Genomic DNA, 288,358 nt, shown 5'->3' on the forward strand with positions numbered 1-288,358 from the left:
TTTTTATAGGTAAGTTAATACTAACATCTTGCAAATTAAGCCAACCAAAAGCAGATAACTTGTAAAGAGTTTTAGCATAAATAGAATCAGTGGGTATACCCAGTTAAAGTATACACTGTGGAAGGATTTGAAAGATAATGCTCAAGAAAATAAATAAGAAAAAATATTTGAAATATGGTTTAAAACTGAAGTTGACAGAATTTGTAAATTATGTATCTGTCCTATGTATGTTCTTTAAAGGATTATGACATTGTTTTGTGTATTTAGTTAATCTCTTGCTTCAGATTCTTGATTAGCCACTCCAGCTTTAGACTTTTAACTTCCTTTCTGTGAACAGAATAGAATAAAATTTATAGAACAGGCTTTCCTGCTTCCCTTTTCTCTGTGTAGCTCTGTATCTCTTGTAAATCTGTTCCTGAGAACAGGGAACTCTTGAGCATGGTGTGGAATAAATTATAAAAGGCCTGGTTGGTAGAAATTCCTTCTACGAATGTAAGACTTCAGGATCCAAGTCATTGTGTTCTGTGAGAAATGTAAACATAAAAGTAGATGAGGATCCAGGCTCTCCACTATACACAAACACATTGAATTTCCTACCACAGTTCTTCCATATTTTTATATTCCCAATACTTAGCATGGCCTATTTTCAGATATATGATATAGTGCAGCAGTATTTTGCCACCTTTTTAAAAATCACCAGATTTCTCATGTGATAAAAATTTAGAAAGTAGTGTTTTCCTCCCATTATAAGGCTTAATAATGTTTCTACATTTTTATATAATAAACAAAGGCATCTTGTAAAAGTATTAATTGTTCGGCATTTGTTTTTTTCTGACAAGATATTTTTTTCTCATCATTCTTTAATGAAGGGAAACCATTTCTTCTGTGACACGTTTCAGTTTGCCACAGTAAACTTGTATGTAATTATTATTTGCACAAAAAATAAAATTTATAATTGTAATATTGCTCTAAATGCTCATAATTTTGGATCAGCTTGCTTACAAGATAAAATAGGTATTTGCAGTTCATTGCTTGTTGAGTTTGCAATACATTATTTGGAGAGATCAAAAGAAAAACTGTTGTTTGATTTTTAATGGGTCAGAGGCATCCATGCTTCCTTCTTTAGCACTTACAAGATTCCCTGCTGAAGTTTTACCCCATCCCCAAAGTGATGGTGGCAGTGGCAAATTGCAAACAAAATTTCAAACTTAGCATCTTTACAGAAATGCCTCTGTATGGCTTCTCATAGATCCCATAAGCAATATTAGAAATGAAAATGGTGGGTAGCTGCAGTCAGGTGCTTTGTTTTGAAACCTGTCATTTATCAGAAAAAAAGACCAATAGTGTGCTGTGGAGAAAAATGCTGTTTTGGGGGTCTAAGGATATAATGATCAATTGCTTTGTTAATTTGTTTTCTGGAAAACCTGTTTTGTGTCTTGATACATCTATCATACTAAAACTTCCAAATTGCTCACTGACTTAAAAAGTTGTTCTACTCAAGTATTAGATTATCTGATGATGGATTCAGAGAGCAGACATCACAGGGTTCATCCAAAATGTCTGTCTGCCTTTTGCAGAGTTTATTCTTTTTATACAGTTTTTACCAGCAAAGCAAAGAGTATATAGCAACAGCATTGTAATTGGCATATTCTCCTTGTCAATCTCTAAGAACATTCCAGCCAGGGTAGAGGCTTCACATATCGCAATGGTTCCCGGTACTGCTTGGTCCTGTTAATTAGGTAAACAGCTACTGAGATCATGGCAGTTTGCTGCGCATGTCTTTACGTAACCTTTCCTCAATCCCTACAATCTGAAATACATTTACCTGGGCTGTAGTTAGTTGACTAGGCATAATTAACCATTGCTTTCCTGAATATGATGTTCTCTAGATGTGTCACATTAAAAACTGATAAGTCATAGCTAACATGGCTAAAAACATGCCAGATTGATATTGCAATCTACTGTGTAGAGGAGCCATCAGACTGAGATTGGTAGTCTAAAACCTGTGTAGAATTTGGGAAATTCAAATTGTTTTCTGAAGCAATGAGCAAACATTCTTTATGGAACAATGTGGTCTTTGGAAAAAGAAAGAAAATATATAGAATTACCTGTCTATGGAGATTCTCAGTCATCCAGGTCATGGTTGACCCTTTTGCTTTTTAAAAGGCAACTTTTAAAATTTTGTTTTTCCTTGAAGATTTTTTGCTTCCCATCCTAGAAGCTTCTTAAGTTCTGACTGAAGAAGAAGCTTCTTGGATGAAAAGTGAAACGTCTTCCAGGAAAAACAAAGTCCAAATTTTGAAGGATATAGGATTATCTGAAAAAAATGTTCCATATATATTACTTATGTTTTATTATTGCCTGCATAGTTGTAAAATATTCTTGGTGCTTTTCATTCAATCTATTCAGGAGTTTCTATAATACAAGTTGATTACTATTAGTAATAGCAATGGAAAAGCATCAAGCTTTCCTAGAAATACACCTGTGATATATGCCTGTATCAGAGGTCAAAATAATACACTGCTCAAAAAAATAAAGGGAGCATAAAAATAAGACATCCTAGATCTGAATGAATGAAATATTCCTATTAAATACTTTGTTCTTTACATAGTTGAATGTGCTGACAACAAAATCACACAAAAATTAACAATGGAAATCAAATTCATCAACCCATGGAGGTCTGAATTTGGAGTTACACCCAAAATTGAAGTGGAAAACAACACTACAGGCTGATCCAACTTTGATGTAATGTCCTTAAAACAAGTCAAAATGAGGCTCAGTAGGGTGTGTGGCCTCCACGTGCCTGTATGACCTCCCTACAACGCCTGGGCATGCTCCTGATGAGGTGGCGGATGGTCTCCTGAGGGATCTCCTCCCACACATGGACTAAAACATCCCCCAACTCCTGGACAGTCTGTGGTGCAATATGGCGTTGGTGGATGGAGCGAAACATTAAGTGTCCCAGATGTGCTCAATTGGATTCCAGTCTGGGGAATGGGTGGGCCAGTCCATAGCATCAATGCCTTCGTCTTGCAGGAACTGCTGACACACTCCAGCCACATGAGGTCTAGCATTGTCGTGCATCAGGAGGAACCCAGGTCCAACCGCACCAGCATATGCTCTCACAAGGGGTCTGAGGATTTCATCTTGGTACCTAATGGCAGTCAGGCTACCTCTGGCGAGCACATGGATGGCTGTGCGGCCCCCCAAAGAAATGCCACCCCACACCATTACTGACCCACTGCCAAACCAATCATGCTGGAGGATGTTGCAGGCAGCAGAACGTTCTCCACGGTGTCTCCAGACCTTGTCACGTCTGTCACATGTGTTCAGTGTGAACCTGCTTTCATCTGTGAACAGTACAGGGTGCCAGTGGCGAATTTGCCAATCTTGGTGTTCTCTAGCAAATGCCAAATATCCTGCACGGTGTTGGGCTGTAAGCACAACCCCCACCTGTGAACGTCGGGGCCCTCATACCACCCTCATGGAGTCTGTTTCTGACCATTTGAACAGACACATGCACATTTGTGGCCCACTGGAGGTCATTTTGCAGGGCTCTGGCAGTGCTCCTCCTGTTCCTCCTTGCACAAAGATGGAGGTAGCGGTCCTGATGTTGGGTTGTTGCCCTCCTACGGCCTCCTCCACGTCTCCTGATGTACTGGCCTGTCTCCTGGTAGTGCCTCCATGCTCTGGACACTACACTGACAGACACAGCAAACCTTCTTGCCACACTCGCATTGATGTGCCATCCTGGATGAGCTGCACTACCTGATCCACTTGTGTGGGTTGTAGACTCCGTCTCATGCTACCACTAGAGTGAAAGCACTGCCAGCATTCAAAAGTGACCAACCATCAGCCAGAAAGCATAGGAACTGAGAAGTGGTCTGTGGTCACCACCTGCAGAACCACTCCTTTATTGGGGATGTCTTGCTCATTGCCTATAATTTCCACCTGTTGTCTCTTCCATTTGCACAACAGCATGTGACATTGATTGTCAATCAGTGTTGCTACCTAAGTGGACAGTTTGATTTCACAGAAGTGTGATTGACGTGGAGTTACATTGTGTTGTTTAAGTGTTCCCTTTATTTTTTTGAGCAGTGTAGTTGAAAGAAAATGGGTCTTTAAAAATATTTTTTGAAGTTCTTAATAAACATATAAAAGCTAAGTCAAACCAAACAAGAAGAAAATAGAACAATAGAAATGGAGAAGATGCATGAAAAAAATACCAGATAAAAAGATAACAAAAGTAATAATACAGGGCTTCAAACTTTCACACCAACCATAATGTTACATTTTCACCTACCATAACAGTACCTTCTCGCCCTTTTTTGAAGTTACAAACAATAAAAAACCCTCTCTATAGCTACACAATCCAAAAATAGTTTTTCGGTCCTAATTCAGCAAAAAGTTCTGTAGGAGTTATGAATGTCAAACAAATGTTTTATCCCTGGTCAAATAGTCTGTCTTTTTATTCCTCTTTGTACAATCTTTACATTTAAACCATTCCAATGGCATCTGAAGATTTCATCTTTCATCACTCTTTGATATTTAAAAGAAGTATTTCAATGCTTTCACCATCCTACTTTGTAAATCCCATAAAGAGGCATATAAGATTTCTTTTTTATTCTTTTTTTCCAATTTAACTTTTTTATTTATTGAAGTATAAAATACAAAGAGAAAAACATGGAAAAGTAAGAGAGGAAGAGAAAAGTCTGGTAAAGTTGTTAAGCCACGCCCCTGTTGCCAGTCAGACCCAACTTTCGACTCAATGAGGACGGCTGCATCATCGGCTTTCTCCGGTCTTAAAAAAGTTGGATATTGATTGAAAGAGTTTGTGAGTAATTGAGTGCCCGTGTCAGTGACCCCATTATCAGAAGCCCCTCATGGGACAGAGTTTTGGGAAGGGGTCTGAGCCTCTAAGCCCTGTCAGGACGCATAGGCTGTCGCTAGGGCTGGAGTGACTGTAAAGGCTTCAAACAGCTTCCCACGTTTTAAAATCAGTGCCGCTTGCCTCAACTTTGGCTCCCCTCTCTAAGCGCCTTCCTTCAACAGAGCTAAATATTTCTTCAGCTCCCTGCTGGGAACATGCTCCGCCGCTCCTGTCAAACAGTTGAGCAGTGAACCGCGGCAGCCCTTGACTTTACTATCTGCAGTAACGCTGCCGTGGAGTGACCCAGAAGGGATTTTAAGAAAAGAAGAAAGCGTAAAAATTGTGTTGGAGCGCCGCTAGCGTGACTGTACGACCAGGGCAATTTTATTCTTGTTGCTTTAGCGCGGGCTCTGCAACAGTTAAAAAGGGTGTGAATCGCCATTTTGAATGCCTGTCAGTTCTGTCAGTAGAGAGCATGGTGGCCGCTCTTAGCGCCAAAAGTTCCGCACTGGCCCCTGAGTTGCCTGGGGAGGCACAAGTCACTCTGACACCTGAAGGAGCCTCAGCACCTCATTCCTCCCCCCAGCCCTCTACTTCTGGCGGCAGGGAAGCGGCCAGGGCTAGCAAGAAAATGGCACGAACTGCAGTTAAGGCAAAAAAAAATCAAAAAAGTCTTCCAAGCCCAGTTCACACTATGAGAAACAAAAGGACAAAGCCCTAAAACTAATTGATAAGAAGGCAGCCAGTAAAAAGGCTCCTTCACCTCTGCCATCCGATCAGACACCTCCAGCTCAGAGCCATCTTTCACTGATGCTCTCCCCAGGAGGCAGGCAGAATAGGGAGGCTCCTATTAACCCTATATTCCCTATTGATGTCTCAAATATCTGGGGATTACCTCAAGGGCCTCAGACCCCTCTGCCTGTTAGGGATGACATACTTCTACCAGCTGTCCAGAGAATGGATGTGCTCCCATCCACCTCCAGCGCAGCTATTCTGGGACAGGCTCACCCTATGGATTTGCCTAACTTCCAAAATATTATTGCCAGTGCCATCTCACAGGGCATCACAGCATGGTTGCAGCAAAGGGATGTCCTGGCACAAAAGAAGGCTTCTGCTCCTGCAGCAACACCACCAGCTCCTACTCCGGTGGCGCCCTCTACATGGCAGGTGGTATCTGATCAGGAAGACCAGGATGACTCCTCTGAATCAGAGGAGGGTGAACTCAAGGAGGATGAGCTCTCGGAGGATGAGGGCAGGGAGATGGAGCAAAAAGCCTTTTCAGGCCTCTTCCCTCCGGCTCTTTTCCAATCCTTGCTCTACAAGGCCAAAGTAGCCTCAAAAATTGACTCTCAGCCAGTGGCTTCCACCTCCAGACCAGCAACTGTCTGCGCTGAATCCTTGTATTCTAAGCAGTCTCTCCCAGCGGAAACAGTACCAATGCCTAAAATATTCATGGGCGGCTCCCACAGCTGGGCCAAGCCCTTCCGCCTCAGATAAAAAGTTTTTCAATGTTGCTAATGAATTGGCACAGTTTCTGTCTATTCCTTCTATAGAGGCTCCTGTAATCGCGCTCTATATCCCAGCCCATATGCCAGGGGCTCCAGAGGACGTCCTGAAGCCAGAAGAAAAGAAAGCGGACCTCACACTGCAGAGAGGACATCAGGCTGCTGCTTGGGCGGTAAGGGCCTATACCACGGCCTCCTTTTTCACCCGACCTTGTCTTCTTTGGCTTCAGGACCTTCAGCACCGTATCCCCATCGCGGATATATGCGCGTACCAGGACATTGCAAAGCTAGTGGCAGCGGTGCAATTCGCTTCAGATGCCACCCTGTCGTCTGCCAGATTTGCAGCTAGGGCTATGGCCTCCTAGGTGGCGTCCTGCAGGCTACTGTGGCTCCGGCAGTGGCAGGCTGATGTGCTCCAAAAGTGGCGATTGGCTTCTGCTCCATTTAAAGGCAGTTCCCTCTTTGGGGATGCCTTGGATCTCTACCTGGTGGAGAATAAGGAGAAGAGGAAGGTCCTCCCTACTGCACCTAAAAAGGCTTCAATCATCAGGCTCCTTATCCCAGACATCCTTCCTTTCGAGGGCAAGACCTTGGTTCGTCCTTTCAGAACCAGGACTATGGTTCTTCCTTTCGGGGGGCAGACTATGGGAGCCAGGGATATAGGCAACAAGGAGGCTACTCTTCCAGGCAGAGAGCCCAACCTGACCGCTATCAGCGGGGAAAGTCCTCCAGGTGCCCCTTTTGGGCAGGGGGGGGCGTTATTACCGCCGAACCTAGTCCCACAGGGACCAGTTATCCCATCAGGGGTAGGTTAGCCTTATTTGCTGATGTTTGGGACACAACTACCTCCAACATTTGGGTTAGATCAACTATTATAGAAGGGTTTGCCCTTGAGTTCATCTCCAACCCCCCTAGGATCTTCAGGACCTGTCCGGTCTCCTCCAACCCAGCTTGCAGACGCCTCATGCAGGAGGCGGTCCAACATCTCCTTGACATTTGGGCAATACAACCGGTACTGGTGGATGAATGCGGGTTGGGGTTTTATTCAATCCTCTTTGTTATTCCTAAGGCTTCCGGGGGCTGGAGAGCCATATTCGATCTTAAGAAATTAAACAGGTTCATTTGTTACAAGCGTTTTAAGATGCATTCTTTGCATACTATTTTGGGTTCCATCAGATATGGTGATTTTTTAACTTCAATTGACTTAACGGAGGCGTACCTCCATATCCCTATTTTGCCACGCCATAGACAGTTCCTCCGTTTTTCCTATCTGGGGCAGCATTTCTAATACACTGCCCTTCCCTTTGGACTGTCCTAGGCACCCCGGGTGTTTACGAAGGTGCTAGCAGCATTGGTCGTGGCACTAAGGGAGGTGTCTATTAGAATACAGGCCTACCTTGATGATATTCTTATTCAATCTTCATCACCTAGACATGCCCGAAGGGACTTGGCATCTACCATTCAAGCCCTTCAGGATCATGGATTCTCGATCAACATTCCCAAGAGTCACTTCCATCCATGCACCAGGTTGGTGCATTTGGGGGCATTTATAGGCACAATCGAATGCAGGTTTTCTTGTCCCACGAGAGACAGGACTCTATCAGGGCCTTGGCAGGTCAGGCGGCCAGAACACACAGGTGCTCCTTGGCCTTCCTATCTAAATTACCTGGGACCATGGTGTCGGCTATCAGGATTGTTCTGTGGGCGCATTTACATTCAAGACACCTCCAATGGTTCCTCTTGCCTTTTCAAAGGAGACTCTCAAGCTGTTCCTTGGCCAAAATGTGCATCCCGTCAGAGGTCACCCGTTCCCTCAGGTGGTGGACATCTCAGGCCATCACAAAGGGTCGACTTTTAAAGGACCAGGAATCATTGACTGTCACGACAGATGCCAGCCTCTTCGACTGGGGGGCCCTCCTATAGGCACAGGTAGCACAAGGCTAGTGGGACCAGGTGGACCGCTCCCATAATCTCAACTGGCTGGAGTTGAGGGCGGTTCATCTGGCTCTCCGCCACTTCCTTCCATCGGTGACAGGCAAACCTGTGCTTGTGTTAATGGACAATGTGTCTGCAAAAGCGCACATCAACGAGGCCATGAAGTTGGGGCTTTGGGCCGAGAGGAACTTGCTCTCTTTCAACGCGGAGCATATTTTGGGGGTGGCGAATGTGCAAGCAGATTGGCTCAGCCGAGAGACTCTGGACAATGCTGAATGGCAACTGCATCCCTCGATATTCCAGGACATTGCGGACAGATTCGGCATGCCGGTGATCCATCTATTCACCACCCCCAACAACAGCCAGCTCCCGCGGTTCTACACTTGGTTCCCAGCACATCAGTCAGAGGGGGTGGACGCTTTGTGATGCAGATGGCCACCCGGCCTGCTATACACCTTTCCCCCATTCCCTCTTCTTCCCAGGGTAGTCCAGAAGATCATTGCAGAGAAGGCCGAGATCTTGTTGGTTGCCCCCCATTGGCCACGCAAGACTTGGTTCGCCAACCTGCGGACACTATCAGTGGACAGACCCTGGAGGATCCCTCGGGACAGGATCTCCCTCAGTCAGGGATCACTGGAGCATCCCGACCCTCAATGGTTCTAGTTGCCGCCTGGAGTTTGAGCGGAGCGTCCTAGGCGGGGCAATTTTTCCTCTAGGATCATCAAGATGATTCAGGCTGCTAGGTGACCTTCCACTGACAGAATCTATGACACCACCTGGCGATCCTTCTGCTCCTGGTGTTCCGATAAGACTTTGGAACCTACTAAGGTCACAATCCCTCAATTGCTTGAGTTTCCGCAGGATTGGCTGGACAAAGGGTTAGTTCCCAACACCATCCGGAGACAGGTGGTGGCCATATCATCTGTATTGACATGGGGGGTTCTCCTTCGTTGTCTCAACTGCCTACGGTGCGCCGCTTTCTTAAGGGGGCATCCAATCTCAAACCTCCTGCGGTCCACAGATATCCATCCTGGGATTTGCCTAAGGTCCTTGAGGCATTAACTAGGGCTCCATTTGAACCTCTGAGGGATGTGTCTCTCAGATTCTTGACTCTGAAGGTCTCCTTCCTGGTGGCCATTACCTCCGCTCGGCGGATTTCAGAATTGCAGGTGCTCTCAGCCAGGGAGGACTTATGCGTCTTCCATCAAGATCGTGTGATCTTACGGCTGGACCCTTCTTTCATCCCCAAGGTGTGCTCCTGCTTCCACAGAACACAGGAGATCATTCTACCAAATTTCTGCCCCCGTCCTGTTCACCCATTGGAACACAAGTGGCACACCTTGGACGTACGGAGGGCTCTCAAAATTTATTTGAAACGCACGTCTGCAATTAGGAAATCAGACACTCTCTTTGTGTCCTCCCAGCCCGCTTCCTTAGGCAGCAAAGTTACATCTCCTACCATAGGCAGGTGGTTGAGGGCCTGCATTTCATTGGTGTACCAATCCCAGTCCTCTCAGGTGCCGGGTAGGATTACCGCGCATTCTACGAGGAGTGCGTCCACCTCTGCGGCCTGGGCAGCTCAAGCTTTCTTACAGGAAATATGCAGGGCAGCTATTTGGGCCACTCCGTCTGTCTTTATCAAGAACTACAAAATGAACTCTTTTGCAGCAGCAGATGCGCAGGGTGCTGCAGTCAGTGGTTAGGGCGGAGACTTCATTGAACAAGTCTTAAACCCTGGGACAGCTACAGCTTTGGTACGCCCCAGCCTGGATGCTGCCTCTACCACTATGGAGAAAGGGCGTTGGTTCTTACCTGAGACGCCTCTTCTCATAGGGTGGAGGCAGCATCCAACCCTCCCTGAATTGATCTGTTAAAAAAAAGGACATTTTTCCATGAGTGCTGTTCATGGAATTGACTTATGTGACTGTCCGCTACGCTAGACACCTCAGCAGGAATGTTCAAGTTGATGGCTGGAGTACATGTATATATCAATTGAGACAGATGACGCACTGGGTCTGGAGTTTTCTTCATCAAAGCTGGGTCTGCCTGGCAACAGGGGCGTGGCTTAACAACTTTATCAGACTCAGTCCTCGCGATGAGTGAATGAAGGTTAACCCAGCCTGGATTCTGCCTCCACCCTATGAGAAGAGGCGTCTCAGGTAAGAACCAACGCCCTTTCTCTTTGGCACAGTTGAAGGTAACATTACAACACAACTTTCATTTTACACAACAGTGTGTACAAGCCATTTCTATAACAATAAGCCTGTCTAGTTTACAAAAACAGAATCAAATTTTAACTTACTGTCTAGTTCTTTACGCTAGTGTCCATTTGTAACCTTCATCAAGCCCCAGTTCCTGAAGTTCTGCTTCAGTTGTTTTCTATGAGTGTATTATTTATTTTTCTTTTTAAGAAGAGATTGGACAACCACTTGTCTGAAATGACATAGGGTCTCCTGCTTGAGCAGGAGTTGGATTAGAAGATCTCCAAGGTCTGTTCCAACTTTGTTATAATTCCGTTAATTATATACTGGTTTTTCAAATCTTACAACAAAATAACCAATATTACAAATCTCTCTGGTCTCCCAATCTGTTTAAAACTTTCTTAAATCCAAATCCTCTTTTGCTTTCTACCAATTGTATGTTACTTTAAATTATTAAATCTTCATTTAAAGCTTTCTAAATCCAAATAAGGTAAAGTTCAAGCTTGCCATTTTAAAGGTCTTTAATATCCATAAGTAAAGATAAAGGTTCTACTCGCACATATGTGCTAGTCGTTCCTGACTCTAGGGGGTGGTACTCATCTCTGTTTCAAAGCCGAAGAGCCAGCGCTGTCCGAAGATATCTCCATGGTCATGTAGCCGGCATGACTAAATCCCAAAGGTGCATGGAACACTGTTACCTTCCCACCAAGGGTGGTCCCTATTTTTATATTTGCATTTTTACATGCTTTTGAACTGCTAGGTTGGCAGAAGCTGGGACAAGTAACAGGGGCTCACTCCATTATGCGGTGCTAGGGATTCGAACCGCTGAACTGCCGACCTTTATGATCGACAAGCTCAGCATCTTATCCACTGAACCACCACGTCCCTCTAATATCTATAAAGTTAATATCCATAAAGTGGTTCAATTCAGTGTTTTGAATGTGATTAGAAAGTGAGTTTGGGTGTCTTAGTGTCCTTATTACAGACTTGGCCGTTGCTGAGAAACAATAGAATAGAATAGAATAGAATAGAATAGAATAGAATAGAATAGAATAGAATAACAGAGTTGGAAGGGAACTTGGAGGTCTTCTAGTCCAACCCTCTGCTTAGGCAGGAAACCCTATACCATTTCAGACAAATGGTTATCCAACATCGTCTTAAAAACGTCCAGTGTTGGAACATTTACAACTTCTGGAGGCAAACTGTTCCACTGATTAATTGTTCTAACTGTCAGGAAATTTCTCCTTAGTTCTAAGTTGCTTCTCTCCTTGATTAGTTTCCACCCATTGCTTCTTGTTCTACCCTCAGGTGCCTTGGAAAATAGCTTGACTCCCTCTTCTTTGTAGCAGCCCCTGAGATATTGGAACACTGCTATCATGTCTCCCCTAGTCCTTCTTTTTATTAAAATAGACATACCCAGTTCCTGAAACTGTTCTTCGTATGTTTTAGCCTCCAGTCCCCTAGATATCATCTCCCTCAGAGCCTGGTGTTCAAACCCATGGGAGACTGCTGTTTTACAGTCTTGTGAGAAGCAGCCATTAGAGCAGTTACAGGTGACTTCCCAATCTCTTCTCTGGAGAGATACAAAAGAGACTGGTCTATTTTCCAGTCTTTCATTCTTCATAGCAGTTTCTCCACTCATTTGCATAATCATGACTCAGCCATAACTCCCACTGGGAGGCAAAAGAGTGTTTTGAGAAAGACATTTCTCAAATGTTTTCCAAGGGAAAGCATGAAATCCTGAGCCCTACCCTGTTCAGCCATCAAGGCAATACCAGAAGGCTGACACCAGTTCCAAGGTCAAATCCAGAAGTTCAGGCAATTTGATGGCTGTGCACACATAAGCTCTTCATTTTATATTCCCATGGTCCAACTTAACACAAAAGCTCTCACATTTCTCATCTCAAAGCAGAATCCCTACTAACAGGGAAGATCAGCACCCCTTCCATTCCCCAGCCTTGGCATCTTTTAGGATCTGACACGTTGGAAGGCAAATGTCTGATGGTAATACCCTTACCCTCACCCAACTAGATTACGGGAAGAGTAGATCTGCTCACTTACCCACTACCTAGTCATAGATGAACATGGATTCTGCTTTCATAAGCCTTTGATCAAGCTCAACAGCAATCTTGCAATTAGGATCCTTGGAAGAACACATCCAGAAAAGAATAAATACATGTTTTTACTAAATTGATGTATTTATTTTATATTTTATTTCATGTATCAAATTTAGAGACTGCCCATCTTATTTATAGAGTGCTAATTTGATAGATTTTATTGCACACTTAGATGGCCAGTCAGTGTGGAATTTGTGTTTTTAAACTGCTTGGCTGCAATTAATGGTTTTAATGGAGCCCATAATATTTTTTAAGAAGATGATTTGCAAAGGCAAAATGGCACAAAAGCTTTCCAGCTACATTAAAGAAAAATAATGAAAGAAAAGTAAGATCCAGTCCTGATCACCACAGTCTCATTTATTTGGCCCTCCTTAAATATATATATATGTTATAGAAATTTAAAATGCCTTTCAAATTTATTTGGAAAAATGATACTGAAATCACAAAACAATAAGTGGCAAAATGCCTATCTCTTAGCCTGCTTAAGCCTAGGCTTGTTCATATTGGCTTGGTTTTCAGCCAAAATCCAAGCATTGTTTAAACAGATGTTGCTTTGCACTATAAAATTCGATATTATTGGGAGCTGTTTCCTTTTAAGGAAACCAGTTGCTTTGAGCTACAAGAACATTTTTATTTTAGAAGTAGTGAGTTGAATGAAGCACTAGATCCTTTAGAATCAGTGCAAGTATATTCAGCTAAAACTCAAACAACATGTCTCTTGTACAGCAACTACTGAAATTTAGGTGTTCTTTCTAAAAGTTTTATAGGTTATCTGGAATTTCATGTCTATAAACAGAAGATGAAAAACAAAATCTGAGAAATGATGAGGGTTCCTGAATTATTCCTAGAAAATGTTTCCAGACTCACTCCAGTCACTTTTGACTATTTCTACAATTTACTAGTGGAACCTAGGAGAGAGCTCCAAACATGGATAAATCATACTTGCTTTCTGTAGGCTATCTCCTATATGGTTCATGGCAACCTTCAGAGATCAACAAATCTCTGATGCTTTTTGTAAAAAAAAAAAAAAAGACCCATTCTTGTTTTTAAAATTCTGCAGCTTTTTGCAGACAGAAATCACAGTATCACAATTTAAACTTTAAAGGTACTGTGGGGGTTCCTAACACAGTCTAGTAGTGACATCTTGTGGACAACATTGTTTATCACTTCAAACTATTCTATTTCAGCCTGCGGGGGATTTTATTTTATCTTTTTGAAAAATGCCAATAAATGTGCCAGCTTAAATAATCAATTAAACAATCAATTATTGTTCAACAGTCCCAAACAAATTACAGGTAGTTGTTGTTTAATGATTGCCTCATTTACCAACAGTTTGCAGTTACAATGGTGATGAAAAAGTAACTGCGACCAATCCTCTCATTTACAACCTTTATGGATCTGTAAAGCAAAAGAAAGCAGAAGAAAGGTAAAAAATACAGTTGTGGTTCTGTAGGAAGTTATCACCCAGCCCTCTCCCAGAAAAATGAAATATCCTAGGAAATATTGAAAAGGCAGAATATTATATTTTCCTGGATGTGAAAAAGGGAGAAACACATTTTAAACACAAAGTAAATTCCTGCAGCTTCCGGCCCATCCCCACTTTGTCAATGGGCCATTAAGAAAGCCAAGCTAGTCCGCTTTACATAATAAAGAGTTCTCCTCTTCAACTCCAGAGTGATGGGATTAAGGCAGGATAATATTGCCTTTTACTCAACTGACCACATGGCATCTGAGAACTCAATCAAACCTGGATTCAAAACTCAGCCTGGAGGGTTGCCCTTGCACGGGCCCATGGGAGTCTGGCAACCAATCAGAATACATTTCTTACACAGGAACAGGAAACAGATAGGTGGGGCAGAACAGATTATAAAAAGCCCTGCAAGCCCTTCTCCTCTCTCCTCTCCTCTCTTCTCTTCCCTTCTCTTCTTCTCCACCAGCATTGAAGCATGTGATCACCTTTTCTGTTCAGGACTCAAGCCATGTGGTCTTGTCCACCATTAAAACCATCTTTCCAAGCAGCCTCCATGTCTCCAGTGTCTTTTTCCCCACTTGGAGCCGAACCCAGAAGGACATTTCTTCCAACAGTTCCATTTAGTGACTACTTTGCTTAATGATTGAATTGTAACCCCAATGATAGTTGCTAAATGGGGACAATGTTATTACCTTATTTATGGTAAATAATGGAGTTTTCCATTTAATCCTGAAGACAAATTGCCAAGACGAATTCCTTCAAGCTACCACTTTACTCTCATTTATGCAATGCAACTATAAAGTCCTGCTTACAGACCTACAAAATTTATTATTTATTCATGACATTTCTGTACCATAGAAAATATCCATAAGATATTAAACCTATAAATTCCAGTCAAATATGTCTAAATACATTATATATTTCACACAAGAAATTTAAGCTTTCTGATACAGCAGTATTTTGATGCATGAGATATATTAGTATTTTGATGCAATACATCCAAGGAGGAAAGGAGGACTATTTCTGGAAGCATCAGAAGTTCAAAGAGATTTTACAATCATGCACAGGCTTGGTTCAGAGGTGGTATTTAGCAGGTTCTGGAGAACCAGTAGCGGAAATTTTGCATTTTGAGTAGTTCAGAGAACTGGTAAATACCACCTCTGACTGGCCCCACCCCCATCTATTCTCTGCCCCCCAGGAGGAAATGGGGATTTTGCAGTAATTTTCCCCTGGAGTGTCCTGGTAAGAAACCAGTTATTGGCCACAATAGAACAAAATACTTCCAGCCTCTGATGTAATCTGCAGAATTGAAGGACTGGCTGGTTTCTAGCTTGTCTTTGCAATGGGCATCTAGAGGCCTGTTCCTCAGCAGGCTGTTGATCCAACTTGAGCATCTGATCAGTGGAGAACAGACTGGCGGTTTCCGGCTGCTAATGGCAACGGGAAGTCAGCAAGCTTGAGCCGTCTTGCTGAGGAAGATGAGGAAGAGCCTTGCCCGTCTCAGCAATTCTACTCTAAATGCAAGGCTTCCTGCAACAGGAAACCAGTCATCTGGAAGTAGAATCACCAGAGGATTGGTGATTGACTATATAGGTTTTAGTTACTAAAACCGGCATTACTTGCCTAAGCTTTTTCATTGGTGGAATTTCTGTAATATACAATACAATACAATACAATACAATACAATAGTAGAGTTGGAATGGACCTTGGAGGTCTTCTAGTCCAACCCCCTGCCTAGGCAGGAAACCCTACACCGTTTCAGACAAATGGCTATCCAACATCTTCTTAAAGACTTCCAGTGTTGGGGCATTCACAACTTCTGTAGGCAAGCTGTTCCACTGATTAATTGTTCTAACTGTCAGGAAATTACTCCTCAGTTCTAAGTTGCTTTCTGCCTACCAACTTTGTTTCAAAACATCCTCTAATTCCAGAGCTGCAGTCAAGAAACAGACAACAGAGAACATGTATCCTGATAATGGAACTGAACTGAGAAGAAGCTCCCACCAAGAGGGGTTTAGGATCAAAGGCTCTGTCTCACATTAGCTTGAGATGATGTTTCTGCATGCCATGCTAACCACAAGTGTGCATGTCAGCAACATACTGTCGATTCCTTTATGGTTGTGCATCATGTGAATTGCAAGCTGGAAATCAACAACCAACCAAGATTTCAATATTGCCTACAATACTTTTTTTTGTTCCCGCAATTGCCTCAACAAGTCTTACATTCACAATACAGATATAATAATACTACAGGCAAGACTCTAGACCGGGATAGTCCCCCAGAAAACGTAACAGAAGTAGAGAATACATAACTATGTTCATGCAACTGCAGTCTTACAGAACTACTGACAGAATGTTTGAGGAGTACTTTAGAATATTTTGTATCACTAAACAAAGACTGAAGACTTCTTATAGAATGTCTAGTAACCTTAAAATCCTGACAAACTTCACAGTCACACCCATTACTGCTTTTCTCAGAAATATTTAGATCAGGGTTTTCCAGGCTATGATGCTACATCCTTTGAGGAGATGCTGTCAGAGTCTAGGGCAGGTATGAAGAGTCTTTTAGTTGTACATTGTAACAACAACAACAACAACAACAACAACAACAACAACAACAACAACAACAACAATATACACCCACCCACATCATCTTTCCCAGAATAGTAGTTTCAGTTGAATAACATGGTGAAGGAGGCACAGAATCTGGCCATGTAATGAAAAGTATCCCTTTTTGTTTACATGCTCAGACTCTAGTCCAAGCCTTGGAAAACAGGTTAAGGGATGATTCCAGAACCTTGAATTAAACCTAGGAGGAATTTCTGCCTGTGATGGGATGATGTACCAAATATTAATCTGTGATGCTGAGGACCGGAATGAATCGTCAGTCCCAGGACAGCCAGAATTTCAACAGGAGCAGTCGCCTCCAGCAAAAAGAGACTTATGAACCGCGGCAGTTATTTAAAACCTCAGAGACCCCAGGGACAGGGCGACAGAAAGAAAAAGCGGCAAGCTCGGGGAGCGGCTGAGAGCGGAAAGGGCTCTTCCTCTCCAGCCGCGGCGGAGGCACATTGGATGGTGCGGCCTCCACCCAGCCTTTGGCTGCCGCCCCGTCGGCTCCAGCGGATGCGAGTGGTTGTCCAGGGGCGGGGAAGAGGCAGCGGCCGAGCCTGGGATGGCTGGAGCGCGCCAGCTGCACAACATCTGCGGAGCCGGAAAAGAAGTTCCAGCGCGCCCCAGTTCGGGCGGGACGGGGCTGATTCAACCCAGGTGAGGATTTGAGATTTCCTCAGGTGAAGGGAACCAGGTTGCCTCGCTTCCCTCTGAGCCACGCCAGGTGTGCATGGGAAACAAAATCGCCTCCTTTCCCTGGCGACCCCGCTGCCTTCCCGGACCCTCTGCTAGCGCCTCCCATGGGCGCAGCGCCGCCTCTGTTTCTCCCGGGTCTGTGTGAACAGCTGAAAAGGAGACGCCTGCCTTCGTCCGTAACGGAGGCTAGAGGAAAAGCTGAGAGAACTTTTTTTTTGTTTGGCCACGGTAACTTTTCCGGGGGCTCCTCCGCCTGACTTTCCCCTCCGCCGCCACCTCCCGCCTCTCTGTGGCTAGAAGAGCGGCACCAATACAACCCTGCCTGGCCACAGGCGAAAGGAAGTTGGAGGAAAAATAAAGAAGAGCCGTTGGAAGTGTTCCCACCTGTTGGATTGCAGCATTTAAAAGATTTTAAGAGCATTTTATAGGACCCTGGCAGAGATCAAGGGACAACCTTAGGAAAGGAAATGCTTTGTCCATCCCTAACAAAACAGACATTGTATTCTGCGCCAATTCATCCAGGATTAAGTCCGTTCTAGCGATACCCATCACTTTCCCTTTTATGAAAAAAATGATAGTAATTGATGCCCTGGAATGTATGGTGAACAATAAGGAGAGTCACTTTCATGCCAGATAAATAGTTGAAATCTTAAGCAGCTAGGACCTTTCTTTAACATCCTTTTTCTCCTCCCCTCTTCCTCTTATATGGCACAGTGATCATATGAACATTTTTCCCACAGCATAATGAATTTATGAATTTATGCCTTCCTGAATCCAGTGCAGCCAACCCATTAAAATCAAGATGCATGAAAAGCTGGCCTGGATGAATTTGTTCATTTCGATAACTGAACCTTTCAATCTCTTTTTTAACTTAAATTGGCAGCAAGAAAAAAAAACAATTGTCTAATGGCATAATAAGAACCATACGACAGAAAATTAGCCTTACTATCATTCAGAGGGGCATCAAGAATTTAGAAATGCAGAAAAGTATTTTTTGGCTATCTGTATCTTTTTTTCTGTAAAGCTGACTTCAACTTGGAGAGAGCTGTGATTTAAACGGGGGAAGTAGCACACTAGAGGGAACTAAAATACTTTCCCCTATCCACTTCCGTTGTTTTCTTAACAGTCATGAAACTGTTTGCTTAAGGAAAAAGAAAGTGCAAGATATGAGCCATGGATCTTATTAATCAACTTTGATCTTGGGTCAAGCTAATTAAGTCAGCTGGCCTTGAGGAAAATATAAAGATACCATTTCAGATGTAGCCTGTGTACTTTTGCCATAGGATCTGGCATATAATTACATCTCTTCTGCCATGTCAATAATACTTATCTGGAACACAGAGACAAATTCTCGCCTTTAGAGAAAAATATGTCCATAAAAACTGTTTCAATGGTATAATACAATTTGAATTACCATCCTTTACTGGGAAAGGCATTTGCCCTGAGTGGGAAAGTACACAATGAAGATGGCTAGGACTTTGACTCTACTGATAATTGCAAATTCCTTGGTGAGATAATCAAGAATTGATTTATATTGTTCTTGGCTTTTTTTAAAAAAAAATTCTCTTATTTGTTTTAGGTACTAAATATGTGTTAATTGATTGCCTTGATGAGATATTTCCCTCCCTCTATTGTCTAGTTGGAAGGGATAAAAATTAAATTACAAAGCAGTATCATGAATTAAGGCAAATATATGTGTCCCTGGATAATGTTGCACGATCCAATCTGTGTTGGTCACCCAGGTTTAGTCTTCTGAGCTTTTGGACTCATGCTGGAACCCATCCTCAGGAAACTTCTCTCTCACATGTGAGCATGAGTCTGAAAGTTCAGAAGACTAAACCTGTGGTCCTGGTGATTGATACAGATTGGATCTTGCTACAAAACAGTATGTCCATCACAAAAAGCAGAATAGCATTCACCAGTTTCACATAAGAGTTTTCTGAAAGTGATTGCTGAGTAGCTGTAAAATAGTGCTGGTATTTCTTTTTCCTGATAGATGTATTCTCTTTTTTATTTTAGACTCAGACTAAGCAGTCAATAGAATAAAATTTGGAAGGGTCCATTGTAAGCCATTGTCAAAGTTTGAAGTAATACATCCCATTCAATAAGAAGTCCGAGGCAGGCAAATTCCTCAAAGAACATTTTATTGGGAAATATCGAATTGGCATATTCCTGGTGGAAAACTGGCTAAGTTCCCGCTGGTTTTACACCCAATTAAAAGCAAAACTTTGTCACTTTCCCCCAGTGTCTCCAGTCACATGGTCCAATCAGCATACAGTCCAGTTGCTAGATGATCTCAGTCTCCACCTTTCGAACATCTGCACCAACGTCCTTGATTCCCAGGGGAAAGAACTTTATTTAGGCTACAACACCCCAGCTATCTCTACACCCCCCTCCTTGGCCCCTTCGCTCCAAGCTGTGTCAGCCCTGAAGCAGTAAAAAGAGAAACCTCCCTAGAGAAAACTACCAAAAAGAAAATGGTCACAGTTCGGCCAACCCCAGGGTTGACAGCCATGGAATTTGGTTCCCTACTCGGAGCAGAATGTCCTGCTTCCATTTGAATATATGCAGCAAAAGAGACCCACAACGTTTCTGAATAATCAACCTACTTTTACTGCCACAAAATTCTTTTTTCCAACATTTAATAGGAATCTGCCTTTCTTTTCCATCATTATGTTTTTGCACTATGGAATAATGGAGGACAGGCCTTGACCCATTGTGGATAAACCTAGGAACTCTTTCTGATCTTTTACAGATGATTGTCTCCATCTACAGTACTGAATGTTGATCAGCAAAAATCATGAGAATAGGTTGATTTTTCTTCTCCACTCTCCCTCTGTCTCAAAAAGAAGGTACAATAGTTTCAGTGTTGAAATACAGTTTTATTGACTGAGTGGCAAATTCCAAACATCATATATGAATTGCTTACTCCTAGAAGACATACATTCCTTGCCTTAAGCTAGCAAGGAAGATATTTTTTCCCTCTTTGCTACCTATATTTTGTCTCAGTGGGCTTCCTCCATTGGATAAAATTGGGCTAAGCACCCTACAAAATTAAGGTGAGGACTACACGTTGTTCTGTATTTCTGCTAGTAGTATTGTCTCAATCCAACAGAGGGCATTCCAACCTTAGATTTACACTGAACTCTCCAGTTTTAATTCTAAGATACATTTTCTGTTTTTATGACTCTTGAACATTTATTTAGTGTGTCTCAGTGCAGGAAGCAGAAATAACCATATGTTATGCTAATTTGGAAAACATAATTATATTTTTATTTAAAAAAAACCCTTTGACACAGCTATTACAAATTGAAGGCCAATATCTTTTGAAAATGTCCTGAAACATTTGAGTTTTTATATCTTCCTGTTTGGGTAGTCATGCAAACTATGCTTATGGAGTGAAGAATTCTTCAAAGAGTGGAGTCTGTACAGCTCATTTTAAGCTTCTTTTCTGTGCTGTTCTTTCAGTTTCATTCATAGTTCCTTCAAGAGTCAAAAGGCTTTCATTTTGATGATAATGCCTACACTGTTCCTCTGGAATTAAAAAGTCTCTCTCAATAGATTCCTTTGTATCTTCAGTGGAAAATGTGCTAGAAAGTCTCTAAGTCAGACAGATACTTTATAAAATCTCCATCATCTTATCTAATTAATAATTTAATTTGTTTAGATAGTTTCATAACAAAATATCACTTGGTTGAATAGTCATATTCAAGTGGGTGATTAACAGTCTGACCCACTTCATTCTAAGATTGAAGTTAATTCTACCATATTCAGTAAGTATTTGTTCCCAAATAAGTTTATATAAGACTGTCATGAGACAATAGAGTGTTCAAGATGAAGCCTTTATTGTACATTAAATCTGCCTTAGTCTCAGGTTGGAGGTGGTGACCCTGACAGCATTTTCTGTGGGACCTCTACTTTCTCACTTCTATATTTCATCTTACAAGCAGGAATTCATTATGGTCAGAAAGAAGTAACAGAACCATTTAAAAAAAAAACTTGCAGTGCTAGGTGTTCTATTTAAGAAGCATGCCTTTTTCATATGAAGTATTTACATGAAGCTGAAAAAAATATATGTTTCTTATCCATAGAAGAATCTATGATTATTGTGTTTTTATTTTATTTAAAAACCTTTTTGCATTTGTATATTAAACATTTACCCCAGACTTTAAGCAGCCAACAGCAAAAAATCAAAATCCTTTAAAATATTTATTAAAATAAATAAAATGAAAAACTGAAATCTAGAAAAAGCAACATATTATAATTAGAATAAGATATGTAAGATATTCAAAAGCAGATTAATTGAAAAATTAAATGCATTATAAAAAGAAAAAGCTTTACTGGGGATTTTGATTTAGCCATTATGATAAAATGACCCAGGCAAAATGTGAATATTCTCTCAGAAGGCTGTAAAATTATCTGTGCTGATTTCTAAGTTCATCTTATCAAGCTGACTTCCTAGCTTTTCACTTGATAGTACTGCTGCATTCTGAAATGAGCTTTTGTGATTTGTGATTTGCCAGATCCTTCTTTGTATTAGCCTTATGTGAAGTTGCATGATAAATTTGACCAACATTGATTTTTTTGCTATATACGTATGTGGGACTACATTGATGGGGATGGAGAGAATAGCTGAGTTGGGGATGGTGGTAGCTGGGTGTTAGATAAAGCATGACTGATTATCTGTGATCTGGTTCTTGGTCGGCATGATGTGCAGGCTTGCCTTAAAGTATCTGATAGAAAGAACAGCTTTTGTAATCTTTGTATAAACTAATACCTGCTATTTGCCAATAAACAACTGAAGCTAATTCCATGGGACATCAGAAGGGTAAGTAGAAAGAATTCACAAAACATCTACATGGCTTAGGAGAAAATTTCATATTTGGTATGAATATTGTGTTGGTTTCTCTTTATTGCATAATTTCCAGACTTGTATATAGAAGGCAAAGTAGACACTTGAATAATTAATGTAAATAATGAATAATAACATCACTTCCCTCTTAACTGTGAAGCTGAGAGATTTCATGGGAAAAGGCCTTATGGAGCCGAATTTAGATTCAAGCCCACTAATTAATCTGCTGAATTGGCTTTCGGTGGTAGGTGTTGTTAAAAGGTGATGCCAAATGAATTTGTTGATATTGATCTTTCCATTATAAAGGTAGGCAAGACATGGAAAATGATCTGGAATGTTTGAAGGCTTCTGTTCTTGCATTGCACTTTTTGAGTAACTGCATATAAACAGGCTCAAAAGAGAGGATTGCAAACAAGCAACCACAGACAACTGCTGCTATCTTTTGTGTGCAAGGAAAAACAAATAATTAGCTGTTGCTTTATTACTTGTGCTTTAAATAAATAATCAGCTGTTGCACATGAAACTCAAGTGAAAGGGGTGAGACAGGAACAAGAGGTAAAAGATCTAGGAATCATAACTGGCAATGATAAATTCAGTACTCTTGAGGGGCAATATATTTTGAGCTGAATAATCATCGAAAGAGCAGTGAGGTTAATGTTGCTTATCTACTCCTCTTACAAATAATAAACTTATCCCTTCTATGTCTTTCTTGTCCAGATGTCCAAATCTACAGTATAACCTTAGGGAACCCATATTCTCATTTAATAATTTATATCTTTCTATGATCATTCTGTAACATGCTACTTTCTTTAACTTGCTACTATCAAAAAATGTTTAAACATAAACAAACAAATACATAAATGAGAGGCTAGCTTGCAATTAAAACATCAACTCTGAAAAGCTTTTGGCTATGCAGAGAATATAATGGCAAAATCTTCTGCATTGTCTCCATATTCCTTGCTGTCATAACAGATGTATCCTCTGAAACAAAAAGTCATTGCGATGTTCATAGATTTCTGCTTGATTCTTTCTCTGAAAGATGCGAAGCTGCACTGGTGAGGGGGTCCTTGCCATCTGCAAGGACCGGGGGGAGGCTTGCTTCTCCGGGGACCCTCGCGAGGGTGCGTGCCATAAATAGCACGGGGGCACCTGGCTCAAGAACAACTCGACACCATGAAGTCCTCGAGGTGGGGTGCACCCAGATTGCTCCGTCCGACCCCTTTTATTAGGAAGCTTACACAAAGAAGTAACATTCTATTGGTCAAAGAGCCAAGCATAAGCATAGATAACTACTGCCACATATACAGAAACATGATACTGCACATAGCTTCTTCATGGTCACCTGATTTACAGGAAATCTTGTAAATATTCAGGAATAGAAACTTATGGAAAAACGAAACTTATCTTGTACTTGGGCCTAGCTTCAATCCAGGCCAGTGATCGCTACAGAAAGATACCTAAATAAGTAAGCTCCAGCTTCCCACAACACTGGATTTAAAAAGGTATGGGTAAAGGTTCCCCTCACACATATGTGCTAGTCGTTCCTGACTCTAGGGCATGGTGCTCATCTCTGTTTCAAAGCCAAAGAGCCAGCGCTGTCCGAAGACGTTTGTCTGGTTGTGTGGCTGGCATGACTAAATGCCGAAGGCACACGGAATGCTGTTACCTTCCCACCAAAGGTGGTTCCTATTTTTCTACTTGCATTTTTATGTGCTTTTGAACTGCTAGGTTGGCAGAAGCTGGGAGAAGTAACGGGAACTCACCCTGTTACACGGTGCTAGGGATTCGAACCACCAAACTGCTGATCTTTCTGATCAACAAGCTCAGCGTTTTAACTACTGAGCCACCAAGTCTCTGTGCACTGAATTTATAGGCGGATTTAATAAAGATTGTATCTAAGGCTAGAACAAGGATAGTAACTTTTTGGCTACAATTGAATTTTTGATTTTGGTGCGTCCCTCGGAAGCATCCTGGAAACAAAGTAGAGCAAAACTTGCTGCAGAGTGGCCTTTCTTTCTCAAGGCTCATATTAAAGGCTAACAAGCATGGGAGATGCTGCAGCAGAGGCTTATTGATATCCCAATCATGCAGGACTATTGAGATAGATTACTTCAAATGCTATACAAAATGATGTTTTGTAACTGATTGTCTTAAATAGCTGATATGCTAATATAGAAATATTTTATGAACTTGCACTACTTAATAAGATTTTTTTTTTTGATATATATGAAGTAGCTTTGAAAAATGTTGAAGAAACTCATGAAAGTTGATAAGGAAATCACAAATCAAATTCCATTTTGGATTCAAAGCAAAAGATAAAAGCACTATAGAATCAGTTTGATCGTGTGCAAGTCATGAAACATATAAAAATTAAATTTTACTATGCAGAAATATTTTGATAGAAAATCAAAGCTTGAAGCCTGATAAAAGACCAGAGAGAAGACTACAAGAGTCAAAATGAAGATGTGGACTTGTTGCACTCCATTGTGACAGGTGTCTCTGATATAAGGCACCAGTACAAGCAAGACCAAGGCCTGTGATTCTAGGCAAAGTCAGGACCTGGACAGAAAATTCATTTAATGCTCAATAGATAAAATCCAAGGTTTAGCAATCCTGCCTTGAGAAAAACAGTTGTCTCAATATTATTAAAGTTTTCTATTTCAAGTTAAATAGGTAAGATGAAAGCTTTACTCCTTACATTTTACCAGTTAACAGTCTGGTGCTGTATGCAATTGTTGGCTCTAGTTGGACAGAGATGATTAAAATTGTGCAAATTATTGGGTGGGGTGAAGTTCTCAACTCTTTTCCGAACCTTTGAGGATTCCAAGTCAAAGTTAACAAAGTTTGGTAGCAGAAGCACCTCCATGACGAACTCATATGCAGTAAGTGAAAAAGATTACAGAAGAAGAATGCTTCCCTTTTCAGAGGTGCTGTTGTGTAAGAACGGTAATTTATTTGCTAAGTATCTTCTGAGGATATAAAGAGAAGGGAATTTGTCTTTGTAATGGAGAAGAGAAAATGAATAATGAACATCCACAAAAGAAAACCTAAAAAAAGAGTTATTTTTGAAGAAATTAGTTCAAGGGGAGTTTTAGAATCTTTTCTCTCTCAAGAAACAAATAAACTGCTTGGCAAGCTATTTTTAAAATTTTCTCAGATTTACAAAAAAATTATGAGGGTGTCACCCATGTCACTTTTATGATGTAATTTTTTGGAAGTAGGTTAGATGGTTAGTAATTGTTGGGCAGGAATTAGTTTGTCAAGGACAGTTGAAGTATTGTCCAAGTTGTTCATAATCCTTACTCTTACACAGTAAATTAAAATAATATATTATATTAATATAATGCTTATTCTTAAGGTCATTTCATTTTATAATTGCTTATTTCTTTTATGTAGAGCAGCAGGGTTCACCTCAGGATCATGCATTAAATGGAACGTTGGCTCTGTATTAATTAAATTTGGATTTAATTTTAAGGCAAATTACTTCTCAAGAAGGTATAATGCATCCAATAGATAACCATATAATTTTATAGATGACATTCTGGAATGGTTTTCTGTGCTGCAAAACATTCTAAAATTATTTTCTTTTGATAAAAAGAAGGAGTAGGTGTTGATGTTAACACCCTAGGAGAACCAAAGTTTTGGATATGATGTAGGATTTGGATTTTAATTAAACTGAACCACCAAATGTAGGAATATTTGACATATTGTCCTTGGTGAATGTGCTTGTGCTTGTTGCTGTGCTTGTCTTTTTCTCATTATCTGCAATCATATTGAGTTGCTAAGAGAAAATTACTTTCTATTTTGGTAAACTGAATTGTGGTTCCAAATGGACTGTATGTCAGATACTTAATTTGCAATATATTCCCTGGTGAAATTAATAATTCAGATGGTTGAACTGAAGCCTGCTTCTTAAATTGATTATTGTCAGTGAGTTAACATGCTGCCCATTATCTGACTGGTAAACCTTCTACTAAAGTTCTTACCAGGGATTTTGACCACTGTGTGACCACAGTGTATCTGTATGTGTATTGGGTGTGCATTTGTATATATGTGTAGGGTATTTGGAACGTTTTGTCACTTATCAGATAGAGCGAGATAAGTGCAGATTCTTAAATGACCCATCATAATGGAGCGCCATACAAGCAATCATGTTCCGCCCGGCAGAATTTTCTTTATTAGTCCATTTTAAGCTCTGTCAATACAATTTGTTCAGGGGTAGAGATACTTGAGAGATTTTGAATCTGAATATCAAAACTCTCTGAAATAAGATACTCCAATGGGTTTTGTGAAAAACAGGAGCTATGAATAAAATAGGAAGATGAACTCTTAAATTATTTTATATCAAGATAGACTTGGGAGTCAAAGCAGGACACCACAAAGGCTGGAGTATAACTATCTGCCAGTAAAATCAAAGCCAAAAGCCATTCAAGGTTCTTCTTTCATTAACCAGAATTTAGAAACATCTAATTTGTCAGGGAAATTATCTGGGGTTTCTGTATAAGGAATTGGGGATTCCCAGTGCAGTTTTTGATTTGCCCCAAGTAATCTTAAAGCATCAGTGTTCCAACCATATTTAAATAACCCATGAAAAAAAATCCAAACCATTGATATGAACATCTGCAGTTTACTATGTTTGCTACCATTAAGCTGGGTTGAGTCTGGCAAAAGTTTGATAAATGCTTTTTTTGATTTACCATGCCATTCCAGTAATCTTTTTGATCCTATCTTACCTTTGCCAAGCATAATCATTTTTTCTAATCCATCACCTGTTTCAACTATCATATGCCCAAAGGGTGTTTCTACTTGTGGATCATTGCCACAAGGGATCAGTCAGCCTTTATTTGATCTATGGTAGATTTATTGATATTCTCACAATTTATCATAGTCTTAGCTTAATAATGAGAGGCATGGCTTAATTCGAGGCATCTGATTTTCTATCAGTATTTCTCATGGTCCAGATTTCACAAAAATCCTTTGGCACACTGGAAAGACCATTTCATTAACCATTCTGATTTTTCTTATAGTTGAAATGTATTTAACCTTCATAGTTTGCCTAAATTTGTCACAACAATTTTTCTAGTGGAACTTTTGTCCTGTTTCTATGGCACATTTTGTCTTTATTCTTCAATTAAAGAAAGGTACCTGCCACCTTTGCTTTTTCACTATCAGCTATAAATTCAAAGCAAGAAATGTGATATTATCATTGTTTTCTTAGTGTTTAACATGAACACAGATGTTTCACTTAGCATTTTTATTTTAACAACTGCATCTGCATAACTCAAATCATTCCTGATTTCAGTCTCCAATGTTAATTAAGAACTATATTCTTTTCCTGTTCCTTGCCATACCTATAACGTACTAGCTATATACTTGCACATGAAGTAGTTGTGAGAAATTTTATTTCCTTCTCAGCTCTGAACTACTCTTTTCTATGGATTTAATTCTTATAGTGGATTTTTGATCATTATAAAGACTCCTCAGAAAAATAATTACTTGTTTTGGCATGTGAAGTAGCTTTAACATGTTTCACAATTTGGCATGATGTACAATCAAACTGTAGGGTTGTGACATTCCTGATAAGTGTTGTCATTAGATTTATGGGGGAGACATAATTGAGTGGTGCTTATGTATGAAAATGAGGGTCATTGCAGTACTCACTCCTACGTTGCTTGGGCAAGACGAATCTGGCCTTCTACGCAAAGTCTACAGAAAGCTGAATTGTTGTCAGAACTTGTTCCCGCTGTCTTGATTGTCCAAGGAAAAGTGCACAGCAAATTCTAACTAGGCTTCAGCTTTGAAGTCTCATGGCAGAAACATCCACAACTGCAGCTGAGACTTGTGCATGTTATTGATGAGCAAACACCAACCTGTTCCTATAAATTATTAGGAAGATGAGGAAGAGATATTATATCTTGTGCTCTGAAAAGGGTAGTGTGGGACATGGCAGATTGCAAAATCTTGCATTCTATTCTGAGAACTAGAACACTATTTAGAAAAACTCCACTTAATGTATGTTGTAATATGTGAAGCTGGTATAATTTGAAAATGTGTTTCAAATTTCCAGTTGTTCACAGATGTAAATGAAATTGTTTCTTTCTTGTGATAAATGGGTCTGGCGGAGCCCTGTATCCATTTGCCATGTCTCTGATGCTACTCCTTTTTAAAAATTATTATGAATCTTTTATCTCCATATATTTGGAAGAACATGAGGATTCTAGCATTAAAAATGTAGACTACACAAGAATGAAAATGGCCCATTCTTTTTAATTGGGCTCAGATAACAGTTACTTCAAACATAAACATTTAATTCATAGTTCACCTTTCCTACATGGTGCTCAATGTAACTTATATATCCTTCCCAAGTGTTTATCCATCTAAGTACGAATCAGTCTAATTCTGTCACATCAGGTGTCTTCAGATTGTGGACTGCATTCCTGCTGTTGCACAAACAATAGGATTGGGCGAATCAATCAACACAGAACAGCCAACAACTCTGTGCTTGTTTCCAAAGATGTCAATGTTTAATATTGTGCTTAAATTCCATGGAAACAGGGGAACAAACTGGGAAGAATTGATTAGAGGATGAATGTATTTCAATGTTATATGCCAGTTCCTGGTGTAGATGCTGTTTCTTACTAAAGTCTTGAGTTCTGTTAAGTATTTAGAGGTCAGCACAATAAAATAAGCCTACGATTAAAACCCAAACATTCAATTGGCTTGCTTACACTAAAGCTAATTACAGCAGATGGTATCTTCTGGGAATAGGAAACTTACAGGAGGAGCTTTCCTCTAGTTACAGTAGCGTGAATAACATGAAGCCACTTACCAGCTGGTGTTTCTCCTGCTTCCAATATATCCAGTATCATTTTTTCTGAATCTGCATGTTGCTATTATAGCAGCCATTAAGACATGGTTCAAGGGAACCTAAATTAAAGGAACAAGAATTTTTTCAAGCTAGAATAAAGGAAGGCATGCTTATATTTTACAGACCTGAAAATACTGCTGCAATTGTTTAATTTCTTTTTGATGAGTGTGATCTTCAAAGACAAGACCAAACTTGTGTAACACCGGTCTTTGGAACAGCATCTGTGTATTGACTCATAGCAAGCCTGCATTTGAATTTATCGAACGCACAAATTTATCCATTCATTTGCTGACTTCATTCTATAGGCTTGATTCTGAAGCTCTCTTAATGGGAATTTTAGTTCAATTGACTGGTGTTTATATTTGAGAATAGATAGTATCCAGCAGGCTATCTCTTAATGAAGTCAAGCGGCAGGAGATGTATCTATAGCACCAAGTGCTATTGAAAATCAGGAAAGGCTGATTTGAGGATTTATGCAAAGTGGAGAAAAAGATACTTGGGGAAAAAATTAGATACGTGTCATTATTTTCTCCTTTTCTATCACAGTCGCAATAGGACAGTGGAGATGACTCCGCTTTGTCAGATGTTCACTTTTTGCTTCTTAGAGTCATTTTACCTGAGTTACATGACAAGTTACATGATTGTCCAAATGATAGGAACTGTAGAAGTTCTTGCAGGTGGTGGAATGGCCTGGTCATTCTGTAATTGGGGTGACTAAGAAGGATGAATTGAGATGATGAGAGAATCAGAGATGGTTGGATGTTTATGCCTACAATTGGTATATCTAAAATCAAAGGCATTTGGGGCTACCTGGAACTCAACTGGATAAAAGCGTAAGGCTGTTTAAAAGATCTTTACCAGATTAAATCATCTTTGGAAACCCTTGGAGAGACGTGCATTTATAACACATGTTGAGATTCCATGATAAGGCAGATTTGTGTTTGTACATTCAGAAGGTTTGGAAAATCCCTAAAACAAAGAGACACACAAAGTTTTTGGTAGAAATAGATTTATCTGGTCTTTGTAGATAATTGGGGCAGGACTTCAAATTTGCCTTTACAATCAAAGAAGGAAACTTGAATCATCTCCGTTTGTTGTAATGGTCAAACCTCCGGGGATTACAGTCTACTTCTAAAGTTTATATCAGGCATGTTAGTGTATGTGTGGATTATTACACTACAATTCATTAATACAACATAGCTTACTATAATGCAATACTTCAAAATGTATTTCAGTAGTAAGGAATGCTTATGTGTATGAGCCAAAATCTTTTTATCTTACATCTCACTGATGCTATTACCACACTTTACATATAGCAAAAGGGATCATGTCAATAATTCTTTGATTTACTATCCAAAAACGTCAGACAAAGCATTAGAGGGGGCTTCCTATCAATCTTTTAAAAACCATTATTTCAAAACTTTAGTTTGCGCAATGGTTTCTCTTATAGGTAGCACACGGTCAAGATAAAATTGTCATTCATACCAGTTAAAATTAGTTTCATTGGTTCTTTGTCTAAATTGCCTAAATTCTATTTGCTGTGTATGACAAAAAGCAGCAAAATGTATGTGTACATCTGCTATGTTTGATAATGATACAAATTAATTATGGACAGAAATCTGAACAATTAAAAATTATGGGAAAAACATGGCACAATCCATTAGAACAAGGCTTTTCCAGGCTGAAACATAGTGGAACTATGGCCTTTAAGTGATATGCTGGGGATCAAATCTCCAAAATAGTGGGTAACATCTGAACAAGTGCTACCTTTTACTCGGCTTTAAATACAACTCAAAATAAAAATAAATTATTATCATCAAGCCCTGTTTTTAAGTAATCTCTTTCCATCACATTAAACATTACATTTTATTAATTAGTAATTTTGAATTGCTATCACCTCGGGAGCCCTGCTTTTTACAGAATAGACTCTAGAAAGAGTGCAGAGAAGAGCAACAAAGATGATTAGGGGACTGGAGACTAAAACATATGAAGAACGGTTGCAGGAACTGGGTATGTCTAGTTTAATGAAAAGAAGGCCCAGGGAAGACATGATAGCAGTGTTCCAATATCTCAGGGGCTGCCACAAAGAAGAGGGAGTCAAACTATTTTCCAAGGCACCTGAGGGTAGAACAAGAAGCAATGGGTGGAAACTAATCAAGGAGAGAAGCAACTTAGAACTGAGGAGAAACTTTCTGACAGTTAGAACAATTAATCAGTGGAACAGCATTATTGTATTGAATATGAGAAGATATAAATCTGTGCAGTGTTGTATGGTTTTTTTTTTTCCAAATTAGGTTCCAAAATGCTCTCTTATGTGGAAAAATACATTTGTGATCATTTTCCAACTTTGTTTATTTTAGAGATTCAAGATTTTTAATTACCTGTGGATTCTTAAGAGAAGATGGAAAAGGAACCAGGGTCCTACAAGACATAGAATTTTACCCTCCCGTCTGCCAGTGAATCAAACTGTCTGAGAAACACAGATAGCACACAATCAAGATTTTAAGTCCTGTTCTTTGCTGTTTAGACCTCCTACTGTCACAAATACAACAGAATGTCCCAGACCCATGCAACTATCTTGTCAGATTCTCCTGAGATTAACAACCATAAAGGATATGTCTCATCTGCACGAAGCTTACCTACATGGTCGGGCAAGTTGCTAGATGCAATGGAGAAGACTTCTGAGGGTGTTAGTTCACAAAAGAAAGAAAGATTATATGCTCAGCATCAGGAGAAAGGGATCAACACCCAGGAACCTGAAAACAAAGAAACTTCCAATGGTCCTTCCAGTCTTCAGGATTCCTTTCACTCACATTTTAGTTTCATCCAGCTCTCACTCAATTTAGCCTCTGAAGCTGCTGCAAGTGAATCCGGAAGTAAGGAATCTAAAGAAATTGTGCAACTAGGTGGAACAGAGAAAACAGAAAATATTAATTTTCATCTATCTGGAGAAGTCCAAAGAATTTCACGAACGGAAGTGTGGGCTTCACGTAACTCCTTGTGCGATGAAGTTGGTACCTGTCCCTCAGAAGCTGCAGAAGATGACATTTTGCAGGACTGTGGGAGGCTCTCACCTTTCCACGCAAATAATGCATTATCTTCTTCCACGGATTCTTTAGAGGCAACATCTGCTGATTCTTCGGTGACTTCAGGCTATGAGAGTTGTGGCGTTGCTAGTGACCACAGTTGGGATTTTCTGATGAAGGAGTATGAACCAGTAGTACAGGAATGTTTGTTGGGCAATCGTCGTTTAGTAAAGGTTTGTATTCTTTGTGCACATTTTGTATGATAGAATTTTAAGTACGTATATACATTCAATACAAAGCAATGCAATAACTGTTGTAATGCTTATTTTGGAGACGTTTCTACTGAGAATTTGAGAAGATGCCTATGAAGTTATTCTTGGATGGTTGTAATTAGTAAGCAAAATAAGTTTCAGAAATACAATAATAATATATATAACATATTATAAGCAACAGAGTGGTCAATTCCTGGAAAGCAGTACCTGACTGTGGTTTCTTCCCCAAACCCCCACAACTTTAACCTTAGCTGTCTACTGTTGACCTCACCCCATTCCTAAGAGGTCTGTAAGGGGCGTGCATAAGCGCACCAAAGTGCCTACCGTCCCTATCCTAATGTCCCCTTTTATTCGTATCCATTTCACATATTCATAATCATGTTTATACTTATATCTGTTATCTTATACATGCTTGACAAATAATAAAATAAAATAAAATAAAGTACAGAATTGCATTATTGGAAGGGACCTTGTATGTGTTCTGCTCAAGCAGGAGTCCATATACCATTCTGGAAAAATGGCTGTCCAATCTCCTCTTAAAATCTCTAATAATGGAGCACCCAAAAATTCATGAATGCCTCGTCTTCCAAATATCTTGAACCCTTTTACTCTCTTTCTGCCATAAGATTACAATATTTTCTGCCCTTCAATCTCATTTTAGTTTTTTCCCACTCTCCTTGCTACATATTTTTCTCCATTGCTCTCACCTACCCAATTTTTCAGAATACTATCACTGCTGCTGCTGAGCCTTACCCTAACCCTTACCTAAATGGAATTAATTAATTTTTAACTTAAGATTTCCTGGTTGAAGCCTGCAAATCTCAAGATGGGTAAAATAAACAATCTGCCATGTGTTTGATTTTTTCCAATTTGGGAATCATGGGAAACTCATTTGATTTGCACATCTTCATATATCCTGTCATTATATCATGATATCTACTCTGGTTGTTCTTGAATTATATGCATCATGATTGTACAATGTGGGGTGACAGGAGTGTCTTCAGAAAGGGGCGGGCCAAGTGGCATGAAATCAAACCTTTTGGGTTGTTGTGATCATATATACAATGCTTAGGTCACAATTTTTCAAAGCATCATAGAAGAATATTGCTCACGATCTTTTAATTGACACAGATAAAATCCTTGATGAGAAAACTTCAGAAGCTTCAGGAGAAAGCAGTAGCTGAGGACAACTATGAGAAAGGTATGTTTTTGACAACCAGTTGCTGCTCTAAGTTGTGGAGGGGCAAAACCCAGAATTCACCTTATGGCTCAAGCTGGCTCACAATAATTTTTTTTATTTTCCCAACAGTTACACAAAGTAGGTTTAAGAAGAAAATGGCTTGTCAATTCCAGTGTCATCTCAATCAAGTTGTCTGTGCCTCAGTTGTAAAATCTTTATCATGTGAAAAAACATTTTTTAATGATATCATAGTTATTCCATTTTACATATGCATATCTGTAGTGGACTCAAGTGGCGTAGTGGCCTAGAGGTGGCGACCTCGCCTCACAATCAGGAGGTTGTGAGTTCAATCCAAGGTAGAGGCTGATATTTCTCTTTCTGGGCACACTGAGAATATTTCTGCTGGGGAAAAAACCTCCGCATTGGTGACAGGAAGGGCATCCGGCCAATAAACACTCAGCTCCATTCAATTGCCCAGACTCCACCCACAAGGGATTATGGGTCGTTAAAAGAGGATGATGATGATAATGATATCTGTAGTGGACTCAATTAAACCTTGTTGTGGAATTAAGAGCTAGTAAGAGGCAGTGTAGATGGGAGGTCTTTTACTTGACCATGATTTCTATGGTCCAAATTACTCTCTTCCATCAGTGATGTGCAGTCAGGGGAGGCAGGGGAGGCACAGCCTCACCACTGTCATCATGAAAAGAAAAAAAAAGTGTAAAAGGAAAAAGGCGAGAGCTGAGGTCAGGCTGAGCTAGTTGCTGCCTCACTGTGGCTGACTCTGCTTAACTGTTTAAAAAAGCCTCTAAAAAAGCGCCCTCTACTATGAGGCAGGAGAACTGCATGCCTCATCTAGTCTGACTTTAGGCGTTTTATAATCACTCGAGCAGAATTAAGCAAGAGTTAAAAGCCTAAAAATTCCTGACGTAGGTGAGGCATGCAGTTCTCCTGCCTCATAGTAGAGGGCACTCATTTGGGCGGGGCTTCTTCAGAAGACCCGAGGCAAGAGCAGAGTTGAAATCCTCTCTGAAACAGTTGGAAAAGGTACATGTGGGTCAGAGGGAGGGGGAGGAATTCAAACTTCATCCTCCTAGTGCAGGGCTTTGGGCAAAGGCTGGAGGGAAGAACTCTGGCTCGCTTGTCCTCTCCCTGGGGTGTAGTTTGATTGCAGGCAGAGCCACGTTGCCTTTTCAAACCTGTAATCAGTGAAGCTGGGCTGGATCCTTCCAGGGCTGGGGAAAAGTGTGTGTGCTCCAGTATGGCTCTTTGACTGGCTTCCTACCTCCTCCTGTGGTCTCCTCACTGGTGCTCTTCCCTCCAATCCAACTGTGTGTGTGTGTGTGTGTGTGTGTGTGTTTGAGAGAGGGAGGGAGAGAGGGAGGAAGGAGGGGAAGGAAGGAGAAAAAGAAAAAGAAAGAAGGAGCAAAGGAGAAAAACAAATGTGGTCGCTTTAAATCGGAACTGAGCATGCCTGGCTGTGGAATTCTGGGAGTTGAAGTCCACAAGTCTAAAAATTTTTGAAACCCACCACTGTGTCAGTGCCTCACCAGCCATAAATCTCACCGCACGTCACTGCTCTTCCTATATGCCCTTTCTGTATTTTAAAAAGTGTGTCTAGGTTCTGGGTGTGCTAATCACAATATCTCAGCTGAAGGTACTATCTAAAAGGAACATCTGCACTTTAAAGTGGGACAATCTGGCAGTGGATAGGACACAAGGAAAGGTCTGTTCGTGCCCTCAAAGAATAGTTTCTGTGCTGTTCTAGTAATGGAATAATCTGGCAGAGTGAATAAGCTGTAAGTCTCATTCAAACCTCTTTAGGTTACTGGTATCAGAACCATGGTCTGTGTACTTACAAATCTGTAAAGGGATAATTTGAATAACTTTGATTCTGATTACTTTCCAAAAATACTTATCATCTACATCAGGGCTGTCAAACTCGTAGCCCGTTAGCCGGATGCGTCACGCGCTGGCCACAGCCACACCCAGTTTAGCGAAGGGGAAAAAAGTTGTGCTACGTCATATGGTGCCGCCATGACACCACGAGTTTGACACCCCTAATCTATCTAGATAAATGAATGGGAAACTAAAGAAGGTAGATTTCTTCTCTTTAGTTATTCCTGTCTATAGATCTAAATCCATGCCTATTTGTGCAACTAGGAGAATGTTGTGCTTGCATGATCCTTGGAAGGATGTTGAGTTTGCCTATTTTTCAGTGGCAGCCATTTGCATTAAGAAATCTCTGTTTGTAGTGTAAATTCATTTTAAAAAGTGGTTCTATCTAATACAAGTATCTATTTGGAGCAGAATTATGTTTAATTTTCACAATTACCTTTGACACTTCATTTTTTCCTGCATCTCCAAGTCTGACAAATGTGTCTGTATTCTGACACTAAATTTTTATGCATTGTTTTATTGGTAGTTACCAATAAGTGATTAGTTTCTCCCAATCTTTTAACTCTTTAATCTACTTCTTTTTCTTCCATTCTCCTAATGGATATTTGGGTACTCTGTATTAGATGAGCAGAATTCTCAAAACATTTTATGAAATATACAGTTTGTTTTCAAGAGTAAGTGCTTTTTTTTTTACAGAACAGAACTAAGAATTAAAATGTTATATTCTTTTCTATATTGTTTGAACTTTCTTAATTTTTTTGTTAAATGTTTAACAAGTTTGTTTAAAATAGCAAAGTCACACTTAGAGGAAAAACTGTAAATAAATGTATGAATGAACAGCAATTCACCATATAAAATACAAAGCTAACTTATTCACTATATAAAATCAGTAAATAACCTTGCTGCATTTAGAAAATCTGTCAGATTTTTTAAACAAAATGAGCAGAAGCAAGCACTTACACAGCTATTTTCCTTCCTTTGGTAAACATTCATTCCTTTATCAGATTAAATGCTGCTTAATAGTTTTCTACCAGCATTTTCACTTCTTAATAGTTTTCCATTTGTTCTTTATCTTAGGAACATTCTATGAATAAGTTCACCTATTTGTTCTGATTTCACAATTTATGTAAAATTTGCAATTTATTCTTATTTTTTTCACATCAAAAACAACTACCTTCATCTTTGATAATATCCATGCTCTTTATTTTATCACTGCTTCTATATAATATTTTTTGCAAATCATTCACATTCGTAGCTAATAACATTCTGTATACAAAATATGCGCACCTTGTCTCTAGTCAATGTGCCTCAACATCACCAGAAGCATTTCTTATAAATTTAGTTAATGTATTTCCCCGAAAACACAATATGTCCTGAAACTAAGGCCATGCCACATATTTCAGGTGGGCAAAAATATAAGCCCCCCCTGAAAATAAGCCCCCTGCACAACCCCCCTCCAGCCAGGCAGAGTGCCGCTCACCAACCTAGCAGTATCCCGAAGGCACAAAGCCGCGGGGAACGGGGGGGGGGACAAAGGCAGTCACGTTGCTTTTGGGATACTGCTAGATCAGTGAACGGCATTGTGCCCAGTTGGTGAGGAGGTTTGCCGGGCGACTGCTCTGCTCCCTGATCGTGAGCCTCCCATCCTCACGATGCCCTGGCCCAGCTCTCCCTGCAGAGCCAGGGCACCTCCGCTGCTGCCACCCGCCACCGCCACTGCTATCCCAGCATGGCTTTTTCTGCAGAAGTAGGAGTCTTCCGGCAGTGGCTGCTCTGGGCGTATACTCTATGGTTGTATGCTCTGCCAGCAGCCGGACCACAATTTCTCTCTCTTTCCTCTGCCTTCGTTTCCCTCCCCCATTCTCTCATTTTTTGGAGTCTCACAAAGACTCATTTCTAGCAACTTTTACCGATGTAGAGGAGGGTTGCAGGTTGGGGAGAGAATGTGAGGAGAGCGTCCTAGCACTACCGGAAACTGACAGCTTTGCTGCGTTCCTTGCCCTTTCTTCCAGAGAAGCCCCTTGTAAAAAAAACCTTGCAAGTTGAACTCATGAGGTTTTTTTTTACAAGAGGCTTTCCTGGACGAAAGGGCAAGGAATGCAGGAGAGCTGTCAGTCTCCAGTAGCGCTAGGACATATGTCTCGCTTCTCCCCTCCAACCTGCCACCCCTTGCTAAAGGAACATCAAGGAAGGGAAGCAGGCAGGCAGCTGTCAACATTTGGGATGGGGTGGGCGGTGTTCTTTTTGCATGGGAGGGAATGGGGTGCGTGGAGTCTTGCTGGCCTGCCACCTTCCACCCCACCCCAACGGTAACGGCTGCCTGCCTGGTTCCCTTCCCTAACGTCCCTTTAGCGAGGGCTAGCAAAGGGGGGAGAAGCAAGATGCGTGTCCTAGCGCTACCAGAGACTGACAGCTCCACTGCGTTCCTTGCCCTTTCGTCCAGGGAAGCCCCTTGTTAAAAAAACCTCATGAGTTCAGCTTGCGAGGTTTTTTTACAAGGGGCTTCCCTGGACGAAAGGGCAAGGAACACAGCGGGGCTGGACAGGTAAGAGGCTCTCTTCTCCCCCCACCTGCCACCCCTTGCTAAAGGGACGGCAGGGAAGGGAACCAAGCAGGCTGCCTTTACCATTGGGGCAAGGGGGGCGGTGTTGGGCATGAGGCACGTCTCTTACCTTTCCAGGTCCATTGCAGTCCTCGCCATTGTGTCCAGGGAAGGCCCTGGTTAAAAAAAAAAACCTCGCAAGTTCAAGAAATTTGATAGAACTCGCAAGAAGGGTTTCTTTTTTTACCAGCGGCTTCCCTGGACACAATGGCGAGGAACGTGATGGAGCTGAAAAGGTAAAAGGCGCGCCTAACTTCTTGCCTGCCCCAGAAAATAATAAGCCTTCCCCCTATAATAAGGCCAGGACCATATTTCATGGGTCAAAAAAGAAAATAAGACCCTGTCTTATTTTGGGGGAAACATGGTATAAATACATCAAGCAATGAAGGGAACATCACTTATTTATATGTTAAGTGTTGAACACCGACAACTGCCACAGCCATACCATTTTTCAACATTTTAATAGTTTTTATTACTCCCTTTTTTTCCCCTTCTTCCTGAGCACTAACTTTAGCAGCATTTATTCCTATTCCACACTTTAATATTACTTCCTACATTACTTCCTACAAAATTTTAAAATACATCTTTCCCTAGCCTCCCATTTTGGTTCCATACCAAATAATCCCCTTTTCTTCTTAGAACGTAGTTACTTGCACCACCATTTTTGTAGTAACAGATCATGTATAGAATACATAAAAAGGATCTTTCATGGGTTTGTTAAAAAGCCTGGTTAGAGGTCTCTTCGCTTCGAGGCAATCTAAGTCAAGCCAATTCTCTGTGTGAAAAATCTGATCTCTGGTCTTTAGGGCTATGGCTGCTATGACAGCAGGCTAAAGGAGCTGGCTTGCGTTAGATGATGGCTTGAAATTGGCTCCCGAGAGCAGGTGACAACTGAGCTGGATCAGATTTTAAAATGTTAGAAATCATTTCTCCCAGTTGGGGTGCCCATTTCATTGGATAGGGCAAAGGTCATTTTCCTCCAAAACAATAGGGGACAAATCAAGAAATATAGTACATTAGGAACTTGAATAAATAAAACTGCTGGAAAGCATTCACCACCAGCTATACTATACTTATATACTTTATACTAGCTACAGAAATATTCTGAATGAAAGGTTTTTGCTTTTTTTTTTTTTCCAAAATTGTTATATACCGTAATCAATTAGGGAGGGATCAATAAGAAAATTCTGCTGGATAATCAGCAAGCATAGAACCATTTAGAAAGTTTAATTTCAGATTATTAAGGGTTTGAAGAAAACACAAACATTTCCAAAAAAATCCTTACAATTTCATCATTGTTATTTTTATCTCTGTTCACTTTGCTGGTGCTCTTTGATTAGCCTTTTTACCCATGTCCATTACATTTTGTTTTACTTCCATGAAAATCTGCTCTGTATTTTCTCTATTTTAAGCTTAATATATGCTTTCTTTGACATACGGTACTTTTGGACATATTTTCTATCGATGCACATAATGCAGTATTTTATTTTCATCCTCAACTTTGGCAGCAACACACACCCACACCCACACCCACACCCCACCCACACCTCATATATTGCATATCCTCTTTTAATTTACAATTTCATTCTTTTCATCCTCCCCTTTAGTACCTTTTGTGACACTCTGTAAAATAATTCCAAGCAACAATTTCTTCCTCCACTCCCCCTCCTCCTCCTCCTCTTCTCCCCCTCCCCCTCCCAAGATCCATTTATTCAGCACTCCTGTATACGTCTTTTCTTTCATTATAAAATTGAAACAAACCATTCCTTTCTATGCATTGCCTTTTCATTTACACGAATTGATTATGAATAGGCTGAGGCTTAACTCATATATGCAAAACAAATGGGTCTTTTTCTGAGCATATACTCTCCAGATAGTCAGCATACTTACAGTACTCCTAAGATTTCTAAATAACCTAAAAACATACCTTCTACATTCATTTGTTCCACCCTCCTATTCTTGTCACCCAAAGAATAATTTTCTCACTGAATTGTATTCATTCTGAACATTGCATTTTCTTCCCAAATTCATCACTGGTTTTCCATTATCCTGGTTCACAGGTGTATAACCTGCAACTATTATCACCCTATAGATTTCTACTTTCCTTTGCTCTAACAATAATCTAGTTGGTACAGATTCTTACTGTTTGGCCTATGTTTCAACCTTTTTATGATACTTTTATTTTCTAGCACATTCATATACATATTCTATGAGATCAGACTACTTCCCTTCAGTTCTGTTATATTCTTCCTCTTTTTCTTAGTTTCATAAACATAAAACATAACCATTTCCTTTCCTTTTGGTAATTCATGCTTCTTAGCACTCAATCCTTTTCTCGTCCAAGTTGTAATTCTCCACCTGCCTCAATTTTCATCAGATATCCATAATCTTTTTGGTTGGTTGAGGCTTTCATACCTTGTTTGAGGAAGATTTAAAAAAAAGGTTATCAATCTTAGAGGTTATAATCCCTGCCAATGGAAAAGACCATTTTGGAACACTTCAGAGAATGCCACAAAAACAATCAGGGCCCCTTTTTACCCCAAACAAAATCAAGGTATTCTGTGCAAACTAAGATTTAAGATTTCTACCATACGTACTACATTGCCACCTAAGATATTGTTGCCCACATATTGCAACAATATACTGATACACACTTTGGATAATGGTATGCTATCATTGGATAATTTAATTTCTTAGGAAATCTATTTTATCCTGAACTTCCTAAGAGTGTTTATTGTCAGCTCCGAGGCCTGAAGCTGCCATTCAGGGGAGAAGACTGGGCCAGCTGCCAAGACTCACCGTCCCACCTACACAAATTTTAGAAATTCATGCCAACAATTCATGATCAATTGGTTGGATGGTTGGGTGGTTTCGCTCTGGGTCACAAGGTGATGGGTGTGCGCAGGCGCGGGGTGCGGCTTATCTTAATTACCAATGTAGCTATAAAAGGTGGTGGGAAGCACATGGTGGCAGCTCTGACAATTTATTCATTGCCTTCTTGCTTTGTTGGTCAGTTTGTGCCGAAGGAAGAATACAAACTGCATTTCAAACCGTTTCTGTGTTTGGCTGGTTTCATTATCCCTTTGGAACCTGACATTTATATTACTTAGAGATTGAATTAACCTACCTTCATGAATATTTATGACAGTTAAAAGAAGGTATATAATTAGCGCATCCAAAATATTTTAATGAATAGATTGCCTGATTAGACATTGCTAATACTTTATTTGATTATATTAAAGCCATTCAAAATCTTCTCAAATCATGAAATGAGTGGCATATAAATTTAATAATGTGTGTGTGTGTGCTTGCGCGCTTATGCACATGTTCATTTGTATGCATATATCTTCTTTTTTCAGTCAACACATGGCTTAATTGAAATGAATTTCACATTATCATGCTGAACGGTACCCATGAACTCAACAAAAATTGGTGTAACAGTTTCAATCTTTTCCCTGAGCTTTGCTTCTTTGGAATATAGTTGATTTTTTTTTCATATGCATGTATTTTCTTGCTCTAGTATATGGAATTCATAGCATATGGAGAAATTGATTTTCCTGCTCCTTCAATTTTTAATACAATACATTTCATACATTTTCTTGGCAAGTAAAATTCTATTGGAAAGTAGTAACAACATTTTGCCTTGCTTAGCTTAGAGGATTTTTTTTCCTGTTGTCCAAGGATGTTGGAATGTTGTCATGGTTCATTATTCATGACAGAATTTGACAGCTCCAAGGTTAAAGTCACCACTTAGATTTTTTTAAAGCAGAAATTTCTGTGGAAGGTGCCTGGAAAAGGTAGCTTGCATTTTTATATCAACTCATGAAAGCTTATGCTTTTAGAGGGCATGCACATTTGACGTTTTCTTTTCATTTGGATTCTGAAATAAATGGAACTTAAAGAGCTATTATTTAAGTCTGGGATATTTGTTAAATTTTACAGCAGAAATAATCATAGTTAAAAAGCATTGATTACAGTTGCAAGAAAGCATGGCTTTGTATTTACTTCATGAAGTGGGAATTATACGAAACAATGTATGCTTGCAGAAATCTGAGCCAAATTTTCAGGGTTTTGCATAGCACTATTATTTATAGTTTCTTGACTCTTCCTTCCCCCACTTTCTTTTTTCAAATAAAACTAATTGAACAACGCTTATTTGTAGCCTAGATAGTTCTAACTGGAAAATTCTTTGTGATGATCAAAAAAATTTTTTAACAGTCAAATGAAATTATGAAATGCTTCAGCAATACTCTAATGATAGGAATTTTTGTGCCATAAGGGACAAAAGTACAATCTTTAAATTGTAGAGAGAGAAAGAGGGAAAGAGAATGTGGATGAATGAACAACAATATCAGCCTTGCAAAAGTCTAGTGGTTAATGTCTGGCAATATGTAAAAACAAAAGGGTTATAATTTATATGCTGCACTGCTGCTTGGTTTTGAGGTAAGAACAAATGGCAGGTCTGCTTGTCAGGAAGAAGCTATATATAGAAAAAAATTAGGAAAAAAAAGAAATGTTAATATATATTGCTAGTCTATGTATGATATGCCATATGCTAAACAAATAAATAAGGAGAGGTCAGAAGCCTGATAGTTGGTTCAGGTACTGTGATGAACCACAATTTCTTAACTAAATTTGATCAGTGCCACATATTGCCCTAATTCGTGAATTACAGCTTGCAAACCACAGAGATTGGGTTCAAAAATCATTTAAAGCAAAACCAAATGTATTATATTGTGGTTTAGCATTATATGCAAAACTAGCAGTAGTCAAAGAGCAAGTGGTCTTCTACATTTGCTGCTGTTGCTTCTGTAGGCTATTATTTGTTGTACAAGATCTCTAAAAATGAAGGATAACTCCAGCAACACATTCATTTCTTGAATCCCTCTATAGTAATGATAGTCCTCTGAGGTAACCCACATAACTGATTGCAGCACTTATTATCTGATTTAAGGAGCGGTTAGCAATAATGCTTAGACTTCTATACCACTTCACAGTACTTTAGCCTTTCAAAGCTCAGCATATCGCCCCCAACAATCTGGGTCCTCATTTTACCAACCTTGGAAGGCTGGAAGGCTGACTCAACCTTGAGCCAGTGAGGATCAAACCCCTGGCAGTCAGCAGAATTAGCCCACAATACTGCCTTTTAACCACTGCGCCACTATAGCTCAGTAGGTTTGGCTATATGTTACAATGCCTTGGCTTATCCACCTCTTAATGGATCTTTCTCCAGTTATTTCAGGACCACATTTTTGTCTTCCAAAAACTTGGGAAATTAAAAAAAAACCCTCCTAGTATGTTATAGGAAGTAAACATTGTCTTGGTTGTGTAAATTATTTACACCATTGGTTTATTTCACCTGCTGCTAAATATTTTTTCTCTGTATTCTTTATATATATAGCTCATAACGTAGTGATTTTGAGGGAAACAGAGTCTCCAGTTACAAGTGTCTACAGCAGTGTTTCTCAAACTTGGTGACTTTAAGTCCTGTGGACTTCAACTCCCAGAATTCCCCAGCCAGCTATGCTGGCTGGGGGATTCTGGGAGTTGAAGTCCACAGGACTTAAAGTCACCAAGTTTGAGAAACACTGGTCTACAGTATATTTCTGAATATATGAACTTTGGGCATAATTTCCAATTTCTATATATAAACTAACGGGTGTCTAAATAATGGATACATTTTGAAAATGTATTTGAGGGTTTTCTATTTATGCTGATGTTCTAAAGTTCTATTGGAAGAAAAACTGATGGTTCAGGTCCATTAATCACATTTCTGATCATATCACTCAGTAGCTGAATGCAGTGGGTGGGATGCAGTTTTGAGAAGGAAGATTCCAGAAACACTGTCATATTGTACTCTTCAGAGGATATAAATGGGTGAAAAAAGGAAAGACATCCCTGACTTTACAATCCTAAAAATAAAAATGAAGCATTGATTGTGTTTTTTGACTCTCCTGCAGATGTCCCTGGTTGCCTTTGAGATCATACAGAAGCTAATCCAGGTAGCAATAGAATACTAAAATGATTTATTTTAGTTGTTTTTCGGATCATACTACTGCAGAAATGTAATTGCTGTGCCTTACAAAGTTGGCTATTGTCCCCTGCAAATTGCTAGGATTCTTTTACCAGTTTTACTACTTTTGATATTTATACTTTATAATTTAGAGATGTCAGCTCACAGCTTGAAAGAATTTAGATTGAAATTCCCACTGCTAAGCTTCATGCAGGCTATCGTATAAATAAGCTAGCTTGATTGCTAGCATTGTTTTTTCCTGAAATGTTAACCACTGAAATCTTACTTCTGGTTCAGCCTGGATACAGAACGATCCGTAATATGATGTGGAGTTTACAGTCTTTCGATCTTCTTCTGGCTTAAATGCATATTCTTATTCAAGTGATGTATAGCTCAGGGTTGAACTGATAATGTTACCTGGCCAAGTAATGAAACATCTGCAAGCAAACAACCAGTCTTAGAAAGCAGCAAGGATTTCTTTTATCCCAATCTAATCTTAGGCTATGATGATGCAATTGTATGAATCGAAAAATATCTGCATCCCGATGGCGTATTTTATTTTAAAGAAATAAAGAATTCTGTACAAATAACCTTAACAATGAGTATGAATTTATTAAAACTCACTGTAATGAATAAAATGGTATAATTAAAAAAAGGAAGATTTTTTTCTTTTAAAAAAACAAACTTCACACAGAACTCTGTAAAGTTTGTTTTTAAAAAAGAAAAAAATGTGTGGAAATAGCTATTGGTATCTTCCTAACTTTTAATAGGTTCTGGACACCTGAACTACTTGAATCCACTTAAAATTTGGTGTGCTCAGCACCATAAAATCTTAAACTAGAATACCTAATTATTAAACATTATCAGAATGTTTAACTTTGAAAATGTTTCCTCCAGGGACATTTTCTTTATTGGAAAAGGTGTTTTATTTAATCATGTCCACAGAGAAATTTTGATTATGGCTCCAGCATAAAGAATAATGATATTATTTCAGAGGTATTGAGAAATTTTGCAAATGCAATTATAAGAGAACTCATAAAATCAGCAAATTTCTCAGCAAAATGCCATCCTTTCACCTTGATAAATCAGAGGGGAAAATGGTTTTAATTTGGTTGGTGCTGGAGCTGCACGTGTGATACTTAGCTGTCTAATCATAGCTCTTTCAGAGGATAGAAAATGCATCAGATCCTTACATCAGTTTCCATTTAACAGCAAACTGTAAATAGTATTCTTTGAAGATGTAAGAAAACCTCCTATAATGATATATGTCGATGACACAGTATTGCTTTTGTATGTTGATGACTTATGGGAAATATCCCTGTTTATTGATATATGCAATCTCTTGTCTGTTTGATTAAACCATAGGAAAACAAGGATATGGATGGGCAGATATAGTAGTGCAGAGTGGTAATTTTATATATGGGATTTATGGGATCATGGATATTAACCTCAATTATGAAGCATAACATTACAATTTGTTTTCTCTCCAACATTTTTTAAAGCTCAGAATTACTTCTACGTATTAGTAAGATCATACATCAAATGAAAAAGATTTTCCGTCTCTTAAAACAAGAAGCATTTGAAATGTGTAGTTTTCTTCACTGAATTCAGTTCAATCTCTATCTTGAATAGGAGAATTATACATATTTTTATTTGGAAATAAACACTAATCTTTGGTAGGGTAATTTAAAAATAATAAAAACATGTTCATTGCCCTTATCATCACATGGTTTTAAATATAAAATAAATATTTAATTTCATTATAAAGTAATAATTTTATATTAATATAATATTGCTAATATAAAATATTAAATATAAAAGAAAGGAAAATAAACCATGGTATTTTAAAAAATATGGAAAAGAAATCTGGATTGGAATGTTGATTGGTTCTGAAAAAAAATTAGATGAAGCAAAAAATGGTGCATAATTTCCTAGCCCTATAAACTTTTGTTTTTGTTAGCAACAGTTATTGGGCGGAACAACCCTTAGCAAGGGAGGAGGATGGCATTGTGGAAGGGACTCTTTCCCCCCCCCATTTGACCTTTACATAATGTGTCATCTTGTCCTGGAGCACAAAAAGAAGGCACATTTGACAGGTACGATGGAGCAATAATCTGACAGATGCTTCGAAGGATGCTTTCTTTTTTTTTTTTTTTTTTTTGAAATGGCAGTCTTTTCATGTATTGGTCATGATAAGATGGTTGATGGCACAGAGGTGACACTGGATACATCAGTTGAAAACATTTTATTTTAGTTAGTAACTTAACTCTGTTTTTAAACTGAAGCTCAGTAACTGGTTGCCAGTATAACTGACGGTATCTGTTTTGTTCAGGATGCTAGTGGAGGTGAGTCAGTGGTGGGATTCATCCAGTTTGCACCACTTCGGGAGAACAGGTTGTTAACCTTCTGAGCATTTTGGTCAACTGGTTGTTGGAAGAAATCATTAGGGCAGAGAACCGGTTGTTAAATTATTTGACTCCCACCACCGAGATGAGTCACATCCACAGTCCATTTTTCTGAATCTATGGTAAACGGATATTGCTTTATGGGCCAGTACAAGCAGGGGTGGGGTAGGCTGCTAGGGTTCACCCGGGAGAACCTGTAGCTAATGTTGTGGCTGGTTCAGAAAACCTTCAAATCCCACTGGCCCTGCCCACCCCCCTCTTCCCACCTCGCCCCACCCCTCCCAGGATTCCTCTTTTTACCTTTTATGTGGCTTTTTTTTCTGAATTATTGATTGGTTTTTCCAGGCTAAGACTTCAACACCATTTGTTTTCTGGAGGAAATATTGTTGATGGGGGAGAGTGTTCATAATAAAATGTGTAGGTCCCTCCAACCACACTTTTGCTCTGGAAAATGAAAATTTCTTATGAGTTTTCTATAGTTATCTTTCTGAAAACTGTTGTATTCTTTTAATGTTTTCTCTAGTCTAACAGATCAGACTTACAAAAATTGCAGTGACGACTAGATAGCAGTAAAGATAATAGAAAACACTTTGCTACCAACTAGTGTTCATCAAATTTCTGTAACTGAATCTGTTAATTCTAATTATTTTCAATTTCTTGGAGATATTTCTTGTCGCTAATGAAAATGTTCGCAAGCCTATGATTTTCTGTTTGGATAAACCTTATTTCATATTATATTTTCATTTCTCCTTAGCACCTGGGCAGATGTTCCTTCTAAAATTTAATAATAACAGTAGATCTGAGTGTATTTGCACAGCTGAGAGATAAGCATATATTAAACAGAATGAAAAACAATAATTGTGCTTGTAAGTGATGAAAGCATTGAGGACTTTTTTTGTCACTCAGACAAAACAAGTATTGAATTTTACTTTGAAGAGCACATATTTAAATGTTCTCTATAAAATTATAATACTTCTATAAAAGAAGAAAATGTCACTTTCTAAATTGTAAGTTATTAATGAAAATATATGTCTTTTTTAATTCGATGAGGAAGTAATAATTGTTTTCAGGTTTGCCCTTTGTTCAGGCTCTTAAAGGTCCTCAAAAGTAAGTTCAGTGTAAGTGATAATCTAAATTATAAGAATTTTAGAGAAGACTTTAAAAATAACCTGCTTAGAGTATGTGATGAGATTAGTGATGAAAACAGTTCAAATGAGTTTTGGTAGCTGCTGAATGCAGTTACAGAATTAATTGAACTTTTGAAACTTTACAGTAGTAAATAGAATAGATTTTTTAAATCTATTCTAGATTGAGCCTTCCTCAATCTATTATGGTCTCTATATATTGAGCCTATATTCCCAAGCCAGAATGACCATCATGGGGCTTCTAGTCCCACCCTTCTTAAAAGCACCAAATTAGGAGAATGTTGGCCTGCTGATGCAAAATTCTGAAAATAACAAGACCACAGATCACAATTGCTGGTTGTTGTTTGGGGAAATCTTGGACAATGGAAGGGCAGAAAATGAAAAGTCTTAACATTCTATTTCTCATCTTACACTCTGCAAAAAAAGAAGTATGATGCAGAGTCTTTGCTGGACTTGTGGTTCTATCTTTCCTCTATGCCTGGCCCAGGTGTGGGTTTCTGCTGGCGTTACTGTTGGTTCAGTGCGCATGTGTGCGCAGTTGCCTGTAAATAGGTCTGTGCATGCCCAGAATATTAAAAATGTCAAAAAAATATGCCGCGGCGACCAGGGAACTGGTTCGAGGCATGGCGAGCCTGCCGCCCTACTAGTTTGGCCACCCAGTCGCAATTTCCACTACTGGTTCACCTGAACCAGTGCAAACCGGTAGCAACCCACCTCTGGCCTGGCCTGAAGGTTGTGTTGTGTTCAGGTTTTAGAGACTTGAAGTGTGATGTCCAAAAGCAGCCTTCCTCTCCCTCCCGCTGGACTGTTCTGGACACCTTAGGAAGAATCTGTCCCCTTTCCTATGGCTGTTGTGTAATTTTCATCATAATACATTTGACCTAAGAATTTTGCACTGAAAAACTGTCACGAGTGAAGTGATTATGAAGGTATGATTAGGTTGATCAGATGTCTGTGTAGGCAAAGGAGGACCTAGACAATTGGAAAAAAAGATAAGTAGGGAGAAAGAGGACTGTTTAAGTTGATATCCATGGCAAAATTTATGGCAAAAATACTAAAAATGTACTTTAGGCCTACATATATATGGAATTACTGGTTTTCAACGGTAATATTTTTTTCAACAAATCTTTATTTTCAAGAACATATGCTAGTAATAATATTGAATCAATGATGATGTGCTTTTCAAATTTCACCATAGAAAGATATGATGAGTCATGTGATACTATAGTTGAAAGGATTAGACTGAAGCTGATTGCTTGAATCAGAAAATTAAATAACATTAAGTCTAGACTGTCAGGTCTGTCAACAGATATTTTTCAGCTCTGTTTTTAAAAGTGACACCCATTTAAAAAAATAAAATCAGTTAAAATATTGTACGAATAAATATTTTCTGCATATCTAATATCACTTTGTTATTTGATTTCAGACAAATTGTAACATACTATATAGCATTTGATAATGCTATTCTCCTTGTTTTCCTAGCTGATAAATTTAGAAGAAGACTTGAGGAGCTGCATAAAGAGAAAAGTTTGCTGAATTTTCAACTTCCTTCACAGCATCCTTCCGTTAGCAGCTTCTTGGACAAATTCAGAGTCTACGTTCAAATGACATTGTATGAGGGAGTTCATAAGTAAGTGTGCAAGAACCTGATGCCTTTTCACACAATTATGTTGGAGTTTATGAACTTAGGATTTTAAGTCTGTCTATGGTTGAAAATAGTGGGACACTATATAGGTTTGTGTGTGCTGATCTGCACTTAAATGCAAATACATTCAGGGTTAGTATTAATACCACTTTATAATGTCTTGGTAAGGCCACACTTGGAATACTGCATCCAGTTTTGGTTGCCACTAGGTAAAAAAGGGGTTGAGACTCTAGAAAGAGTGCAGAGAAGAGCAACAAAGTTGATTTGGGGACTGGAGGATAAAACATATGAAGAACGGTTTCAGGAACTGGGTATGTCTGGTTTAATGAACAGAAGGACTAGGGGGTGACATGACAGCAGCGTTCCAATATCTGAGGCTGCCACAAAGAAGAGGGAGTCAAACTATTCTCCAAAGCACCTGGGGTAGAACAAGAAGCAATGGGTGGAACTAATCAAGGAGAGGAGCAACTTAGAACTGAGGAGAAATTTCCTGACAGAGGAATTAATCAGTGGAACAAATTGCCTCGAGATGTTATGGATGCTCCAACACTGGAAATTTTAAAGAAGAGATTGGGCAAACATTTAACTGAAATGGTATAGGGTTTCCTGCATTAGCAGGGGGTTGGACTAGAAGACCTCCAAGGTCCCTTCCAATTGTGCTACTCTGTTAGTGCAGTGTGTATATAAGAATCTGAGCTGGGAAATAAGATCTTGCTTTTGCCATAAATTGCTTCAAAGCAAAGTAGAACATTCACCTTGAATTTCCCTTCTGTCATAGAAGGTTAATTCTGACCCATTTTTTGAGTGTTAATGGAGGTGATCTGTTTTGAATAGTGTACAGGTTTTGTTTAAATGCTAAGCATTTGATAATGATAACTGTTTGGGAGCACAATCCAGTGGGGAAAAAGTTTACAGGCAATCTTTATTGGAATATATGTGCAAGTCCTAGAGATTTGAAATTGGCTTGCACAATAGAACATACCAATGGATTGTATTTTTACTAATTCACCAATGTATAAGTAGTTACAGAGTTTAATCTGAAGAACTGTCTTCTTCAATCAACTGCCAAACAGTTTTGTTAAGGCTATAACTTCCATAATTACCATGCAGCAAATCTAAGACTTGCATTCCTGTCACTTGTGGAAAACTGCTTTAGAGTAAATTTTAGATTAATATCCATAGCAAAAACCCAAATTTATTTATTTTACTGTACTTCTCCTTAACCATCTGTGCTAGAAATGATAACACTGCAGTCCATTATGACTGATTTATCTTTTCCCTTTTCTCTCTGAAAAAATTAATAGTTATGCTGAAAATAGCAAACATCCACACATTTTTCATTGTGTCCAAATCCTTCTGCTGGATTTGCTGTCTGGTGTGCTATTGGCAAGTGAGGCACTGACATCAGGAAACCTTAAACTGAAGACTTTTTCCAGCTGATTAGTTTCTATACAAATTTCCTAAGTAATTTGTCCAAGCATAGGATTGAATGTTGAAACTCATTGGAGTAAATCCTGGAAAAATAGAAGACCACTTAGCTGCAAAATTGATAACAATCTTTAAAAAGTACTCTGGAAATCATGTGCATGTATTGCAGCCTAATTTACCCTTTGAAAAACTTTCAAATATTCCCAGGAAATCTGGGCAATTCTGATGAAGAGATAATGGTGCCTCGCTAGTTTGAGCTGAGCAAGCACAAGTTAAAAAGTCTATTCACATAACTTTTCTTTGATAATTATTATTTGTTTTATTGGCATTAACAGTAGAAGAAAAATATGAGAACTGGAATTCTCTATTTGTTTTCCTAAGAAAATAAATAAATGTTTGTTGTCATGACTATGAAATACAGGTAGTCCTTGACTTACCATCGCAATCAAGCCCAACATTTCTATTGTTAAGTGAGATGTTTGTTAAGTAAATTTTGCCCCATTTTACAACCTTTCTTGCCTCAGTTGTTAAATGAATCATTGCAGTTGTTAAATTAGTAACACAGTTGTTAGGTGAATCTGGATTCCCCATTGATTTGGCTTGTCAGAAGGTCGCAAAAGGTGATCAGATGACCTTGGGACATTCATAAACATGAACCAGTTGCCAAGCGTCTGAATTTTGATCATGGGATCATGGGGATGCTGCAAAGGTTGTAACTGTGAAAAATGGTCATGCCCCTTTTTTCAATGCCGTTGTAACTTTGAGCAGTCACTAAACAAACTGGTGTAAGTCAAGTACTACCTGTATTTGGTCACTGGGAAAATGTCTGAAACTTGTGAATCTGCCTCTGAGTTTATATCTATATTTTTAAAAAATTGTTGACTACCCATAAATGTTTTGCTACTTACTGATATGAAAATTATAAATAAGTAGGGCTTCCTTGATTATTAATAACATTGGAGTGGGACAAATATATGTAAGATGCCTCCTGGTGTGGGCTGCTACTGGTTTGCCCAGTTTTGGGAGAACCCGTAGCTAATGTTATGGCTGGTTCGGAGAATCACCAAATCCCATCTCTGGCTGGCCCTGCCCACCCTTGCCCTCCCCTCCCCCCTTCCAGGAGTCTCCACACAGCCTTTTTTGGATGCGAGGTAAGTGCAGGGCCCATGCGGAAGTTGGGGAGGGGGAAAACGGCCCTCCTGGAAGTTCTGGAAGGGCAGAAAGGGGCCTATTTCGCCCTCCCAGAGTGTCAGGGCAGCCTCCATCAGTAACCAAGAAAGAAACCACTCAACTCCATATTTCAGAATTAAGAGTACTTTTACTGGTTATGAGTAGATAGCAGCTAGCAAAGCAAGATCTGAGGGAAAAGCGCGCGTAATCATAGATATCAATATGTGACCCAACTCCCTCCCCCTAGTAACCCCATCACCCAGTCCAATCCACACACCCCACAGGTGTCGTGTGGGCTGCATCTTCAAAACCCATCATCAGCTTGGTATGCTGGATGGTTGGCCTTGGCAGCAATTCCACTATCTGCAGCATGCGCAGTAGATGGTGAGAAAACCACTCCCTTCTTCATTCACTCCTGTGCTGAAGCTTCCCCTCCCAAATACCATGTTATCCCACCCCTCCCTGTTTCAATGGCAGCCGAAAGCAAGAAGCAAAGCAGATGCTGACACAGAGGCTCGAGGAAAGCCTCCAGAGCCTGGGGAAGGCAAAAACACGCCCCCTCACCTGCAGGAGGCTGACTAGGCCACACTCACAATGCCCATGCCCACCCAGCAACTGGACAGAGAACCCGTTGCTTAAACTAGACATTGCCCATCAGACAAGAGAGCATGTGGCTTTCTGTCCTGATCTCCAAGTTTGCCTTGTTCTGCCTGAAAGACTACTGGATATATCCAACTGTTGGCAGAAGGGTTGAATCATGTGATTAATTATGAATTGTATTTGGAGTGATTTTTGTTATTTTCAGGCCTTTGTATGATGGTTTTTAGGATAGTATATTCAAAAACATGGATGTGAAATATTCTGCCAAATATATGAGAATAGAAAGTGTGATCATGCTACCAAACAGCTTATAAAGAATGATTAGATTATTTATCTGGCTGCACTGAATGAAATTAATAGTCTAGTGTGAGAAAAGATTTATTGGCATGATGGATTTTCCTCAATTAAAGAGGCAACTGTAGCTTACTGTGTAACTAGGACATCGATCATCTACACAGAAATATCACAAAATTGATTAAACATGTTTAAAGCTATTTTATAATGTTCTGGACCCATATTATTAATCAAAGACATTTACTTTTTTCTGAAGAACAAACCATTGGCACATACAACATGGCATTGTGCCATGATTTAAGAAGCAATAAGTTATTGCTAAACGATAGGTGAATAAATATACAAGGTTAAGCATTCCAAATTGACACATTAATTATTATATTGGTTCTCAAGGGAGTTACTAAGGGAATAAGTTGCATTTATTCATTTGCCCGTGGTCAATATTTGGCTTTTTTTTGGCAAAGAAAATGGTATGGTACACATACCATTTAATCTCATCACTCCTTGTCAGTTGGAATGGTATCCTTTTCTGTTTAAGATTATGAATCAGAAATGTATGTTCTCTTTCCCCAAACAGTGGTTGTAGAGCCTGATTGTTTATCTTCTTCCTCACAACATGCACAGTGGCTTTTGGTACATTTGTTGATTTTACACATCTCACATTAATTTGATTCATTTGGTCCAGTTCTTTCTCCTGTCCTATTTGCCCCACTCCCCCCAAAAATTGTTAAGAATGTAGCAGTCCTTTCGTTAATATCATCACAAAGATGTTCTTATTCTACTTCTTGGCTGTCTTAGTTTCCATTTATTTTTCCTTTTTAATTGTTTCTGTTTTATTTTCTAAAATTTCTATTTTTTCCTAATTCTGTCCACATTTTTAATTCATTTTTCTTCCTTTCTCCATTCTTCCTTAAAATATAAGCAAATCTCTTAATAAATTTACTGTTACTCTCACAAATGCAGTGACATTATTCCCCAATTCTTCAATATCCTCTGTTAGAATCTTAGGTTTCATTCTTATTGTTTGCTATGTGAATGGTTCTCCCTCCCTCCCTCCCTTCCTCCCTCTCTCTTTCTCTCTCTCTCAATTTAAATAACCCTATAAATAACAATTTCTCTCTTTTAATTTATAATCCAGAACAGAAAAGTGACAAGCAAAAGAGAGACTCCCCCCTGGCTTTTCTCTATAACCTAAACTCTTTGATCCCCATCAGCTGTCTATAGCTTTACAGCCTATGATTTTTTTTCTTGCAATTGTCCTTAACTCTTTGTTTAAAAAAGTAACCCAATAAGTTCTGTTGGAAAATTTTAAAAAATTCTCTTCCCAATGAAGGTATGTTTTATATCATTAATTCAAAGGCACTTTAAAGTAAGCGATTTCCCAAATTTTACTGATCCCTTTATCCCTTTTAAATTTTTATAGTTCAAAATCTTGGTAAGATTGGTAAAATCTTGATTTGCTTTTAATTACTTTAAAATCCTTATATGGTTTTTTTAAATTAAATAAATTCATTTTAATTACACCCTGGGCAAAAGGAACTCTCATCAGGTATCAATCTTTCCAAGTAGACTAGACAGGAAACACAATCAAATAAGTTAATTCTATTTTATTATTATTACATTAGACATCTTGCAAGTCTGATAATACAAATGTCACAACATCTCTTTTACAGGCTGAGATGTTAGGGAGGTTCCTTTCTGAGTGTCTTTCTTTACCTATTATGCAGTTGTGGGTTATATTCTCTCTTATCTGTTTGTTTCCTAGGCAGCATCTCTTCCCCACCCTCACCCCTCATCCCTGTTTCCTAATGTTATTCCCATATACCATTACACCAGCTGGTTTAGTTGTGCTTCTGTTCAGAAGGTATTTGTAACACAAAGTGTACATTGTAACATTGGTGTGTGGCTGAACCCAGGATCTTTTAGCGAGCTCCGCTGGGGCTGTGAGCTTTGTTTCTTCCATGTCTCCCAGTGTTCATATGCATGGATTGCCCACAGATTCCCAATGAAGGTCTAGGACAATTCACCATGTCCAACCTGCCATGGGACAACTTGCTGAAGGACAAAAGTTATACAACATTGAAGACATGGTGAAATAGAATCATTAAAGATGCAAAAGGAGGGACAAAATGAAATATGAATGACATTTTTTTTTAATGACAGTTATTTTAAATAATCAAATAAAATTGTTGAATTGTCTCACAGCAAATGAATTGGGGGTGAATTGGCCACAGCGAATTGTCCCCATGGCAAGTTGGTCATGGCAAACTGACCATGGCCTGTTGGCCATGGCAAATTGGTAGTGGTGAGTTGGCTGCAGCAAGTTGGCCATGATGGATTGTTCCATTCTGTTCCTATGAATCCCTGGGGATTTCTTGCAAGGAGCTGCCTTCTGGAGCAGACATGGGCAATCTCTTGGCTTTTCCATATCCGGAGAAGTTTTGATGAAACCCAGTCACCAGTTTCCAACTTAGCATCATCTCTGCTGTTTGGAGACATGTCAGTTCACCATTTTTCTCCACCTGGCAACCCTTTAGATATTGTATTTTAATCTGTGGAATGACATCTTTTGTCCAACTGCTAAAGCAATTTACAACAGCTGACTGCTGAAGTACTATAAAATACATAAACATGTTCAACCTTGGTCTGATTTTGTATGCTCAATAAATGAAGTATTATTGTGTGTATAGAGAGTTTTCTCTACTAAGTCTTTTCACTTTAAGAAATTTAAAAAAAATAATTGTTTATTAAGTTCTTTAAGAAATAATTGTTTATTTAGCTTTCCTAACTTTATCCCGGCATTCTACAGATGTATTGGATTATATGTTGAGTTTTTCATCTCTGTAGTCCAATACATTTGGAAGTCACCAGATTCGGGAAAATGATAACAACACCATTATGTATATTCATTAATATTTATGAATGTTGTAACAGGGAAAGGAATCTTTTTGAAAAAAGTGATCAGAAGATATTAAGTCATTCTTACTATGAAAAGATACAGATTCCAGGTACAAAACGGGATCAGCTGTTTGAGGAAAAGAAGTGGATACAGGTAAGCAGAATATGATGTACTTTGTGGGATAGTATTGTGAAGATTGCATTCACAGATAAACAAATACACTCCTCAGCACATATTTGTTGTTATATGACAAAAATCTAGAGTAAATGCACCTGTTACTTGAAAAACAAAATAAGGGAAGTTGGGACCATAAGAATTATACAAATCTTTGAAAAATATGTGGATATTCAGAGTTCACTTTAGCAAATATGTTTTTATCTTACAATATTATTTTTCAAATGTATTTATTAATCTCTCTCTATTCTTCTTTTTAAAAAGTCTCCCTAATAGCTTGATAGACAGAACCATGCAATCAATATGGCAATCAGTATTTATTTATTTGCTTACTTACTTGTTAATCACATTTATATGGTCACACAACTCACTCATGATGACGCTGGGCATTAAAATTCTGAAATATAACAAAAAAACATATAAGGGAATGGGAAGGGGGTGGAATCTTGCTTGAGTCCTTTTTGTTAAATTTGATCTACTTTTCTGGTTACTCATTAATTACTTGAATTAATGAGTTGAACATTAACATTGAAAAAATTCTTACCAAAATGATATTGTTACCACTGGCACAGTTTCTATTCTTCTGGCAAAATAAGCAGTATCTTAAAAGTTTATTCACAGTATGTTTAAGATAGAAGAATTGACTCAAAATATAAGCTGATGTTTCAATAAATGAAGATGTAGAAATATAGATGGCATTTCAGGGTTTCTGTTCTTTTAAAAAGAAGAAACCACAAAACAAGCAAACAAACATCATGGTAGCAAAAAAGGGGAATATTTGTAGTTCAGGATTGAAATAAAGGGTCCTTGATATTCTCTGAGTTTGGTTTTTTTCTTGCAGATGTTTCATTATTCAAACTAGGTAACATCATCAGAACTGATGGGGAGGGGTTTATTCTCAATTTATAGAGCAAGCCACTAGAATATAAATAGAGAGCAAACCCCTACATTCCCTACTAGCAATTGTGAGGTAACCTTGTTTGGGGAAGTAAACAGCCAAGCTCAGAGAGCATCAAAGACCCTTCAAATATCAGTATATCACCATGAGTCAAAGAATCCTACATTCTCTTCCTTTTCTGACATTGATACTGATTATCATCACTTAATTATTATCAGATGTTCAACTGTAAGATAGGTTTTTTTTTACCTCATGAGTTTATAGATGTATTTTCCATCTGAAGACTAATGAATTTCTGACATAATTCCCAGATTGATAGTACAGAGAATGAGTCTGTTTGAGCTACAAGTTTGATTTTATACTCAAAATAGCAGACCTGATGTTGTCCTGATGACCTCTTTTATCTTCTTGACAGAGGTTGAAGCATTCGTTAGTCTGTTCTTTTCCTACTAAACCTTTCAGGCAGGGGAATAAATAGCATATATCTGAGGCTGCATACAGTATGTGTAAATTGAATTCCTTCAGCCAATTCATTGAATCAAGAAAAAAAAGTGGTTCATCTTGAGATACTGAATATAACTGCAAAGTTAAATTAACTTTTACGTTTTGGCTTGACATCAACAATATCCTTTTTCAAAGTAACTGCCTGTTGTTATTTTGAATTCATGCCTTTATCTTGTAATTTATAGAATAAATAAGAGGCAGCCTGAAGGTTTTTAATGAAAAGATTGGACTACCATTTTTCTGAAATGGTACAGGGGGTTGGACTAGAAGACTTCCAACATTCCTTCCAATTTTGTTATTCTATTCTATAATTCTGTTATTCAGTCCTAAAAATGTAGGCCACACAGAAACTCTTATAAAAATTAGTGGATTTTGCATACATTAACCATACCCAGCGGTGTTAAACCAAACAGCAAATGTGAAACTTTGCTCTTTTAAAAGGGTGTTGAATCATTTATGAACACCTAGGCTCAATGATGAATCTGGACATTTTAAAAGCATGATTTGATTATGGGATTTTTGTCTCAGTACATATTGCCCATCAGGTGAAGAGGGGTGATTTGATTGATTGGCCTGACCTATAAATGCTTTCCAGTCATACAGGACAACAATATGGTCATATATAGTAACTCAGGTATATATGTAAATAATTTGAGTTTCTCTTACATATTCTGTATTATTAATTGATTAGTTTTTTCCTTGATAAAGATATACAATAAATCAGAATAGAGCTGGAAGGGACCTTGGAAGTCTTCTAGTCCAACCTCCTGATCAAACAGGAGAGCCTATACAATTTCATTTGGTGGCTGTCCAGTCTTTTCTTAAAAAACTCCAGTGATGAAGCACCTACAAGGCAAGCTGTCCCACTGGTTAATTGTCCTCACTGTTAAAAGGTTTCTCTTTAGTTCTAGGTTGTTTGTCTCCTTGATTAGTTTCCATCTGTTATTTCTTGTCTTGCCTTCTGATGCTTTGCAAAATATGTTGACAGTATACAGTATATTCCATCTCTGTTCAGAAAGAAATTGAAGTTCTAAGAGCAAAGCTGGTTGTTTTGGAAGCTAAAGATCAACAATTAAGGATAGAAATTCAAGAACAAGACTGTCATGTTCAAGAGCAAGTTTATGAACTGTCTACTTTGCTCAGCTGGGTGTCACTCAAAGAACTGCAGACAATTGGCAAAGCCTTGGCTGATATTTTGGTGGCCTCCCATGAAATTCCTTACAGGTTGGATTTTCCAGAATCTGTCAAAAGGTATTCATTTTGTGGATTATTGTTTTTTTTTAAAATGAAAATCTGCTTTATATCTTTGCCTCTTATTTTTCATTGTATTATTCTACATTTAATGAAGAATTGTATATAAAGAAAAATAGTCTTTAATTTTATATCCCAGTTCATAGAAAATTGTTGTATGTATCAGAGTAATACTGATATCATGTTTTATTTGGATTTGAGTTTCCTTTACTGATATCCCCATGAAACCATTCATTTATTAGAACAATAGAATTATAGAGTTAGAAGGGCCTATTAGGCCAATAAACCAAATCCCCTGGTCAGTATTGTAACCCAGATTAAATTATCCCAGATAAATGTCTGTCTAGTCTTCTCTTGAACCCATGGAATGAAAACTTGCCCACCACCTCTCTGGGAAACTGTTTCTATCATCAAGCTGGTTTTGGTTAATGATCTCTCATTCAGTGAAAATTAAAACAAAGCTGAATGAGTGGTACTTATAACTGGTCCTCAAAATTCCAGCCATCCCAGCAGGCCTGTGGTCATATCATTGTGATCTGGGTGCTTGGCAACCAGCGTACATTTATGATGGTTGCGGCATTCTGTGGTCATGCGATTTGTGACCTTTCCTTGCCAGTTTTCCATAAGCCATGGTGGCACAATGGTTAGAATGCAGTATTGCGGATTAATTAATTCTGCCGACTGCCAGCAGTTCGATCCTGACCAGCTCAAGATTGATTCAACCTTGTATCCTTCCTAGGTCAGTAAAATGAGAACCCACAATGTTGGGAGCAATATGCTGACTCTGTAAACCACTTAGAGAGGGCTGTAAAGCACTGTGAAGAAGTATATAAATCCAAATGCTATTGGTATAAGCAAATTCAATGGTGAAGTTGCTTGCACTCTAATGGTCCGTCCCCCCCGCCCCAAGGATCCTGGCTATGGAGTATGAGATCACAAAGAGGCAGCCACCTGTATATCATCCCTCATCTGGCAGCAGTCACCTTAAACCCCATCATGTTTGCATCGTATTGCAGCAGCCATTTATCTGACTGCTGATCTGCTTGTGAACTGCCTGCTTGCAAACTTCTTGCTGGCTTTTCCATTGACTTTATTTGCTGGAAGCCAGCAGGAAGTTTCAAGAAGATTCTCACTTAACGAAATTGATTCTTGCTTAATGATGGGATTGCTGTAATTAAGCAATGCAGTCACTTGACCTCACATTTTATGATCCCATCACTTAACAATAGAAATTCCAATTGCAATTATTATTGTTAAGAGAAGACTAGTTGCATTTTTAAAAAGTGGTTTTTAAAAAAAGAAACATGCAATTAGAATCTGTTTTACTATAGCATAAAACCATTATTCCATATCTTTGGAATGAGAGTGGAATCTTAGCATGGCTTCCTGCACTGTGCAATCTTGTGGTTGAGAAGATTTGGTTTAATTTTGAAATGGCCCATCTATTATGTGTATAGGGGAAGGCATTGTTACTTCACTTTCCCCCTAATTATATTGCACACACCAAGCACCTGGTAAAACTGTCCAGAGTTACAGAGTGAGCACAAAGAAATTCAATAAACAAACAAAGATTTAGAGACTTAGAATAGACTTATAGCAATTTTATTGTCACTTTAAATGTATACTAATTGGCATATATTAAAATGAATTTTTGTTGCATACAGTTCTCAAAGGGTCCCCACATCCAATACACGCTACATAAAATTGCAAAAATATAAGCAAACAAACAGTGCATATACCCACATCATCATCATCATCATCATTTAACGACTCCATAATCTCTTGTGGGGTGGAGTCTGGGCAACTGAATGGAGCCAGCAGAGTGTTTACTCGCCGGATGTCCTTCCTGATGCCATTGCGAAGATTTGTTCAGCAGATATATTCTCATTGTGCCCAGAGAAAGAAATATCTGCTTCTACCTAGGATCGAACTCACAGCTTCCTGATTGTGAGGCAAGAGCTCCACCTCTAGGCCACCACACCACTCCAATGCATATACCCACATATATTATAGACACGGAGAAACGACACAGTCTAGTTCGGATGTATACCTGTACATGGTGAGAAAAACAAATCTTGCGAGTTTACCAGATGGATGGCATAGGGAACAAAGCTGTTACAAAATATGGTAGTCCTGCTGGAAACGCCTGAAAATGAAATTCTATTGGAGCTCCCTCCCACAACCTCATTTTTAATTCCAATTTCATAAATTGTATGTAGATTTGGTACCAGCATGTGGATATATGATATTTGGCCCATTCCAACACTTTGAGTTATATTTTTTATGGCTGAGGTTTCATGTTTTGTAGGATAATAAGCTCCAAACAAGAAAAGAATGTCTTCTCCATGCTGCTAGAATTGCAGTGATACTTCTAATCCAAACATTGCTTGGTCATTTATATGTTTGGAATATTCAGGTGACATTTAGGACAGCTAGTTAGAGCTGTATTCAATTTTTGTAGCTTTCTTGTTCTGCAGAAGCTCTCTGGCAATTGTTCTCCTTGATAGCTTGCTGTCATCTCTCTCTTTGGTTTAATAGAGCTTTGCCATTGTCTTTTCTATTAACTTGTCCTTGAGATGTACTTATTTCTGTTTTTTTGCTAATTCATGTTGAAGCACAGTAATGTTGACTGTTCTGCTTTTCCTTTGAAGCCACTGCATTCTCTATCAAGTGGCACACTATTAAGTGTCTTTAAGCCCCCTGCCCCCCAGCTCTGTTTGTTCAATTGTTGGATGCTCTATTTTTAGTTGGATTTAATGACTTTGATACATGACTTGCATACCTGATTTATCACACTGTGAAATAACTAGACCAGCATGGATACTTCCCATAGGGAACCGATAATCTTCAAACAGCACAATATGCACAAGACCTAAGAAAAATATTCTCTGCAAATCCTGTATCAATTTAATAGCCACAAATATTTAGATCTGGACAAATTTTATAAATAAAAACCATCCAGCTCCGAACAAGAGTAAGAGAAAAGAATATATAGAATAACAATCGATAATACCCATTGATTTGACTAGAAGAATGATATGCAAACAATTATTTGCACTTTTAATTTTATTTGGAACCCTTTTACACTTCATATCAGAGGCCTCATGATGATTATGTCCTGGGAATTCAAAGGCTATTTCCATAAGCTGTCATTTGCACCCTTGAAATCCGGTGAAATAATTTAAAACCCAGCAGTGGTGTTCTCACTGTTACTTGATATGCCACATCAGTTGATCCATGAAACCTGTAGAAGAACATGACAGATGGTTTTCCCCTAGTTCCCCATGCCTCTTTGACATTCTGTGCTTTTATTTGGTGCATTGAAAAAAAAACACATTAGTGCTTGCAAAAGGATACTAAGCCACTAAGCTGCTCCTTCTATTGATCAATTAAGTAGAGAGGAGCTAGTGAGATACAAAGCAACCTATTCTGTTAGGGCAGGGGCAGATTCACCCAATAAGTGACAGAAGTCCATTGCTTCAAGGGGCAAACTCTATGTGATTTTCCTGCTGAAAGGCTGGAGAAAGTACGTGGCTTCAATTGCCTAACAAAGATGGAAGTGTGGAGTCAAATGAGTACAGAGCTCATATTCCTGGGAGCAATATGAATGCTTCACATTGAAGTCCCCAAGAGACATGTTTTAACATGCTCAAATGATTACAGTCCTAGGCTGCATCAACAGAGGGATAGAATCAAGATCATGTGAAGTGTTAATACCACTTTATAATGCCTTGGTAAGGCCACACTTGGAATACTGCATTCAGTTCTGGTCGCCACGATGTAGAAAAGATGTGGAGACTCTAGAAAGAGTGCAGAGAAGAGCAACAAAGTTGATTTGGGGACTGGAGGATAAAACATATGAAGAACGGTTGCAGGAACTGGGTATGTTTAGCTTAAGAGAAAGAAGGACTAGGGGAGACATGATAGCAGTGTTCCAATATCTCAGGGGTTGCCACAAAGAAGAGGGAGTCAAACTATTTTCCAAGGCACCTGAGGGTAGAACAAGAAGCAATGGGTGGAAACTAATCAAGGAGAGAAGCAACTTAGAACTGAGGAGAAATTTCCTGACAGTTAGAACAATTAATCAGTGGAACAGCTTGCCTCCAGAAGTTGTGAATGCCCCAACACTGGAAGTCTTTAAGAAGATGTTGGATAGCTATTTGTCTGAAACAGTATAGGGTTTCCTGCCTAGGCAGGGGGTTGGACTAGAAGACCTCCAAGGTCCTTCCAACTCTACTATTGTATTGTATTGTATTGTATTGATTACTGAAGTCTGAAACATGGAATACAAATATATTTTCATCTCTATCACTAATGTACCTAGAAAACCACACTGATTCACAGATCCTTGCTTAAATTTAGGAACCCAAACATGTTTTTATTACATTTCGCTTCATCTCTTCGTAGAGTCAAAATGATATTCATCATCGTCATAATGCATTATTTAATTTAATAATGTATTAGGCTTGTATGTCTAACTCTCAATGACTCTGGGTGGCTTTCAAAATCAAAGAAAGGCATTACAATAAAAATCAATAAAAGATGAAGATAAAAGAGGGCAAGCACAGTGAAGCCAGGGATCAAATGGTTGCTTGCCCAAAGCTTGGGTAAAGTCCTAGGTCTTCATGGTTCTTCTAAACCAGGGTCCCCAAACTTGGCAACTTTAAGACTTATGGACTTCAACTCCCGGAATTCTCCAGCCAAGTCTTAAAGTTGCTAAGTTTGAAGACCTCTGTTCTAAACAGCACCTGAGAAGGGTTTATCTATTATAGCAACAATAGCAATACCTTAAAAGGTATTCCTTAAGTTATATAGTAGTAATTGGTAGCAAAAATGAATACTCCAGTATTGAAGCTAGGTTGTTTTCTGCCTATTCACAAGATACAATTTATCCAATAAGCTTTTTTCTCATTGCTGTTTAACCAGTAAAGTACAAAATAAACCAAATGATATTATAGCTAAACAGTTTGCTTGTTAAAACACAAGAAAATGCAGAGAAAATTCACAGGTAGAAACTGCAAGCACTAAGGAATTATTAGATGCCCTGATGGATTCATGTTGTGATGCTGAAGGGCAAAGAAACCATTTCACTCTTAATAGAATTTTGCTATATACTTTTCATTGATGTAACTTTCAGCAAAGAGAAATCCCCTGGAGTATTGAATTTGTCCTCTTTCAAAGGAGTTGGATTAGATCTGTTTTGAAGGTCATGCCTTTTAATGACATTTGGCAAAAGATTTCAAGTCTTTGGTAGAGCCAAGAGTCTTCATCCTCATTTTGGAGTTCCTTGATAAGTAAAGTCCAGACCTTTTTTCAATCTGCATCAGTCTTTTCCCATTTTCCAATAGCTTATAGTTGCTTTATTTAGTATGCTGTATGGAAGAATTGGTTTCCAGATTGATAAAGATTTCAGGAGACTTGCTACAAACAGTTAATGACAAGCTGCCCTGTAACCACTATGGAGAAAGTTTCTTTGCTGGATTATGGGAAGGTTTAAAACAAAATCCAAAAGTCTCTATCATAATATATTCATATATTAAGGGGATATATATTAATTCTAAATTAAAAATAATTTAGTTGCTGGAATCTTTATAACCCCATTCTATTCATCTCAATAAATGTGGTTAAGGAGAACTTGTGCATGGAATAGTATCATTTTCATTTGAGGGCAGCTCTAAAAAAGCCTGTCTGTCAGGTGCCAAGCAAATCCGGAAATCCAGGCAGTTCAAATGAATATAAAGGTTTATTGCAAGTTAAAATACCTACAAAAATCTGAACTACTAACAGTCCAAGCAACTTGATGGTAGATAAGAGTCAATGGAATTCAAGGTGGTCTGCACTTAGATTTCTTGGGGGCATGAAGGGACTTGAAACTGATGATGTGTTTGACCCCCTCCCTTGGGCTGAGGCTGGTCATCTACATTGACGGTGAATGTGGGTGGGAGGAAAAAGGCACATGATGTTTCCTACACTTTTGCTTTCTTTTCCTTCCCCCTGTTGTTATTTCTCCACAGTATTACTTAGAAGTTGGTTGATATGATTTTTAGTGGCTCTATGTTGGGGAAAAATTGGGAAGGACAGGATCACTAACCTGTGATCAGGGAACAGCAAATTGCTGTTTTCTATATTTGCTCCTTACTGTGCCAAAGCTTTGGTTCTTATTACCTTTTTATCCTCATTTTCCTTTAAAGAGCTTGAAACAGCAGAAGAGGTTATCAAATGATTTTCTATCTGTAATGGTAATGGATTGACCTTGGGAAGCAGGAGGAAAAACCACAGACTAGGCAATAGTCATCCAAGAGGCAGCTGAGCCCACAGAAGGAATGTGTGGCAAACATCTCAGAAGGGTTCTTTCTTTCTTTCTTTCTTTCTTTCTTTCTTTCTTTCTTTCTTTCTTTCTTTCTTTCTTTCTTTCTTTCTTTCTTTCTTTCTTTTATTATTTTTATAAATAACTCAAGGCAATGAACATTTCCAGCACATTTTCCTCCTCCTGTTTCCCCCCCACCACCACCCTGTGTGGTGAGTTGGGCTGAGACAGTGTGACCAGGCCAAAGTCACCCACCTTGGCTTTCATGACTAAGGTGGGATTTGAATTCATTGTCTCCCATTTTCTAGCCTAGTGACTTAACCACTAGGCCAAATTGGCTTCTTGGATTATAGAAGCAAGAAGGGAGAGAGACTTGCAAAGTTCTGTTAGAGTAGCACAACCTTACAATAAATCTAGAGCTAATATTTCTTGGTGTGCTTCTTGCTTGAAGTACCTTGCAAGGCTACCTTCTTGGTAGGCAAGCTGCAACCAAAGGGCTGTCATATCACTTGATCAGAAAAAGCGCAACTCTTATTACTGGGGAGACTTTTCCTGTTGACAATGTGATCAGCCTGACTAACGAGAAAGTCATCCCCATTTTTTGCTGACATTAATGACAAGAAATAAATTAGTCTTAACTCTATCAGCCCATTAATCACCCGAGAAGCCGGAACTTGATCACCACTGATTGGGTTACTGGGGCAGCAGAAGCTCATGATCAAGACTGTCTTGTTGGGGAGAGACAGGAGAGGGGCTTTGTGGCTATGGATGTGTGTGAAGGCTGCAGAGCTATAGATGCATCTGGTACATCAACTTCTGACTCTGAATCTTGCGATCTGTATGGTCGGAGGGCCTGCTTGTTACTCTTGCTCTGCCAGAAAATAGCCAGATCTGCAGTGACCAAAATAAGAACATTGTCAATAATGTCATGTTTTTAAGGTTTCCGGTAATCAAATGAACTTGTTATGTTCTAATAAGTTTAGCTAAAGTTGGTGGTGCTTCTGAATATGTGTCTGATGAATCCATTATTAACAAATAATGTCAGGTTTTAATACTAAATTGTTATTTCTAGGCTTCAAGAAAAAATACAGTCCCTTAACATATCTATGACGGAAACGGCTGCTGAAGTAAGTACAATCAAACTGTTATTTTCCCCAGTACTAATGAGTCAGTGAGTTACAGTACACCAATCTGCCAATCTGCCTTAAGCAAAGCCTAGCAGGTTCTTATTTTTGAATATCAAATTTGGTGATCTTGAATTTAAATTACTACAACCTGTTTTACATGGGCTTCCCTTGAAAATGATTGAGTAAGCTGCAATTGATAACAAAATGCAACCTCGCCAGAGGTGGTATTCAGCAAGTTCTGACCAATTCCGGAAAACCGGTAGCGGAAATTTTGAGTAGTTTGGAGAACCGGTAAATACCACCTCTGACTGGCCCCTCCCCCATCTATTATCTGCCTCCTGAGTCCCAGCTGATTGGGAGGAAATGGGGATTTGCAGTAACCTTCCCCTGCAGTGGGGAGGAAATGTTTACAGTATCCTTCCCCTGGAGTGGGGAGGGAATGGAGATTTTACAGTATCCTTCCCCTGCCACCAAGCCATGCCCACCAAGCCACACCATGCCCACCAAGCCATGCCGCACCCACCAAGCCACGCCCACATAACCACATAAATAAATGTAAAACTTTTTGAATCCCACCACTGAACTACGCATCTATACTAATGGGAAGGATCTAGTACATTATACTTGTTGTTGGGTCATTGCAATGGTTGTCAGCCAGATTTCAGCTCCAGTCTAAGATTCTGGTTTTAACCTGTGAAATCCCACATTCTTTGGCACTTGGACTTTCTCTCCTTGCTGGTCTCATCTTGATGTGAGACAGGCTGCTGAGGTTCTCCACCCTTCATGAATTGAAAGAGGTGACGATTCAGAAGTACATTTTCTTTGTCACAAGCCTCATATTAGGAACATATCACTCTGGGATAGAGAGAGCCACAATCTTGTTCTTCTTTTGAAAGGCCATTTGTTCTATTAAGTCTGTAATTCCGATATTACTCCTTGCCTTATTTTGGGTGGCTGCATTTTAATTTCAAACTGATAAGCACTGAGCCACTTACTTTCAGTTATTTTTAACTACAAAAGCACTTTATACTACTTCCTCGTGGCCATCTGAATTTAGCTGCCTTCTTGATCAACAAAGATTTGCACTAATGAGAAATATGGACTCTATTTTAACAACTATAAGCTGTCATAGCTTTGCCCAATATGTCTTGGAACGAGACACTATTCCAGGAGTTCCACCATGCCTTTGAAGGAAAGAATAGAGCGAAGCTGTTCATCTGGTTCAAGACTTTTATTTATTTTGATTTTCAAAAAGCAGGGATGCCGTGTGCTTTGAATTCATGCCTATAGGAGCAGGATTATATGTGTACCTGACAGACTCTTCTGAAAAGGCTTTCTGACTTGCATAGTAACGATGTGTTTCTAGGAAATTATGCATCTGAATTAAGGTATTGCTTGGAGCACATCAATGGCTTTTCTGAAGCGCCTTTTTGACTTTGGATCTGAAGTGCAGCACATTCCATTCAGTGGATACTGCCAGTTAACAAGATATTTGCAGAAAGTTCAAACATTTGTGGTGATTTGCCAGTTTTGGCCTTCTGTTTGAAATATGATCCCACAATATCTGCTCCTCTGCTTTCTTTGTGATTTTTTTAATTTGTTTTGCCTATTGCTGGTAGAAGTGCTGTTTATGTTGGAAAGCTGTACCCACTGTGGGGTAAATGATTTGCAGCAAAGTTGCACAATTATTTTCTATTCCTCTTGATTGTCATATTGAAATGATACATGTCTTGTAACCAAGACAACCTGACATGCCTTTGTGTTTCCTTATACTTTTATATGAATGAAATCCATATCAAGGCTGCCTCTCTCCATATAGGTATGTACTAATCAGAGGCTCTGCAGTACGTTAAGGAAAAAAGTGAGGCACATTGAGATTCAACTTTCAGCTCTTCTTGAAACGAAAACGCTTGCTGCATCAGGTAATTATTGATGGAATAGAAAGATGCCAAAATGTTTCATGACAGAGAATCCCTCACCATTCTTAAAGAAGTCAGGAACAAATTCTTTAAGTCACCGTGGGATTTTTTTTGGGGGGTAAATGAAAATAAAGGATGCAAGGATAAAGATGTATCTCATTTAAATTGTACTTCTTAGTGGAACAGAAGAAGTAGCAGTTTCTCCTTCTTTAGAACATAAATACTACTATTGCAATGAAAATATTATTCAACTTCAGAAGATCTGTCTGTTCACCTCTCCTCTCGCTTTCTCTTTTATTTTATTTTATTTTTTAATTTAAAAAAATCTGCTTTCTCTTTTAACTGTAGCCTCTACATTTATGGTTTTTAATGTAGTTTTGGTAATCTCACAGTTTATTTGGCATGCATTTGATTTTACAACGTGCTTATTAATTGGTTACGCATCATCTTAGATAGGATTCAGTGACTTACAAATTTATTATATTTACTAAATAAATAGGTAAAGATTCCCCTTACACATATGTGCTAGTCATTCCCGACTCTAGGGGGCAGTGCTCATCTCTCTTTCAAAGCTGAAGAGCTAGCACTGTTTGAAGACGTCTCCATAGTCATGTGGCCGGCATGACTAAACGCCGAAGGCACACAGAACGCTGTTACCTTCCCACCAAAGGTGGTTCCTCTTTTTCTACCTGTATTTTTACATGCTTTGGAACTGCTAGGTTGGCAGAAGCTGGGACAAGTAACAGGAGCTCACTCCATTATGCAGTGCTAGGGAATCGAACCGCTGAACTGCTGACCTTCTGATCCACAAGCTCAGCATCTTAGCTACTGAGATCTATGTATAAATACATATATGCAAAAACCCTCTTAACTAGACCCTCTTTATAATATCTGTTTAAAGACACATACATATCCTATTATAGCACATCTTAACACAAAGACACACTGACTGGAATGGGATTGAAAGGTGTCCAAGTCACTTTTCCTCTTAGAAATTTTCTTTGTTAGCTGGGATTTTTTCTATTAGCCAGGCTCAGAATTTGCTTTGAGAGATATGTGTCCTCAGAATTACTAGGAGCAAAGAAGTCAAAAGAGGAACAAGGAAGGATACAACCATTTATATCCTTCCCAAACCAGGGACTCAGTCACTGTGCTAGCTTGGGGTTAAGACCAAAGCTACTTAATTCTTAACATACCACGTCTAGTGGAAATTAAAAAAAACCCGCCCAATATTATCTCTGTTCCACTAAAATGCAACAGCATTATTTCAGAAAAGAACTGATTCAGTTGGGTTTTAGAAATAATAATAATAACATAACATCCCAGACTTAATAATTGTTGCTAAGAAAGACAAAAAACAAAGTCTGGATAGTGAACTTTGTAGCACTTGGATGTAGCAGAACAGATGAGAAAGAATCAGAGAAAAATTACAAAATATAATAATTTGTAAGTAGAAATAGAAGTACAATTACTGTGGCAAAAGAAAGAAAAAATAGTATTAATATTCACTGCCTGAACACAGACTGACTACAAACAACAGCATGACAAAGTAGCAACAATGATGCATTGGAATATCAGCAAGAAATACCATTTGCCTGCAAGCAAGAAGTGGTAGGACCACAAAACAGACAAAGTAATAGACAGCGAAGACTCTTAAGTGCTCTGGGACTTTGGAATTCAAGCAGGCAACTAACACATAACATATTGATAGCTGTTGATAAGAAAGATTTAAAAAAAATATGAATAGTGGATGTTGCAATACAACAGAACAGAGACAGCAGAATAGAATTGGAGAAAATCACAAAATACAAAGATCTGCAAACAGAGGTAGGATGGCTATGGAAGCAGGAAGTAAAGATAGTACCAATAGGGTACAATCCCCAAAGAATTGGAGCACGACTTGAATACCATTGGCATTGAAAAAAATTACCATTTATCAATTGCAAAAGGCAGTTTTCATTGAAGAGCATCTTTCATCGGGATACCTTTAACACCATCAAACAACATCTTTCTGTCCCAGATCCTTGGGAAAGACTCAATATGTGGATAAAAATACCAAATACAGTCTTCACCTTACGCTGAGCGTGTGAGACCAACCATAATTTGCTAAACTTGCCATCTGATTCTCAATGAGTGAACAAAATCATTCTGAGCACTATCAACATTCCCCCCCCCCCAGCTTTTCAGGGAACCATTTGCATTTCAAGCATTGGAAAGGCTTGGATGCTTTCTTAATAAGACCTGACAAGTATATGGAGATGATAAAAAGTCAAGCAATGAAACCATTACAATGTGCGATTTCAATGAAGTATAAATCTGTCAAGAAAAATAAAGAATTGTATTAATTAAATTATATTAACTGTTCCCCAGAAGAATGTTTACTTCATCTTTTAAAACAAAGAAGATTAGAATCCCTTATCATTTGGTGTTTTCTATCACTGGGGCAGATTTATGCAGATGTGTTCAGAAAAAGAGTCCTCATGTGGTTTTTAAAAAGTGCCAATTTTTGTTACTGTGATTGAGGTCAGGAGTTCACTGCTGGCACTTTAAGAGAGTGACATGATAATTTCTTGATGAGTTTTTGATATTTCACCTCAGAATTGAAGTCACATTTCTTGCTGACATAAAGTAAAATAATAAGAAAAGCAAACAAGGGCAGATTTGTCTCCAGAGCATATATTAGAGGCAGAAATGCTTATAAATTATTAACTGGGATATGGGGCGTATTTCATCAGCGCTTCAAGTCTTGATATTAAGTTTCCTTCTGGGAATTAATAATCATTCAGTAAGCATTAAACTTTAATAATGAGGAGAGTATCTTCTCCCTGACCTTTCAAAACAAGATAGAACAACTTCTAATTACATAATTTTGATTTTGAGAATAATGAAGGAATAAATGTAGCAGTACATGGCAACAGATTTTCTTGGTTAAGAAAATTATACATATACTGACTGCAGCGCGCATAAACTATGCACAGCATTGGAAAAAAGAAAATAAACCATCAGAGCTAGATATAATCAGAAAAGTGTTGGCCTGTGCAGAAGCAGATAGGCTCACTTTGGAACTTAAAAATAAAGGGGAATCAGAATATTTTGAGATATGGAATAGATTTTATGATTGGTATCAGTTAAGATGACAAGACTGGAACAAATGTATATATTGTGATCGAACAGAAGGACAGACAATGTATTAAGTAGAATAACTGTTAATGGTTGAAACAAGCTGTACATAATGTGAATATATGATCACCTCGACTCCGCGGCATTGCATTGTTTTAAATGTAAAAACAATATATATATATACAGCCCAGGTTCGAATCCCAGTAAGGGTATGGCTAGCTGATGAGAGCTAATTAGCTCGAAATAGATCTATACTAGTCTCCCTTTATTTATTTATCAGTACAAATACAACATTTTATATGTTGTAACATTTTATAAATATAAAAGAAAATGAAGTCCAGCTTAGAAGGCTGAAAGCCATGACTGTCCAAAAGTTATTGCAGTGTAGTATCTGGCGTCCCTGATAAGATACTATGGTGGCTAAGATTTATTGTGTTGCATTTACTGTTATTTCAATGAATGGATTATTTATTATTAAATCATTATTAAAAATAAAATTATGCATTGATTTATTAAGCTCACCATCACACTTGTGCTGGAAGCATCGAGGTGCTTCCAGGTTGTAAGTATTAGCCTGGTGTCATCACTGTTGCTCAGGGGATGCCCAGTTGGGGGCTCCTTTCAGGAGCTGGAGCAAAGGATAGCAGCTCACACTGCCTTATGGCAGCACTTGAGTCCTGCATGCAGATTTGTTGCTTGTTAAGCCAGTCCTAACCATGCGAGCCACTGTGCTCCTAATTTATTAAGATTATTTATTATTTTAAATATTATGTTATCATTGTATTAGAGGTTAAGGATAAGTTGTCATGGAGACAATATATCTATGTGGTTGCTAGGAATCAAAAACAATTTGATGGTACTCCATCAGTCAATCAATCAATCAATCAATCAATCAATTAAAAAGACTTATTGCAGTCATTAATCATTACATGCATCCTTCTTTCTTCCAGGAATGGAAGGTGGCAAATACCAAAACTCTGCCTGTGCTCCTGAGCACAGTAGTGCTTTAAGATAGCTCAGAGTGACAGATAGTAACTGCTTGAAGACTCTCAAGTAATTTTCATGGCCAAATAAAGGATTAAACCTGGGTCTCCTTTGTTCTGTTCTAATATTTTTACCACATCTGTCTAGACTGAGGTCCATCAGCATATTCTACATATAGAATGGTGAAATGGAATCTGGTAATATGATCTGCATCTTTGATAATTTTTGAGATGAAATATGAGTATATCAGAATCTTTTAATTGGATTATTGTATCACCTGATCCTAGTATCTCCAAGCAAGTGCTTACCATTAGCTGAGAAGATATCTGTGCATTGGCTGTTTATCAATAAATCATTTTAATTGGGACCTTCATGTGTGGACTCGGTCTTTTATGCCTGACCTTTTGCCTGGTTGCATTGGCAGAGAGAGAGAGAGAGAGAGAGAGAGAGAGAGAGAGAGAGAGAGAGAGAGAGATATTAAGTGGGAGAGAGAAAGATAAACGGAGGGAGAGGTCTACCATTACGAGTGACCCCCCACATTATGATTTAGATCTCAATTTGGATTTTATCATGGCATAATCCTTCCTAATAGGAAGAGTTTGTATTCTGAATTTCCTCAGTTTCATGAGTCAACATGTTACTTTATGCTTTTATAATGTATTTGAATCAAATAATGATGTATTGCAGGTGAACAGGTCCTTCCTTTAACACAATAAAACAAAAATATTTGCTTATCCCAGATCCTTGGGAAGTACTTGATAGGTAAATAAAAATGCCCAAATAGGTTAAACATCTAGCTAATTGTGCAACCAACCATAATAACAACTGTTTATGTTTATATTTTAATTGATTGTCAACCACTTTGAGAAAATAAAAACAAGAATGAATACATTAAATAAATGCTCATTGCTCAGCTTGTATGTGCTATACAAATGATTAGCTTTTTAGTTTTTGTAACAGGCTATTTTAAAAAGTTAAGGTTTTGTATCTTTCCTGTCTTTAACTCTTCCTAATCTCATCTGTTGAATGCACAGGAGGCAATTTCTGTACTGCTAAAGATCTTGCAGAAAAAATCCAATTGCTAACAGCTGAAAGAGACCACCTGAAAGGGCTGCTCAGTGAATGGTCAACTCTGAATGCCAAAAATATCCAAAAGCTGGAGAGAGCGAAAGAACGTTACAAGGGACTGAAGGAAGAAATGGAGCAAGAGGAGTTTGTATTTGGTGAGTAGAGCGATTTGCCAGCTGTTGGGATGACAGAGGTCTGTCATTTTTACACAGGATGACATCCAGTGTTCTGCTTCATTTGACAAGCAATAATGTAATTTATATGATGTTTTAAACAAAGATCTCAGATGGGCAATTCTTTCAGGAGCTTTGATTTACACCACATATTAAGGACTGTCAGCTTCTGTCCCTGTCATTCATGAGTGATGTTTTTTGTTGTCGCTTGCTTTGGATATGGGGGTGGCTTTCTTTGTTTTAGATACAACAACAAAAGGTCATACAAACTAAAAACAAAAAAAAGGAAAGAAAAAAAGATTGCAAGAAAGCAAATAAACAAATAAAAAGAACACCCTCCCCAGAAAGGATCTTTCCACCAACATCACAGTGTATAAACAATTTCATAATCTCTTTATCTCCTCTTAATTAACAAATATAAAATCATCTAATAACCCATTTTTTAACAATAGGGAAATCAAATAAGCAAAGCCTTCTCCAATCCAATTATCAGCAAAAGTCTAAACAGAGCTCTCAAAGAGGGTCATTTTGGTCTAGTGGTTAAGGCACCAGGTAGAAAATGAGAATGTGAGTTCAGGTTCTGCCTTAAGCCATGAAAGCCAATCTTGGGCCAATCACTCTCTCTCTCAGCCCAACTCATTTCACAGAGTTGTTTTTGTGTGGAAAATAGAAGAAGGAAGGCCTATTGGATATGTTCTCTGCCTTGGGTTATTTGTAAAAGTAATAAAGGCAGAAAATAAATAAACAAACAAACAAAATGAAGGAATGAAATATTATACACACACACAGACACACACACAACTCAACATTTCATATGTCAATTCTTAGCATAAGCCAAAACCCATTTAAAAGTCATAGAATGGTCTCAATATTCTGGTGTAAAAAAACAACTAAACTAAACTAAACTAAACTAAACTAAACTAAACTAAACTAAACTAAACTTTAACATAACAAAGGGAGACCATTTGTTCTTTAAAAAGGCAAGTTCTAATATACAACATTTTTATTCCAAATGCCAATTCCAAAGAAAATCACCCCAAATAGCAGCATTCAAGTAAACATCCCATATTTCAACTTAAACTATAAACAAATCCACATTTTGCAAATATAAAACAATCCCAGTATCCTAATCTAAACAAAAAAAAAGGCATATCAAGGAGAGATAATTCCTTCTTTAAAAAGAATAAGTTCTCAAAACTTCTTTAGTTTAAGTAAAAAGGCAGATACATAGTCAGTTTAAATGTTATAAAATTAGGATTCATAAATTAACTGAAGGAGAAAATTCTTAAACAACATATTGCATGTAATCACATATTGTATGTTACATTTTTCCAGTCAAGATATCAGCAAATCCAAGTAGCCAATTATGTACTTTGGGTATTTTTGTGAGACTGTGGACTGGTGTATAGTCTAAAGCACAGGTGTCAAACTCACAGCATCAGGTTGCCATCACGTGTTGTTTCGCTTCATTTTTCCCATTTGCGGAGCTGGGGTGGGCGTGGCCTGCACATGATCCATCCAGCCTGTGGGCTTCCAGTTTGACACCCCTGGTCTAGAGAGATATTTTTTTTGAGTGGAATACAGCAGAGTTCACTGCCAAATGTGGCATGGGCAATAATTTTGTTAAGCAAAGAGTTCATACTTTCAGATATCTTCAAAATTTGAAGTCAAACCATAAATTAAATTCTTCTTTGTTCTTGGATTTTATGAGCAACAGGTTGAGGAAAAATCAACTTGTTGGTTGATTATGAAAAGAGATAACTTGCTGTTAAATACCTTTGTATATGTGTGCCAAAATACAGAATCAGTCTTCTCCAATTTGTATATATTGTTATATACACAATTTAAGGGAAGCAATAAATTCGTCCCATGCTTAAAATCTGAATATATAGAAGAACAGCATTGTTTTAAGATTAACATTGAGATTAGGCTTGCAAAAAACATTAAATATAAAGTACCCAGAGATACTGGGAGTCAAGTGATATATAAATTTAATGAATTGTTGTTACTATTCGTTAAATCTTTGCTAGTAAAAAAAAAAGTTTTGCATTTTCTGCAAAAACATACCCTCCACAGATTTTTTCTTGATAATTTCCTTCTGACTACACTTCTGAATGGCTCTTACAGGTAGATCTCAAAGATATCCCCATTTCCAAAATAAATGCTTACTAACTCAGTTCCCTGTTTTAAAAACTATAGGATTGCACTCCCAAATTGGTTTTGAAAGTTGGGGTGTTGTGTACAACTATTTCGGAGGACCTTTCGAGGCATTGTTGGGTTTTTTAAAACTCTCATCATCCTTTGACAATTAGAGTATCTACCAATTGCAGAATACACACCTGTAAATGTCGTTTTTTAAAAAAAACGAACCTTGAATTCCTTACCATTCTCAAAAATAATAATAATAATAATTTGAATCTGTTGCCTTGTATAATAAAGTTCAGTGGAGCACAAAATGCTGCAAGCAATATAAATAATTAAAGTATGTGATTTCCTTCCCCACCCCCACATCCCTTTTCACTTTTGCTCTCATCTATAGCACATCTTTCTTTAGGCTACAGTAATTTGTTTTTGATCTAATTATATGAAATGTATCACAATAAATTTAGTGAAAACATGCCTCAGGATTGTAAACACGGACACTTCTTACCATATGCCAATGTCATTTTAACACAGCTTTTTATTTTTTTAAAAAATCCTTTTAATGGGAATCTTTCTTGGAATACCATTTTTCCCCTTTATTAAGGATTTCTAAAGATTTGGTACATCTTTGCGTTTGTTCATTTTTTGTTTTAAGGTGCTGCTATATCCTCTGTAACTGTCATAGCTTCTAGGTGTCTGCTAAAAGATTTCTGAAAGGAAGTATTTTAATTTTATATTGGCTTTCTAAATTAAAAGAGGATAGTACACATAACACTACAGGTAGTCCTCGACTTTCAATAGTTCATTTAGTGACTGTTCAAAGTTACAACAGCACTGAAAAAAAAAGTGACTTACGGTCACTTTTCACACTTGTGACCGTGGCAGCAACCCCATGGTCACGCAATTTACATTTGGATGCTTGACAACTCGCCCACATTTATCACAGTGTCCTGGGATCAGGTGATCCCCTTTTGAGACCTTCTGATGAGCAAAGTCAATGGGAAAACCAGATTCACTTAACAACTGTGTTACTCATTTAAGAACTGTAGCGATTCCCTTAACAAACGTGGTAAGAAAAGTCTTACAATAGGGCAAAACTCACTTCACAAATTTCTCTCTTAGCAACATAAATTTTGGGCTCAATTGTGGTTATACGTTGAGGACTACCTGTACACTGTGCACTGTATATTGATTTGCCTCCAGGTCCAATTCAAACTGTTGGTTATGTTAGAAATATATTTGCCTTTATTTGCTGGTTATTGCCTTTAAAACCCAGCATGGCATGGTTTTAAGCCGATCCATCCCAATTCTGCAGCTAGCTGCAGGCCCTGTTGGCCAGGGAATTTCAGCTGGTGGTAAAAGGAGAACCTTTTCTGCCATGGCTCCAGCTCTTAGAAATATTTTACTGCCTGAGGTGAAGTTGGCCGCCACCCTTTTGGCCTTCTGGGAATACATCAAAACCTGGCTCCACCTGTTATGTACTAAGAGCGTCCACCAGCAGGTGGCGCTCGGCAGATCATCCCTGATTGGTCCAACTGAGCCAAATCCTTGGCGGGGACAATTCCTGTTCTCCCATTGGTTACCGGTCTGACAGCTGTCAGTATAAATAGCTGTCAGCCCGGTCTGTTCTGTTCTGTTCTTGCCTGAGTTGAGTTAATAAACAGTTAATGGTTCAGCAGCCTCCTCGTCCTTATTACCTCAGAACATAAAACCACCAGTTGTCTTGGTGTCTTGATGGGGGTGTTCTATGTTAGAGGTTGGCTGATGGGTCAACAGGGAAGATGCCAGCACTGTACCAATCTAGGCTTTTTTTATCTTTGTATTTAATGTTTTTAAATATATTTATGGTTTTAATTGTAAGCCACCAAAAGCTGCTTTCCAATGTGAGATGGGGGGCATATATATTTTAATAAACGAATAAACAAACACCTTCATTTGTATCAGGCAGGTGGGAACTGCAGCCTTTCAAATGTGGCGGGACTATTTCTGGATTGAACTCCTACTTCTGAAGTCAAGTATATCTGAGTTGTATTTGTATGGCACTAGCCGATAACTTGATATTGCCCAGGTATTTATTTATAGTGGGAAAATGTTCGAACCAAATATAATTTCTAATCTTGGATTTTCGCCCTTACCAGAGGGAGCCCCTTTGTGGAGTACTGTGAAGTCGTTACCATGGCAACTCCACTGTGCTGTATAGTAGAAGCCATTTTATGACAGTACAGTAAAGCCATTTAAAGGCACAACAGGCTGTATCTTAACAGAACACACACCCTAAGGGGGGTTAGTAGTGTCTTACCCCAACAGTATTTGTCTCCAGAGAGTAAGTCATCTGTGTACTAAGTTTGGTTGAAATTGCTCAAGGCGTTCCAGAATTATGCTGGAACATACACACACACAGCTGTTTATATATACATAGATTACTGCGAACCATTGTAGAAGTTGTAGAGTATTTGGCGATGATTACTTTCTACCTGTCTAGTAATGAACTCTCCTTAATAAATTGTGACATAGTCAAATATCCTGCCTTTCAGCAGATTTATAAAGCTGATAAACTATACAACTCATCAACAAATAAAGTGTAGTAGCATGTGATAATATCTGTATACACCCTCTATCATATTCAAGTTTGCCCGGGGCTAGTTTGAATATCTGTGTTTTGTGTAATGTGAATTAAAGGATCAGCACAAGAGGTGTTTGGATGCTAAGTTTTCCCAACATTCAGAGGGCTAGAAATTCTTCACAAATCTTAATAAAGATTGTTTAACCACTTAATACAAGTCACAGTATTAATTATAAATTTACTCAATATGGAGTTGCACATGTTTCCTAATTTTGGCATAGAGATAGTTTAATAGTTCTTACGATCAGTATAGACAACCAGTAATGTATAACCATAATTAATGAATTATTCATGTAATGAAAGATAAAAATTAATATATACAGGTATAATCCAACAATTCATTTTTCAATATTACTCCATTTTGTAATTTAAATACTTCATTTTTAGACTAAATTAAAGTCTCTCTTAAATTGTGCTTGACTTTCATTGAGTACCTGGATCTGTCCACATTTTCTTGGCCAAAATGCAGAAGTGTGTTTTATTTTTTGTTTGTTCAATTTTTTATATGTAGCTGCATAATATCACACACAGACATGCACACACACACCTACAACAAAATCCATTGAAACATATTAAAAGCACTAAAAACTATTAAATATAAGAATGTTATCTGTGAGAGTGCAATTCAATTTACTAACAACATAGCCATTTAGTAGGTTCTACCTCACCACTACAGGATCCGTAGCAAGATGGCAAAGTCAAGTATCTTCAGGCCAGTGGTGGGTTCCTACCGGTTCGCACCGGATCGCGCAAACCGGTTCCAGACCGAACCCGGAAGTAACCGGACCCGGAAGTAACCGGGAACCGGCACCGGGCCTGTCACTTTATCCCCCTTGCCATCCCAACGGAGCTCGCTCGCTCCCCCGCCCGTCCGCACTAAGCTAGCTAGCCCAGCTAGCCACTCATTGATTGGCTGGAGTTCAGCCAATCAGTGAGCGGGCTGGAGGCGACCCGTTTAAAAGCGGGTTGTCCTCCATTTCAAAACTCCCTTCTCTTCGCTGGGAGCTTGCTGCTTCCTTCAGGTAAGCAACTAAGCGCGAGGGGGGGCGGGAGGCTAGCTTCGGCGAGGAAAGGCCTCTAGGCCTTCCCTCGCTGAAGCGGCGGGCTGGCGTGGGCCGTGCGGGCGGTGGGCAGCTAGCTGCGCCCGGGAAAGGCCGCTGGGCCTTTCCGGGGCGAAGCACCAGCGTCGCGTGGGACGCGCGGCCGCCGGGAAGCTAGCTGCGCCCGGGAACGGCCGCTGGGCCTTTCCGGGGCGAAGCACCGGCGTCGCGTGGGACGCGCGGCCGCCGGGAAGCTAGCTGCGCCCGGGAAAGGCCGCTGGGCCTTTCCGGGGCGAAGCACCGGCGTCGCGTGGGACGCGCGACCGCCGGGAAGCTAGCTCAGCCCAGGAGAGGCCGCTGGGCCTTTCCGGGATGAAGCGCCGGCGTCGCGTGGGACGCGCGGCCGCCGGGAAGCTAGCTGCGCCCGGGAAAGGCCGCTGGGCCTTTCCGGGGCGAAGCACCGGCGTCGCGTGGGACGCGCGACCGCCAGGAAGCTAGCTCAGCCCAGGAGAGGCCGCTGGGCCTTTCCGGGACGAAGCGCCGGCGTCGCGTGGGACGCGCGGCCGCCGGGAAGCTAGCTGCGCCCGGGAAAGGCCGCTGGGCCTTTCCGGGGCGAAGCACCGGCGTCGCGTGGGACGCGCGGCCGCCGGGAAGCTAGCTGCGCCCGGGAAAGGCCGCTGGGCCTTTCCGGGACGAAGCGCCGGCGTCGCGTGGGACGCGCGGCCGCCGGGAAGCTAGCTTCGCCCGGGAAAGGCCGCTGGGCCTTTCCGGGACAAAGCACCAGGCTGGCGTGGGCGGCAAGCCTCCGCGAGGCTAGGCCAAAAGCCCCCCACCCTCCCCTCTCCAGCCTCGCCTGGCTGGCTAAGCCCTAAGAGTCTTAAACAGTCTTACCTGTCCTCCTGCCTCTCTGCCTGTCTGCTGCCTGTTGCATCGGAGAGCTGCTGATTCTGCCTGCTGGTAAGTAACCTGGTTTTTTTTCTTTTATTTTTTTAATGTATTTTAAAATAATATTTTATTTATTGTGCATAGAATTTTTTAAAATATTTTTACTTAAAAGTATTGAGTGTAGAATATTTTAAAATGGTTTACTTCAATTTATTGTGTATGGATTCTTTTTTAAAATTGTCTCAGACTATTTTAAAAAAGATTCTATCCAAAATAAATTAAAATAAACAATTTTAAAATATTCTATACTCAATACTTTAAAATGTATTGTGTATAGAATTGTTTTAAATTGTTTTATTGTAATTTATTGTGTATTGAATGTTTTTAATGGTTTCATTTTAAATTATTGTGTGTGGAGTAGTTTGAAATGGTACAGTATAAATTATTGCTGGTGGAATAATGGTTACAGTTGGTACAATACCTTAAAATAGTTATAGTATAAATTATTGCTGGTGGAATACTTAACAATGGTTTTTAAGGATTTTTTTTATTTATAGAATATCTTTTTTAAATTATTGTTTGGGAATTTTTATGTTTTAATTGTTTATAAAATATATTTACTACAAGAAATATTATTCCTTTTTGCAAATGTTTTCTTTGTGGTGCAATATGTTGCTTAAAAGTGTTCAGACCAGGTTTATATATCTCAAAGTGGGTGCTTTTCTATGGGCAGGCCAGGTTGGTGCAAGGCAGCTTTGCCAGATTTTGTGTGTTTCTATGTGATACCTGGTTGTTTAGGTAATTGTGAGGTGGTTGCTGGTTCTGTGAGCTTCCTGGCACTGTCCTTTATAATTTCCCACAATGCCTTGATGGTTTTTATTCCAGTGGCTTTGTCTTTCCTGTCCTTAGGGTTAGGGGGGAAAAAAACACTGGTTTCATTTGCAGTCTTTTGGGGGGGGGGGACAAAAAGGAGAAAGAGGGAGGAGGTGGGGGAAAGTGGGATCCTTGCTGCTTTCTGAGCTTGGTGGTTTTTTTTACAGACATTTCACTACCAAACTAGGTAACATCATCAGTGCTAGATGGGGTTGTGGGGAAAGGAGGAGGAGGAGAAGTTGAAGGACAAAAAGGAAAAAGATAAGGAGGGAGAGGACTGTGGGGTCCTTTGGTGTTCTCTGAACCTGGTGGTTTTTAATTATTTTTAGGGAATTTTTATTTATTTATTGTTTATAGAATGTTTATTACAAGAAATGTTATTCCTTTTTGCAAATGTTTTATTTGTGATGCAATATGTTGCTTTTAAGTGTACAGGTTGGTGTATGGTATGTGTCTCAAGGTGGCTTCTTTTCTATGGGCAGGCCAGGTTGGTGCAAGGCAGCTTTGCCAGATTTTGTGTGTTTCTGTGTGATACCTGGTTGTTTAGGTAATTGTGAGGTGGTTGCTGGTTCTGTGAGCTTCCTGGCACTGTCCTTTATAATTTCCCACAATGCCTTGATGGTTTTTATTCCAGTGGCTTTGTCTTTCCTGTCCTTAGGGTTAGGGGGGAAAAAAACACTGGTTTCATTTGCAGTCTTTGGGGGGGGGGGGACAAAAAGGAGAAAGAGGGAGGAGGTGGGGGAAAGTGGGATCCTTGCTGCTTTCTGAGCTTGGTGGTTTTTTTTACAGACATTTCACTACCAAACTAGGTAACATCATCAGTGCTAGATGGGGTTGTGGGGAAAGGAGGAGGAGGAGAAGTCGAAGGACAAAAAGGAAAAAGATAAGGAGGGAGAGGACTGTGGGGTCCTTTGGTGTTCTCTGAACCTGGTGGTTTTTAATTATTTTTAGGGAATTTTTATTTATTTATTGTTTATAGAATGTTTATTACAAGAAATGTTATTCCTTTTTGCAAATGTTTTATTTGTGATGCAATATGTTGCTTTTAAGTGTACAGGTTGGTGTATGGTATGTGTCTCAAGGTGGCTTCTTTTCTATGGGCAGGCCAGGTTGGTGCAAGGCAGCTTTGCCAGATTTTGTGTGTTTCTGTGTGATACCTGGTTGTTTAGGTAATTGTGAGGTGGTTGCTGGTTCTGTGAGCTTCCTGGCACTGTCCTTTATAATTTCCCACAATGCCTTGATGGTTTTTATTCCTGTGGCTTTGTCTTTCCTGTTCTTAGGGTTAGGGAAAAAAACTGGTTTCATCTGCAGTCTTTTGGGGGGGAATTGTTTTTTTTTTTTGTGTGTGTGTGTGTGTGTGTTTTCCTGGCACTGTCATAGTTTGTGTTTGTGGGTATGTAATGTCCTGCAGTTATCTACACATTAATAATGATCAAGTACTAATAATATTTCCTTATACATTTTAATGACCTTTCCTTTCATAATTGGTGTTTTCTTTCATACTTTTAGATTTCTAATTGCTGTTTCTGTTAGTTAGCAATTGATAAAACAAATTCCACGTGAAAAAGTATTCAAAGCCTTCTTGGTTTTAATTGTCAATTTATTCATTCTTGCACATTCTAATATTTATTCATTTTCATATCTTTGTTTTTTCCACTGTTGTGCAAACACAATTCCAACAGCTGTTAACATGTGTAAAATTAAATATGTATTTATTCCCTTCTGTAAGTAGCTCTTTTATTGTTTTGTGTACTTATTTTAATCTTATTTAAGTAGTAAGTGCACAAAATAATAAATTTCCTTTTTTATATTTTCTTTTTGTAGATCATTCATTGGGGCAAAAAATTCAGTGACATTGTCTTGGCCACTCCCATCCGGTCACATGACTGCCAAGCCACTCCCACCCGGTCACATGGCCGGCAAGCCACTCCCACCCGGTCACATGGCCGGCAAGCCACTCCCACCAGGTCACATGGCTGGCAAGCCACTCCCATAAAGGAGGCCACACCCACAGAGTAGGTTCCAAAAAATTTTGAAACCCACCACTGCTTCAGGCCCTACAAAATGGCCAGAAGGGTAGGTATCAATCTAAATTGTGGGGGACTGACATTCCAACATGTTTTCCATAGCCTTGTATTTAATTCCCAATCTTGTTGACAGTTCAAATTTTGTGGTGGTCTCTCAGTTAAGAATTAATCAGGACATACCCTGGTCCCATCCAAAAGACCTTGGTTTGCCCCGCTGCCTTTTATGCTTGAGTTGATTTGGTTTGCCAAGCAGCCTTCATTCATGAGTTGAAGCACCCTTTTGGAAGTGAAGCTGAGATGTTCCAATCCTTGATGCAGCTGCTTTGAGGTCCTGCCAAAGTCATGCCTATTCATGCACAGAAGCTCTTTCTAAAAAGATGACTGATGAGGAAACCTGGTGACTGTTTTGTTGAATGATGTTAAAACATCCGCTCCATGACAATTCTTTCATCACCTGCAATTCTTTAGATTGGCTTTGATGGCACCTCACTCCACTGATGGGTTGGTTATTGTATTTTATGAAGTATATGCCAAATTGCAAAAAAAAAAAAAAAAAAGAGCTTAACATAAATAAAAAACTGTCATCTTTCTACAGAGGATCAAAAACAAAATATGCATGGGTCCATTACTGAATGCATTTTAGTTGTTTCAAAAAAGAATGCAAGTGATTTGTATATTTACTACAATGTTCCCTTTCCCAGCCTGCATACAAAATAACCGAAGTATTGTTTTTTAAAAACAATACTATAGATAATAAAATGAATCAATTCTTGTGAAAAGAAGAAATTGTTAAAATATATAGAACTATGAACACATAATTTTCAGCACTGAGGAGATCAGTAGCAGAAGTTTGAGCCAAGCCTGACTTGATAGTGCAAGGTTACAAAAAGGATGACAAATAATATCCCATCAGAATTATTTCCCGTTACAGCATTTCAAAATTCCAAGATTTTGCTGTATAGCACATATACTTGGAGGTTCCCAGAGACACCTGTAATTTTCAGTGTTGACTGCAGAGGTGGTATTCAGGAGGTTCTGACCAGTTGTGGAGAACCGGTAGTGGAAATTTTGAGTAGTTTGGAGAACCGGTAACTGCCACCTCTGACTGGCCCCATCTCCATCTATTCTCTGCCTCCTGGGTCCCAGCTGATCGGGAAGAAATGGGGATTTTGCAGTATCCTTCCCCTGGAGTGGGAAGGGAATGGAGATTTTACAGTATCCTTCCCCTGCCATGCCCACCAAGCCAGCCCACCAAACCATGCCATACCCACCAAGACAAGCCCATGGAACCAGTAGATAAAAATTTTGAATCCCTCCACTGCTATTGACAAAGGTAGTCAAACCAACAAGATGATCTACATGCCCTCAGAATACAAAGATGCAGTGATGAAAAGAATCTAGAAGATTGAAAGAAGGTCTCAAACTCCACTGAATTCTGATAATTTTATTGAGAGAAAAGCAAGTCTTGAAAGTGTTACCTGATTCAAAAGATATTCAAATGCATGTCTGTACATCAAAGATCAGAATCGTGCAAGCCATGGTATTCCTGGTGACACTCTATGGAAATTGACTTTAAAGAAACATGAAAGGAAGAATATTGATGCTTTTGAACTTTGGTGTTGGAGAAGACTACTGAGAATATTGGGGACAGCAAAAAATAAACAGCAAACCAATGGATCATTGAACAAATCAACCCAGTGTTCTCACTCAAGGCACAAATGTCCAGGCCTGATTATCCCATTTCAAACAAGTTATGCAAAGATCCAACTCTTTGGAAAGGGCTCTAATCAGAGATGGGTTCCTACCGGTTTGGACCAGTTTGGCAGAACCAGTAGTGGTTTGGTGGCCTGGGTCGCTGGAACCGGCAGCGACCCAGGTTTGCCATGCCCCCGAACTGGTTCTCATATGGCGACACCATCATGATTTTTGGTTCTGCACATGGGCAGAACAATTTTCTTTGCCCAAATTAACGTTTTCTTTTTTTAACCTTTTGAGCATGCGCAGACCTATTTTTATGCAAATGAGCCCACGCGCACACATTTTTGCATGCACCGAACTGGCAGTAATGCCTGCAGCAACCCACCCCTGGCTCTAATGCTGAGAAAGGTGAAAGGAAAGAGAAGAAGAGGAGAAGCAGCAGTGAGGTGGACAGACTTGATTACAGCAGCAAGAAGTGCAGCATTGGAAGATTTGAAATAACAGTTAGGCACAGATTTCTTTGAGAAAAATCTTGTCTACGTGGTCGCTAAAAGTCGAAAATGACTAGATGGCACATAATCAATGAACGGAGCGAGAGAGCAATTTGCTTTTCTGCTGTAGATATCTTATTCTTACACTGATAGAAGGAGGCAGAAGTCAAGGGCAGAGATTTAATCACATAATAATCAGGGCTGGAATTTAAAATGGGGCACATCATTAGTATGTTAATTAGTTTTTTCCCTCCTTGCCAGCTGCTAAGCTTGCAGAAGTAGCACAGAGAAGTGGCTTAGCAAATATATTTATCCTTTGATCTGTGTACGCCTTGCAGGGAAAAAAAAAAACCTGTGGTATATTTGGAATGCTTTACTTCCTTTTGAATAAGTATGATCTGAGCTTATGCTTTAAAGATCCCAAAGCAGACGGTACATGCAATTAAGCCCATAACGCCAATTGCATGTGAATTGTCCATTTTCTCCTGCCATAATCCTTCTGATTTTATTTCAGTTGCTCTCAAGGTTTATCGGTGACTGCTCACACTGAAGTTAAAGAATGTACATAGGATATCCCCTAATATAATTATTTCAACATGGAACAGAAAACTTATTGAACTCTATTCTTGAGTCGTTTCCAAGCATGCGAAGGGGTCTCTGAGTTTCTTCAATACAGTTAACATAGAAGAAGCAAATTTAAAAAAAATATTTCTATGGCAGCTTAAGAGCAAATTGAAATATTATAAATTCAGGAACAACATCATTCCGCCAAGAAATTAAAATATGCAAGAAGCCACTAAATGTAAAATATGGTTCAGTCTTTCAGAATACGCTGATGTTACCTGAAATTACCTCTCTTTCCAGAAAACATGGTGGGTCTGAAAATGCCGTTGGAGAACTGCTGAACCAGAATGCCTTGCTGCTATTCTGTTCTCCCACCATCTGCATTATATTAACTTGTTATGGAAGAGTATTATAGGATCAACCTATTGTAGCAAAAATGTTGGTAGATTCAGCTAGGTAAAAGTAAAGGTTCCCCTCGCACATATGTGCCAGTTGTTTCCGACTCTAGAGGGCGGTGCTCATCTCCGTTTCAAAGAGCCAGCATTGTCCAAAGATGTCTCCATGGTCATGTGCCTGACATGACTAAACACTGAAGGTGCATGGAACGCTGTTACCTTCCCACCAAGGGTGGTTCCTATTTTTCTACTTGCTTTTTTACATGCTTTTGAACTGCTAAACTCCTTCCTGATAGTTAGAACAATTAATCAGTGGAACAGCTTGCCTCCAGAAGTTGTGAATGCCCCAACACTGGAAGTCTTTAAGAAGATGTTGGATAGCCATTTGTCTGAAACAGTATAGGGTTTCCTGCCTAGGCAGGGGGTTGGACTAGAAGACCTCCAAGGTCCCTTCCAACTCTGCTATTGTATTGTATTGCTAGGTTGGCAGAAGCTGGGACCAGTAATGGGAGCTCATTCCATTACGCAGCACTAGGGTTTCGAACCGCTGAACTGCCGACCTTGTGTCCTATTTTGCCCTTTTGGGGGTAAGTTGTTTCTTCTTTTAAACAATCCACAGTCAAAAGAAATACAGAATTTAGAGGCTTCACTTTTTCCCTTTTTGGGGGGTGGGTGAGTGGGGGGAGGGACAGTGGACATATTTGGAATTTTGAGAGCATGTTATAGACAGTGATACAAAATGGCCACTACAATGGGAAGGAAACCTAGAAAGATGCCTCCTATTTTTACTTCATGCCTTTTAGAAACACTTTTTAGCCTTAGCTTCTTTTCCCTTTCTTTTCTGAGAAAGTGTAGCATACTTCGAAACAATATAATGGGCTGCAGCCATCAACCATTTAATTTCCTATATCTCTGGGGTATTAAATAACGTGTTTTAGAAAATATATTTGGGAGTTATACTTTGAAGCATGCTATCTTCCTATCAATTTATTTCTTAATTTAATAAATCTTTCAATAAAATCTGCCAGCACAATCTACTAGGACAGAGAGCCTTGTAGGTGCCAAGGAAAATTTGGGTGGCTCTTTGGGTCCAAATTAGGAAACCCTGATTCATTGCTTTAGAATGGCTCAAGAATTTTAGTTGTAACTTAAGTTAAGCTTCATTATTTTGTGAGTGTTATTTTGCTGCTTGAAGTTGCAGAATTATGTCTTGTGTTGACTGGCTCAAAGTAGTTGGATCTACTCATTGCGAATGACCTTCCATAAAACAAGTTCCCTATGTCACTAAAGGAACGTTGGTGATACTTGTGACACTTTAAAGGCATTTATTTAGTTTCTTGGAAATAATACTTTCTTAATTCTTCGCTTTTAAGATACTGACCTGCTAAAATGTTTCTAACCATCAATTTATCATAATTGTTTAATTACATGGCAAAATAGATAAACTGAAGAGTCAGTGAAACAAAACAATAAGTAACTAACCAAGTGGTATAGGCAAAAGTGTATTTGGAAATTATTTACTAAGGTTGCTATACTGTTCAGCATCAGAAACTGATTGCAATTGCTACAAATTTAGCGACTCTTCTACAGAAATCCAGAGCTTGTCCACTAAAAGGACCTCTAGTGTAAGAATGAAATGAGAAGGACATTGTTATGTAGGAATTTGTTTGGTTTTTTTGTCAGTGGATGGACCAAAATCTCTCTTGCATAGTATTAAATCTACCTTCCGACAACGAAGGTGTCAAACATTGTAGCAAGCTTTTTAGCAGATGAAATTTCTTCTGTGGAACAGGTAAAATTTATGCACTAAATGTTAATTTTTTGGCTTAATTTAGGATACATTTATGGAATCTCAGTGTCTTGAGGTTTTTGTTTCAGTTCAGATCAGGCTGTTTCAGGAAACAGCAAAGTCAGCTTGTGGGCTGATAGTCCATAATGCTTGGTGATAACATTTAGTTATCCCCCGCCCCCAATCTCCTGTCCCTTTTGTGGGTCTAGAAAACAGATGGCATTTTTCAGATTTCTGACATCAAACAGCTTATTTCGCAATTCATCCCGCACCCTCTTACACAAAGTGTTGGTTTTACTTTGCTAAGGAGAAGTCTTGCAGAAAGTTTTTCTGAAATCACCTTCAGCTTTTCAAATTTGAAGCCGATCCTTTGGAGCATGCCGGGGCAGGAACACAACGCCTGTCTGCAACTTTTCAGATCAGCCACACCTTTACTTGGAATTGCGTGGTTGCCCTTTGCAGCTGTTTGGGATCTTGGGAAAAGAGGGACTTGGCTGGAATAATTGCAGACAGATCCTGGCTCCTGAAACGCCTTGTTTCCCCACCTTTTAAAATTGGAATTACCTTTCTACAATTGATATTGCAAATACCTTATTACATAAATTATTATAAATTTCCTTTTTTCTTCTGCTACCATATTTCATAAGCACGACTGAAAGCAAACAGAAACCTACATTCCTCTTGCCAGTTTGGTATCATATCACTCTTCAGGCCTGTATGAATTCCTAGAGCAAAGATCTACAATTCCCCCCCCCCTTTTTTACATTAAAAAAGTGGAAAGATAAATAGAACTGGAAATAACTAAAGATGAAAACTGCTGGGGCTTGTAGTTTAATACTATCAAGAAAATAAACTTGCTCACCGTTCAATTAAAATTAGAAAAACTGTACTCTACTGGCATTGTCAAAATCATTAATCAGTGGAAAACTAGTTCATTTAACATTCAGTTATTTCTAATTGTGACATTTTGCTCCCATGTTATTATTTCAAAGCACCTTCTTCAAACACGTTGCTGTTTCTGGTGAATTAGAGTCCAGATTTGACAAATGATGCCGATAGGAGGTGAAAACAATAACAACAATAAAGCACATCTACAAAACGTAAAATACAATCATTACAATGATTTTGTTAAAATTGAAGGCATAATTTCCTCCTAATTCTAATTACAAGGTGCTTTGTTCAGCAGCATTTCTATTCTTGCAAGCAAACAATTCAATAGAATGAGAATAAAGATCTCATTCAACAAATAATCTGCCTTGTTTGTTGGATTAAATTGAAGGGGAAGAACATTCCACAGATATTCCCCTTTTGCCTAGTTCCGTTAATGAAATAGATGAAATACTTCTGTTCATGGAAAAACAATGCTGTTAATGGAATATAATCCACAACGCCCATTTTTGGCCATCTGGGTTAATAACCTTTTTAGAGTGCATTCAAAATGACTTAAGAGCATTTTCAAAGCACATTTTCCTAAATCAGTACAATAAAAAAGAAACATGGTTATTCTCTTGTCATTTCCACATGAACCTATTAATCTTACTGTCCCCCCCCAAAAAAATATAAGACTGGGAAAAGTTCTGTATTCTGTATTTTAATTAATGGAGTTTATATACATTTCACCCTGGCAGTGAAATGTGTGCTTTGTGTGAATGAAAAAGTAATGTTTAGATGGGAAATTTCATAATTCTCTGGGATTATGAAATATCAGCCAGTGAGACAAAAGTGGAGGCCAGAAAGAACTTTTGGAATAAAGCTTGTTGAGAAAAGAAAAGGAAAAACAACTAGAAAAGTTACATCTTTGTTATGATACAGTCTTTTACTTTATAAAAACTGGAAAAAAATCATTTTAGATAACTGGTTAACTGGGGATTGTCTCAACTCTGCAAAATGTATTTTACACATGATAATTCAAGTAAAAATATTTTGAAACTATGAGAGTTTTGAATAAGGTTTTTCCAGCACTCTGCAAATTGATGTCATCTGGATGGCTTACATAGCAACTCCTCATTGTTTTTATTGTTAAAAATATTTCCAGAGTCCAGAGTTCTCTTATCTTACAAAAATTATAAGGTACTATGAGACAGTGATATGTTGTAAGATGTTATGAAATTTATATTCAAACAGCACTGGTATGCAGAGATAACAATTTGTCAAGTCTGTTAGTTTCCATTTTCTCTTTTAATGTTAATGTTTCCAAATACTGTGGCTAAAGATACACTGTTGACCTCACCTGTAGAACTGGTAGATTTGTTTAGTGTACTTGACTTTCTAGAAATTGGACTCTAGGGTTACAGTTTTCAGCAAGTTATCCTTTCTTGATCACTTTGAAGTCAGTGTGATTAGAAACTTTAATCTGGGAGTTAGATTGCAGCATAAGGTCATATGGATAGATTTATTAGTTACTTTTATCTGCAAAATATCTCTAATTAGAATACCAGATATGAAGCTATTGTCTGAAATATACATTATCCTTGTGATCTTCATTTGTTTTAAGAGTTTCTTTTGCAAACTTCTGCTGTGATGGTTTATTTTAATTAAATGATTAGTACAACTTTTTCTACTAAGAAAAAAATATAGGTATTGGTAGTTTGAAAATAAATGTTCTTTGGTATATAGAACAAATCTGAATACTGCTGCATTTTTATTGTTAATTGAATGCTAAGCACTCCTGTGTAATTTTTTTTCAGGATGTGTACATTTTTGTACCTAACAATGTGTGCTGGACAGGGAAAAGAAATGGCATGTTCTTTGTCTAAATGAATTTATTATAATGTAGAAATTCAGATTTGTATTGGCTTATGAAACGCACCTGATTCTCAGCACTTTCATAACTAACTTATTTTATTCTTCACCTTAGTTGAAATTATTATAGGGAATTGCATTTGGAGTAATCTCACAATAGGATGATTGCTAGCTTTCTTTGTGCTTTATAATTTCCGTTTGTGGATCAACTAATGTGTATAACGGTACTACAAAAACTGTCATGTCTGATTGTAGCCTTCAATTGGGCAAAATTAGAAGGTATAGAGGAACAATGATTGAACCAAGGTAACCTACATGGGCTAATTTACAGAATGCTGTAAATCCCTGACTCCCTTGGGAATTAAATCTGAGAAAGTTGCTGCTGCTTCAGTACTATTGCACTGTTGCTGCTAAAGCGCAGATATTGCACTTCCATAGTTAGCTATGTTCACACGATTCTCATTTTCAGCATTCCCTGACAACTTCCCACAGGTCAATGGGGAAGCCAGGAGGGACTGATATGATTGCCGATGATCCTTGCCACCTTCCCACTAGCAAAGTCTTTATTTGTGGGACGTTTGGAGGGAGAAACTCAATGGAGAATCTAGCAGAGAAAGTAGCAGGTTGCGTGGGGAACTCTGCCACATCCAGTGGTGGGATTCAGCCAGTTCATGCCTATTTGGGAGAGCCAGTTGTTAACTTTCTAAGTAGACCGGAGAACCGGTTGTTGGAAGAAATCTAATTTTGTTTTTCCCCACTTTACAGGGCTAATCCTGTAAGGAAGGCAGTAAGGAAATATTCTGGTGTTGTTTCTAGCCTAATCTTTATTGCCCTACTTACAGAAACTGCCTCTATAGGTTAACCCTTATTATATTGTAACTGCTAAGGTGAAGTGCCCATTGACGTGAGTGATGTTGAGTTGGCCACGCCCACACAGTCACATGGCCACTGAGCTATGCCTATCCAGCTGGTCATTAGGGCAGAGAACCAGTTGTTAAATTATTTGAATCCCACCACTGGCCACATCCATACACTCCCCTGAGTTTCACTGGGCTGGCGATAAGTGTGCTCCCTTGCCATTTAATTGCCTGTGGGGAGGGAGAAAAGTAGAGGGAAGGAAGGAAGGAGGAGGGATAAGGAGAGAAAGAAGGAAAAGGAGGGGGGGGGAGAAACAGGGATGAAGGAATGTGGGAGGAAGGAAGGGAGGAAGGGGAAAGAATGGGAGAGAGGGGAGGAAGGAAGGAAGAGGAAGGGACGGAAGGGAATAATAAAGAAACAAGGGGAGGGATGGAGAAAGAGGGAGGAAAGAAGGAAGGGATGGAAGGAAGAAACAGGAAAGAAGGAAGAGAATGAAGCAAGCATGCATGAAAATGAGGAAGAGGGAGGAAAGGGGAGGGATGAAGGAAGTGGGAGGAAGGAAGAGGGAAGGGAAGAACTTTTCTGATGCTCTCTATCAGCTTCTCACAAGCAAGTCAATGGGGGAAATGGCAGAAAGTCAGTTGTTGCTCCCCCTGCCAATACTTTTTTTTTTGCCCGCCCATGGTCATTCAGCTACCTCTGAGTGTCACAAATCGTCAAAAATTTTGTATGTTTCTGATCCATTCCAAGCAGGAGATTCTGTTTCTGTGCAGAGATTGTAGCACGTTTCAGCAGAGAGATTACAATTTGTTCTCTAAATATTGCTGGTTAGATCCAAATGGTTCCTGGTGTAAACTTCTGCTAACTTAGAGGAAATATGTGTCCTGTCAGCTCCCGTCTTGAAGAGATATGTTATCATTAGACCCAAAACTGTCCCAAGATTTGCTGGCTCCTTCCTTATAGCTTTGAGTGCATGTATGTATAGGGAACACAGAAGCCCACATCTGAAAAGGAATCTGAGAAGCTCTAGTCTAATAGTAAGGTTGTGTTTGTGGTTGCTAGGATACAGCCATATGCACCCCCCCAATTGCTCCATCTTCAGCTCTTGGTGTCACCCCTCTTTTTTTAAAAAAAAATTATAGTCTTTAAATGAAAAGATAGATTATTTGTGAAGGTGTGAAAAATAGAATTGGAAGATTTTTCAAGGATGCATTTTGGAATGAGTTTTGGTGGGTATTTTTTAATGTCTCTAGTAAATTGTTAATTACAATCAATGGATGTATTATGCTGATTTGTGCTGAGGAAATTGTGTCATCCATACTCACACATACACAAAAGCACTGGGGTGGATTTTTTGAGAGGAGGTCAGTTTGCCAACTCTTACAGAACCTGATGCACACATAAGAAGCTTTTGCTCCTCTTTGATCTGACATGATACAAGCACAATTTGTTAGGGTTGTACCATAAGACTGACTTTAGAAATTCTAAAATCTGACAAGAGAAACGACAGTATGGTAGTTAAAAACGATCAGGGAAACACCAGACTCTCAAAGTAATCTGTCACTGTCTTTATGGTGAACAAAGAAATATATTTTCAATGTGAAATAGCTAAATGCCAATTCATGACATTTAGCTCATACGTCCTGTAGCTTGAACAGATTTTTGTAACACAAGGCATTCTTTGTTAATCAACTAACCAGTGCAAGACTTCTATGGCAACACCCAGTAACTGTTAATAAATGTCCACATAGGCAATTATCACTGGCTCTACATTCTGCATTTTGTTTCTTTTTGACCTCACCTGGTCATAATTCCTATCCTTTACAACTATGTGTGTGAATCCGCTTTTAAGACATGATGACAATTTACGTTCAGTATCTATTGGAGGTGGTACCATTCTGGTTTTTTTATTGTCATTCCACTGTCTCCTGTGTGTATGAAAGGAAATGAATGGGAAGCTTAAGTCTATTTATAATCCATGAGGTAAATTTCTTTTTCTGGATCAATTCTAGGTAATGTCAGCAAAGTTCTGTAGGTATGCTGTAGCCAGATTATTTTCTGAGACCATGTATAGGAAACAGGTGACTTCCATGCAACAACATGAAAATGAAGAGAAATACATTTGATCCCAATTTTGGTATAAAGATACTTAATTTGCCTTTCTTAAGCATTTGTGAAGCCACAATGCTCTTGCAAAACCCATAGTTTTCAAACTGTTGATGAAGTTTATAACTCGAAACACATACATGCATACACAAATGCAGGTCTTACAGTAGGGAAAGGGACATTAAAAATGCATCGCAGTAAGAAAATTTAAACCAGAAAAATGTCCATGTACAAATGACATATTATGAGAAGCATTCACCAAAAAAGGCACGTGAATGTTTGTATTGATGTTAATTTCCACCAAATAGGTAGGTTTATGCATAAGTAGACTGTTATGTGCTTATGATAAGGAATGGAAGAAGTGGAACAAAGTAGCATCAACTAATTTGCCCATCTGTAACTTACAGAAATAATACTGGTTACAAATTCATTTCTAGGCACCATTCATTGGTTTCACTGTGTCATAAAAATGTAAATGAAGCTTTGTATAAGAAAAACATTTTCCAGTTAATGTATTCCAAAATTACCTAGCTTGTTAAAGCATCTTAAATTGTACGAGGAGACCTGAGCAATACAAAAGAAATCCTTGTTCCTGATAATTAGCCCCACTGAACTCTCAAGCTTTAGCACTTCATCTCTCAGTTCTATCAATATCTGGGGCACATTTTAGGATTGTTTTTACAGCGTGTGAGAAAAAATCTTTTAAATAGTTAGGGTCAAACTGTAGAGGTTCTTCTCTAGAAAGACTTGTCTAGGCCTTCCAGACCCTTCTTTGCAGGAATAAAACTCCCCTCTGCTTTGTGAAGGGTTTGAGTAGCAGTCTACCCATGGGCATCTGAAAAAGGACACGTTTTTTAAAAGTCAAGGTGGGAGCCAACTATGCAATGGAAGCTCTGGGTTGTGCATTTAAAAAGGGCAGGGTTTTGATTGCACTAGTCTTGGCCACCAGGTTTATATTATGTTTCCACAGATGCCCCTGGTTCTGCCAGTCTCATGCAAGAGACTGGCAGAACTAGAAAATGTCTTACTTCTAGTTAGGACTCCATCCTATTGTGCCATGTGCTGGTATGCTTCAAGGGATTCTACATTGATGTTTTTTTATTAATTCTTTTTCATTTTGTTATTATGGGCCATTGTGCTTTGCTGCTACAATAGTTGTATATTACTTTTGCTGTTATACACTAAAAGGTAGGAGATATGTTCAAATAACACATACACTATAAAAACTACTTTGTTCTGTAGGGCACAAGTTCCATAGTTTTTGTAGGAACTTGTATCTCCTACTCAGGAAAACATACTTGTTTCAATTTCAGAAAAAAAAAAGGAATTGAAGAGATCCAATTCTTCATCCTGTTCTGTGATGTTCTGTACCAGGACTGCTCTAGGATTTGCTATGAAAGGATTTATGTGAGTGAAATAAGCAAAGAAGATATGATGTGTATCCAAAAATAAATGTGCAAAGTCAAGTTTGTATTGAGGAAAACTTGATTTAGCTATTTTACTAAGCTTGGGGATGGGATTGTTGGTAAAGTTGATAGAGTGCCACTTTTCTATCAAAAATATTGACAATGTCAAGGATTCAATAAACCTTTGCTTGGTGTAGGCTTTTATAGGTGGTAGCCATTGGGCAGTGCTGGTCTTCAGGGTTTAGTGATCATAGTCTAGATAGTAATTGTCCTGACATTTCACCATCAACTGTGGCTGCTCTCTTCAGAAGCAAGGTATTGTGCCAGGCAGACCACAGAGGACTAAGCAGGAACTGACTGGACTGTTTTTATAACCAGGTGATATGACCTGATTTTATAACAAGGTGATGCCAAGAAAACAATCAATCAGGATTGAGCAAAAGAACCAATCAGAGTCTAGCTTGCATCAACCTCACCAATCCAAAACCATCTTGACTAAAGACCAATCAAGTCGTTTGGCTATAAAGAAAGGAGCCCAGCCAGTGCCTGCTTAGTTGCTTGTAGTCAGCCTAGAAATCCTCTGAAGGTGCCAGCCACAGTAAGTGGCGAAATGTTTCTAGACCACAGCCAGTAAACTCAGAAGCTCAGCACCACCAAATGTTTGCTTGCTTCTGTTGTATTGTTTGAGGATAATCTCACAGTAGCCTTTAAAAATGATCAAATGATTTCTCTTACCAAGTAAGTATGAAAATGTGTATTTTAAAGTACTGTATATGCTAGTTATGCTATATTTAATTTAAACCTGTCATTATAGTGCAGAGTTGGCGAAACCTATTGGCACCAAGTGCCGAAATGGTCATGTGGAAATGTTGTGCGCCTGTGCGCTTGTCGGGGCCGTGCTCCAGAAAAACCGAACTTCCTGGTTCTAGTGCGCATGCACGCCTGATGATCAGCTGGCTAGCACGCATGCGCACACTGGTTTTCAGCACTGCCGTGCATGCAAAAGACAGCTGATTGTCATGCACGCATGTGTGCCAGAAACCCGGAAGACAAATAGGCAAGGCTGCGCGTGCCAGGTGACATGGCTTCATGTGCCACTTGGGGCATATGTGCCATAGGTTCGCCATCACGGTTATAGTGAATACTAATTAGAACCTATTTTAGTGTGGCCTTTGCTCATGACCGGAAGTAAATTTTGCAGGCTCAGACTCTCCTTACGTGTGGGTTCAAAATAGGTTTATTTTCTTTAACTCTAGGTGAGTGTTATTGCAGTGTGTTAGCTCTGTAAGAAATTAAGAAGAAATGGACATTTCTCCATGCTGAATTCTGTACAAAATCCTGATGTGTTGGTACTTAGGCATGTAACCATTCCTACGCCCGCATATAATGGTACATCAAGGAGATTTATGACAATGGGAATGTTTTTACAAAGATATTTATAGATGATGAAAATCACAATTAGGCAAATCAGAACAAGTTGGAAAAGCTCATGCATGTTTGGTTTTGTTAATATATTCTCCAGTTACATAAACATTGTGGTAGAAATACCTTCCATGCAATCCAATTTAAACAATAAAGTTCTTGTTTCTTTAATTTTTGTCATTGGGGGCATATACAAAATATGTTTTTCAGTTCGGTGTAAAGTGGAATTATGCCCTTGTTAGATTCTTTCTTTACCAGACCTAAAAGTGTACAGATTTGCATTTCATAGAAGTCTTCTGATGTTTTGAATGATGCAGTTCTCATTTTATTGTAACCTTTATGGTCCCTAGAAATATTCTACCTGACCTTGTTTGAAAATGGCAAGGAATGTATAATTAAGGTAATAACAGCTTTTTGAAAGAGAAGAGAAAAAAATACAATTTTCCTTGCACCAGGGGGCACTGTTGTTGCACTATAAATTGAAAATAGAAACAATTAGTAGATTAAAGGTGAAACTATGAGCCTCAAAGTTGGAACTTTTTTATTAGATCCGCACATCGTTCTTACTGATTTCTGCAAAATACAAGAGGAAAGGGAAAATATCTATAAATCAATCATCTAGCTTTGCAAATTACATTCCTCTTTGCTAGTAAGACTTTCTTTTGATGGCCTGTTTTCAGAACAATGAACTTTGGTTTCAAATTACGTTGTATTTTGAGGTTGATTTTGACTTAATATTGACTTGGTTGTGATACTGCCATTTAAAACTAATTGATAAGGATCAGAATGGCAATAGAGGTGGTTGTATTAAAAAATCAGATTGATATGTTATTAGTATGAAGTGTCACCTGTACAGTTTTAAAGAACAAAATGATGAAAGTCAGAGTTTCTTTTATATTGAATGACTTGTGAGAAATTCAGTCACGTAGAAAATCTAAGACAGCGACGGTGAACCTTTTTTGGCTCGCGTGCCACAAGTGAGGGAAGCGCAGGGGGGTCGTGTGCAGGTGTGCCGCACCCACAATGCAATGCGCGACCCCCAGTGCGCATGCATGCACTACGTGGGACCCACCATTTTTACATGCTTTTTTCGTGCTCCCCAGGCTCCAGAGGCTTTATAGGAGCCTGGGGAGAGCGAAAAGAGCCCCCCGCCCCCCGGAGGCCCTCCGGAGGCTTCAGGAACCGTCCGGAGGCTTCCCCGAAGCCTTCGGAACACTTAAAAACACCCTCTGAGCAAACCGGAAATGAAGCCTGAAGCCTTCGGAATGCTTAAAACGACCCTCCGAGCAAACAGGAAGTGACTGAGGGTGGTTTTAAGCGTTCCGAAGGCTTCAGGGAAGCCTCCGGACGGTCCCTGAAGCCTCCAGGGGAGCGGGGGGGGCTCTTTTCGCCCTCCCCAGGCTCCTATAAAGCCTCTGGAGCCTGGGGAAGGCGAAAAATAGCTTTTAAAAAGGTGAACTTAGCTGGCCAGCGCGCGCATGCGTGCTGGCCAGCTGACAGGGCAGCACCTCGCGTGCCCTGACAAATGGCTCCGCGTGCCACTTGTGGCACGCGTGCCATAGGTTCGCCATCACTGATCTAAGATGTGGAACCATGGTAAAATCAACTTACCTTCACTACTGGTTTGCAAATGTGAGCGTGGATGCACATGGTGTTCCGTGCATGCGCAGAGTTTCAAAAACAGGACACGGTGATGTCCGGGTGGATGGGAGGAGCGTCCTGCCACCGCCACTACCGGTTCGCATGTGTTGGATAGAACCAGCTGAATTGTATCACTGTGTGGAATGCAAAAATCTTCTGTTAATTCAAAGATCTGGTGTATAATCTTGTTACTCTGACATTTGTGATTTGTGAATGGTTTTGCAAAGATTCTTCACCATAATGATCTCAAGGAAGAATGATGCCTTGGCCTAGGAGGATTACTTTTTATACCCCCACCATGGTTTGTTATTGATTTTTTTGTTTAGGTTTTTAATAAAGAAGGTGGGGAAAGCAAAGTTGGGATTATTAAATTTAGTTTTTAATAAGCACAGGGTGCATGCACATACTGTAGAATCTTCTGAGCGCAACTCTTCCCCCAGGAAATAACCATGTATATCTCTTGCATTAAACCAGTGGTTCTCAACCTTCCCAATGCCGCGACCCTTTAATACAGTTCCTCATGTTGTGGTGACCCCCAACCGTAAAACTATTTTCGTTGCTACTTCATAACTGTAATTTTGCTACTGTGATGAATTGTAATGTAAATATCTGATATGCAGGATGTATTTTCATTATTATAAATTGAGCATAATTAAAGCATAGTGATTAATCTGCCAGTCTTGGTTTGGGAGACGCGCTCCTGAGCATGAGCGACGTCAGTGAAGATCGATGGTCTTAGGCGACCCCTGTGAAAGGCTTGTTCGACCCCCAAAGGGGTCGCGACCCACAGGTTGAGAAGCACTGTATTAAACAATAAAGAATGTGTTTGGAACTATGTGGCAGTTGTGCAATCTCTTGGAAATCAATTGCCTGTTTTAAAAGAATGATCGCCCAGTGCAACATTTGTGCATGCTTTTTGAACTATTTCCAGAAAGCTTCATGGGTCCAATGTTAATATGTATTACATAGGGCCAAAATGAGGTCCTAATGGGGTTTTCATTGGCATCTGAAGGGGGCAGGACATAAATGGTTTGCCCCATGAAAAAGAAATGCAACTGGACAGGATGCCAAAATAAAATTTGTACTAAATCACCTTTGAATCATTTTGCCCTCGCTCAGCTTCAAAACAGGTAATCATCCTGGCAATGCATCCTACGCAAGGCTGCCTTTGAAGATGATTCAAAAGTTGCAGTTAGTTCAAGTTATGATGGTCAGGATGTTGATAGAGATGAATAGCTAGAATAGCCTAACTAAGGTGCAGGTAGTCCTCGACTCACAACACTTCATTTAGTGACTGTTCAAAGTTACAATGGCACTGAAAAAAGTGGCGTATGACCATTTTTCATATTTAGGACCATGACAGCAAGCCCATGGTTATGGGATCAAAATTCAGATGCTTGGCAACTGGTTCATATTTATGTCGGTTGCACTGTCCTGAGTTCTGCATCAAAGGACCACTCTTTGTGACCTTCTGACAAGCAAAGTCAATAGGGAAGCCAGATTCACTTAACAACAAATGTTACTAACTTAACACCTGCAGTGATTTTTTTTTTTGCTATTTTGACCATACAATCCTGTCAATGAAATATTAGTGATTAGCAGACGTATGTTTTTTACAGTTTTAAAATAAATTGCTCCAAACTATTAAGATTAAGCATGAAAAGGACAAAGTATTAATTCAGTTGATATTGTTCAGAACTTTATATCAGGACATCAGATATGGAAATCTTTTCAAACACTGATATCTTTTTTTTAATCACTTATTGGTTTCTCATATGTTTGAACCACCCAACACCTTTCCTAATAAACTTCCAACCATCATGTCTGTATGATTTTTTAAAAAAAGTCTTTAGGTTAACATAAATTCTATATCCTTATCCCATTGTACTTGATTACCTATCTCCTGAAAATGAGACAATTGGGTAGATGAGTGTACCCTTGCAACTTAAAGACACAACAGACTGATTTCTGCTCTCCCTCGTCTGGGAGTGAGGGCTAAAAATATGTATTAGGTGATGTATTGCTGTCTGTAATAACAGAAAAGTCAATATACTTGCCTTGGACAATCATTTGTTACAAAACCTGTTTGGCAGAATATGTTGAGTTATACATTGACTTGTTATCAAATTGTGACTCCTTAGTTTGTTAGTAACAAAAAACGTCCCAGATTAGGGTTTATTGTATAGCTGTTCTTTCATATATTTTCAAATCCATTGTATTGATCTTACTGTATCAGAGTGCTGCAGATGTCTGTCATTGATTCAGTGGTATATATTATAGTTTCTTCTTGCAACCAAGGTCATTCTGATTCTTGTCTCATTGTTTGTTGATTTTAACTTATAAGGGAGGGGGGGCTTTTTCTGCTGACAGTAAAGAATGAATGACTTGGATCTGTTGATAAATGAACAAACCATTCCAAATATAAGTTTAGAGTATTGTACATTAAGTATTTTAAAGGCTACTTTAAAGGGTAATGTCTTTACTTCACAATTCAAGATTTAGTACAGTTACATGGATACATATGCATGTATTTAGCTAAACAGACAAGAAGTCCCTAAAAAATTATAAACTCTGTACAGTGTGTGTGAGTGCATGGATGTAGGTTGTGTGTATCCCTTGAGTCAATCTTGCAGTCTAGTCTCCTGACAACTGCCTGGATAATCCCTGCAGTTTTTTTTAGCAAGATTTGCAGAAGTGGTTTGCCATTGCCTGCTTTCTAGGGCTGAATGAGATTGAGTGGTCCATGGTTACCCAGCTGGTCTGTGCTAAGACAGCACTATAACTCATGGTCTCCTAGTTTCTAGCTTGCTGCCTTAACTACTATCCCAAATTGGCTTTTAAATTCTGCATATAGAGCAGTGGTGAAATTCAATTTTTTTTATACTACTGGTTCCGTGGGCGTGGCTTGATGGGTGTGGCATGGTGGGCGTGGCAGGGGAAGGATATTGTAAAATCTCCATTCCCACCCTAATCTGGGGCCAGTCAGATGTGGCATTTGCCGGTTCTCCAAAGTACTCAAAATTTCCACTACCGATAATCCAGAACCTGTCAGAACGTGCTGGATTTCACCCCTGATATAGAGGGTTATTACTATTCATTGTCAAGCAATGACATAGTAGTATATTCAGTCCCATGGTTAAAAAACATCTGTAACTGCATAATTAAATTATAAATTCCTTCTGGCTGAGAATTCTGGGAACCATGATACCAAGATTTCTGGAGGGTACTGATTTGGGATTAGCTGATTTATTGATATTCAGTATGCCTCTGATCATTGCTGGGACAAGCAAGAGAAAGAGGCTACCATAAATCATATCCAGCTCTGGTTTCTCAATGGCATCTGACTGCTGCTGTGGAAATAGACATTTTGATGTATTACAAAAATGGTTAGAAATACTATTTTAGATCAGTCTCTGAAATTGTGGAAATATCTGTCAACCAAGGATACCCAATCATATTTTATTCACAGCTAGCTTCCAGAAGATGAAGAAAATATTTTCTTAACAGAAATTTAAAAAGAACCTGCATATTTTAAACTTGCCATCTAGCTGAACTCTGAATGAGAAAAGAGCTATCAGGCAGATCAGGATGGGAGCTCAGAATAGAACAAGCTGTGCTGTTCATACAATATTCCTACCTTCAAAGAATTCGATTGTTTGAAGGTCAGGATGCAAGGTCAAGCCATAGACTTCATATAAAGATGAATTGTAAGAGAGAATATAGAAAAACAAATCAATAAAGAAGAAGTAACTAGGAAGACAAAGGCAGCAGGGTTGCAAAGCTAGCCAGTGTATTGAATGGAGTATCACCTGTGCAATACTTTACCTGCTAGAAAGAAGTTGTAGGTATTGCTCATAAGGTGCATTGCTGCCAATGATGTATTACTAAGCCAAGCACTTCTGAAAACCAAATGTGACAGCTAGGTAGGAAATTGAAAACCAACTTTTCTAAGCTTTTTCTAAAATGCTACCTGCTACATATCAAGGACAAGGGAAAAAGAGGTATATCAATGCATGGATTCAGGCAAAGTAGAGAAAGAGGAGGAATTTAATCACTGGGGAAATTTGGGGACAAGTGGAGCTGTGCAGTACTTCATCTGCTGTCCAAACTGATGATAATTCAAATGAAAAAAAGTAGTACAGTAATTTTTAACTCTGTCCTAGCTGAAATCTGACAAGTGCTAAGGAACAGTTCAGTTCAGAATGAAGGATGTTGAGCCATGCAAAAGGATAAAAAAGGAAAGTTACTTTGCCAAAGACAGATTTTGTGCATAGATCCTTCTCTGCACTTGCCAAAAGCGATTGCAGAGATGGAGAATATAGGAATACTTGGCTTTGAAAAAGGCATTGATTCAGTGGACACTCTGGAAACTTGGACAATGGAGAGAATCACAAGATATGATATTATCACAGAATTATCAAAATGGCAATATTAGTCCAAAACGTTATTTAGCACTCAGTCATTCCCTTCTTTGGAATGAATAAGTGATGTTGTTTTGGTAAATGAAATTAAAGAAGCATCTAAAGAAAGAAATGTTTTAATAATGGGTAATTTCATTAGATAGAATAAATGAATCAGTGTAAATTCTTGTCACACATTTTCTGGATAATCAATTGGTCATAAAATCCACCAGAGAGTTTTGTACTTAATTCTGTATGATGCCCATAATCTATCATAAGATGTAAGTTTTACGTAATTAAAGACGGACTACATTTCTATGTAAGTGGAAACTGCTAAGAAAAACGATAAAGTTTCTTTCAAGTGAAATGCTAGTTCTAAAGAAAAGTGTTAAGCTATGACCTAAGTTGAGAAAAGCAAGTCAACCAAATATTTGATCATTGAAAGAGAAGGTTGCGCTAATGATATTTCCTGGTGAGTATCGTGTCTTACATGTGTATTTATCAATGAAACTATCATTCTTCTTGATACAGGGCTAAAATACTTACTCCATAGGGCACATTTTCTTTTCCTAAAGACAACCAGCCTTCTCCCTTTCTTCCCTGGATAGGATGCTTATTAAACATACAATTGCCTACATGAGTTCCTTCCACAGCTAATAGCAGCTCATACTAGGAGATGGGGAAGGGTAATTTGGATAATTGATGTATGGGAACACTTTCAGTCCTTTCCTCTGTGTTCCATATCCTAACCCATGCTGTTTTTCCAAAACAAAAATGTATCAGGAAATCCAATCATAGCACATAGTTTGGCATAGTTTATTATAAGCGTATATGCTTCTAGATGGAAAGATTAGTTGATCCTGGCTGACCTTGAAAGTGAAAAAGAGTTAGACCACATTACTGATTTGATGGGAGATCTCCAAAAAGTCAGAATATAAGAATTGATATGGTGGGATGTGTGGGAAGAGCGTGACCTCAAATAAGTTCTCTGTTTACCGAACATAGTGTTCTTATCTGGACTTTCTTATAAAAACTTATCGAATGGTTCAAGTTCTTGCATCTTCTTCACGTACAATTTACCCATCATTTCTGCGATATCTGAGAAGATATGCTACAGATTCTGCCACCCCATTCGCAGGTGGTTAAATTGATGGGAATCTAGAAGCAAACCTTTTGATGGCTGTTCCTTTGTAGAGGATTATAGAGAGGACCTTGCAGAAACAGACAGCAACCATTAGTAAAACAGGAGCTTAGCTTGGGAAAACAGAAAAGCAGGAGAAGGAAACTCAAGATTGCTCTGCCTTGGTTCTCTTTGTATAAGAGAAAGAGAAACTCTGGAAGCTTTCTAGATTTCTGTCATTATAGGCTAAATCATTAAAATGGAGTGCTAATATTTTTTTGAAATGTCTGTTTCCTGATCTGGTCTATTTAAAGGGGTGATACTCTGCTTTATGGCATATCTTGGATCCTGAGGTCAGAATGATCTGTTGAATGATCTGTTGAGATCAGGATTTTGTGCATAGATCCTTCTCTGCACTTGCCAAAAGCAATTGCAGAGATGGAGAATATAGGAATACTTGGCTTTGAAAAAGGCATTGATTCAATGGACACTGTGGAAACTTGGACAATGAAGAGAATCACAAGATATGATATTATCACAGAATTATCAAAATGGCAATATTAGTCCAAAACCTTATTTAGCACTCAGACATTTCCTTCTTTGGAATGAATAAGTGACGTTGTTTTGGTAAATGAAATTAAGGAAGCATCTAAAGAAAGAAATGTTTTAATAATGGGTAATTTCATTAGATAGAATAAATGAATCAGTGTAAATTCTTGTCACACATTTTCTGGATAATCAATTGGTCATAAAATCCACCAGAGAGTTCTGTACTTAATTCTGTATGATGCCCATAATCTATCATAAGATGTAAGTTTTACGTAATTAAAAACGGACTACATTTCTATGTAAGTGGAAACTGCTAAGAAAAACGATAAAAGTTTCCTTCAAGTGAGTTCTAATAATTTCCTACATCAATGTTACTTGCTTGGCAGCACACAAAAAGTAGTTTGCCACGGTCACCTTGTAGATCTAGGATGTTACTTTTGTGTAGACTGTAATGCTGAGTTTTTCTGGTGATGTCCACCCAAATGCTTATCAGGTTTAATCCTCCTAGACTTTTCGAGGTCATCCAAAGTTGGCTAGATACTATCGCTTAACTGGGCAAATATATACAGTATGTGTATGTACGTGTGGTGCGCGCGTGCGTGCACACACACACACACACCAACTTTGGTTGACTTCGAAAAGTCTAGGATGTAGACTTTCTCTAGGGTGAGAAAATTTCAGGAAGAATAACACTAATAATGCTTACTAGTTCTTTTGTCTATAAATTAAGTCAAATATCAGAGGTAACATCTTACAAAAACTGTAAGAGAAGGAGCAGTAGAGAATGCTATTACATTCATATGGTGACATGCCTGTTATCCCATAATAATCTGTTGATACTAATGCGGCCTCACGTACATGATTTCAACTTAAGGATTGTGATTTCTTCATCCTAAACTTTGGGAAGTGCTTCCTTTGGCATTTGTAGTCCAAGAATACTTGTTAGTATAATGGAGGACATTAACAATTTTCATGAGGGTAGTGATACAGCGTAATAATATAGTGCAATAGACTGACTGATTTCCCCAAATCTTGGGTAGAATACTTTTCACCTTATCTTAATAAAGAGCATTATGTAAAACCTGTTGTTGACTTAAGGTATTGATGGAGAATTGTGATCAATATTCATGAACACAGCAATTATAATCATGGCATGTAAGAGATTGCGGGTTTGATATAAAAGGAATCAATTATGAAAAACACAAATTATCAAATAACATGAAAAAGTACAGTTACAGAGTTGGAAAAGATCAGAGCAACATTTTGAATTAATACAATTGACAGAAAATTATTCAATTTAGGTGATATAAATGGATTGGTACAACAAGATGAGAGTACAGAAAAAGCAATTGCGCCATTTGCACACCTGTGAATGAATGAAAATGATGACTGATATCTATTGCGTAGAAAAACATCTGTTGTTTCCAAATAGTTAGTTTAAGCAAAATTTATTGAAACACACATGGAAAAGCAATGAATAAAAAAGCAGTTTATTTTATTGTACACAATGAAAGAAGAAGAAAATTAGTGAAAACTGCAAGGCTGATAAGAAACACTGCACATACGACCAAACATTATTTAATTTGATCAAGGATAGATCTTGGAGGAAAAGTGGACATGGAAGTAAAGAAAGATGAGAAAAAAAATAAAGTGAAACTGGAATGAATGCAGAGAGAGAAACTATAAAACTATATGAAGAATTGTTAGAAAATAGATTAATTTCTGATCCTATTGAATTGTTGGATTAGCTTTCCTCAAACCCTGCAATTTTCTTGGCAAAGCTTTTAGAAGTGGTTTGCCATTGGTTGCTTCCTTGAGCTGAGAGAGAGTGACTGCCCCAAAGTCACCTAGCTTGGCTTTATGCCTAAAGTAGGACTAAAACTCTCTCCCAGTTTTAGTCTGGTTCCTTAATCTTTGGATCAAACTGGCTACATATTGGGAACAGGGATAAAGAAATTGTTAAGATGTGAAAATTCGGGTAGAAAGATAGTGGGTAAAATGTGTTGCTTTGTGAAGAAAAAAGTTTTTTTGATGAAGCAAAAATGCCCATATATTAGAACTTTCTGCTCCTTTGCTACGTGAAGTGAGAATTGGGTACGTCAAAAGAAACAAAAGCAAATTGAATAAAATGGAACTGAATACTTAAAATGCATATGTTATGAAAAAATAAAAAGCTTAGGTCATGAATGAATGATAAATTAAAATGGATTAAATCCAAAATGATGGAGAATGAATTTGAGACAGAATTGAGAGTAAAATCGCAAAACAAATTCGGTATATGAAGAAATAGTGAATGGGTAAAAAAAGAGATGTAAAAGTGAGAAAGCCATAGTCAGATAAATGAAAATGTAAGAAATATAACATTTGAAGAGCAAAAGGCAATGTATTACGTGATGTTGGACATGGTGAAAACAAGGAGAGGTACAAGGACAGAAATGCAGAGCAAGAGTGAATAGTTTGGTACAAACTAGATTTACTTAGATCAACTTTATCTTTAATGTATTTTCATAACTACTTTTCTACTGCATTTGTTTTAGCCCTGGTTACTCTGCAAGAGATTAGTGTGATGAATATGTATGCTGTAGGTATGTTGTACATAAGAACAGTAATTTTATTGGTCAAATTTGATTATTCTAAAAAGTGCTAGAATTCATATGTTGTGAGAAGACATTTAATGATTAACTTGGCAAATCACTACGAGTCTTAGACTAGATGTAACTTCCTTGTACTGCAAGACTGATATAAACATTTCCCCCCAAAGAAGAACAGCAGAGAATTAATTATAAATTAGAAAGCCAACCTACTATTTGTTGCTGAACTAAAATTCCCATTTCCTTTTTTGCTGGCTGTAGTGACTGAAATAGCTTAGAACTGTCATTCAGCAATACTTGGAAGACCATTTGCTCCTGCTTGTAATGATAAATGATTACTGCCTTTTTAAAAGCATGTATACCTATGACTTGATTCAGAATTCAGCATGGTACAGTGTACAAGGGAGTATTTGTTTACGAAACTAAAGTATTCTTTGTAGAGTCCCCTTTGCAGAAACTCTATGGTAGTTTGCCACAACCAGAGATGGTATTCAGTCGGTTCTCTCCGGTTCGGGCGAACCAGTACCTCCAGCTGCGGGAGGTTCCGCCCACCCGCCCCGACTTAATGAGTGACCTTTTGCCATTGCGCGCTCCATTTGCAAAATGGTAGCGAAAGTAAGTGAATCCCACTACTGGCCACAACCTCCCCTCTCCTCAATTGGCTGATGATGTGCATATTTATCCTGTTGGACACAGAGATCCAAAACTGGTTTGTAGTGGAGGAGATAAGTGGTGTGTCTACTTTTAAAACTTTCCCTTGTATACCCAGCTGTTTCAGGAACTGTCTTCTACAGTATCTTTTTTTGGGTGGGTGGGGAGTATTTTCAGGCAAATAAAGGAATCAATAAAAAATTCATTCTGTCACCATCCTTCAAAGAAAATGTCACATCGTGGCTATATGTCTGAATCTAATGCTAGATTCGGTGTTTGATTGAGAAACTAACATGCACACTATGAACTGAATTTATGTGGTTAATATGCTGTGAAAGCACTATTATTATTCATTGGCTTTCAGATTGTGTTAATGTAAAATGTTACAAGAAAAGTGTTGAGCTATGATCTAAGTTGAGAAAAGCAAGTCAACCAAATATTTGATCATTGAAAGAGAAGGTTGCGCTAGATATTTCCTGGTGAGAATCGTATCTTACATGTGTATTTATCAATGAAACTATCATTCTTCTTGATACAGGGCTAAAATACTTACTCCATAGGGCACATTTTCTTTTCCTAAAGACAACCAGCCTTCTCCCTTTCTTCCCAGGATAGGATGCTTATTAAACATACAATTGCCTACATGAGTTCCTTCCGCAGCTAATAGCAGCTCATACTAGGAGATGGGGAAGGGTAATTTGGATAATTGATGTATGGGAACACTTTCAGTCCTTTCCTCTGTGTTCCATATCCTAACCCATGCTGTTTTCCAAAAGAAAAATGTATCAGGAAATCCAATCATAGCACATAGTTTGGCATAGTTTATTATAAGCCTATATGCTTCTAGATGGAAAGATTAGTTGACCCTGGCTGACCTTGAAAGTGAAAAAGACTTAGACCACATTACTGATTTGATGGGAGATCTTCAAAAAGTCAGAATATAAGAACTGATATGGTGGGGTGTGTGGGAAGAGCGTGACCTCAAATAAGTTCTCTGTTTACCGAACATAGTGTTCTTATCTGGACTTTCTTATAAAAACTTATCGAATGGTTCAAGTTCTTGCATCTTCTTCACGTAGAATTTACCCATCATTTCTGCGATATCTGAGAAGATATGCTACAGATTCTGCCACCCCATTCGCAGGTGGTTAAGTTGGTGGGAATCTAGAAGCAAACCTTTTGATGGCTGTTCCTTTGTAGAGGATTATAGAGAAGACCTTGCAGAAACAGACAGCAACCATTAGTAAAACAGGAGCTTAGCTTGGGAAAACAGAAAAGCATGAGAAGGAAACTCAAGATTGCTCTGCCTTGGTTCTCTTTGTATAAGAGAAAGATAAACTCTGGAAGCTTTCTAGATTTCTGTCATTAAAGGCTAAATCATTAAAATGGAGTGCTAATATTTTTTTGAAATGTCTGTTTCCTGATCTGGTCTATTTAAAGGGGTGATACTCTGCTTTATGGCATATCTTGGATCCTGAGGTCAGAATGATCTGTTGAATGATCTGTTAAGATCAGGATGACCCTGTGTTAACATTTAGGAAAAAAATTAAAAATAATCCTTCTCTGCTAAGTCTGTGGACGTTGGATGCTAAGTCCCATACTTCTCTTAGTTATACCTACAGCTTATGTTGTCTCCAATTTTAGTGTTTTATGGATACTTGCCTATAGGAGGGGTGTCAAACTCAATTTCATTGAGGGCCACATCAGGGTTGTGTTTGACCTTGGGGGGCCATGGTGTGTGTAATTAGAATGGGCATGGCCAGTTCAACATCACTCGTGTCAGGGACTCCTTTAGTGGCATGAGCGCTCTGCCAGTGAAACAGGCTCCTGACCTCTGTTTTTGGCTGCGACAGCCTCCTGTAACTCTCTGCCAGCAAAAATGGAGCCAGTCTTTCGCTGTTTCCAGGTTGACACCACGGGCCACATCTAAGCAGCTTGCAGGCCAAATCTGGCCCCTGGGCCTTGAGTTTGAATCCCTGGTCTATAGCATTTTTAATGGATTGTTGGCTTTATGGCCTTATGGGTTTCTGCTTTATGAGTTTTTATTATTTACGAACCTAGTAAACTTTTAGATTGTGGCGGCATCTACACATAATCAGTCAAACTATTAGCGGGGTCTGTACTCTGAAACCTTGACTCAGATTTCTGTCTCAACCAAATCAATACTATAATTCAGATCTAAATCGTGATCATCGTCATTGCTTTTCCTGGAAAAAAAAACTCGAGAAAATCTGAAATATTTCTGAGGGTACGATAGTGCTGGATAAATATGGTATTTTAGGAATGCCTATGAGGTTGACAGCTCTGCTGTAAATATTTGGGCGCCATAACATTTGGGCTGAGCGATAATGCATTGCACTTTAAATAGCTGGATGCCAGGGAGAGCATTCACTTATAAATATGGCAGTTGCAGCATGGTGTTTTTGAATACAACCAGAAGCAGATTCACAGAAATGGCCATTAAACTGCTTGACTTTAGGAATCTATTTATAAGTCTGGAAATCTATAGATAAAAATACAGAAATAGTTTTAATAAGGCAGACAGTCAGGCTAAGTATTTAAAATATCCCGTCAGATCTCATATAGCAGAATTCCCTTGATCAATAGTCTAGTTATCTGAAACATGTCCCACAGCCCACACACTATCCTCAGCCCACTAAATTATCTACCACATTTTGTAAATAGGAGCAAATTGCAGTAAATAGCCTATCTGTCAAGCCGGCCTCCCTCAGTAACCAAGAAAGAAACCACTTAACTCCATTTTGCAGAATTAAGAGTACTTTTACTGGTTATGAAAAGATAGCAGCTAAGCAAAGCAAGATCTGAGGCATGCGGACGGTTGGCCTTGACTGACACCAAGCGCTAATCTCCAGCATGCGCAGTAGGACGGTGAGACCAAAACTCCCACTTTACAATCTCTCCTGTACTAAAGCTTCCCCTCCCAAATACCAGCCCCCACCTCCCCGTTTCAATGGCAGCCGAAAGCAAACAGCGAAACAGAGGCTGACACTATCACAAAAAAGCTTATATTTTAAAGAAATGATATGGTATGAATAGAACAGATGAATCAGATATACAGATACACACACACACACACGCACACGCACACATTTGGCCACAACCTATGATCACCTTTCTCTATAGAGTTGTGCATTTACAAACATTTGAGTGTTGTCTATTCACACAATTGTTTGTCAGTTAGGTTGGAAAAATGAGTGAACGAGTAGCAGTTCAGAATATTCACTGCTTTAATAATTTGTATTTTACCTACAGTTTGAGGTAATCATTCTTTTTTAGAACTGAAAAAACAAACAAACAAAAAAACCTCCCACCCCTTAACCTCTGTGTTGAAAAAGAAATAATTCATCCATGAAAGAGTTGACCATGAAAGAGAGGACTTGCTTTGCATCTCTCTGATTTTGAGAGATGACTAAATTCAACCTGTTTAAATGAATTCCTGCCTCTAAAATGAGGCTGGCATGTAGGGATATGGCTGATTATTGTCCTTCTTGGCTCTCCTTGGGTTCCTTCCATAGATTCCCTCCTTCGTGCTCTGCCCTCAGTTGATTTTCTAAACTATGCCCTTGATTGCTGACGGCAGTGGTGAGGGAGTGGGGATTTTTAAACGTTAAATGTAGCTAAATTTTAAAAATTGAATTCCACAAACACGAGGACTCCAGGGAAGGAACAGTTTCTTCTCTCCCCATAGATTCAAGTAGTCTTTGACTTACAACGGTTCATTTAGTGACCATTCAGAGTTACAATGGAATCGAAAAAAGGGACTTACAACCGTTTTTCACAGTTACAACCTTTGCAGCATCCCCATGATCACGTGATCAAAATTCAGATGATTGGCAACCATTTTCTGTTTATGACTGTTGCTGAGTGCTAAGGTCACGTGATCACTTATTGTGACCTTCTCACAAGCCAAGTCAACGGACAAACCAGATTCACTTAACAACTGGGTTACTAATTTATCAACAGCAGTGATTCGCTCAACAAGTGAGGCAGGAAAAGTCGTAAAATGGGGCAAAACTCGCAACAAATATCTCACTTAACAACAACAATTTTGGGCTCGATTGTGGTTGTAAGCCAAAGACTACCTGTAGTGGCTTGTTTGGGCTGGCAAGGAACTTAGTTACTGTGTTTCCCTGAAATTACATGTCCTGATAATAAGGCCATGCCACATTTTTCTGGTGGGCAAAAATATAAGCCCTCCCCCACAAATAAGCCCCCCGGACAACCCCCCACCTCCGGCCAGGAAAAGCGCCGCTCACCAACCTAGCGGTATCCCAAAGGTGCCAAGCCGCGGGAACCGGGGGGGCAAGGCAAAGGTGATTGTGTTGCTTAGTGCCTTCGGGATACCGCTAGGTTGGTGAGCGGCTCTGTGCCCAGCTAAGAGGGGGATTGCTGGGCAGCTGCTCTCTTGCGAGCAGGCTCCCAAAGAGCCAGGCACAGCCTCATGGGCGAATGGCTGTGTTGCGCTGTCGTAGCAGCGCAGCACAGCAGCCCTGAAGCGACCACACTCATGAGCAGCCACCCGAGAAAACCCCTTTCCAGCCGGGCACAGTGCCATTCACTGACCTAGGGGTATCGCCAAGCCGTGTGAGTGCCTGTTCGCCCCACCCGGCTCCTGCGGCTTGGCACCTTCAAAATGGCAGTGAACGGCGCTCTGCACAGATGGAGGGGGGGTTGCGTGAGTGGCTGTTCTGCTCTCGCTCATGCACCATGAGGCTTTGCCTGGCTCTTTGGGAGCCCGCTCGCAAGAGAGCAGCTGCCCGGCAACCCCAAAACAATAAACCCTCCCCTCATAATAAGGCCCAAGCCATATTTTGTGTGTAGAAAGACCCTGTCTTATTTTCGGGGAAACACGGTACTATACTGATAAAGTAAACTCAGAAATCCTGCTGGACTGTAGATAGTTTTAAAGTTAAATTGGAATAGATTTACCTGGAAGGGTGGCATAGATGTTTCTTCAATCAATATAACCAGACTTCTTACAAAGCAAATTTACAGTACAACTTTGAGGACCAAAACACTGAGTTGAAAATATTGACTTTTAATGCGAAAGCATAGATTATTTAGAAAAAGGTGACCAGTGAGCTATTTTATTACAAAGAGGAATCTGTTTATGCATCAGCAAAATATTTTTATATTCTCCCCCCCCCTTAATTTGGGATATGTTTTACCTGTACTCAATATACTTGAATTTTTTCCACTGTATTATTTTGTTTTGGAAATTTTGCTAAATAAAATGTCTATAATGTTCCACTCATTACGTTTGCATACTGAAAAGCATGCCGACTGTATCATCTGTTCCTAATTATTCTTAAGAGCTTTTCACTGACTTCAGCAAATTTGCATGATCTGGAGAGACTCCCCCTCCCCCTCCCCTTCTTGAATGAGTTCTGTTTTCTTCTTTCTTTTTCTTCTTTGTGGAGGTTTATTGTGTAATCTCTACACTTGGGCTGCTCTCAGCATTCTGCTTTCAACATATTTCATCTTTGGTAGTCAGCACTAATTTGTTGTTTGAAATAACCTCATTGCTTTTAGATGTACTTTTGATATTATCTTCACTCAACTAGAAGAATAAAAGAAAGAGATAGTTTAATTATTTCCATTATGGGGGTTTAAACCCTCACAAGAGATTCAAACCTCCCAGAAATGTGACAATATAAGCTGTTGAATTAAATCACTCTACCCACGCTTTCGAAATATCTTTCTCTCAACAGAAATGGTGCCTGAACTAGTGGATAAAAAAATGGGTTATTTGATTCTCCCTTCCCCGATATCCTCCATGTTCATTGGACTACAACTCCCATCATTCCCTAGCTGCAAATTTAAAATTTTGAATTACATAAAATAATTGTGCTATTTTGTCTTAAACAAGTCCACTTCATAATAAAATAACAATTTGGGGATAAATTAATGTGACGTTTCTTGGTTTTTTGCAGAATGCTCTTTGTAAAGTTGTGTGCACATGGAACATGGTATACATGTATCTCTCCCCCCCCCCCGAGTTACCACAGGGATGCACCCACATCCAGAAAAGGTGAACATTTCTGCATATTCACTCAGCTTTTCAAACCTGCTCCCCGGATGGAATTAAAATGAACACATCAAGTAGACAAAGAACTCTAGAAGCAACTATAATTCACAATCATTGCAGTTTTCATATAACATAAGACTACAGCTCAGAGTGTGGGATCCTAATTGCGTTTTTATGCCAGATACAGAAAAACTCATCCTACATATGATGATGCTACCTTTGCATATATTGCATTACAGTGACGTGCGGTGAGGGTTATGGCTGGGGAGGCTGGTGACGTCATCAGGAAGGCGGGGAATGGGACCACGTGTGCAGACCACGTGTGCAGACCACGTGGTCTCGTTCTCCGCCTTCCTGAGTGAACATTAAGGGGACCGCGGCGTAGCATTACTTTCTCCACCGGCACCAGTCCCTTTCACCCCGCTCAAGCCTTGCCGCCTGCAGCCACCGCCCGCCCTCGCTGCTCCTTTCGTTGCATGCCCGCCCGCCTCTAAGGCACGCCAAAGCCTCCTTCGTCCCCCCCAGCGCGCGCCTTTTTTATTTCCCGCGACACCCCCCCCCATTTCGGGAAAGCTTTCCCCATTGCCTGGGGGGTGAGGGGGGCGGCTCCTCTCCCCCCACTCCCTCCGTCCCTGCCTCTCTCCTCAGCCCCAAAGCTCCGTCCGCGCGACTCACTTCCAAGGCGGTGGCTGCTCCATCCCGCTCCGGCTCTGGAAGCGACCGAAGATCAGGCTGCGTCGCTCGCTCGCTCGCCGGACTGCTTCGGCGCCATTCTGGCTACCTTCGTCCATCCGCGCCCGGGAGATGCGGAAGCAGTCCGGTGGACGAGTGACCGAAGATCTCGCTGCCTCGCTCGCTCGCTCGTCGGACTGCTTCGGCGCCATTCTGGCTACCTTCGTCCATCCGCGCCCGGGAGACGCGGAGGGAGAAATGTTGTCGGCGCCTCCAGATGACGAACCAGTCGCTTGCTTTCGTCATCAGGAGGCCGATAACATTTCTGCCTCCACGTCTCCCGGGCGCGGATGGACGAAGGTAGCCAGAATGGCGCCGAAGCAGTCCGGCGAGCGAGCGAGCGAGGCAGCGAGATCTTTGGTCACTCGTCCACCGGACTGCTTCCGCATCTCCTGGGTGCGGATGGACGAAGGTAGCCAGAATGGCGCCGAAGCAGTCTGGCGAGCGAGCGAGCGAGGCAGCGAGATCTTCGGTCACTTGTCCACCGGACTGCTTCCGCATCTCCCGGGCGCGGATGGACGAAGGTAGCCAGAATGGCGCCGAAGCAGTCCGGCGAGCGAGCGAGCGAGGCAGCGAGATCTTTGGTCACTTGTCCACCGGACTGCTTCCGCATCTCCCGGGCGCGGATGGACGAAGGTAGCCAGAATGGCGCCGAAGCAGTCCAGCGAGCGAGCGAGCGAGCGAGGCAGCGAGATCTTCGGTCACTCGTCCACCGGACTGCTTCCGCATCTCCCGGGCGCAGATGGACGAAGGTAGCCAGAATGGCGCCGAGGCAGTCCGGTGGACGAGTGACCGAAGATCTCGCTGCCTCGCTTGCTCGCTCGCCGGACTGCTTCGGCGCCATTCTGGCTACTTTCATCCATCCGCGCCTGGGAGATGCGGAAGCAGTCCGGTGGACGAGTGACCGAAGATCTCGCTGCCTCGCTCGCTCGCCGGACTGCTTCGGCGCCATTCTGGCTACCTTCGTCCATCCGCGCCCAGGAGACGCGGAGGCAGAAATGTTGTCGGCCTCCCGATGACGAAAGCAAGCGACTGGTTCATCATCCGGAGGCGCCGACAACATTTCTCCCTCTGCGTCTCCCGGGCGCGGCCGGATGGATGTATATAATATTATATATATAGTATATAATATTATATACTATTATTCCATGAAGAGAGGTGAGGCCCTGCCTCCCTTGCCTCTACTGACCGCACGTCACTGTTGCATTAAGTGAATGTTCCGTATGCTTTATTTGATTGTTGATATTTATATTTCATTGAAATACCACAAGTTTGCACTTTCATTCTTCCTTTCCTATTTTCTCAAAATCCGGTGCAGTATTTTGAACTGCTTATTCTGGACAGTTCAGAAGACGGACCAGACAATCTTATAAGAGATTGATATGAGAAAGCTATATGAGAGTGTGATGCTTGGTGAGCATCCACAATGAATGCTAGATTTGAAACTGAGAGCTTTCTTGCATGGCACTCCCCTTTCGCTCCTCTTTTATTTCCTATGGGAGGGGCCATTCACCATTCACCTGTGGCTTTACTCCTAAGTCAACTCTGATTTCTTAGCTGTTCTTTTCTTCTGGCAGCAATGCGCATGCACACACACCGGGAACAGGCTCCAACTGTTCCTCTGCCTCACTGCTATCTAGCTCTGAAGGCAGCTGAGACCTGCCAGACAGCCTTGGCTCTCCAACACAGAGCCCTCGTCCGAGCCTTCCCCAGCCTCCAGGACTGGCCCATGTACCTCCCCAACCTCCTCACTGCCCAACCTCCTCACTGTCGCTGGTGGGCCTCAACACATTTCATGGGTCCATTAGTGCACTGATGGCAAAGCAAAATCAAACTAAAAATCTGTCCTTCCGTTGTTCACTGATGAGTGTATATGAAAATATATGGATAATAATAATAATAATAATAATAATAATAATAATAATAATAATAATAAACTAGGATTAGTTACTAGCAACCCAAGGGGCAGGGCTGTTCTGCCACAGTCCCTGGTAGTCAGAGTACAAGTCTTGGCCAATTGTGAAATGAAGACCAATCAGCTCCTTTTATGCCAACTAAAAACCACTATGTTTTGAAATGGCAAAAATAACCACTCTGACTTTGGTTTTCACATGGAAATCGCTTCTGAATTTCCTGCTTGATGTGAAAAAGAATGTAACTTGGACTTGGGGTTTTATAGATTAGATTGATAGATGTTAATAGAAATGATTTGTTTATGTTATTATGGAACAAAAACAAAAACCTGCTATTCGATGTTAATGCCCTATTTTACTGCAACAGAGAGAGTCGGAAGTCAATGTTTCTTTTTCTTTTCGTTTCCCTACCTTTCCTCCCTTCTCTCTCCCCTTTCCCTTCCCCTCTCACTGGTCTTTTGTTTTCTTTTGTATTTTGCATTTTACATTACCTTATAATCTAATAAAAATGTTTTATGGAAGAATTCCCCCCCCCCCATGTTTGATGCATGGCAATGATAGAGAAGACCCCATTTCTGCCTTCATGAAGTGGTCTGTAATCCTTACCCATGCTGGGACCCTCTTAGTCTTTTTTTTTTTATTAAAAAAAACAGATGTTATTTTTTCATATCTATCCCTTTATGAGATTGCATTACATGTTAACATGTAGAGATCACCTGTTTGCACATCTACTTGAGTCTGAGAACATTAATTTGGATTTTAATTGCTAAACCTCTTTTTTATTCTCCCGTAACTCTTTTGGCTTAGCTGCTAATTGACCTGATGTTCTACTTTAAGATTTGTGGTTGTAACTCTCTGGACTCATTTACAGACCGTGTTTTGAACAGAATATTTTAATGCAAATATAATGTTACATTAGCAAACGATGAATAGTTACTATTGGGGTTTGTACAATTATATGAGTTAATTATTACTGCCATTCAATATTGCAGATGGGGGGGGGGGGAGAAATAATTAAGCAAAATACCAGAGTAAACCCCATAATGAACATCAAATGAACATAGATTAAATCCTAGTAGGCTTAACTTGTGTTTAATATATATACAATCCTTTGGGACAGAGAATCCATGAATATATGTATGTCAAGAATATAGCTGCCAATTTAATTGGTGGAAAAAAATGATAGTAAGAAAGTAATTTCTCCATAACTGTTCCTCCTCTGCATAAAATCTGAATGCATAATATTACCGTGAAAATGCTTTTAAGTTGTTCTTTTGTAACAGCCCCTTAAATATAAGTTACATTTCTGAACGACTCTTTGGGGATTTAGCAGTATTAGAGCATTTCAGCACACTAAACTATGAATTTAACAGGTATAATTTACATGCTGATTTGAAAAAAGCATGTGTTTGAATAGGAAATCACTGTTTATTATTGTATATAAAACTTGAAAATAAAAGAAACCTGTAAACATTGGATATTTTTTCCTATAGAACCATCTCAATGAAGTGCCAAAATTTTAAAAATCCTCCAGTTAAATTGAAAATTGAATTTAGCAGACAGTTCTTAACGCCTTCATTTATAGTCCCTTGAAACTAAAACCCTGACTGTCAATGAAAAAATAGGAAGTGATAGATTCTTGGTTCATTAGTTCAGCTGTGACTGTATGTCTGATAGGCTCTTCTTTTGCCCTAATCTGTTCTGTCCTTTGTCCTAAGTTATAGAAACAAAAGTTTTGTGTTGCCTGTGAATCAGGAAGTTAAGATTTATTTGCTATGTGCTAAGCAAGAAATGAGACTAGTACTGGATACTGGGTTTCATATGCTGGTGAATAAGCAGGAGTTGTGAAACTTAAAAACATAATACACTATATAATGTGTGTGCATGTGAAAACATTTTGAAAGCCAGTATGAAATGATTATGAAGATGGTAGACGAGTAAGGGGACCCAATTTCTAATCTACATTTAGCCACAGAACCTCATTGAGGTGTTTTGGACCAGTTACTTGTTTTCAGCCCAGTAAGCCTTTCAGGATTATTGTGGGAAATGGTTAAGATTCTGGGCTTGTTGACTGGAAGACTGGCAGTTCGAGACTCAAGCACCACATGATGGGACAGAAATTGCCCCAGTTTCTATCAATCTAGGAATTTGAAAGCATGAAAATGCGAGTAGATAAATAGGTTCCACGTGTCATTCTGGCCACATGATCACGGAAGTGTCTTCAGACAACACTGGTTCTGTCTGCTAGGAAACAGACATAACACCAGTCCCTAAAGTTGGACATGACTGGTCAGGGAAAATCTTTACCTTTTTTTCTTTTAAATGCTATGTATGCCATCTTGAGTTCTTGAATGAAAAGCAGTATATTATTTGAAGGAAGAAAAAAGCCTAGAAACAAATAGAAGCCAAGAAACAAATAGAAACAAAACAATTTTAGCATTGGTTTGCTTTCAAGCCAGTCTGTTATTATACACTGGGGTGTGAACCAATTATTATCCATTATTGCCAAAGGAGGTATTCAGCAGGTTCTGACCAGTTCTGGAGAACCGATAGCAGAAATTTTGAGTAGTTCGGAAAACCGGTAAACACCATTTCTCACTGGCCCCACCCCCATCTATTCTCTGCCTCCCGAGTACCAGCTGATTGGGAGGGATTGGAGATTTTACAGTATCCTTCCGCCAGGAGTGGGGAGGGAATGGAGATTTTACAGTATTCTTCCCCTGCCACGCCCACCAAGCACCCCCACAGAACTGGTAGTAAAAAAATTTTATTCCCACCACTGATTATTGCAAAACATGGTTACTGTGATTTGTTAACAAACCCCCACCCCAATATTTAAAATTGTGGATTAGCATTGTGTGTATACCTCAACTTTGTTGGCTGGGTACCAGACCAACATTTCTCTCTTTCCCTGGCATCTGGCCTGAGGGAGGTGTGGCAGATATTTATTACCACATTTGAAACCTTATTTCAGATTTTAAAAAGGGTTTCTTATTGATTAGTAAAAACAAGACAATCATACTCTTAAGCAAAAAATGTAGGGCACAAGATGAAAAATTGATTGTAATTAAAAAAGAAGAAACAGCAATAGTCTTGTGTCATATGTTTACATTATACAATCATGTATTATACATATTATCTATTATTTTTCCATTCTAATTGAAGGGAGATATATCTCAGATAGAAAATTCATTTTCCAGTAATTCTCATCTCTGTTATTGGAGAGTTCCAGGTATTTAGCTGGAATATATGAAATTGCTTGGGCTCATTCTTACATGGTCATTGTTTCAATTCTCTAATCCCCCAGCAGCCCTTGAAAGTAATCTGTCATTGTCTTGACTTTTGCTGACTTGAAATGCTGAGAACAATAAGCAGAAAGCATCTCTGTGCCCCAAGTGGCTAAAGATCTTGAAGCAGCAACAATTCTCTTATCACCACAGGGAAAGAAAGAAGGGAAAAATCCTTGCTTCAGAGAAGAGGAAAATTAGCAACGACTTTGTCAATGTCTAGGTTACTAAGGGTGAGCTAACAGGCCACCATTTCCTTTCCGGACTTGAAGCTCAGAGAATGGAGGAGGAATAAGGGTTTTTTCTCCAATAAGAATATGTTACCACCATTTCTCAAAAAGAAATACATGTATGGCAAGAAATCCAATTAATTCTACCTTCCCAGCAATTTCAAATATACTGTGGTTGAACCAGAAACAATCTCAGTTATCCAACATTGCTGATGTTGTAAGACACAAGATGTAAAACTGCTTTCAAACTGGTATAGAATCCTTGAATTGTGATGCCCTTATTGGAATTTTGGATTTTGTTTTTTCTTGGAGCAGTTGGCTTTAGTGACAGATATCAAGCACATTCATTCCTGAAACATTTCCAAATTTCAGAAGAGTTTTGCCAAGAGGCCAAGTATGACTGCCATGTCAGAAAACTAATTTGGATCCTGGCCTTGCACTAGTATTGAATGACCTGCAGAGAAATATGTTGATTTTGTAATTGTCTCCTGGTTTATGAGCAGATGTCATTCACTGGTGCCAAGGCTCAGGGCTCAAAGTATGCTTCTGACAGTTTAAAGGTTTAGTTGTAAACTAATTATGTTTTAATTATTCTAGCAAGATGTTAGGAAGCAAGTCTCTCCATGTAAACCAAAAAAAAAGTTTAAGTAGTTTTGGCATTTACCTTAATGAGTGATTTAATTCAATGTGATTTCAATGTAGACATGTAAGTTTGAAGTTGCAAAATGACTTTAATTTCAAAACATTTTCCAGCTTTATTTCCTAAATTAAACATTTTACAGTTTCATTGGAATTATAAAAAAGAAATGCTAAGTACGAGCAGTGTCTGATTGAGGCACCATTAGAGAGTACCAGAATTGTAAGCAAGAGAAAAAAAAACATTCTGGAAGAAAACAATGGAAATCTCTTACATATTATTGTTAAGAAAGCTACATGGATGTGCCAATGAAGTTACCAGAAGTAGAATCCAACCCTAAGGACATCTTAAAAAAAAAAGACTTTGCACTTTACTTCTTTTGCCAAGAATATTGGAACATATGCAAATAACAATTGGCAATTGCAATGTATTTATTAAATGTAAATTCTCTACCTTCCTTTATGAAAATTTAAGACCTATATCTAATTTTTAGATAGACCTAATCAAAAAAGATCACTAAAAATAGTGGAATTATATTCCAAGACAATATGTTAGGGGCTCAGACCTGAACTCTTGATAGTTGAATTGATTGTTCTATCAATCCAAAGTAAAATAAGTCAAAGTCTAAATAGTACAAAGCAAAAACACCAGCCTTCAAAAATTTGGGGAGTTGTAGTGATCCACACAATCATAAAAGGATGAGAGTTTTTAAAACCTCATAATAGTCATCTATTTTTAATTATGACTAAACCCCTAGCCTGAATGTGTAAGAAAGAAGGCATACATTGCAAATCTGTAGCCAAAGGCAAATTCTGCAAATCTTATGCTATGAGCCCTTCAAGGTAGACCACACTAAGAAAATGGTATTATTTTTATTATATGGTTACACTAAAACAATCTTGTAAGTCTAGATGCACTTCCCCCCCTCCCTTCCTTTATGTTCATGAGACTTAGGGAAGGTCATATCTGAAACGCTTTCTCAGTTTACATTTCCACTTTGGGCTCAGGTTTTTGACCATTGCCTTGGTGGTATTTCCACCTTTTCCTCATGGTTACTCCTACTTCCCATGACAGCTATATGGTAGTATCTTTAAAGAGTAGCCATGGAAACATGTGGAATATTCTTATTCTTAAACACAGACATTATTCAGCCAATCATAGCTGTGACTTTTAACTAAATCAGAATGGAATAGTAATAGCACTTAGATTTATATACCACTTCATAGTGCTTTCCAGCCCTCTCTAAGCGGTTTACAGAGTCAGAAATATTGCCCCCAACAATCTGGGTCCTCATTTTACCCACCTTGGAAGGATGGAAGTTTGAGTCAACCTTGAGCCTGGTGAGATTCGATCTGCCAAATTGCTGACAGCCAGTAATCAGCAGAAGTAGCCTGCAGTACTGCATTCTAACGACTGCGCCACCACGGCTTATGCTTGTAACGATCCAATCCAAATGGCTTAAGGAGGTTTGGGCAGAAAAACAGTATGTTTGAAGCATATCTGAAAAATATGGGTGGAAATTGCTTTTCAATTACCTAGGAATAGAAGCACCATATTGTATCTATTCCTGTACTCCCGAAGAGGTGGATTACCTGTTCAGGTGATGGACTAAGCAGGACATGTGAATATATTATAAGTAACTTCTTTCTGCATAAGAACAGCCTATCAGAGCATTTAGATTCTGGTTAACCTGTCACACTCTCTGACCACTGAGGTGCTGTGTGATTGTGCATGCCTATTCATTTTCCACATAATTGCCATGATTCATTGATTGTGTTACGTTAAAACTGACATTTTAAGGATGTGGAAATAAAATACCTTTCAAATGCTGTTTATGCTTTTCTGCAGCTAAAATTCCTCTTGAGGGTTGTTTCTCTTAGCATTTGTCCCTCACGGTTTCAAGATCTGCTTGTTTTCATACTGCACTAGTCTAGTTCCTACAATATGTTTTACCTATGTTGAGTGTAAAATGGTGATCCAGCCAATGAAGTTCTCCCATGGAAAAATAGCCTAAAACTATTTTGAAAAATGCCACTTCAAAAATATTAAAACCTAATTCAACTACACTTGTCTGTCAGTTTGCATTTGCTCTCAGTCTCAATTTTCATTAGTAATAGAGACTGATTTTTTTCATGGCCAGGGACTTTTAGAAACTAGATTTATTTCAATGTAAGTAGAATCCAAAAGGGTTCTTGCATTTGTTGGACTGTTTGCAGAAATTCTTGCAGAAATTTAATCGTAAATTTGAATTCCTATTCCAACTTTTTCAATAGCTTTTATTTAACTCTACCTTATAATTATTGCCCCCTTTAAGTTACTGTAGAATCTTGTGGATGGCACTTGCTTAACTGGGTCATGGGTGTGTATGTGTGTCTCTGTCTGTCAATGTGTGTGTGTATGTGTGTGTGTGTGTGTGTAATTTCTGAAGTTGACCCAATAGATCCAACCAATTAATTATTAGGAGAATAGTTGTAGTCCAGCACTGACCAGTGTTAGTTTAGACTAATTCCCACCAAATTTTGTGACTTTTTAAAGCCAGGTTTAACTTTCATTTCCATCTGTGTTTGTAACAAAGTTGTAGAGAACCACATAGCAGTAGATGCTCTGGAGGTAAAATTGAAGCAAGGAAGAAGTGGAAAAGGGAATAAGAGCTCCCTAGACTCCCTTGTGGCAACTGGGAGCATGAAGAGTAATGGAGATGATTGACCTGATGTGGATTATGGACTTTTGCCTCACAAAAATGAGTTAATTGATTTTGGGATGGAAACAAGTCCATTGTATTGTGCTGATCTTGGAATTTAATTGTAAGATGGTTCTAAGACAGCAGGTAAGATAAAAATATTTAAGGTAAAAGCAATTGAATCATCTTGAATTCTTACCACCCTTAGCTACTCCATGGTTCCTATAGCTGTTTAAATATGGAAGCTGGAAGAGCTGTTGCAAAGATAAGAGGACTTATTTGCTGTAATTTCAAAATGATTTTAATTTCACAACATTTTCTTTTTGTTTTTTTTTAAAATAATTTTTATTTTTTAAAGACAAACTTACACATACAAAATATAAAACATAAAAACATAAAAACATCTTCCAGTTACATCCAGCATGTCGGTTGGTTACAAAACTTTTGTGCATCCTCTCCATAGTCCTCACTTACAATTTATATAAAATCTCATATTATCACTCTAATATATATGTATACATTATTGTCATTATTACTCTTTTATTTGACTATAACTATTATTCCTTCATTTTATACAAGATATTCTAAACTTTGAATTAATTTAGATTATAACAATTCATTACATCCTTCTAAATCCATCCAATAGTACATCTTTATATTATATTCTATGTCGTTGCATTGTCCTTGTATTGTAAAATTCTCAGTCATATTTCATTTCCATATTTTTTTGTCTAACCATTAGTAAAATAAATCCCATATCTTATAAAATTGTTTATCTTCTTGTTCTCTAATTCCAAATGTCAATTTACTCATTTCAGCACATTCCATTATTTAATGAATAACTTCCTCCTGCGTTTGCATTTTCTCATTTTTCCAGTTTTTAGCAAATCCAATTCTAGCCGCCGTTAACACATTTACAATCAAATATTTCAATTCTCTACTATATGTTTCCAGTAAAATCCCCAATAAAAATATCCCTGGTTTAAAGTCAATATGTTTTTCTATCATTTTTTCCAACCACGTGTGGATTTTAGTCCAGTGTTTTTTAGCTTCTGCACACGTCCACCACATATGGTAATATGAACCCGGTATCTGATGACATTTCCAACATTTTTCAGATTTATTCCTAAACATTCTTGCTATTCTTGTCGGGGGTAAGTGCCACCTGTAACACATCTTATACAAATTTTCTTTATATGCTGTTGACATTGTCATTTTGTAATTTTGAGACCACAATTTTTGCCATTTCTCTAAATCAAGCCCATATCCAAAATTTCCTGCTAAACAATAATTGTTTCTTTAACTTCTTCTTCTTCTAGTTTAACCTCTAATAAATATCCATATAGTTTTTTTAATGACCTTTTCATCAGTACCTGTCAGGATTTTATCTAAACCAGTCAATTTGTCATAAAAACCTTCTATTTTAAAATCTTTATCATATCTAGAATGTATTTGCATATATGAAAACCAATTCATCCTTATACCTGGTATAGGAACATCCAGTTCTTGCATAGATTTAAGTTCACCCTTTGCATTTAATATTTCACCATATCTAACTGTTTGTTCCTTTTTATATGTTACTGGATATGAAAATGCTTCAATAGTTGATAACCATACTGGAATTTTAAAATAATGATGCCTTTTAATCTTCTCCCAGTTTAATAACAAAGCCTCGCGTATATAATGTCTTCTGAAATACCCCTGTACTTTAATTCCCTCGTACCATAAGAAAGCGTGCCATCCCAACAGTGGTAGGTTCCGGATTCCCTGGAGTTACCCACATGCATGCGTGTGGCACGCACGCACACGCATGTGCGTGCATGCGTTCTAGCATCAAATGATGCTTCCGCAAGCCTCTGCAACATTTCAGCTGCTTTGTGGATCGTTGCGTAGGCGCCGTACGCACCATGTGGGGAAGCGGAAGCACCAACAGCATAAAGCACCGCTAAGGAGCATGGGCGGGTGGGCCCTCCAGAGTACCATACTGGAACGGTATCTGGTGCTCTGGGCAGGATCCGGTATGCCAGTACCGGGGTGTACCCCCTGCAACCCACCACTGCATCCCAAACAACAAATAATGTCCTTCTAATGTCGATAATCTAGAATTTCTTAGCGTTATCCATTCCTTAACCCACATTAAGCTTGTTGCCTGATAGTATAACTCCCAGTTAGACAGACCAAATCCTCCTCTTATTCTAGCAACTTACAACAGTTTTAATTTTATTCTCGCTTTCTTTCCCTGCCAAATATACCTCAAAACTATTTTATTTAGATCTTCAAAATAATCTTTTCCTAATTTAATTGGAATTGTCTGGAACAAATATAAAATCCTCGGTAGTATATTCATCTTAATTGTTGATATTCTCCCTATTAGTGATAGTTGTAAATTTTCCCATTTTGCCAGGTCTGCCACTATCTGTTATTTGAGTTTATGATAGTTATTCTCTTTAAGTGAACTGCATATTGTTGTCAAATATATCTCCAAATACTTAACCTTATTCATGACCTGTATCTTCAAAGCTTCCGCCAATTCTTCCTTTTGTCTTACTAAAATATTCTTTGTCAAAATCTTCGTTTTATCTTTATTTATTTTCAGGCCTGCTACTATTCCATATTCCTCTATCTTTTCTATCAAAAACATTTTCTTCCGTGCTACCCAATCTTACCTGTATTTTTGTGAGGGATTTTGCTTTATGGATTTGTCAATTTTTTTTTACCTCTTTGCTTTCATGTTCTCAGTCTACAGCTTTAGACATTCCTCTGCTTATTGCTTTTTTAAAATAACCAGAAAGCTGAGTATTGTTATTACTGTCTTTTGTGTTTTGGCAAGGGTACTTATATGCCAGGGCTTTTCATTGGTCTAGACAACAGCTCTGCTTTTATTAGTTTCTTACATTCTATGGTTATGCCCCTGTTCTTTTACGCATACTTAAATGTCCGGGGCTTGAAAACTCAGAAAGATCAGCTGCCTTTATGCATTTCTGATTGGTGTCAGCATTCCTGACATAATTCACTAACGAATTAAGATCCACTGGATGGGTAGCACCAGTAGCACAAAATGGCATGTTGTTCTCTTGGATGAAATAGAGTCCTCGAGTGCCTGGAATTTCCCCAAATGCATACAGGAATGTTGCCAGCTCAATGATTGCAATTCATGTCTTAAGAAGGTGGGGGGGGGGGAGAGGAAAATTTGGCACTAAACTCTACCAGTTGACTCTTTTTTCATTTGAGCTAATTGAGTTAATTTCTGGATTGAAACACTCTAGCTGTTGCTTGTATTTTACAAGTAAGCTGTTATGCAGCCATTGAAGCATAATAGGATAATCTGGGATTTAACCCAAAATGGCATTTGGCATAAGAGTAAGTACTTTGGATGCACGAGCAACATAGTTGTATATGTACCATATGAACAAGGGTCTAAAGCATCCATTGGTTAGTGCAGGAGTGGCTCACTTTTGGATCAGCCCACCTTAGATTTAGATGAAGCAGAAGACTATCAGAGGAAGTGGGGGTGGGGCGGTTGTTTGCCTGTTTGGTTCTGATGTAGCATAAGCAAAGCTTTGTGTGCAAATGTATACTTCAGCTGTAGCTGCCATAAAGGCAAATGGATTATGTGAAGAGTGGGATTCCCCCTCCCCACAATCAATGGGAGCAGCTGCACTGGAACAAACCCTATTCTTCTCATCCAAGTCCTAATTACCTTGTTTCATTGAAATTGCATCTTTCACATAAACCATGTAAGTCTTGCATGGGATCTTTGAGCACTTAGAGTTGGTATGATCTCACGAATGAAGGCAAATTGGATCAGTAAAAGAAAGATAACCCCTTCTCTGTTTGATACTATTGTACTTATTTTATAATTGGGTTGTTTCCCTCCCTCCCCCCCATCCTCTGCAGCATCCATGAGTTAGCCATAAGTCACAGCTTGTGGTATGCTATGTTTGGGATTCTGAGGAAATGTAGAGAAGGAGTGTGTTCTAAACAAAGAACTGAAATTAATGGTGGGTGGGGTCAGGGCTGACGACCTTTGGGTTTATCATAGAAGCTAAAAACTGTACATGTCGCTTTACCTCTCAAGTTCTACTTACTGGAATTCTGAAGGAGAGCGGTACTGCAGAGGTGGTATTCAGCAGGTTCTGACCAGTTCTAGACAACCAGTAGCAGAAATTTGGAGTAGTTCAGAGAACCGGTAAATACTACCTCTGACTGGCCCTGGCCCATCTGTTCTCTGCCTCCTGAGTCCCAGCTGATCAGGAGGAAATGGGGATTTTGCAGTAACCTTCCCCTGGAGTGGGGAGGGAATGTAGATTTTACAGTATCCTTCCCCTGACAGGCCCACCAAGCCACTCTCACAGAACCGGTAGTAAAAATTTTTGAATCCTACCACTGTGGTACTGATATTGCTTTGAAGCTGGGCGATCCAGATGCTAAGAAAGAATGGTTCCAGAATACACAATACCTGCATTCATGCATTTGCATATACTGTACAAGTGCAGCTTTCCATTAGACTTCAATATAACTGAAAGCATGAAGCTAGGGGAGGGAAGGTTCACAAACAACATGCACAATCATTTCTCCATCCAGTTTAAAGCTTTCTGTTCATCCAGCTGAATGCCTGAAGAGGGATCTGGTTTAGTTCAAACTATGGCCCAAAGAACATTAAAGCCGATGAACTTTTGTGTAGATCTCAATATCATTTTTTAAAAGTAGAAGAAAGGATATAATTACAAGTTCATAATAGTTTATCATCCTGTCAGATTTGAGTCATTTGTTTAATTTTTGTGATTTGGCATGTGCCATTCAGGGAAGAAGACATGCCTTGAGACCTGTGAGGTAGTTCTTAAAAACGTTTGATGATGATCTAATGGCCTGCATAAAGAAAAAAGAGCACTCTTACTGTACATAAGCACGTCTGGCTCCTGACCTACGCTGTTTAAATTTCTCTTTTATGTTAACATTTCTCTTTTAACTCCTTAAGAAACTAGTACCACTCCTCATCTGTTTCATATAATCATAATTTCAGTTGCATTAGCCTTTGCTATTGAAAGTCACCTTAAATCTTTTTTTGGGACAACATATTGTTTTTATTAACAATCTTGAATAAAGCCTAAAGCTAGAACCAAAACTTTAAGACACCGTATACTTGTGAACGCCACATAATGTTTTTGGACTTATTGCAATTATAGCATACTAAACCCTTCTGATTCAAGTGTATTATGTGGGCATCGTTCAAAACTGCATGAATTCTTTTATTTAATTTCCAGAACTAATGTTCTGATGTCCCACCAGTTTTCTTTTATTTTTTAAGTAAGATATTTATCCTCCTCTCACTGAAATAATACTTTAAAGTATAATATCAGAAAATACTAAGTATGACCCTATTTTTTCTTAATGATTGCTTGGGTAATTAACTTTTGCTCATCTTTAAATATGTAACTATTTACAGATCTTCTAATTTTCTGTTTATCTAAATAGTTTTCTGGCTTTGTGCATCTCTTTCTGGCCTTGGTTACCTACTGTGGACAATGCCTTTAATTCTTAGGAATGTTAAGCCTCGAAGAGGAGTAGCAATCTGGAAATACAGACCAAGATTATCTGCTTTGTCTCAAGCATCGTATTATTCTTGCAATAATATGTTTGGAAACATAATGCTTGGCCTGTTCTGAGGTCTTGTGCTCATCATGTAAAGTACAGTTTGAGTTTCACCGGCTCAAGATTGACTCAGCCTTCCATCTTTCCGAAGTGGGTAAAATGAGGACCCAGATTGTTGGGGGCCATATGCTGACTCTGTAAACCACTTAGAGAGGGCTGTAAAGCACTGTGAAGCAGTATATAAGTCTAAGTGATATTTCTATTGCTACAATATGGGTCACATATTCACATGAGTCCATTCATTTTGAACCCTAGGAATAATTCTTAGCATTTTAAAGCAGATTTTTCTGAATTAATATTCTACAACAGCAGTACAATATTATTAGCAAATAGATGCTGGGAGGATGTGTACTGGTCTGGTTGCCTTTCTTCTATACAATCTGATGGTGCTTTCAGCATTACAGTCTTGTTTCCAAAAAGATAAGCATAAAAAAGGCACTGCTAGAAGCATATCGTGTATCTGCAAAGGATGGTTTTTCTTATTATCTTCTTCCATTAGTAGGTATAATATTTATATGGGTAGTTCGCTTTTATGGCCAATCAGAGCTGATCACATCAACCTTGGGGACAAGAACACAAAGAGATAATGAAAACAAATCTTTTGACTTATACAGTACATAGAGTGCAGTTGCATAATTCTCTCTTGCCCAACTTGTAGCACGGCTGCATTCTTCTTTATGTGGTTTGATTTAGAAAATACTTTGTTTTCCTTGAGCAATTGCCACTGACTTGCATTCAGTTAAAACGTCATGTCAGTAGCTTGGAGTCAATCCAAACATAAGGAAAATTCAGATATATTTGGTGGTATTTTCTTCAAATTGTTGGTGGGAAATAATCTGACTGGTATTTTAAAGGGTTTTAACTTATTCCCTGTGACGTGTGAGAATCATATGATGTTCTTTGTCATTTCAGTTTAGATAAAGCATTTGATGGAGCTCTGTGTATGTCGTGCTTATGTTTCCTGGAGGGTTTTTAACTGACCTACTTTTTGCTTATTGATGGTTTCCTACCTGATTCCTTTTTGCCATTGACTACTGCTGATTTATTAAGCTATCTGCTTCAAGGACATTGTAAAACTGCACATAGGGAATAGGACACAACTGTGAAAAGCAAGAATTACTGTCAGATAATATCCAATTAAAATCCAGCTAGCACAGCAGGAGAAATTGGAACTAGGGTTTATCATTCATGTAATAGAATATATTGAAACATTAGTTAGAAACAAAGTCGTTATGAAGCAGAGATCTCTTTTTCCTCCAGTTACTGGATTATTGCTATTGTACATTAGAATGAAGGAGAGTGTTATGTCATGCTCCAGGGCCGTATAATGATGAGATCAGGGCAGAGAGGAATGAAAGCTGGAGCATAAAGCTGTGGTATTATCAAAGGATTTATCACATGTTTGATTGACAGTGTTTGCTATTTAAATATGAACACAGGTAGATGACTTTGTTTTTTAACTTTTATATGAGACTGCCATGAGATTCAAGGAAGACATTATGTACTTGCCACATCTCAGTAATTTTACAGTCCTCAGATTGAACTTTGGTAGATAGGATTATTTAGAATAAATAGGGACAATTTAAATATACATTAACTCTGGTGTAAAGATGATATGCCTCATATAAAACATTTTATGTAATTTTCCCCCTTTTAAATTAGCAGACCATGGACCAAGCTGGATAGATTTCCTCTAACCCCTACAGGAAACATGATATAAGCATTTTCAGATTAAATTAGCTAATATACTTTCTATAGGTAAAAAAATGGAGAACATTCAATAGCAGAGTTGGAAGGGGCCTTGGAGGTCTTCTAGTCCAACCCCCTGCCTAGACAGGAAACCCTATACTGTTCCAGACAAATGACTATCCAACATCTTCTTAAAGACTTCCAGTGTTGGGGCATTCACAACTTCTGGAGGCAAGCTGTTCCACTGATTAATTGTTCTAACTGTCAGGATATTTCTCCTCAGTTCTAAGCTGCTTCTCTCCTTGATTAGTTTCCACCCATTGCTTCTTGTTCTACCCTCAGATACCTTGGAGATTTAATGTCTGAGGCACTACACGTTTAATAGCTGGCTGGCTACACATCCTCTTCATGTTTTCCTTGTTACCTTCTTAGAAGAGGCTTCGTGGCATCTGAAGCAGAATATCCAGATTCAGCTACAGCTTTGTTCCATACAGTATCAACCTTGTGAATTCTCAAGCTTCCTCTTTCCGTCATGTATTCAAGATGGACAATGATTAATATTTATATGTATTTATCTGTTAGGGCTTAGGTATATACATATCTATGTCTATATAGCATATCTATATATGTATTATGTATATATGCATTTTTGAGAACAGGCAATAGAATGAAATTTTTCATATGTGCCAGAGTGCCCACGGAAAAAATCATGACAATAAAAGTTATCTAGCATTTAAACTAAATTGGAATATCTATGGACCAAGTCTCTTGCTCACCAGAAGCTAGAAAGAGAGAAGTCTATCCTGGTAAGTTTGTCTACCTCTATCAGAAACATCAGACCGATTAGTGGAGAAACACACTTGGACATGATAATCCATCCAATATTTTAGGGGTTTTTTTAGGTAGTGAAAGTCCCCCCCCCCCCCACATAGGTTGTGTTTCTAACGTGAGGTCATCTCTCTATTGGACCATAGGTGTTATTGACCAATTTCTCCATGTATGTTGCTTTCCATAGCTGCTTGTAAATGGGGTTTAAATTTAACAAATGCTGAAATCTTAAAGCCTTATCTGTGTGTGATTAGTTCTAAGAATATTATAAACATAAGATTTACTCACTTTACACTTTTCAGGCCATCACAATCAACAGTTAGGTCCTTCTATGGAGCAATATTTAAAGACCTTGTCATGTTCTGTATGTTCTTGGGAGGAGCAGGCTCTACAGACAATTGCTCGCCTTGATCCCTCCCTTTTGACCCCTTTCCCCAATGTTAGCATTGACAAAGCTGCCTATAAAAGCTTTTCTGTGGAATAGGTATGTGTGCTTCTTGCTGCAAAGCAGCCGGAAAGCAGCCAGAAAAAAAATAATGAAATTTTTTCTAAGAGTGTCAGAGGAAAGAAGTAGAAAAGTAGATCTTATCAAGGAAGCAAGGAGAGAGAAATTAAATTAGGAGTCAAAACAGGATTTGGAGGAAGAGAACCTTGTTAGTAATACTGTGGGCTGTAGCCTAATATGTGAGAAGTAATACAAGTTGTGTTTCTAGTGATCAGTCTAGCAAAGTAGAATTACTATCAACAGGAGGGAATATAGACTGAGACAATAACAGATATAGTTAGAGCTATATGTTCTGGTACAGTTCTGTACGTTGGACAGTTTGCAAGCACACAACATCTTCTCAGACTGTGGGGAGAAATACATCCTGATTGTATAGAGACTTGTGCTCTTGATGGATCTCTTGAGTCCTACAAACTGGATGTGGTTTCAAAAGAACCTGTGACAATTCTCCATCTTTGAAGATGGAGTTGGTGTGTTTTCTTTCATGAATCTTATTCCACTTGTAGTGTTTAGCAAGGGGGAATGATGGCTCAGTGGTTAAAGACACTGAGCTTGAGCTGACTGCCTGGGTTCGAGACCAAGCTCCGTGCAACAGCTGAGCTCTCCTTACTAGCTTCAGCTCCTGCTCACCTTGTGATGTGAAAGCATGCAAATGCAAGTAGATTAATAGGTACCACTTTGATGGGGAGGTAACAGTATTATGTATGCCTTTGGCATATAGCCATGCTGGTCATGTGACCATGGAAATTGTCTTTAGACAATGCTGACTTCCTTGGCCAAGAAACTGCCCTACTCAGATACTACTGACAGGAGAACCTTTATGTTTGGTGTTTTAGCAGCTGGTTATTTCTTATTTATTCATTCATCCAATTTACATAGCCATCCATCTAGCCAAATGCAACTCTTATTAAAGAGCACATCTTTAACTTTAAATCTGAAAACTGTACATAACAAAATTTCATTTGGAACAAAATATGTAAAATTCTCCTATCAATTTCTATAAGATTTGTTATATCCTTTTTCTTTCTTCTCTCGGTGAAAAAAATCATGTTTGTCTTACAGAGAAAAAGTTGGAAACAAACACTCTCAAGTATATGGAAGTGCTAGAAGATAAACTGCAAAGGTAAAGACATCCTGGGATCTTTCAAATTTTTAGAAAATGTTTCAGTGCTGCCTGATTTCTGGGCATTTATGTTGTTTAGTTATGCATTTACTTATATTGGACTGGATATAATTCACGTAATTATTTTGAATCCCTGGCAGTATCAGAGGGTTAGCACATTACGAATTCTCCAGAATTGGTGGGCCAGGGATCTTGACTTGCCATTTTCTTTTGTTTTCATTTTTCATTGTAATGATGGACTCCATTCCCCCTTTTATAGATAGGTTAACCTCTCAGAAATCTGACATATTATTTGATATGATTTTCTACCCCAGTCCATGAAGAATTAGCTGGTTATGCTACTGAATGTTGAAGATTCCTAGTTCAAAGTACAGTCTACTATGATAATTTATTCCTGCTATAAGGTGTTTGAGACAACAAATGTCATTATTATGAATTCCCTGTATGTATCCAGAGAATGTGTCAGTGTATAACATAGACTTCCAAATGGGTAGAACACAGAGAAATCCCAGTTTGCCTAAAGAAACAGGAATTTGCTTGGGGGTAAAACTGGAATTTGCTTGCTCATGTGGCATACTGTTCAAAATGTGCCATACTAGACTGATACTTTTCTTTCCAATAACAGGAATGATGCATCTGACTAGGGCAGCTAACAAGGGTGTCCTCGGAAGAGTAAAAAAAAAAATTAATATAATGGCAGTACTATACATACATACATCCGGTCTAAGCCCCATGACTTTTTTCTGTGAGGCTTTGAACACATGGTTGTGACCACTGTCTTGACTTTTCGGGGGGGGGGGGCTCCCCATTTCATAGAACCCAGACTGGTAAACTTTTCTTTAATCTTCTCCCAAAGTATTCTGTAAAAGCAGATGTGATAGAAGTAAATGATAGATGACAATAAATGGAAAGCTTAGAAATGATTCAACATTGAGCAGGAAGTAGGACAAGGATATGTGATGTCCTTTTAGTTCAGTGGTGGGATTCAATTTTTTTTACTACTGGTTCTGTGGGTGTGGCTTGGTGGGCATGGCAGGGGAAGGATACTGTAAAATCTCCATTCCCTCCCCACTTCAGGGGAAGGTTACTGCAAAAACCCCATTCCCTCCTGATCAACTGGGACTCAGGAGGCAGAGAATAGATAGGGGCAAGGCCAGTCAGAGGTGGCATTTACTGGTTCTCTGAACTACTCAAAATTTCACCTTCTGGTTCTCCAGAACTGGTCAGAACCTGCTGAATACCACCTCTGCTTTAGTTTGTTAATACATTTATGGATAAATATGTAAAGAATATTTGTAATGATTTTCGAGGGACATTGACTGAAACCTGAACGTATTTTTGTCAACATTTTATGTTCTGTTGTTGCAAACCTGAATGGTTTGCAGTAAATGTGAATATAACTTACACAATATGGGATACTGAATCTGAAAATTAGCGTGTTAAAGACTAAGGTCATTGTGTCTGATACTAAAAAGAGTGCATAAATAGCACAAAGCTAGAACAAATAGTTTTTATCAAACTTACGTACATTTCAAAATCTGTAAAGGATGCAGCCATCCCTGAGTGCACTGTCCACTCCTTTGACAGACTTGAAAAGTTTATAGATGAAGAAAAAAATTTCCCCAACATTTCTTGATTAAAAAAAAAACTATATGGATTTGGTCAAGAAACTCTTTGGACAAACACTGTAGCCTTGGGTGAATGGGGCTTGCTTATTTATTTGACTGGCTGGCTAGCTGGCTGACTGAATGACTGACTGTTTGAGGAGCTGAAATTCTACAAATCTTAAAGTTGCCAAGTTTATAGTGCTGGATCCATAGTGTTGGATCCATAGAGGATATAAAAGGATTCAACCTTCTTGCTTTCTAAAAACTTCATGCTGAGAAGTGAATTGTTTTATAAGTTAAAGCTTGAAATATCTTGTTTAGTCTTTGGCAATGAACCAATTTTTCTGAGCTGAATATTTAGCCTCTATGCTGCATGCTAGTGACTGTATACAAAAAGTAATGGGCAGACCTACAATTAAATTTAAATTTCATTTCATTTCTTTTACATATAACTAAAAATAAGCACATTTAATATGGTTCCTGTCATGTATTCCATAATGTTCCTCTTCTGACATATTCAAGGACATTCAGTACTTTAGAAGGTGGCCCCAAGCCTCAAGTTGTGCAGCTCCAGATTAAAAAAAGTATCTATTTAACTTGAAATACTAAAAAGTCCTCTGTAGCTGCCCCCAGTTAGCCTTTTTTTCCTTGCATCTTTCAGCTGAATTTTTCCACGGTTCATTGTATCATGTCATCAAATAATTTCCTGTTAGATTCTCAAGAACTTTGAAGATCAATAAGAATTCTAGTCCTTATATTTCACAAATATATAGAAAGCAAGAAAAGAAAATTATTATTTAATCCTTATTCAGATAAAACATGTTTCCTCTATTCCATTTCTGAAACTCCTGTGGAGATTAATCTTCTAGCTTTGAAGAGCTCTGTTGCTTCCCTTAAGGCTTTGGTTGCCTCTTAAATGGCTTATCTCTTGGTGTTGTGTTTCCTTTATAACATGATTATCTAGGTATTTACATTTTTAAAAAGTTCCTAATATGAATAGTTTTTTTTCAGAATGAGGAATGTTGTTGTGCTGGTTTCTCTGTATCCGTATATATAGAATATCTTATTGTCACTTTGAAGCAACTAAAGGACATCTAATTATCTTATAATATACATTAATTAAAGATTGCTGAAGTAAGTGGAAAATAATATAACAATGTGAAGGAAGGCAGATTTGAAAACAGTGATACTTTATATATGAATGGAAAGGTAGTAAAAAGTATAGTGAATGATATTGCTATAAAACTAGATTTAATTTGTTTTGTATCTCATGCTTTTCTTTGGTTTACTATTTTTTATTCCTTTTCTGACCTCTGCATTATATTGCTTATGCTGAAATCTGTAATCTCTCTCTCCCTCTCTCTCCTTCCCTCCCTTCCTCCTGCCATGTATGTGCACGTCCATGTAATCATATCTGAATATTAATGCTTTATATTGGTCAATACAATGTTGGCACCTAAGATGGAAGCTGTAGATTTATTCACTATTCTGTAGCAGCTCCCATGCAATTTAGTTTAATTCTATTCTTATAGATGAAGACAAGAAATCAAACAATAAATAAAATGTGACAGTTTGAATAGAAAAAAGATAGAATATAAAAACAATAAACTATGGCATCAATCAACCAACTGACATTCATAGATTATAGCCCTATACTAAAGATTGCTACCTAAAATAAGTAGAATTTAATTGGCTATACCTGGCTGGAAAATTCTACAAGTAATTGAATATTGTCCATTTTAAATGTTTCATTTGATCATGGTCAGAAAAAAAATGGAAGTAATATATAGTGGAAATTTTGAGTAGTTCGGAGAACCAGCAAATACTCCTGGAGTGGGGTGGGAATGGAGATTTTACAGTATCCTTCCTCTGCCATGTCACCAAGCCATGCCCACAAAACCCCATCCCATCCACAAAGCCACGCCCACAGAACCGGTAGTAAGTCGTTTTGAATCCCACCACTGCTAAGATGGATCCCAATTTCCAGCCTAGAGTGGCCCTTAGAGTGCTCCTGTTATACAATGTGTTATGTCCTGGGAGCGTCCACCAGCAGGTGGCGCTCGGTAACTCATCCTACAGCTCACACCTGATTGGACTATTCAAGCAATCTCCGCCGCGGGACAAGACTAGAGTTTCCATTGGTTGCCGGTCTGACAGCTGTTGGTATAAATAGCTGTCAGCCGGCTAGTTAACTGTTCTGTTGTACAAAAGTTAATAAAGAGTTGACCGTTGCTGTGCTGTGCCGTTATTACCACAGAACTTAAAACTGGCGACGAAGGTTGGCGAAACTAACTCACAACCATCCATCTAGCCAAAATGACAACTTCTTCAATGTTTTCACCTTTCCGTGTGGAAGCAGAAACCTGGGAGGCATTTGTCGAGCGATTTGAGTGCTTCTTGCTTGCCCACGACCTGACGAGCCTCTCACAAGAAAGGAAAAGAGGCATATTCCTAAACTACTGTGGGCCAGAAATGTTTGCGACTGCTCGCGCTCTATCGGCTCCAACTCCCGTCCACACAGTGCCGTGGGACACCCTGATGGCAAAGCTTAAAACACATTATGAGCCTGCTCCATCTCGCTTCGCTAGGCGACAAGATTTTCGCCATTGCATACAGCAAGAAGGACAGTCCATCAGCCACTACGTGGCTGCGCTCCGTGCAGCAGCTATTCCTTGCGAATTTGCTGACTTAGATGAAGCCCTCTTAGAACAATTTATTTATGGGCTCAAAGATGTAAACCTGCACCGCCGAATTCTTTCTCGGTCAGACTTAACCTTAAAGATAGCCGTTGATGAAGCTCGCGCCTCAGAGATGGCCGCTCAATCCATTCCGGACTGTCGCCGTTTACCTCGTCCCCTGCCCTCAGGATTGCCAACGCCAACACCTCAGGTGAATTACCAACAAGCTAATCCAACAATTCAATCACAAATTGACTATGCTATCGACCGTATGCAGTCGCTGAACTACAAGGATGGCCGTGCCTGCCTCAGTTGCGGCGGCAAGCATTCACGTTCCAACTGCCGTTTCCGTGCAGCAGTCTGCCACAAGTGTGGAAAAAAGGGCCATTTGGCATCAGTATGCCGCTCCAATGTCCATGACAACCAGCATGCGCCGCAAAGCCTTGCCGCTCGCTCTCAAGCCCAGGCACCACCAAACCGTCGCCTCAACTACCTGTCTTTAGGAGACATAGAAGAATACTCTCCAGAATGGGTCGTTGACTCATCTTCTGCTACCACGGAAGGCCGTGGTAAGCTACACCTCTCCATCTGCATCGAGGGACGTCAGTGCTCCATGGAACTGGACACCGGCTCAGCCCGTTCCATAATCTCATGGCAAACACTATCTACGCTTTTGCCACAATTCCGCCTTAAGCAACTCACCCCTGCAAATTGCCGCTTACGAGATTATCAGGGCAATCCAATTAAGCTTTTAGGCTGCGCTACCTTTAATGTGACTTACGGCTCGTTTTCTGGCCGCTTACCTCTTCTAGTTGTACGCGACCACCTAGCCACTTTACTAGGGCTTGATTGGTTCAGGGCTCTGGGGCTAACCATAGCGGGTATTCACTCCACTCAATATGCTACTCTAAATCCTGATACCTTCTCATCCCTTCTATATGAATTTCAGGACGTTTTTTCCCCCTCTCTGGGTTGTTATAAGGGTTCACCTATTTCCCTAAATTTAGACCCCAAAATAGCACCTATTCGCCTAAAGGCCAGAAGATTGCCTTTCGCCTTAAAGGCGAAAGTGGACGCCGAGCTAGACAAATTAATAGCTCAAGGGGTCCTAGAACCTGTAGATTACTCCCCTTGGGAAACACCAATAGTCGTTCCCTTAAAATCAGATGGATCAATAAGGATCTGCGCAGATTTTAAGACCACACTGAACAAGGCCTTACAAGCCCACCCCCACCCAGTGCCAGTTGTCCAGCACGTCCTGCACACTTTAGGACGCGGAAAAATTTTCGCAAAACTAGATCTGGCTCAAGCTTATCAACAGCTTCCTGTAGATGAAGCTACTGCGCTTGCCCAGACCATAGTCACGCACCGCGGGGCATTTAAATGCCGGCGCCTCCAGTTTGGAGTTAGTGTAGCTCCAGGAATTTTCCAAGGGCTCATGGAGCGACTGCTCCATGGAATTCCTGGGGTTACCCCTTATTTTGACGATGTACTAATTGCAGCTAAGGACGCACACACACTACTAAAGACCCTCAGAGCTGTCCTCCTAAAATTCCGCTCCACAGGCCTGCACCTGAAAGCTTCTAAATGCAAACTAGGGGTTCCTGCCGTGGAATTCCTTGGTTTCCTTATTGACCATAGGGGAATTCATCCCTCTCCTACTAAAGTTGACGCCATCCTTTCAGCACCTACCCCCACGAACAAAGTTGAGTTGCAGGCCTTTTTAGGTCTCCTCAACTTCTACTCCTCCTTTATCCCTCACAAGGCATCCCTAGCAGAACCACTTCACCGTCTATTAGACGCTTCAGCACCATGGACCTGGACTAGCCGCGAAGCGCATGCCCTCGCGGCTGTCAAAAGGGCTTTGACATCACCCCCCGTCCTAACTCAGTACGACGAGCGTCTGCCCTTGCTCCTAGCCTGTGACGCCTCTCCCTTTGGAATTGGCGCAGTGTTAAGTCACCTTTACCCAGATGGCTCGGAAGCCCCTATAGCCTTCTACTCCCGCACCTTGTCCAAGCCTGAGCGTAATTACAGCCAGCTGGACAAGGAGGCGCTGGCCGCCGTTGCGGGAGTAAAACGCTATCACCATTACCTCTACGGCCGCCCATTCACCATCCTCACGGACCACAAGCCTTTATTAGGCATTCTCTCAGGAGACCGCCCCACACCTCCAATCATTTCGCCCCGCATGTCACGTTGGGCTGAATTCCTCTCAGCCTATAATTACACGCTTATTCACAAACCAGGCATCCACATGGGGCATGCAGACGCTTTAAGCCGCTGCCCTTTGCCACTGCCTGTCTCTGACCCAGCACCAACTGAAGCGATCTGCCTCCTGGACGAGCTCCACCTTCCGGTGTCCGCTTCAGACATAGCATCGTCATCCAAATCCGATCCTATCTTATCTAGGGTCATACCTTTTGTAAGAAGTGGATGGCCCTCCACTCTTGCAGATCAACCACTTCTACCCTTCTATCGGCGCCGCACCGAATTATCTACTATTCAAGGATGTTTGCTATGGGGCCATAGGGTAATCATTCCTGCCGCTTTGCACCATGCGGTGCTGACCCGCCTCCATGAGGGCCACCCAGGCATTGTCCGTATGAAATGCCTGGGCCGAAGTTACGTCTGGTGGCCCTCCATGGATGCGGACATCACCGCGTGGGTGCAGCGTTGCACCCCATGTCAACAAGTCCGTGCGGCGCCTTCCGCCGCTCCATCCAGGGAATGGGAACAACCCAGGGCCCCATGGAGTCGCCTCCATGTGGATTTCTTGGGTCCCATAGACGGCACCACTTTCTTTTTAGTTATAGACGCATGGTCAAAATGGGTTGAAATTTTCCCCATGCACTCAACCACCGCATCCGCAACAATACACATTCTGGACAAATTATTTACCACACACGGATTGCCCGACGTTTTAGTGTCGGACAATGGACCACAATTTACCTCCCAAGAGTTCCAATATTATTTGGCCAGCCTGGGCATCCGTCACGCCCCTACAGCTCCATTCCACCCGGCGGCAAATGGTTTGGCAGAACGCGCTGTGCGCTCTGCCAAAGAATCTCTGTCCCGCATGTCGGCGTTGCCTATGCATCGCCGCGTGGCCACCTTTCTACGCTGTCAACACACCACCCCATGTCCAATTACAGGGAAAGCTCCTTCCGAACTACTTATGGGGCGCAAACTCCGTACAACTTTAGACCGGCTGCACCCTTCTTATTCTATTCCCTCTTTTCCTTCTTCCCCACCCCCTAGGACCTTTCTAGTGGGGGAGGGAGTGTACGCAAGAAACTTTGCTGGGGACCCGAAGTGGGTGCCGGGGGTTATTTCTGAGTTAACAGGACCCTGTTCCTACAGGGTCCTCCTTGACGATGGACGAGAATGGAGGAGGCATGTAGACCAGTTAAGGCGGCGCGTTCAGAGTAAAGCACCGGCCGAGCCGCATATTCCAGCTCAGAATATTCCAGGCCCAGGAGACAACGCGTACCGGCCCGACCAGAGCAGCCCAACTAATTCCGGCGCCGTTTCAACCGTACCGCTCTCGCCGGACTCCATACCTGCAAGTTTTGGACGGACTCTAGGACTTCGGCCTGCTAGGACACTCCCCGGGAACGCTCCTCCTGTAACAGCGGCCACACCTCCATTGAGGAGATCTCAGCGCACGCGCAGACGACCGGCGTATTTGAGCGAGTACGCTTGCGCGAACAAGGGGGAAGGGGTGTTATGTCCTGGGAGCGTCCACCAGCAGGTGGCGCTCGGTAACTCATCCTACAGCTCACACCTGATTGGACTATTCAAGCAATCTCCGCCGCGGGACAAGACTAGAGTTTCCATTGGTTGCCGGTCTGACAGCTGTTGGTATAAATAGCTGTCAGCCGGCTAGTTAACTGTTCTGTTGTACAAAAGTTAATAAAGAGTTGACCGTTGCTGTGCTGTGCCGTTATTACCACAGAACTTAAAACAATGACTATATAAAGAATGTGGCTTTGTTTTATATTCTAACGGAAAATTTGAGTAAAGTCCAGATTTATCTAATATTATGCTTTGTGTGGCTATAATATTCAAATGAGTCTTTAGGAGCACTTTCCTTGAAAGTACAGGCAAAACATTGCATTGCCGCCCTTACTGTGCCTTTAAGTATGAGGAGATTATGCCATAGAAATAAATATCACAAATATTAATTTCTGGGAGAAAAAGTAGGCATGCAGCTGTAATAACGTTTGGTCACTGATAGGTTTTACTGCCCTGATTTTGTGTAATCCTTATTACCATGGATTCTAGTAACGATTTCCATAAACAAATCATACCCTGTAATTGTTTTTGTCCTTCTAGAATCCCATGAACATCAATTTTGATACTGTTTTGAGAGCAAAAATCAAGATTTGTAGTGCTGAAGGTTGTTATTAACTGTTATTAACTCTTAAAAAGTTGTTTTTATCCTGTCTGGATGTATAGTGAGCTCAGGATAATAAAACATGCTATTATTACATCTAGGTTTATTTCCCCCCCCTTTTGCCATTTTCTCCTCTCTGTTTTGTTGATAACCAACCAGCCTTGTTTTGTTGTCTGACCCGAGTCTTTAGAGCAGAGGGATAAACCTTCTAATTAATAAGTGATTTACTTAATTATTTGTTCAGTTCTGTTGCACCCTCTTTTTTCAAACTCTTTACAAATGACATCAGATCATTTCAGTAATAATGGTAATAATAATGATATCTCAATCATTTCTTCTGAAAGACTGCATTTGTATTGTATTTATCACATGTTGATACAGAATTTCACGGTATCTCACGGACCAGACAGTGATGGATTCTAAATCCCTTATCGCTGTTCTTTCAGGGTCCAAACTACTTTTTATTTGTATCAGTCAAAATAAATAGCATTTTTTTAGGGGAAAGCCATTTAATGCGGTTAGGTGATTATTCTAAATCTCAAAAAGATTATTTTCACTCAATGAAAAGGGAGAGGAGGTAGAGAAAACATTTTCCCCTGGGTTGACATCTCTTTCTTCTTGGACTTTTGGTGGAGGCACAAACTCTTTTTGGGGATTCTATCTTTTGGCTAAGTTGCTGATGATTTTTGAGGGTTTCCCATTGCTCTCCTTCTTCTTTTCTGGGTGACAACCAGAGGAGAGATTGGTGGGGCTGGGAGTGTGAATGAGGAGGGAGCCCTTAGCCCAGGGATGGGCCATCCTGGCAAGTTGTGGACTTCAACTCCCAGAATTCCTGAGCCAGCCATTCTGGGAGTTAAAGTCCACAGGTTGTAAATTTGCTATAGTTGTGTATCCCTACCATAGCCAGATGGTGAGAGCATCAGAGGAGAGCCCCCCTTTGAGTGTGATTATTGTGAATGTATTTGTGTGTATGGGGATAGCAGCAGAGTATCCTGATGACACTGAGAGCTAATAAAGCTAAAATGATTCAGGTGTTTGGCTTCCCTGGGATTAATGAAATGGAGGACATTGAGAATGGGGAGGTTTGGAGTGGGAGATGGTGCTACCTTTATGGAATGTACAGGTGTGCCAAAGTATTATAGTGATGGGGCATTGGGCATCGGTGATATTCAGCCAGTTCTGTCCAGTTCCGGCAAACCGATAGCGGAAATTTTGACTGCTTCAGAGAAGGGCCCCCTCCCCTCCCTGTCCCTTCCAGGAGTCTCCAGGCATCCCGTTTTGGCTTGTTAAGCCCCCAAAAGGGGTGCAGGGCAGTTGCCCCCCCATGTCCCATTTTGGCTCTCCATCAGGAGCTGTGGGAGACAGGAAGTGGACAGTTCTTGGAGAATGTGGGACTGACCACTATATTATACTGGCTTTGCACTCAAGTTCTATGGTCTCAGCCCCTGTACCCATTCAGCAACCTTCAAATGCTGCAGTTTCTGCTTTTAAATGTAAGCTCAGCCTGTAATAAGGTCTCCTTCATTGCAATTCAATCATTGATGAGAGAGTCAACCTGGCATGTGTTACTGAGGTTGGGCCCAGAAGGTGGGGGTATTTTTGGAGATATACCAAGCTGGGTTCCAGGTCTGACATCAGTTGAGATTTCAGGCCAGGGGTGGAAGTTTGACAATTGTTATCCGGGAATCCCTTATAGTTTTTAGGGTGCTACTCCACAGATTACTGGATATTGCTCCCTTTTCATTCAGCTAAGTTGTAGGAATCAGGTGGGATTGTTGTTGTTGTATCAACCTCCTGGCTGCATGGCAACGTCCCTGCCTGAGCTCCTTGTCTATTTTTGGGTTGGTGGTGAAGTTGCTTAGACTTATGATCTAATACAGTTCAGTTTAAAGCCATTATTAAGGCCTACTTTGTAGTGATAAGGGTAGTGAAACATCATTCATAGACTGATGTCCCACTGCCATGTTTAATGTGAAATGTGTCCTTTTGGGTAGGAAGTCTTGGCAAGCTTTATATGTGTGTGTGTGTGTGTGTGTGTGTGTGTGTATGTTGTATTTCTACTGATAAATAAATAAAGGGAGACTAGTATAGATCTATTTCGAGCTAATTAGCTCTCATCAGCTAGCCATACCCTTACTGGGATTTGAACCTGGGCTGTATTATATCTTAGGCAGGAGTCTTAGCCATTAAGCCACAGGCTCGCCTCCTTATCAGTTGAGCCAGGGAAATAGGTATGTATTTGTGTTACAACCCCTGGTATGCCTAAATATGGGAGGAAGGTCACTACTCCCTCTTTCTGTCCTTCGGCTCATCACAGAAGACCATGCAGGCAGAAAACCATATTTTTATTTTTAATGTTGCCTTTCTATATTTGTGTTGTATTTGTACTGAAAAATAAATAAAGGGAGACTAGTATAGATCTATTTCGAGCTAATTAGCTCTCATCAGCTAGCCATACCCTTACTGGGATTTGAACCTGGGCTGTATTATATCTTAGGCAGGACCTCTGATGCTCTCACTGTCAGGGAAAAAAAATGCCCTGGGAAATCTGAGATCAATGGACCGTGGCTGATTCCCTTCCGCATATCTTTTGAGATATTGAGAAAAATAAAAGTCTTTAAAAGTATTCTAATTAATAAAGAAACTTTAATAATAAAATAAAAAGTAAATGAAACAGAAATAACTAATGGTTACATTTTGATAATGAAAGCTACGTCTGCCAAGCTGGCAGCCAAACAAAGAAGAAAAGAATTTTGGAATGTGTAACGCGTGCGCAATAAATCACTTTCAGATAAGAACTTTTTGTTTTATGACCTGCGCAATAAAGCTTTCTTAGTTTAACTCTTGAATGTCAGTTTAGGCAGTTCAGGCCTAGCAAACCTTTTAACATCGTGACACCCCTTCTTTTGCTAGTCTGGGCTGACGTCATCAAATCATCAATTAAGGCACATCTTCTTTCGCAGATACTCGTGTTGATTTGCGGCAAGTGATTTGTTAAGCATGTCTGCGATCTGATCATGTGTAGAAACATATTGCAATTTAACAAAACCTTGCTTAACTAATTGCTTTGTGTTTTGATAACGAATGTCAATGTGTCTGGACCTAGAACCTGTGAAATGTGACTCAGAAATATAAACCACAGATACATTATCTTCCATCACGGTGATTGGTCGAATCGGACGTGTCCAGATATCTGTGATCAAAGCATCAAACCACGTTAGAGAATTACAAGCATCTGAAACACAAGCATATTCAGCTTCAGTAGATGAACATGAAACAAAACTCTGTTTTCTCACTTGCCAGTAAACAGGACAACCATTTAGGAACATCATGTAACCAGAAGTGCTTTTGCGTGACTTCTTGTCGCTCGCCCAGTCGGAATCAGCAAAACAAATCAACTTTGGTTGATCAGCGTGTGTTGGTTCTAGCAATAACTTCATGTGTTTAGTGTGTTTTAGGTATTTCAATAACTTCTTAATGCATGACCAATGAAATTGTGTTGCCTTACCTACGTGTCGTGATAAAAGATTAACACTAAGTGCGATGTCAGGTCTGGTCCAACTACTAATGTATAATAGTGAACCAATGACTGAACGATAAAGTGTTTGATCCTCGAACTCAGGACTTGGTTCATGTGTTAAGTTGTGAAAATCTGTTTGCATGGGTGTCTTTGTTGTGCTAGCATCTTTCATGTTGCAATGATGTAGAATGTGGTCAATTTTCTCTTCTTGTGAAAGACTAAACCCCTTCTGTATCTTTTCAATTTGAACACCTAAATAAGTGCTAATGTGTCCTAAAGATTTTAGTGTGAAGTACCTCTGCAAACTTTTGGCAAAAATCTCACTCATTTTCTTATTTGGACCAATATAAACAATATCATCAACATAAACAAGAATTATCTCATATGCATTGTTAGATCTTTTTGTGAACACGCATTCATCAGTTTCGGACTTAATAAAGCCCATTGAATTTAGTTTGTCAGTAAGACATAAATACCACATTAAACCTGACTGTTTCAGACCATAAAGACTTTTGTTCAGGAACCAGGTATCCCCTTCTTGCTTTCGGAATCCTGGAGGGCTTCTCACGTAGATCTCTTCATCTAGGTCTGCATGTAGATAAGCTGTGTCCACATCAAATTGAAAAACTTCTAAACCAAGAATAGTTGCAGTGGTTAAAGCAATTTTTACACTTTCAGTTCTGACTGTTGGTGAGTAAGTGTTTGTGTAGTCCTCAGGATAACGTTGAGCGAAACCCTGAGCTACCAGTCTGGCTTTGTATAAAGACTCACCATTTGGTTTCTTCTTGATTCTGTAGACCCATCGGGTGCCAATGACTTTCTTGTTTGCTGGAGGTTTTACAGGTGTGAATACATTAAGTTTCTTTAAACTGTCCATTTCATCCTGCATTGCATCATACCACTTGTCTTGTTCTGAATCAGGAAGCTGTTTGATTTGTGTGAATGTCTCTGGAGGAAGAGTAACGTTGCAAATCAAAGGTAATGGTGACTTTGTCAGTTGCCATGAATAACGTTGTGGAGGGATTCCTTTTGTGGCCCTCTTGGAGCGTCTAGGAACAACAGACCAGTCTTCTTCTTCTTCATCATCATCATCCTCGTCCTCACGTTCGTCGCTAGCATCAGCATCCGCGGCTTGCGAAGACGGAACATCAGGTTGTGAAGAACTGGTAGAAGGAACATCTGCCTGCGAATTGTCATCAGGCTGCGTGGCATCTGGAACACTATCTCTAGGAAAATAAACTTCAGGATCATTGGAATGAATCCTGGACCAGTCAATATCTTCCTCAAAATTAGCAGATTGTGAAATGACAATCACATGTTTAGTATCAATGAATTTGAACCATTTTGAATTATCATCAATACCCATAAATCTCAGTCTCTTTGCTACTGTACCTCCCTTTCTTCTTTGACTTAAGGGAGTGTTCACCATAGCATATGAACCAAAAATATGGAGGTTCTTGAGATCAGGCTTGTAGCCATACAGCATGTAGAAAGGAGTTTGATTGATTACACTGCTCCAAGTACGGTTGACAATGTAATTTGCATATTTGATTGCTTCACCCCAGTATGCGTTACTGAGATTGGCATCTTCTAGAAGACAACGCATCATGGTTTATAGAACCCCTTGTCTTCTTTCTACGACTCCGTTATGAGCCGGTGTATATGGAGCAGATGTCTGATGAAGAATTCCATTCTTACGCATCCAGTCCTGGAAACGCTGAGACATGAATTCTGCACCACGGTCACTCTGGATTCTGGCGATGCGAACTTGGTATTGTGTAGAAACAAACGCTGCAAAGTCTTTAAAGATCTGAAAGGTCTCAGATTTCTCTCTCATAGGATATACAAATCCATATCTAGAATGATTATCTACAATTGTTAAAAAATACTTTCTGCCACCAAGTGTTGGTGGGAAAGGACCCACTATGTCAGTGTGTACCAAATCAAAAATGCGTGTTGACCGGCGTGTAGCGTGTTTTGGAATTGGAGCCGCCTTGGATTTAGCCTTTTTGCAAACCGCACAATCCAAAAACACCTTACACCCCTTTAGATCCAAACCTTTTGCGAACTCCGGCATCTTTCTAAGAACACGGAAACTGGCATGTCCCAATCTTCTGTGCCACTTGTGAATACACCTGGAATGCAAAGGTTTACCAGTTAGTGAATTCTCAACATTAACAGTTTCATGAGGACCCTCAGGCTTGCTTTGAGCAACCTGTTTCTGTTTTCTCTGTTTGTTGGCTTTAGGAGCCTTTGGCACAGTAACGTTTTCTCTCTCTGGGACAACTCTCTCTGGGTTCACGTTGTGCCTTTTTGGAGTTTGCATACTTGCCTGTGCTTGCCCTTTAGGCTTTGGCTTTAAGTAATAAACACCACCAATCAGCATGGTTTCAGCAATAATATCACCATCTTTAACTAAGTAACTTGCTTTTTCGAGGTGGTGAACCTGGAACTTTAAATCTCTAGACAAGTGACTTTGACTAAGCAAATTACTGGTTGCTGAAGGTATGTAATAAACATCAGGGATGTGTGTATCGAGCTCTTCAATGTAAACAGTTCCTTTTCCCATAACCTTGCAAGTGTGGTTGGTGAAGGAATACAGTTCTCGATACTCGGGCTCTGGTTCGCCCATCTCTGTGAAAAGTTCCCTTCTGTGGGTAACGTGCACAGCTGCTCCACTGTCTAAAGTCCACAAAAGACGTCTGTCGAACTTTGGAACAGGTTGTGGAACGTTGGTTATGGCCAGTGTCACAAGTGGAGCTTGTGAATCACGCCTTGGACCACGACGACCTTGTCTTCCGCCTCTACCTCTGCCTCTGGAATCTGTTCCTCTGGGCTGGTACGTGGCGGGAGCTGGAACTCGTTGGGGACAATCCCGGGTGTCATGTCCCACACGGTTGCAGGTGTAGCATTTTGGCATCCTTGGAGCGTAGCCTCTTCCTCGGAAGGGACGTCTGGCTGGAGCCTTTAACGCTGGAGGCCGTTGCAGATGTGGTGTAGCTAACCTGATAGCTTCGTCTTCCACTAAAAGTCTGCAAACGTGGTTAACTGTGCGTTGAGCAATAGGCACGTAGTTAATCTTTGCAACAGCATCTTTCCATTCATAATTCAATGAGTTAATGATGATGCTAATCATTTGGATATCATCGATTACATGGCCATTTTGTCTCAATTCACTTCTCATTCTTTTCAGTTTGGTCAAATGTCCACCAATTCGTTCACCAGGTTTCAACTTCGAACCATGGAACTCAGACATGAGCAAACATGAGGATTCAATTGAAACGGGCCTGTAGCAATCTTCCAAAATAGCCCAAATTTCTTGGGCAGTTGCATCAGGTGGAAAGATACCTTGGATCTCAATTTCCATTGACATGAGTAAAGTCGTGATTGCTCTGTTTTCAAGGTCTCTTATCGCAGGTGTCCAGGGTTGACGGGGAGGATTAAAAATCATGGAATATGTGCCTTCTCTTCGAAGCAAGAGCGCAATTTCACTGACCCAGGCTTTATAATTCTCTCCTGACTCCTTTAATTTGGACTCACCAGTCAAGGGGGTGACTGTGAATACCTGCTGAGGAACAATTTGTTGCTCTGGTTGCAAATCTGGTTGTTGAACCAGGGGATGCTAGGGTTGCATCATTGGCCTTTGCGTGGCAACATCAAATTGGCTTCCTCGAATTCGCCTTTCGCTTTGCCTTTTTCCATCTAGGGAGGATTCGACACCGCCAGGGGGTGGGGGCAAAGTTTGGGCTTCTGTAAAACTCATAGACAGATCTCTAAAAATCTGGTCCAACTGCTTCATCCTTTGCTGTAATAATTTTTCTCCGCCAGCAGATGGCAGTGCAGCTTCACTTTTTGGCTGCCTCACCTTTCTATACGTATGCGGAAGTTCAGTTGACTCAAAGGGACCACGTGACCTCGGTGACGTGTACATGTCTCTTTGTTCTAATTGACCAATGAACTCTGTGGGGTGTGTCTTAGGCTGTTGTTTTGAAGACAAGATGGCGTCCTCAGACATTTTGGGAATGGGGGAGCTCCTCCTACTTCGCTTTATTTCGTTAAAGCACTCTCTCACCTCCCTAGTATATTTTTCAAACAGCTTTATTTGATCAAGATAGCTTTGCATTTCTTGCTCATCATCTGGGGAGATTTCATAAACTTTGCTTTCTGCGTGGGAGGATTTTTTTTCAGCCGGCCATTCATCAATTGTTTGATAATCTGCGAGGGTCTGGGAATGGAGTGGCTCTGGCAGAGTGGGAAGTTTTGGCTTGGCCCCCAAAAATTCATAATCTCCTGGAGATATTTTAGAAGGAGGAACCACTGACCTCGTTTCGTGGATGTCGCGTCCTGTAGCTCCTTCCCCCACATTTGGCTCGGCACTTTGTTGCTCCTGAAGCACGTTTTGATCTTGCTTCTCTGTGTCTGAGGGGGCCTCCTTGTCAGAAGAAGCTCTTTCCATTTTTCTTCTTTTTTCTTTTTCTCCGACATTGCTAATTAGGCTTAGTCGGTTATCTTTAGATAGCATGAAGGGAAAATACAGCCATAAATTGTAGCCATCTCACCTACAACCATCCTCTGCTACCAAGTTGTCAGGGAAAAAAAAAATGCCCTGGGAAATCTGAGATCAATGGACCGTGGCTGATTCCCTTCCGCATATCTTTTGAGATATTGAGAAAAATAAAAGTCTTTAAAAGTATTCTAATTAATAAACAAACTTTAATAATAAAATAAAAAGTAAATGAAACAGAAATAACTAATGGTTACATTTTGATAATGAAAGCTACGTCTGCCAAGCTGGCAGCCAAACAAAGAAGAAAAGAATTTTGGAATGTGTAACGCGTGCGCAATAAATCACTTTCAGATAAGAACTTTTTGTTTTATGACCTGCGCAATAAAGCTTTCTTAGTTTAACTCTTGAATGTCAGTTTAGGCAGTTCAGGCCTAGCAAACCTTTTAACATCGTGACACTCACCATGTGACCTTCCTCCCATATTTAGGCATACCAGGGGTTGTAACACAAATACATACCTATTTCCCTGGCTCAACTGATAAGGAGGTGAGCCTGTGGCTTAATGGCTAAGACTCCTGCCTAAGATATAATACAGCCCAGGGACTGGATATGTCTGGTTTAATGAAAAGAAGGACAAGAGGTGACATGATAGCAGTGTTCCAATATCTCAGGGGCTTCCACAAAGAAGAGGAAATCAAGCTATTCTCCAAAGCACCTGAAGGCCAGGACAAGAAGCAATGGAGGGAAACTAATCAAGGAGAAAACCTACCTAGAACTAAGAAGAAATTTCCTGACAGCCAGAACAATTAATCAGTGGAACGACTATGGGTGCTTCAATCCTGGAGGTTTTAAAGAAGAGATTGGAGAACCATTTATCTGAAATAGCATAGAGTTTACTGCTTGAGCAGAGGCTTGGCCTATAAGACTTCCATGGTCTGTCCCAACTCTGCTTTTCTGTTATCTGTAAAGACAAGAAAGGTAGCCCCAAGCTTTTCTTTCCAGGTCTTGGGAGACCTGACTGTTTTCCCATAATCATTCATAAGGCATAGATCCTCAAACTATGGCCCATGGGCTGGATACGGCCCGCCAATGCAAAGTATCCGGCCCATGGAGTGGTGGGATTCAGCCCCCCTCGCCCCTCCCCTTACCTTATCTTCCAGCCTGCATCCACTCCAGCTGCACTTCTGGTTAGTTATTTCACCAGTTGAGCTGTACTTCTGATCATACCACTGCTGCCGAATGTAAGGTTGAAGGTGTCTGGGAGGACCGGCTGACTGAGGGGTGATCTTGCCAGTGCAGCCACGTAATCCAGGGCTCGTGGGTCAGTAGGGGAGGGGCTGCTGCTGGCTTGAAAAGCAGCTCTGCTGCCAGCTTGTAAAGTAGTGCTTTAAAAGTCTTTAAAAACGCTTTAAAAACAGCCTTTCAGGATGTTTTTCTTTTTGTAAAAAGTTTTTTTATTTTTCCTTTCAAATCCATTCTTAGATATATATTCTTATAATTGTTATTTAATATATGTTAATTCATATCATTTTTCCGCCTGTATATTTACATTTTACTATTTTCTTATTTCCCCTCCCCCTATATTGATCATGTGTCGTCTGAGATACATATTTCATGTTTTGTTCCTTTTTCTTTCTATTTAGACCTTTTTTCAAACCACTCGTAAAATTGCCCCCATGTCCTGTAGTACACTGATTCCTCTTTGTCCTTTATTCTCAATGTCAACCTGTTCATTTCTGCACAATCTAATATCTTCTTTATTACTTCCCATTTTGATGGGATTTTGTCTGCTTTCCAGTTTTGTGCAAATACAATTCTGGTTGCTTTACTGTATTTCTCTGATAGAATACCCAATAAAAATATCTCTGGCTTAAACTCTACGGGTTTATGTATCGTTTTCTCTAACCATGTTTGTATTTTAACCCAATAGCTTTTTGCATTTTTCAGGATGTTTTTCACAGCCTTGTGATCCAGGGCCGGTGGGTGAATAGGGAAGGAGTTGCTGCTAGCCACACCCACCCAGTCACATGACCACCCAGCCACCACCACCCAGCCAGTTCTCCTCCCCAACTTGTAAGGGACCTCTGTTTAAAAGGTTTGAGGACTCCTGCTCTAAGGAAAGTAGGTGAATAGTGTGAAATAAACCCCCATCCCCCACAATCCTGGCAGGCTTCACTGCAGGAAATGATTGGGAGGATAGCAAAACAAAGTCCTGTCTTTTTTTAAAAAAATGTCTTTGATATTTTTCTCCCCAAGTCTCAAATTAATAAGTCCTGGAGTAGTATCATTGATTGAGTGGAAAATAAAGAAACTGCATTAGACCGTTTCAGAGCTAGATATTCTATAGTGCTTATATATTCTTCTCAAAGCTTCAACTTTTTTTTATCAGCGTAAGAAATAGGTCAGATTGTAGGACTCTCTGCCCTTGACAGATCCCTTTGATGTTTATGAAGTAGCAAAACACAACCACCCAGTTCTTACTTTACACTTTGATTCAAAACTGATCCAGGGTTACCTTTATCCTTCCAGGCTACTGAATTGAGCTTGGATTTCCTTTTTAAAAATCTTCTAAGAAATACTGTTTCCTTAAGACCCAGTACTTTGGAAGGCACGGTTCTTAAAATATATTTCAAAAAAATCCAAAGAATTGCATCTGGCAGATCCCCTTGCTCCAAGAGAGATGCCCCACTACGCAATATTTCTGATGGTAAAAAAAAAGTATTTTGAAGGAATGCATAATTGTGAATTTGAAAGCAAAGAGAGGAAGTTTTTGCATAAGACTGAGATATAAAATGCACTCAACCAAGTCTAAGTCATTGAGCATATCCAGTTCCAAAATAGAGAAACAGAGTGCCCAGAATCCTTCAATTGTGGCTGGACTATAAGTCCTAGCATCTCTAGCAACTATGGCAAATGCGTAGGGATACTCTAGATGACATGCATTATTTGGCTCCTTGTCATTTGGAGCCCAGGACTGTGATAGGACAGAGGCAGCTTTGGTCACATTGGTTGAGGACCTTTATAAGAGGTAGATGGTGATAGCAATAGCACTTAGATTTATATACTGCTTCCCGGTGCTTCACAGCCCTCTTTAAGTGGTTTACAGTGTCAGCATATTGCTCCCAACAATTTGGGTCCTCATTTTACTGACCTCGGAAGGATGGAAGGCTGAGTCAACTTTGAGCCTGGTGAGATTTGGATTGCCAAATTGCAGGCAGCTGGCAGCCAACAGAAGTAGTCTGCAGTACTGCTCTCTAACCACTGCGCCACGAGTCTCATCCTTTTAGACTTCCAGTAGCCTGCATTAAGTATCTCATCCTTCTGGTTGGTTAGGGATTGGAATTACTGTTTTTCAGCAACTTCCTTTTCTTTTTCCATGGCCAATTCCAATCAATGGTGACAGAGGGTGGTAATTTGATTCAGTGCTAGCTTCTCAATGACAAGGTTTGGTTCTTTCCCCTCCTATTCTTTAACATCTACATGAAACCACTGGGTGAGGTCATTCATTGATTGAGGATTCAATACTATCAGTCTATTGATGATGCTCAGCTTTGCATCTCTATCCCAGGCTGGTAAGGCTGCTCAGGTTTTGTTCTGGTGTCTGGAGTCTGATTTTGAATCATATACTGGAGTTATTGCCTGGAGTTATTGCCTGGACAATTCCAGAGAGTCTCTTGATGGGGAAGCACTACTGCAGAAGGAGCTTGTCTGGGACTTGATGGTGTTCCTGTACTCATGGCTGCTGCCTGAACAACAGGTGGAAGTCATGGCTGGGGGAGAGAAGCTTTGCCCATCTTTGGCTGATGCACCAGTTGCAACTCTACTTGGAATAAGAGAACCTCACTACTCACCTAGTTAGCTGCAGTGTGATCCACACTAGAACTCTGGTTAGTTTCACCTTTGGCTGTCATCTGAATGCAGTTGAAAACAGAAACTTTCCAGAGGGCATTTGCAAGTTGATGCATATCCTTTGTTTTTTGTATGCTTTTAACTGGACTGTAGATGTTTTAAAGATTTATATGCATTTCTGTAAAACCTCCAAGAGCTGTGCGAGACCCTAGGGTATAAGTGTAACAAACAGACATCCCTGCATTGTCGTGCAGCCTTCAACATTTTCACATCAGGATATCTGAATCACAGGAACCAAATTAGTATGAGATACAGCTCCCCGTACTTGAGTGGAATTGAAAAAGACAGTTTCAGTAGAACTTCAGTATATGAAAGTTATGAAAATGTTTTGTTTTATCTGTCCTCTATCCTTTTTCCTGTCCTCTAAGGTCATCTCCTGGCAACCCCCCCTCCCCCATTTGTATCCAGAAATTTGCTGTTGAGAAAAAAGTGAAGCACAATCCTTTAAGCTAGCGGATCTCAACCTTGGCAAATTTAAGATATGTGGACTTCAACACCCAGAATTTCCCAGCCACATATTTTAAACTTGCCATGATTGAAAGATGCTGCTATGCAGATAGTAAATACACGGTCTCAGGGCTAGTCTTGTTTTAGCTAAAACAATATCTTAGCATACTAAGCACAGGAACAAAGATGGGCATTCTAATTACCATTGGCTCCTCCCTCTAAATGTGTATTATAGTTCCATAAAAAGAGAAAAAGAGAGAATTTCAGTTGCGCTTTTAGAGTGCTCTCAGTGCCATCCTGCCAGCCCTCTGATCCCTTCTTTTTTCTTTGTACACAAAAGGAAGACAGTAGCACATTTGGGGAAACCTCATGATTTGCATACAATTTATTTATTTATTTATGAATAAACCTGAAGGCAACCTGGGACATCTAAATGAGGAGAGAGCATAGTCTATGACCACAGAAGGATGAGCCCATATTTGGAAGAGAGGGAGAGCGATAGCAAGGACTGATCTGATCGAATGGAAGTATTCTTGGGAATGAAGATAGCAAGCTGGCTGTGGTTGGGACCACTCAAATGACTATGATTTATGTTTCTGAAAGTCTTAGAGCAGTTCAATATGAAATACTTTATATTGTACATGAGATAATATCCTCTAAAAATGAGGCAGTATATCAAATGAATCAATTAGAATGTAAGCTCTTAACAAGATGCCTTGCTGATTTCCTTATAGATTGGTTAATTTCCTGCTTCTGACAACTCCACTCTGTAAGCTTATCTTTGTCACCTTAGAAAAGAAATCAAAGAAGAAACAATCAACCATAGCAGCCTCTCATTTTAAGTTTCCCATGGAGATAATTTAACTATAACACACTGATGTTGAACATTGATAGGAAAATGACAGGCTGTGATTAAAGTTGTGTCCTAGATGAAATAAATGTCTGGCAGATGAAAAGAATACCTCCCCCCCTCCCCGAGAGAAACTGAGCTTAATTCCAATCCTTAACTCATGCCGAAATGCTTTATATGGTTTGTTATTGCTCTATATTATGCAGTATGTTGTTTTTAATAACCATAATCAAACATTCATTATTGGATTCAGGAGTAGAAAAATTGCCCCTTCCCTTCATTTTCTTGAACGCTTCCCAACGTAACAAGAATAGTTACATAATCGGTACCCTCTCGTAAAATCCAAGGAGCTGCTCTGCCCTCAAGATATTGATGTCAGCTTTTTTTCACTCTTAACTCTTTTGTGAGGCTATTTTTAGATTTCAATTTAGATTTGGTATTGTGCAGCCTGAGTTCAGAAACCATTTTTTTTATTATCAGCCAGGAAACTGCAGATTCTAACTGCTGTTGATGTGTTTAACTTTTAGCAGAGAGAAAACATATAATCAGTCACTGAGAAGCAGCTAGGTGGTGTGTGATTGGAAAGCAGAAGGAGAAACCTGTTTTCACAATGAATTGTTGCATTTGTTGGAATTTCCTCAAGTTTGTGGCAAACTATCACCCTAAGTGTGGTAGTGCTTCCAGGGTGGTATTTCATTGCCCTTCCCATTATTTTTAATGAAAAGAGAAGTTCAGTCCAAGTCTCTTTTGAAGAAAGCTCTTCTTGATGGAACAATTCCAGAGGACTACTGGGCCAACAGAGAAGTTGTAGAAAATAAGAGCGTAGTAAGAATAAGGCTGCAAAGAGTAAGAGTTTAATGCCTATAGTTGTCTTTTGTTGGAAGAAGCAGGAGTAGGTTAACAAGAGGTGAACCAATTATTCTAGTTCATTAGAAAAGTACTTGTAGATATACTTCCCAATATTTCCTCATGCATAGCTTTCAGGAACTTGGTGAAAACCTTCCCTTTCAGAAACTGTCCAGTTCTGTTTCATTTCACTGCTACTTTCATATTTTAAGTATCTGGATCAACCTTGAACAGCTTCCATATTGTTTTGCTGTTTTTCATTAATAAGTTTAATTGTGAGGTGAGTTACAGCACAGGTATATTTCAGCCAGTGGTGGGTTTCAAAATTTTTTAGAACCTCTTCTGTAGGTGTGGCCTGCTTTTTGGGAGTGGCTTGCCGGGCATGTGACTGGGTGGGAGTGGCTTGCTGGGCATGTGACCGGGATGGTAGTAGCTTGCCAGCCATGTGACCGAGTGGGAGTGGCGTGGCAGTCATGTGACTGGGTGGGTGTGGCCAACATGTAAAATGTGGTGAAACTCACTTAACAACGCTCTTGCTTAGCAACCAAAATGTTGGCTCAGAACCTCTGGCATTTGAAGCACACAGGTCTTAAAGCTGTCAAGTTACAAGACCCTTGCACCTCTAACACTTTAGAAAAAAAAACCCCAAGGGTGTTCAAACTTGACAGCTTTAAGATTTGTGGACTTCAACTCCCAGAATTTCTCCTCTTGCTCTTCATCTTGATGATGTACAGACGGGCGGGGGGAGGGAGTTGGAACCGGTTCTAAATGGCACTGTAGATTTGTGGAACCTCTTCTATAGAAGAGGTTAGAACTGGCAGGAACTCACCCCTGATTTCAGCATAGGCAGTATATTCATTTTAAATCAAATGAATGCATATATGCATAGAACATAAAGTCCTACTGTGCCTGCACAGACTAACCCATTTATTTATATCAAGCACTAAGAAATTCCAGTTCTGTAAGTTCCACAAGTTTCTAAATGTAATTTTTAAAAAAACTTTCAAAACAAATTGAATTTGATGAACTCAGAAATAACATTGCCTTTCACTGAAGGAAAGAAATCTATTTTTTAAAATTAAAACCCAAACATATGTGCCCCCTCCATGTTTAATCCATGCAAATATAACTTATTTCACATGGTTAAATCTTGAATTAATTCAGGAACTAAAACTTAATTTTGATCTCTGCGATTTAGAGACATCACTTAGACACTGTTCAGAGTTCCAGTCGAAATCCTCTCCTTATAAAATTGTTTGGAAGGAACCCCATACACCATACAGCTAAGTTGGGGGGGGGGGTTTCCACTAAAGCCTTTTTTCTGTTTTCAGCAGTCACAGCCTGCAACACATTCATCCTTGAAATGATTCTCCTTGATAAATTTTTTTGCTTTTTCTCCTTGATTTCTCAGTTTTATTTCGACTCTTCTTGAAATCTCCTTAGAGCTGTTCATCAAGATAACTTGTTCTCCCTTTGCAAGCCTCTAGCTTTTGGCTTCATGACATTTTACAAGTGCTAGTGAAGTAGAAGTAAACTTCCTCCCTTGTATGGGCATAAACTGTGCCTTTCTTTGCCTTGGTGAAGGTCACACAGTGAACTCTTTTGAAAACATCCAGGCGTTTACTGAACAGGCTGGTTACAATCTTTTTTTTTTTTTTTCATTTGTGACATTTGTAGGAAGAGAGTAGTGTTAGTCTATAGAGTGGTAAAAAGTCAGGTAGCACCCTTTAAAATTAACTAATGTTCTTAAATGGCACATGATTGAGTTGTGGCTCATTTCATGAGACTAAATTTATATATGATTTAAACTGGCTAGGGAGAGAAGGGGAAACTGATTATGCAGATTGTCAGTATCTTATCAACTAACAATTATGATATTTTAAAAACCTTTTGTGTTTGTTGAGATCTTCTGAGATTGTCTGAAAACAGAATAACAGAGTTGGAAAGGATCTTGGAGGTCTTCTAGTCCAACCCCCTGCTCAGGCAGGAAGCCCTTTACCACTTCAGATAAATGGTTATCCAATCTCTTCTTAAAAACATCCAGTGTTGGAGCATTCACAACTTCTGGAGGCAAGTTGTTCCACTGCTTAATTGTTCTGTCAGGAAATTTCTCCTTAATTCTAGATTGCTTCTGTCCTTGATTAGTTTCCACCCATTGCTTCTTGTTCTACCCTCAGGTGCCTTGGAGAATAGTTTGACTCCCTCTTCTTTGTGGCAACGCCTGAGATATTGGAACACTGCTATCATGTCTCCCCTAGTCCTTCTTTTCATTGAACTAGACATACCCAGTTCCTGCAACCGTTCTTCATATGTTTTTTTAAAAAGAATTTTATTGGTTTTTGAACATTTATAGGGAAAGGTAAAAAGGGTACAAAGAAAATTTTGGCAGCTCCCGTGCTAATGGTAGAAATCCCCCCAAATCTCACAATTTTTACAATGTTAAAAACAACGTATAAAAGATAAGCATAAACAGAATCTTGTTTTACATTATATCAATCATATGTTCAGTCATCTCTTTCTTTGTCACTTTCTAGTATATCAACAATTATCATAGTATTTCAAATACATTTTTTTGTGACCTGAGCCTTTTCGATATTGCTCCCTCCTCCCTGTCCCCAGATGGAGCCACAGCCCCCCTCCTTCATATCTTGCACATTACTACCTTTTTCACCACCTCCCCTATTTTCGTCCTCTAGAAGAGAACTATGTTTTTTAATGAAGTCTTGAGCCTCCTCCACTGTATTAATTCTAATTCTGTTTCCCTCCCAAAAAATCAACATTCCCTCTGGCAATAACCATCTAAACCAAACTCCTTTATTGTATAATTTATTTGATAAGGAGGAATACTTCCTCCTTTTTTCCCTTATTTTTTTTTTGGAATTTGCTTAAGGATGGTAATTTCTTTATCTTTATATTTTAATGGTCCCTCCCTTTGAGTCCCTAGCACCTCATCCCTTGAGGTCCTCCTAAGAAACTTAACATGTACCTCCCTTGGAACATTATGTGTTCTAGCATATGCTGAATTATTCCTGTAAACCAGATCCATATCCCACCACAACTGTTCTTTATTTCTCTTAATATATTCTGCTAAAATTGTACTCATAATATCCTTAAGATCTTCATTTTCTGTCTCTGGTAGGTTCTGGAATCTGAGAAAAAAGGACACTCTTTCAAGTTCTATTTTTGCCATAAAATTTTCCAATTCTAAATTTCCCTTCCGGACTGCCTTAACCTCCTCCCCCAATCCAGCTGCCCCCTCCTCCAAAACCCCAATTCTTTGTTTATTTTCTGTTAAATGTTGTACAGCTCTGAGTTCATCTTTAAGATCTGTCACCTCTTTTTTTTAACTCATTTTGACCCCTCATAATTTCCTGAAACATTTGGTTAACAGATAGTTCTTTTGAGTTCTCTCCAGTCCCTTCTTGTTGTAACAATGAAGTAATCTTCATCTGCTGCATGCTTGGACTGGAGGTGGCAGAGGCAGGAGCCAAGAATGACTTGCCCGTTGGAGGTTTTTTGGGCCCCATTTATCTGTGTTCAGAGGTGATAAGTCTTTTACAAAGAGAATGGCATCAGTGGAGCTCACAGCAGTGTCGGTCCCAGGGGTAGGCAAATTCAAAAGTAAAAAGTTAGTTCTCCTTCACAGTTCCAAGGCATGAAGGTACACCAGAAAGAGGAAAAGTTAAATAGTCAGAATTAATCAGGAAAACCACGTAATGGGAGAGGTCCAGAGCGCCTTCAGAGGGGGTATTAAGACAATTACCAGAGATTTTTTTTTCGAAGGTAGTTTCAAAAGGCAGGCTTCATTTATAGGTACAAAAACAAAGACGGAGGATCGCCATCTTGGCTCCTCCTTTCGCAGGGAGAAGAACAAGGAGTTTCATAAAAAAAATCCTTTTAAGAAAACAGTTCAGCAATCACCTCTTACAACTATGATCATTCTCAGATAGTTAGTACAAGTGGCAAGTCAGCCTTTATTCTCTCTCCATTCCAATATATATAGAGATAGTTCAAATGCCACTTTGTCCGGGGGGGGGGGGGTAAAGCGAAAGAAACACCCCCCTCTAAACTTCCAGTTTCAAATGGATTAAACAAAAACTTACAATAGTCTGCTGCTTATCTGTTAGTGATGATTAAGGAGATTAGGGTGGATCTCTCCCCACCGGCATTTCAACCGCTCTTCTTTCGCTTAACTCTTTCCTCCCAGAGCCCATTCGGTGAAAGGGCAGAAAGCCCGCAGCTGCCTCATGCCCCCGGCTCCTGGGGCGAGGCTGGAAATACCCCCGCCAGTTGCCACCAAGTCTGGGGGATTCCAGCAAGCCACCCTGCGGCAGGAGACCCCTCCAGGGCCCCCTGTGCTCCTGAACGGAGCCCACCAGGGAGACGAGCAGCGGACAACATGTCCGTCACCTACAGGAACCGGAAGTGTGTGTCCGTTCTTCATATGTTTTAATCTCCAATCCCCTAATTATTGTTGCTCTTCTCTACACTAAAACATTTAGTAGTGTTTGCTCCTGAGTTAAACTCAATGTTTGAAGTTCCATTTTCCCAAAATAGTCACTTTGAGGTCTGTCATAGATTGCTCTGGGAGGTTAAACTGTTTTGATAGTACTTTGGGTGGGTTTTTTGGGGGGAATGCAGATGGCAAACTTTATGCCCATTAATAGTTTTGTATAAAGTTTGTTCTATTTGTCCTACTTAGACTCCAGAGGGGCATCACTGACAGATGATGCCATATATCACATTACAGAGAGAATATATGAAGGTGCCTCTAATCTTGTGTGTATACCTGCTGGGGCTGTGATGCTGCTGCTGCTGGGAGCGAGGTAGATATTTGGGTTTGTTGCAGGCTCTAGTTCCCACATTTAAGTGAGCCAACTCAAATTCTGCCAACTAATGATGTCTTGGGCCTACTGCATCAAAGACAGCTGTTGCAGGTGTCATTGTCATATCTTTAGGATGTTCTCTGCTCCAGGACTTTTCTTTGAGTGTAGATTTTGTCCAATGCCATGGAACCATAAGATCCACCCTATTCATCATCTAGCAGAACCCTTGCTGATCTTTCTGAATCTGATACTTCTGCATCTATGCCTGTGTTTGAAATCTCCTTCAGTATTGTCATCCAACGATCATGTTGAGGGTCAGCCACTAGGCTTCCTTTCGGAAGTCCCCTATTCCAAGAGCAAGCCAATTGCTAGGGTGGCAGAATCCCTTTGCTTTGAGGTTCAACGGGTTTTTTTAGTCAACCAAATCCTCATTCGTGTGCTTCCAGTCTTGCTGAACACAGCAGTAGACTTCTAGGGCAAGCAAGCTTCAGTACCATCAACCTCACTGTCTATGGGAATTTTCAATCATCCAGGTCATGGTTGTCCCATGCTTTTTCCAAAGGCAATTGGACTTTCTTGGTTTTTTTTTCCTTTGAAAACTTTAAGGAAACAAAACAACCACTTCCCAAATGCAGGACAACAAACTCATCAGGACCGGATGCAGCAGTCCATATGCATGTGAAAGATGAGGATCATTCTTTTGAAGACAGCAAACTCACATTCTGGACAGAGAGGGCCACTGGTTTCAAGGAGGAGGAATCCTATCATAAGTTGAGGACTACATATAGCATCAGGTTGCATGAGGGTTGTAGCACGGGTTGCTGGGAAAATTAAACAAATAAAAAGTTTATTTCTTGTGTCTGAAACTGTTAAATCCAACTCTTACCTACATTTGAACCTGTCTGAATTACAGGTACTCTTACGTGTAGATCAGTGTTTCTCAAACTTGGCGACTTTAAGTCCTGTGGACTTCAACTCCCAGAATTCCCCAGCCAGCTATGCTGGCTGGGGGATTCTGGGAGTTGAAGTCCACAGGACTTAAAGTCGCCAAGTTTGAGAAACACTGGTGTAGATAGTCATACCCTAAATAGTTCAGCTGCATGTTTTCTTAATGAAGAAATTTCATTTATATATACTCTGCAGAAAAGATACCAAATGTAATAAAGAATTTAGCCTTACTGTGTACAAATTTTAAACAAATTGAAGTTGATACTTCCATATAATTACATTTTTTCCTTAGCTTCAAAATTATTTCTATTTATCATTTGCTCATTTGAGAAACTAGGTTATGTTATTTTAACAAGATTTAGCTGGAATTGCTATGTACTCTTATGTGTCCCTAATTCTTTTGTAATCAAAATAACTGGGTCATTCTTCTCAGCAGCTACTTTAGAGGACTGTGGCTTTATATTACATCCTGCATATCTAAGATGGACTCCAGTGTTGACTTATTTCTTCCTATTAAAAAGACTTGACTCATGCTTTGTAGTATTTTTACTCTTGAAAATGAATGCTTTCATGCTTTTCTGAAGCTCCCATGGTAGCCTTGAGCATTGGATCCTGGTCACTGTATAGATAGCATACAGTTTGAATGAGGCCAAACTGAATGTTGTGATTTCTTGAAAGAGTTGCAGAATAGGATGAAGTACAAACTAGACCATCCCTTCTTAAATGAATATGCACCTCACTGCAGGTTTCCATTGATGTTAAACAAGCTCCTTGATAGTAACCAAACTCACCAGAATCCATACTGAAATAAGTAGCTATTATTCTAAACAAACAATTTTGTTTAGACCGGGTGACTTTGTGCCGGTCACTTTCTCTCAGCCCAAAATCTGGAACGGGCCAATTCGTTCTGGCCAACTTCCCACCGCCAACTCACCGTGGGACAATTTAACAATTCAATTTAATTATTTAAAATAAATAAAAAAATATTTTAAGTTCTGTCATTTACGTTTCATTTTGTCCTTCCTTTTGTATCCTTCCTTTAATTATTCTGTCCATTTCTTTGATATTAGTGTAACTCTTGCCCTGCAGTATGTTGTCCCATGGCAAGGTAGCCATGGTGAGGCTGCTGTGCTGAGTTGGCCACGGTGAATTGTCATAGAGCCACTCACCTCACCTCACAAGGTTGTAGTTGTGGGCAACACAGGAAGAGGAAGGTATATTTGTCTCCTTGAGTTACTTATAAAGTAATAAAGATGGGGTAAAAATATAATAAACTGACATGGGAACATATCTACTGAATCCTTTATTAGAACTGTTTTTAAAATGGTCAAAACAAAATGCCCGAAAAGAAACCAAGAGAATCCTGACATGTTATATGAGACATGAGCTTTTTTTATCTAATCAAATTATTTATTTTTATGTTGCCTTTTCTCTCAGCTGTGGAAGAAGCCATCTTTTAGAAAGAGTATGTGAAGTTGACTTAGAGGCCTGTCAGTTGTTGATCCATGGGTTTCTGCTCAACAAAAATGGCTCTTATGTTTCGGAGGGAGAAGAGAGCCAGACTGAGGAAACAGAGGATATGGAAGATGCCTTTTTAACCTCAAAGTGGGAACAGTCAAATTGCTTTTCAGTTAATAGCTCCAAGCAAAAATCTTTTCGATACTCTCTTATTGGGAAGAAACACCAAAGTATGCCCTGCGAACTGAAAGAGGTATATTTTTTTTTCTCTATTTGTTTTGTTTTCCAGTTTGTCTCCAGCAGTCATTCTTTTCAGTTTTGATGAGGCTTGTTCCATTTTGGCCTGCAAGCAAGCCAGCCTAGTAGTACAAAAGTGAATTATTTATTAGAATCATTTGATGAAGTGAGAAAGGGATGCTTGATGCATTTACCGTATGTTGACTTTCATTGATTATCATAATACCCGTAATAACATCCAATTGGCATATGCCCACTGTGCATGAGGTGTGTTATCTCAAGTAGAAGGTTGTTTCTTTGTGTGATCTCTCTCTCTCTCTCTCTCTCTCTCTCTCTCTCTCTCTCTCTCTCTCTCTCTCTCTCTCTCTCTCTCTCTCTCTCTCCCTCCCTCCCTCCCTCCCTCCCTCCCTCTCTGTCTCTCTCTCTCTCTCTCTCTCTCTCTCTCTCTCTCTCTCTCTCTCTCTCTCTTGCTTTGTAGTTCATGTTATCCTTTCAGTTGACAGCATTCAAGATAACCTAAAGAACTCTCAGTTCAGAATCAGTATGAGATACTTGAGGGCCATTCTGGATGTTTCCCTACCAGCCATTATGTTTAACCTTCCCTGTAGTCAACTCTCCTGAAGTCTTCCCTTTTCTTCCACTGAAGAGTTTCCGAGTTGCTGCCTCCACCCCAAATTCCTGGCAAATTTAATCTATAATTGAGTCTTTGTGCTCTGAAGTTTCTTATTGGCAAGCCTCAAGCTCTAATTTGGCCAAGACATGAACCACCTTTTCATGCCACTTTTTTGCTACTGATAAGTTGGGATCGGGCAGTGGGGAAGAAGAGAAGAAGCAAGCAAGGCTGGTTTGAAGTAGCCCAAACTTATTTATGAGCCAATTAAATTTTTGCAAGTATTTTGGCTTGTATCACAAAAGGACTGTTTATTTCTAAAATGAAAGTATGCATTCTTCTGCGAAATACCCTGTTTTCTCTACGCATTCTGACTCCTGGCTAAACTACATCATTATTTTATGAGTCTTGAACTTGCTTGGAATAAAAGCGTACGTCTAACAAGAGCAAAATCAGAGGGCTGCATCTGCGCCTTTAATAGTGAAGGTGCCAGTTCTGTTTTATTCTTTCAAGGTCTTTCTCCTTCAGAAGGACAATGTCTAAGTTTTTTAAAAACCTAAAAACTAGAAACCTTTTCTACACAAATATCCAGGGTATATATCAAAGCTAGAATATAACAAGGGAGAAAAGGAAAGGAATTGTAGAGCCATTCAGTATCCATTTAAATTCAATCACAGGGATTTATTTTACAGTGGTTAAGATAGAAACCTCCATATATCAATGTTCTTTATATATTACTGATTCAGAGGAAAAAGTACCCCCTCTCACCAACCACAGTCTTTCCAAAATGTTTCCTGGGCAATTGAAAGAGCCAAAGAAGAAAAGTGCCTATTGGTATACTATATTAGTAAAAAAAAGAACTTCATCAGAAAATGTCCACATTATTCATTTTAATACTTTTCAAATCAGTTGTTAATTTATCTATTAATGTCGTAGTCCATTTCCTTGAGTGTTCTATACATGGAGGAACCTTCCATCGGAGGTGAGCTAAAATGGTCCAGATTGGGATGGGCTGGCTCAATTCAGGCATCAGGGTTGGCTCGAAGGTACAGATTGAGATGTCTAACGGTAGGTTTGATCTGGTCTTTCAAAGAAGACCTTATTGGGGAGAGATTATCTGGTGCAAAATAGTCCTTTGGATGGAGTGTTTTGAAAGTGCTGTTGGTGGCTCCAGGCAGTGCCTTGCAAAATGAAAACTATAAGTTTGAGAAAGTGAGTCTTTGTTTTTTTTTTATAAAATAAAAGGTAGGTTTGATCTGGTCTTTCAAAGAAGACCTTATTGGGGAGAGATTATCTGGTGCAAAATAGTCCTTTGGATGGAGTGTTTTGAAAGTGCTGTTGGTGGCTCCAGGCAGTGCCTTGCAAAATGAAAACTATAAGTTTGAGAAAGTGAGACTATGTTTTTTTTTATAATTTTTTTTTATTTTTAATCCCATACATACATTTACAGGTATACATTCTCATAGTTATTATTCACATTGTGTATTAACAATTTTGAACATTCATTTTTCCATATAAAAATTAAAATATATAATCAAGATTGCTTTGCTTACCATCCCATACACCTATTTTATTTTACCACAACCCTACTTTTCTTTCCTTTTCTCCCTCCCTCCCCCCTTCTCTACTTTCTTTGTTCCCCCTCTCCTTTCCCTTTTCTTTTTCGCCTTCCTCTCCTCTACTTCTCTCTTCTTCTTCCCCGTCATACCCTCTCTCCTACTCTTTCTATCCCTCCCTATCTTCCTCTCCTTTCTTCTTTCCCTCTCCTTTTCTCTCTTCTCCTCTCCCCTTACCTTTCCTCTCTTCCTGATAAAGTGAGTCTTTGGATGGATCTGACATTGGTGTGCATTTATTGTTTATTGAAAAGAATGAAAAAGTATTAGCTCTTAGCTGCCTCAGACTGAGGAGAATAGAGAGAACCAGAAGTCATGGGTATTAAGGTTGAAAAAATGTACTCAATATTTTCAGTGCACCATAAGACTTTTCTTTTTTTAAAGTCTTCCTTCAGCTATAATTATTTTATTCAATAATATGGGTGAAAAGTTCTGAATTATTTTGGGAGGTAATTTATTTTACCAAAGCTAATCTTCAAAGCTACTTGTTACTGGTAACCTACTGTCTTTCCCAAAATTAAATGAATACTTAATCAACTATGCATATAGCTAAAGCAAATCAACTCTGAATTATATAATGGTGTCTCATTACATATTAGTGATTACTTGAAATTTATGAGAAGGCAAGCCACAAATACATTAAGAATTTCTCATCGGCCTGATAAATTTAGTTCTGAATTAAATTACAAGTAGTAGGCAAATTGCAGCCTTTTAGCAAAACAGAGTTTGGCAACTTTATTGGACTTCCCTCAGAAAGGAAAAAGTCCCCAAACACTTAGATAGACAAGGATAAGAACTACGTATATCTTTGTTCTTTTATGGCATGGGTGTCAAACTCGCCATGTCACATTACCGTCACATGGCATTTCACAAAGTTTTCCCATTCGTGGAGCTGGGATGGGCGTGACCTGCGTGTGACACATCTGGTCTGGAGGCCGCCAATTTGACACCCCTGTTTTATGGCAAAAGCAGCCATAACAGTTCTCAGCCTCTGAGCGGGCAGGAAAGGCTATCCAACCAGTCTTCAAATATTATTTTAATGGTGTCACCCCCTGTACAGGGAAGTTGTTGACTTCCTTTTCGCACACATCTTTATATGGTACAGTAGAGATGGCTTCAGGATATTTTCTGTCTGCTGTATGGTAATTCCAATAAGCAAGACTGAAAATCACCTTTCACAAATGGAGCCCTGATTCTATAAGATGCACATGGGACATTTTCACCTATTAACTGAAGCTGTTGATATGGCCTGCTATGATTGCCAATCAGGATACACTGCCTTAAAGAGATCTGGTGTGCAACTTGGGAGTTTTTCTAGATTTGTGACTCCTGCTTGAAGAGCAGGTGGCAGTTGTGGCTGGCAGCACCTTTGTACAGTTTGTGTTGTGCTACAATAATACCAGTTCCTAGATTGGTAAACTCTGCTCATGGTCACTCATGCCCTGGTTACCTCCCAGATGGACTGTTGTAATATGCTCTACATGGGCTATCCTTGAAGAGCATCCAGAAACTTCAGCTGGTGCAAACTGCAGAGATAAGATGAGATGGGATGAAATGAGAAGTGGAGAGGAGATTAACCTTTATTTTTTTACTGTGAGCATACTGGCCCACATTAAAAATGAAATTCTGTTGCCTACTCTCAAAAGAAGGTATACACTCATACACAACACAGACACACACACACACACACCATCTGCCTGGCCCATCAAATCTAGCCAGTGGTGGGATCCTGCTGATTTAACAACCGGTTTGGTGATCATGCGCTTTGCGTGCACGCATGCACCTGATGCATGCTGCAGTTTAAATAAATTTTAGTTTCCATGTTACTTTGGGGGGGAGTAACACTACAGAGGCATGGCAATTCACTCTGCTGTGCGAATCAGTTGAGAAGATAAAGGTAGGAAAAGAGGGCAGGCGGGTGGGCCCATCTGATCACCGGAGCGAACCGGTGATTGTCAGAACTACCGGTTTGCCCAAACTGGTCCGGACTGGCAGAATCCCACCCCTGGATCTAGCAGAAGAGGTAGCACATCTTTTCTGCATAGCACCTGCCTTATGGAACATCCTGCTCAATCTCTGTTAGCATTTTACAAATCCTTTTAGACTTAGCTGTATCATCAGTCTGGGTTCCAGGGGAATGAAGAATTGTGGAAGAAGCTCTATTATTAAGATCTATAGCTTTCTCCTTGCCTTTTTAAAATTGCATTAACATTTTTTAATGGTTGATTGTTTTCTATATTATTGTTTTTTAATTTCTTTATTGTGCACCAACCAGAGTCATATTTTATGAGATGGGCAGCTATATCAATATGATGAATAAATACCATATCACACTCATTTTGGAAATGCTGAGGCATTTCCGGGTTGAAAGGATAAGCCAGTGACATCACTATTTCCTGGGGGATGCACAGTTGGAAGTTCCTTTCATATCTCCGGCAGAAACTGGAGCGAATGATGGGAACTTACCCCGCCCAAGGGCAACACTAGGGTCCTTAACGCTAACCTCCAGCCTAGCACCTTAATCATACCCTGGTCCTTGATGAATAAATAAAATAAAAAGTGCCTACTGGAATGCATTGCAAGCATTCTGGGAACCAAAAACAGGAGAAGATTACAGTAGTTGGGTTTCCAAGGAAGTTTTTCTGGTCCAAAATTCCTGGTAAATTGAGGTAGAGAAGAAGCAGATCAGTACTGAATACAAAATAAAGTGTCTGATTTTGCAATAATAAGTAGAAATGTTCAGAATGGCCTTAAGATGATTAGGGTACTGGAGATTAAAACATATGAAGAACGGTTACAGGAACTGGGTATGTTTAGTTTAAGAGAAAGAAGGACTAGGGGAGACATGATAGCAGTGTTCCAATATCTCAGGGGTTGCCACAAAGAAGAGGGAGTCAAACTATTTTCCAAGGCACCTGAGGGTAGAACAAGAAGCAATGGGTGGAAACTAATCAAGGAGAGAAGCAACTTAGAACTGAGGAGAAACATCCTGACAGTTAGAACAATTAATCAGTGGAACAGCTTGCCTCCAAAAGTTGTGAATGCCCCAACAGTGGAAGTCTTTAAGAAGATGTTGGATAGCCATTTGTCTGAAACGGTGTAGGGTTTCCTGCCTAGGCAGGGGGTTGGACTAGAAGGCCCCCAAGGTCCCTTCCAACTCTGCTATTGTATTGTATTGTAGTATAAAGCTGTAATGTATTTTGTTTAGCATATGAAAACTCATTCATTATAGCTTAGAATTATGTGTGACCCAGCTAATATGTTTCTTTCTCATTCAAGAAGAACAATTAGCCTTTTTTAAATGATTCAAAACCAGTATTTAAGACTTCCTACAGGTGCAAGCACAGCAACTTTCTCCTAAACTACATCAATGAAATCAGGCTGACATTTTTAGGCTTATATGTCCCAAAGCGCACCTTCCAAATCAATTTGAAAGTATGAACTCCTGCAACAAACCCTCTAAGACCAGAGATACATGTCTGGTTCTTATGCGGTATGCTTTGTCCCTCATTCCTTTCTAGAGAAAAGGATCGCCCACTCAGAAATGATGAAATTGCAAATTACTTTGGGAAAATATGGATCTCAGAAAAGTTCGTTTCAGGCAGTTGGTTCGGAGTATTTTCTATCTTTAAGATTGTCTTCTGTATAGAGGAGGCTGGAATGTTTTGGAAAAGCTTCTCAGAAATAATTTGCTTCAGGTTTGACCTAAATAGCTTTGTCCCATAGCTTTATTACTGAGAATAATTATATTGCTGATATCATTTCAAGGTGCTTAGTTTCTATCTTCATAATACGATGGGATAACTTACTTTACCATTCTTAGGTAATGAAAAATTATATGCATGTATTTGGATCCCAGAAATCTAATTAGACAGGTGGTGGAAATCTGCAGTCAGGATCTCCTGCAGAGTACATATTTCTGTGTATAGTTAACACTTACTAATTGCAGGGACTGGAGAAGTCATGCTGGGGGAGTTTAACCTTTCCAAGTGCTTCGATTGCCATCAAATAAAAAAAGCTGGGCATGTTTTTCAAACTAAAGATCAAAAATGTACATAGAAGGATATATATATATATATATATATATATATATATATATATATATATATATATATATATATATATATATATATATATATATATATATATATATATATATATATATATATATATATATATATATATATATATATATATATATATATATATATATATATATATATATATATATATATTACACATTTACCACCTTAAAATTTGTTAAGTGGAACCCGATCTTTTTCCATATCATGCTTATTTTGAGGAGCATATATACATGACGGGAGCTGTCCAAAGTGGATGCATCAGTTTATTTTGTTCTGGGAATTCATCTTACATGTTGAGAACATTGTAAGATTTCCCTGCCTCCTTGAACTGATACCCTAAAATCAGGCGCTTTATGATTAGATAATTAACTATTCCCCTTGCAAAAGTCCTTGATATTCTGTTTGACTTTCTCATTAAGAGGATGATTCCAGGAATTTGTAAATGAACATGATTCCATGCCCACTAAATATTCATTTTTGTCTAAATATTTTACTGTCTAATGAGAAATGTTTTGACTCTTTTTCACTATTATCACCTATCCTTAACAATGCTGTCCAAGAAATCCCCAAGGAATCTAATGGAGCATGTCCATGCCAATAAAGTCTTTAAAAGGCCATGTAATAATGCAAGAAGGTGATACAAACTTGACATGTTCTTGTGATTTTATATATAAGTACTTTTTGAAAACACGTGTAGAAAACTGTAGAGCACCTTTAAGAATGTTTTAAATGTTGTAGTCACTGCTTTTGCAGATACACAATGTTGGAGAAGGATTAGGAGACAAATTGTTTAGTTTGTGTTTGTACAGAAACTTAGACAATTTCACATTTTTGAAATAATGGAAAAATAAATCATACTTAATTGCAACTTCATAGGTAGTCAAACTGCAATACCCTTTGTCAATTAAAAATAAAATAAAAATAAATATTAGAGAAACCTTACATGAATATATACCTACAAATAATGCATGTAAATAGTGCACCAAGGTTTTTGCATTAAGGGAAATTGCTGGCAAAAACTGTATGTTAGGTAAAATTACTAATATGTGCATTTGTGCCAAAAAAGTGCATGGAAATTCATAGATATGTTAACTGAAAACTTTACTACCAAAAGGAATCTCCAACTAATTTGGAATTATAATTAGAATCTAGCAGCATATTTTTATTCTGTTTTGATCACTAGCAACTCCTAATTATGAAGGTTGGAGAATTGATGCTGGGGAATTTGACTTTTTTCCCCTAGGGTGAGCCAATTTCCGTCTCTCATTCTATTTATACTGTGCAGATTTGCAAAACTGAGAAGCTGAAAAAAATGAAAAGAAACATTTGCCCAAGGAAAGGAAGGACATACTGTACTGGGAATAGTACTTCTCCAAGAAACTTAAAATCAGAAAATGGGAAGACTTACTAAAATGAATCCTCCACAGGATTTCTGTGGAAATGGGAAAATGTCCCTCCCCCATTATGCAGTATTAATTTGACCCATTGGCAATCGTTCTTGGCATTGTTGAAAGAAATGTCCTTTTGGGTTCGGCTCCAAGTGGGGAAAAAGACATTGGAGACATGGAGGCTGCTTGGAAAGATGGTTTTAATGGTGGACAGGACCACATGGCTTGAGTCCTGAACAGAAAAGGTGATCACATGCTTCAATGTTGGTGGAGAAGAAGAGAAGGGAAGGGGAGAGGCTGAAGAAGGGCTTGCAGGGCTTTTTATAATCTGTTCGGCCCCACCTATCTGTTTCCTGTTCCTGTGTAAGAAATGTATTCTGATTGGTTGTCAGACTCACATGGGCCCATGCAAGGGCAACCCTCTAGGCTGAGTTTTGAATCTAGGTTTGGTTGAGTTCAGATGCCATGTGGTCAGTTGAGTAAAGGCTTATATTATCATGCCTTCATTCCCATCCCCCTGGAGCTGAAGGGGAGAACTCTTTTATTATGTAACGGGACTGGCTCAGGCTTTAATGGCTCATGGACAAAAGGTGGGGGCAGGAAGCTGCAGGGAGAGTTACCTTGTCTTTTTGAAACATGTTTCTTTTCACATCCAGAGAAATATTCTGCCTTTTCAATATTTCCTAGGATATTTCATTTTTCTGGGAGAGGGCTGGGTGATAACTTCCTATAGCATTTTGCAATACTGAATAAAAATAGAGGCGATAACCAAAATGGAAGGTACTGTTTCCATTTTATTATTATTATTATTTTTAAAAAATACCGGTAATTATTTTTTTAAAAAATAAATAAAACATTTTATAACCAAATTTCTTTTCACATTAAGATATACTCCAAAAGTCCATTTTGTTGATATTAGTTTAATGAAAAATATAACGATTATTTAACAATTCCCATTTCACTAAGTGAAAGAAGTTCCTATAGGCTGTAAAACCTCTGTTACACAGCTTCCTTCAATCTTGTGCTACAAAAAAAGTAGGAAAAGCAAGAAATAATCTACTCTTTATAATGTAGGAAATTTATACAATATTTGAGTGTCCACAAAACGGAACGTTATCCTGACACCAGTATTATCAACACTGTTGCATCTTTGATGGGATTTGTAACTTTAGGCTATTTTACTTTAACCTTTTACTGAATTTGAGGGCACATAAGGAGAATTGACCTTTTTGAAAATATGTACAAATATTAATATTACGATCATTGATTTACCTGCCCTCTTCCTTCATTGTCAATATAAAGCACATTTTAGGAAAATGTTTTCTGGTAATTTGAGGCAGTAAGTAAAGCCAAAAGCTATGCAAGGGGGCAGGAGGAGATGGGCAAAGAACCGTTATGAAGAACGGTTGCAGGAACTGGGTATGTTTAGCTTAAGAGAAAGAAGGACTAGGGGAGACATGATAGCATTGTTCCAATATCTCAGGGGTTGCCACAAAGAAGAGGGAGTCAAACTATTCTCCAAGGCACCTGAGGGTAGAACAAGAAGCAATGGGTGGAAACTAATCAAGGAGAGAAGCAACTTAGAACTGAGGAGAAATTTCCTGACAGTTAGAACAATTAATCAGTGGAACAGCTTGCCTCCAGAAGTTGTGAATGCCCCAACACTGGAAGTCTTTAAGAAGATGTTGGATCTCTATTTGTCTGAAATGGTATAGGGTTTCCTGCCTAGGCAGGGGGTTGGACTAGAAGACCTCCAAGGTCCCTTCCAACTCTACTATTGTATTGTATTTTAAAAGGAGGAACAACTGAATTACTGTGCTGTATAGTATGTTTCAGGATGAATATTCAGTTTTCATCCCTAAGAAGAAAGAGATAGCTTCCAATTGTCTTTGCAGCAAATACAAGTATGATTAGAAAGCTATTTCTCATTCTATGATTACAAAAAATCATAGAAAAAGAAGCTTGCCATTTCTGTTATCCCACCATCGAAACCACAAGTCCTAAGTGCATTTTTTTGCCATTTCATGCAAAAAGTCTATAAAGTGTTTCCAGTCAGCCCTAAATATAGATGTCTTTTCTCTAGTCAAATAAGTTAATTTAAGCAGCTCTGCAAGTACCATCATCTTCACCAATCATTCCTTCATTGTGGGCCGTGTCAAAGCTTTTGAGCGTATAATAATTGTTGTCATGAAACAAAGTTCCACATCTTTTTTTTCTTGCTGCTAATCCACTAGTCCCCAAAGAAGAACCTTTGGTTTCAGTTGTGCTTCAGTTTTTAAAATCTTCTGCATTAATGCATGTGTTTGCATCCAGAAAAATTAGCTTCTATTTCTTTTATCCTTTTTCCTTGCACTTTTTTTCTTTCTCTTTCTTTGTTGTTTTTAGTCTGCATTAGTTTGTGTTAGTTTTATGTTCATTTTAAAACTTTTAATAAAATTTATATTAAAAAAGATGATAAAAGAGATGGCCTTAAATAGGCCTAGAATCTCTAAAGGATTTTTGGTGGCTTTCATTCTACTCTGCATTGTGTATTGCAATAGTTAGCTACTTTTAACTAACTGTAGTGCTGTTGTCAGCAGACTACAGAAGATTTCTATAGATTAACATAGCCTCTAGATCTGGGATTTGATATATGGTATATGAAGGGCAAAGTCTTTAGGAAAGCATGTATTTCTATTTTTAAATTAATTAAATTCTTTATTTACAGTAAAAAGAATTGTATTGAGAGTCTATATTTTGCCTTCTTTACTGAGAGGAAGAGAAAAGAAATCCTACGCAGTGGTGCCTTGGTACTCAACTGCTTTGAAACTCATTGAATTTAGTACTCAATGCATTTTGACTTCAAAAATTTTGTCCTGGTACTTATCATTTGTTTGGTACTCAATGCACAAGCTAGAACCTGTTGTTGTCGGTTGTCTTATGACTCACTACATTATTCCTTATGGGAAAAATTCATTTGGTATTCAGCTTTTTTTGGTACTCTTTGCACCTTTGGTCCTAGTTGTATATAAAGATCAATCAGGAACATTTTCCTCGATTGTGAGAAATGTTTTTTTTTTTGTGGTTGTTGAAAAGTGTCATATTTTACATCTCTAATAGAGTATCATGCATTTTTTCTTGCTAAAGTAGGATGGTACAGTTGCTTCTGATGTTAATAGCTGTGATAAAATGATTTTATTGCTAATTACTATTTTGTTAAATAGTTTTATTCTTCAATGACTTTGTTAAATAATTTTAATGGCTCAGAAAGCCATATTAAGCTACAAGGGGCATATTTGGATATTTTCCCCCTGTTACATTCATAAATACTCTCATACAGCTTAAATTCCGTAACTTCGGTATAAATAAATGCTTGTTACCTACATTCATAAATACTAAGACACACTATACTTAGTAATTTCTCAACTAGAAAAAATATTTTCTTCACTGAGTCCATGGGCATGTATACTTTACTTTACTTTTATTTAGATTTTTATACCGCCCCCTCTCCCCAAAGGGACTCGGGGCGGTGTACAGTCAGCATAAAATGACATTTTCTTAGAATCAATAAAACATTTGTTCAGTGGTAGGATGAAAACTCTTGTGTTTTTACTCTTGATAGTCTACTCATACTGAAATAAGCTCATGTTTTCTCATTGTGGAAAGGTGTAATATAAGGAGTAAAATATCCAGGGTAAAAGTAATTAAATTATACTAGACAAATTAAAATAAGAAGACCAAAGCATGCGAGGGTCAATATGTCTGAATTTGTTGAATTATAAGAGAAGCATAGAATGTCTTCTCCAATTAATGGAAACACTGTCTCTAGAAAAATAATAATTATTCATAGATAATGTCCAGCCATTAGCAGTAACAGTTGCCAAGAGAACAGGGGCTGTCTTAGACACCAGGAGATAGCATATGGTCTCCAGGAAGTAAACTTGCCCCCCACTTGTGATGCTTATCAAAAGCAGTAGGGGTGCTCAAAATCCTAAAGGATCCTTTGAAGTCCCATCAGAAAACAAACTGCATGGTCACACTGGAATATGTGTGACACTGAACAGACACAAATAAATTTCATCATAAATAGGAAATCTGTTTAACTTTTATTGGAGAGGCTTCTTATATTCAAAACATTTTTCTTAACATAAGATTTATAAACAACAACATGAACAAACAATGTTTATACTGCTGGAGCACTTCAATTCTTGTTCAGTAAATAAAGAATTTATATAGATATGAAGAATTATAAGATTTTTCTTGGCATAAAAAGGCAAAGGTTCCCCTCACACATACCATATATGCTAGTTGTTCCCGACTCTAGGGGGTGGTGCTCATCTCCGTTTCAAAGCCAAAGAGCCAGCACTGCCTGAAGATGACTCTGTGGTCATGTGGCCGACATGACTAAATGCCGAAGGCACACAGAACACTGTTACCTTCCCACCAAAGGTGACCTCTATTTTTTTACTTGCATTTTTACTTTCGAACTGCTAGGTTGGCAGAAGTTGGGACAAATAAAGGGAACTCAATTTCTTGAATGAGCTATGGAAAAGCTGCTTCCCCCTAGAAAATTTTAAACCTAATAGGTTTGAAGTCTAGTTAGTATTTTTTCAGTAGTTTGGTTAGCTTAGAGCCATAATGGCGAACAAGTGGTACATGGAGTCATTTGTCAGGTCACGCGAGGCTTGCCCTGGCCAGCTGACTTCGGCCTTCTTTTGAGGCCATTTTTTCCCTCTGAAGGCCTTCTTGAAGCCTCCGGAGCGCGGAAAACTAGCCCTATGGGCAAACCGAAAATTCAGGAATATACTTCCGACTTGTCTGTAGGGCCGTTTTTCGTCCTCCAGAGCCTTAAGAGGCCTTCAGGAGGTTCTCTAAAGGCTCCGGAGAATGAAAAATGGCCCTACGGACAAACTGGAAATTTGCTCGTAGGGTTGTTTTTTGCCCTCCAGAGCCTTTAGGGAAGCCTCCTGAAGGCTCCAGAGGACGAAAAATGGCCCTACATTCCTGAACTTCTGGTTTGCCCATAGTGCCGGTTTTTCACGCTCCCGAGGCTTCAGGGAAGTTCCTGAAGCCTCCGGAGGGCCTCTGGGGAGGGGCAGGGGATGCTATTTTCACCCTCCCCAGGCTCCTATAAAGCCTCTGGAGCCTAGGGAGGGTGAAAAAAACATGGCAAAATGGGGGGGGGAGCATTGGTTGTGTGCGCATGCACGCTAGGGTCATGCACATAGCATTATGGGTGTGGCATGCCTGCGCATGACTCCCCTGCACTCCCCCCACTTTTGCCACGCGAGCCAAAAAAGGTTCACCATCACTGACTTAGATTTAATCATATAAGAAAATCCCTACTCCCCATTTGAGCAATTCAACATGATATCAGCAATTAGACAAGACAAATAAGCCTGTATCTTATAAGTAGAAAATTCCATAAAGCAGAATATTTGTAGCTCAGAATTGTCATGACGAGTCTTTGGTACTTTCTGAACTTGTTTGTTTTCTTGCCGATGGTTCATTACCTAAACTAGGTAACAACATCAGTGCTAGTAAGGACAGCAGTTTGCTATCAGTTTATATTCTAATGCTTTGCCTGTCAGTATTGCTGGGAGTGGTCTCTTCCACAGTCATTACTTATAGTTCATATCACATTGTATATTTTAAATCAAAAATCTTTATATATCTTACTATCAAGATCCCACAATTCTCATTTGACTATAATTGTTTTAATGTCCTTCTGCATGAAATAATCCAAAATTAAAAACACAACCACATAATGACATTTCATTAATTATTTCTAATATCATCCAATACTATTACATCTTTATAACATGTTCTAAGTAAGAATTAATTATGTTTGATAACAAAATTTCTAATCCTCTTTTCCCAATTGCTGTTTACAATTTGTATTCCAATTCCTTTTATTGAGCTAATACATATATATATTGTTAACTATATCCCTTGTCGTTTCATTGTTATTATTATAATTGTTATTTATTAATATAAATTCATTAATTATATATAGTTTCTTCTGATCAAACCAATGCATGTGTGTACCTTGTTATCATTATCAATTATTTATTTAACATATCACTCTAAAGATTACTAAATTACTAATCACTAATCATATTGTAGAAGTGTGTCGATTAGTTACAAATAACTTTCATGCATCTCTTTCATAGTCATTACTTATAATTCAAATCACATTATATATTTTAAATCAAAAATCTTTATATATCTTACTGTCAACATACATACTTCTCATTTGACTGTGGTTGTTTTAACATCCTTTTGCATGAAATAGTCAGAAATTAAAAACACAACCACATAGTAGCATTTCATTAATTATTTCTAATATCATACAATAACATTACCCATTTATAGCATGTTCTAAGTAAAAATTAATTATGTTTGATAACAAGATTTCTAATCCTCCTTTCCCAATCGCTGTTTACAATTTATATCCCAATTCCTTTTATTAAACCAGTACATATACATATTGTTAACTATATCCCTTGTCATTTCATTATTGTTATAGTTATTATTTATTGACAAAAAATCATTCTCTAATTATATCAAATTTTCTCTCATCAAACCAACGCATGTATGTACCTTATTATCCTTATCAATTATTTATTTAACATAGCACTCTAGAGATTACTAAATTACTAATCACTAATTACTAAAAATTAACTAATTTTTTATTATCAACTTTCATATATCAGCCTGCATCCTTCCAGTAATAATACAGTCTTATTTCTTTTGTCTTTGTGGAATTGATCTTCTATTTATTTCCTTAACAAAATTTTTGTGGACTTCTCTCCGCACCTTGTTGCTTGTAGCATCACTTAAGTAATCTCAATGCCCCCCATCTGCTATTTTAATCAGCTTATCTTTGGTTGTCAATCGTGCTTCTGAGAAGTTTTCTCTCCTTAAATCCATCATTTTTTCTCTTTTTTCTTCTTCCATGCCTTGAAATCCGGGGTAGAGTTCCTGTTGATCTAATTCCCTTTTCCATACTCCCCCTTTCCCACTTTTAACCATGTTCACTCCACTAGTAAAGTAATCAGTTGTCTTATCTTTGTAATCATTTTCCCCTTCAATTTTTGGGACACTGGCCATCAATTTTTGCTGTTATAAGCTCTGATTTTTCCAACATTCTTCTCAATTCTCTCTGTAGTTTCTAATAAATTTTGAATTCCAGCCAGAATGTTTTGCAAGGTTAATGTTTCTTTTGAATATTGTGCCATTTTGGCAAGCTGGTAGATACTGCCACTCTGGCTTTCAAGGCTTCTTATATTGAATTAGCTTAAACGCAAAATCATTTATGGTCTTCAGAAAAGAAGGTTCTGTTTCTTTTTCTCTCCCACTGCCAGTAAGACTCTGAAAGTGCACCTGTAAAAACAATTTGTGCCCTTGATTCCTATCACTTTCTATAAACAAGTTGCAGAGCCTTGAAATACAGTCAGTGAGATCAAAAGGAAAAGGGAAAGTGCATTATTTCAAAAACTCAAGCCTCCAGCTTCCAAGTGGCAGTATTGCTTCCCACTCTGGAATGTTATTTCAAAGTTAAAAGAAACAGAGTTCTTAAATGGAATTAATAGCAAAAAATAAAAGTCCTTGTTGAAATAAAGAAGAAGACTTTAATAGAAATAAAGAAGAAGACTTTAATCCATAGATTAAAAAATAAATATAAAAAAATAGAAAAAGAAAAACTGATCCGTTCTCTTTAAAGGAAAAAAAAAGTTCCAAGCACTTCAATCCACAAAGTAGAATTACAAAGAAAAAGAAACATACTATCCAAAGCAATCCAATATAGGTTAATTTCGCTGCTTGTTTTCTTCTGCTTTTGGATTTAATTTAACTTAAAAAAAATTTGGCAGTCTTTTCCAAAACAGTAAAGTTTCCTCACCAGATGGACACACTTTCTATTTCCCTTCTGTTCTGGAGCCGCCCCAACTTCATCAGCCTGGGGCTGGCTTGAAGAACTTCTCTTGGATCGATCAGGGACTTTGCGGTGTCCCTGAGATCAGCAAGACATATTCTTCCTGTTCACTATCTCTACAGGACAGTTTAGGTCCGATTGGACCATCCAGTGGCAAAAGTATTGGCAATGGTCTCGGGGCATTGAGACCGCACGTCCGTATCATCATGACATTGGCTCCTCCTCCCGATCATTTCACATTTCTGTCAGTGCATGGCTGTGTTCTTTGTCATTCTCTCCTTAAAAATGTTTCTTTCATTCTAGAATATTGTTTCTAGGCACTTTCAAAACATTATTTCTATCTTCATTTAACCTCATTTGATTCCATTCAGAACATTTCTCTTTAGCATTCTTCTCTTTCCTAGACATCTTTTCTTTCCTGGTTGTATGGTCTCCATATTTTGCTGGCATCCTCTTTTGCCCAAAGTCTCTTGCACCTTTACCTCTTGCCCACAAATGTCTGTCAGATGGGGGATGAAGAGAATCTTCTTGGTTTGCTATTTCAAATGTCTGTCCCTCCCTCCCTCCCTCCCTCCCTCCCTCCCTCCCTCCCTCCCTCCCTCCCTGCCTGCCTGCCTGCCTGCCTCCCTCCCTCCCTCCCTCCCTCCCTCCCTCCCTCCTTTCTTTCTTTCTTTCTTTCTTTCTTTCTTTCTTTCTTTCTTTCTTTCTTTCTTTTTATCTTTCTTTCTTTCATCCCTCTGTTCTCCCTCTCTCCCTTCCCCCAGATTCTTATATGTATAAGTTTCTGAACTCTGCATCCATCCTAAACTAGTGTCATTTCCTCCCATTCTATCTACTCTCCCATTAAATGACCTTCAGGATTAGGACTAGTTAAACTGTAACCTGGAGCCAGCTGGTCTGGGATAAAAAGTCCACTATCTTGTGAAAAGCACTTAGCAGCTTCCTTTTGCTATCAAAAAAGTTTTCCTGCCATCTTGCAGCGAGATGGGCATTCAACCAACCAACCAAATATTGTAAAATTCTCATAAAAGTAGCATTACTATAGTATATTAGGCTCCTTCATGGAAGCAGAGTTTTACTTCCTCAGAATGTTCAGTTTAAAAATATTATTTTTAATTAACAGAAGAGACTAGAGGAGCTTCCAGAATGAAAGCTATTTGCTTGTAACAGTAAAGATACTTGCCATTTGGCTAATATGCAAAAGGAAAATTTTTTGTACACACACTGACTGGGTAGCAGAATTCCACCTGGGAAATATTTAAAATAGTTTCAGTGTCACTAGCTTTTATATATAATTAGTCGATCAGACAGATACATTTTTTTAGCAGTGACCTTAATAAGCATAGGACCCGCGGAGAGGCACTTTAGTTATCTATTTTTGAAATTAAAGTGAAAAGGTTTTATGTTGTTTTTAAAGAGAATGAATGATGGGGATGACATAAAGACAAATAATTACATTTTCATTTGAGCTCTTCTCTATTTTGTAGCCACCTTGGAATATTAATTTCTTTGGTTAAATCTGTCAAAATTTGTATATAAATAAAATAATGATTCTTATTAAAAATGAGATTATCTTCAGTTATTTAAAAAAATGAAATTCTGACAGCAGAAGTTTTAATTTTAATTTGCATGGGGTGGGGTAGGTGGTACCAAGAGTAGTATTCCTACTGTCGATCTGGACTTGGGACTTTTCCCTCTGACCCATCTAACTTCTATTTATAGACAAAATGACTATTATAAGGGAAAGAGAGAAAGAGAGGGTGCAGATGGGAAAAATGATATTCAGGAGGAATGTGGGATAATCCCCCAAACCCAATGAGTCACATTCTAGACCAAGGCCATAGTTAATTATACATTATATTTTTAATTGCACTTCTTAAAAAAAACAGGTAAGTTTGTATGTATGCATCTATCTTTATATCATTTCTCCTAATATACCTACTTTTTGTTTCTAATTACATTTGAAATAGTTTCAGTATACACATTTTTATTTTTATTTTTATTTTAGTAGCTTGTATTTCATATACCAGCCTGGCATAATCTCGACAACTGTTCCACCCCTTGGTTAATTTTAATTGTCAATGTTAGCTTTTAAACTTTTATTCTTATTGGGGTTTTAACTTCTCTGATTATTGTATTTATTTATTTTTACCTCCTTCTTTGTAGTCCGTAGACCGTTGCTTGTGTACGTCACCCCGAGTCCCTGTGGGGAGAGGGGGCGACTAATAAGTCTGATAAAATAAATAAATAATAAATAAAATATTTTTCTTCCAAGGAATGTAGGTGAACCATATTTTATATTCCTGTCAGTTCTTATTGGAGCTGTAATGGCTGAATTTGCACGAAATGCTTGATCAAGAATAGAAGATAATAATAATAATTAATAATAATAATAATTTTTATTTGATTAGCCGCAACCCTCTCCCAAAGGACTCGGGGCGGCGTACAATCAAAACGGATAAAAATACACATAAGACAAACATATATACAAAAAGAACAGAGACATATACATATGTGCATGGAGGAGAGTTGACTTATAAGTGAAAGACAATTAAAAACACAATTTAAAATCCCCTTAAATAAAATTACTAAATTAAAAAACCCATCAGGAGCGATACGAAGTTATGGTTGAGCCAGGCCAGCTATTTGGAAAAGGTGGGTCTTGAGCTTGACACGGAAGGAGCGGAGGTCAGTAGTGGTCCTAATATCTGGGGGGAGGTCATTCCACAGGACTGGGCCCGCCACAGAGAAGGCTCTGCTCCTAGGCGCCGCCCCATAATAATAATAATAATAAATTTGGATTTATTAGCCGCTCCCTTTCCAAGTAGGACTCGGGGCGGCACCGAGTGGCACTGTCTGGTGGACGGCACCTGGAGAAGTCCCTCTCTGTGCGAGCGGATGGGTCGTAGGGATGTATGGGGCAGAATACGATCCCGCAGGTCACTAGGTCCTGAGCCATGGAGCGCTTTAAAGATCGTAATCAAGACCTTGAAACGCACTCGATAGACCACAGGAAGCCAGTGCAGCTCGCGCAGGAGAGGTGTCACATGGGAGTACTTGGTACTCCCCATAATCACCCGCGCGGCCGCATTCTGGACCAACTGCAGTCTCCGAGTGCATTTCAAGGGAAGCCCCATGTAGAGAGTGTTACAGTAGTCCAGGCGAGACGTCACCAGCGCATGGGTGACTGTGCATAGGGCGTCCCAGTCCAATAGGGGGCGCAATTGGCGCACCAGGCGAACCTGGTGGAACGCCCTCCTGGCCACGGCTGTCACATGTTCATCCATGGACAGCCTGGCATCTAGGAGGACGCCCAAGTTGCGCGCCCGCTCCACGGGGGCGAGTTGAATGCCCCCAATGGCCAGAGATGGAATTATCTGGTTGAACCGGGGAGCCGGAACCCACAGCCACTCCGTCTTGGAAGGGTTGAGCCTGAGTCGGTTGTCATCCATCCAGATCCGTACGGCTTCCACACACCGGGACATCACTTCGACGGCCTCGTTGGGGTGGTTCGGGGTGGAAATGTACAGCTGAGTATCATCAGCGTACAGATGATATCCCACCCCGAAACCACGGATGATCTCACCCAGCGGCTTCATGTATGTGTTGAACAGGAGTGGCGAGAGGACCGACCCCTGTGGCACCCCACAAGTAAGGGGGCATAGGGTCGACCTCTGCTCCCCTGCCAACACACGTTGCGTCCGGCCAGAGAGGTAGGAGCCGAACCACCGCAAAACGGTGCCCCGGACCCCCAACCCCTCCAGTCGGCGCAACAGGATACCATGGTCGATGGTATCAAAAGCCGCCGAGAGGTCTAATAGGACCAGGATAGAGGAACAGCCCCTATCTCTGGCCCTCCAGAGATCATCTACCAACGCGACCAAGGCCGTCTCTGTGCTGTGCCCAGGGCGAAAGCCAGACTGGCGCGGGTCTAGATAATCATTCTCCTCCAGATGTCGTGGAAACTGAGAAGCCACCACACTCTCTACAACCTTTGCCAAAAAGGGAAGGTTGGAGACAGGACGATAATTGGCCAGCTCCGTAGGGTCCAGGGAAGGCTTCTTGAGCAAGGGTCTCACCACCGCCTCTTTCAAGGCGGCCGGGAGAGACCCCTCACCCAACGAAGCGTTCACTAGGCCCAGGAGCCAGTCGCGTGTAACCTCCCAGGATGCCAGTACAAGCCGGGAGGGACACGGGTCCAGTAAACATGTGGTAGGTCGCAGTCGTCCATGCAATCTGTCCAAATCCTCGATGACAACCAAGTCAAACTCCTCCCAAAAAGGTTTCTCAAGACTCACCACTGGCGTCTCGACTGGGCCACTGAAGGGGACCCAATCCTTCCGGATTTGAGCGACTTTATCCTGCAGATATTTCCCAAACTCCTCTGCCCTACCCTGTAGAGGGGCCTCCCGCGGCCTCTGAAACAGAAGGGAGCGGGACACCCGAAACAGGGCGGCAGGGCGGTTCTCTGCGGATGCAATGAGAGTGGCACAATATTGACGTTTGGCCGTTCTCAATGCCACTAGGTACGTCCTTAAATGGGCTCGTACCTGTGCTCGGTCAAATTCAGATCAGGAGGATCTCCAACGACTCTCTAGGCATCTCTTGCGGCGCTTCATCACCCTTAGCTCCTCGGTAAACCAAGGAGCCAGGGTGGATCGTTGCCGCCGGAGAGGCCGCAAAGGCGCCACCCGGTTCAAGGCCCCGGTAGTCGCATTATTCCACGCGGCCACCAGGTCCTCTACCCGAGGGCGGGTCAGGGCTGCAGGAGGTGGCCCAAGCTCCGTCTGGAACCTGTCTGGTTCCATCAAGCGCCTGGGGTGGAACCATCTAGTGTTTTCCGGTTCCGCCTCCCCGCAGCGAGGGGTAGCACCAAGGAAGTCAAGTCGGAGGAGTGAGTGATCTGACCATGACAGAGGAGTGATGGTTAAATTCACTCCTCCCAGATCACTCAACTACTGGCGAGAGACAAAAACAAGGTCCAAGGTGTGACCTCCCTCGTGTGTCGGGCCTTGAATCATTTGAGTCAGGTCCATGGCTATCATGGAAGCCATGAACTCCCGAACCCCCTCTGATGCTTCTCCCACCGACGGCAGGTTAAAATCCCCCATCACTAGAAGTTTGGGGATCTCAACCACCACCGATGAGATCAGCTTGAGGAGCTCAGGCAGGGTCGCTGATGTATGGCGGGGAGCCAGGTATACTATCAGCAGGCCCAACTGCATTATTATGATTATATAAATTATGCATTTATACATGTAGCTTCTTTGTACCCACTTTGTTCCTTGTTGCTAGCACCATTTTTAAAATAAATAAAATAACAATAATAATGGGAAAGGTTTGAATGGGATGCAGTTTTATTCAGAGGACCTGATTATCAACTTCAAAAGAAGCCAGAGTTCATGAGTGAGAAACAGCCCTGATTTAAAATTATAAAATTGTAAATGAGCAACGAGTCACAATCTTTGGTTTGGATGACAGGTGAGAGAAACTCTACCTGGTTTAGCAAATGTGCAAGCAAGAAAGATCAAAGTAGATATATTCATGGTAAAGACACACCCAGTTGCTCAAATCATCCAGAAAAATGCACAGATAGCAGAAATTTGAATAGAGGTTATATACTCTTGTATAATCTGAGATTTAAACAGTATGCTCAAGTATTATGATTCAGCTGGGGGAGAGAAGATATGTAGATAGCAAACAAAAGGTCACAACTTTCACAATGTCTAATTTTGTTTATAGCAACTAACATTTTTAAATCAGTGTTGGCTGTCTCTACTGTGATTGAAGTTGGAGTATGACCTATAGCCATATATAGTGGTGTTGTTTGGTTAGATTCAGATGAAGCACTCAATAAATCAACACTGGAATTGCAGCTTAATTTCTATACTTAAAAAAAATAAAACTTTGCCTGGTTTGAATTATGATGGTTCTACTCGGGTGAGGTCCTCAGAGAGGAAATTAGATGGGAGTTTCTTATTTTCACTACTTTCACTGATAAATGTGCATTTATGAGCTTCAGCTGAAAGCTTTTCCTACCAACATCCAGCATTTAGTTCAAGTAATAGTCGTGAATAGATCATATTCCTAAACATATATAAGCTTTCTTCAGCACTGATTCTGAGATGTTCATGTTTTTTGATAAACAGTAATCCACTTGGCAATGTGTATTTTTTTTTAAAAAAATCATGAGTGGTTGTCGTATAAATTAATGAGCAATACTTATTGTGTTGATAGAGCTTGCTGGCTGTAAAGGTATTTTCTTAACGTTTCTCAATTTTGAAAATTGTCCACAACCACCCCCCCAACAATGTTCCCTCTATTTTTTTTTCAATGTGAGCAGAAAAGTATAGTGTTTGAGCGGCACATTTTCATGCCTGAGCACCTGAATTTTTTTCACAGATGTCACCTAAGACAACAACGAAATCAGTATTATTTGAAACTCAAAGTTATGTTTCTTCAAGGTACCCGCTTAATTCAAAGTGTTATATAATATCAGTATCACTTAACAACGCTCCTGCTTAGCAACCAAAATGTTGGCTAAGAAACTCTGGCATTTGAAGCACGAAAGTCTTAAAGCTGTCAAGTTACAAGACCCTTGTACCCCTAACCCTTTAGAAAAAAAAAACAGGGGTCTTCAAACCTGACAGCTTTAAGACTTGTGGACTTCAACTCCCAGAATTCCTCCTCCAGTCATGTTGGCTCAGGAACTCTGGCATTGAAGCATGCAAGTCTTAAAGCTGTCAAGTTACAAGATCTTTGCACCCCTAACCCTTTAGAAAAAAAACGCAAAGGTCTTCAAACCTGACAGCTTTAAGACTTGTGGACTTCAACTCCCAGAATTCCTCCTCCAGTCCTGTTGGCTCAGGAACTCTGGCATTTGGAGCATGGAAGTCTTAAAGCTATCAAGTTACAAGATCCTTGCACCCCTAACCCTTTAGGAAAAAAACTCAGAGGTCTTCAAACCTGACAGCTTTAAGACTTGTGGACTTCAACTCCCAGAATTCCTCCTCCAGTCCTGTTGGCTCAGGAACTCTGGCATTTGAAGCATGGAAGTCTTAAAGCTGTCAAGTTACAAGACCCTTCCACCCCTAGAAAAAAAACGCAGAGGTCTTCAAACCTGACAGCTTTAAGACTTGTGGACTTCAACTCCCAGAATTCCTCTACCAGTCATGTTGCAGCGACGTCATCTGCATGGATCTCCTCCATCTTTGGTTTCTTCATCATGGGCAGGGCTGCTGCTGAAGATGCCAACGAGCTGCCACCAGAATAACTGCTGCTTCCTCCTCCTCCAACAGCACCACCAGATTTGCACCTGAGCTCAGCGCTGCGTTACCCCTGCCCGCTCCTCCTCCTCCGCCGTGCTTTTGAGGAGCCATGAGGGCTTTTTTCCCTTGCTCCCCCCGCCTTCCTACTGGCTCCTGCAGCCTCATGGCTCCTCAAAAGCACGGTGGAGGAGGAGGGGGCAGGGGTAACGCGGCGTTGAGCTCAGGTGCTCCGAGCAGAGGGGAGGCGGTGCTGCCATGCGCGGGGATGCCGGCTGGAGCTTTGCTGGCTTTAAGTTAGCCGCAGCGCCGGGCGCCAAATCCGGCAGTGCTGTTAGAGGAGGAGGAGGAGGTGGTAGCAGTTATTCCGGTGGTGGCGGGGGCTTTGGGGTTTCACAACTACCCTCAGTCGCCCCATGCTCATCAAAGCAAGTCCGGGGAAGTCCTTTGCGGGCGGCCCATTCTAGCTGCCTGCAAAGGACCTCCCCAGCTTCCGGAGTCTGTGGCAATAGAAATCACTGAGCGGCTGTTGAAAACTGCTGCGCGGTGTTTTCTTGCCACGTGCGCGGCCACGTAGCCGCACACCTTAGAGGGAACATTGCCCCCCAAATATGCAGAATCCTTATAATACTGAAGAAATAATTTAACAGCTTGAGGCACGAGTTGTTCATTGTTGTCTTTCATTCAGAAGTTCCCTAAAAGATTTTTACAACCAAAATATAAAGAACCTCCTTCTCTTCTTTAGTCTGATTGTCCATGTTTTCAAAAGCTTGTGCTACACAGAGACCTGAAATATAGACAACTGATGTAAACCTATCTTCTAACAGAATTGTATGGGGCAACATTAAATCAAATACAATTATTATAAAATTCTATAGGGACCATTTTAGGGATTCTAAATGTCAAAAGCTTTCTTTATAAACAGCAGTTCCTCCTCCAAAATCAGATTATTTCCTTCCTTCCTTCCTTCCTTCCTTCCTTCCTTCCTTCCTTCCTTCCTTCCTTCCTTCCTTCCTTCCTTCCTTCCTTACAATACAATACAATACAATACAATACAATACAATACAATACAATACAATACAATACAATACAATAGTAGAGTTGGAAGGGACCTTTGAGGTCTTCTAGTCCAACCTCCTGCCTAGGCAGGAAACCCTATACCATTTCAGACAAATAGCTATCCAACATCTTCTTAAAGACTTCCAGTGTTGGGGCATTCACAACTTCTGGAGGCAAGCTGTTCCACTGATTAATTGTTCTAACTGTCAGGAAATTTCTCCTCAGTTCTAAGTTGCTTCTCTCCTTGATTAGTTTCCACCCATTGTTTCTTGTTCTACCCTCAGGTGCCTTGGAGAATAGTTTGACTCCCTCTTCTTTGTGGCAACCCCTGAGATATTAGAACACTGCTATCATGTCTCCCCTAGTCCTTCTTTCTCTTAAGCTAAACATACCCAGTTCCTGCAACCGTTCTTCATATGTATTAGTCTCCAGTCCCCTAATCATCTTTGTTGCTGTTCTCTGCACTCTTTCTAGAGTCTCCACATCTTTTTTACATCGTGGCGACCAGAACTGAATGCAGTATTCCAAGTGTGGCCTTACCAAGGCATTATAAAGTGGTATTAACACTTCACATGCTCTTGATTCTATCCCTCTGTTGATGCAGCCTAGGACTGTGTTGGCTTTTTTGGCAGCTGCTGCATATTGCTGGCTCATATTTCCTTCCTTCCTTCCTTCCTTCCTTCCTTCCTTCCTTCCTTCCTTCCTTCCTTCCTTCCTTCCTTCCTTCCTTCCTTCTTTCCAATTAGGTTTAAAATGGAAGACTAACTAAAAGAAGAGTGAAAAACAGTCATATTATTTTGAGCAATATAAAACCATCAGGAAGAAAGTGGGGTCAGTGATAATGCTTGATAGGACACATGCCAAATCTAGTTTGAACATTTGAATAACTGTACAACAAACCATAACAATTAGATTGTAAGACTATTATATACATTCTACTTGTTTTGTGTTAATAATTCAGAGAATAATTAAATGTGAAAAAACAAAGAAGATCTCAGACTGTTTGGTGTAAAATTGATACTTTGTCATAGTTCCCAAAAAATCACAAATTACATTATGTTTCCATAGGCATATGGAGAAGTTACTTTAACTCTCAACAGTTCCAATGAGCAAAGCTATCATAATAATTTAGTGTGGCAACCATGGAATTGAATTTGCAGTAACACTTCTTGCAGCATTAGTTGGGTATCAAGCACCACTTTTTAAATTACCAAACCATATAGTCTAGAAAGAACTTTGCCACCTTAATAAGAACTAAGGCTTAATCTCCTATTGCATAAATTTCAGCTTGATAAGTGTGGAACAAATCCATTATATATTAAACCAGTGCACAACAAAGAGACTTGCACAATCAGCTGGAAGTATGAGAGAGAGAGAGAGGGAGGGAGGGAGGGAGGGAGGGAGGGAGGGAGAGAGAGAGAGAGAGAGAGAGAGAGAGAGAGAGAGAGAGAGAGAGAGAGAGAGAGAATGAATGAGAATGAATTATCTTCTTGAAATAGTCCTTAACATAAGGTTCCCAGCCATCTCATTTCTGATATTTATTTTAGAGTATATCTGCTGATATAGTATTTCATTTGTTTCTGAGCAGCGAAATATTATCAAACACCAATAATGGTAATAACCGAGTGTATGACAACCATTTCTTGTACACATTTTTATGTACTTGCAGGAATTCGATATGCTTTCTACAGAATTCAGAGAGAAATGTGAAAGAATAAGCAAGAAGCTGGTATTCTTGGAAGAGCAACTTCAGCTAGCAGCCCGTAGCTATGATGAAAACCTTGTTCATATCCTTTTTTTTATGTACTCCAGCAGAAGGGGTTGCATTCAACTCCTGCGTTGAAACTTGCCTTGTCAGGTTTGTGAAAACCTCTAGCTAAGAATCTGTCCAATTCGGAGAACCCACAAATCCCACCTCTGGCTGGCCCCACCCACCCTGCCCTGCTCCTACCCTCCCAGGAGTCCCCATGCAGTCCATTTGGGATGCCAGGTAAGTACAGGGCCTGCATGGAGGCTTGGGGAGGGTGAAAAACGTGCATCCTGGAAGTTCCAGAAGGCCAGCCTCTGGAGGGCCTCTGGAGCTCAGAGGAGGCCATTTTCACCCTCCCAGAGGCTCGGGGAAAGCCTCCGGAGCCCGGGGAAGGCAAAAATGCCCCCCAGTAGTGCAGGAAACCAACTAGGCCACCCCCACCATGGCCACGGCCAACCAGCAACTGGGCAGAGAACCCATTGCTAAAACTTTTGAAGTTCACCCCTGTGCCTTGTGTGAATCTTTCTTAAGGTAACAATGGTAGTATTGTTTCCTGAAAATGTAAACTAGCCAAATAATGACAGTTTAAAAACTACTGAATCGGATTGATGAGAAATAACTTTTTAAAGACAGATCTATTCGTATGCTTTTGAGTGCTACAAAGTAAAAGTAACTAATTCCTAGGTACAGCATTGACTTAGAGACTGGAAAATAAAACCTCGTTTCATGAGAATGCATCTAAAAAAATATTTTTAAAGAGAAGTAGATTAGCTCATGCTGAGCATAGAGTTCCAGTAAATCACATAATTATCTGTGCTCATCTCATAAAGGCTCTTTATTTGAAGTATTGGCCATTCGAGGGGAAAAAAGCCTCTTGTTTAGTTTTACTGAAAGATTCTCATCAGTCATGTCATCATTTTCCTCTGCTACCCTAATTTTCATACTACTTATATTTTTTTAAAGACAAAAAATATATTTAAAAATAGATTTTAGCCATGGGCAAAAAAAAATATTTAATATTTATATATTTATTTATACTAATCAGTCCACTCCCCCTTTAATATGCTACCCCACCAGGGCTTTATGCTAGGAACAGGCAGACAGCCAATTCTAACTTTTTCCACAGGTTGTAAGACTTTCATTGGAATAACTAGAGACTACTAACTAGGGACAACTTGAAGTGGTGAATATTTGTCCATGCATTCACCAGGAGTCAATCCTATCTTGATGACATTTCAGTCAACTAATAAATGTATCGAGAATGCAACCTTGGAGCCTAAATATTACATGGAGCGTAAATATTACATAAATTGTCATCAGGAAAGAAAGAAATGGCAGGATGATATATAGCACAACGTACTATGTAGAGTGAGGCACTTGTACTTCCTACTTCTCCCTGAGTATGATCAGGTATTATAATCCACATAAGGATAATGGTTTTTAATTTTCTTAAGCTGTGTTAGTAAGTGCTGGATGCCTTTCATCAACTTCCTTCAAAAATATTTTTTGATTCCATCCATTTTAAAAATAACTTAGGGCTGCTCCCAGTGGTGGGATTCAAATTATTTAACAGCCGGTTCTCTGCCCTAATGATTTTTTTCAACAACCAGTTCACCAAATTGTTCAGAAAGTTAACAACCGGTTCTCCTAAAATCATGCAAACTGGCTAAATCCCACCATTGACTGCACCTTGTAATTTGGTTGTTGCCTCCTCGCTTCATCCAGTAACATTTCCACTTGTTTCCACATTTCCACATCCGCTTCATCCAGTAACATTAACACTTCCATGTGAAGTGTTAATACCACTTTGTGTGAAGTGTTAATACCACTTTATAATGCCTTGGTAAGACCACACTTGGAATACTGCATTCAGTTCTGGTCGCCACGATGTAGACAAGATGTGGAGACTCTAGAAAGAGTGCAGAGAAGAGCAACAAAGATGATTAGGGGACTGGAGACTAAGACATATGAAGAATGGTTGCAGGAACTGGGTATGTTTAGCTTAAGAGAAAGAAGGACTAGGGGAGACATGATAGCAGTGTTCCAATATCTCAGGAGTTGCCACAAAGAAGAGGGAGTCAAACTATTCTCCAAGGCACCGAGGGTAGGACAAGAAGCAATGGGTGGAAACTAATCAAGGAGAGAAGCAACTTAGAACTGAGGAGAAATTTCCTGACAGTTAGAACAATTAACCAGTGGAACAGCTTGCCTCCAGAAGTTGTGAATGCCCCAACACTGGAAGTCTTTAAGAAGATGTTGGATAGCCATTTGTCTGGAACGGTATAGGGTTTCCTGCCTAGGCAGGGGGTTGAAGACATCCAAGGTCCCTTCCAACTCTGCTATTGTATTGTATTGTATTGTACTTTTCTCAGCAAACCTGCTGTACTTGGGCGTCTAACTTTCCCCCTGCTTCAGCCTCTGTATTCACTATGCTCACTGTCTCTGGCTTCAGGCCCTTTAATTCCCTCCTCCTTTCCTTTATCTGCATCATCACAAACAATTATTAGTAATTACATTTAGCTCCCACCTTTCCTCCCAAGAATTAAGTAAGGGTCTCCTTTCATGTTTAGCTCCACAAAAATAATCCACTGAGGAAGGTTGAGCAAAGAACAAGCAAAGTCCCTCGGTGAACTTCTATGGCTGTAGACCAGGGGGGGGGGGTGAACCTTTCAGACACCAAGTGCCCAAAGTGTGCACTTGCATGCACAATGTGAAAGGTTTGTGCATGCGAATGTGCAATTGTGCAGATGTGTGCATGCACAGACATACCGAACATGTGCATGCATGGACATGCACATGCATGGACATGCATGCATGCGTTGCAGAGACCTGAAGACCCGCTGGCCAGCAGGAGGCAAGGCATCCCAACACCAGCAGTGTGGCAAGAGGTAAGATGTTTTTCTTTCATGAGCTCCTGTTTTGTCGTTTGCAGGGAAATAGAAGCTCACAAAAGAAATGCCATGGAGATCTGACCTGGGCCAGTGGTGCGCATGCCAGCATAGAAGGCTCTGCATGCCACCTCTGGCACCTGTGCCATAGGTTCGCCATCACGGCTATAGACTTTAACCAGAGTATTCCCAGTCTTAATCCGAACACAGGTAAGAGCCTATTTGCGGACTTACCTTGTGGCAATAAGAGCGGCCAAACGCAGACATTGTGCTGCTCTTATTGCGTCCGCGGATAACCGCCCTGCCGCCCTGTTTAGGATGACCCGCTCCCTTTTATCGCAGGGGGCGCAGGAGACACCCTTACAGGGTAGAGCAGAGGAGTTTGGGGAATATCTGCAGGACAAAATCGATCAGATCCGGAGCGGGTGGGCCTCCGTCAGTGGACCAGACGAGCTGCCAACAGCGAGTCTTGAGAGACCATTCTGGGAGGAGTTTGACTCTGTTGCCCCTGAGGATTTGGACAGGTTGCGTGGACGGCTGCGACCTACCACATGTTTATCGGACCCGTGCCCCTCCTGGCTGGTACTGGCAGCCTGGGAGGTGACACGAGGCTGGCTCCTGGGCCTGGTGAACGCCTCACTGGGTGAGGGATACTTACCAACCGCCTTGAAAGAGGCGGTGGTGAGACCCTTGCTCAAGAGACCTTCGCTCGACCCAATGGAGCTAGCTAATTATCGTCCAGTCTCCAACCTCCCCTTCTTGGCGAAGGTTGTTGAGAATGTGGTGGCGCAGCAATTTCCACGACACCTAGACGAATCCGACTATCTAGACCCACGCCAGTCCGGCTTCCGACCCAGGCACAGCACTGAGACAGCCTTGGTCGCGTTGGTTGATGATCTCTGGAGGGCCAGAGATAGGGGTTGTTCCTCTATCCTGGTCCTATTAGACCTCTCGGCGGCTTTTGATACCATCGACCATGGTATCCTATTGCGCCGGTTGGAGGGGATGGGAGTCGGAGGCACCGTTTTGCGGTGGTTCGGCTCCTACCTCTCCGACCAGAAGCAATGTGTGTTGACAGGGGGGCAGAGGTCGTCCCTGAGGCCACTCACTTGTGGGGTGCCACAGGGGTCGGTCCTCTCGCCTCTCCTGTTCAACGCATATGTGAAGCCGCTGGGTGAGATCATCCGTGGTTTTGGGGTTGAGTACCATCTTTACGCTGATGATACTCAGCTGTATATTTCAACCCCAAACCACCCCAACGAGGCTGTCGAAATGATGTCCCGGTGTTTGGAAGCCGTCGGGGTCTGGATGGGGGACAACAGACTCAAACTCAACCCCTCCAAGACTGAGTGGCTGTGGGTACCGGCACCTCGGTTCAGCCAGCTGACTCCATCGCTGGCCATAGGGGGCGAACAGCTGTCCCCCGTGGAGCGGGCGCGCAATTTGGGCGTCCTCCTTGATGCCCGGCTGTCAATGGAGGACCATGTGGCAGCCGTGGCAAGGGGGGCGTTCCACCAGGTTCGCCTGGTGCGCCAATTGCGCCCCCTACTGGACCGGAGTGCCCTGCGCACGGTCACTCATGCGCTGGTGACGTCTCACCTGGACTACTGCAATGCCCTCTACATGGGGCTTCCCTTGGGACGCATCCGGAGACTGCAGCTAGTTCAGAACACAGCCGCGCGGGTTATTATGGGAAGTACTCGTTACTCCCACGTAACACCTCTCCTGCGCGAACTGCACTGGCTACCTGTGGCCTTTCGGGTGCGTTTCAAGGTATTGATTACCATCTTTAAAGCGCTCCATGGCATAGGACCTAGTTATCTGCAGGATCGCATCCTACCACACACGTCCCTGCGACCTATCCGCTCACACAGGGAGGGGCTCCTCCTGGTGCCGTCTGCTAGACAATGCCAGCGGGCGACACCTAGGAGTAGATCCTTCTCTGTGATGGGCCCAACCCTCTGGAATGACCTCCCCCCGGACATTCGAACTACCACCGACCTCCGTTCCTTCCGGCAAAAGTTAAAGACTCACCTATTTCAATCAGCTGGCCTGGCACTTTCTTAGTTTTACCTCCCGGGGATTTATTCATTTTAATTGGGTTTGGGGTTTTAATAGTGATGTTTTTAGGATGAATATATTTATTTCTTAGTACAGCCTATCTCCCCCTCCAAATGTATTTTAAATGTATTTTATTATTATGACTGGTTTTATTTGTATTGACTGTACACCGCCCCGAGTCCCTTTTTGGGAGAGGGGCGGTCTAAAAATCTAATAAATAAATAAATAAATAAATAAATAAATAAGCCACTATACTGCCATTTTTAACTGGGCCCATGTACCTCAGTGACCAGCTTCTCCATTTTATCTGTTAAGGAGTGGAATGAATCAGAATTTTTCACAGGAACAAGCAAAAAGCTTGTCTGAGGTTGGTTGTAGTAGCAAGAAGCTTTCCAAAGATTGTCTTCGCTTGCACTGCACTGAAATTTTTGCACTTATTGCTTTGCACTCATATAATAGTTTTCAAATTTTTTTCTATCAGCCATCTAATATAATTCTAAATTACCAGATGGATCAGATGTATTCCTGAGCAGTCAATTCCTCAGAGTCTGTCAGAAAATCATTTATCTAGTGCTCTTGAAACTGAGTGAAATCTTTTCACTGGCTTGATCTAAATTAGGTCAGTTTAAAATATGCTGGTTTTCACAGAGCCCGTAAAGGTTCATCTAAACAATTTTCATGCTAGTTGTATGCAATGCTAAATATGAAAAATGAAGAATAGATAATTTCTTGTTAATATCAATTCTAAAGTCTTGTTATTTCCAAACTACAGTTTTATAATACATTATGTTAAATGTTACAGCAGAGTATTGCTAACAGAAAATATTTATTAACTGTTACAAAGTTGTATGGATTACAAATATCTGGCAGAAAGATAGTTGTATTATTATTGAAAAAGCTATAAATTGCTAGTAAGGAAATTGGTAATTTTGATATTAGTTTTACAGTAATCAGAACATATAAAAATAGCTCAAATTATATTATACAATACAATAGTAGAGTTGGAAGGGACCTTGGAGGTCTTCTAGTCCAACCCCCTGCCTAGGCAGGAAACCCTATACCGTTTCAGACAAATGGCTATCCAACATCTTCTTAAAGACTTCCAGTGTTGGGGCATTCACAACTTCTGGAGGCAAGCTGTTCCACTGGTTCATTGTTCTAACTGTCAGGATGTTTCTCCTCAGTTCTAAGTTGCTTCTCTCCTTGATTAGTTTCCACCCATTGCTTCTTGTTCTACCCTCAGGTGCCTTGGAAAATAGTTTGACTCCCTCTTCTTTGTGGCAACCCCTGAGATATTGGAACACTGCTATCATGTCTCCCCTAGTCCTTCTTTTCATTAAATTAGACATACCCAGTTCCTGCAACCGTTCTTCATATGTTTTAGTCTCCAGTCCCATAATCATCTTTGTTGCTCTTCTCTGCCCTCTTTCTAGAGTCTCCACATCTTTTCTACAGCATGGTGACCAAAACTGAATGCAGTATTCCAAGTGTGGCCTTACCAAGGCATAATAAAGTGGTATTACCACTTCACGTGATCTTGATTCTATCCCTCTGTCGATGCAGCCTAGAACTGTGTTGGCTTTTTTGGCAGCTGCTGCACACTGCTGGCTCACATTTAAATGGTTGTCCACTAGGACTCCAAGATCCCTCTCACAGTTACTACTACTGAGCAAGGTATTACCTAGCTTACTTTATGCAATTTATATTTCTAATATTAATGACATCTTAAGAAAGAAAATGCACTTAGTTGAATTTGAAGAAAGATGGATAGGACTCAATCACTTGTGTAATTTGTTCCTGATGGCGACTACCATCTTATTCAGCGGAATCTGTACACAGAACTGACACCCTTGTGGCACTTTTTTAATGTACTGTGAACACTGCTTTTCCATGGTTCCAAGTCTTATAGTGACATTGCTACTTAGTGATAGTTGCACACATGTATTGCCTTTATTCTCAGTCCTCCATCGTTGAAAATACCCAAAGGTACACAAAATAATTGAGTTAGCAAATAGAGAAGATTCTCATCTACTGACAAATCAAAGGATATAGTACATATCTTGGAACACAGTTCTCCTTGAAATATTCAAGGACTATTTATCATGCATATTGCATATCATGCAATTTCCCCTGTGCAAAAAACTGTAACACAGTGGCCATTTAGATGCCATTCAGATAAAATCCCATGAATGGGGAACCTGAATTTCTGAAAACCACCCTGGATAAAACTTGCTGAATCAAGATGTAATGTAAGGAATGAAAATAGCATAGGACATTGAGGATTATTTTAAAGTGCCATTTGTCAACATTAGGAGAGGCATCTTCCAGGGTGACTCATCATCCTTAGTATTTATCATTGCTATGACCCCACTTTCACTAATTTTCAAGAAACAATCCACACATGGTTGAAAAGAAGAAAGTGTTGATAATTGTTGGGGAAATACCAGGGGATAGAGAATAGAAGACAAAAAGTAGAGAGGATCACATAGTATCAAGGTCCCAAAATCGAAATACTGTAGAAAGGTTATGACATAAATCAGTTATAGTAGTCCCAGCACACTGGGTGCCATACCAAAAAATCACAAAATATGCACATTGACCACATTTCTATCTGTCCAAAGTCCAGACTGCTTATACTATATCTACATATACTACACCAATGCATTGTGCCATCTTAGGTTCTTGATGCATGTGAAAGCCAACACCAGTTAAAGAACTGGCAATGTGATTTCACATTGTTGTGAATAGATAATAATAAACAGACAAGCACCTGCCTTTCCAGAGCTAGCAGTTGTTGATAATAAAGACCAAAAAAGTCTGGATAGTGAATATATTAGTACCTGGATCCAGCAGAATAGAAGAGAAAGAACTGGAAAAAATCACAATATACAAAGACCTGCAAACAGAAGTGGAATCACTACTGCAAAAGGAAGCAATAGTGATATGTGGGTGCAATCCCAAAACATCTGGAGTACCACTTGAACTCTATCAGAATTGGCAAAATCACAATCAATCAATTGCAAAAAAAAGTAGCTTTACTTGGAACAGTTTATATTCTGTGATGAATATTATTAAACATATCTATCTATCTCAGGTCCTTGGAAAAGAATCAATAGCTGGATAAAAAAAATGCCATATCCATTCTAAAAATCTACGTCCAACCATAATAATTTGCAGCTATTAGAACATTGTGCATAAAAGTTGTATAAACATCAACGCAACACAGGATGACCCCATTCTGAATGTAAGGTGAGGGGGCACTGTAGAGACAGAAAGATTTAAGATGGCATCATTTCTTGCTGGCTCCAGATTTTCTATTGAAGGGGGAGCAGGGCACAGCAGCTGTGTGCATTTGTGCTCTTAAGTTTGAAAAGTACTTCTGTTTTGTTTGACTTGATAACCGTGCCCCATCATTATAGGATTCTGAATTCAGCAAGATCAGCTTCCATGAGCAGGAATTTTTTATCTTGAAGTGCAATCTGGCCTTGGAAGCTGATTTGAAGGTGCCACCTCCCACAGCTTCTAATGTTCACATTAAGTGTTCATTGGCATGGAAAGTTAAATGGGCAGAGGAGCTGGCAAACGTCATGTTGGAAGTAGCTCTTAGCAATGGCAGTTCAAAAGACGCATGCAGTATTTCTGGTGGCAAAACATACACAAACCCTAGATATTTTCATGCCTAAGGGGTACATTAAGATGCATCAGTTCCTGCAGATGGCAAAATAGGCCCTCAGTTCTGAGTCTGACTAAGAAAAAAATGGTTTAATGGATAGAAGTAGAACTGCATCTCTTAAAAGAGAGATTAAAAGATTCCTTCTGAGTGATCCAACTTCCTGGTGCTGTCAAGCAAGCGGTTCTGCCAATATTTAAACACACTGTGGGTTTGATTAATAATTAAATTTCTATTAGAAGGAATAAATCCCAGATGTCATTGTTTTTTCAATCTACATTTTAATGGCACTGAATACTGGAATCAACCAGCCTGCTAGCAGGAGCTGACTAACGCAACATAGATGAAGCCAGAAGCCAGTCAGCTAATGCTTAACACTGAATATTTACCCAGGCCCACTAGGGATTTTTATTTAATATTGTAGCTTCTCAAAGTAAATATTAAGCAGTAGGTTTCACATTTGGCAGATGGGGAGGGGGAAAGCAAACAACCAAATTAAACTGCACTCTTAGACTTCCTCACTTGGTATAAATCCCTTGAATTTCATGGGACTTGCTTCCGAGTAAGCTGGTGTTGGATTGTATAATGGCAAGCTTGTATGTATCCTTTTGCCTGATCAATATATTTAGATAAAAGTACCAGTTCAGCAAGTCTGCAAAAGAGCCAATGGCTCTTAATCAGTTGAAAAGCATATGAAAATAATCTGAATTGTTAATTGGGAGAGTCAAAAGCTGAGGTAATACACTTCTGGTGTCTAAGGAGCTGATGAGAGGTGTTATTTCCCTGATAGGGAGGGTCCTAACATTCCCAATAAAATTAAATGGATTTTATATTGCAATTTCACAGTTATTTGGGGTCTTAATTAGCAGTTATGATTTTGCCAGACAATTTGAGTTTGACTAAAATATGGGTTGACTCGTTTAATCCTGCATGTACAAAGGATTCCTTTTTCACTATGCTTAAAAAAAAAGAGAAAAGCTTCCAGTAATTTTCTGTAGTGGTTCAGAATTACAAACCGATTCTTTTTTTTCGGGAAAATTATTATTTTGTTTTTTTAAAACAGACTACAAAATATACATATTTGGAGGGAGGTGCTTTTGGAAATCAGAATGTCTATCCCTGTTCTTTTGTCTGGTAAAATATGATATTTGTTTAACTAAAACTGCTAAAAAATATCATATGCGTAGTCTCAGTGTTACATACTGAAATTGTGCATTTACTATCAAATTAAACCTTTTTCACCAGAGAAATTGCTGTCTTTGAATATCTGTGTTACAAATCTGTGTTGCAAAGAATCTGTTTTCAATCTATAGCTATTCCCTGAATCTTTGTTAGTAATCACTTAGTAAATTGCTTCCTTCTTTATTTGCTTTCTCTTAGCGAGCAAAGAGAAGGAGCAGAAGCATTTATTTGCTTTTCCAATTGGCCCAGAAGTAAAAATGAAAGAGTTCTCAGATCAAATTCAACTCTTGTTGATGCCTGGTGAGCAGTCATAGCATGTAGCTCTTTTGATTACTTTGGATTCCCTTCTTCGTGGATGCTTTCTGGCTTCCTAATTTTGCCTATAAACTTGAGATTTCCTGGTATATTCGCTTCTAAGAAATAACCAGATCCAACCTTTGTTGCTTCTCTGGAGATCAGTTAAGGTCACTGTTAGATTCGGGCAATGAGAGAACAGACTCCGGACAAGAAGTGACTTAACAGCTCTTTATTAGCAGTAGAAGTGATCCAGCTTAGTGTGTGGTCTGAGGGTTCCCCTTTTATAGGGATCGGGTACGCCTCTCGACCAATCAGATCGATCCATAGTTCCCGCCTTAGCGGCGGACCTGAGTGGAGACTTACAGCGATATATGCTAATATCTAACACCCCTCCCTTCTTAGACGGAGTGTTCCGGTTAGTAACAAAGTTCTTTAAATATGTCGGTTTCTGTCTTATCCGGGTGGATCGTCGGAGTTCGGGTTGAGTTGGAGTGGGCGTGAGATTGGCTTGTTCTGCTTGTTCCGTTCCGCAGTCGGGGGTTGGAAGGCTTTCCTCGCTCGGATGCTGTTCCGATCCGTCGTTGATCTCCGGTTCCACTCTAGGTTCCAGGGTGCTGTATTCCTCTGTGTTTGGGCTCTCGGGTTGCTGACTCTCCGATGGGATATAATCCTCGTTAGCGGATCGCAGGTTTGAGTGCGCCAGGCGGCCCCGGAGTTGGTCGATGTGCCTTTTCCAATTTCTACCGTCCTCTAGTTCCAGCAAGTATGATCGTGGACCCGTGATACCAATTACCCTTGCCGGCATCCACAGTGTTCCCCCTGCATAGTTGTGGGCATATACTGAATCCCCTATGCTAAAACTCCGAATTTTGCTGGCGACGAAGGTGGGATCGAGAGACAGATAGGACGAAGACGCTACCTCCAGAATCCAAGGATTCGATCCAGCCTAGGGATTCGGCGGAAATTCCGGCAGCCATCTCAGCGCGGCAAATTCAAATGCAGACAAGATGGCGATGCATCCTCCTCCAGCTCCATTCGACCAAATCGCCGATCATTGGGAATCCTACATGCTACGCTTTGAGTGTTTTCTCGAGGCAAACGATTACGCAGGAGTACCGGACTCTCAAAAGAAGAACATATTCCTGAGCTACTGCGGCCGAGAAGTTTTCGAAACGGCCAGAGATCTCTCAGAACCGACACCCATACAGGCGGTATCATGGGCAGTGCTACAACAGACATTGCAAACACATTACGCGCCAAAACCTTCCTGCCACGTTCGCCGCCAGGAATTCAACACGAGGAACCAGAAGGCGGGAGAATCAATCAACCAATATGTTGCAGCGCTCCGGAAAGCGGCAACGCATTGCGAATTCAGGGATCTGGACGAGCAAATCCTGGCGCGACTCATTTGCGGGTTGAGAGACATTTCTCTACAGAAACGGTTGTTGGCCAAACCCAACTTAAGCCTACAGATTGCACTCGATGAGGCAAGAGCTTCCGAATCAGCGGACAGATCATCCGAGACCATACAACGTGGATACAGCGCAATCCAGACTGGAACCAGACACGCCAGAGTACACTATGAGGACACCGATCAAGAGGTCGAGGACAGCGAGTTCGAAGACAGCCATCGTATGCGGAGCAGTCACACAAGACCGGTGGGTAAACCAATATCATTCAATCTAGACCCAAACGTGGCGCCAATCCGACTCAAACCTAGAAGAGTGCCTTTCGCACTCTGTCCCAAAATTGATAAGGAGATAGATAAACTCGTAGAACAAGGGATCCTTGAACCGGTGGATCACGCGCGCTGGGAAACGCCCATCGTGACCCCAGTTAAACCAGATGGGTCAGTCCGCATCTGCGCGGACTATAAATGCACAATTAATGTCGCCCTACAACAAAGCGCGTATCCTGTGCCAGTAGTCCAACACCTATTGCATTCGTTGGGGCCAGGAAAAATATTTGCAAAATTAGACATGGCACAAGCGTATCAGCAGCTGCCAGTGGATAGCGCCACGGCGGAGGCCCAGACTATAGTGACGCACAGGGGTGCTTTCAAATGCAACCGGTTACAATTCGGTGTAAGCATCGCTCCCGGTCTGTTCCAGAGCGTCATGGAACGGCTTCTGCAGGGAATACCAGGGGTCGTCCCGTATTTTGACGACATCTTGGTGTCAGCTGCAAACGAGGAGCAACTATTAAAAAGAGTTAGAACTGTTCTGGCCAGAATTAGAGAAAAGGGTCTCTGCCTTAAAAAGGAAAAATGCCAAATTAACGTGCCTAGCGTAGAATTCCTGGGATATAGAATCGATGGTTTGGGCATACACCCAACATCGAAGAAAATTAAGGCGATCCAGGATGCCCCCACACCACGAAATCAGACCGAGTTGCAGGCATTCCTCGGACTACTTAACTTCTACAGCGTTTTCTGAGACAGAAAGCTACCGTTGCTGAGCCGCTACATCGACTCCTCTCCAAGAACGCAAAATGGACATGGGGATGCTCCGAGGCAGCAGCTTTCGCCGCAGTCAAGCGCCTGCTCACGACCGACTCGCTACTCGTCCAATACAGCCAAACACTACCACTGGTATTGACCTGCGATGCATCACCTTTCGGCGTCGGCGCAGTTCTCAGCCACAGAATGCCAAACGGGAACGAAGCGCCCATAGCATTCTACTCAAGGACGTTATCATCGGCCGAAAGAAACTACAGCCAGATGGACAGGGAAGCGTTAGCCGCTGTGGCAGGAGTCAAACGTTTCCACGAGTATCTCTACAGCCGTGATTTCGAACTCATCACAGACCACAAACCACTGCTGGGTCTTTTGGCGGGAAACCGCCCCACACCAGTCTCACTCTCCCCGCGCATGACCAGGTGGACTGTTTTCCTGGCTGCGTACTCATACAAACTGAGACATCGACCGGGCTCCACACTAGGGCACGCAGACGCACTCAGCCGTTGCCCACTTCTAGAACTACTAACAGACCCCACCCCCGAGGTACCGGTTTTATTAATTGACTGTTTGGCCTCAAGACCTGTTTCTTCTTTGGACGTTGATAGATTCTCTGCTAAGGACAATGCAATCAGACAAGTACAAACTTGGGTATGGAGGGGGTGGCCAAAGGGAAATGTGGGACCCGAATTCAAACTGTTTTGGTCAAAACGCGATGAACTGTCGGTGTTACAAGGTTGTTTATTATGGGGGGATCGAGTTGTTATTCCATACGCGTTGCGGAGAAATGTTTTAGAAGCATTACATGTTGGGCATCCGGGGATTGTAAGGATGAAAGCGTTAGCTAGGAGTTACGTTTGGTGGCCAAACATGGACAAAGAGATAGAGGAATGGGTAGCCACTTGTGATCCATGCCAAGAGTCTAGACCAGCACCCCCTGAAGCGCCCGCCACAGAATGGGACAAACCAAAAGCACCCTGGTCGCGAATACACATTGATTTCGCAGGACCAGTCCAGGGGCAAACGTTTCTAATAGTTGTGGATGCATACTCCAAATGGCTAGAAGTAGTCCTAATGACTTCAATCACGGCAGAGACAGTCATTAAGGTACTACGGCGACTTTTCGCCACTCATGGCCTGCCCGACCTCCTGGTCTCCGATAACGGGCCCCAATTCATGGCCATGCAATTCGAAACATACCTAGCAGGTCAGGGAATTCGGCATGCCCTTGTCGCGCCATTCCATCCAGCCTCGAACGGACAGGCGGAAAGAATGGTGCGAGCTGCAAAAGAGGCCCTCGCTAGGATGGGCCCAGGTGATTGGCAAACACGAATTGACCCTTACCTACTAATTCAGCATATTACCCCCAGCGCCACGACGGGTAGAAGCCCCGCTGAACTCCTCATGGGCCACCGTCTATGGTCTCACCTGGACCGACTTCACCCAAATTACTCTGCCACATCGCCCCCAGACTCTACAAGCAAAATTCGGAGTTTTAGCATAGGGGATTCAGTATACGCCCATAACTATGCAGGGGGAACACTGTGGATGCCGGCAAGGGTAATTGGTATCACGGGTCCACGATCATACTTGCTGGAACTAGAGGACGGTAGAAATTGGAAAAGGCACATCGACCAACTCCGGGGCCGCCTGGCGCACTCAAACCTGCGATCCGCTAACGAGGACTATATCCCATCGGAGAGTCAGTGTTAGATTCGGGCAACGAGAGAACAGACTCCGGACAAGAAGTGACTTAACAGCTCTTTATTAGTAGTAGAAGTGATCCAGCTTAGTGTGTGGTCTGAGGGTTCCCCTTTTATAGGGATCGGGTACGCCTCTCGACCAATCAGATCGATCCATAGTTCCCGCCTTAGCGGCGGACCTGAGTGGAGACTTACAGCGATATATGCTAATATCTAACAGTCACTTTAGATCAGAGGAAAATTACCAAGGTCATATTGGGAGGATGGAAGTTCATTGAAGTGATTTTGCTTAGTGGTCCACAAAACCAATCAGTGGAGCTTATTACTTATTACTCTGTTTCCTTGAAAGCAGACAAGTGAAGCAGGAGGAAGTCAGGACCTGGAACTATCTCCAGATAGTTTGGACCTTGTGTAAATGCAGGGGGAGGATGGATCTCTGACATAGATGGAGCAGCATCATTCTGAAGAGTGTGTAGTATGCCTGACAATGCCTTGTAGAACTTCAGTACCTATTTCACTGCCCCTGTAGAATTATGAAGGTTTCATTGAGGGTCAGTTTATTTTCATTTTAAAGATCTGAGCAATATTTCTTCAGCAATGAAAAATGAAAATCTCTAAACACTGGATGAAATTTTGTACAAGGTTGAAGTAAATTTTAAAAAATGTGGATGTTGAGTTTTTACGAAATAAAATGGTTCTATGTAACCCAACTAAGTCTTACATAGATGAGGAAAAAATAAGACTTTACAGTATGTGGATTCAAAAGGTGAGTTATCTTTACAGTATCCCAATATTGTGGAAAATGAAAAGATGGAGCACTATATTTCTGGTGGTCTAAATTTAATAATGTTTTAAAAACCAGTCTGACCTTTCTATATATTCATATTCTCACTGAAACTTGCTATATGCTGTATGGATCTTCATTTTTATTTTCATTTTTCAATTTATTATTATTTTGGGTTTCTTGTTGTTTTATTATTTTTGTTTTTGTCTGCCATTTCATTTGTACAATAACTTAGAATTCTAAAATTAAATAGTAAACTTTTACACATGCAAAGACAGAACAGTACAATTCCTTTTAAAAACTCAGCAAATGTATGTAAATTATGGGGGGGGGAATCTTGAGAAAGCTTTAATAGACAAAAGGTGAAAAATGCTTTTAAAATTGGAATGTGAAACTGAGATTGAAGATATTTGCATGTATTTCCCATGATTTCCTTCTGATTCCCTGGAATTTTCCCTCCCTTCCAGTTACCTCTTAAAGTCACATTTTTGCCTTCACATATCTTTTTTATTTTTAGGTAAGGTAGTTGGAAAATATTGTGGGTAATCTCCAGAGTACTTTGTACCCAGCACATTTCCAGTCAACCCATATATCCAGATTGGAGAAAGCACATACTGTACACCACTCAGATCAACTTGCAAAAATATAGTTTGATGTTTATATGCTAAACATCAGCAAACATCAAAACATCAAAACTGGCAAATAGAATAAGACAGGCCAAAAAAAAGAAACAACCCTCAAAGAAAGAGAATGAATAACAGGCAAGAATTTACATTATCCATGTATCTATTTATCTGTATTGTACAAGGCATTTGTGGGTCCTGATCTGAGCAGTGGTATTTCAAGGACACGGAACATACTCCATGGAAAGGAGTTGGTTTATTTAAAGAGCACAGAATCAAGCCCTGAAAGGAAGCTACAAAAGGGTTACAGAAATCAGACATTTTTATAGAAAGGTGGTCCTTTGTAGGCCATGGAGTTTGAGTAGGTACATGTAATATGTAATGCTTATTTTGGTGAATATGCAATTCTGCTGGGAGAAGATTTTAATTAACTCTATTTGAGTTTACAGACCTTCTTCTTTGATGTGTGGATTAAGTCTGGGTGACTTATTTGGGGGCTCAATGAAGTTTGAATAAAGGATTTTCCCCCGTTGCTATTTTTATTACCTAGATTAACCTAGTTTCAGATTGACTGTCAATTATCTAGCGGAGATACAATTCTCAGTTCATTGTCGATTTTGTTAATGTTTAAGGGAAGATTGAGATGGTATAAAATAGAATATATTTCCACAGCATCAAAAGGCACAGAACTTTCCAGAGCTGGTGTAGACAAATAGCATGGCCGGCCCCAAAAGGAGTGGCCTATGGTTATTCCAGCTTTAACCCTTTGATGCACATAGTCACACCAGAGTAGAGATGGAAGAGGGGTCACCAGGTGATCCCTTTCTTTTGCACCATGAAAGAAGCAATTTGCTGAATGGGGATGAAAATCAGCAAGATTTGTCTAATGGATCAGAAATCTGAAACAAAATAAAAGGTAGAGGGGCCCATCAGAAACTATTTGCATGTTAAGATGTTAGCTATCTTCAAGTTAAAATAATTTTCAACATTTGGTTCTCAACCAAAGCATGTAACTTTTTAAAAAAGTATCATTTTTCTCGCTGTACATAGACATTAGTCATACTCTGATTGCATCTGTTCTAATTAAGCTCCATTTGTGCTAGGTTCCATAGGAAATTGGTTAGTATGATGGAGAGTCATTCTGTACATATTGATCCAATTGCAGAGGAAATAGATTCTCATTTCCAAGTCTGCAAGCTATAGTCAGCACTCCTAACTGGGGGGTACATGCTAATGTGCCAAGTTACATGTTACAAATTTTATGTGAAAGCATATGTGTTCACAAAAGGAACGGAACCTCATGGTTGGAATGTTTTTATTGCTGACTCTACATAAAAAATATGGGATTGCATTTAATCTTAGGGGAAGCAGTATATGTTTACTTGCATATGAGTGTATGCATGGGTGAAAGAAAGAGAGAATTCTATAAATGTGAACCAAATCTTGTGTTAGTTAAAATTAACATCTATAAACTGAAGTTCTGGCACAGTGACAAGCAGGTTATTTATATTCGTTTATATAACTTTGAAATGAAGATTTCGGATCATTCTCTCTGAATAGTGGCTGCAATTCTCTCTCTGTGCACCACTTCGGGAGTTACAGCAGCCATTCACATTTGCATATGCACATACATGCCCCTAGAATGCTGTTCATTTTACACCCCTTAAGCAAAAACACTGCATAAGGCTGTTGGTTGCCTACAGGCTCACAAAGACAGGTGTGTGTGTGTGTGTGTGTGTGTGTGTGTGTGTGTGTGTGTGTGGTGGGGTGGGGAGCTAGTGTGAAATATGTATTAATATTTAATCCAATCAGTTTAAATGAACTTGATGCTGCAATTAGCTAGCAGTGCCCATCTGTTGTGCAGAGTACAACAACAACTTATTAAATAAGTGGGAGAGGGGAAAGGAGCTGCCAATTACCCTTCAATTTATTCCTTAATAAAGCATATACAGTCTCTACAAAGAGAGATCCAGATGGTGAAGGAAACTCTCCAGGCCATGCTGGTGCAGCTTCAGTCAACTAAGGAGGCAGGAGAAGAAGATGCAGCAAATTTCCTTGGTGACAGCTGGCATCTGGGAAAGGAAAGCTTAAAGGAGTATCACGCAGGAAGACGGAAGGAAGATCTTTAATTCACAAGGCTTCCTTGCAAGAATGGAATGCCATCTTATCAGACTTCGCGGATTGTCACTATCTCTGCAAAATTAATGACAGCCATTATTATGGAGCTGGTGGGAGATGGTGAATAGAAACTGGAGGTCTTCCCGGAGAAATAGTGGTGCTTGCACAATTCAGCTGCCAGGTTCTAGAAACAGTTTTCAACAGCAGCCCATCCATCCATTCCTAAAAGTGGTAAATTTTAATGATGCCTTACAGAGACATTTGAGTAATGACGACGTGTTTACAAGCCCCTTAGCTTAGTTTTTCCTGTACATGAAATGCAGTCGGGAAACCCTTCCATTCAGAAGTCACAGGAGCAAGAACAAAAACCCAAGGATGTTACAAGCACTGGTATAATTTTATCAGACATTGACATCTGGATAAAATTGCCAGGAGAGTAACATTTTTATGGACATGAATGCGTTTCAAAGTGATGGGTATTTCAGAATTAGGAAGCAAGACAAGCTACGAAGAAGGACAGTGACAATGAATGCATGAAATCAGATAAAAGTCCAGGCAGTTTACAGCCCACAAAAAAAGCATCCATGAGAAACTCTGTTAGCTTAAAGTGTTGGTGACAACTGCACAGTTATTGATTGAGATGCCACTCAAGACCATTGTAGTTTGAAAGGGAGGATTGTAATACTAGTCTTTCCAGAACACAATCACATTGTTTTTTTAAAATTCAAAGAAAACAAGACTTTCTAGGGCAACAGGGGAACAGGATATGAGAACATCAATGTTTCCCCCACAAATAAGCAGCATGGTTAAAAAACACCTGATTGGGGTAAAATGCATTTTGTTGCATCTTTTCCTCCAAAATATATTTAAAAGAACAAGAGACAAAAAAAAGCAAAGAAGAAACCCCACTAACTTGAAGCTGAAGCTAAGAAACAAATTTTGCTTAATGAAATGAGGACAATTGGCACTCTGTATAGCAGTGATAATTAATATCCAAGGATCACATAATTACTTTTCAATTATTTTCATTTTGTCTTGAAAATTGAGAGCAAATGCTTGTTAATTCTAGAGGCAAAATTATTTAAAGAATTAACTAATGATTGAAAAAACTTGAAATTCTCAACGATGATTAGTCTGATTAAAATATATACAAATGTTTCAATGCTTTTTAAATGTACATTTTATAAATAAGCACATTCATTAGTGATACTTTATTCAGGATGTGTACAAATAATTTTTAGAAGCTGATCATATATAGCTTACTATATGTTACACTTTCAGAGTTTTTAACCACAGCTATCCAACTGTATTTTATTTATATGCACTTTCTTTGATGTCTTTTGGAATAAAAACACCCCAAGTGTTTTGGAAATTCATACCAGCAATGAACACAGGAAGTCTCTGTGTTTTGTTCTTTGCAACAAAGTAACAATGTTGTAGCTGTCTACATTTTCTTCTTTCTGATTGGGTTGTATATTTGTGTCTATGTGCGCACTGGGGAGCCAAGAGTGATCTATGGTTCAGGTGACTGGGATGAGGAAGGAAAAATTTAAGAATGGCTGGCCTTGTGTCTTTTGTAGAGAGATGTTTATTTTCTGGATTGTTTTTTTTTTAATGGAGTGCTTTTCTCCTCTGATCCAATTTAGATCCAGCCCATTTCAAATTCAATATTTCCTAACTGGATCAAAGTTGATTCAACTTTCCATCCTTCCTAGGTTGGTAAAATGAGGACCCAGATTGTTGGGGGCAATATGCTGACTCCGTAAACCGTTCAGAAAGGGCTATAAATAGGGGTGGGTTGCTGGGGAGTTTATAGGAGTTCGGGAGAACCTCTAGCTAAGATTCTGTGCAGTTCGGAGAACCCCCAAATCCCACTCCTGGCTGGCCCCTCCCAGGAGTCCCCCCGTGGCTCATTTTGGATGCAAGTAAGTGCAGGGCGCGTGTGGAGGCTCAGGGAGGGTGAAAAACAGGCCTACAGGAAATTTGGGAAGGCCAGAAACAGGGCCATTTCCAGCCTCCAGAGGGCCTCAGAGCCTGGGGAGGCCATTTTCGGCCTCCCGGAGGCTCGAAAAAAGACTCCGGAGTGCAGGGAGGGCAAAAATCCCCCCCACCATGGTGCAGGAGGCCGACTAAGCCATACCACACCCAACCAGCAACCAGGCAGAGAACCCAAATTTTTGAAGCCCACCCCTGGATATAAAGCACTGTGAAGCAGTATGTAACTCTAAGTGCTATTGAAAGTGTATTTTGTTTGACAGCTTCTCCCATTTTCCAGATTTGATCCAGTTTTGTTCCTTTTTGAGAGAGTGATTCTGCAGCAGTGACGTGCAGTGAGGGTTATGGCTGGGGAGGCTGGTGACGTCATCAGGAAGGCGGGGAATGGGACCACATGTGCAGCACATGTGGTCCCATTCTCCGCCTTCCTGAGTGAACATTAAAGGGACCGCGGAGTGCACTGATCCGTGTAGCATTGCTTCCTCCACCGGCGCCAGTCCCTCCCCCCCACTCCTTCAAGGTCTCCCACCAACCCAAAGCCCGATCCCCAGCTCCCTCGGGCAAGGCTTGAGTGGGGTGAATGGGAAAGCAATGAAAGGGGCTGCGCTTTCACCCTGCTCAAGCCTTGCCACCTGCAGCCACCGCCCGCCTCTAAGGCGTGCCAAAGCCTCCTTCGTCCCCCCCAGCGTGCGCCCTTGTTATTTCCCGTGACACCCCCCCATTTCGGGAAAGCTTTCCCCATTGCCTGGGGGGTGAGGCGGGCGGCTCCTCTCCCCCCACTCCCTCCGTCCCTGCCTCTCTCCTCAGCCCCAAAGCTCCGTCCGCGCGACTCACTTCCAAGGTGGTGGCTGGAGAGGTGCGCAAGCATGGCGAGCGGTTTCCCACCAAAGCGGCATTGTGCGCACAAGAAGGAAAAGTCCGCGGCGAAGCCCTTGTCGCCCCGAGATGTTGTTTGCACTTCTGCCCCTTTTTCTTTGCTCCATCCCGCTCCGGCTCTGGAAGGGCCGGTGAGGTTGGCTCCAGCCGAGAGCGACAGGGAGGAGAGGAGGGGGTAGCTGCGGGCTACCTTCCGGCCCTGGCGTGCGCGCCTCGCTCTTGTCGGAGCCTCAGCCGCCCGCAGCTTCGACTGAGAACCGCAACTCCGCCCGCCTTGCCAAACCAATTTCGAAATCATTGTTTATTCCAAATGCGCATGAAAAACATGCGCGGTCAGTGGAAAAGAGCGTTAGGTAGCTGGAAAAGACAGCTGGGTAGATGTGTGTTTGCGTGCCTTTGTCCTCCGGCAGCGCCGACATTTCTGCCTCCGCCCTCCACAGCTCCCAGGCGCGCTCACTCTTTCGTCCGGCCAGACTGCCTCGGCGCCATTCTGGCTTCCTCCGTCCGGGTGCACCCGGGAGCTGCGGAGGGCGGAGGCAGAAATGTCGGCGCTGCCGGAGGACAAAGGCACGTAAACACGCATCTACCCAGCTGCCTTTTCCAGCTCTTTTCCACCGATCGTGCACGTTGTGCGCGCAAGAAGGAAAAGTCCGCGGCGAAGCCCTTGTCACCCCGAGCTCTTGTTTGCACTTCCGCCCCTTTTTCTTCACTCCATCCCGCTCCGGCTCTGGAAGGGCCGGCGAGGTTGGCTCCAGCCGAGAGCGACAGGGAGGAGAGGAGGGGGTAGCTGCGGGCTACCTTCCGGCCCTGGCGTGCGCGCCTCGCTCTTGTCGGAGCCTCGGCCGCCTCCTCTCCTCCCTGTCGCTCTTGGCTGGAGCCAACCTCGCCGGCCCTTCCAGAGCCGGAGCGGGGAGGAGCAAAGAAAAAGTTGTCGGCGCTCCCGGATGATGTCATCTGGAAACGCCGACATTTCTGCCTCCGCCCTCTGCAGCTCCCGGGCGCGCATGGACGGAGGTAGCCACAGCGACACCGAGGCGATCCGGGTGGACGAAAGAGCGAGCGAGGCAGCCCGATCCTCGGTCGCTCACCCGCCGGATCGGCTCTGTGCCATTCTGCCTACCTCCGTCCATGCGCGCCCGGGAGCTGCGGAGGGCGGAGGCAGAAATGTTGTCAGTGCTCCCGGATGACGTCATCCGGAAACGCTGACATTTCTGCTTCCGCCCTCTGCAGCTCCCGGGCGCGCATGGACGGAGCTAGCCACAGCGACACCGAGGCGATCCGGGCGGACGAAAGAGCGAGCGAGGCAGCCCGATCCTCAGTCGCTCGCCCGCCGGATCGGATCGGCGCCATTCTGCCTACCTCCGTCTGTGCACGCCCGAGAGCTGCGGAGGCAGAAATGTCGGCGTTTCCGGATGACGAAGGCACAAAAGCGACTGTCGACTGTCGCTTTGGTGCCTTCATCATCTGGGAGTGCCGACAACATTTCTGCCTCCGCCCTCTGCAGCTCCTGGGCGCGCCTGGACGGATGTATAATATTATATTATATATATATATATAGTATATAATATTATATACTATTATTTCATGAAGAGAGGTGAGGCTCTGCCTCCCTTGCCTCCCCTGACCGCACGTCACTGTTCTGCAGACAAGCTGAATTCTGAGTACCTTCATATAATTTATCTCCAACATTCAGTTGGGTTGGAAGGAATAAAAGGTACCAGAATTCTTCAATAATAGGACTGATGAGCACCTAATGCCCAAAATGCATCTTTTTTTTAGAAGCAGATCTTCTATCTTGCAGGATAGGGTTATGTATGTAAAGGCAGAACAGAAATTTCAGCTGACTCATGTGGCAAAATTGTCTTTGAACAAACATTATGAGATTTACAAGAACTCAGAGGAGTGGTTATTGACAGATGATCCTGAGAAATAATCTGTATCAGATCACAGTTGGAAGTGACTGGATTGCACAAGAAAAAAAAAAGCATTTGGGGATGAGCAGTGGCTCAGTGGCTAGGACACTGAGCTTGTCAATCAGAAAGCTCAGCAGTTTGGCCGAATACCTAGCGCCTCGTAACAGAGTGAGCTCCCATTACTTGTCCCAACTTCTGCCAACCTAGCAGTCCGAAAGCATGTAAAAATGCAAGTAGAAAAATAGGTGGGAAAGATAACAGCGTTCTGTGTGCCTTTGGCGTTTAGTCATGCCAGCCACACGGAGATGTCTTCGGATAGTGCTGGCTCTTCGGCTTTGAAATGGAGATGACCACCTCCCCATAGAGTTGGGAATGGCTAGTAGTTATATATGAGGGGAACCTTTACCTTTTAAGATCATGCTGCTTCTCTATGATAGTACATTGGATTGATTATAGTCGTAATATAGGTAGTCCTCACCTATGACAACAACTGAGTTTAAAGTTTCCATTGCTAAGCAAGACAGTTGTTAAGTGAGTTGTTTCCCATTTTATCACATTTTACCACAGTTGTTAAATGAATCATGCAGTTGTTACATGAATCTGGCTTCCCCCGTGGACTTTTGCTCATCAGAAGTCAATTGGGAAGGCTAGATATGGTGATCTCAGGCCAGTGCAACTCTCACACATACATGCCAGTTACCAAATGCCCAAATTTTGATCACATAACCATGGGGATTCTACAACATTTTTTAACTGTGAAAACTGGTCATAAGTGACTTTGATTGCTGGTTCCTTTACCCAGATAGCAAATCCTAAAAAATATCTATCACTTCAGTATCTATATTGTTAATTATAAGGCTGGCTGCTACATTTGTCATTAATTTGGTCTTCTATATTTTTAAACTTAACCCCATTTTTAACTGAACCTTGACTTTTATTACTACAACTTGCAGATCATTTGCATATGTAACTGTCAGAGCACTGGTTATTGATGTTTCCTCTTCCAGTTTTAAAGCCATGCTTGTCGTCTTCCAATCCAGCTTCTCTCAATATATGTTCCACATGGAGATTGAATAACTAATGGCAGAGTATATTGTACATTCTTGTTTCACTCCTCTGGCAAACAGGAAGCATTTTGTCCCAAAGGTGCTTTTTCAAGAGGACCTTCTTGTTTTTCTTAGAAGAAGTTTCGCTTCTCATCCAAGAAGCTTCTTCAGCTCTGATTGGATGGTGGGGAATGGAAGGATTTATACTCCTTGCATTCTTTTAGAGAGTCGTTGAGGCCACTTGAAAGTTTGTCTGTTTGTCTCAGGATCACCTGCATAGTACAAATGTACATGGAGCTTTCTTGGATCAGCCTTCTCCCGTGTCCCTTCACTGTGGAACATAGCCTCTTGAAAAAGCACCTTTGGGACAACCATGTCCTGGATGACTGAGAACTTCATAGACAGGAAAATTTTTGTTTTGCCATTCTCCACACACTCTACGGCTTCTTGGCCTGTGTACTGGTTTCGCATGAACACAATGAAATATTCCGGGATTCCCATTTCATTAAGTGCATTCTACAGCTCAGCATGATCCATACAATTGAAGGCCTTTCTATAATGAACAAAGCACACTGGCTCTTTTTGGTATTCTTTGGCTTGCTGAATTATTCATCATGCATCAGTAATGATGTCTTGAGTTTTTAGGTCTTTTCTGATAGTTTGACTGTTTGGCATTTCCCTTTCCATATAGGGCGCTATGTGTTAGATAATCCTAAACCATATTTTGCTGGCATGTGAAATTAAGGATATTGTAAGATAGTTGGCATAACTGTTAGGTTTCTTTTTTTTCTTTTTTGGATTTGCTGACATAGCTTGTTTAGAACCTTTACTGGTTCTTCTTCTGCTTAGTTGCCTGGGTAAGTAGTACTTACTTCTAGTACTAGTTCTTATTAAGGAGAAATTCATATTAAGGACTGTCTTCTAAGGCATCTTGGATGTTGATACCTCTATTGTACAATATTTCAATACCCTTTCCATCTCTTGATCTTTGAATCAGTTACTATCTGTCCATTGGTATTCTTTAGCTTACCAATTCAAGATTGGAACCTCTTGTTGAATTCAAAGAACCTTTTAAAGATTTTTTTCCATGTTTTCCCCTTTTCAGTGTCTTTAGAATTGTAATACTGCTGTTTATCTCTTCTGACAGCTCTATGAAAACCTTTGTTGTGTCCTAAAATCTTTATATTTCTTGTCTTCGACTTCTTTATGGCATCCAGTTTACCCTCTTCGGTTCCTTGATATTTGGCAATCTCTTTCTCCAACTCATCATTAACATTTATGTTCATTTCATAGTTCCTCTGGATCTATCAATGACATTCAGGGTTTCAGGGATTCCTGTGGTTCTTGTTGAAACTGTTGAGTATATGCTCAAGATAATACAATGAAACATTCTTTTTTTCTTTCCACTTTAGCTTAACTGGGAACTTGCCTTGATCAGTTTGTGATCTGTCAGCCATGTATTTGCTGTTGCACCTGAACTATTTTACCTTCTTGTACCAATAATACAATCAATTCAATTTTTATGTACTCCATCGGCATTCTGGTTTCCAATCTCAAGAAACAAGTTTGATCTACATGTTCTGTCAGTTTCAAATTGAACTTGATCATAAAACCCATCAGCTTCTTCCTCTTCTGCTTCAGTGGTTGGAGCTGAAACATGGATGTCATATTAAACAGTTGTCCACAAAATCTAGTTAATATTATTCAATCATTGACTGCACTTTAGAATAGAATAGAATAGAATTCTTTATTGTCCAAGCGTGATTGGACACACAAGGAATTTGTCTTTGGTGCACATGCTCTCAGTGTACATACAAAGACAGGATACATTCATCAAGAATCATAAGGTACAACACTTAATGATAGTCATAGGATACAAATAAGCAATCAGGAAACAATCGATATAAATCATAAGGATAGAAGCAACAAAGTTACAGTCCTGCAGTCATAAGTGGGAGGAGATGGGTGATAGGAACGATGAGAAGACTAATAGTAATAGTATTGTCTCTCTGACAAATTGAAAGACTCTCTGACAAATTGAAAGACAAAAAAGATAAGTACAAAAAGTGGAAAGGGGGGGACATAACTAAGGCAGAATATCAGCAAATAGCCCGAGCATGTAAAGATGAAGTGAGGAAAGCTAAGGCTCACAATGAAGAAAGGCTTGCCACAAAAGTAAAAAATAACAAAAAAAGCTTCTTCCAACATGTTAAAAACAAGAAAAGAGTTAAGGAAACAATTGGTCCATTGCTGGGAGAAAGTGGCAAGAAGGTGACAAGCAACAGGGAGTAAGCAGAACTATTTAACTCATGTTTTGTATCTGTCTTTACACAACGGGATAAAACAGTCCAACCTATCAAAAACAGCACCACAAAAATCAGATTAGGAATACAAATTGAAATAGGGAAGAAAATGGTAAGTGAGCATCTGTCTACCCTAGACAAATTCAAATCACCAGGACCGGATGGATTACATCCGGGGGTTCTGAAGGAACTGGCAGACGAGATCTCAGAACCACTGAACTATATCTTCAAGAGATCCTGGAGCACCGGGGAACTACCAGAGGACTGGAAAAGTACTGATGTGGTTCCCATCTTCAAAAAAGGGAAAAAAACAGATCCAGGAAACTACAGACCTATCAGCCTGATCTCAATACGAGGAAAGATTCTGGAAAAGATAAACAAGCAACAAATTAGCAAACACCTAGAAGCAAACAAAGTAATAGCCAAAAGCCAACATGGGTTTGTCAAAAACAGATCATGCCAGACTAATCTTATTGCATTCTTTGACAAAATGACAAAATTAGTGGACCAGAGGAATGCCGTCGATATAGTTTACTTGGACTTCAGTAAGGCATTTGATAAGGGTAGACCATAACCTACTACTAGATAAAGTAGAAGAATGTGGGTTGGACAGCATCACTACCAGATGGATTCGTAACTGGCTGACCAACTGCACTCAACGTGTAGTCCTCAATGAAACTTCATCTACATGGAGGGAGGTATGCAGTGGAGTACCCCAAGGCTCTGTTTTGGGCCCAGTACTCTTCAACATCTTCATCAATGATTTGGATGAGGGAATAAATGGGGAACTCATTTTTGCAGATGACACCAAGCTGGAACTCAATTTGCAGATGACACCAAGCTGGCAGGAATAGCCAACACTCCAGAAGATAGGCTAAAGATACAGAAGGATCTTGACAAACTTGAACATTGGGCACTATCAAACAAAATGAAATTAAATGGTGAAAAGAGTACATTTAGGCAACAAAAACAAAATGCACAGGTACAGTACAGGTGTTACCTTGCTGAACAGTAGTGATTGTGAAAGGGATCTTGGAGTCCTAGTGGACAACCATTTAAATATGAGCCAGCAGTGTGTATCAGCTGCCAAAAAAGCCAACACAGTTCTAGGCTGCATCAACAGAGGGATAGAATCAAGATCACGTGAAGTGTTAATACCACATTATAATGCTTTGGTAAGGCCACACTTGGAATACTGCATTCAGTTTTGGTCACCACAATGTAGAAAAGATGTGGAGACTCTAGAAAGAGTGCAGAGAAGAGCAACAAAGATGATTATGGGACTGGAGACTAAAACATATGAAGAACGGTTGCAGGAACTGGGTATGTCTAATTTAATGAAAAGAAGGACTAGGGGAGACATGATAGCAGCGTTCCAATATCTCAGGGGTTGCCACAAAGAAGAGGGAGTCAAACTATTTTCCAAGGCACCTGAGGGTAGAACAAGAAGCAATGGGTGGAAACTAATCAAGGAGAGAAGCAACTTAGAACTGAGGAGAAACATCCTGACAGTTAGAACAATTAATCAATGGAACAGCTTGCCTCCAGAACTTGTGAATGCCCCAACACTGGAAGTCTTTAAGAAGATGTTGGATAGCCATTTGTCTGAAACGGTATAGGGTTTCCTGCCTAGGCAGGGGGTTGGACTAGAAGACCTCCAAGGTCTTTTCCAACTCTGCTATTGTATTGTATTGTATTGTATTGTATTGTATTGTATTGTATTCTATTCTATTCTATTCTATTCTATTCTATTCTATTGTAATAGTAACGCAGCCTTACTGAATAGTTTGACAGTGGTGAGGGAATTATTTGTTTAGCAGAGTGATGACCTTTGGGGAAAAAACCTGTTCTTGTGTCTAGTTGTCTTGTCATTTCTAACTAGGAAAACAACATCCTTTTTATTTATATCCTAAGTTGTAAACCATGTTCTCTGACTGGGAATATCTGATTCCAATCCGTCTCAATGCATTGATGGCTAAAATGTCAATATGAAGTTGATCCATTTCATCTTTCACTATGTTAGTGCTTCTTAAGTTCCATGTGCCCAATTGTTCAGAATTATGATGGTGATGAAAAGTAATGTTGCAGCCAATCCTCACATTTGTGACTTTCTCAGGTTGTAAAGCAAAGTAAAGCTGAAGTAAGATTGTAAGCACAGTCATGGTTTTACTTAGCAACCACTTTGCTTAACAGTTGAGTTGCTGGTCCCTATTGTGGTTGTTAAATAAAGATTACCGGTACCTATTCTTACAGCTTCAGATCTTCTTTTCTTGCTTGGCAACTTCAACGATTAGATGTCTTGAAAGATTTAATCTAGCCACATCATAAACACCATTGGTATTCCAAAGGATCCTAGCTGTTCTCCTGTAGAGTGTTGAGTGTCATCCAACTTGAGAGGCCTTACACGTGGCACAATACTGTTGATCATTTTTTCCCTTTCTATCCACGTTATTTTCTTAGTAAAATACAAAAATACAAATACTTTGTTTTCCCCAGTGCTGTATGCAATGAGAGCCTTTGTTATTGTCACTGAAGTGATCTTCAACCTCGAGAACTTCCAATTCTATTATTGCCAATAGAGGTACCTGCTTGCTTTAACTGGGCAGCTGGCATGTCTTCACACCTTGGGTGACTTTGTTAGGATTCTACATTCTTAGCACTTACTCCCGTAATTCTTTTCATGTCCTTCCCAGGAAACAAAAATAGGGCACTACCTCAATAGGCTCACTCCTCCACACTTACTTTACCTCTGTACTTAATAACATACATGTTATTAACTATCCCTTTTCTTCTTCTTTTCCCTTTGTCCTATCTTTGTGAAACTCAGTGCACATGTTCAAAAAATCACTGACATGCAGAATTCACTACTCCACTCCAAATATATCTTAAAGGGGAAGAGAGGGGGCAGAGATTATGACTCTCTGTGAAGAGGCAATGGGTATGGAGGAGTAAGAGGAGTGGAAATGGAAGATTGACCAATTTGATCAATAAATTCTGACCTATTGACCAATCTGCAACTCAGAAGGCTAGCAAATGAGCTATTTTATTGGGTTGTGTGCTGTTTGCCTTAGATCAACTGCTGGGTTTGTGCTTTGCTGTTTTCGATTTTGATTTCTGGATGAGAACCATCTTCCATCTGCTTTGAAAAGTCCATCTGCAAGAACCATATTGTGGTGGAGAGGAATGAAAAGAAGCTGAGGCTTACTTCATTCGTTTTTGAAAACCAGGAATATTGGCAATGGGTCCATCTCCGAAGGGAGGATAAACGCGAGTATTCCAGAGTAGATTCTTAGTTTGGTTTAGTTTTCAGTGAGTTCTTAAGAGTAAGGTGGCAGAACTGTGAAACTCTGTTTGCTTCCTGAAAAGAAAAACTATGGCGAAATGTGAGGGAAGGAAAAGTAATGAATTTTTTGCAATCTGTCTTATTTCATGAGAGAGTGCAAGTGTATCTGAGAAAGACAAAAAATCAGTCAAAAAAGGACTATGGAGTTGTTTTAAAGATGCCTAGAAAGGTCATTTTAAGCAAAGAATAGCAAGAGTTTCATAAGCTCCACAGCCAGGTTCCACTGGCAGTTGTGGGTCACAATAAAAAAGCAATGCATGTACTATAGAGGCATGGTGTCCTCACTTTTACCATTTGGTCTGTCTCTGTCTCTCTCTCTCTCTCTCTCTCTCTCTCTGTGTGTGTGTGTGTGTCTGTCTGTCTCTCTCTCTCCCCCCCTCCCCCCTCCCTCCCTCTTTTTTTTTTTTTTTTTGCTTCCAGGCATAAATTTATAAAGTTGCATTTACATCCTCTCTTGTGGATGCTGCTGCTTGATTCTGAACCTAATATTGCTGCATTGAAGGAGGACTAGAAACTGAAACTGAAGCGTTGCTTCAATCAATGCATTCTAATTTTGAGTTTACCTTATTTTTGTCCAAAAAGGAAAACAAAGGGTAGACATATATACCTATGGAAGAAGAAGGTTTCATAAATATTGTTAAATATTGAATCAATTTCTTTGAAAACTGCTCAATTTAAAAATTTGCAGAGTCCAGGCTCTCTCTCTCTCTCTCTCTCTCCCCCACTCTACAAAACACGCAGACCTCCAATAGAAATCACAGCTCATTTTGAACAGAACAGAACAGAATAACACAGTTAGAAGGGACCTTGGATGTCTTCTAGTCCATCTCCTTCCTCTTCTTCTGTATTGAATCTTCTGTATTGCCAGTTTTACTGGGATATACTCCACCAGTTGATTACCCCTTTTTAATTTAAGTTTCCAGGGCACTCTGATAATTTTTATTTGCACTGTTAAATGATCAAGATAGATTTATTTCCCCCAAAGCAGCAACATTTTGCTACATTATGTGTAAGCTTCACACACAAATGGCTGCCAACAATTCTTGTTGGGGAATCACTTTGTACCGTTTGTTTTATTGAATGTACTTTTATTCAATAACTGAAATAGAATTTATTTCTGTGTGACCCTCTTACCTCTAGTTGCTATGGCTTTTGGTCTTCTTCCTTTCCCAGCTAATTAGTCTGCCATTGCCATCCACTCAATTAGCCTGTTCCAGAGTGAAGTGGACCAGAAACCATTGGTCTACAGCAGTGTTTCTCAAACTTGGCGACTTTAAGTCCTGTGGACTTCAACTCCCAGAATTCCCCAGCCAGCTATGCTGGCTGGGGGATTCTGGGAGTTGAAGTCCACAGGACTTAAAGTCGCCAAGTTTGAGAAACACTGGTCTACAGCAACAAGTCCAGAATATGAATCTCAAAATCTGTAATACTCACCTGTGAGTGATCTGCTTCCATTACAGGATGCTAGAGGCAGCTTGTGGGAGTCGATTGTTAAACTTTGTAGAACTTTGTAAGAGAGAACAACTGGGCCACAGCCAGTTCTTTAAAATTCACCAGCACCCTGCTGACTGTATCCCTCACTTTAGTTGGTTTTGACAGTCTCTAAATTGAATTACCCTAATGCATTTTCCCCACATGAATGATAGACTAATTGGTGGATAGAGATAGTGGCTTAGGGCAGCCACAGTTTTTCCACTTGAGATTCAAATAGAAGCTAAGTAAAAATCATTCCTATTAAGTCTTAAGGCAGTGCTTAAATAGTCTTAGTGTCATTGCAAAGGACACGGGGCCAAAGTTAGGAATAATAGCTCTACCTATTATATGTCACAATTTCCTCTGCCTACCAGTTGCCTATCAGCTTTAACAAGCATCAACGATTACTTCTTCTAACATGCCTTCTAAAATATACAAATGGGATCCATTGCAGCAAGATTATTTTTCTCCTACAGATCAAATGGAATATTCCCCTTTGGAGTGTTCACATGCTCTGATTTAGATCTACATAGTAGAATAGATCAAACAATTCACAGACAGAAAGGCATATTTGGAAGCACATCTGAATCCCATTCCTAGGCTCATTGTGTTATAGGGAAACTACAGGCCACTTGAGAATGATTAGTGTAAAATGCTTGCTGAATAGCACTTGCAGAAAATAAGACTTCTAACATGGCGAGAAGTGAGAAATGTGTTGCCTCTCCCACATTCACAGGCAGGACCATATGAAAATGTAATTGTGCACTCTTGTCATCAGATCTGCTTGGTGTTATTGTATTCATGACTGGGGAAGCATAAAAAATGTATAAAAGTATTTAAGTTGAGGTGAGGTTGCAGCTTCTATTCACAACATACCTCTTCTCCACCAGCTACTTTTGCATTAAAATGTAACTTCACCAACATTCAACATTTAATTATCTCTTTATGTGTTTTGGAAGGGTTGATTATGTTTGAGAATTGGAATCAGAGGTGGTGTTCAGCAGCTTCTGACCAGTCCTGGAGAACCGGTAGCAGAAATTTGGAGTAGTTTGGAGAACTGGTAAATACCACCTCTGACTGGCCCCGTCCCCATCTATTCTCTGCCTCCCGAGTTCCAGCTGACCGGGAGGAAATGGGATTTTGCAGTATCCTTCCCCTGCCATGCCCACCAAGCCACACCACGCCCACCAGCCATGCCCACATAACTGGCAGTAACATTTTTGTTTTTTACTATCAGGTTACCACTGATTGGAATGTATATTTTAAATACCCTCCCCCTCAATGCAATCCCATGGACAGCGCTGGCCATTCAATGATCCATATAACATTGGTTTGCCTGATGGTCCTTCAGGTTTTGCAGGAAAAAAAATAAAGTGTTCTTCCTTCCTTCCAAGAAAGCAAACAGTATATATGGGAAGGGAAGGCTGGTTATGATAATCAAATCTGGGTGGCAACCATCTGCAGTTTCAAAAAGGTTTATGGAGAAATCCCACACAAGTCTTGACATTATGGATGAGCATTATGTAAAAATTATGATGTGCAGCTCATTTTCATGAGCCTCAAAAGACTTTTCCCAAGTCAAGTCTCTTAAGTGTGCTTTGAAACATTGGTTGTTAGTATGCTAGTGATGCACTTATAACAAAAACCATGCCTCCATGTCTACGGCTTTCCTTTATGTATAATTTCTAATAAGATGACAATTAAATCTCTGGACATTCATCTGTGTGGAGAACTTCCAAAAAACTGAAAGGCAGCTTCCAAATTGCTCTGGCATTCTTTAAATTATAAGTCAAAACAAATTATTTATAATATTGATTTATGATGCACTCTTTGTGTTTTATTTTATTCATTGAGTGGGAAGGAAATAAGTGATATTTGTGAAACAGTCCTGTCTTGCATTACAAATCTGGGATTTGGGTTCCTTTAGATTTAATGGTTGTATTGAAGTCTTGGATGTGAGAAAGGATTGTCATTGCTGCTTCTTTTATCTATCGCGTCAATTTTGGATTAAGTGTGCTACCTCAAAAGCCTCATATGGGAATAAGTGCCAGGATGTCTCCCTAATGGGAACTTTCTGTTCCATCTGGGAATGTTGGTTCATAAGACCAAAACTCTAGTAGTTTTCCTAGTCTTCTCCTGAGTCAAATTAATGCTCTGCAGCACATCTTGTTGTATCTCTTGTAAAATATGCATCATGGCTAAGAGTCTTGGTCTGGAGCTCTGCATAGTGCCGTGTTCTTTTGCAGTGATTTGTATTCAAGTTCCTAAAAAATGTTCTTTCTCATGCCTGTTCAGTATGCTATTTTGAGTTTCCTCCCATTTTACTCACACTTCATGTTTCAATTACTTTATTCTGCTCCCCATGCTTTCATTATGCTTTTGATGAACTTAGCCATGACCTGATTAGTTCCCAATGCTTGTTTAGTAACAAACACTCTGTACTAACCACAGGTGTCCACATATTGCTAAGTTCAGCTAAACAACTTTGCTGTTCCTCTGGTTCTTGAAACCCAGCCCTGGAACAGTTTTGTCTATTGGTGAGAGATGTAACTCATCCCGAAGCTCCACTGAATATTCTGAGCACTGAGGTGTCACTCTCCATCCCGGACTTGCGCTGATTCAGTGGTTTCTGACAATAGTAGACGTTATAGTGTATGCCTGATAATATCAGTAGTGGTTTAGAACATATCAACAAAAACAAAAAAATAGATAAGAGGTGACAACGTTATTTCCCACATCCAGCTGAACATGCTGCATTTATTTGATTATGGAGAATTGATTCTGTTTATATTTGGATGCAATTATCTGAACCTGGAGCACTGTTGTCAGGAAAGATTGAGAAAAATATAGTTTATCTTATGAACTACTTTTCTCACTTATATAGACAAGAATTATGTAATATACAGTACTTCTCAAATCATTTGTATGCAGAAACATAGTTGGTGACCCTTCTATCAGTAAACCCTAAAAGAGTTTTGTGATACATAAAGTATAGGCTAAGAGAGGAATTAAAAAAAAACCTGTCTATTGTGAATGGATCTTCAGTTAGCAATTGATGGCTATCACCCACTTGTTGGATTAAACGCTTATTAAATTGAAGATATTTCATTCTCATTAGGACCATAGCCTTAATCTTCAAAATTAGGGTGTAGGCATCACTTAAATAAGTCTGATCCATTAAATTACTTGATACAAGTAATTTAGGAATATGCTGTCTAAAACCTTGTGAATAAGGGGCATAGAATAAATTGAAGTTGATGCTGGAGATGTGTGGCTATTTCTTTCCCAAAGTTATTTTTCTTTTGGTTTAAAATATATGGTGGACAAGTAGAACAATTGGGTAGCTGGAAGGGGCTCCTAGGCTATACTCCCAACCTCCTACTTAGTGGAGAAATCTAATGTCTGCTTTCAGTCAGATACAAGCAATGAACAGGCCCCCAGCATTATTATAGCCATTGTTTCTACTGTTGAACTGGTCTTACTATCAAGAAACTTTCCCCCACTCCCATGATTCAGTCCTAACAAGAGGAAAAAGCCTTTGGTTTTCTTCTGTATGACATTCTTTGAAGTATCTAAGAGGTTCCAATTTCCCCATCCCTTCAGCAATCTTTTCTCATGACAAAACCTACCCAGTTCCTTCAACCTTTTCTCATAGGAATTAGGTTTTATTCTCCTGTTCATCTTTATTACTGTTGTCTCAACCTGGTCCAGTTTGTCTGAAACTTAAGATGGGAACTAGCTGAAGTGGGGCCCAATCAAAGCAGATTAAAGTGGAATGACTACCAAACAGGTGAAGCTGTAGGATTGCAAAATGATGGGAGACATCTAACCTATCTTTGAGGTCACAACACTTATCCAAAATTCTCTTATTTTGCTATTATTAAAATTAGGTCAAATAATGCAATAAATGGTTGGCTATCTAAGACACAGAGAGTATGTCTACATGACACTAGTTTCCTACTTTATTAGAAGCTGTCAACAGATAACATTGCAAGACAGCATGTAAATTGGTCCCAAAGACGTAGGTATATACATAGATGAAGTGTATTTACCAATAGTCCTGTGTGCAGCAATAGCTTAAGGCATCTTTCTCAAGCATCTGCTGATATATACACATTTGCTCCAGAAGTGCTGTTTGAACAGGAGATTAGGTAATTGTTGGTTGTGTGGATTTGCATTGTACTGCATTGCACTGCATTAATTGGATTGCATTAATTCAAGATTAATGTTTAATTAATATTAAACCACAGTGCTGAAATACCAATTTTCAAAAGCTGAAACTAATATCAGTTGATATATATTTCTATTTCATATTATATTGCATGGTGTTAATTTATATGGTGATTTCATTTCTTATTTTTTTCCCCCATTTAATTTCTCGTTGATCACAATGAACAGGCAAACCAATGAATATTTCTTTCTTATTTTTCAAGCAACAGCGACAACCTAATAAGGTTCCTTTTCTTTAAGATCTTTATGATGTTAGTTAACACAAGGCAGCTAACATAGCCAACATACATTCCTCTTCCTATTCCCCCCTCCAGGTAAACCCTGTGAGGTGGATTGGGCTGGCACAGAGTGACACTGGCCCAAAGTCACCCACCAGCTTTCATGGCTAAAGTGGGACTTGGACTCACAATCTCCCATTTTCTTGCCTGATGCCTTAACCACTAGATCAAACTGGCTAATGTGGGTTGTTATTATGGGAAGAACTATCCATTTGCACTTTTCAATTATCCTCTCATAGACCAACTTTATGGTTATTGATACTACTTCTGACTACATACCGGTACCTATATCAACATTTAATGCAGAGGGTAAATTGTTTAAAATTTCTCTCCTCGTGAATAGGTACTGTGCACTCTTCATGAATAGTACATCAGTATCTTCATGGACACAGGAGCAAAAAAAATAATAATCTAAAAACAGACCTGCATCAAACTGAGGCCCAAACATGATTCAACAATTCTCTTTTTCCCGCTAGGTCCTCACGATGTTGTCTTCATCCAATATAATGCTGCCAGACCATAACCAGAGGCAGCCTTCCACTATCCCCAGCTGTACCAAGTCATGTTTCTCCAATGATCCTTACCTAGGTTTTGTCAAGGAGACAATCGGCCCTACTTCACCCAACATTGTGTTGATGTTGTGGTCAGGCAACTGCAAAGGAGAGGTGGGATAATGATCAACTTCATTTTTGTTGCTTGGTGCAACACTTGGTGTAACTCCAGGGCTGAGAGACCTGGGTCAATCAGAAGAGCATCTGGAGGTCTTGCTCAAGGAAAGGGGCAACAAGAAAGAGGAATTTGTCTTTCTGCTCTTCATGTCACCTTTTCCTGTATACCTGTTAGCCAGTTGTTCAGGATGCTTCTGAGCACATGAGGCACTTTCCTCTCTCCCCTCCCTTCCTCTCCCAGCTCCAAACCACATTAAGGAGAGTTAAAGGTGAAAGGTTTATCAACAGCTGGTGATGCTGTTTGATAGGAGGGGACCAACCCATTTTCTGAACGTGTCCTGGCCACAGAGAAACAATTTCCTGCCATCAAGCATATGGCAAAAGAGGGATTACCAGCAGAGGCACCCAATTACATGTGATAGTTTCCTGCCAGCTCAAGGATTGTGGATGGCAATTTAACTCAGCCCTCAGGAAGTCTCCTATAAATAATGAGAAAAGAAGCAGAATAGTGTTGCTCAACTGTTTTCTTTCTGCTGAAGAAAGATGCCCTCAGAATGTTCTTTCCCTAAACATTCATTGAATGTTTACTTTCCTGCAAACAAATCATCTCAATTGCTTAAAAAGAAGGGAAGGAGGGAGGGAGGGAGGAAGATCCAAGAGTGCCTTAATTGCAACTGCACGTAAATTCTTAATTGTTCCCTTCATTTTAACATCAAGTTATCAAATAAACAAAAGTATACTACAGGGGAAAGTTCCTATCAAATAGATGATGAACACGTAAAATGGTTTGCTTTGAGGTACAAAGGAGAAGGAAATAAACCAACCTGGAATGTTGTGATCCATCCTGTTATTTTTGTTCTTTTCCAAGAGCTTGGCAATTCAATGTTTTATTTTCCTAGACTTCCTTGTGAAATTCTAGAATCCTAAAATCCCGTACGAAAAGACAAGGCTAAGAACCTCTTTTTCTGGAAAGGATAAAGATATGGATTGAATTTGGAACTTCTGGATAAGATTAGAAAAATCTTTATGTACGTTCTTAGTACACAATTTTATGAGAGTGAAACATGAAGATCCTTAGAAATTAACATCTAATATAATGTGTGATTTTCCTGTGCTTTCAAGAAAGATAGATTTTAAATATGGTAATAACTTTCTCCAGTAGAAGATGGTCAATTTCAAATTGTGTCTTGGAAAAATCTGATACTATATGAAGCCTTAAGTATCGCAATTTACCAATTCAATGAAAGGATGTGGCTTGATGTGCATTCTGTTCCACCAAACTATCTCTTGAGAGAAGCAGGTGGGAGTAACCTCTGCCACCAGGAGGTCAGGAGGATCTGCAGATAAATGGGGAGGGGACCGGCAATTAGGGCTGAGGATTCCGAGAGTTAGTCACAGCCAGTCTGATGTGAGAGAGTTAGGATTAGGTGTGTAGGAGAGATTACAGAGTGCAGAAGTGGGGAAGAGTTAATTTAGTTGGGATATTGGGAACAGGCAGGAACATTGAGGTGGTGATGGGACATGGGTGGTGATAGTCAGAGGATAGGCTGCTCATCAGAAACTGTAGGATTATGTTCTGGCCCCCAATACCCAATTATTGAGTCTTAGGTGGCTTGAGGTTCTGACAGTTGCTGTTCAATGCCAAGTATGTTTCTAATAAGATAAGGTTCACCTCGTCTCCACTTAGTATTAGTTGAGAGCTTTTTTTGAGGCCAGTACCAGTTGGTATTCATGGGGGAGGAGCAGACTAGCCTTTGAGGCTGCTTCAGGACTCTATCCTGTCCCTACCTTAAAAAAAAATCTACATAGAGTTTTTTAGGGGGGCGGCGATCCATCAGCTTGGGCTTCAATATCATCAGTACATCAATGATGCTCAATTGTATCTCTTTAACAAGTGAGTTGTCATGTTCCTATTTGGGTGCCTGGAAGCTGGGGGTGGGGGTTGGTTCTGGAAGCAGCCAACCCTACCAGGTGGCAGCTGTGGGTTTGGGGCTCTCTGGATCCTGGGACTCAAGATTTTTCATCTTTGGTTCTGGATGGGGTTGTACTTCCCCACTGAGGACACTGAGTCCCAGGATCCATTGCACACTTTGTCTTGTGTGCCAATGGTGTCTGTGACTGAAGAACCTAATATCTATCATTCGTGCTTTAGTCACCTCCTGGTTGGACTTTTTTTTTTCATACGTTCTACATGGGCCTGCTCTTGAAGACTGCCTAAAAATTACAATTGGTCCTGAATGCATAGCATGGGAAGTTACAGATATACTTTGGTATGCCTCTGTAATGCCACTATTTTGAGAAATACACTGGCTCCCTACAGAATTCTGGGTGCAATTCAAGATGTTGCTTAACACCTACAAAGCCCTACACAGCACAGAATAGTATCAATCCATTCCACATACTCTAATACAGGGGTGTCCAAACTTGGGAACTTTAAGACTTGTGGACTTCAACTCCCAGAATTCCCCAGCCAGCCATGCTGGCTGGGGAATTCTGGGAGTTGAAGTCCACAAGTCTTAAAGTTCCCAAGTTTGGACACCCCTGCTCTAATAGGATGGACATGCTTCAGGATCCTTCCCTGAAATGATACCACCTGATAGGGCCAGAGGTGGGCTGCACTTACTTTAACAATGGGTTCGCTGGTTGTGAGCGCTTGCTTCACTTGCACACACTCCTTTTCGAGAGAAACTTCGAACATGCTCCGAATCAACCCAGGCAGCTCCCGTGAGTACAGCAGGGGTGGCATGGATCACAGCTGGGCATGCCAATGTGCCAAAAAGTGAGTTATAAATGGAAAGCAATAGCACAAGGGCAGGTGGCGGGCCCAACCATCGATGAGACAGAGCTAAGGGTTCACCCGAACCCATGCAACCATTCAGCAGCCCACCACTGGATAGGATCCAGGAAGTATGCCCTTTCCATTGTGGTCTCTGCTCTCTGGAGCAATCCCTTCCAACATATTGTTGGCATCGGTCCTGTTGGCATTTAGATGTTGGCTCTTTTCTTGGTTTCCCAGGCCAACATGATTGGAGTTCCATCTGGAGGAGGGTAGTGGCAGTGAATCACTAATTGTCTATTAAGCTGGATTATAAGTGGAACTGCTCTTTTTTGCGTGTGTGTGTTGGCTTATTTGTAGCTCACCCACAGTCCCCTGGAATTGGGAAGTCAATGAAAGTAAATATAAATAAATAAATAAAATAAACAAATTGAACAGTAAGAATGACGGACTGTTCACAAATACAATCTATTTATTAAGAAACGGGAGGAAAGGCAAGCATTCGTGTTATTTAGTTTTAAAGGAAAATAGAAAAGTTAATGCCATTGCATTTCCCCTTTGAGGATACTATCTTAGACATGCTCATTTATTCCATTTAGGAGAAGAAGCAACTTTCAATTAACAGCTGTCTAATTTTCCATGGGTAAGAAAGTGATTTCCCCCTTTCTAAAGTCCCCTTTCTGAATTAAATCTCCAAAGAACATCCAGTGATTCTGATGATCGGGCAAGCACTGTCCCTTGTTCCTTTCTCTGCATGGACAGTCCAGCTGCCCCAAGGTGGAAACAAGATCAGCGTGCTAACACAATGCAGTGTAGTAATTTCAACACTATTTGAAAATAGTCAGTGGTACATAATACACATAGACGACCGAAAGCCACTTTTGCCTATTATCTCCCCCCCCTCCCCTTAAAAATAATCAGCCATCAGCTGCCTTTCAGGGATCCAACAGATAGCTATTCCTCACTATTGGCAGTACAAAACAGCAACTTTTATTGATATTGCTGGAGGAGAAGGTTTTAACTTCCTTTGTGGAAATTGCTTCCTTGATCAGGATTGTTGAAATGAGGGCCCAGGGGAATGTTAAAATCTCTCTTGTCCACACAAGTTGTTACCTTTTTCCTGACTGTTGAGGAATGAATCTCTGTCTATTATTATATATGTTGCTTATTTACTGTATTTTATCCTGCCTTTATTATTGTTTACAAATAACTCAAGGAATGAACATATCCTCTTCCTATTTTCTCTACAATAATTACTCTGCGAGGTGGATTAGGCTGAGAGAGAGTGACTGACCCAAAGCTCGTTTTTCAGGCCAAAGGCAGAAGTGGAACTCAATCTTCTGACTGACCCAGGTCTTTCAGCCCTGGAGGTACAGGGAAGAGCCCAATACAAAAGAGCTGGCGTCTCTTATTTCCTAATTGTGCCTGGAAGGCAGTGTGCACAACCGAAAAGGAGTGTTGGACCAAACAACAAAAATGAAGTTGATCATATCCTCATCACCCCTTTGCAGTAATCTGACCACAAGATCGACACAATATTGGTTGAAGTAGATACGATTGTTCCTAGTCAAGCATCTAACCATTAGACCAATGGCACATATACTCTCAAAAAAGAGCAGAGCAGAGTAGAGTGAAGCGAAGCGAAGCGAAGCAAAGCAAAGCAAAGCAAAGCAAAGCAAAGCAAAGCAAAGCAAAGCAAAGCAAAGCAAAGCAAAGCAAAGCAAAGCAAAGCAAAGCAAAGCAAAGCAAAACCTGAGAATGCCCACATTTGCCTTAACCCAATTGGAGGCCTCCTCCTTACCTGTGCTACCAGGATATGCACTGCTGGGCTATTGTCTTGTCTTCCTTAACAAACTCTTGTCCTAAACAATTTCAGTCTTTGGAAAACTGGTTAATTGCCTCACAGTGTGGCCCATCCTTTCAGGCCAATTTAGTTGAGTGCTGTCCTGGTCCTCAGGCCCTGAGGTCACCAGAGTATCAGATCTTCATTGTACATGACATGTCATATCTCATTTCCCACTGAACTATTTCAATTCTAAGTGGTCATGCAACATTAATCCTGTTAACATGAAGATCCGATCTCTCTTTAGGAATGGAGCTCCTATTTTATTCACCTCTTCTCTTCTCATCTGTCTCTCTCTCTCTCTCCCTTCCTCCCATTAGCTCTCTCTCTCCCCCCCCCCTCTCTCTCTCTCTCTCTCTCTCTCTCTCATTCTCTCTCTTATCTATCTATCTATCATCTATCTATCATCTATCTATCCTGTTTTCCTGAAAATCAGACCTCCCCGCATAATAAGCATAATCAGGCTTTTGACTGCATGCGCTAAAATAAGCCTCCCTCAAAAATAAGCCCTCCCCAAAAATATTGCAACACAGCAGCAGCCATGAGGTGACCACGTTTACCACCTCCTGCACCTCAAAAACAATAAGACTTTCCCGAAAATAAGGCCAAGTGCTTATTTCGGGGGTCAAAAGAAAATAAGACCTTGTCTTATTTTTTGGGAAACATGGTCTCTCTCTCTCTCTCTCTCTCTCTCTCTCTCTCTCTCTCTCTCTCTCTCTCTCTCTCTCTCTCTCTCTCTTCTCTCTCTCTCTCTCTCTCTGTGTGTGTGTGTGTGTGTGTGTCTCTCTCTCTCCCTCCCTCCCTATCTCTCCCTCCCCCCCAACTCTCTCTCTCTTTCTCTTTGCAAGTGTGTCATGAATCTACTGTAGGGCTTGGGATTTCATCTCAAATGTTCTCAAGCCAATGTCCAAATCATAAAACAAAGATAGAAATAGTTACAACATGCAAGTAAGAAGTAGTATGGTATTGCTAAGCTGCATCCTCTTGGAGTTCATTCATGCAAACTTTTCAGTAGCATCTAGCTGGAAGCCGAGTATTGATCAGTACTGCTATTATGTCAGTATTTAATAACCCAATTAAATATAACATTGAATTTATGTAGTGAAAGAAATGAAAGACTGATATTGCCTCTGGGTGATGGATTAATCACAATTTTAAATTAGTCTTTGCTTCTATGAAGTTTTAATACACAAGGCAACCAGGGGTGATCTGTCTATAGAAGATCTATTGAGGTGAGTTGCTAATATTCAGCAGGGTCATTAATTATTATTTTTTGCACAGGTGTTCTTCGCAGGATATTTATGAAATTAATAGACATTTTCTTGTAACAGACAAAACCCATCTTCTTTTCCATTTAGCTAGTAAATTATAATTAGGATAATAGAACATTTTCTATTTATCTAATAGAAATTCCATTTTTTAATTAAATTTTTAAAATAAGTTTTACAATTATCACCCGCCTTACCCTTCCCTCTTCCCTCCCTCCCTCCCCCTGACCTCCCAGATCAAAATACAGGGTATAAACATTTAACAACCATACGCTAACATAAGCTAACTAATTTTAACATGTTACTATTCTTGTGCTTTAACTCCCCCTTTATTAAACTAGCTTTGAATAAATTGTAGCATTCCTTATGCCTTCATTCATAAGCTAACTGAAATTTTTTAGTCCGGTATTTGTTTTGAATATAGTCAATCCATCTTCTCCAGTCCAGCTTGTACTTCTCATCTGAATGGTCCTTCAGATATGCTGAAATTTTGGCCATCTCTGCTAAGTTTACTATTTTTAACGTCCATTCTTGGATAGTGGGCAACTCTTCCTTCTTCCAATATTGCGCCACCAACAGTCTTGCTGCCGTCGTTAGGTTCAAAATCAAATTTAGTCTCTATAACAGTACAATCTGAAACTATGCCTAACAAAAACAACTGGGGTGTGAACTTTATCCTCTTTTTCAAAATATTTTGAATAACCCACCATATTTTTATCCAAAATGCTTTAACCTTTTTACAAGTCCACCAAATATGGTAATACGTGGTACCAACACAGTCACATCTCCAACATTTAGATTGTAGATTCGGATACATACAGGCTAGCCTTTTTGGATCTAAATGCCATCTGTACAGAATCTTGTAAAAATTCTCTATCAAGTTCTGAGCTTGTATAAATTTTACATTTCTTACCCAAATCTCTTCCCATGTTTCCATCACTATTGGTTCTTCAAAATTTTGTGCCCATTTTATCATACAATTTTTAACTAATTCTGTTTCTGAGTCTATTTCTATCAATACATTATACAACCTTTTTATGTGCATTTGACCCTGGTCCCTAATTTGTTTTATCAAATTATCCTCATTTTGGATGATACCAGATTTCTGGTCTTTTTTCCATCTAGCCTGTAACTGACCATACTGAAACCAGGTTTGAATTACCCTTTCCTCTCTTAGTACATTCAAAGATTTTAACTGTGGTACACCTCTATCCATACTAAGAAGTTCTGCATATGTAGTTACATCTTGTTTTTGTTCTATACTTATGTTCTCCATAGCGTGTCTGGGCACCCCCCACATAGGTATCTTGTCGTTTAGCCTATATTGATATTTTTTCCAGACACGCAGTAAAGCATTTCTTAAAATATGACTTTTAAAGATCTTGTCGGCCTTCTTGTCATATATTAGATAAGCATGCCAGCCATATACCAGATCATAACCCTCAATATTCAATATTCTATCCTCGGTTAGGTTAAATCCAATTGCTAATTGTTGTTAAAACTGCTGCTTCATAGTATAATTTTAAGTTGGGCATTTTTAAGCCTCCTCTTTCACGTATGTCTTGCATTATTTTAAGTTTTATTTTCGGTTTCTTTCCTGCCCAAACAAAGTTGTTAATACCTTTCTGCCATTCTTCCAAATTTGCGTCTTTTTTAAGTATTGGTATCATTTGAAAGAAGAATAGAAACTTGGGCAAAACATTCATTTTAACTGCTGCTATCCTTCCCAATAAAGACAATTGTAGTTTTTTCCATTTATTCATTTCTATCTGTATTTTATGCCATAATGATTCATAATTGTACTTACATAATTTCCCATTTGAGGTTGTAATATAAATTCCTAAATATTTAACCTTTTTTACTATCTCACATCCTGTTACTCTTTCTAATTCTTTTTTTTTTTGGTTCATAGTCATATTTTTAGCTATCATCTTTGTCTTCCCTAGATTTACTTTGAACCCAGATACTTGACCATATTGATTAATTATATTCGTTAGACCTGTAACTGATTCCCCCTAGTGGGTTAAAGTTACAACCAAGTCATCCGCAAATGCTCTTACTCTGTATTCGTAGTGCCTAATCTTAATTCCTTGTAGTTCGTCAGACCCACATATTCTGTTCAATAACAATTCCAGGGTTAAAATAAACAATAATGGAGACAAGGGACACCCCTGTCTTGTTCCTTTTTCAATTTTAAAAGATTCTGTTAAGCCTCCATTAACTAGTTAAGCCTCCATTAACTGGTTAAGCCTCCATTAACTAATTCCATTTTAAAGTGGAAATCCTTTCACTTTATTCAGCATGAAAAAACAACATTGCCCACAGTCTGTTTTTTTTTTTTTTTGAGGGACCATGTAGAACATGGGGGAAAATCAGTCTACAATATGCAAGAAAAACAGTATTGGTGACTGATTCTATAAATCTCAAATCTTAAAAAAAACTAATTCCTTCTCCATAAGGTTCCATATGGTTTATTTACAGACTCTCTTTATCATCATAATGGGTCTCAGGGGCTCTCAGAAAATAGTACAAAAGTTCAGGAGGATGGCGAGCTAAAAGGACAAGAGGGATTTCATAATCTTTCTTTAGTCCTACCCAGATTGCTTCCTGTTTTGATTTAGACTGATGATGGGGCAGAAGTCAAGATATTGTATTCTGGGAGGTGATGGACTTCATGTGATCGCTCCTAAATACTGCTTTGAAACCCGTTCATGTGCTTTAGAGAGTAACCTGGAATTGAAGAAAACTGTGACTAAATTGAATACTACGCAGGCCTTGGGAGGAGGAATAATATGATTGAAAAAAAGCATTTCCCTTCCTCCCTCTGTTGTGGCCCACCAGCTGCCAGTGAAGCTGGTAGCAGATTCGGACAGTGAGGAGGTTGGGGAGGAATATGGGCCAGTCCTGGAGTCTGGGGAAGGCTCTGATGAGGGCTCTGTGTCGGAGGCAGAGAGGGGGCCAGAGCCATATGCCAGTTATTGGCTGTTGTCAGAGTCAGACAGCAGTGAGGTAGATGAACAGCTGGAGCCTGTTCCCAGTGTGCACCTGCACAGAGTTGCCAGACGAAGGGAACAACTAAACAGCAGGGATGAAATTGGGAGTAAGGCCAGCCGATGAATGGCCCCTCCCAGAGGAAATAAAAGAGGCGCGAAAGGGGAGTGGAGTTTGCAGGAGACAATTAGTTTGCTGATTGGTTAGTGACTCTCCGAGTCTCCATGCCAAGTTCTGCACATATCGGCCTATCAGCTCTCCAAGCCAGATAAGGTGTGTGACCATAAATCCTCCCTTGAAAGACTTTGCCAGCTGTGAATGAGCAGAATTCACTTTAAATTAATAAAAGGGTTTTTTGCCGGGACAAGGAGTTTGTTTCATGCTCTTTCCTTCTCATCCTTATATTATTGAGAGAAATTCCGATAGTGGCATTTGAGCAGAGTTCTTGGAAATATTCAGCTTCACAGTTATTTGCTCAATCTCTGCCTTTTGTAGCTGATCATATTTGACAGGGAAGAAAAGGCTCACTGCTTTTTTATTATTGTTATTTGTACCATGCCTAGAGAAACAGTTTTGGTGCAAAAAATGCAAAATATTCTTCCCAGGTGCACTATGTAAATACATCCTTCACATGGATGTAGGAATGTGAATAGCTGGAAATCCTGATCAAAGAAGAACATAATTCTTCTTTATGTGAAAGAAGAAACTTGGGTATACTGGTAAAAGGCAAGTTGAGTTCAGGTTCTGTTACTCAATGATTAATGGTTACTTGCTCTGAACTGCATCCCTCTGGTGAGATGGCCTCTTAATTTTTTTTTTTTGTTTACAACAATTTTATTAGTTTATGATATAACATACAAAAAATACAAAAGCAAAAAAGAAGGAGAAATGGGAAAGGGGAAGGGGAAAGTGTGGAAAAGAAAGGGAAAAAAGGAATAGGGTAATAACATCAAACCACTACTTTTTAATTTTACACCGTAGTTTAAACTAGCCATTTCCATAAAACCATATTATCTAATAGTTAAAGCCCAAAATCAAAGGTTCATTTTTCTCTATCTTTTCTACTACTGAAATAGAAAAAAAAGTGAGATGGGGCCTCTTAATATAAAAATAAAATATCCATTAAGGACAATTTCACCAGGAAGGGGCTATTCAGAAAGAATCAAGAAACCGCCTGACTAAATGTGACTTCTTTTGATAAATAAATTGAGCGGTAATACCATATGACATATACACTGTAAAAGGATCTTTGCTAAATTCCCCAGTAAAGGAAAATTCCAAGCATAGAACCAACACCAACACCTCTTTTTTTCTTGCATAGATGTATGATTAGCTTATGTCACAAAAATACTTAACACAGGGCTCCCCCTAAGTAATACTGATAAATGTAAATAATGCATAAATATCAAGAAAAGAACTTGATTCCCTATCAGAGATTCACTTGAATTCATAGTTGTTCTAAGGGTTTATACTCCGAAACACTCTGAGCATCAGTTTGCTAAGTCTGAACTGACGGGTCAAGATTTAATTGGTTAAAACTGTCAACTACAGCCAGCCAAAATGTACATATCCTGGAGTATCAGATAGACAATTGGGCGGACTAAATGAAGTAATTTGTGAAGAACCCCGGGGATAGGAAGCAATAATTTTTCATTCTTCAAAGCTGTATTGTTTGGACAAAATCAATATGTGTTGGCTTATATTTTAATTCACCTAAGACACTATCATTCTAAAAATAATAGCAAGCCAGTTTCCTTTGGCCATAAATCCAACAGCTGGTCAGCCAACCGCACCACGTTTTATAGCTGTGGGGCAGACTGCACAGAATTCTCATCCACTGGCACAATAGTTTGGCCATATGTTATTCTGCTTTCTTCCTTTGGTCATTATTTACTCACAGTAGGTGACTCAGAGGGACTGGGAGGTACCACACTGCCTTGGATGCTACCATAACAGTCCTGTTTGGGAAGTAGCCATAGAACTTCAAATGCCTTAAATTTATGGCTTTCCTAAAGACACCTCAGCAAATATAAAATTCAGGGAGAAAGTAATAAACAGGAAGTCCCATAGGTCTGACAGGACCCCAATACTGTCTTTCTGAACGACTCACAGCATGTTGTGCTGAATTTATTGAACCAGCTGCTGAATAAACAAGGTAGGGTTAGATGGAAGATCTTAAAAAATATATTTTTATAAAGTTACTAACCTCTGCAGGAGGATGGGATTTTATGTATTCCTGGCTTTATTCATCATCCATTATATCCTGCTTTACACATAATTTGTTTGAAAGACATCCATCCCATCTTATTAAAAAATAAATCCAAAGCCATTACATAAAACTTCAAAACAACCTGCATTTGTGTGCTGGGAAGCTAAACCAGTATTTTCTTTACATTATAAATGGCTTACAGAGCATGAAATGTGTGAAAAGGACGAACACCAGAGAGCACAGACTGGAAGCCACACACAAAAAGGGATGAATAAAACTTCAGAGAGCATCAAATTCAGACAGCTTTGACATCTCCTGGAACCGCTAGAGAAGATCCTGCTTTGAAGCCCTGGACACATACAATGTGAGCTACAACCGATAGTTCTCAATATTCCAGAAATATTTATTTTTCTTTGTTCTCTATCTTTTTTTTTTTTTTTTACCACAGGACATCGGTCCTCTTCCAGCTCCACAGCATACAGAAATGACTTGAAATCCTCATCCACAAGAAAGCAGCAGTTTCTAATGAGATTTTGTGCTGTTGCTAAATAAGATCGTGGCAAAGTGAATTACAGGAGGAACAGTTTTAGTCTCTTGTGTGTATTATATCATCACTTTTGATGGCTACAAAGGAACAACCCTCTTTGATGTAGATCTCAGACCAAGTGTAAATAATTGTGCAACTCACTAGCAAGTGTCACTTGCATCAATTAGTTTGGCAGGTGGCTGTCCCTCCCATTGTGTTCCCTACTTGCTGACTGCCAGTAGTTGACTTCCTGCTGTATTTTCCATCTGCCAACTACTTTCTATCTTCATTTTTGGTTACTAGTCTATTGCTTCGCATGGAAGAACAGAGCACTCCTCAGGTCATTTAGTTGTAACTGACTAGCTCCTGCAGGGAGTCTGCAGTCAGAGTGTCTTCCAAGTTGCAATCATATTTTCATGTGCAATATTTGCTGCATTGCAAAATGTAATAGGACACGGTGTTTATATAGAAGCAAAATGTTTATTTATTTAGAGGAGTAAGAAATCACGCGCTTTAGATAATTCACAGGTTATTAAATAGCTGATAATCGCTTTTGAACTCCAAAATGTTTGTGATTAATGCTATTCATTTAAAAACAGCTATGTTCCTTTTGTAAAAACACTGGAGAAATATACTAAATTACAGATTTTAGATCACATGAATAAGAACACGAGAAATATACAGTGAAGTAGAATTCTAACAGCACAAGATTTATAATCATTGTTGCTACTCCTTAGTTTCCAGAATTTTTGCAGATTGTTTTTCATCTCTAAGAAATATGTGGACCATCTTTATTTAGTTAAAATGTCAACACACTACCTCTTCACTAGACTACAAAGGCAGATAAACAACAAAATAATGCTACTAACAGTAATAAAAAATAAAAATAAAAAACACTAAAAAATTAACACACTGTAAAAAAAAATGAAAATTAACTCTTTTTCACTTCTGTCACTGTATCCCCACTTATTCCCCCCAAAGAGGGAGATAAAACTTTTCAATATCCCAAACAATATCTTTTCTGGTCAACCTCATGCAACTAATGTGTCTGCCCTATTAATAAGAACTGAAGCAGAGGAATTTGGACAGATGAAAAAAAAAAAGAGAGAAACAAGGAACTATTTTGATTAATGGACAGACTGCTAGAAAAGAGCCAAGGAACGTAGTTTTTATATATGACAATTGCAGTGAGATTATTATATGCTCAGAAGTGGAAAGGTCCAACACTATCCACAATAGAAGGATGGTTGGTGAAGATGATGGAACTTGCAGAGATGGCTAAATTGACATCTTTGATTAGAGAAAAGACAACACCTACATTTATGGCTGATTGGGAACCCCTTATAGATGTTTTCCATGAAGCAGAAAAAACCTGCACTAATGACTTGTGGTTTTGATGATTAGAAAAAAAAAGAATAGGGAAGGAGGAGCCAACGTCGCTACAAGATGGACATGCGATCTCAATGCTCTGAGATCGCTGCCGAAACTTTTATCGCTGGGTGGTCCAATCGGACCTAAACCGTCCTGCAGAGACAGCGAACGGGAAGAATACGACCTGCTAATCTCAGGGACACCGCAAAGTCCCTGATCGACCCAGGAGAAGTTCTTCTAGCTGGTGATAAAAGCACAGCCCGTAGGCTGATGAAGTTGGGATGGCTCCGAATGGAAGGCAATGGAAGTGTTTACAGCTGGTGAGGAATTTTTACTGTTTTAAAAGAGACTGCCTACAAAAAACTTAAAATTAATTTAAATCTGAGAACAGAAGAAATAAGCGGTGGAATTAAGCTTTGAATGGTTTTGGTCGGTGTGTTATCTTGCTCTTAAATGCTGTTGGTTACGCCCAGTCGCTTGTACCAACCCCTGCAGTCTAGGTGGACAGGTCATACAGAGCCAGGGCCTGCGGCTGATGCTTTGTAACGCAAGGTCTGTCACCAACAAGGCCCCCCTCATTAATGAGTTGATCTCAGAGGGGGAGCTAGACCTTGCAGGGATAACGGAGACCTGGCTGGGCCACGAGGGTGGTTTACCCCTCGTGGAAATGTGCCCACCGGGTTTCCGTGCATTCCATCAGCCTCGGGCCCTGGGTAAGGGTGGAGGGGTGGCGGTGGTTATGCGGGAATGTTTAGAGCCGAGGGAGTTCACTGTCCCTCAGATACCCGGGTGTGAGTCCCTTGGTGTGAACTGGGGCCCAGGGAGGCAGTGGGGCTTGCTGATTGTATACTTGGCTCCTCGCTATGCATCAGCAGCCCTGCCCGAGCTCCTCGAGCTAATCTCAGCGACGGCAGTTGAGACTCCCAGACTCTTGGTCATGGGGGACTTCAACTTGCCGTCGATGGGAGCGGCTTCCGAGGTGGCCCGGGAGTTCATGGCTTCCATGACGGCCATGGACCTGACCCAATTAGTGCAGGGCCCCACTCACGAAGGGGGCCACACACTGGACCTCATTTTTGTATCTGAACAGTGGACGAGTGATCTGGGAATAGGGGATTTAGTCATCACGCCCCTGTCATGGTCAGACCACTCATCCCTCCGGCTGGACTTCCCTGGCGCTATCCCCCACCGCGAGGAGGCGGAACCAGACTCTATAAACTGGTACCGCCCCAGGCACCTGATGGAATCTGATAGATTCCAGACGGAGCTTGGGCCAATTCCTGTAGCCTTGTCCCGCTGCCACTCCGAGGACCTAGTGACTGCCTGGAATAGGGCGACGACTGGGGCCTTGGACCGGGTTGCGCCTTTGCGACCTCTCCTGCGGCATCGACCCACCCGGGCTCCTTGGTTCACTGAGGAGCTTAGGGTGATGAAGCGCCACAGGAGACGTCTAGAGAGCAGGTGGAGGTCCTCACGCTCCGAATCTGACCGAACACAGGTAAGAGCCTATTTGCGGACTTACCTTGTGGCAATAAGAGCGGCCAAACGTAGACATTGTGCTGCTCTTATTGCGTCCGCGGATAACCGCCCTGCCGCCCTGTTTAGGGTGACTCGCTCCCTTTTATCGCAGAGGGCGCGGGAGACACCCTTACAGGGTAGAGCAGAGGAGTTTGGGGAATATCTTCAGGACAAAATCGATCAGATCCGGAGCGGGTGGACCTCCGTCAGTGGACCAGACGAGCCGCCAACAGCGAGTCTTGAGAGACCATTCTGGGAGGAGTTTGACTCTGTTGCCCCCGAGGATTTGGACAGGTTGCGTGGACGGCTGCGACCCACCACTTGTTTAACGGACCCGTGCCCCTCCTGGCTGGTACTGGCAGCCTGGGAGGTGACACGAGGCTGGCTCCTGGGCCTGGTGAGCGCATCATTGGGTGAGGGATACTTACCAACCGCCTTGAAAGAGGCGGTGGTGAGACCCTTGCTCAAGAGGCCTTCGCTCGACCCAATGGAGCTAGCTAACTATCGTCCAGTCTCCAACCTCCCCTTCGTGTCGAAGGTTGTTGAGAATGTGGTGGCGCAGCAGCTCTCGCGACACCTAGACGAATCCGATTATCTAGACCCACGCCAGTCCGGCTTCCGACCCGGGCACAGCACCGAGACAGCCTTGGTCGCGTTGGTCGATGACCTCTGGAGGGCCAGAGATAGGGGTTGCTCCTCTATCCTGGTCCTATTAGACCTCTCGGCGGCTTTTGATACCATCGACCATGGTATCCTATTGCGCCGGTTGGAGGGGATGGGAGTCGGAGGCACCATTTTGCGGTGGTTCGGCTCCTACCTCTCCGACCGGAAGCAATGTGTGTTGACAGGGGGACAGAGGTCGTCCCTGAGGCCACTCACTTGTGGGGTGCCACAGGGGTCGGTCCTCTCGCCTCTCCTGTTCAACGCATATGTGAAGCCGCTGGGTGAGATCATCCGTGGTTTTGGGGTTGAGTACCATCTCTACGCTGATGATACTCAGCTGTATATTTCAACCCCAAACCACCCCAACGAGGCTGTCGAAGTGATGTCCCGGTGTTTGGAAGCCGTCGGGGTCTGGATGGGGGACAACAGACTCAAACTCAACCCCTCCAAGACCGAGTGGCTGTGGTTGCCGGCACCTCGGTTCAGCCAGCTGACTCCATCGCTGGCCATAGGGGGCGAACAATTGTCCCCTGTGGAGCGGGCGTGCAATTTGGGTGTCCTCCTTGATGCCCGGCTGTCAATGGAGGACCATGTGGCAGCCGTGGCAAGGGGGGCATTCCACCAGGTTCGCCTGGTGCGCCAATTGCGCCCCCTACTGGACCGGAGTGCCCTGCGCACGGTCACTCATGCGCTGGTGACGTCTCGCCTGGACTACTGCAATGCTCTCTACATGGGGCTTCCCTTGGGACGCATCCGGAGACTGCAGCTAGTTCAGAACGCAGCCGCGCGGGTTATTATGGGAAGTACCCGTTACTCCCATGTAACACCTCTCCTGCGCGAGCTGCACTGGCTACCTGTGGCCTTTCGGGTGCGTTTCAAGGTATTGATCACCATCTTTAAAGCGCTCCATGGCAGAGGACCTAGTTATCTGCAGGATCGCATCCTACCACACACGTCCCTGCGACCTATCCGCTCACACAGGGAGGGGCTCCTCCTGGTGCCGTCTGCTAGGCAGTGTCAGCGGGCGACACCTAGGAGTAGATCCTTCTCTGTGATGGGCCCAACCCTCTGGAATGACCTCCCCCCAGACATTCGAACTACCACCGACCTCCGTTCCTTCCGGCAAAAGTTAAAGACTCACCTATTTCAATCAGCTGGCCTGGCACTTTCTTAGTTTTACCTCCCGGGATTTATTTATTTTAATTGGGTTTGGGGTTTTAATAGGCTTTTAACGTATTATATTTATTATTCTATTACAGTCTCACAACCTCCTTCACCTACGTATTTAATTTAATTGTTTTATGTATGTATTTTACAACGTATTTTAGTGACTGTACACCGCCCCGAGTCCTCTCCGGGAGAGGGGGCGGTCTATAAGTGTGAATAATAAATAATAATAAAATAAATAAAATAAATAAATATTTTTTATGGATGGAATTTATGCAAGCCTTTTAAAACGAATGGATTAAGTTTTCTTCTTCTATTTTTTATTATTATTATTTTTGCAACCTATGGACTAAACTTCTCCTTCCTCATTACTACATGTGTTTTCCTCTTTTTCTCATCTATTTTACTCAAGAATTTGATTTTTATTTTTTAACTTGGAATATAAAAAAAGAAAAGAAAAGAAGGAAACAAAGAGAATTCTAACAACAGAGGGAAAGTTAGTGATGCACGAAAGTCTTTTGTAACTAACTGATACACTTTCTACAGTATGTAAAGAAGGAGGATTCTTTGTGTTGTGTTTGTTTTGAAAATTTAAAATAAAAAACTTTTAATAAAAGAAAAAAGAAAAAAGAAAAAAAAGAATAATAGAAGAAAAATTCCTTTGTAATCAGAGTAAGAGATAGGTTTGCAATTATATTTGCTGTAAAGAAAATTGGAAGCTATTTTTTTATCTTATCTTTTTGCACTTTTTTCTTTGTTTGTTTTAATTATTCTATACTAGTTTGTGTTAATTTTAACATTTACATACATACATACATACTGTACATACACACACACACACACACAGACACACACACACACACACACACACACACACACACACACACACACACACACACACACACACACACACACACACACACACACACACACACACACATATATATATATATATATATATATATATATATATATATATATATATATATTTGTGTTACAACCCCTGGTATGACTGAATGGTCTGGTCTGCCTGCATGGTCTTCTGTGATGAAGCCAAAGGACAGAAAGAGGGAGTGTGACCTTCCTCCCATATTCAGTACAAATATATACTTATTTCCCTGGCTCAACTGATAAGGAGGCGATCCTGTGTCTTAGTGGCTAAGTCTCCTGCCTGAGATATATAACAGCACAGGTTCAAATCCCAGTAAGGGTATGGCTAGCTGATGAGAGCTAATTAGCTCGAAATAGATCTATACTAGTCTCCCTTTATTTATTTATCAGTACTAATACAACACACACACACACACACACACACACACACACACACACACACACACACACACACACACACACACACACACACACACACACACACACATATATATATATATATATATATATATATATATATATATATATATATATATATATATACTGTGCAGGTGTGTGTGTGTGTGTGTGTGTAATTATCCTATCCTATCCTTCTGATTTGAATGCCAAACAGACTTTGCAGTAACTATGGTTCTGCTGGAAAGCCCTGCTGGGTAAGGCCGTCCAACATCCACTCCAACCTTACAAATGCCTTTAGGGTGCTCAGGATGAGGTTGAGTCTTCTTCTATTGTTGTTCCTCTGCAATTAGTTTTTGGAAACATGTAACCACAAATGCAACAGTGAGGTTGAATTGTGTCACATCAGCCAATTGGTTAATGATCAAATAACTTGAGCTGGATACAGATGTCCTTTAAACTCTACCAAATTCATGGGCAGAAAAATTGAGGGGTTTTCTCCAGGAGAACAGTCTACAACACTTTCTCAAAAGAGGACTTCTGTTTAGTGGTGAGAAAACATCACTCCTGAAAAGGCACCATGAAGTTGTTTCATCATAATGTATTTTCTCAGGACTGGATTAAAGCAAGAGAATCAGAGAGGCATCCAATCACTGGAGAGATACACCAATTATATCATAAATATCAGAACATTCACACACTTCTCTTGTTTACCACATCACCAGATGTCCAAGATCTCTCTCTCTCTCTCTCTCTCTCCCTCCCTCCCTCCCTTTCTCTCTCTCTCTCTCTCTCTCTCTCTCTCTCTCTCTCTCTCTCTCTCTCTCTCTCTCTCTCTCTCTCTCTCTCTTTCTCTCTCTCTCTCTCTCTCACACACACACACACACACTTCTCTTTTGAAAGGATTTCTAAAGCAAACTCTCTTTCATAAGATCAACACAGTGCAAAATAATTTAACTGCCGAAGCACTACAAATATCTCTGATTCGTTGTTCTGAGTACTGTGCAAACCTTTTATTGGTGTGGCCCATTTCACCATGCCTTTCTCTTACTTATCTTCTTGGAGGATCCCCTCAATCATATCTTGAATTAGTCCAGTGCAATTAATACTTTTCCAGCATCTTTTCCAGTTCCAACATTTGTTGCCTTGGCTTTTGTTTTTGTTTTTCTAATCAAGTTTTGTGCCATTTCAAACATTTCAGGGTTTTCTCTTTCTTTCAGTCCAGCATTCCTATTTTATAACTATACAGGCGTATTTTTAAAAGTATAAATTAAATTGGAAAATAATAGCAGGCACATCTTCAGCTTGATTTTTGTTTTGTTTTGCTTTTTGCCAGTTTTTAAGCTCAAGATCAGAATACGGAGCTAAAGGAAGGCTCATGGAGCTTTAAATGAGGGAGTAGTGGAAAAATGCAATTTAGTTTCCCTTTAGCAACATTAGTTCCCAAGCTAAGAGGAGATGAATGGCTTGGGGTCTTTCTCATCATAACAGTCAGAAGCACTGCTTGCGAGAACTCAAATAGGCAAAGAGATTTGCACAGCAGGAGTGAGAGTCACAGCAAGGCTCCAATGAACATCCTCAAGACTAAAAAAACCTCAGCGCATTTGAAGATCCTCTCTTTAGGGTTAGCTTTTAGACTTCATGGTAACTATATCAATATTGACAACATAGGATAAGCAAACACCATTGTTCATGAAACAAAGGGAGCTCTGCTTTTGGCAAGCATTCCACAAACATGGCATTTTTAAAAAATAGGATATCACTGCAAGCAAAGGAGATTTGATGATTTGGCCTTGCATGACTGTCATTTAAGCAAAGAAGTAGTACAGCTGAGAGTTGAATTAGATGGTATAACGGAAGGAAATGGGAATTTTTCTTCCATTGCATACAGCAGAGTCAAGGCAGGTCAGCTCCTAACAGGAACCCCAGCAGGGGAAATGCTGAAAGTCATTGCCTCTACCTGCCACAGACATTATTTAACTTGCTTTCCCTTCTTCCAGGCTAGTGTTTCCTAAAATGAGCACATTAAAAAAAATCTATAAATCCAGAACTAGTTTTACATTTATCATGGATTCACATTAAGCCTTGATCAGGGGTGAAATCAACTTACCCTCACTACCGGTTTGCAAATGTGAGCGTGTGCGCATGCACGCTCCCTTCGCTCGTACGCACCACCTCCATGCATATGCAAGACCTTCCGTGCATGCACAGAGCTTTAAAAACGGAACATGATGACATCTGGGCAGGTGGATGGAGCCTCCTGCCACCACCACTACTGATTCATCCGAACCAGATAGAACCGGCTGAATTGCACCACTGGCCTTGACTTAAACATGGTTGAACAAACCATGATTTGTTAAGTGTATAAAAGTATATAAATAGACAATAATTCACACATTCTGAAGCCTCCAACTAGAGAAGCACATTCAAGCATAATTTAGTACAGTCTTTTTAACTTTCGTGATGTGTGTTTTTTAATGTTGTACGCCGCCCTGAGTCCTTTGGGAGAAGGGCGGCATATAAATCCAATAAAACAAACAAACAAACAAACAAAACTGAAGATAGTGCCAGGGAGCTGGCTCTCAGCTCTGAAGGATAATCATAGATGGTCCAAGGTTTGGGGAAAAGGTTCTCCATCACATTTAGTGGCCAGTTTTCTCTCTGATAAGGATCCAAGTGATAAGCAAACAGGAAATGGTTGGCTAGAACTGATAGTGTTAGCCACAGAAATGGAAGAAATTAATTGATGTATTGGAGAGAAATAAAATAATTATTCAGGAAAAGCCTGCACAGTTATTACAATTTTCAGAAAAAAGTAGAAAGGGAGAAAAGGAAGGGAGAGGGAACTTTGTTACATCTGGTTTGGGAATGGGGTGGGCACAAGTTCATGGACTGTACTAATCCATATAAATGTAATTATCCTCCTTGTTAGACTTCTGAAATCACCACATATTACCTCCACCCAGGAGTCTGATCATACCTCTAATCCTATTATTCTGATCTTTATGAAGAATGCCACTGGAGGTTTCACTGAGAACAATGAAAAAAACCTGGGAGGATTTAGGCTCAAATGAATCTAGCTTTTGGATGGCGTAAATTTGAAGGTCGGTATATTGTTTTTCCTTCATTTACAGAAAGGCCCATGGGAGGGATTAATGGAAAACATTAATATTCAGAACAAATGGCAGCAAGCTGGTGAGAGAGCGCCTTCAGAACAAATGGGTTCACTCTGCCCTCTTTACTGTGTGCCTTACTTAAGAGATCTTCTAGGGTTATGTCAAGGTTAGCAACCTGCCATTATGGTTATGAATGAAATGTTTTAACAGCAAATCTATGGTTGACTGGTGCTATAAGTTGGTAGCTTGGGCAATCTCAGTATTTAGGTGCCAGGTGAAGTCACACTTTAGGGCCATGGGTAGATAACATAATTTCACTCAAGTTCTGAGCATAAAATGGCTGGTTTTGAGAGTGCTTAGCTGCTTCTCACCTTGTCATAATTTGTTGCTTAAGAGAGTCTGCTTCTTCCAGATATGACACATCAGAGATATACAGACTCTCGTCTCCTCTCAAAGACATATGTTTCAGGGCCAGTGTAATGATTTCTTTACATGGACATGTTTATTTTTATAAGGAAACACAGAACTTCCACTGAAACTGTGCAACTGCAAGCATCAAATAGCTGTTTTCCTGAAGCTAAAAAAAGGCATTATATTTTAATAGTGGTGTTCAGAAGAATAATCAAAAATAATTTTGTTCAAGAAGCAGTGAGCCATCATTCCTTTAGATGATGATAATCTTCCTTCCTTCCTTCCTTCCTTCCTTCCTTCCTTCCTTCCTTCCTTCCTTCCTTCCTTCCTTCCTTCCTTCCTTCCTCCCTCCCTCCCTTCCTCCCTCCCTCCCTCCCTTTTTCAAAATTTAATGGAAAGGCTGCTACAAGGGATACCAGGCATCATTCCCTATTTTGATGACATCCTGGTATCAGCCCGTTCCCTGTCCAACCTCCTGTCCCGATTGCGAACCGTACTTTGACGTTTCTGTGGTGCTGGATTAAAATTTAAAATGACCAAGTGCCAGATTGCAGTTCCCCAAGTCAAATTTTTGGGTTTTTTAGTGGATAAGAAAGGAATTCATCTGACCCCTGAGAAAGTGCGGGCTATTAGTCAGGCTCCAACGCCTACCACCAAAGCCGAGCTTCAAGCTTTCCTGGGTCTGCTCAATTTTTATAACATTTTCCTACCTCACAAGGGGTCTGTTGTGGAAGATTACTAGACCGCTCAGCAAAGTGGGTTTGGGGCAAGAAGGAAGCCACAGCTTTTGACAATGTTAAAAAATTCTTAACTTCTGAGAGTGTCCTGCTCCAATATGACGAATCCCTCCCTGTGGTTCTGACTTGTGACGTGTCTCCTTACGGGGTTGGAGCAGTCTTAAGCCACTGTCTGCAGTCAGGACTAGAAGCCCCAGTGGCATTTTTCTCTCGCACCCTGTCTTCACCCAAAAGGAACTATAGCCAGCTAGATTGAGAAGCTTTGGCTATAGTGGCCAGGGTGAAGCGTTTCCACTCTTATCTCTATGGCTGTCATTTTCACATAGTGATGGACCACAAGCCCCTGCTGGGCATCATCACTGGGGACAGACAAACACACCAAATTCTATCTCCCAGATTCACGAGATGGACTGTGTTTCTGGCTGCCTACAACTATACATTGCATCACAGACCTGGGAAACACATTTGCCATGCCGACGCCTTAATAATAATAATAATAATAATAATAATAATAATAATAATAATAATAATAATAATAATAATAATAATAATAATATATTTATTTCTTAGCCGCACCCTCTCCCGAAGGACTCGGGGCGGCGTACAACGAAACATACGAAATAAATATGTAAACAAAACAAACATATAGCAAAGACATACACTGAAACATACACAAGGAGGAGGTCGATTGATAAAAACAATTAAAATGCAATATATAAAACCCCTAGAAATTAAATATAATTAAAATACCCAGTTAAAAACCCGTCAGGAGCGATATGGTTAGATCAAAGTTGAGCCAGGCCAGCTGCTTGGAATAGGTGGGTCTTAAGCTTAATACGGAAGGAGCGGAGGTCAGAGGTATTCCTAATATCCGGAGGGAGGTCATTCCACAGGGCTGGGCCCGCCACAGAGAAGGCTCTACTCCTAGGCGCCGCCCCACGACATTGTCTAGCGGACGGCACCTGGAGGAGCCCCTCTCTGTGCGAGCGAATTGGTCGCAGGGATGTATGGGGCAGAATACGATCCCGCAAGTAACTAGGTCCTAAGCCATGGAGCGCTTTAAAGATAGTTATCAAAACCTTGAAACGCACCCGATAGACCACAGGAAGCCAGTGCAGCTCGCGCAGGAACGGTGTCACATGGGAGTACCTAGTACTCCCCATAATTACCCACGCGGCTGCGTTCTGGACCAACTGCAGCCTCCGGGTGCATTTCAAGGGAAGCCCCATGTAGAGAGCGTTACAGTAGTCCAAGCGAGACGTCACCAGCGCATGAGTGACTGTGCGCAAGGCATCCCGGTCCAGTAGGGGGCGCAATTGGCGCACCAGGCGAACCTGGTGGAATGCCCCCCTTGCCACGGCTGTCACATGGTCATCCAGGAGGACGCCCAAATTGCGCGCCCGCTCCACGGGGGCAAGATGAATGCCCCCAATGGCCAATGATGGAATTAATTGGCTGAACCGGGGGGCTGGTACCCACAGCCACTCCGTCTTGGAAGGGTTGAGCTTGAGTCGGTTGTCATCCATCCAGATCCGTACGGCTTCCACACACCGGGACATCACTTCGATGGCCTCGTTGGGGTGGTTCGGGGTGGAAAAGTACAGCTGAGTATCATCAGCGTACAGATGGTATCCCACCCCGAAACCACGGATGATCTCACCCAGCGGCTTCATATATGTGTTGAACAGGAGTGGCGAGAGGACCGACCCCTGTGGCACCCCACAAGTAAGGGGGCGTAGGGTCGACCTCTCTTCTCCTGTCAACACACGCTGCGTCCGGTCAGAAAGGAAGGAGCCGAACCACCGCAAGACGGTGCCCCGGACCCCCAACCCCTCCAGCCGACGCAGCAGGATACCATGGTCGATGGTATCAAAAGCCGCAGAGAGGTCTAATAGGACCAGGATAGAGGAACAACCTCTATCTCTGGCCCTCCAGAGATCATCCACCAACGCGACCAAGGCCGTCTCCGTGCTGTGACCGGGGCGGAAGCCGGACTGGCGCGGGTCTAGATAATCATTTTCCTCCAGATGTCGTGGGAACTGGTGGGCCACCACACTCTCTACAACCTTTGCCAAAAAGGGAAGGTTGGAGACAGGACGATAATTGGCCAGCTCCAAAGGGTCCAGGGAAGGCTTCTTGAGCAAGGGTCTCACCACCGCCTCTTTCAAGGCGGCCGGGAGAGACCCCTCGCCCAACGAAGCATTCACTAGGCCCAGGAGCCAGTCTCGTGTAACCTCCCAGGATGCCAGTACAAGCCAGGAGGGACACGGGTCCAATAAACATGTGGTGGGTCGCAGTCGTCCACGCAATCTGTCCAAATCCTCGATGGCAACCAAGTCAAACTCCTCCCAGATCGAAACCTCAAGACTCGCCATGGGCGTCTCCACTGGACCACTGACTGGAACCCAGTCTCTCCGGATTTGAGCGATTTTATCCTGCAGATATTTACCAAATTCCTCTGCCCTGCCCTGTAAAGGGGCCTCCCGCGGCCTCTGAAACAAGAGGGAGCGGGACACCCAAAACAGGGCGGCAGGGCGGTTCTCTGCGGACGCAATGAGAGTGGCACAATATTGACGTTTGGCCGCTCTCAGTGCCACAAGGTACGTCCTTAAATGGGCTCGTACCTGTGTTCGATCAAATTCGGAGCAAGAGGATCTCCAACGACTCTCTAGACGTCTCTTGCGGCATTTCATCACCCTCAGCTCCTCGGTAAACCAAGGGGCTAGGGTGGATCGTTGCCGCCGGAGAGGCCGCAAAGGCGCCATCCGGTTCAAGGCCCCGGTAGTTGCATTATTCCACGCAACCACCAGGTCCCCTACCCGGGGGCGGGTCAAGGTTACAGGAGGTGGCCCAAGCTCCGTCTGGAACCTATCAGGTTCCATCAGGCGCCTGGGGCGGAACCATCTGGAACTTTCCGGTTCTGCCTCCCCGCGGCGGGAGGTAGCACCAGGGAAGTCAAGACGAAGGAGTGAGTGATCTGACCATGACAGGGGAGTGATGGTTAAGTCCCCTCCTCCCAGATCACTCAGCCACTGGCCAGAGACAAAAACAAGGTTAGCAATTGTTAAGTCCTGGCTCTCCTCCGTTTGTCCACCCGCGTTCTCCCAGCTAGAACAGGCAGGTGGACAAACATTATTCATCCGACACTGATGAGGTTGGCGTTGACCACCTCAAAACAGCAGGCAACAGAGCAGGGTGCTCACAAATGAAATTTCCTCAGAGCCACTGTGCTGGTTGTGGCGGGAACCATGCCCGTGCCTGGTGTCGTTTCAAATCAGCTATTTGCCACAAGTGTGGGAAAAAAGGACATTTGGCTAAGGTGTGCCATGCACCATCTCCTCCTCAAGGTCAACCAGCTGACTGTTCAACTTATCGCAAGCCAAAGTCACAGTCTTACCACACCTCGGAGGACTGTTTTGCAATTTTTCATGAACAGTGGCAGGTTGTTCTGCCGAACAGCCAGACCAACGTGACATCAGGGAATAAAATTTATCTCAGCGTCCAACTCAAGGGCAAGCCCTGTTGCATGGAGGTGGACACCGGCTCTTCAAAGTCTATTGTATCCTGGTCTACTATCAAGCATTTGGTGCCTTCCCTATTAAAGAAGCACCTGTCACCATGCTTTATTAAGTGTTGGGACTATCAGGGGAACTATATTCCAGTAGTAGGCAGTGGCCGGTTCCAAGTGGTCACTCCGAGGTTTGAGGGCAGGCTTCCCCTCATCGTCATCCAGGGCAACCTCCCCAGTCTACTGGGCCTGGACTGGTTCGATGCCCTGGGCCTCAGCATCACTGGGGTGCATGCAATGATGGGTCTTGATGATTTTGAAGGCCTGACTAAGGAGTTTGCTGCCGTTTTTGATGGGTCATTAGGTAATTATATGGGGACCCCCATTAGTTTTAATTTGGACCCTCAGATCGCTCCCATCCATCTCAAACCCAGGAGGGTTCCTCTGGCCCTGAGTCCAAAGGTGGATGCTGAACTGGACAAGTTGATTGCCCAAGGGATGTTAACCGCAGCCCTGCAGAGTTGTTAATGGGCCGCCACCACCGGATCAACCTTGATCGACTTCACCCCAGTTACTGCAATGACAAACCTGTCGACAACAATGACCACACCAGGATTTGAAATGGGGGACCTGGTTTTCAAGCAGAATTATGGGGGGTGAGCGGGTGGTGGTTACTGCAATTAACGGGTCCCTGCTATTACAGGGTTGACTTAGGCGATGGGTGCATTTGGCACCGCCACATTGATCAGCTGTGACCGTGGATGGTCTCAACGCAGACGCCAGCTGATCTCTTCCCAGTTGGTCCTATAGACCCCTTGTTTGTTCCAGACACCTCCGCAGAAATGCCACGTTGCCCAACCAGGCAGTCCACCGTTCTGGCTCCAGACTTACCTGGGGCATCAGGGTTGCATCCAAAGTTGCCAGGTGGAGAGTTAGCACAGTCGCGGACAGTTCCCCTGGATAAGTCTCCTCCTCCTCCTCCTTCTCCTGCATCAGCTCCAGCCGAGCCAAGAAGATCGGACTGCACATGCAGGCTGCCTGCATATTTGCAGGATTATGCATGCGCCAGACTGGTGGAGAGGGGTGTTATTCCTTAGCCTCGGAGAAATGGCTCCATCTCTGAGTCGCGCCATTGGTCGAGACGCGTGGGTGGCAAGAGCGGGAAGTTACCATGCAGTGATTGGCTACCCGTGGGACAGCCTGCATATAAATTGCTGTCAAGCGGGAACTGTTCAAGCTTCTTGGTTCTGGAGTTGCTGTTGCGTTAGCTGTTGTAATAAAGTCTTGTTATCCGAGTCACTGCTTTGCCTCAGTCATTGCCACCTCTTCAAATTTAATAAAAAATTATACAATGATTCACTAACATTTCAGCTGTAACACTAATTAGATGAAGAGCAGACGCCCAACAGATTCCTTCAACACTAGTAAGCAAGAAAGAGAGTTGCTCATTTATAGGATGAAGCATTCAAGATCTGGGATTTAACACATGGAGATTCCCACTATGGGATGGATATTCAACATTTTGTGGGGTCCAAGGTTTCCATCTGTATGTATCTATTCCCTGCCTCCAAATATAAGAAAATTATGCCTTTGGTTTTCAGCAAGCAGAGGACATTCTGAAGTAGGGAACACAAAAGGTGGCTTGAGGGCATCTAATACTGGCTTAGGGGACAATTAAGATTCTTATTCATTTTATTTCTGGATTGGACTTTAAAGTGGTTTATTTACCTTGTTTCTAGATTGGACTTCAATGTTTCCAACCAAGTTATGTTTCCAACTCATCATAAGATTCTGAGTGTGTCCGAAGAAGAGAAGTCCGCTTTTTAGCTGTGGTTAATTTAACACTGCTGAACAGTCTTTTAAAGCAATTCAGCAGTTAGAATGTTCCATGTTTCCTTTCAACAGATGGTCTTTTTTTACATTATTTGCCAGAATAGCAGCATGACCAAATGGTTAAAAGTGAAACACCACCCAGTCTCATATTTTATCCCAAAAATGAAAAGGAAGTTTTTCTTTTTTTCCAGCCACCAGTAAAACTGTATATTTCAGCTTTCTTGAAAAAGCTGAAATCCAGGTAATCAGCCTCTCAGATTAATTCCAAGCACACATTAGTGCAAAATATAGACATATGCTTTATTTTATAAAGGAAACTTTTAAAGTATACTATACTTAAACACATTAAGTGATCTTTGTTTTTAGAAGTAATACTATATGATTAGAGGTATATTTAACAGATATTTAAACCTGTTTTAAAAACAGAATCCCAAGAAGCATTTGTACCATAATTTATTTATTTAATCGCTTTGGGGTTTATGCTGTTTGATTCCAACAAGCACTAAGCGGCTTTCGGTTTAAAAATAAAACGAAACCGTGTAACATTGACAGTCACAACCAGAGGCACCATCTTGATTTGAGCATATGCTCATATGCTTTATTAAACAGTATGTTTTTACAACTATTTAAAAGCAAGCTAAGTAGGGGAAGTCTCTTAGGCACAGCAGGTAATGGGATGCGCGTGTGAACAGGCCGGTGTGAAGAACAGGGCTGCGATAGCAGTGGCTTATTTGGTGCGTTTGAGACCTCTGGTAGTTTTTGGTGGCCTCCAACTAGCTGCCACTGCTGGGAAGCAGCTGGCAAAGAGGTGGAGGCTGGGAGGTTTCTCACAGTCACACCGAAAAACAGAGCTTGCCTTCCGGAGTCCAGATCAGCTGCCGCGGGAGGAAGGTGAGCCCAAAAAAGAGGCGGTCATGGGGGAGGGAGCGGGCTAGGGCCAGGGCCTTTGAAGGAGCAGAAATGGGACTGGTGATGGGAGAGCAGGCGGCATGCAGGAGGTGGCCTTTGACAGATTAGGCCAGGCCTGGGCAGAAAATAGATAGATAGGTAGAAATTAAAAAAAAGTTCCTACTGGGTTCTATGCAGGGTGTGTGTGGTCATGTGACTGAGTGGCTGTGAGTGACATCAAGTTGACCACACCCACTCAGTCACATGACACCCCCCCCACACACACACACCAAGCCACACTCACAGAACCAGCAGTAAAAAAAAATTGAATCCCACCACAGTCTTTAAGATATCTGGACAACCAGCAACTTGCATTGTAACCAGAAATTAATTGGCAGCCAGTGCAGCTCCCATAGCAATAGTATCACTTGAGGGAAAACTGGGGCATCAATAATTACCCAGACCACTGCATACTGAACCTGAGCCAGCTATGCAATGCAAGAGGTCCTCAGGAACAAATTGCAATAATTCAGATACAGAGTGACAATGGCATGCATGGCTGTGCAGAAAGCTTTCTCTTCCACAAAAGCCCACAACAATTGTCATACAAGATTCAACTGGATAAAAGCCCTCCTGCCTACAGCCCCTACCTGCTGCTCAAGAAGGAGCTATGAATCCAGGAAGTCTCCTAAATTTCAAGTCAGACCTGTTCAGTAAAGCACAAACTTCTGTCATCTGTTTATATTTTTCTCCTTGCTGGAAACTCTTTGACTGAAAGCTTTTTTGAAAATGGATGGCTAAACTAATTGAGTCTGATGTGCAGGTTAGATAGCAAGTTGTAAAATGAGCCACCCCAAAATCCTGCGCCTTGAATTTAGAGTCATTCCTGATTAACCTGAAGCTTTATTAAAGCAATATAGGGAATACTAAATTTAGACAAAAGGAAGAATTTAAGGTGGTCTTTCCCAACACAAATTGAGGGGAAATCTTCCAAATCTTCCATGAGTTTAAAATTACCTTCCCATTTTAAAGGTAAATTATTAAAAGACAAGCTACTTTTATTTTCAGGTAAACATAATACCTCCAAAATCAAGGATGTTCCAAGGATACAGTTCATATTGTCCTCCTGAAATTGTAACATATTGTTTTTAAAAAACTTCAAATTCCTACTAATACAAATCTAGCATTTGGCATGTTGTGAAGGTATAGATGGAGTAATATTCCATATAATTCTGTGTGTAATACAGTGTAAATGTATACATGCAAAACAGAACTTCTATAGATGATGGGTGGCTCAGCCCCTGAATGTTATTACATTTTTTAAAAATTTTAGGGCAGGTAAAAAATATATGCTTTTGTACCCTGCTTGACATTCCAGCCACCCTGAGATTCTTCAGGCTATTTTGCTACATGGATTTCAGGACCACTGAGGACTTCCATTAGTTTGTGACTTTTTTTTTGCAATTCACATGGCTTTTCTATTCTTACTTCAGAGAGACCTGCGGCATCTTAGGAATAGACAAATACAGGATGACATGAACTTTGATAATCAGAATATAATTCTGGTGTTTTTTTTTCCTGATAGAGATTGTTCACTGTGGAACTGCATATCTATAGAGAGAATAATTACTTACACAAGACTTTGCTCACATAGAGTCAAATTAGATTTAGATTTGTGTGCAATATTTGGGAATGTAAAAATTTGGGTAAGGCAACCCAAGGTATTTTGTTACCTATAACAAATCCCTACTTAATTTTATGGCTCTAAGCTTGAATAAATCAGATTTTCTTTTCCAGCATATATCTCAGACAAAAATCTCTATTCATATATTTTATCTGTGAAAACTGGTCAGCACCTTTACCATTCAGCTGAAGGGTGATTGGAAAAAAAAAGAGCTTTGCCACCAGGAAGTTTCCCGATTTGCTGGCGAGACATCTGATATCACGCTTAGACTGTTTTGCTTGACTGGCACAAAAAAGTTACTAACATTCTAACTTTCTAACATTTACTTATTTCCACTTTCTATGGAACTATAAGAATCAGAAGAAAAGATCTATTTGACACCTAGGCAGGATGCTAAGAGACATTCTCAGATCATTCTCTGTGTATTGAAATATCCCTTTGTTCTAAGGATCTACTCAAACAGGTAATGAGTAGCTAGCATAGACTGAAATTAGTTTTTCTCGATATTATCTAGGTGTGACAATTGTCTTTCCTCTCGTTTTCCTTCTTTTCTCAAATAAGCTACTTTTTTATTTGTATATCCAGATTTAGAATATGGTAACCTCATATGTAGTACCTCACATGGTAAATGTTAATTACTTTCATAAAACTGGCAAATTTTGTATTTTTTGTTTTGGATGGGGGAATAAAACATCGTTCTTGATCTATTTTTTTCTTAAGTCTGGGAGAAAAGGATAGAGGGTTCTTTGACAAAAGAGCGAGGAAGCTTTGAGTAGTGGAGCCAAACTGCTCGCTGTCGTATCAAAGCAGTACATTTTACTGGAGAATTTTGGAAAAAGAAAAACTGTTAATAGGGTAAAATCATTGCCAGAAACATATTGTATCGTAAGAGCTAACAGATTTGGGCTGTAAATATTCAGAAAACCACAAGCTGCTTAGTAAAGAGACAGAAAAGTCATAATTTGCTGCTACCCTCAGGAAAATAGCATGGATTGTATCATATTTGAAGAAAAAAAGTAGTAATAATCATCCCCTAGTACAAACTCTATGTATGCTAATTTATGGGTGAAATTAGCATGCATTTCATCTGATTCTCAAACTGGCAGAAATGTAATCTATCATAATTAGCAGTGTCCTAACAGCTAAACTCTGATCTGCCTCAGTGACAAGGCTCATGATTGATCCTGTTTTCCCAGCATTTCTGTGGAACAATTGAAAGGCAGTGATCAGTGGATTCCTCTGACATTATTTCTCTTTCCATCTAGTTTCACCAACCAGCCAAAAAAACATCACTAACCCAACTTATTTACACTTGGTGGGAGAGCTTGAGCAGGTGCCTGAGAGAGAATTTTAGCTATCTTTCAACTTGCCACTCAAGCTGTTGTTGAACATGGGTCCACCAGTTTTCTTGAAGATTGGGAAACTAGTCTAGCTGACAGATAAGTGGAGCACAGGAAGGGTGGGAGATAAAGTGGGAGGGAACTTGCAAGGCACAACAAGAAAGCTCCTTCCTTGATGCATCATCTATGTCCCTTCTGCTTCACCTGGTAGCCTTCCTCTGCCCCCATCAATTTATTAGCCTATTTTTGGATGCAGCTTTTCCATTGACCCAGAAGATTGAGACATCCATGATCAGAAATGGCCCAAATGACAGGTCACAGGCAGAGAAGAGGTTGCGAGGGGTACTGAGGACACTTGCTTCCGTCTTACTTCACTTGGCTGCACTTGTGATTTGTTCTTCAAGTTAGAAGGAGAAATGGGAGGAAAACTCTTGTCAAATAGCACAACTCACAAAAATCCCAAATTGATCAATGTTGCAAGGGAATGTCAGTGAAGGCAGGAATAGCTATGGACCATAGTATTAGAAGGTTCCCATAGATTAAGTACAATGGGCTCCCATCTCCCATGAAAAAAGTTAATAGGTGACACTGTGAACCCCACCCCCCTTGTTGTTTGGGACAACATAGCTGTGCACATATAGCAGTGTCCAATTTAAATTGAACTTCCAGGCAGAGGGTGCAAATTCTGTGTGTACTACTCTTTTAAAAGACTAACAATTGGAGATAGGTGTGAAGACACAGCATGCCAAGACTTGCTTCTGCAAACTCCCAATATTTAATGAATTCAAGCAACCCTCATATGCCTGCAATGGCCAAAAGTAGACAGTGGGAGTCAGGGTACTTGCAGCCAAAAGATATCATTAGCAATATTATCACGGAAGCATTGCAGAATGTTTTTGAGGCAAGACCTGTGTTGAGAAAAGAGGAAAACATTACTGCATACAAAACCCCGAGTGTCTTCATGCTACACTGAACAGAATGTAAGAATGAACATTATGCAGTAGTAGGTTGCTATTTGTTTTTACTACCGATTCATCCGTGCACATGCCCTCACTCGTGTGCGACACTTCTGTGCATGTGCAGAAGTATCCGGGCGTGTGGGTGGAGCCTCCTGCCGCCGCCACTACCAGTTCGCCTGATCTGGGCCGAACTGGGAGCAATACATCTCTGGCATTATGATATGCAATAAGGATGGTGACTAGGGCTCTGTCCTTCAACAGAAGCAAAGGCATAGGAGGAAAGATGGGATTGCCATCCTTATCTTCCATCCTCAATTTCTGAGATCTGATAAGCTTGTCTCCCTCAGACCATGTACATACAACATGGCCTTTCCCCACATAAATCCCATCTGTCTTTTGATACAACATACAGCTGAGGTGACTTACCCAATTCACCATTTTCGATCATCTGGTCTCCCCTTCCCTCAGAAACTCTCTTGGATTTTTCTCTCTGACTCAGAACCAGGAAGGAAATTTTCACTTTTTGCTAAGTCATTTGCAAGATAAAATTAACCAAAGGAACTGGGTAAACCTGAAACAAACTCAGGGGCAGTTTAACTATACATCACTCATTTTGATTCATGGTGGGTTAGTTTATTGGGCCAGATGAATCACGTGCTGGCCACACCCATGCCTGGTTTAGCAAAGGGGGGAAAAGTCCCGATACGTCACATAACACCACCATGATGATGTGAGTTTGACACTCCTGGGGTATGGTGTTCACACTACATCCTCCTCTCAGCTTACTGCAGCATGTTGTTTGAACTGGGCCACTGTCTTTTAGGAGGGTTTTCCCCAGTGGTGCGTTTCAAAAAATTTTAGAACCTCTTCTGTAGGTGTGGCCTGCTTTGTGGGAGTGGCTTGCCGGCTATGTGACTGGGTGTAAACTTGTAAAATGTGGTGAAACTTAACAACGCTTTTATTTAGTAACCAAAATGTTGGCTCAGAAACTCTTGCATTTGAAGCACGCAAGTCTTAAAGCTGTCAAGTTACAAGACCCTTCCACCACTAACCCTTTAGAAAAAAAAACCAGGGGTGTTCAAACTTGACAGCTTTAAGACTTGTGGACTTCAACTCCCAGAATTCTTCTTCTCACTCTTCATCTTGATGATGTGTGGACGGGTGGGGGGAGAGAGTTTGGACCGGTTCTAAACAGCACCGTAGATTTGTGGAACCTCTTCTATAGAAGAGGTTAGAACTGGCAGGAACCCACCCCTGGTTTTTCCCTAAAGTACATTGACATTAAAACTTTCAAATGCCTAGAAATCATTTTACCAGGAATGGGACAGAAAGCACGTAAAACTAAATATAAAGAACATGCCACATAATTTGCATCACATTCTAGGGCACTTATTTATTTAATTGCCCCAGGCTTTTCTTTTAATAAGCCAAATGCATCCAACACCAAGTGTGCTTTGTTTTAGAAAAGCAGCATGCATAACTGAGTCACAAAGGCTTTAGGTTTTTTTTTTTTACAGAGCTATAGTTTTCTGCTGCTTAAGATAAAATCACAAAAACCTAGTTTCAGATGGAGCCCTTAGAAATCTTCTGAGACTGCTTCATTGCTAGAGATGCTAACCCTGTGTTGGATGCAGATAATCCACTGGAGCACATCATGATGTTAAGCTCTGTAAAAAATACCTCTAAGTCCAAAGTTCAGAGCAGGTGTCAGCCTTTGAAGGTCTTTTCAAACACAAGTGAATGGTTCAATTCAATCTCACACTAATAAGAAAACTAAATGACAAACACAAATGGGTTCCAAACTGATATGAGGTGGGGGAAGGCAAGCAGAATTCCAGGTCCTTTCATTTCCACTTTTAAAAGCCCTGGGCACCTACAAGGATATACAGTATTTTTTCCCCTTTGTTTGGACTTGACAAAATAAGTAATGGAATACCAACTGAAAACACAGAAAGATGTAATTAATTAACCATCAATGTGCTGGAAATAAAAAGATCTTTTCTCTCCATGATCAAGGGATCTAAATTTAATTTCAGAAAGAAGACATTTGAACGTTCCTGTAGACTTTCAGGAGAATAAACACAATTTTCGAAATGTAGAAGGGCTTCTGAAAAACCACTGTGTTTAAAATATATGAAGTAATCAAATAAGGGTATCACACTGAAACATAATGATCTCTTAAAACAAAATATATGGTCATCTATCAGATATATACCAACTTAAAAGGCTGCTTTTCTGTGGAAAAGAACAAACACCAGCAGTATTTATCTTTGGGGAAATGACAGATACTTTGTCTCTTATCAAACAATGTTGATTTTTCACTTCATCAAAAATTCTGTCTTCCTTTTGAAAAATTCTGGGTGGGTATTTGTATAATGAGTTCACTTAATGCTCCTTTCTGTGTACAAAGCAGTCTGACTGGCAGAAGGTTCATTCCGATTCATAGAATTCCTTTAGGAAAATCAGTTTATTTCATTCCTCTTTCCCGGATACATTGATTAACTATTTCCGTCTGAGCAAGACCAGGTCCTTTCACCCATGTCACCATCTAATGTGACAAGAGCCATGGTGGCACAGTGGTTAGAAGCAGTGGTGGGATTCACAACTTTTTACTACCAGTTCTGTGGGTGTGGCTTAGTGGGTGTGGCTTGGTGGGCGTGACAAGGGAATGATACTGTAAAATCTCCATTTCCTCCCCACTCCAGGAGAAGATTACTGCAAAATCCCCATTCATTCCCGATCAGCTGGGATTCGGGAGGCAGAGAATAGATGGGGGCAGGGCCAGTCAGAGGTGGTATTTACCAGTTCTCCGAACTACTCAAAATTTCCATTACTGATTCTCCAGACTGGTCAGAACCTGCTGAATACTGAAGAAGTGTGGGGAAAGATGAGGCTTGACAAACTGAGGAACGTCCAACTCTATTTTATTTGTAATAACAGCAAGAAGACATACAGGAGAGAAGCACTGTTCCTTAGCCTGACAGCTATTTATACGAAGAGCTGTCAGGCCAAGGATCCAATCAGGAACGCCGGTCAGCCCGCCTTCAGCCATGCCGCGCCTGATTGGCTAAGGCGCAGCATGGCTGTTGCTGGCTGACAACAGGGGAATCCCCGATCGGAAGTCAGGGAGGAAAGGAATATAACACTCCTTCCCCCCTAGCGAGGACGCATGCGTAACAGTGGAGCATGCGTAGTCGCTAAGATAGGCTGGGCGGCGTCGGACACGCCCAGACCGCCTCAGAACTGGGCAGATCGTCGGAGGAGGAGGTGGTGTCCGTGGGAGCTCCTCCCTGGAGGGAGTGGAGCTCCGGGCACCATCTTGAAGGCCTACCCCAGCCGGAGGAGGAGGCGGAGACTCAGGAGCAGGTAGGCAGGGCCGGGGTGGCGCGGCCGCTGGCGGGCTTGAGACAGGGAATTTTGAACTACAACTAGGGAGAGGCTGGCCTGATTGAGAGAAGGCCAATGTCGGTTGCAATGGCGGAGCTGGTAGCCCAACGGGGGCTGGAACGATGGAGGGCTGTGGAAGGCGGAAGGCGCCTGGAACAGTCTCTGCCGAAACTTCTTGCGGTCTGGGCAACTGCCACGGCGGGGGTATCGGGTGCGGCGCCAACCCCAGGGCCTCGGGTGGAATTGGCAAGGCCGACCCTGCGGGGTTGTTGTGTGGATCCAAAGGTTCGCGACGCCTTAATTGATCCACGTGGCGGCGCCAGTCTGCACCGTCGGCGGTCCGGACCCTGTAAGAGCAGGGGCCGGTTACAAAAGTGACGGTGGCAGGCACCCACTTAATATCCCCGGAGAAAGCCCTTGCCCATACTGGATCGCCCTCACGAAAGGAACGGGGAGGGGGTCCCAGGTTGCTCGGCTGTGCCTCAGAATAGGTTGGGTGCAACCTATCTAAGGTGGTCCGCAGACGCCGGCCCATCAGCAGCTCCGCGGGGGTTTTTCCGGACAGTGGACACGGGGTGGAATGCTGAACCAGGAGGTAAGCAGCCACCCTCGTGGGCCAGTCGCCCTTGTCCATTCGTCCAAGGGCGTCTTTGGCCGAGCGGACAGCGCGTTCCGCCCGGCCATTGCTGGCCGGATGATAGGGAGCGACGAGGGCATGCCGGATGCCTTGGGTGGCCAGGAAACCCTGGAACACGGTGGACGCAAACTGAGGACCATTGTCCGACACAACGACGTCCGGCAAGCCGTGGGTGGCAAACAGGCGCGTTAGTGCTCGGACAGTGGCCTCGGCTGTGGTGGAGGTCATGAGCATGAGCTCCACCCAGCGTGAGTAAGCGTCCACCACAACCAGGAAAACCTGGCCTCGGAAAGGCCCAGCGAAATCCAGGTGGAGGCGTGACCATGGGCCGCGGGGAATCTCCCACTCCCGCGGCGGGGCCGCCGGAGGCGCTGGACGGGAGACCTGGCAGGTCGAGCACCTGGCAACCCAGGTAGCTATCTCGTCGTCCAGACGGGGCCACCAGACATAGCTGCGTGCCAATGCCTTCATGCGCGCTATGCCAGGGTGGCCCTCATGGAGGCGAGACAGCACCTGGTCACGCAGTGTGGGTGGAATGATCACCCTGTCCCCCCACAGGAGGCACCCACTGTGAAGGGACAGCTCTAACTGCCTGGCCTTGTAGGGGCGGTGGCCGTCGGACACCGGCCCCCCCAGGCCACCCCCGCAGAACCCAGGTCATCACCTGGGAGAGGGTGGGGTCGGCCAGAGACGCTGCCGCCACATCGCCCGCAGAGAGCGGCAAGGCGAGGTCTGCAATGGCCAAAACAGACAGGCAAGGCACTGTCTGAGGGTTGGAGACGGGCAAGGGGCAGCGGCTGAGGGCATCAGCATGCCCCAGCTGCTTGCCAGGGCGGTAGACCAGGGCATACGAGTATGCCGCTAGGAACTCCACCCAACGTGTCATCCGGGGTGACAGAATGGGAGGGGTCGGACGGTCACCGGCCAGAAGCCCAAGGAGTGGCTTGTGGTCAGTGAAGAGCGTGAAATGCCGTCCGTAGAGGTATTCGTGGAACTTTTTAACCCCGGACACGGCAGCCAGAGCCTCCTTGTCGATCTGGCTGTAGTTTCTCTCCGCTGGAGAGAGTGTCCGGGAATAAAAAGCTATGGGGGCTTCCGAGCCGTTGGGGAGTACGTGGCTCAGGACAGCCCCCAAACCCACGGGGGAGGCGTCACACGCTAGAGTCAGGGGCATCCTGTCACTATATTGGACTAGGACTGCCTCTGACGTCAGCATGTCTTTGACAGCCGCGAACGCATGCGCTTCGCGGCTGCCCCAGCGCCAGGCCGTCGATCGGTCGAGCAACCGATGCAGCGGCTCGGCTAGTGACGCCTTGTGCGGCAGAAATGGCGCGTAGAAATTTAAAAGCCCCAAGAACGACTGCAGCTCCGCCTTAGAGGCGGGGGTGGGGGCGTTCTTGATGGCTGCGACTTTCGCAGGGGTGGGGTGGATTCCGTGGGCATCTATGGAGAAACCGAGGAAGTCCACTTTAGGCACAGCAAATGAGCATTTGCTGCGCTTTAATTTGAGACCCGCGCCCCTAAAACGGTCGAGGACCTTCCCCAGTACTTTGAGGAGTCCTGAGCGGCTGGATGCAGCGATCAGGACATCGTCGAAATAGGGTACAACGCCAGGGAGCCCATGGAGCAATCGCTCCATGAGGCTCTGGAAGATCCCCGGGGCCACGGAAACGCCGAATTGGAGGCGGCGGCAACGGAAAGCCCCTCGGTGGGTGACGATAGTCTGCGCGGCTGCCGCTTCGTCATCCACCGGGAGCTGCTGGTAGGCCTGCGCCATATCCAGTTTCGCGAAAATACAGCCCTGCCCCAGGGAGTGGAGCAGGTGCTGTACTACAGGGACTGGATAGGGGTTTGCCTGAAGGGCCAAATTGATGGTGGATTTAAAATCGGCGCAGAGGCGTATGGAGCCGTCGGCCTTCACAGGGACCACTATAGGGGTCTCCCAACGTGAATAGTCAACAGGCTCCAATACGCCCTGCGCCAGCAAGCGGTCAATCTCCTCATCAACTTTGGCCCTTAAGGCAAAAGGCACCCTGCGGGCCTTCAGCCTAATGGGAGCAACCTGGGGATCTAAATTAAGAGAGATGGGGGTGCCCTTGTATAGTCCCAGCTGGCCGTCAAAGACGTCCGCGTAGGCGGAGATGACAGCAGCTACGTCAGGGGGCGTGTCTGAGATGGAGTGCACCCCCTGCACGGAGAGACCAAGGGCGGGGAACCAATCTAGCCCCAATAAAGCGGGGAGGGGCTTCTCAACCACTAGGATTGGCAGGCACCCCGAAAACCCCCCGTATTCAACCCTGACTGTATGGCAGCCCAGGGTTGGGATAAGTGACCCCTGATAGTCCCTTAAGGCCACGGGGCTAGCAGACAGCTGGCGTTTAAGGACGCCGGGGCACAGTTTCTGAAAGTCTGCCCAGGCAATTAAGGAGCGGGACGAGCCGGAGTCCACCTCCATTACGCAAGGCGCGCCCTCAATGAGGACTGACGCCTTGATTCTGTCCGCACCTGCGGAGGCCTGGTAGATCGCCTCAGCAGGAGCGGCTGCTGGGCCTGGCTCCACGGTGTAACAGCTGGCCTTCGAGCGCGGCTGGCGGCGGGGCTGCTGCTGCGGTCCGGCTGTCATCTGCTGGCCTGTGGCTCCCTGGGATGGTGGTGGTGGTAGCACAGCATGGCAAACTTGGGCCAGGTGCCCTTTTTTCGAACACCGGCGGCAGATGGATGCCCGGAATGGGCAGGCTGACCGGTCGTGGCTGCCACCGCAGCCAAGGCAGGCTGTCAAAGTCTGGCGCGGAGGTCGCGGATTGCGGCCTCTCTGCAGCTCTGCCAAGCGAGCCACGAGTTCTTCCTCTTCCTCAGCCGGGCTCGGTATGGGCACCAGCTGATCGATGAGGCAGGTCTGTGCTGGGGAAGATGGAAACGGGTGGCGGTCCATCTCAGCGACGGATTGCTCTGACAACTCCACCGCCCGTGCCTCAGCGACCGCCTCTGTCAGGGTGATTTCTGGCCGAGCCAGGAGACGCCTCCTCAGCCGGCGGTCCCTGATGCCGCTAACGAATTGTTCCACCAGGTTGTCCTCCAAGTCTGGGAACTCGCAGGGTATGGCTGTGGTCCGCAAGGACTGGAGGAACTGGCTGACGTCTTCGTGCGGCTTCTGGACGCACTGACGGAAAGCGTACCGCCTGGTGATTTTCGATGGGGTCGGGGCGTAATGTCCCTTCAGCTTGGCCATCAGCGTGTCCCAGTCGAGGTCGTGGACTGGCACAGGGGCTGCCAACGCCCGGGCGGCGTTGAACATCGGGGTTCCGCAGCTACTGAGGAAGAAGCTGCACTTCTCCTCCATCGGAATACCCCGTTTTCCGTTGGCTCGAAGGAAGCACTCAAAGCGCTCCAAAAATCCCGTCCATCCCTCTCCATCGGTTCCGAAAGGAGCGAACGGGGGAAGCGAAGACATTGCGGCTTGAAGTTGTGCGGCTCGGAGAGCTAAACTCAAGCGGCTGTGTAAAGAGGTCGGGTTCCGTCAGGGTCGTCGCCTCAGGAGGATCCCATCCTCGTCGCCAGTGAAGAAGTGTGGGGAAAGATGAGGCTTGACAAACTGAGGAACGTCCAACTCTATTTTATTTGTAATAACAGCAAGAAGACATACAGGAGAGAAGCACTGTTCCTTAGCCTGACAGCTATTTATACGAAGAGCTGTCAGGCCAAGGATCCAATCAGGAACGCCGGTCAGCCCGCCTTCAGCCATGCCGCGCCTGATTGGCTAAGGCGCAGCATGGCTGTTGCTGGCTGACAACAGGGGAATCCCCGATCGGAAGTCAGGGAGGAAAGGAATATAACAAATACCACCTCTGGTTAGAATGCAGTACCACAGCCTAACTCACTGCTCACTCGAGGAGTTCAATTCTCAACGGCTCAAAGGTTGACTCAACCTTCCATCCTTCCAAGGTCAGTAAAATGAGGACCCAGATTGTTGGAGGAAACATGCTGACTCTGTAACCACTTAGAGAGGGCTGTAAAGCACTGTGAAGCAGTATATAAGCCTAAGTGCTATTGCTAGTGAGATACCAAAGGCTTTTACCTAATGCCAGCCTGTCCTAGGTCTCATCAAACCTGTACCTCAGGCTCCCCCAGAATCTATTGTATAATGTTAAGTGCTATGGTGGTTTTGACAAAAAACAGTGTTATTGAGAAAGAATATTTCACAAAGTTTTACAAATATCTATTCCCACTAGCTGGAGCAGATATAGACATGTAAGTCAAAGCAAAAAGGGGTGTGTCAATCATAAGCATGCACCTTCCTATCAGTGTTCACTCCTGGACAAATCACTGCAGTTTTTCATGGCAAGATTTTCAAAAGTGTTTTGCTCTTGCCTTCCTCTTCAAGGCTAAGAGAGAAAGTCTGGCCCAAGGTCACCAGTTGGCTTTGTGATTCAGGCAGGACTAGAACTCATAGCCTCCTGGTTTCTACTCAGGTGCCTTCACCTCTATACCAAAACTGGGAATGAAAAGAAGATTAAGAGAGAGTTTATTTATGATGAAACTTCTTGACACATTATTTCTAATACACTTGCTATTCAAGATTCATTTGTCACACTTATAACTCAAGAGAAAGAAATTGGGTGCCATTCTCAACTTAACTGAATTCAGAAGTTTAAAAAAAAATCAAGTAAACTGAAGATTAAACTCTGACAACTCCCCATAATATTTGTCATTATAACAATGACCAATTTTTGTTGCATTCTTTTTTTCATTTTGGGGGGGGGGGTTATGGCACTTTTTATGTATTCTTTTTTCTTCTTCTTTCTGATAATATATGGATCATTATCATGATCACTTTTATGTTTTCCTCTTTTTTCTTGTCATTAATTAAAAAGCAGTAAAAAAATAAAATAAAGAAAAAGCATCAAGATAGTGTATTATTTCTATGTTCAACTTCACAACCAGATAAGGCTGAAACTAGAATATAATTGCTTGTTTTGAAAGAACTGTGGTTCTCAGCAAACTCTCCCAGAAGCCATAGATCATATGCTGATCATAACCCAACTTCAATAGCCACCCTCTTGACCAAAGGTGGGCAACTATGCCCCCCTCTTTATTTTAACCATGTGTGGACTTCAACTCCCAGAATTCCAGAGATAGCCATTCCGGGATTTGAAGTCCACAGGTTGTAAGGGGGCCCACCACTACTCTTTACCATTAAATAGCTGCAATTTCTTCCTTATTCCCCAAAGATGCCCATAGATTAGAAGGAAGTGTTTTGCTTCATTCAAAGATGCCCATAGACTAGAAGGAAATATTTTGCTTTTGATCCGGGATGGGACTGAATTCTTGTCGCCTGACAACAAGATCACCAGCACTAAGTTAAATGATGGCATTTATAAGTTCTCCTATAATAAAGCAACACCTCAAAGGATTTTCCCCCCTTTGCTTTTCTGGGGAAACTCTGCAGAGGAAAGGCCAGCTTGCAGTTGGGAGGAGAAGGAAACAATTTCTAAACCAGCTCCGTGGGAAGTCCCCAGATGGTATCAGCTTGCCCAAACTTGAAGGGGACAAAAGAACTAGATGGGATAGTGGGGGGGGGGGGGAATGCAGCTGGAATGTGTTCTCCTTTGACTCGGTGGCAGCTGTTCTTGCCTCAGCTTCAAATGGAAATCCCTCAAGTCTGTCTGCAAAGGCCTCCTCCTGCCTCTTCCCCTCCCAGAGTGAGAGAAATGGAGCAGCGGCCTTTAGCCACAGCAAGAGATGGGGTGGACAAGTTTCAGGCACCTTGTATAGTCTCACGGAAGCTGGCATTTCAACAGCTACAATTTGCATAACAAATGCAGCAGACGGAAACCCTCTTCCCCACAACCAAAGCGGCAAGATCTCTTTCCTCTTTTGCATTTAGCTGCTCTGCTCCAGTATAACTTTCCTAAGAATCCATATAGCAAACAAGGAACCCACGTATTCCCCAGCAATGGTTATTTCTTGATTAATAAAATCATAACAAGGGATAAAATGCAACCATTTCCATCTGGCTTTACAAGACTTTAGCTTTCTCAAAATTTTAAGGTGTAGCTCAAACTTTTGATTCATTCTGTTTAAAGAGGTTTCATTCCATACTGGTATTTTGCTCATCTCCCACAAGCCCTAATAGTACCTGCAGTTTTCCTGCATCTATACTAAGAACAATTAAGGTAAAACAACTACATGCCCATTCTAATTAGAAGTCAACAAGGGTACATTGAGAGCGTTCTTACTAGATATTCCCGCTTTATTGGCAGGAATCAAATATCCTAATCCAGTGAAGGCTAACCTTTTTGTCCTCGTGTGCCCACACCCACAATGCAATGCACCTTGCCCCCCTGCGCATGTGTGCATTCCCCCACACCCTATTTTGGGCCTAGCAGACCTCCCTAAAGTCTCCTAGCGCCAAAAATCGGGTGCGGGGGCTGCATTTTGGGCCTAGCAGGCCTCCCTGAAGCCTCCTGGTATCAAAAACAGGGAGCTGGGGGGAGTGTTGCACTCCCCCCGCACTCCCCACACATGCATGTGTGGTTGCCCCCACCGCAGTGGATGCACGCGCGACCCTCCCTCCCCCCTATGCATGTACATGCATCTCCCCCATGCACAGCACAGACACAAAAATCAGTTCGTTGGCGGGAGGCGCACACATATGCACGGTGAAGTGAAGCTGGTTGACGGCTTCTATGCCCACAGAGAGGCCTCTGTGTGCCACCTGTGGCACGTGTACCATAGGTTCACCATCCATTCTTCAAGCAACTGTGTGGTAATATCTGCTGGACCTTCTGCTTGTTTCCTGCAAATTTTTCAGTAGCTCTAGCATGACATTTCCAAAATCAGAATCCCAGTACTTCTTAGTAACTGTATCTGTCCGGTTAGGTCAAGAATATGCAATGGTAAAGTTCCTAAGAATGCTCTTTATTGTTTTAAGGTAGAATAACAGAATCTGGAAAGTATGTTCAATTTTCTTTTTGTTTGATCTTATTTTTATACCAAGTGAAATCAGGGTGGTTCATTCTTATTTTCTCATTCTTTCCTCTTTCTCAGAACTGTCTAATCCAGTATTTTTCAACCTTGGCAACTATAAGATGCCTGGACCTCAGCTCCCAAAATTGTCCAGCCAGCATGCTTGCTGGGGAATTCTGGGAGTTGAGTCCAAGCATATTAACATTGTCAAGACTGAGATAATGGTAGTCTGATCTCTTCTACCAGTTCTCCTTTACTGGTTTGCTTCTTCCTTCCCCAACATTTGTTCTATGTTCCTTTACAAAAAAAGTTTTCTTTCTTTTTTGCTGATATTAAAGAATTTAGTGCTATGTAAATTTATGACTGACTCTTCACTAGCAGGAAATTGAAAATCATTCAGAATTCTATTTGCAACTGGTCAAGTCCCAACCTGAAAGTTATACAGTATGGAGGACAACTTTGTGGTTACACAACTACAGCATAATGTATTTCTAATGCATTAATTTTTATTAACCAGTAACTTGTTCAATACAAAGATACTTTAATCTTTGCATGTCAGTTTCTATTATTTCAGAATTGCAAAATTAACATCTCACGGAGTAGGGAAAATATTTCTTTATTCCTTTGGTGAGAAATGTTTCATAATCATGATGTATTTGTATTTGCCATATATATTTTGCAAGTAATCGTGCAGAACATTTAGAAATTCATTTCTAACCACTCACAAACAATCATACTTAGCTTGTAGAAAAGGAATTTTGGTTACATTTTTGGATGAAGATCTGAACATCATCTTTACCTGCTGATACACAAAGCCCTAAATATGTATCTACCAAAATAATGTCTACTTTGGCCAGAGGATCTATTTGTATATCTGTATTATATTATCTGTCTATCTTATATTTGTATATAAGAGTTGTGATGGTGTAGCAGGCTAATTCTGCAGACTGCCAATAGTTCGATCCTGACTGGCTTAAAGTTGACTCAGCTTCCCATCCTTCTGAGGTCGGTAAAATGAGGACCCAGATTGTTGGGGGCAATATACTGACTCTAAACCATTTAGAGAGGGCTGTAAAACACTGTGAAATAGTCTAAGTGATATTGCTATTTATTCTAACTACGTTAATGAATCTTCCATTCCTTGTATTAATTCCTTAATTAGACATACTGGGCTGGAATTATCTTCTAGGAATTATGGGAACTGCAATCTAAGAACTCCCCAGGATACAAAGAAGGAGACAGGCACCAAAAAGAAATGTAGGGAAGATCCCTTACTACTTGGTCTCACCATTTCCGGGCAATATATGAAAATCACATCATCATCCATTTTCATACACGCTAATATTTGACATTAATTCCATCTTAATTAAACCAGGGGCAGTGAAACCTTACTTTGACATTTGGATGACAATCTACTAAATGTGCAAGATTGCCAGGGGGCATTATCAATGGCAAGCCAAATCTTGAGCAGACTTTCTATATCTGTCTGCAGTGCTATTCCAAAAGCACTGTTGTGATCCAGGCCTTTCAGCTGGAATAACTAGGCATAGGAAGGGCAGCATTAGGAAGCAGGAGTTTGCAACATGTCATCTCTTAGTGTATGAGCCATCACCAAAAGTTTCTGCCTACCCCTTACGGTCTTAAAACCTGGTATAGCCTTTTCTGGAAATGCGTGTTCTGTTTTGCATTTTCTTTCAGAACAACTTGTCTTCCTATCTTGCTGACATGAGAGATTTGCTGCACCAGTGTCATCAGTAGGGTTTTTTCCTTAACACCACAGGATAAATGTCTGTTGTGGTATCAGTAGCAGCAATCTCACCACTCAGTTCTTCATTATTATAATCAAAACACTACCTAAGTCTACTAAACCATTACTAGCCACAAAGTCTGCATTATGATCACCATGATTTTTCTTGACATCTTTGAAATAACTTCTAGCCTGAATATATATCACCGCTAAGCCAAGTGACATGATCTGATTTTCCAGCCATAACGTTAGTAACTTTTTTTTAATTTCACAGACAGCACATGATGAATATTTTATCATCACCGTTGATCTTAAAGGTGCCATACCTTTCATATCCCTTTTTATGCAGTTCGTCTCCACCTATATATAGCGTGAGACAACAAGAGGGCTGTGAAAATATCTACAGACCCCTCACATCCTGGACATAAATCGTTTCAACTTCTGCTCTCAAAACAATGCTATAGGGCACTGCACACCAGAACAACTAGACACAGGGACAGTTTTCCCCGAATGCCATCACTCTGCTAAACAACTAATTCCCACAACACTGTCAAATTATTTACTAAGACTGTATTACTATTATTCTTCTCATCCTTCCTAGCACCTATCTCTCCCCACTTATGAATATAACCATGTTGATTGTATCTTTACACTTTATATTGTTTTATTTGTTTCCTAGTATGATTTGATTGCTTATTAGTAACCTTGACTATCACTAAATGTTGTATCTTATGATTCTTGATGAATGTATTCTATTTTATTTTTCTTTATGTACACTGAGAGCCTATGCACCAAAGACAAATTCCCTGTGTGTCCAATCACACTTGGCCAATAAAGAATTCTATTCTATTCTATTCTATTCTATTCTATTCTATTCTATTCTATTCTATTCTATTCTATTCTATTCTATTCTATTCTATTCTATTCTATTCTATTCTATTCTATTCTATTCTATTCTATTCTAAAAGATATTCACTGTTGAAGTATGAGTCCTGGTTCATAAGTGATGGAAAACAAGCTTTGTTCTCCTTTGTACCGCTTTATTTTTTTAAAAAAAAACTTCTCTAAAGTCATCACTTTATGCTTATGAGTTGGTCATGCCCGCTTGATACTACTTGAAAATTTTCCACTCATGGCTGCAATGGGGTTACAAGTGAAGTCACACAGACAATTATGAGATAAAGTAGCAGGAATGTGTGGCTGAGAGACGAAAGCATCTGCTCACCAGACTACTTTGCCTTGGACATGTCATGCAAAATTTACACCCACTGAAAATTTTAGATATACTTTGGAAATATTTGCATTAAGGTGAATTAATATAAAACATCTAACATAACCTATCATCCATTTTTCTCTCTCCTTGTCACGGGGAGGAGGGGCAAATATGGCCTGTGTATGTTGGAATAAAATAAGGAAAGAGTCTGTAACAAAGGCAAATACATTGTTCATGAATGCCCCCAAATATCCCATTCTAAAGGCAGACCCTGTTGGGTAATAATTTAGAACCCTATTCCTTCATGTTCATTTCCAGCTCCATTACTTGAATGGCAGCCAAAGCTCCTTTTATTTATCTACAATAATGGGGGATTTCCCCAAGGAGGTATGAATCCACCTGATTGCTCAATTAACTAATTAATTGTAATTTAATATGGGCATCTTCAGAAGATCCCAGACCAAGCTGCCACTAATGAAAAGGTACATAATTCAGACGGCCTGTTTAAAATGATCAGGTTTTCCCCTGGGTTCCTACATTAACACTACCTTCTCTTTCCCTTGTATGTGGAGTGAGGGGATTTTTACTCTAGCTGTTCCAGGGGTGTCAAACTCGTGGCCAATGGGCCGAATACATCACACGCTGTCCATGGCCACATCCGGTTTAGCAAAGGGGGGAAAAAGTCATAATATGTTATGTGACGACTCTGTGATGACCAGAGTTTGACATCCCTGCACTATTCTATAATATTTCAGGCTGTCCAATCTCTTCTTAAAACATCCAGTGTTGGAGCATTCACAACTTCTGGAGGCAAGCTGTTCCCCTGGATAATTGTTCTGTCAGGAAATTTCTCTTTAGTCCTAGGTTGCTTCTCTCCTTGATTAGTTTCCATCCATTGCTTCTTGTCCTGCCTTCAGGTGCTTTTGAAAATAGATTGACTCTTTCTTCTTTGTGGCAGCCCCTCAAATATTGTGATCTATTTTAATTTTTTTACAGTCTCCTATTGGTTAACTAGGGACATGGTGGCTCAGTGGCTAAGATGCTGAGCTTGTTGATCAGAAAGGTCAGCAGTTCGGTGGTTGAAATCCCTAGCGCCACGTAATGGAGTGAGCTCCCGTTACTTGTCCCAGCTTCTGCCAACCTAGCAGTTCAAAAGCATGTAAAAACAAGTAGAAAAATAGAGACCACCTTTGGTAACCGTCAGCGTTTACTCATGTCGGCCACCATGGAGAAGTCTTTGGACAGCACTGACTCTTTGGCTTTGAAATGGAGATGAGCATCATCTGCTAGAATCGGGAACCACTAGCATGTATGTGTGAGGGGAACCTTTACCTTATTGGTTAGCTGGAGTGATTGCTCACTGGTTTATGAACCAAGGCTAGCAAAGATAAAGGCAAGTAAGTTACATATTTTTCTCCACCTTTACTCCAAGAGCTCATGGTGGCTTACAATAATACAATAGTAGAGTTGGAAGGGACCTTGGAGGCCTTCTAGTCCAACCCCCTGCCTAAGCAGGAAACCCTATACCCGTGATGGCGAACCAGCCATTTTTCAGGGCACGCTAGGCACTGCCCTGTCAGCTGGCCAGCGCGCATGCGCGTGCTGGCCAGCTGAGTTCACCATTTTTAAAAGCTATTTTCTGCCTTCCCCAGGCTCTAGAGGCTTTATAGGAGCCTGGGGAGGGCGAAAAGATCCTCCCCCGCCCCCCCGGAGGTTTCAGGGACAGTCCCTGACGCCTTCGGAACGCTTAAAACCACCCTCCGAGCAAACCGGAAGTAACTTCCGGTTTGCTCGGAGGGTGGTTTTAAGTGTTCCGAAGGCTTCAGGGACCGTCCGAGGCTTCCCTGATGCCTTCGGAGCGCTTGAAACGACTCTCCGAGCAACCCGGAAGTCACTTCCTGTTTGCTCGGAGGGTTGTTTTAAGCATTCCGAAGGCTTCAGGGACGGTCCCTGAAGCCTCCGGGGGGGCGGGGGAGGCTCTTTTTGCCCTCCCCAGGCTCCTATAAAGCCCCTGGAGCCTGGGGAGGGAAAAATGTAAAAATGGGGGGGTCGTACATTGTGCGCGCATGCGCACTGGGGGGGTCGTGCGTTGCATTATGGGTGCGGCACGCCCGCACTCGACCCCCCTGCGCTCCCCCCACTTATGACACGGGAGCAAAAAAAGGTTCGCCATCACTGCCCTATACTGTTTCAGACAAATGGCTATCCAACATCTTCTTAAAGACTTCCAGTGTTGGGGCATTCACAACTTCTGGAGGCAAGCTGTTCCACTGATTAATTGTTCTAACTGTCAGGAAATTTCTCCTCAGTTCTAAGTTGCTTCTTTCCTTGATTAGTTTCCACCCATTGCTTCTTGTTCTACTTGTATTGGCCTATTTCTTCATTTGATCCCACAAGAGTTACCCTGGAGGAAGAATGGAAATAATGACTGGCCCAGAATCAAAGAGTGGACTTGAACCTGAGTCTCCTCACTCCTAAGCCAGCATTTTAATTATTGTACCACTGAAGTTTGAACAAACATGGAGCACTGGGAGAATAGCACTCAGTAGAAACAGCATCAGCATGGAAGTGCTCTTAGTAGCATTTCTGTAGCAAAATACTAGCTTTTCTTTTATGGCAATAGGCATCCAACCCCATTTTTGAAAAGCAGAACTTTATTGGAGATGCTATAAGATTCAACCTGTCATTTAATTAGTTGGCTATTCACTAATCATTTAAAAGGGAGGCATTCATTTCAAATGAAAACAATATCAAATCAGCTGAGCTGATATCTCGCTCACCTTCTCTTAATACACTTTAATTGTGTCTGCTCATCATTCACTCTGACATGATTAAAGTTTCCTCTCTATTAAGATTTCCTGAGGATCACTGAGCAAAGTCGGGCAGACAGACATGACCAGGCAAATGAAGAAATAACAAGCCTGACTCATTAAAACCCACATTTCTTGCAGGCTACCAGCCATGACTCCAGTTTGCTGGTGGATCAAAGTGGAGAGCGAATGAGGAGAACCATAGGCTGCCTTCTAAAGACTCTTTGCTCATCCAAATGGTGCTTCCAACTGTAGTTCCTTAAGAATGGCATCACAGAATCCCCTGCTTGAGCAAGGAGTTGGACTAAATGACCTCGGAGTTCCCTTCCAACCACAGGTGGGTTGCCAATTTTTTAATTACTGGTTTGGGCATGCTACCGTGCGCGTGCGCGCAATGTGCAGAAGCATCCAGGCAGGTGGGTTGAGCCTCCTGCGGCTGCTACTAGCAGTTCAGCCGATCCGGGCTGATCCAGGCTGATCCAGGCCAATCAGGGCCAATCAGGGCTGATCTAAGCTGAACCGGCAGCAACCCACTTCTGCTTCCAACTCTTATCTGGTAATCTGTAACATGAAGGCAACAGATTGTCAACAGAGGTTGGTATTCAGCAGGTTCTGACCAGTTCTAGAGAACCGGTAGCAGAAATTTTGAGTAGTTAACAGGGGTGTCCAAAGTTGGCAACTTTAAGACTTGTGGACTTCAACTCCCACAAGTCTTAAAGTTGCCAACTTTGGACACCCCTGAGTTAGGAGAATACCACCTCTGCCTGGTCCCGCCCCCATCTACTTTCTGCCTCCCAACTCCCAGCTGATGGGGAGGGAAATGGGGACTTTGCAGTGTTCTTCCCCTGCCACGCCTACCAAGCCACGCCCACCAAGCCATTCTATGCCCACCAAGCCACGCCCACAGAACCAGTAGTACAAATGTTTGAATCCCACCACTGACTGTCAGCCTCCAAGAGCACAACTGCCCATGTAGCAACACAAGTGGCAGAATCTTATAGAAGAAGCATAAATTGGGTCACTTTGAGCTGTTCTAGGTACATACATACGTGTTTTTTTTAAAAAAAATATAATTCTTACTGGAAAAGAATTTTATATAGAATTTAAAATGACCAATATGTAGATGAAAAGAAATAGCCAACAAGAACAAAAAGATAAAAGAAAAAGTGAGAAACAGAGAAAAAGTTAGCTAGGTTTTGCTGCATCTAAAACAATAACTATTGTACTATTAAGGACAGCTGTTGGATGGTCTTGAATGGCAGCAGAGTTGAGGGTTTCTCCCTCTCTTTTCTGACATCCAGTATTTATCTGGATTTTTGCAGCTTAGATCATTAAAGATAGGCAATGGCTTGTACTGGTCAAGGTTTCAGGCTAGACACCAGGAGAATGTGAATTCTAATTCCTATCTTAGGCACAAAGCAGTGGTGGGATACGGCCGGTACTCCCCGGTATGGGTGTACCGGTGCCTGCTGGGAGCACCAGGTACCGTTCTGGTACGGTGCTCCGGAGGGGCCACCCACCCGCCTGCTCTCCTTACCGCTATTTGAGCCGATCGGGGCATTTGTGTAGTGTACGGCGCCTGCGCAATGTGGGAAGTGGGTTGACATGCACATGCTGCGTGCATGCATGTGGTGGGCACCTGGCCCCGTTGCACAGTACCAGTTGCAACGGGATCCGAAACCCACCACTAGCACAAAGCCAGGTGAGTGGCTTCGTACAGCCACTCTCTCTCTCAGCCTTAAGGCCTTAAACCACTTCTAAATAAAGTTAAACAAATTATCAAAGGCTTAGTAAAATTCTGTTGCAATGAGCTAACTCCTTATTCAGAGGAGTGATGTTCTGAGGCCAGAACTGTGCACATCTGCTGATTATGGGGAAATAAAGCGTGGAACTTCCCCCAGTCACTTGTCCTAATTTTGCTGAGCCAAGAGTGAACCGGACCAAAGGGGCACTCTATATCATCACTGTCTTGCAGTCCCTCTAGGTGGCAGCAACTCCAAATAGAAGTTTATAGGTGAAATTCATAATGCCAACACTTGTAATTGCAAAAACAGAGCATTACTTTTGAGTATGCAATCTAGTGCTCAGAGCTTGGGGACTTCTACCCCAAGCCAGCATAAGATTCCTAGAACTGACTGAAGGGAATAATTTCCACTCCCAATCTGGCATTTTCATGTCACACAAGTACTTCATTTCAAAAACTGGTAGCTGGAAGTCAGGATTACACTGAGAGCCCTATGCTATACAACACAATGACCATAAATTGTACACATTTTAGTTTCATGTGTTGTGCATAGTTCAGTTGGGTGGGTTGCTCCCGGATCAGGTGAATCGGTAGTAGTGGTGGCAGGAGGCTCCCCCCACCCATCCAGACGCTTCTGCGCATGCACAGAAGTGTTGCATGCCCGCGTGAGCACGCAAGCGCGCACGAGCAAACCAGTAGTAAAGAAAATGGAAGCCTACCACCGACTCACACTATTTGTTCAAGCACAGCTCTATTGTATTTTTCAGGTATGGTGATGATTGAAGAGGTTTAAAAGACAAGCAGAGGCAAAGTTTTATTCTTGTAGAGTGGGGTTGAACAAAAAGCATTATTTGCTTATTTTGTAAATTGTTTTTTTTTAAAAAAAATATGATTATACCTATAGAATCTAAGAAATGGGTTTAACATAGTATCTTATCACTTAGGGACTAGCGACCAAATGTATTTCTTTTTAAAGCATTGTGTTGGAAGAAGCATTGAAAGTTCTAAAAAAAAAAGGGGGATTTAATCTCTCATTGGCTGTTTTATGCCACACAATTGAATGAGTGAAGGATGCATATTGTCCTAGCAAGATATGTACAAATCCCAATCATTAAGCCTTTAAAAGATTTCATATGCAGGTCAAGAGACAGCTGGATAGCTGGATTTGTAGCAAAAGATCTCAGTCGTGGAGATAAGTCCTTTTATATTTCACATGAATGGCAAATCCTACCAAATGCACAGACCCTGCCTCTCTATCAAAAGGATCCAACGCTTTCTAATTTGGCTTGTTAATGATTTTCAGTTACTTATTGTTTTAATTTCTTAATGGGGGCTTTACTGTTGTTCTTTTTTGTTTTCACATTTTTATTGTTCTTTCTTTTACCGAAAACTCTTATGTAGCACCCTGGAGGCTGATTAGACAAAAAGATGAATTAAAATGTTAATTATAAAACATTCAGTAATTAATGAACAAAAATAGCAACAATGCTAGAGTATGATCCCCCATCCTAGCAAGGGTAAATTTGCTTTCTCTGATGTTTGTATAAAACAGGCACATATCAGCCACAGTGTTATATAATTATACCGGATGCAGTTTAGGCAGATGGTTGCAATGTTTCGGCTTAGAGCATAGCATATTTTCATCTGTTTATTCCATGACATCAGATTTAGCACATCAAGACAAAGGCAGTTCGTTTCCCATAAGGGAGATGGCCAGGCCTCCAACACCCAGACAGTGCAGCCAACTTCAAAACAGAACCATTAAAAGCAGCAGCTACAAAGACAATACTTAAATCATGGTAAGTAGCAACAAGGAACAGGCTCCTCCAGAGTTCAGATGAGAGACCAGAGCAGCTTTCTAAAAGGACTTAATGCTGTAAATGGTTTTGATCTTGACTGAAAGCACATTGCGATCTGAATGAACTACAAAGGCAGAAGAACATAGCTTGTCTCAGTAATTGAATTTATTAAAACCAGCTTCAGGATCCAGCGACAACTATCTTTTTTTTTTTTTTTTTTTTGCAATCTCCCATTTGAGAAGTAAAAGGAATTGGGCACATTACTAATTTCACACCGGCTGAAATGAGATGAGAAGAAAGGCTCTCCTGAAGTGAACAAAAGTTACAGAAACTTAAAAGTAGGACACCATTCAGTAAATCCAAAACTTTTTGCAGTAATCATGGGAATGTTAATTACAGGTATCGCTCGACTTAAAACCATCAGTGAAAAAAAGTGAAGATCAGTCCCTGCACTTACAACTATCATAAGGTCATACTCAAAGTGGGCACGTATTATGAATTCTCTATTCAATTTGTAATTTTAAAAAAGGCTGAGTGTTTTCTTTTCCTGAATTTCTGCAGGAGGGAAGAAATCTTTCCTTGAGACAGAACTGATGGGTGAAGAGTTAGGGATGTTACCTATGAGGTTTTACAATGAAAGAAGGGCACTCACACATACCTCTTGACTACCTTGTAACTGAATAAGTGCAAGAATATTTCTTCTGCAATTCTCTTCTCTTTGTAAAAACTACTAAAACCAATGCTTTTTCAGCAGATTTAACAAGAAAAGGTTGAAAAAGAAATGGTCAGAAAATATTTCTGCCCACCTCTCAATATAAAGTTTTTGTTGTTGTTCAGTCACTAAATCATGTCCAGCTCTTCATGACCTCATGGAATCATAGCATGCCAGGCTCCCTGTTCTCCATTACCTCCCAGAGTTTGCAAAATTCATGTTCATTGCATTGTTGACACTCTCTAACCATCTTATCCTTCGCTGTCCCCTTCTCCTTTTGTCTTCTCAACATCAGGATCTTTTCCAAATGAATCCTCTCTTTGCATTTAGTGGCTAATATAAAGTTCTCCTAGGCTAATTAGCATGTTTCAGGACCAGTTTCAACACTAATACGAAGAGGCCCTGGCATGGTTAGCCTAACCTTATTAGAGCTCAGAAAGGCTATTGCCAATTCTACCACATCCAGAAAGGCTTTTGACAGGCTTGAAACTTGCTTCATATCCACCACCAATTTGATCCCATTTTCCAAACTGACAACAATGCTCAGCTCAGAGCTATAGGCTGAGCATTAATTTTGAAGCATCTAAGACAGTGACCATCCATCACAGATCAAAGCCAAATGGCTCATTAGTTCCCATTCAGAATCGCATTATCCATTACAGAAAAGTATCCGGTGGGAGTGAAGAACACATCATGTGGCAACCACAAGGCATTACTCCAGATTTTAGCAAATAAATCAATTTAAAAAAAAAAAAAAACCCTTGCAACATTTTGGGCTGAGGCTTTGTTCATGGCTGTCTTTTGTATTAACTAACAGTACTGCAATAGCATAAATTATTGGGCAGTGTGGGTGTTGATATAAGTGTATGCTCCCCAGAAAAATGAATTGCTACTTCATTAAGAAAACACACCACATTAATGTTCTACCCTTGCCTGTCCTGCTTGGAGATATCCCCATTCATTTTTAGTGCCTGCACCAGAACAGAGAGATCGGTGTAAGCTAAAAAGAGAGCAGGGCGTAGGAGCAGCTAACAAAATGTCCTAGAATTTTAGGAATCCTAGAAAGAAAGCCAGAAGAAATGTTGAAATCGGGAGCTTGGGTGGCAATTGAATACAGAGGGTGGCTGTTGCCCACTGTTTTTTGTTCCAGACTTGAGTTTGTGTGATGCATGACAGCATTTTGATTTTCAACCTGCTTTTGTTGCACCATGTCTACTGAAATCCAAGCAAAAAAAGATAATGCAGCTGTATTCAGTTCTTCAGGTTTTGCAAAGGGGAAGGGGTTGCAAAGCCACCTGGAAGAAAGAAACATCCACTATCCAGGGGTGGGCTGCTGGGGGTTTGCAGGGGTTCGGGAGAACCTCTAGCTAAGATTCTGTGCAATTTGGAGAACTCCCAAATCCCATCCCTGTCTTGCCCCACCCACCCTGCCCCTCATTCCCAGGAGTCTCCATGTGGCCTGTTTTGGATATGGGGTAAGTGCAGGGCCTACGCAGAGGTTTGGGGACGGTGAAAAACGGGCCTACTGGAAGTTCAGGAAGGCTGGAAATGGGCCATTTCCAGCCTCAAAGGGCCTCTGGATCCTGGGGAGGCTGTTTTCGGCCTCCTGGAGGCTCAAGGAAAGCCTCTGGAGGCCGGTGAGGGCAAAAACACCCCCCTGTCATAGTGCAGGGGGCTGACTAGGCCACGCCCACCCAGGAACCAGGAAGAGAATCCCTTGCTAAACTTTTTGAAGCTCACCCTTGCTATTTATGAAACTTGAGTCAGGGACTTCACAGTATGATGTACAGGGATGCTCAACCACAGCACCAATGCACCAAGCCAAATGAGTTTTAAATCCTTTTCAGTGTTGACAAACGCTTGGCCCAATCCATATAATTCAGGGAAGGACAAAGCAGTATATACAAAAATTATTCAGACCATTCAGAAAATTATGCTGTAATGGTATTCGCTAGTATTTCTGTAAACTTGGAACAATTAGTTGTCGCTCATTATTTGGGTATGAGTTTTTGTTTTTGTTTAAAAAAAATTGGGCTCAGGGGAAGACTGCTTTCACAGTGGCAACTGCTGCTTTAGTTTCAGTTACTTGTCATTTGCTCTGTTGGATTTATCCCTTTAGGACTTGAGAGACATCATGTAGGGTGAGCAGTGAGGCAGGGAAACACAAATAAATACACTGATGTTCACTGGCTAAGATGGTGCATTGAATAAATCCTATCATCTCTTTACAGTATTTGTGATCACAACATATTGGAAAATAACCAGCAATGGAATGCAAGAATAGCGTTCAGAGGAAGACCCAGCTTGGGGCAGTGATGTTCTGTAGAGGACTTTTTTGGTCTTACAGGTGATGGGTACATTTTTGTTAGATTTATATCCTGCCTTTCCTCTAGAACAGGGGTCTCAAACTCAAGGCCCAAGGGCTGAACCCGACCCGTTGCGTATGTAGATCTGGCCTGTGGCACACTCCGGAAACAGCGAAGGAGTAGCCCTGGTGCTTCTGCAAGCAAAAAACAAAGCTTGGAAGGGCTGCATGTGGCCCTCCTGAGCTCCATTTTCACTGGTAGAGGGTTGTAGGAGGCTGTGGCAACTGAAAATGAAGCTCAGGAGCTCGTTTTCACTGGCAGAGCACTCAGGCCACCACAGGCACCTCCCACATGAGTGACATTGCCCATTCTGGCCACACCCACCTCAGTCCCTGGAGATCAAACACAACCCTGCTGCGGCCCTCAATGAAATCGAGTTTGACACCCCTGCTCTAGAGGTTCAAGTGCAACAAGCTTGGAAGGAAGATTGGGCTGGGACCCAACAGGTCCAGAGTCACCCAGTGAGCTTCTATGATTGAAAGAGGAGGAGAACCTGGGTCTCTGATAATACCTTAACCACAACACCATCTTGGCTTTGTCCAAGTAGCTAGGGTCATCTTAAATGAACTTTAGGCAGTGAATGATTGATGTTTCTTAATTCACTTTAGTTCAAGTGAACTAATTTATTTATTTTTGTCAGTATAAGCACAAAGCCATATTATAGTTATATATGCAGTCATTCCAGTATCAACTTTCTGGTCTATAATTAATGGACAAATAGCATAAAGCTTTTGATGAAAGAAATGTCCTTCTGCGTTCGGCTCCAAGTGGGGAAAAAGACAATGGAGACATGGAGGCTGCTTGGAAAGATGGTTTAATGGTGGACAGGACCACATGGTTTGAGTCCTGAACAGAAAGGGTGATCACATGCTTCAGTGCAGGGACGTGCGGTCAGGGGAGGCAGGGGAGGCAGAGCCTCACCTCTCTTCATGAAATAATAGTATATAATATTATATACTATATATACATATAATATTATAATATTATATACATATAATATTATAATATTATATACATCCGTCCGGCCGTGCCCGGGAGCTGAGGAGGCAGAAATGTTGTCGGCGCTCCCAGATGACGAAGCCACGAAAGCGACTGGGGGAAGGTTCTCATCATTCCCCAGTCGCTTTCGTGGCTTCGTCATCCGGGAGCGCCGACAACATTTCTGCCTCCGCAGCTCCCAGGCGCGGCCGGATGGATGTAGCCAGAGCGACGCCAAGGCGGTCCGGGTGGATGAAAGAGCGAACGAGGCAGCCTGATCCTTGGTCGTTCGCCCGCCGGACTGCCTCGGCACCACTCTGGCTACCTCCGTCCGGCCGCGCCCGGGAGCTGCGGAGGCAGAAATGTTGTCAGCGCTCCCGGATGACGAAGCCACAAAAGCGTCTGGGGAACGACGAGAACCTTCCTGCCTCTGCTGGATTTCGCGTGCTCCTCGCGACTGCAATATGCAGTCGCGAGGAGCGCGCAAAGTCCAGCAGAGGCAGGAAGGTTCTCATCGTTCCCCAGTCGCTTTCGAGGACTGCGGAGCACGAGCCGGTGGAGCACTCTCAGGAAGGCGGGGAATGGGATCACGTGTGCTGGAGGCTGAGGCAGCCTCAGCCTCCAGCACACGTTTTCCCATTCCCCGCCTTCCTGATGATGTCACCAGCCTCACCAGCCATAAACTTCACCGCACGTCACTGCTTCAGTGTTGGTGGAGAAAAAGAGAAGGAAGGGCTGAGATGCTGAGTCCCTGATTTTATGCCCTTTCTGGCCTTTGATCTTGAGCTTGTATTCTGATTGGTTGTCAGACTCCCATGCGGCCAGGCAGGGGCAACTCTCTAGGCTGTGTTTTGAATCCAGGTTTGGTTGAGTTCTCAGATGCCATGTGGTGAGTTGGGTAAAGGGCCAATATTATCATGCCTTAATCCCATCCCCCTGGAGCTGAAGGGGAGAACTCTTTATTATGTAAAGGGACTGGCTTGGCTATCTTAATGGCCCATTGACAAAGTGGGTGGGGGCAGGAAGCTGCAGGGAGCTATTCTCTGTTTAAAACATGTTTCTTCCTTTTCACATCCAGGGAAATATTCTGCCTTTTCAATGTTTCTAGGATATTTCATTTTTCTGGGAGAGGGATGGGTTTTAACTTACTACTCTTTAATGCTACCAAGAATAGCATGTTAAAAACTATAATTAGGATTTCATAATTATAAATTCATAAAGTACAGTATACTACATCACATAGTACGATATAAATGTTAACATATTAAAGCTATGGAAATATAACTAAAGATTAGAATTAGTACAGGTAGTCCTTGACCACAATTGAGCCCAAAATCTCTGTTGCTAAATAAGACATTTGTTAAATGAGTTTTGCCCCATTTTACAACATTTATTGCCACAGTTGTTAAGTGAATCACAGACGTTGTTAAGTTAGTAACCCGATTGTTAAGTGAATCTGGCTTCCCCATCGACTTTCCTGGTCAGAAGATTGCAAAAAGTGATCACATGACCCTGGGACACAGCAACTGTCGTAAATATGAACTAGTTGCCAGTATCTGAATTTTAATCACATGACCAATGCAAAGGTTGTAACTGTGAAAAATAGTCATGAGTCACTTTATTCAGTGCCATTATAACTTTGAATGGTCACTAAATGAACTGTTGTAAGTTGTACCTCTAATACAAAATCATGAAATCCTGTATCTTACTTGAACTGTGAGGAAATGTTTTTCATTGGAGATCATCTTCAGAGGTTTTTGAGGCTTAACGGTGGGACAGACTCCTAAAAACAAGAAAGAAGGTGAAGCTCTTTCAACTGTAGGCTAAAGTCAGAATCTGGAAAACACCCCAAAAGAAAGCAGCGACAAACTGCTCCATCCTTAACACAAGTCATTAGGAGCTGTGCATGACTTGAGGGCATCTTTACCTTTTGATTTAAGCACAAGGTGGCAGCAACCTGAATCTGCAGGGAATGTTTTTAACCACCTGTTTTTCTCAGGAACTCTCTAGAAACCCATTAAGAACAATCCGCAGAGCTCACATCTGGCATCACCCTTACTGCAGACTTTTTCCTGGATTTGGTACTAAGAGTGCCTGCTGGGCTTCATTAAACTCTTGCTAGCTTCCAGTGATATGATGTCATATGGAGAGTGGGTGAATCCCCATGCAACTAAATCTACACTAGAGGCTTAAGGTAGCTCCTACAAGCTGTCTGTTTCAAGCACTTTGTGTCCCTCAGGTCATCCCTCATAACTTTTTCAGCATGCCTGTAGACTGCTGAGCTTTCCCATCTGTAGACTCCTGGGACACTTCATAGGAAGCAGAAGGGCCTAAAGAGAGGTAAAATATAAATCAAGACTAATGCATATATAGGCACATGGGAGTGTATCAACACAACCAGGCATTGGGCATACATATGACAGAGGAGAGGTTTCTGTAGAGATGGGCAGCCAAGGAAGGAAGGAAGGAAGGAAGGAAGGAAGGAAGGAAGGAAGGAAGGAAGGAAGGAAGGAAGGAAGGAAGGAAGGAAGGAGGAAGGAAGGAAAATGTTTAGATACTTTTTGTGGAACTTTTGGAAGGGAGTGGAAAATGTTGCCTAAAAGAGTTTCCAAAATGTTTAGCACACTCACTTTGTAGGTTCTGAAAACAGAAAATGTGATGCTGGGAACTGTTGATAACCTATGTGCTTCAGGTTGGCCTTCCTTGGCTTATATTGCAGTAAAGCTACCATCTATTTAGTAAGTCCATCTACTCCAGTCCTGTTAATACTGGCAGGTAGGGATTTCTGCAATGTTTGAGGCAGGCATTTTCCCGATCCTATCTAGAGATGCTAGACCCCGCAAATTCATATGCAACTGTAATTCTTTCTGTTTGAATGTCCATTCAATAGTTTGAAAAGGCTTGCTAAAAGCATTTAGCAATGCTAAATGAAGCAATGAAAAGTCAATTATCAATGTGTGTGTCTGTATGTATGTCAGAGAGAGAGAGAAGGGAAGAGAAGGGAGAAGAGAAGAAAAAAAAGAGAAAAGAAAGAGAACACATTATTAAAGGTATGAAGATAATAGTGTCTTATATTCCCCAAGTTTCTTCCCCTTTCCCCTGAATTAGGACTTTTTTTCTTCCATATTTCATCTGCTTAAATGGCCACTTCAATTGATAAAATTATATATTTCAACAAATGAATATGTTGCATTGCATTTAAGACTCAATGACTTCTGATTCTTTTATACTATTTTCATATGCACACCTATGTTTGTATCTCTGTACAATTCAACAGTTTTTATAGCAGATATGTACATTTTCCTTCCCTGTTTTTTTTAAAAATTCATTCACTTCACGCGGCTCAGAATGGTTGTGATATTGAAGTTACCTTTGAAACAGGAAAAAGAGACTTTTTTGTACGTGTAAAGTGCAAATCCATAAGGAGATTGGTTATTTAAAGCAATGAGATAATAGAACATGAAAGAAGCCGTTTTTCTCTTGAGAAATAGAGAAATGCATAACCTGAAGATTATTAATAAAAGATTGTGGCATTTGCAAACATACCTAATTTATTAGAGAAAGGTGTTCCTGTTGAAGGACTTCAAACGCTTAAAAAGTCAAATACTTAGAGTAAGTTAATAGCTGCAAATTCTATTTTACCGGTCTATGACAACTCGCTGTGGCCAACTCACTATGACTAACTCATTACAGTCAACTTGCCATGGCCAACTTGTTGCAAGACGACTCACCATAGCCATTTTGCCACAGGATAACTCAGTGCAGAATAAGAGTTACACTAATATCAAAGAAATGGTGGAGCAGAATCATTAAAGAAATTATGCAAAAGGAGGGATAGAATGAATGAATGGCAAAAATTAAAAAAAATACTTTAACCAATTAAATAGAATTGTTAAATTGTCCCACAGTGAGTTGTCCTATAGCAATTTGGCTGTGATAAGTTGGCTGTGGCAAATTGTCCCATTCCTGTATTTAACTCCTCACAAAATCATGTTCTACCATGATAAAGGTACGTGGTGGCTCAGTGGCTAAGATACTGAGCTTGTTGATCAGAAAAGCCGGCAGTTCGATGGTTCAAATCCCTAGTGCCGTGTAATGGAGTGAACTCCTGTTACTTGTATCAGCTTCTGCCAACCTAGCAGTTCGAAAGCATGTAAAAATGCAAGTAGAAAAATAGGAACTACCTTTGGTGGGAAAGTAACAGCGTTCTGTGCACCTTCGGGGTTTAGTCATGCTGGTCACATGACAACAGAGACATCTTCAGACAGTACTGGCTCTTCGGCTTTGAAACAGAGATGAGCACTGCCTCCTATAGTCGGGAATGACTAGCACATAAGTGCAAGGGGAACCTCTACCTTGTACCATGATAAAATGGCAAGACTTTGTTTTTTGTTTTGCCCTTTCAGCTTCTTAAATGATAGATTCCATGTGTAACAGGTTCATATTACATGTCTATGTTAGTGAACAGATTTTGCTGGTAGAAATTCCTTAGGCCCTACACTCCAATCATCCACATGACTCCTAGCATACAGCTAACAGTTTGAGGTTAGGTTCACCACTTTGCTCCAAGCCAGGGGTTCTCAACCTTTTCTTCACCATGGACACCCTTTAAATACCTTTTGTGGCCATGGACCACCAAGACATAACTCAAGATTTAAATCATAACATTTCTTCAAGCCTTTGCAAGCATCCTGAGATGACATCATGCACCCCCTCAAGGTCTGCAGACAACAGGTTGAGAACCACTGCTCTAAATCAGGGCTTTCAGACTCGTGGCTCACGGGCCAGATGTGCGACATGCTGGCCACGCCCATGCCTGGTTTAGCGAAGGAGGGAAAAGTCCTGATACATCACATGATGCCACTGTAACAATGTGAGTTTGACACCCTTGTTCTAAGCCATACTATTGTTTGATTCATTCTAGCTTAATGCATTGTGAGTTCCCAGGCTTCATGATTTGTATAGCATGGGAATGCAATACGTCTTATGTTTGTTTGTTTGTGTGCCTTTAAGTTGGTTCATGTCAGGAATCATTTAGATTTTCTCCATGTTGACCTGTCCCCAAAGTCTTCCAATGATGCACCCATAGCCACTGTAATTGGATCCATCAATCATGGTATTGCTCATCCTCTTCTTCTCTTTTCCTGGTGTTATAAAGTTCTAAAGGGAGCTGGGTCTTTGCATAATGTGCCCAAAGTGTAATAATTTGAATCTGGTTATTTGTACCTTGACTGAGAATTCTGGATTGATTTGTCCAAAGACCTTATTTGTTAGCTTTCTTAGTTATCCATGTTATTCTCAGGTGTGTTTTCCAATACCCAAGATCAAAAATGTCAATATTCTTTTTAGCCTACCTCTTCAAAGCCCACATTTTCACTTCTAAACAGAGAAAACCATTGCCTGCACATTTCTGATCTTTGTAGGTTTAGATAGAGCCCGGTATCTGGATATCTTTTGCAAAGCTTTCACTGTTATTCTACCAAGTGATAATCTGTAGAGTATTTCTTTTATTTCTTTTATGCTGACTCCTTTTGATTTGACATCTGCTTCTAAAAAGTAGTAGCTACCCACTGCATTAATATCTTCAGTGTCAGTTCTAAGACTGGTTGCTATACTTGTCATAAATTTGGATTCTTTATATTTAATATTAGTCCTATTTTCCCCCTATACTCCTTGACTTTCATTACTAGAGCTTGCATATCATTTTCATTTTCAGCTGTCAGAATAATGTCATGAGCATAGCATGGCATGGGTTATTGATGTTTCTTGCTCCAGTTTCAAAATCACATTCATTTTCTTCCAGTCCAGATGTATGTATGTATGTATGTATGTATGTATGTATGTATGTATGTATGTATGTATGTATGTATATCTCTCTCTCCATGCTGTGTCAGTACTGTGGCTTCCTAACCTTTGTATAGATTTTGCATGAGGACAATGAGATACAGGTAGTCCTTGACTTACAGCAGTTCATTTAATGACCATTCACAGTTACAACGACACTGAAAAAAGTGACTTATGACTGTTTTTCACACTTACGACCATTGCAGCATCTCCAAGGTCACGTGATCAAAATTCGGATGCATGGCAATTGGTTCATACTGATGATGGCTGCAGTGTCCTGGGAGTCATATGATGAGCTTTCCCAACCTTCTGACAAGCAAAGTCAATGGGGAACTCATCACTTAACCACCATACTACTAATCTAACAATTGCAACAATTCACTTAACAACAGGGGCAAGAAAAGTGGTAAAATAAGGCAAAACTCACTTAACAAATGTTTTGTTGAGCAACATACTGTAAATGTTGGGCTCAATTGTGGACGTAAGTCAAGGATAAGAGCCATGGTGGCGCAGTGGTTAGAATGCAGTACTGCAGGCTAGTTCTGCTGGCTGTCAGCAGTTCGATCCTGACTGGCTGAAAGTTGACTCAGCTTTCCAGATTGCTGGGGGCAATATGTTGACTCTGTAAATGGCTTAGAGAGGGCTATAACATACTATGAAGTGGTATATAAATCTAAGTGCTATTGCTATTACCTATATTCTGGATTTCCCATTGTTAAGCATATTCTACAATTCGGCAAGGTCAGGATAATCCAAAGGCCTTTCTCAATGAAGTAGATATTAATTACTATGCATCAGCAATAATGTTTTTTCGTCCTTGGTATTTCTAAAGCAGCTTCAATTTCCACCAACTCTTTTCTATATAGAGCTCTTTTCTCTTCTGGATGATCCGAAGCATTATTTTGCGAGTTGATCAAATTAAGATTACTGTATAGGTAGTCCTTAATTGACAACCATTCATTTAATGACAGGTTGAAATTATAATGGCCTTGAAAAAATAGCTTATCCTCGGCCTCTAAGTTACAAAAGTTGCACCATCCCATCATGTGATCTCAATTTGGGCACTTTACAACCAGTTCACAAAATAATTACAGTGACTTGCTGTCACACAATTGAAATTTGGGACCTTCCCAGCCAGCTTCTCACAAGCAAAGTCAATTGGGAAAACCAGATTCATTTAATTACCACTTATTTCACTTAATGGCTGCAAGAAAAAATACTATAAAATCATCCCAGTCATGTGAACTAACTTAATAACTTTATCTCTTAGCAACCGAAATTTCAGTCACATGCCAAAATTATCTATATGATAGTTCGCATAATCTGTTAAATTTTCTTTCTTTCACAATTGTAGAGATATTGACTTCTTTCAATCTGTAGGCCACCGTGTCATTTTCCAGATTTGCTGGCATAGTTTGGTTAGAATCTTTACTGATTCATCTGTTACTTGCCTGATTTATTTAACTGTCCCTTCAATTCTTGTAGCTTTCCATGTTGGTAATGAAGCCAAGATCTGATTTCAAGTTCTAGAATGAGATATTCCACTTCTGTTTCAGTCTTCAAAGTCTTTACAGCTGCTGTTGCTTTTCTTTCCTTTTTGGCAATTTCCATCATTTGTTCTGACATCCATTTTGCTTTATTCCCTTTCTGGATTTTAGATTTAGAGAT

The 288,358-nt window shown here is 40.8% G+C and overlaps 2 protein-coding genes across 3 annotated transcripts in view; both read left to right on the top strand.

Moving 5' to 3' along the window:
- The window catches only part of TSNAX (translin associated factor X), a 16,859-nt gene extending 15,893 nt beyond the window's left edge, over positions 1–966 (top strand). The window contains exon 6 of the mRNA XM_081943030.1: positions 1–966. This exon is cut by the window's left edge and continues 913 nt beyond it. The gene's annotated coding sequence lies outside the window, so the exon portion shown is untranslated.
- Positions 967–17,241: 16,275 nt separating this feature from the next.
- On the top strand, positions 17,242–207,699 carry DISC1 (DISC1 scaffold protein). 2 transcript variants are annotated; one of them, XM_081944275.1, is made up of 13 exons: positions 17,242–17,369; positions 31,489–32,387; positions 33,558–33,627; positions 49,153–49,300; positions 55,742–55,859; positions 58,298–58,533; positions 65,913–65,967; positions 67,787–67,889; positions 73,025–73,213; positions 132,509–132,569; positions 162,544–162,817; positions 188,406–188,522; positions 206,099–207,699. In XM_081944275.1, exons 2-13 carry the CDS (start codon positions 31,683–31,685, stop codon positions 206,276–206,278), a joined length of 2,256 nt encoding a protein of 751 aa, XP_081800401.1. In that variant the 5' UTR covers positions 17,242–17,369; positions 31,489–31,682; the 3' UTR covers positions 206,279–207,699. The 2 variants fall into 2 exon arrangements, 1 of the variants encoding a protein (XP_081800401.1); XR_014174632.1 differs by lacking the exon at positions 162,544–162,817 and having other exon boundaries at positions 206,099–206,235.
- The last annotated feature ends 80,659 nt before the right edge of the window (positions 207,700–288,358 follow it).

This window comes from Natrix helvetica, assembly GCF_964273705.1.
Source record: "Natrix helvetica genome assembly, chromosome: 2".
NCBI lineage: Eukaryota > Metazoa > Chordata > Lepidosauria > Squamata > Natricidae > Natrix > Natrix helvetica.

Coding starts and splice junctions, on each gene's coding strand:
- DISC1 (XM_081944275.1), top strand. CDS start 31,683: ATGTCCCAGACCCATGCAACTATCTTGTCAGATTCTCCTGAGATTAAC. Junction 32,388..33,557: donor GCAATCGTCGTTTAGTAAAG/GTTTGTATTCTT, acceptor TAATTGACACAG/ATAAAATCCTTGATGAGAAA. Junction 65,968..67,786: donor TGACGGAAACGGCTGCTGAA/GTAAGTACAATC, acceptor CTCTCCATATAG/GTATGTACTAATCAGAGGCT.